The 288,358-nt window shown below is 33.1% G+C and overlaps 1 protein-coding gene, 1 long non-coding RNA gene and 3 other non-coding genes across 8 annotated transcripts; 3 read left to right on the top strand and 2 right to left on the bottom strand.

Moving 5' to 3' along the window:
* Positions 1–49,969: 49,969 nt before the first annotated feature.
* Trnam-cau (transfer RNA methionine (anticodon CAU)) lies at positions 49,970–50,042 on the top strand. The gene has a single exon. It is a non-coding gene; the product is annotated as a tRNA-Met (tRNA).
* A 2,121-nt stretch (positions 50,043–52,163) lies between these two features.
* Trnam-cau (transfer RNA methionine (anticodon CAU)) lies at positions 52,164–52,236 on the bottom strand. Its single transcript has one exon. It is a non-coding gene; the product is annotated as a tRNA-Met (tRNA).
* Positions 52,237–55,033: 2,797 nt separating this feature from the next.
* On the top strand, positions 55,034–55,106 carry Trnam-cau (transfer RNA methionine (anticodon CAU)). The gene has a single exon. It is a non-coding gene; the product is annotated as a tRNA-Met (tRNA).
* A 37,886-nt stretch (positions 55,107–92,992) lies between these two features.
* Positions 92,993–265,004, bottom strand: LOC126886780 (uncharacterized). Of its 4 annotated transcripts, none has more exons than XM_050653814.1 (7): positions 264,516–265,004; positions 260,165–260,568; positions 139,614–139,753; positions 126,666–126,882; positions 100,282–100,511; positions 96,950–97,112; positions 92,993–93,143 (listed from the first exon to the last, which is right to left on the bottom strand). In XM_050653814.1, the coding sequence occupies exons 2-7, from the start codon at positions 260,286–260,288 to the stop codon at positions 93,025–93,027; spliced, it is 993 nt and encodes a 330-aa protein (XP_050509771.1). In that variant the 5' UTR covers positions 260,289–260,568; positions 264,516–265,004; the 3' UTR covers positions 92,993–93,024. The 4 variants fall into 4 exon arrangements, with proteins under 4 accessions (XP_050509771.1, XP_050509770.1, XP_050509772.1 ...); XM_050653813.1 differs by having other exon boundaries at positions 264,528–265,004; XM_050653815.1 differs by having other exon boundaries at positions 264,537–265,004.
* On the top strand, positions 237,995–239,210 carry LOC126886781 (uncharacterized). Its single transcript, XR_007698767.1, has 2 exons — positions 237,995–238,435; positions 238,834–239,210. It is a non-coding gene; the product is annotated as an uncharacterized LOC126886781 (long non-coding RNA).
* Positions 265,005–288,358: the final 23,354 nt, after the last annotated feature.

The following is a 288,358-nucleotide window of genomic DNA, read 5'->3' as shown; positions in this document are numbered from 1 at the left end:
TTTAAAATGCCTATTTTCTTAGTAATAGACCAAAAAAGCGAAAATTTACCGTTTTTTGATCTTCATTTGTTTATAACTATGTATATCATCAAAATCGGCTGCAGGAAATATATAGGTTATTATTATATATGTCTACATTACTCAAAAAATTTGGTTTCGGCCTGGAGGGGGTTGTGTCACCAACAGGCTATTTTTTTTCCTTATTTCTCTGAACTATAAGTGTTCTTAATCAATACAATGATATATTTTATTTAAGATATTGATATAATATAGGATTTATTGTACCGTTTACGTTGTGGAAGGCCTGTTTGACACCTAATAACGTTCATATTTGATTAAAATAATATCGTATCGATTTTGTCACCATTAACATGGAATGGTAAATAGAGAAACCTCATATAAAGACAATATTTTTGTGTCGTTCCTCCCGTATGTGTCTCTAAACCCTCCTAAAAGCTCTTTGATCAACCAGTAACAGATTTCCATTAGGAAAGGTGCTTAAAACGTGCGCCTATATAAATGGAAGGCACTAAATTCGTCGTACAACATCGAACCACACTTTGTCGTACCATTTACATTTCGTATATTTCTCGCGAAGCTGTACGTAAGTAATAGACTAAGGGCCGATTTCTCATATTAAGTTCAACTCAAGTTTAACCTGAACTTTAATGACCTACAGTAAAAAATCAAAATCATCTTTCTCAATTCCCATTCAAACGAACTGCTAACTGCAAAAAGGGGACATCCGCATAAAAGTAAATTTTACAGGACAAGGTAAAAACTAAATAATTTAAACAAATCACTTAGAATCGGAAATTTTGGTATACATGTTCAATATACCTTTATATACAATATGTACAGTAAATAAGTGGTAAATAGATTTAATTATAATTCTATAATATTAGGCTATTGATTATATTCAAAATACGATAACTAAAAGGAACTACAACGTTAACGGGGTTTTATTATTTCATATTGTCAATGGACATCTATATATGAAAAAACCGCGGAGTGCTACCATTTAAAGGGGTGCGTTTGGGTGAATTAGTCTCTGGGCACAGGTTACATTAGGATGAGTTCTATGCACTTTTGGTACAAACATAAATACATAAAAATTGTTCCAGGTTAAATTTCTTATATAAATACCACTTTTAAAAGTCAATGATACTTTTTTTTACAAAAATATATTCAAAAGAAAAAGCACAAATAATCCCAAAAGAAAGAAATTTTGTTTTTTGTCCCATAACTTTTGTCCACGAGGATATAGGTATAGAAGTTGCTTTACAGAAAAAAACCTACATATTTCTTCTTTAAAATGTTGTTTAGTAGAGGTAATTAGTTTAAACGTTGACATTTAAAAATTTTTCAAAATCAAAGTCCATCTCTTCGTTAGCATTAGCTTCAATATCTTCCTCTGACACCTCAGTTATCTTAGAGATCCCACAATTAGTACCCATGCACATGCACCCTTTGCAGAATATTAAACAACTAATAATTATTCCTATCTTCCTACAACCGCAGTTTTTTTGTACATGCTTTGGTACATTTACATGCTATTTTTTCAAGCAAAGCTTGTGGTGCAGGAGCTTTGACAGTAAATATTGGAATTAATCCATATTTTAAAGTTTGCCCGGCCGAGTCAAGTGGATCCAAAGTATTACCTATAAAAAATAAGATTCAATCATAACACATAATCACATAAAAAAGTTATAATGAGAAATTTAATAAATAATCTTAAAGTCAAAAATCGTGGCAAGTACTTATTACATTTTGAAAAAGCATATCTTATTCAAAAATAATCCTAGAATTTTTTATTGTACACCATTTTAAAGTAAACAGAATGAGCTTTCTTTTTTATTACATAATATATACCTAAATGTAGAAAAAAAAGTTATAGTAGGAAATTTAAAAAAAATCCTAAAAAATATAAAAACTCCTTAAAAGTATAAAATCTTGAAAAAGATAACCTCTTTAAAAGAAGTCATACAACATTATACAGTAGAACATTTTAAAGGTAATTGATTTCTATTCCTCTTACATGTACCATTACATATGCCTAAAGTTGCGTAGAAAAAATTACAGAACAATATTTGCGAAATAACAAGGAAAATTGCCCAAAATTGCTGTGAGTGGCGAATTTTAAAAATCATATTTCGAAAACTGTAAATCCTAATGACCTCTAACAAACATCATTTTAAAGAGAAAATGTGTAAGTTTTTTTTCTGTGAAGCAATGTATATACCTATATCCCCGTGGACAAAATTTATGGGACAAAAAACAAAATTTCTTTCTTTTGAGTTTCTTTGTGCTTTTTCTTTTGAATGTATTTTTGTAAAAAAAAAGTATCTTTGACTTTAAAAAGTTATATTTAGACAGGAAATTTAACCAGGAACAATTTTTATGTAGTCGTGTTTGTAGCAAAAGTGCATAGAACTCACCCTAATGTAACCTGTGCCCAGGGACTAATTCACCCATTTCTCAAAAGCGCACCCCTTTAAATGGTAGCACTCCGCGGTTTTTTCATATATAGAGATTCAATGATCATATATGAAATAATAAAACCCCGTTAACGTTGTAGTTCCTTTCTATAGTACATAATCAATAGCCTATATTCACATTTTAATATTGTGTAGCAGTCCCCTTTTTGCAGTTAACTGGAATTCAAATAAAAATTATAAGGAATAATTCAATAAGATAAACACTACTTTCCAGAAAATAACACCTTTATTTGCCATTATAAACATGTAATATAAGTATATGAGTAAAAAATAGTCGATAGTATTAATTGTCAACTTGGTGGACGGTGGGCCATTCTGTTATTTCCCTCCAAAATGGGATATTGTTATCGTCGATGAATCTTGGCATTTTTCTAATGTCCTCAAACTTGGATGCCATCAATGGGCGCTTTTCAGAGTAAGCTCGCGTTGAAGGCAAAACTATCACTTCTTCGGATATTTTTCGTTATACTTCTGCTGTAAAAGTCCCCTTTTTGCAGTTAGAGAAATTTTAGCCGCCATTTTAATATATTTAGAATATACGCAGAACTCCCCTTTTTGTTGAAAACGATCTGTTTACGTGTAAAGAACGTAATAATAACAAAAAGTGAATTTATGAAAATTTGTTAGAAGTTCCCTTTTTGTAGTTAGCAGTTCAAACGATGTTTGTGGTTTAAACTCCGTTCAATCTGAACGCTGAAATCCCAGCGTTCAGAACCGATTTCAGATGATCTCGCGTATGATTATTGCAAATTGACATGAAACGCTGGACAGCGTTGACATCATAATAGCAAATATGTATAATCTATTATCGTTGATTGGTAAATAATGATAAATATACAGGTTGAGTTATCATTCAACGCTATTAGATGTGCTGTGCATATCGACCTAGACGTGGTTGATCCGAGTATTTTTGTGAAACTGATATTTTTATCAAGTATTTTTGTGGTCAAAGTCAACTTGATACGCTTACACAAAAATACCTGTTCCTGGTTTGGAAATCAGATTTTTATCATTCGTTAAATAGATTGTTGCTGATTTTATTTAAAATTATTAAAATGACTGTTTGACTATACAGTGTGTCTGCGTAACTTGAAACCATATGTAGTCCATGTGGTGAGACCGCTCCCGTCTGAAAAAAACTTCTGATTCGGTTTCTTTGTGGATTCCTATTCAAAAATGTCCCCTTTAAACAAATATTAAGGGTGCCGGGCGGAATTTTTGGGCAGAAATTGTTTAAACAATTTTTTTAAACAAATACAAAAGATCATGTTTTTTTTTTGCTCTGGAACATAATATATTTTTAGATTTTGTGGGTCAATCTAAACAAGAAAGATATCTTGTAATTTTTCTCAGAAATTGATAGTTTTGGAGTTATAGGCGATTTAATATCTGAAAAATGCGAAAATACGCATTTTTGAGGCTTAAAAACTCATATTCAAATTAGTATTTTTGAGGTTACCAGATACTTACATTGAAGACTGAACATTTAGCTTCAAGATTCTGAAGAGTGATCGCGTCTAACTTTAATTTATACCGTTGTTTTTTAATTGTTAAATATGCGTGTTTATCCGATTTTTTTGCTGGTGCGGCGCGCTCAATTTCAAAAATCTCCTATTTTCCTCCGAAAAATATTTTTCCTAGATTCTTTGGAACATTCTAAATAAAATAAGTTTCTTGACATTTTTCTCAAAAGTTAATAGTTTTTAAATTATAAGCGATTTAAAATCCGAAAAATGACAAAAAAACGCATTTTCGGATTTTAAATCGCTTATAACTTTAAAACTGTTAACTTTTGAGAAAAATGTCAAGAAACTTATTTTATTTAGAATGTCCCAAAGAATCTAGAAAAAATATTTTTCGGAGGAAAATAGGAGATTTTTGAAACGGAGAGCGCCGCACCGGCAAAAAAATCGGATAAACACGCATATTTAACAATTAAAAACAACGGTATAAATTAAAGTTAGACGCGATATCACTCTTCAGAATCTAGAAGCTGAATATTTATTCTTCAATTTAAGTATCTGGCAATCTTAAAAATACTAATTTGAATATGAGTTTTTAAACCTCGAAAATGCATATTTTCGCATTTTTCAGATATTAATTCGCCTATAACTCGAGAACTATCAATTTTTGAGAAAATTTACAAGATACCTTTCTTGTTCAGAATGACCGACGAAACTTAAAAATATATGTTCCGGAGCAAAAAACGTGATCTTTTGTATTTGTTTAAAAAAATTGTTTAACCAGTTTCTGCCCAAAAATTCCGCCCGGCACCCTTCAGATTTGTTTAAAGGGGACATTTTTGAATAGGAATCCACAAATAAATCGAATCAGAAATTTTTCCAGACGGGAGCGGTCTCACCACATGGACTAATGGGAAACTTTTTTATTATCAATTTTACGAAAAAAACTTATTCTTCATAAACTGCTCTGCTTGGTCTAAAACCTAAGATTCAATCATAATATATCAAATTTTATCAACAGTATACGAGGTGTATCAAAAAATATGAATTTCGCTCAAGAGGAAAGTACCTTTATATTTCATAATATCGAAAAATTTTATTAAGAAAAGTTGTTTGGAAATAATAATTGTGTTATAATGTGCAATTACGTTCTTCTAATTAAAACAAATTTTGATTTTTTTTTTAAATTACGGATACCCAACATCATTTTTATTACGATAACTCCGTTATTATTAATTTTACAAAAAAATATATTCTTTATATAAAGGTCTGAATAGTCTTACAACTAAGATGCAATTATAAGATATCAAATTTTATCAATTTTATACGAGGTATGTAAAAAGATATGAATTTCGCTAAGAGTAAAAACCTTTATTTTTCAAGTGGAAGGACTCAATTGCATACTAAAACAGAGTTTTAAATTACAACAACTTTTTAAAATAACAATTTTCAATATTGTGAAAAATAAAAGTACTTTACTCTTGAGCGAAATTCATATTTTTTGACACACCTCGTATAAAATTGATAAAATTTGATATCTTATAATTGCATCTTAGTCGTCACACTACGTAGACTTTTTTATAAAAAAATTTTTTCGTAAAATTACTAATAACTGAGTTACCGTAATAAAAATAATGTTAGGTATCCGTAAAAATTTCAATTTTTTTTTTCAATTAGAAGAGTGTAATTACAGTGGAACCTCGATTATCCGTCTCTCTATTAACCGTCACCTCTGTTAACCGTCAGGGTCCATACATAAGTTAAAAATTAATCTAAAAAGGGGTAGTTCCCTGGATTGGCTGTATACCTTATAGTTAAACAAACTGGAACATGAAGTAAAAACCACTTCTATGTAAAAGGTATATTTACTAAAAATTTTTAGAATCCCAATGGATTCAATAAAATGAGTTCATCAGAACGTTTTCAAACCTATCGGTCCATCATCAGTGATTTGAATACTTGCAAAATAGCCCCAGAACCAAACAATGATTGTGATTATAAATAAATCTACATTATGTTGAAATAAATTTAAAATGGCTAAACGCCGATGTTAAAGGATTAAACCTCTGGGAACATGGTGAAACTCTACCCGAGGACCCAATCAACCATCTTCGGTCAACGATGACTACTAAGTGATGACACAACGATGACTTAGTAGTCATCGTTGACCGAAGATGGTTGATTGGGTCCTCGGGTAGAGTTTCACCATGTTCCCAGAGGTTTAATCCTTTAACATCGGCGTTTAGCCATTTTAAATTTATTTCAACATAATGTAGATTTATTTATAATCACAACCATTGTTTGGTTCTGGGGCTATTTTGCAAGTATTCAAATCACTGATGATGGACCGATAGGTTTGAAAACGTTCTGATGAACTCATTTTATTGAATCCATTGGGATTCTAAAAATTTTTAGTAAATATACCTTTTACATAGAAGTGGTTTTTACTTCATGTTCCAGTTTGTTTAAAAATTAATATTGACTACATAAGTATAAATTTAGTCATCAATTTATTTTGTTTGGGCATTGCGATAAGCCAAACGAAATTCATTGAAATGTACACGTGCTGTTATGCCACCACCGCAATTTTTATTTATATAATTTTTGTTCTTATTCAGGGCTCTGGATTAAATTTCAATTTATATAGGTAATGATAAATGATACCCTGCTTTTAGAGTTCAATTTTTAGAATCGCAGCAAGCCGAAAATAAAAAACGCACAGCACAATAATTATTACAGTCAATATCTGTGTGTCACCATAATTCAATTTGATTCAAATTCGAACATTGATTGTGTCACTTAGTCGTTTGAACAATTAAGTTTTGAAAAATGGAGCCTTCCACATTAATAAAAAAAAAGTCTTTTTGTGTCAAAAAAAAAATAGAAATTATTGCAGAATTAAAGAAAGGTGTTTCTGCAGTCGCATTGAGCAAAAAGTATGATATTCCGAGAATTTTTATTTTTTTTATGTTCTGTTAACCGTCTTTTCGATTCTCCGTCATACCCTTGGTCCGGTGCCCTGACGGATAATCGAGGTTCCGCTGTATTGCATATTATAACATAATTTTTTATTCCAAATAACTTTGCTTAATAAAATTTTTCGATATTGTGAAATATGAAGGTAATTTCCTCTTGAGCGAAATTCATATTTTTTAACATACCTTGTATACTGTTAATAAAATTTGATATCTGATGATTGAATCTTAGGTTGTAGACCATGCAGAGCACTATATGAAGAATATCTTTTTTCGTAAAATTGATAATAAAAAAGTTTTCCATATGGGTCCAAATTACGCAGACACACTTTATAGGATAATGCTTAAAATAAATTAAAAGGTACCCTCCCTCACTACCAGAATTAATTTTTTTTAATTTTTTTAAGTTCTGTGTGATTAAAAATAAAACTCAGCGTAATTTCAACCCACCCTCTTCCCCTCTTCCTCCTTCCCCTACATCAAAAACTTCATTTTTGGTTTATATTTTTTTGAGGGGGATACAATCACTTTTAAAATTTCAAAAAATTTACGCGCGTAGCCGAGGCTTTTACAAAACACTTACATTTTATAGATGTGTAGGTTGAGTGTACATAACCTCAAAAAAAAAGTTTTTTAATTTTTTGGAAAAAAAGCATATTACTTTTTTGGGGATAGCTGCAGGTCCATTTTTTTATTTTGTGTATTTTACCAAACATTATATTTCTAATTTTTTTTTCAGATTTTTTCGTAAGGTTCGCCACCTTCGAAAATCTGAAAAACTGTTTTTAGGGGTTTTTGGGATTTTCTATAGACTTCAAAATAGACCAAATCAATGTTTTTTAAAGGGTTATATATATGTAAATAGAAGTAACTGTCTCCTTTAAAACCTAGTTAGAGGGTTCCTCTAAAAATGAGAGAAAAACGTTTAAACCCCAAAATCCCAATAAAAACAGTTTTTTTGGATTTTTTTTTATTTAAAATATATTGTTGAATAAAATAAACAAGATTAAAAAACAGACATACAACCATCCTCAAAAAAAGTTATAGGTCTTTTCCAACAAAAAAATAGAAAAAAAAAATTGAGTCGAGGTAAAACCAAAAAATAAAGTTTTTGAGTTAAAATTACGCTGAGTTTTATTTTTTCACATAGAACTTAAAAAAAAATAATTCTGGTATTGAGGGAGGGAACCTTTTAATTTATTTATCCCGTCCATGTTTGGAAAGTTTAATGCGCCACTGTCGATGCATGTGCCACTAAAAATATTACCTAAAAAAAATTTGAAAAATTCAAAAAAATTTCCTGAGCTTAATTTTGATCTAAAAAAATCTGAGTTTGCTTTTAGACATAACAGTGTACAATTACAAATTTTTTCATATTTTTTAAAGCAAAAGATCACTTAAAAAAATTTGTTATTCGAAAAAACACACATGTTTGCAGTAGGGGACATCTGGGGCCATATAGTAAGCTAAAAATTTGACTAGGGGGTTTTAAATATGTACTTTCGATTGCTCAATCCCAAGTAAGGATTCAACCGAGTGCAGATTTTACCATATCGCACGTTCCTAAGAAAATTGTAATAAGTCAAAATAACAAAAATTTTCAGGAGAGCAAAAACAATTTTTGTCATTTTTAAAATGCGAATAAAAGACCCCGTAAGTGAATTTATATATTTGCAAATGGCATTAAAAAATAGTAAATAATGAGTCATACGTTTTTGAGATAATGAGTCATTTAAAAAAAATGATATATTACAGTTTTCTTCGAAAAATAGTTACAATTTATATTAAAGAATTTAAAGATACAACATATTCAAATAATGATTTTTATTATAAAACGGTTTTTAACAGAATGTAAAAAGAGTATAAACTGAAAATATCGCCTACTATATTATTCTTGGATATTTCAATATAATGAATCATAGAACACTTAATAATACTTAGGAATATTACAAAAAAAAATTTATTTTCAGTAGTAGTTTTAATACGTTTGTAATTCGTTTGATACGTCCCTGTAGTGTTTAATAATTATTGCTGTGCATTGAAAGAAAAATCCCCAAAAATTTGTAATTATTCGTACTTTGACACCTAATCATAAATATCATAACATAAACATATAATCCATTAGTTGACTAAAAAGATCACACGGTTGACGGTTGTCGTATCTATTTCAATCAGATGACTAAAACTTTTTGTAAATATTATTTTGGAATGATTACTTCAGCATAATTATTCAAGGTCTTTTACTTTTGAACATGAATAAATCAAGTATTAGGGAAATCCCCTGAAAATATTGGAAAGCTATAATAATATTTGTTATGTTAGTGGATAGAGATTTATTTTTTTGAATCTAGTGAAATTCTAGTAATTTTTTAGTCTCTTAGTCTTTTGCGTAATATTTTGAGGCCCGTCCGATGAATGTTCTAAAAACAAATCATACATTGATCGTAAAGCCTCAAAAATTACATCTACAGATACAAATAATAGCCTTATTCGCGGTACAATCTCGATTCGTCCCGGATTTTGCCGTGAACGAGACTATTATTACATTATTCTAATACACACAATAAATATATTTCTTCTATCCTTCACCTCTATAGCTTCTGTGCTAAAACCACCTTCTGAACCCCTGATTCACTGGCAGCTTTGCCTCTCCACCATTCACCTAACATTCACAACAAGCTCACTTTATCATCCCCACACTCCTGAAAAGGAGGTTCCTTCACCCTGAAGAGGCTCAAGCCTAAACGGGGTATAAACAACAAGTCTATATAATAAATATATTTGTCAGAACTTACCGAAGAAAATAGTATTATCTGAAAATACCACATTTTCGGCGGAAGTGAAGTGATAAAACTGAAAGATATTCCGATGATCAGAGTAACAACTCGAAATATTACGCTCTTGCTCGGAAAACACGAAACAAAAGTCTATGCTCTTCCAAACTAAACAGCAATAATTACAAATATTACACTTTTCGTCGGATGTAAAGTGGAAATATTGGCAAAAATTCCGATAATAAGAGTAGCAACTCAAAATGTTACACTTTTACCGGGAGAACACGAAACTAAAGTTTATAGTACTTCTAAGTAATAACTACACTTATTACACTTTTGATCGGAAATACAGCGGAATGCCAAAATTATACCACGATAACTGAGTTTTATTACTGTTTTCTTCGGAAAATGCCGACGAACCTGTTCCGAAGAATAGTGATTCTTTCGCCATCTGGGCAATAATTATCGAACTAAAATTACTACGGGTTTGTTCAGGGATAGAACATTAGATATACTATCCGTTACTGTAGAAAAGTGAGGATCGAAAAAATTTTGATTTATTACACTTTTCTTCAGAACGTGCGATATTATACTGCTATAGCGTTTCACCTATACCGGCTCTTAGTCTATAAGCTCTCTGGCAGATAAAGCTCCATTTGCTGCAGGAATCTTAGTGGAATTTAATTGAAATGAACGTTAAATAGAGAATATAATACTTATGCCATTCTGTTGAGTTTTCGCACTGTCGTTGCGACGCCTTATATTAATTTCCGTTTCGTTCTTCCTGCGTCTCATGTACGTGGAAAATTCGCGAGGTTTCCGCATATATGCATACAATTTATTTCTTGGAGTAGCATCATTTGTTAAGGAGTTTGCAGACAAGAATAACATTATTTTGGAAGGCGAGAACTTTCTTCATCATAACATACAAGAAACATATAATTAAAGACAGTACCTACAGCAGAAAGAAATAAACTTAAAAACCATAAGGATGATAAACAAAACAATAAGTTTCTGAAACTGTGGGTTCTTATATGGGATTAGCCACAGGCATTTATGTCATTATGGGATTTTAATGACAATTAAAATTTTACCCAAAAATTCGATACACCTTCTATATCCACTCCAGAAAGAGTTTAGAAAGATTAAGGAGCAAAAAATGGTGTTGAAGTTGAAAAGGGGTGTATATAAATACCGCCAGTTGTTGTTAAGGTTATGTATCCATCCATCCATCCAATGGCACTACAGCCCAAATCGAGCCTTGGCCTCCTTCAATAAGCTTCTCCAATCATTTCGATTTACCGCTGTTCTTTTCCATGAACGCGTTCCCAGAAAGTTCCTGGCATCCTCATCGACTTCGTCTTCCCATCTCTTTTTAGGTCTTCTTCCCTGCATTCTTGCATTCAGCAATTTTCTGGGGATTCTACTCTCATGCATGCGGACCACGTGCTCTGCCCACCGTAATCTCTGCAGTTTAGTGTATTGTGCTAGAGTTGGTTCGCTATATTGCTCGTATATTTCTCTATTATACCTAATTCGCCAGTTGTTATTTTCACTTATTGGGCCCAGTATCCTACGTAATACTTTTCTTTCAAACACATCTAATGCATTGGCAGATTTTTGGGTCACCACCCATGTTTCGCAGCCATAACTTACTATGGGCCTGATTATTGTTTTATATACCCGGAGTTTTGTTTTCCGGTGTACGTCTCGCGATTTGAATATGTGGCCCATCGCAAAATAGGCTTTATTTGCCAGCACAAGCCTTCTATTTATTTCCGGTTCTTCTTCATTGCTTGCAACCAGATCCATTCCTAGGTACGTGAATCTATTCACATGTTCTATATCGTCAATAAAGTGTTGTTGCGCCGGTCTATTTGATCTGGTTTGTATGAGTAGATTTGTTTTATTTGTGTTTACTGCTTCTGCACTCTGTTTCAACTCAACGTAGGTTCTTCCGCTGCATTCATTGTTCTGCTCATTATGTTTATATCATCCGCGTATGCTGCTAATTGGGTAGATTTGTTTGTAAGTATGTTATTTCCGCTTACCGTCAACCGTCTAATTACATATTCAAGAACAAGATTAAAAAGCGTTGGAGCCAGTCCGTCGCCTTGTTTCAGTCCTTGCGTTATCGTAAACGCATCAGTGATCTGTCCTTGAATACATACTTGTGCTTCTGTTTCTGTCATTGTCATTTGCACTAGTCGTATTAATTTTGATGGTATGCCAAATTCTTCCAATATATTAGGTAGAATTGTTCTATCTACTGAATCATAGGCTTGTTTAAAATCTACAAAGAGATTGTAAACGTCCATGTCATATTCCCATGCTTTGGCTAGTATTTGTTTAACTGTAAATAGTTGGTCAATGGTAGATCTATTTTGCCTAAACCCTGCTTGATATTCCCCGATGATTTTTTCCGTGAGAGGTTGAAGTCTTATGTATGGTTGTCTTAAGGTTATGTATGTTATATAAAAATCCAAATGCTAAGTATTTACCTATTATGTCGTTTTAGGTAACAGCCAGCTCTGGCTAAAAAGATATGAAGGTGTATGTTTTATACATATAATATTTATGATACATCAAGTTCTGGTTATTCTTCGAGCGCATTCATTTTTCATTTTTTTTTAAGCGGGATTAGCGCTGCTTCTTTGATTGATCTCTTTTATATAGGGTGTCGCAAAAGTAGCGGAACGGTCGAATATTTTTCGAAGTAAACATCATATCGAAAATCTGAAAAAGACGTGTTCAATAATTTTCAAAAATCTATCGAATGACACCAAAGCCGACCTCCCACTCCGTCCCCTAGAGGTTGGGTGGGAGGTAACTTTGAAATCTTAAATAGAAACCCACAGTTTTTATTTTGGATTTGGATTACTTATGTAAAAGTAAGCAACTTTTATTCGAGATATTTTTTCGAATTATGGAGAGATCGGAAAAAACAATTTATCGTGATACCATCGGTAAATTATAGAAACGGTCTAATATCTCGAGAAATACACTTCCAGATGAAGAACCAAAAAATATGTGTTTAAAATTTTTCAAAAACCTATCAAATAACGCTAAACATGACGCTCCATCTCATTCCCTACAGGTGGGATGGGGGGTAATTTTAAAATCTTAAATAGCAACCTCCATTTTTTATTGCAGATTTGGATTCGTCATATAAAATTAAGCAACATTTATTCGAAACATTTTTTAGGATTGTTGACAGGTGGCGCTAATAAATCGTCTTTTTCCAACTATAGCGCCATCTATCAAAAATTCTAAAAAATGTTTCGAATAAATATTTTCTAATTTTTCATGACCAATCCAAATCTGTAATAAAAAATGGAGGTTGCTATTTAAGATTTTAAAGTTACCCCCACCCCACCTCTAGGGGGTGGGTTGGAGGGTTGGGTTTAGTCTTATTCGACAGGTTGTTGAAAAATATTGCACACGTAATTATTGGATTTTTATTTGGGAGTGTATTTCTCAAGATATTAGACCGTTTCTATAATTTACCTATGGTATTACGATAAATAATTTTTTTCCGATTATAGCGCCATCTATCCATAATTTGAAAAAATATCTCGAATAAAATTTGCTGACTTGTACATAAGGAATCCAAATCTGCAATAAAACTTATTTATTGCAGGGGTTTTTATTTAAGATTTTAAAGTTGCCCCCCACCCCACCTCCAAAGGGTGGACTGGGGGGATCGTATTTGATATCATTGGATAGATTTTTTTAAATTATTGAAAATGTGTTATTCAGTTTTTCGATACTAAGTTTAGTTCGCGAAATATTCGACCGTTCCGCTACTTTTGGGACGCTTTTTATATCTGTTTTCATCATTATTATTATTGCATCAGAACACTGTGGTCTGTGTTTATTGTCACAGGTTTGTTTGCATATCTGTGATTTGTTAATATCAATGTTTAGCTGTTTGTACAACGATAGCTTTGATGGCGGTTCCATTATGCTCTGGGGTGGACGTTAGTTGGGTGTGTCATATGGACCTTATTAAGCTGAATATATTCGCATGACTGCTAATTGGTACATACGCAACATCCTCGAAGAGCACGTTTTCATTTATGTCAGCTTCATCGGGTATTATCATCATCAGTAGCTCGACAATCCTTTTTGGGTCCTGGCTTGTTCTAGGATTTTCCGACATTTTGTTCTGTTCCTTGCTTTGTTCTTCCAGTGGGTAATCTCAAGTGTTTTCAGATCTTGTTCCACTTGTTCCATGTATCTAAGTTTGGGTCTTCCGTTTGACCTTCCCCCTACTGGTATTTGCTTCATTATATGTTTTGGTGTTTCGGTATCCAACATTTGTTCAACATGGACCATCCAGCGCAGACGTCCGATCTTTATGGAGGTTATGACGTCAGGTTCGTTGTATGCTGCGTATAGTTCAAAATTATATCTTCTGCGCCATACGTCATTTTTTTCACCCCCTTATATATGTGTCTAAGGATTTTTCGTTCAAACGTACCTAATAAGTTCTCATCGCTTTTCGATAGTGTCCATGTCTCTGATCCATATATAAGGACCGGTTTTATCAGGGTTTTGTATATTTTGAATTTGGTTTTTCTCGTGATGTTGTTAGATCTTAGATGTTTAATGAGTCCATTATATGTTTTATTAGCAATATGTATTCTTCTCTTAACTTCTTCGCTGACATTGTTATCTGCGGTAACTAGTGAACCTAAATATGTAAAATTTTTTACGCTTTCGATGTTATAGCTTTCTATTGTCAGATTCTGTAGGTTTCTTTGGCCTGTCGATTTGCTGGCCTTCATGTATTTGGTTTTATTTCATTAATATTTAGGCCACTGTTTTGTGCCGCTCTTTCTATAGCATTAAATGCTTCTATCATTTCTCTTTTGCTTCTAGCTGCGATATCAACAACATCGGGTATTATAGCTTTGTGCTAATGCGTCATTGTGCTTGCGGATATGCCACAAAAACCGTAAATGTCATTGTTACATATTTTTGTCTCACCCTGTAGACTGCGTTGAGGCTACAGAACTTATTAGATTATAAGAAAAAAAACCTAAAATTCAAGATATGGTACAAATGCCTTACGATCATGTTACAGAGACTAACGTATCTCGCCTGATTTAAAAGGAAGAAAAAGAAAATACTCAATATTTTTGTCTGTGAGTGTATATTGACGCAAAGATATTTTGCGTTCAGATCGTTGTTGTAATTTAAAAAGCTAAAACCGTTTAGGAATCAGTACAATCGTTCCACCGCGGCACCGTAAACTAATAAAACGACGGAGGCAAACATGAAAAGTACTTATACGATACCCTAAAACGGCTCTATCCGAGATTTATCACGGCTGGAAGGGGTTCGTTTGCATTAATTCACCGAGTGCAAACTCTATTTTAGCTCAAGGCAAACACGTGCGCGTTACTGCACAATTTGTTTAGCAATTAACTTTAAGAATGCAACGCTCATTTACTCCTCCAGGACGTTAATAGTCTTGCTGAAATTAAACATTTCGGTACGCGTAAAGCTTCGTCAGGTGTCTACATGGCGGGAAAGACAAAAAGGTTTGGTCTTTTATTATTGCTAATTTGGAACTTTCTAGAAAATATTAGAGTCCGGATTTCTAAGAATATTGCTTCTGATAAAATAATTAAAGCAATTTAAAATAAAAACTCCGAGGCTTCTACAATTGGCAATCCATAACGGATGCTGAGACTAAGGAAGATGAGGGAATTTTACAATTTATAATTCACGTCACATCTGCTCAGCGCGGTTAAGTTCCGACGAGAATAGTTCCCTTCGTAGTCCAATCAGAGTAAACATGTAAATCAAAAATGAATAACCATTTTCAATTTACTTGCAACACGAAACTTCAATTGCAACACGAAACTACAGCCGCATCATTATTCCAGTTCAATCAGAGAGTGCAGCAAGCGCCTCTACCGGTTTCGAAACTTATTAGTCTCTCATCAGGAGGCACATATGCTGCTCTCTCTGCCCCAACTAGGACAAACCCCGGCGTGCAGTCACGGATTGCAACGAACGGAATTTCAGGGACGCCCTAGCGGCAACTACTAGCAAAAAACTAAGTTTTTATTCTAATAGCACACAAAACAACATCCAAAAATGTTATTCTACATCCTGCCAGATTGAAAACAATGGGAACCTTCTCTGGTAACACCTCCGGGGTTTCTACAATTTGCAAGCCATAAAGGATGCTAAGACTAAGGAAGATGAGGGAATTTTACAATTTATAATTCACGTTACATCTGCTGAGAGCCGTAAAGTTCCAACGAGAATGGTTCCATTTTTCCTTAGTCTTAGCATCCGTTATGGCTTGCAAATTGTAGAAGCCTCGGAGGTGTCCTAGTTGGGTCAGAGAGAGCAGCATATGTGCCTCCTGATGACAGACTAATAAGTTTCGAAACCGGTAGAGGCGCTTGCTGCACTATCTGATTGAACTGGAATAATGATGCGGCTGTAGTTTCGTGTTGCAAGTAAATTGAAAATGGTTATTCATTTTTGATTTACATATTTACTCTGATTGGAGTACGAAGGGAACCATTCTCGTTGGAACTTTACCGCGCTGAGGAGATGGGACGTGAATTGTGAATTATAAATTGTAAAATTACCTCATCTTCCTTAGTCTCAGCATCCGTTATGACTTGCAAATTGTTGAAGCCTCGGAGGTGTTACCAGAGAAGGTGCCCATTGTTTGCAGTCTAATAGGATGTAGAATAACATTTTTGTATGTTGTTTTATGTGCTATTAGATTGAAAACTTAGATTTTTGCTAGCAGTTGCCGCTTGGGCATCCGTGCCATTTCGTTCGTTGCGATCCGTTACTGCACGCAGGGGTTTGTCCTAGTTGGGTCAAACAGAGCAGCATGTGCCTCCTGATGAGAGACTAATAAGTTTCGAAACCGGTAGTGGTGTTTGCTGCACTCTCTGAATGAACTGGAATAATGATGTGGCTGTAGATTCGTGTTGCAACGAAATTGAAAATGGTTATTCATTTTTGAAAAGCAATTTTATTTTAAAATATAAACGAAATAATATATGTAAATTTAACTCATTTTACACCACTTTTTTATGATTTCTTTTTGATTTTTTCAATTTGTGTTCTTTTTTTTAATTTTTAGGCCGTTTGACATAGTTGTCAGGAAATTTTCCAAATTCAATCAGCTCTTTATATATATATATATATATATATATATATATATATATATATATATATATATATAACGTTTTTAGTTAATCATAAAATGTCTAATTGACTTCCTGAAAGTTAAGGTGTCATTTCTCATACTAATACAAGCATTATTTTTTATTGTCGTGTATATATATATATATATATATATATATATATATATATATATATATATATATATATATATATATATATATATATATATATATATATATATATATATATATTTTCTCGATAACTTGTTTCTTTCAATAGACCCGATATGGAATAATCTATTACACCGGAATAAATAAAAATCTAAGTACACAGCATCTGTCAATGATGCATTAAAGAAATGGATGCCTATTAGTTTTCTGTCTATTAATCCTCTTCAAATATTTACTGAAAATCTATACTGTGAACGACATACGCGAATCGAGTGTGGATGTTTGTAACTTGACGTCATGGAAATCGTCTTTGACATTCTGTGCTGTGACATTTACGTTACAAAACTCGTTAACAACGATTACCACTTCAGAAATCGTTCTCCAAGAACTACTATTTTAAAGAATTCTGGAAAGACGTATGACTTTTTTTATATATTTTTCTAAACACTGTTTTGGATATTTTGTACCATAATGAAATTAGCCATTATTAGAAGAGAGCGGATCTGTTTTGAGGTGGATGTGAGAGGTGGCATTCGGATTTTTGCAGATAAAGTTAGGTGAAAACTTCAACAATAATAATTGACTTATGCTCTTTCTCAAACATCCCCGGAACATTAATAAAAAAATTAAAATATTTAAAAATTTCGAAAAATGTCGAATTTTTTCTACTTTATTTGCTTATAACTTTAAAATTTTCATTTTGGAACAAAGTCGTAGAGAAATAAAATACAGATAATTCCATTTTATTTAAAGGGCATTATTATTACCTTAAATTATTACCCTTTATGCAATATGGCCATAAATAAAAAATAAGGGGGCAAAATAAGCCTGATCCTATTCAACGTTTTTCCACCACTTTAGTTGCAGTTATAACCTTCGTAATTTGCTAAAAAAGATACTTATAATATACTTAAAAAGTTCACCAAATTTCATTAAAATCGACCTAATAGAATTTGTATAAGAATTTTGCAATCTATTTTTTTTAGTTCAAATTTTTAAAAACTTTCTGAACAAAAAGTAGACCATTTAAATGTTTGGTAATTTTTTTACATACAAACAAGCGCTTTGCCTATCTAATACACCTTACAGAATTAAAATCGGATTATTTAAGCAGCCTCAATAATGTTTTAAAGTTGTAAACAATTTTTTGGCTTATAGACAAATTAGGGCTGTAGCCAGAGAGGGGGTATAACGGCCTCCTTTATTTAGATGGTTTTACCCAAGTTTTTATAATATGTATTTTGACCCGTAAAACACAATTTTTTTGGATAACGGTTGATCCGGATGTCGATAAGATTGTTAAAACCAAAGATCTTGAGGAATTACTTAACAGAAATTTTTCACAAAATAATGGGTAATTTTTTCACAATAATAATAAATTTTTTTGTATTTCTTGGGTAATTCTAAGCAAAAAATGTTTGTAGAAGTTTTTTCGTAGGATGCATAGTTTTCGAGATAAACGCGGTTGAACTTGCAAAAAATCGAAAAATTGCAATTTTTGACCCCGATTAACTTTTGATTTAAAAATAAAATAACAATAATTCTGCTTACAGCATTTGAAAGCTTAAGTCAAATTATACCGGTTTTGATTATTTGCATTGCTAAAAATTAATTTTTTTATTGTTAAATAAAGCTGTTTTTTTAAAAGTAAGCCAAAAAATTGTTTATAATTTTAAAACATTGCTGAGGCCGCTTAAATAATCCGAAATTAATTCTGTAAAGTGTATTAAATAGGCAGAGCGCCTATTTATATGTAAAAAGTTAGCCAACTTCTAAATGGTCTACTTTTTTTCAGAAAGTTCTTAAAAATTTGAACTTTTTTAAAAAAAATTTGATTGCAAAATTTATTATGCAAAATCTATTAGGTCGATTTTAATGAAATTTGGTAGACGGTTTAAGTTAGCTATGAGAATTTTCTAAGCGAATTACTAATTTTCTAAGTGCCACAAAAGAGGTTAAAAAACATTGAAAAACAACAGGCTTATTTTGCCCCTTATTTTGTATTTATTACTATTTTCCAGAAAGTGTAATACTTCAAGACATTAAATATCTAAAAATTATTTAAAAATAAAGAAATAAAAAAGTTAAAAATTTTTTAACCAGTCATAATACAGGGTGTCTGCGTAACTTGGAACCATATATTAAACTTTTTTATATCAATTTTACGAAAAAAAGTCATTCTTTATAAAGTGCTCAGATATCAAATTTTGTCAGCAGTATACGAGGTATGTCAAAAAATATGAATTTCGCTCAAGAGCAAACTACCTTTATATTTCAAAATATCAAAAAATTTTATTATGAAAACTTATTTGTAATTTAAAACCATATTCAAATATGCAACAACAGTCTTCTACTTGAAAAAAAAAATCTGAAATTTTCCTAAATTACCGATTCCAACATCATTTTTATTTATTAGACAGGTAATAACTCTTTATTAATAATTTTAGGAAAAAAGTTATTCTTCATAAAAATCTGTGCATGGTCTAAACCTCAATATGCAATCATCAGTTATCCAAGTTTGTTAATTTTATACTAGGTGTGTCAAATAATATAAATTTAGAAAGAATTTAGAAATTCATATTATTTGACACACCTCGTATAAAATTAACAAACTTGGATAACTGATGGTTGCATCGTGAGGTTTAGACCATGCACAGATTTTTATGAAGAATAACTTTTTTTCCTAAAATTATTAATAAAAGAGTTATTACCTGTCTAATAAATAAAAATGATGTTCGAAATCGGTAATTTAGGAAAATTTCAGAATTTTTTTTAAGTAGAAGGCTGTTATTGCATATTTGAATATGGTTTTAAATTACAAATAACTTTTCATAATAAAATTTTTTGATATTTTGAAATATAAAGGTTTGCTCTTGAGCGAAATTCATATTTTTTTACATACCGCGTATACTGTTGACAAAATTTGATATCTGATGATTGCATCTTAGATCTTAGACTATGCAGAGCACTTTATAAAGAATAACTTTTTTTCGTAAAATTGATATTAAAAAAGTTTCCCATATGGTTCAAGTTACGCAGACACAAATGACCCTCCAACCCATTCCCTGGAGACGGGGTGGGGGGTAAATTTAAAATCTTAAATAGCAACCCCCACTTTTTATTGCCGATTCGAATTCGTCATGAAAAATTAAGCAACATTTATTCGAAACATTTTTTAAAATTGCTGATAGATGGCGCTAATAAATCGTATTTTTCCAATTAAAGCGACATCTATCAACAATTCTAAAAAATATTTCGAATCAATGTTGCTTAATTTTTCATGACAAATCCGAATCTGTAATAAAAAGTGGGGTTGCTATTTAAGATTTTAAAGTTACCCCCCACCCCACCTCCAGGGGGTGGATTGGAGGGTCATGTTTAGTGTTATTCGATAGGTTTTCGAAAAGTATTAAAAACCTTTTTTTTTGGTTTCTCATTTGGAAGTGTATTTCTCGAGGTATTAGACCGTTTCTATAATTTACCTATGGTATCAGCATAAAACGTTTTTCTCAATTATAGCGCCATCTATCCACACTTCGAAAAAATGTCTTGAATAAAAGTTGCTTACTTTTAGGTAACGAATCCAAATCTGCAAGAAAAACTAGGGGTATTCATTTGAGATTTTAAAGTTACCCTCCACCCCACCTCCAGGGGGTGTAGTGGGGGTTGGTGTTTGGTGTCATTGGATAGATTTTTGAAAATAATTGAACACGTATTTTTCAGTTTTTCGATGCGATGTTTAGTTCGCGAAATATTCGACCGTTCCACTACTTTTGGGACACCCTGTATATGTCGCAAGTAGGTTTTTAAAATACATATTGACTTAAAACACATTAAAAATACAAAAAAGTTTCGGTTTTTCAAAAATGCGGTACATTTAATAGGATTTTCGCCCTGGTCTATTTATTCAGCTGATAATTCCATCCAGTGAATCGAAAAATATTATTTAAAAATATCAAAGCAGAAGGGGATTCGCCAAGCCGAGCCGATGCGATGTCGAAAGTTAATCTCAGCAAGCGTCATTAATCAGAAAGTCGCAAGCTTGGCAGACCGAGCGGAATGCTTTTCAGGATTAGACTTCACTGGACACACAATCGACGGGTTTTATTACATTCCAACGACAACGTACAAATTATTTGACTGAGTTACATTTTTATTCGATGTAAGAAAAAAGATGAAAACAATCTCTGGAAAGATGATTCGTGAAAAATTTTTAAAATTAAATTTTCACCAATTACAGTAGAACCCCGTAAATCCGAACCCCGCGAATCCGAACTTTCGGCAAATCCGAACCAACAGAAAGTGAAAAAAAATTTAAAAATTCAAGACAAAAACTTAAAAACATGTTTATTATACAGAGTAAAGCCAGAAAATTGGACAATGTAGAATTACTAAGACTTTGATATTTAGAATTTATTAAAAATAAATATTATACTTTAATATATAGGTTTATAAATAGTGTTTATAAAGGTTAAACACAAACTTACTGTGGTTCTCTCGTAGTCAACTTGAGTCCAAAAATATTGTCCACACTCTTGCGAGAACGTTTGGCTACTCAAAATCACAATGAAAGCTTTGAACTACTAGTTAAGGCTAACTTTCGGATAATCCGAACTTTTCGGAATCCGAACAGGCTGTCCCCCAAATTAGTTCGGATTTGCGGGGTTCTACTGTAGTTTAAAGGCCATCGGTATATAATTCGCAAATATTTTACGGCTATCCCTACTTTTTCTGTCTTTACACGGTAAATTACGTGTAGTAAAATTCACACTGGTATGGATATGTAAACATTACTAGAATGTCATTCTACTTAAAAATCAATGTGATAATTTTTTCACTAAATAGGTATTCAGTGATTGTAAATTTATATGTACAAAACAACAAATACTCAATAGAGAAAAGAGGAAAAGTCTTTAAGTGATTTTTTAATAATACATTGTTACTATGGAACGCTTACAATTTTTAACATTTTTAACAACAAAACACTTGGATTTGGATCACAGAATATATTATCTTGATGTATTTTCTGCTTGGATCTTCCACAAATAATACACAATAAATAACTTTTTATTAAGTTTACGTCTTAAATCAATTATTTATCCAATACACTATATATTAATATTATTTATAGTCCAGAAAGTCACTGCACATCCGCTAGGGAAAATATTCTAATTCGGATTTTTTGCACAATCTTACTCAAAAAGGACTCCTTTTAACAAATTTGCATGTTGCCAGTACCAAAAGGTGGTCAAAAATTTTTTAAACTTTTTTTTTGTTTTTTTCCTAAAATTATTTTTTTGCATGGAAAAAAGTTTTTTTTTAGGTTTTTTGGATCATTCCAAACAGAAAAGGCCTTTAGTGACTTTTCTCTAAAAATGATAGTTTTTGACATATAAGCGATTAAAAATTGAAAAATTGTGAAATCGGCCATTTTTAACCGTCAAGAACTATGTGAAAATCTGAAAATTTGAATGTTGCCAAGGTAAGTAGATATTCTTTAAACATCGATTGATGAAATCCCGAAGAGTTTTTTCAATACAATATTCAAAACTCCTTTGTTTTTTAATTGGTAATCAAGCGTACGCGACACTATTTTCCACCGACAGTATGGTGCAAATGAAAGGAATAAATTCGCTATTTCGTAAACCGGCGACTTTAAGGAAAAATCCCGAAACAGGTCGATTTTTATTTTTAAGTTATGATATTGTGGAGTATATCGTATACTAGTGACGTCATCCGTCTGGGCGTGATGACGTAATCGATGATTTTTTTAAAAGAGAATAGGGGTCGCGTGGTAGCTCATTTGAAAGGTTCTTCAATTTTCTATTCAGTAATGCAAACATTTACATAATTATTTATACAGGGTGTCCTTCTACTTCTTTTTTTTCAAATAATTTAATTTAATAAAAATTTTTTGGACACCGTGTATAAATAATTATGTAAATGTTTATATTACTGAATATAGAATTGAAGAACCTTTCAAATGAGCTAGCACACGACCCCTATTCTTATTTAAAAAAATCATCGATTATGTCATCACGTCCAGATGGATGACGTCACTAGTATACCATATATGCCACAATATCCTAACTTATAAATAAAAATCGACCTGTTTCGGGATTTTTCCTTAAAGTCGCCGGTTTACGAAGTAACGAATTTATTCCTTTCATTTGCACCATACTGTCGGTGGAAAATAGTGTCGCGCACGCTTGATTAGCAATTAAAAAACAAAGGAGTTTTGAATATTGTATTGCAAAAAACTCTTCGGGATTTCATCAATAGATGTTTAAAGAATATCTACCTACCTTGGCAACATTCAAATTTTCAGTTTTTCACATAGTTTTTGAGGGTTAAAAATGGCCGATTTCGCAATTTTTCAATTTTTAATCGCTTATATGTAAAAACTATAAATTTTAGAGAAAAGCCACTAAAGACCTTTTCTGTTTGGATTGATCCAAAAAAACTAAAAAACTTTTTTTCATGCAAAAAAAATAATTTTAGGAAAAAACAAAAAAAAAACGTTTAAAAAATTTTTGACCACCTTTTCGTCCTGGCAACATGCAAATTTGTTAAAAGGAGTCTTTTTTGAGTAAGATTGTGCAAAATATCCGAATTAGAATATTTTACCTAGCGGATGCGCAGTGGCTTTCTGGACTATTAATCAACAACTCAAAATATCCCCGATGCCATGTCAAATATTTATAATTGTCACTGCATGATTGTCACTGTCTGACTGACATTATATTCGACTGAGTGCGTTGTAAGACAAAGATAGAGTTGGAAAATATTACCACAGACATTTGTGCTAATTTTTTTCGAATCCTGAAAAAACCAATAAATATTTTCGAAAAATTTAAACGCAGAATGAAAGACTTAATTATTACCGAGGGCCGAAAGTCCCTTAGGATAAACAAAAAGTTTATTTTGAATCAGATCTTTAAAATTAAAAATCACACTAAATTTTCTCTTAGCTTTTCACCCCTGTAACTTATTAAAATAAACATTTTAGAAGTTCTAAGGGACTTTCGGCCCTCGCTAATAACGTAATCTTTCATTCTGCGCGTTTCAATTTTTCAAAAATACTTTTTAGTTTTCTCAGGATTCGAAAAAAATTAATCCCCATTTGAATAGCATTGCAGCCGAAAATACGTACCCATCCTCTTAATGGGAAATAAGCCAAAATTTTACCAAAAAAATGATTTTATTAATGTTTCGAAGTCCAAATCGGGTTTCGTTGTCAAAATACAAAATACTATTTAAAATTAGAATTTGTTAATTTAGAAACATTAATAAAATCATTTTTTTTTTTGGTAAAATTGTGGCTTATTTCCCATTAAAATTATTTGATTATAAAAATGCCACAAGAAAATAGCTTCAGAACAACATTAAATTTTCACCCCCACAATTTTAAGAGTAAAATATATAGCACATAATAAATAGATCAAGAAAGGTCAATTGAAAGATGGAAAAAAGAATTCAATAACTAGTCCAGGGTAATGTGGTTTCTTCCATGACACTTCAACAGCCAGCGTACTGAAGAATTTTTTCAGGTAATACCTATAAGAACAAATTGTAACTATTTCATGCGTAGGATCTGGCGGCCATTTTTATTTAAAAACAATTAATGTCAAAAACCGGCATTTCTCCTTTTTTTTTCAAAGAAATGGAAAACAATAAGACTTATGGTTTTTTTAGTACACATATCTTCGAGAGAATGAAAAAAGCTTTAAAATGGTATTACGAGTTTGATGTGCTCATTTATTGTTAATATAATTGCGAAAAAAGCTCGAAATTGCAAAAAAAAAATAATTTCGCAATAGCTATTGTAAAAATTAGTGTACAGCTTTGAAATTTGAGTCAAATGAAGGCTCTTTGGCGCTTAATATGTGACAAAAATTTCAAAGCCATTCATTCAATTGTTTAAATTTTATTTAAATTGTTTATCTCAGAGAGCTCTTTTTTTTACAATAATATAAGTCAGAAAAACATGATGTTAGAACAGGTGTCAAATGAAAGAGCACGAGTTAATTTTTTAAATTGGCTTAAAAAAATGTGAATAAAAATGCATTTATTAGTAATAAATAATTATGCAAAAGTATGATCAATTTTTCCTTGAATGAACGGTTCCAAAGTTCTTCTTCTTAAGGTGCCGAGACCGCTTGTCGATCGTTGGCTCTCATGTTGCGCAGCATATTAACAATCATTGTCTTATTTACAGCCGCACGAAATAGTTCAGTGATAGTTTTCCCAAACCATTGGCGTAGGTTTTTAAGCCAAGAAGTTGTACGGCGGCCCACACTTCTTTTTCCCATTATTTTACCTTGCATGACAAGGTGAAGTATGTCATATTTTTCTGGGTGACGCATTATATGACCAAAATATTCCAATTTGCGCCTTTTAACCGTGTTCACTACTTCGCAACTTTTATCCAAACGTTGCAAAACCCTTTCGTTTGTGACTCTTTCTACCCAACTGATCTTCAGAATACGGCGGTAGACCCACATTTCAAATGCTTCTAGGTTTTTTAAAAGCGATTCTGTCAGTGTCCATGCTTCAACCCCGTAAAGTGGTACTGGGAATATATAACATCGGACCATTCTTATGCGAAGTTCCAAATTTAGATCATGACTGCACAGGATTTTCTTAAATTTCATAAAACTTGTTCTTGCTTTGGCAATTCTACTTTTTGTTTCTGTACTAGGGTTCCAGCTTTCATTAGTATGAGTACCCAGATATACAAGATTACTTACTCGTTCAATTGAGTCATTACCGATTGTTACGTTATAGTTATTATTATTTACGGCTGCCTGTTTACTAATAACCATAAACTTTGTTCTTCTTGCGTTGAGTTTGAGTCCATATATCGCGCAGAATGCTACCATTCGATTCAATAACGCTTGAAGATGTTCAATTGATCCAGTCAGCAACAAGGTGTCATCTGCGTATCTGATATTGTTCATAAGCGTACCATTAATGAGTATTCCCTCTTTTGCGTTTTCCAAGACTCCATTTAAGATTGTTTCAGCGTAAAGATTAAACAACATTGGTGACAATATACAGCTTTGTCGAACTCCGCGCTTGATTTTTACTTCTTCAGAGCACGATTCGCAATACATGCAGCCTGGCCCCAATACAAATTTGCGATTATTCTAATGTCCCTACCGTCCAGACCGGTAGTTTTGAGAAAGTTCCAAAGTTACGGAGGTAGTATTGTATAATTGGTCCAAAAAAGGCCTAACCCAGATATTATTCAGTAAAAAGTTACACCATTTTGAGCGTCCGGTTTGGGAGGGGGGGGGGGGAGAAGTTGGTAAATTAGTAGTTTTTTTAAGTTTTTCGTCAATATTTCTAAAACTGTACTTTAGCGTAAACAATGTTCTATACAAAAATGTTTTACATAAAATTTAAAACAAAAAAGGTCCTATACATAATTGTTATACATTCAACGGTTCCAGAGTTACGGAGGGTGAAAAGTGGAGATTTTCGATACTTTTTATATTTTTTGGGCGAAAAATTATAGAAAACCTCCATTTTCACCCTCTGTAACTCTGGAAATGTTGATTTTATAACAATTATGTATAGGACCTTTTTTGTTTAAATTTTATGTAGAACATTTTTGTATAAAACATTATTTACGCTAAAGCATAGTTTTAGAAATATTGACGAAAAACGTAAAGAAACTACTAATTTACCGACTCCTCCCCCATCTCCCCCCCCCCCCAAACCGGACGCTCAAAATGGTGTAACTTTTTACTGAACAATATGTGGACCATATAGAACAATTTGGTGTTGGAGGAAAACTTTTACTTTGGATGTTTATTTTAGGCATTTTTTTGGACCAATTCTACCTCAGTAACTTTGGAACCGTTCATTCAAGGAAAAATTGATGATACTTTTGCATAATTATTTATTACTAATAAATGCATTTTTTTTCACATTTTTTTAAACCAATTTGAAAATTTAACTCGTGCTCTTTCATTTGACACCTCTTCTGTTTCTGACATCATGTTTTTCTGACTTATATTATTGTAAAAAAAGAGCTCTCTGAGATAAACAATTTAAATAGAATTTAAACAATTAAATGAATGGCTTTAAAATTTTTGTCACATATTAAGCACCAAAGAGCCTTCATTTGACACAAATTTCAAAGCTGTACACTAATTTTTACAATAGTTATTGCGAAATTATTTTTTTTTGCAATTTCGAACTTTTTCGCAATTATATTAACAATAAATGAGAACATCAAACTTTGTAATACGCCATTTTAAAGCTTTTTCCATGCTCTCGAAGATGTGTGTACTACAAAAACCATAAGTTTCATTGTGTTCCATTTCTTTGAAAAAAAAAGGAAAAGTGCCGTTTTTTGATACTAAATTGTTTATAAATAAAAGTGGCCGCCAGATCCTATGCAGGAAATAGTTACAATTTGTTCTTATAGGTATTACGTATTCTATTTGTAACTTGTTTGCGTTACAAAATTAATCAAAGTAAATATATTTTTTGTTGTGAATAATCAAAAAAAAAATCGTGTATACAACTTGCATTTAATTATCATTATGAAGCTTGTACTAAACTGCGCCTCATAGATAACGGGCACCCTAAAAAATGGGTAATTTTTGAGGTTGCGTATCTCCTAAAACTGTTGTCCGATTTAAGTAATTTTTTGAATATCTTATAGCCTTGTTCTTTGTCAATATCCCTGTAATAATATTTTTGCGAAACAGGTAAATTTTCATTGTATACCGGGTGTACGAATCAAACTGTGTTTTTTTCTCAAAGTTCGCAACACCCTGTGGAATATCCCAGCATTTATAAAATACTGAAATTAAAACCCTACTATAACCTCAGGTTTTCTCAACATTCTGTTTTTTGATTCATTTACTTATGTTGGATAATACAAAAGTTAGATACTTTAACAATTAGCCATGTTCTTTTTCAGTACAGGGTGTTTCTAAACAAGTGCGACAAACTTTAAGGGGTAATTCTGCATTAAAAAATAATGACAGTTTGGTTTATAATCGTATGTCCGCAAATGCTTCGTTTGCGAGATACGGAATGTTGAATTTTTTCTTACAAACTGACGATTTATATTGCTTTAAAACCGGTTGAGAAATGCAAATGAAATTTGGTGGACTTTAAGACGTAGTTATTGCACATTTTTTGACATACAATTAAGAATTTTATATTCACCATTGGCGTGCATACGGATAATATGGTCGGTCATATTACCCGTATGCAAGCCAATAGTGAATATAAAATTCTTGATTGCCAGTCAAAAAAAAGTCGCAATAACTATCTCGTAGAACCTACCAAATTTCATTTGCATGTCTCAACCGGTTTTAGGGCAATAAAATAAATCGTCAGTTTGTAAAAAAAATTCAACAGCCCGTATCTCGTAAACGAAGCATTTGCGGACATAAGTTTATAAAGCAAACGGTCATTATGAATTGCCCTTTAAAGTTTGTCGCACTTATTTACAAACAACCTATACTGATAAAGAACACTAGTTGTTAAAGTACATAACTTTTGTATTATCCAACATAAGAGAATGAATCAAAAAACAGAATGTTCAGAAAAACTGAGGTTATAGTCGGGATTTAATTTCAGTACTTTATAAAGGCTAAAATATTCCACAGGGTGTTGTGAACTTTGAGAAAAAAACACAGTTTGATTCGTATACCCTGTATATAATGAAAATTTACCTGTTTAGCAAAAATATTATTACAGGGATATTGACAAAGAATAAGGCTATAACATATTTAAAAAATCACTTAAATCGGACAACAGGTTAAGGAGATACGACATCAAAAATGACCAATTTTTTTGGGTGGCCGTTTTCTATGACGAGCAGTGTATAAACTCGCCGCTAGGAGGCTCGTTTCGTATCCCTCATATTCTCTTCATAATGACCATCATTAAATACTTGTTGCATAATATACTGTTAAAGTTTTAAGTTACTCGTTTATAAAAAAAATTCTATAATCATTCTGCATCACAATTAATTATTTAAATTTCTTTAAACCATCTGCATCTCTTTAAATTTAAATCATTCAATCTAATATTTAGCATCTAAGTTTGTATAATATGAATTGAAACTCAAAAACTTACCAAGAACAAAGTCACTATTTTCAAATAACGGAATCTCACCGAAGCTTACAAACTTAATTTATCAGAAACTAATAAATTAAATTATCACAGAAAGCCACGATTTTTCTCACCATTATCGTGCATAATAAATGCCAACTTTGGGAGATAGAAGTAAGTAACGACGGAAACGAACAAAATCTGAATTCGTACTGAACTAGATCTGTCTTATCGAGGTAGAAATTAGTAGAGCCTTTTTACTTCGGTGGAACATAACGTGCTATCTATAACATATTATTTTAAAGAAAAAGTTTGTATAGATAAGCGATATAAGTAAGTTAAAAATGATATAATGAGCCAAGAAATCTTGTTTTTTACCATTTTTAATGTTAAATATTTTCTATAACTGTTTTCAGGTGGCATGTTATATATTATTGTATTTATTGTATAGTATTAAACCAGAACTTGAAGATACAGGCATTAAACTCCATTTATTTAACGCCAATCAATCTTTTAGTATCAACAATATCGCACACCTAGATCTAAAGAGAGTTAAGTCAAAAATATGTGAAATTAAGTTAAGCTCACCATTTAATTCCCTGTACGGATACCTATCGATCAATAAAAGAGATTTAATAATATGTGCAAAACTCAACGCTAGATGGCACCTAGAGTCTCTTTTGTTGAACGAGCGAGCCAGATCCCACCACGCATAAATGGGAACAAGAACAATGCTAGATGCAATCAGAATTACAAGCTGAGTGCAAGTGTCCTCCGTAAAAAGTATGGAGTTATTTTGAGTTGTACCTATTTAGTTGAAATTTGCAGCAGTATTATTTTGAGTTGTCACCTTTTAAATGTTTACTGCTAATTACAAGAATACAACAATTTGAGCTAAACCTGTATCGCTGCCAAGATAAGTAAATATTTTATTTTTATTTTTAGTTGTTACCATACTCTTGAAACATTTTCGATATTGTAGTTGTGTCTGTTTTGATGAGTCATATTTGATACTTCCTTTTTTATGTAAAATCTTATCAAAATTAAACTTATTTCGTTATTGACGATTCGAGTTTATAGGTCGTACTACCATGTTTATCTTACCATTAACAATATTGGTTCCTCTTTTACTGCCAATTTTTCAAGTTGGATCCCTTTAGATGGTTTCTGACAAATTTATCTTTACAACATAACCAAAAAGATTAAAAATGTTTTTTGTGGGCTTTCTAAATTGATTTGTGGCCCATGACTCTGTAAGTTAGTAAAATAAGCATTGTATATTTCAGGAAAACAATGAATTGCCGGCGATTGTTAGTAAGTATGGTAGAAGAACAACATAAAAAAATATCACTCCTATAAGTTCTAGTCAACATGCAACCGTGGAAAATAACTTGAAAATGCCATCAAATGATAAAGTTCCATCCAAAGAAACTCATGCTGTTTTGACACCGGTTAATACATCTATCCCTAGCACATCTAAACAGCAGCCCCGGATTATTATATTTCACTTATTTGGAGCGATTAAAGCAATATTGACAACTAAGATAAATATCCTAATTTGCAATTGTTAAACAAAAATGCGCACCCACCTAAGGTCGTACCTTCATCATCATCGGTAACTTGATCCAGCAGCAGCAGCTCCAGTGCATCGGATACCGAAGATGATAGTGACAAAGTTGGCCCAGAAGGTGTTATGGTTCCTGAAACTGGTACTGAGATTGAGATAGATAAACTACCCTGTCAAAATCTAAAACACTAATTCTAGCAAGAATGGCTGGACCACCCTGTGGAGACAAATGTCGCCTAAAATGCAAAGACAAAGTGGACAAGATGTCAAGACAACAGTACTTTGATGAACATTGGGCACTCGGTGATCTTGGAAAGCACAAAGAATTCTTAGTACGCCACTCGCAACACATACAGTCTAGATATCGGTACTTAAGTACACACAATTTTAGAGCTCTCAACAATCCCTTTTACTTTGAGGTTAATGGATCCAAAATACAAATATGCAAGGCATTTTTCAAATAAACTCTTGATTTGAGCAATAAAGCGATAAAAACAGCATATTCGAAGAAAACAGAAAGAAATAAAACAGAATTAGGTATTATTCAAGCCGATTTAAGAAGAAAACAATAATCATCATCCAACCAAAAAGTCACTTCGTTCTAACTAAATGAACCTTTTCAAAAGAGAGTCAACTACAAACTTAATTCACCAACACAGGCTCAACTCAAGTTAGTATAACAAATATAAATATATTAATAAGCAAAATGAAAATAATTCAAAAATATCGATTTTTAGCCTTAAAACGTGTATTAAACGTTAAAGTACTTCAACATAATTTTCTGGTGTATAAATAAAGCAAACCATAAAAACAAAACACTCCCGTAATGCATATGGACACCAAAAACAGTTTTTCGTGTTTTTTGAAAAAAGTGCTTTTTTGACTTAACTCTCTTTAGAACTAGGTGTGCGATATGCAGACGACACGTCACTGATTGCTTTCAATCACACATCCTTCTCCACATCACTGTAGAATAGTAGGTATATGACTTTGGTATCTGATGTTGTCGTTACCTTTTTTCTTGGTTTTCGATATGGTACAAATATTTTGCTGAGTTCCAATTCTTGGACCATTTCTTGGTCTTTGGAGTACCAGGATGTGACTATTTGGTAAGTCAGTTGGTTTATAACGCTTAAGTCTGCGAACTTCACCCCTCGTGTTTATTAATTCACTCGCGAAATCATTTGGATGCGCACTAAGTCTTTCTTCACACTTTTCACTGTATTTGCTGATGTCTTCTTTGATGCTGGGAACTTTCAAGTCTCTCTCTATTACTACGTTGGGGATGTACCATGGACCGTTTACTATGGTTCTTAGTGCCTTATTTTGAACAGGTTGTATTATTTCCAAGTAAGAGTTGCTGGCTGAGCCCCATAGCTGTAGGTCCATATGGGTTTAAGTATGGCTTTGTATACCACTAATTTATTTTAAATTGACAGTCCTTAATGTCTGTCCATAATCCAGTACATTTGTTGAAGTTTGAGTTCAAGTTGCTTTCTTTTGATGAAGATGCGTTTTCTCCATTTTAGTCTTTTATCTAGATGTATGCCCAGGTATTTGTTTGTATCTACTTGTATTTACTAATTGTTTGTTGTTTATGTATACTGGTGGACAGCTCTCTCTTTGCATGGTAAATGGCATGTGGGTCGATTTTGTTTCATTAGCTTTAGTTTCCATTTTTTTAACCTTTTTTCTATTTTATTTAACCCGGCACCTGCCACGTGGCTTTGCAAGGCGCCAACTGCCACGTGGGGATCTCACAGCACCCCTTAACAATTTTCTGTGATCCACTTGTTTAAAAAACAAAATAATGTGTTGAGTAACACAAGAATATAAATAAACATGTTTTATTAACTTATTAGCCACTAATATGTTATAAAAGTTGAAAAATAAAATGAAAAAGGTGTTATAAGCAAATTAGCAAGTACCAAACCATAATAAATGAAGTCAAGTAACATATCTAAAAAAATTAAGATATAGTGAGTATAGAGTCTATATTAATAATTTAAATCAGTTATTTCACTACAAAATGTAAATTTGACCTGTTTATATCAAAAATACAAAAAAAATTTAAAACATAAAGTGCCAGATGATGACACCCCAATTCGACTTTAGAGCTATAAGTTTAGAATGACACTAAATAACCACTTTAAACACTAACACATATATACTATATAATATTATAGAAAGCTACTATGACGCACAGCTCGCTTACCAAACTTTAAATACCAAATATTTGATAAAAATATGTTATGGGGTGCTGGTAGATCCCCACGTGGCAGGTGCCGGGTTAATGGGCTTGTAAGATATGAGAAGCTTTTTGGGGGTCTGTGTGAGATGCGATAATACCTGTGTCATCTGCGAATGTTGCGACTGTTGTCAATCTAGTTGTAGGTAGGTCAGCAGTAAATAACAGGTATAGTAAGGGACCGCGCGAATACACTACCTTGTGGGATACTGGATTTTATTTTACATAGTTCTGAGCGAGCATCTTGTTGTTTTACTAATGAAAATCGATCTTATAATTACGATACGATACGATTTTATAATTAAATAATAATGATACGGAAGATTTTTCTTCAGCTTATGGAGGAGTCCTGTATGCCACACTTTGTCGAATGCTTGGCTGATATCTAGAAAAGCTGCAATTTAGTAGGTACCTCTTTCTAAAGTACTGCAGTGCTGCACTACAGCAACTTTTTAAAGTACTCATACCAGATTTGCATTATTTCAATATCGTTTCTTAACATTCTTTAATCCACAGTCTTAATCGGTCTTGCACAAATCAGGTCCTTTGATGACTTGTCCTTTTCTTTAGCAATATAGGTACTGTTTAATATTGTCATCCCCTTGGGCATTTTCAACACTTCATAAAGATATGCAGACGATATTTCCTTAGAAGTAGCTACATTGTGCTTTGATTCACTCTTTGATACCTTGTATATTAATAGAGAAAGCAAGAACTTTCAATAAAATGAGAAAGGTAGTTTGTGCAAGAGAACTGAAAATAGACTTGAGAGTTAGGCTGGCAATGTGTTATATTTTCTCTACTCTGATTTACGAGATAGAAGCATGGACACTTAACGCTTCGACTACTAAAAAGTTGGAAGCGTTTGAACTGTGAGTGTATAGAATAATCTTGAAGATATCATAAACCGAGCATATAACAAACAAGAAAGTCATGAGAAGAGTCAACAAAAGAATGGAAATATTGGAAACTACCAAGACAAGAAAGCTGCAAAACCTGGGGCATGTTATGTGTAATGAGAGATACAACATATTTTAATTAATTATAAAAGGGAAAATCCAGGACAAGAGAAGTGTAGGAAAGAGAAGAATCTCATGGTTGCGTAAATTGAGGTAATGGTACGGATTCACATCAACCGAACCATGGCACGTAAAGAAGAAGATATCACCTTATGCCCTTATTTTGAATATCTCTGCCACTGGCTAAGAAAACTTCTACATATATATTTAATTTAAAACATAATACAATTTAAGCCAGCTTTTGATGAATTAGCAACATTTTCTTTATTTTGGAAATAACTCAATAATGAGATAGGATACAAACAAAAATTTCCTGCGACCGAACTGAAGAAAAGGTCACAAACAAAAGCAGCACGAGAAGGATGTCGGACCCGAAAGCTCAATCTAAATTTGACGCCAAACTTTAATCAACGTAACGAGCATTTCTATAGTCATTATTCTTTTCCTTTTTATGTGCACTTAAGCTAAATGGGTTAGAATAAAATAGATTTTGGCTGTAGCACAACCGTTTATAGGAAAATACTTAAGGGAGCCGATGCTATCTTTCTTATCCGGTATATAAAAGAGCTGAACGATGAGTAAATTGTAAATTTGCCGTTTGCATCTCGTTTTACCCTATTTATTCCCCTGAGGAACTTAATTGTCTCGATTTTCAGATCCTTAGGACGATTCGATTGATGGAATTACTCAGTTTTTCCTGCTAAATCTCGACAAATATCTAAATCCAGGAATTACATTGCTTTTTGCTTTTAAATCCTGGAAAGTAAGCAAGGAGCATTACGAAGCGTTAATTCAGCTTTTATTTAAATGCAAGAGAAAGCGTATGTTAGATAAAACAGCGTAAAGTACTTAATTTAATAAGAATTACCACTTCATAGTAACGAAAAGTGTAGAGAATTTTAAGTACCTATGATTATGTGCTTCGTTGACTACCAAAAGGCATTTGATTGTGTAAGCTGGATAAATCTGTGGTCAATTTTAATAGAAATGGACGCACCAATGCACCTGGTGACACTTATTAAAAATCTGTACCAGTCTAATATAACGACAGTACGACTAGATCAGAAGTTCTCAAACCAATTCAAGACCGAGAGAGGTGATAGACAAGGATGCGTGTTGTCACCTGACTTATTTAACATTTATGGTGAACATGTCATGAGGATAGTTTTAGAAGGATGGGCCGGTGGAGTAACAGTAGCTGGTAGGAAAATATCCAATTTAAGATTTGCTGATGACACTACACTTATAGTAGCAAATGAGAAAGAAATGTTTGATCTTCTGCGAAGAATTGAGTACGAAAGCAATAAAGTTGGTCTGAAAATCAATAAAGCTAAGACAAAAATAATGGCGGTCGACAGATTCGACACTATTCAACTAACTAACATGTTACAGGAATATCAGATAGTAAACACCTTTATCTTTATCGGGTCTAGTATAACTAACGATGGTAACTGTGAAGCAGAAGTTAGGAGACGTATTGGTATGGCAAAAAATGCGATAAGTCGTCTAACTAAAGTTTGGAAAGACAGATCTATCTCTCAGAATATCAAGATGGGACTGGTGAATGCCCTTGTATTCTAAATATTTCTATACGGAGCAGAGACTTGGAGTCTTCGCGCATGCGAGCGCAAAAAATTTATGCCTTTGAGATGTGGTGCTGGAGAAGAATGCTGCGCATACCTTGTACAGCTCATAGGATAAACGTTTCCATTCTAAACCAACTCAATATTAAAAAAAGGCTGTCCACAATATGTCTGCACCGAATTCTGCAATTCTTTCTTCACGTGGTTCGCAGAGGTGACGACAGTTTGGAGAGATTAATTGTTTCTGGAAACGTTTCGGGGAGAAGATCAAGAGGAAACTCATTCTGCGAAGCTCTTAGAGCAGCTGAAGATAGAGACCAATGGAGAAACATTGTTAGGAGTACTGGAAGAAATCACAATCCTCAGTAATGGGGAAACGACAAGAGAGAGAGAGAGAGAGAGAGAGAGAGAGAGAGAGAGAGAGAGAGAGAGATATATAGAGAGAGAGAATAACGAAAAAATCAAGTATATTCAAATGGGAAATAAGCCACAAATTTACCTAAAAATGATTTTATTAACGTTTCGACGCCCAAGTCGGGTGTCGTTGTCAAAATATAAAATAATATTAAATAAACAAAATATATATTTTAACAATTTTAACATCCATATTGGCAATATCATTTTAAAGTCGTCTACTTTGAAATGTATAATACGTGTCTGAATTGCCGATATAAATGAGTCAGATTAAATAAATTATTAGAAGAATTTTTTACTAAGCAACAACATTTTTGTTTATTTAATATTATTTTATATTTTGACAACGACACCCGACTTGGGCGTCGAAACGTTAATAAAATCATTTTTAGGTAAAATTGTGGCTTATTTCCCATTTGAATATACTTGATTATAAAAATGCCACAAGAAAATAGCTTCAGAACAACAACGAAAAAATATTTAAGAAATACTGTAAAACTAATTTTATTTAGGCCATAGCTTGGCAAAATTCTAATTATGGTGTTGCCTACCGTTTCCTTGATCTTGAAAATTACCTGTTCTCTTAGTCTTGTTTAAGCCACTGTAAATTTTATGTAGGTACTTTGATTTCTTTTTATTAATGACTAGGTTTGATTTTTCTGCTGAAGTTTTCAATACACTGCATCGTATCTCAATAGATTTGCAGATCTAGCCAGAATCGCAACATCATCCGCATACGCCAATATCTGATAGCACTTTACATTTTTTTTCCTATTAGGTATTCACCATACGGAAATATATAGCTTAATAATTATTTTCTAAAGCAGGATAAACAAAATTACTGTGAATTTCTTTGTTTCACTATATGTACCTACATTCATTAACTGTAGACTTTGTGGGTTCTTTTAATGGAAGAATAACTGCTTCTCAGCGAAAAAGTTTCCATTCTCATAAATGGGTAGATGAAAATATTCAAAAAACCCTAGTAGGTTTTTCATCAATAAATAACACAAAAAACATACTTTCTCCCCATCTCTGGAGGGCAAACAAAGACACAAATTTTTACTTGACTTTTAATGGAATAAATTCGATATTGATGAAACACTAAAGATCAAGCTCCAGTACAGTTCCCGGAGCGAACCATGGCATGTCAACCCATCAATCTTCAAACTCAACAAGGAATCATATCAATTGAATGGCAACATCTCAGACCCAGCCTCGTAAAAAATCTGATTTTATTAAAATGCTTTAGGCAAAACAAAACTTTGAGCAAAGGATCTGATTTAATTTACTATCTTAGCGATTTCTGGAAATGTAAACAAATAGTTATCTTTCTGTTAACGTCAATACTCAATCTTTTTCTTAGAGTGCCTGTCCGTTCCGAATGTTGGCTATCATTCTGACCGTGATGATTTTATTGGTTGCTATACGGAATAGTTACCAGAAGGTATTTCTATACCCTTTCTCTTTATATGCTCTCAGGTTAGCAAGCCAGAATATTTTTCCTTGTTCTGTGGTCCTTTTTCCTTCAATTTTACCTTGCAAAATGCACTGAAGTAGCTCGCATCTGCCTTGACTTCTCATTGTATGTCCCAAGTATTGCAGCTTATTGCCCTTCACGATGTTGACCAAATCTGCGGTTGTGTTCATCATATCCGTAGCACTTCTTCATTGGTGACTTTTTCTGTCCATGGTATTTTCAGGATCCGTCTATACAACCGTAGCACAATAGTCCAAAGTTTTGATAAGTTTCCGCCTTCAATATCCACGTTTCTACTCTGTATAAAAGTAAGGAGTACACGTAACATTTAAGGAGACTTATTTTTGTTTTTAAGTTATAGTAATAGTCGGTAGTTTTAGTGAGTCGAGAATATTTCCAAGCGAATATTCGTGAACATTGGAAAGTTTCCGAGAATATTCGTCTATAAAAAATGGAAATATTCTCCTGACCGCGAATAGTCCCGGAAACTTTCAATGGAAAATTCTCGAGAATATTTCCGAGAACTTTCACGAACGTTTCCGTGAACTTTCCATAATATTTCCGAGAACATTTGAGCATATTTCCAAGAGCGTTTTGGACATAAGATTCAGTGACGTAATTTGAATTTACATGGAAGTAGCGCTATTTAATTCACACGGCCGGCGAACCTATACCACTGCCAAGTACAAAAGGAACAAAGCTATACTAAAATCACAATAAAGATGTACTAGAAATAACAAACCAAGGAACGTTGAATGTTACGAGGAGTACTCCCGAATCATGATTTAGAATGTATAAGCTTTGCAAATCTTGATTTGGGAGTCCTCCTCGAACATTCAATGTGTCTTGGTTTATTTATTTCTAGTGCATCTTTATTGTGATTGTAGTATAGGTATAAGGCATGAGGATATTTCGAAAAAAAAATAATAAATAAAAAGAAAAAATTCAAAACTACAATAAAGTTATATCATTAAAACTTCCTGTAAAAACTAGATTATGTGGTTCAATCCTTAATTGTATAAATAACATTATTGCGTCTAAAAGTGCTTTACCGATGCTTACAGTCATAGAGGGCGAAAATTTAAAATGTTCACGGAATTTTAAACAGAACTGTCTGGATGATGAAATATTTTGGATAAAGTTGCAAAAAGTAGCAGTTGTGCTAACACCAATTGTGAAATGGATTAGGTACTTTATTGGAAGTACATAAGTTTAAAATATCCCAGGTTGTCAAGGCATTTAAGGACACAGAAAATATTTTTACCCAGAATATTCCATTACTTCCAATCAGTAAGTCTGAGGAAAAGGAGTGCTTATCCAAAAACAGGACAAAGTCTCATTGGTGAAGAGCATATATTAGCTATGCAGTGTATAGACAATATATTAACCAATCATCCCAAGTTTATTGACAAAAAAGAAAATATTTTTACAGAACTAACAAAGCTCTGTGCAAAAGCGGACCTTTGGTCAATGGATTTTATTTGGCTTTCAGCACGATCAGTAGATTGTATAAGCTGGTGACAAGAAATGTGCACCAAAACTTTAAAAGATTTGGCAATTACCATACTGGGGTTACCAGCTTCCTATGCTGAAACAGAGCGTAGTTATAGCACATACTCTTTGGAAAATCGTACATGATGAGAGTCTTTTCTATAACTCATCTGTTGGAACCAGGGCAAGACTCTAAATCCATATCAGAAAATGAAAGATTAAGCGAGACGGAGAGAGACTCTTCATTATATTCTCTTCATAATACAGTCCAGCTTGTGTGAAGAAAATTTCTTTGACTCATAAGAATAGACTCTTACTTATTTATATATTTTATAATTATATTTCCTAAGAATTTTATAGTGTCTTTTGTTATTATTAGTTAAGAAGAAAGTTCCTGGTTTAATACTATATAGGAATACAGATTACCTGAAATAAGTTCCTATATAATCAATTTTGTTTTGTTTATTGTATGTTATCTTTTTTATTTTAATATTTTTTTAAATAAAATAACTTTTTTAGTTTTAATTATAATGACTAATAACAAATATTCAGAGTATTTTTTTAATTAAGTTAAATAAACTTTAAATGTATTTTGGACATTAAACTTTTAACAGATTTTTTCTGTAGTCGTAATACCAAAACAAAGTAAAGCTAGCTACCGATTTGTATAATGCATTATAATAATTTTAATAAATATGCAACATTTCCATAAGTTTCCGAAAGTTTCCAATATTTCCGGAAAGTTTCTGGAAACTTTCCAGCATTCGAATCTTCCCGGAAATTTTACATCACTAAGGTCATAGCTCTTGAACTCAGAGCTCACAGTCTAAAATGAACTGAATACTCAATTCAAATAAATGATTGGATCTTGTTTATTCTAATCGAATAGATACTAAATAGTTTTCCTTAAAGATTTTTTCAAACACAAATTAAAACCTTATACAGGACTAAATTTGAAATAGGTGATTCAAAACCTTTGAAACATTTGAAATAGGTTTTTTGGATCGTTACAATATTGTATGTCTTATTCTAGACATACTCTATTCTCCACAAAGCAAATTAATTTATGTTTAATAAAAAACTGTTATTCTTGCGGTCCAGAGAAGAATAACAAATGAAGAAATCCTGAGAAGAATTGGTACAGAACGACAACTGATGTGCACAATTAAACAGAGGAAAACGGCATACCTGGGACACATAATTAGAAATGAAAGATATCAGTTCCTGCAAACCTTAATTGAAGGAAAGATCGAAGGAAGAAGGGGAGTGGGCAGGAAGAAAATGTCATGGCTCCGTAATGTTAAACAATGGACAGGACTAAAAAACATAGGAGACATAAAACATACTGCAAGGGATAGAGAAAAATGGTCAAACGTGATCGCGAACATCCATTAGTGGATTGCATAAGAAGAAGAAGAAGAAAAAACTGTTGATAAAACAACATTTGTTGCTTTTAATATTCTACGTATAGAGGGACATATAGCCCGCAAACATCACGTCACGCTATCCCCGATCCAATCACCACCGAAACCACCGACGTTTCTTTCGGTAATCAACCCTTTGCAGATTATTTCGGAGCAGTTGGCGGGTAGTTCCCAATCAGCGGTCCATTGTTTTGCATCTGCTGTAACTGAGATTGGACTTGTCACCGCGGAAACGGATAGATTTCAATTCAAGACCGGCGCCGAATGTGACGCCGACACCAGCGTCGCTGCTGGAATACGTTGCTGCGAATTATTAGTTGATGTTGCCAACGCTTTAGTAGAGCTGCCTGCTGTGGAAACTTCCGTATGCGAGGGGTATATTTGTAGGTTCTAGAAACCAGTCAAGGTCAGAGTTATTGGAGATGTAATAAAAATGAGACGACCCCCCAGTGGGGTTCAATAAGATTATGTCGTCTATATTGACAAAAAAAATTTCGTATGCCGAGAATATGAAATTATTAAAAAAAAACTTCTTCATTCCAAGGTTTAGTCATTTATCGTCTGTTTCGTAATTAATCTTCCAATAATCGCGTAGATTTTTAGGATATGCAATATGCTTAGCCATGCCAGAGTGGCAATTTTATTATAAATTAGTGTAGGTATATTAACCCGTAATTGCTACCGACAGGGTTGCAAAATTTAAAGTTGTAAAGTGAGATGGAGATGAATTTTTTTGCATAATATAATGTACAGGGTGAGTCACCACCAACGCGACGGAAGATTACAGCGAAATGGTAAAAGATTTGAAAAAAAAATTTAATTAGTGGTTTGTAAACTGATAAAATCTACATTTTAAAATTATTTTGAAATATACAGGGTGTCCCAATAAATGGCGGCGTATCAAAGTTAAATTTTTTCTTATGGAACACCCTATATTTTATTGCATTTTTAATTGTCCGCAAAAAATAAGGTATAGTTTCATAAGGCTTCCATATACCTATGTACGGAGTGTTCTGAATTATGGTGACTTTTCTTAAAATGTAAAGTTTTAAAAGAAAGCTTATTCTCAAGTTATTTAAAAAATTATAAAAAAAAATACTTTTACATCTAAATATTTGGATATTGGTTGAATGTATTCCATGATTCATTGCTACACATTTATTTACAGGGTGCTCAAAATTTACAGTCTCATTATTGGATTATTTAATGTCATATGATGCTTATTTTAAATAAAACACCATGTATGTTAATAAATTATTATACTAAACACAGGTTCCTCTTTCGAATGGTATAGGGATGTTCCATAACTAGAAGTCATAGTTTTTGCGTAATTTACAACTTTCTTAAACGGTAAATTGATTTTAAAAATAATATTTATGCACTCTCGACTTTTAAACTGTACGAAATAAATGTTTGTTTACTGTATCATAATGAAATGAAAGTTATATCTATTGACTAGACCATTATTATGAAAAGGAGGTAGATTGGTCTGTATACAATACATTTAAAAAAAATCAGGATCTGCTCCAAAGTCTAAAGTCTATAAACGAAAAGTTAAATAATTATCATAATCCTGCTCGGTCTAGTATTGGTGTAGTTGAGTTTTATACGGATCTTAAGTATTCTAACAGTCGTTTGACTGATTTACCCGAAATTTTTTCTTTACTAGTATTTGGGTTTTCCGTAACAGAAAGCAGGGCATCAAGTTCCTTGACGTGATCACAAATAACGTGATCACAAATAACTGGTTTGTTTTTATTTAACTTTCCGAAATTTCTCAAAAAAGTCCTTTTTTGGATGTATTCTATCAGGATACATACTTTTGAGCGTAAAATTTAGAAAGTAAGATACAATTTTCCAAACACTCCCCAATGCAAAGTACCATGTATACACTTTCGTAGATAACGTGGTTATTCATTTTTAGGAACAATTAAATTTGAATATCATACATGGATGTTTATATTTTTGATAATTACCAGATCGTACTGTCATAAAATGACGATGTCATACAATGAGATACATCTTTTGTTTTAAAATCGATTTACAGATTAAGAATTTAAATAATTGTAAATTACGCAAAAACTATTAGATCTAGGTATAGGACATCCATATACGATTCGAAAGAGGTGACTTCGTTTAAGATAATTAATAATTAATATACATGGTGTTCCATTTAAAATAAGCATCATATGACACATTAAGTAATCCAATAATGAAACGGTAAATGTTGAACACCCTGTAAATGAATGTGTAATAATTAATAATAAATCATGGAATACATTCAACCAATATCCAACTATTTAGCTGTAAAAGTATTTTTTTTATAGTTTCTTAAATAACTTGAGAATAAGCCTTCTTTAAAACTTTACATTTTGAGAAAAGTCAACATAACTCAGAACACTCTGTACATAGGTATAGGAAAGCCTTATGAAACTATACCTTATTTTTTGCGGAAAATTAAAAAATGCAATAAAATACAGGGTGTTCCTTAAGAAAAAATGTAACTTTGATACGCCGCCATTTATTGGGACACCCTGTATATTTCAAAATAAGTTTAAAATGTAGATTTTATCAACTTACAAACCACTAATTAAAATTTTTTTTCAAACCTGTTACCATTTCGCTGTAATCTTCCGTCGCGTTAGTGGTGACACCCTGTATATTTCGTTACTACCTATCGATTTTTAAATGAATGTAGTAATGTCATTTATGGAGAAAGGGAAACGTAGAGGATCCAATACGGATTTTTTCTATTTTCCAAGTAAGATTGGAACCAATTTAAAAAATACCTTTTTTTAATTTAGTTTTTTTTATCAAAATGTCGTGATTTACGCAATCAAAAGTTTTGGCGTAGTCATTAAAAACAGTAGTATTTTATATTTATGTAGTACTGTTCTTATTATGTAATCAAATAATTAGAAATAGGACATTCATTTATTTACACGTGCTGAGTTTATGTAATATAGCGAAATAAGTTAAAGTAAATTTATCAAACTGAAGTGTGTGTATGCAAGTTAGATATTGGTACGGTACTTTTTATGCTGTCGTCTTTTTCTCCCTAGTAGTAGGCTAGGTTGCTGTTTTCTGGCACTTTGTTTGGGTTTATAAAAAATTCATAAAACGATCATCTTTCACGTATGGTATCTTATACATATCTGAACAATGCGTGTATCTGGGCAAGCCAAGCTCTCTTAAGTGGGCTTGAGCTTGACGGTAGTGCCTACAGGACCGTATTGGTACGTAATTAAAACATACACACACAAGGTTAAACAAAATAAAAAATTAATAATAAAAAAACTTATGATATTAATTAAGGACCCTAGAAGTAAAGGGGTATAAGTGACAAAAAGTAAATTTTGAGTAAACGCCGCGGCGTTCAAAGTTCAGCTTTCACTGTAATTACCATGATTTGTTAATGGTTTTCCTTTCTGGTTTAGTAACTGTAGGCATTATTATTCTTAGGTGTAACAAAAAATCATGATTTTATTAACTTTATTCATTTTGGAGCCATTTTTAGGTTACTATGTAGCACTTGTACCCCTTTACTTCTAAGAATTGTAACATAAAGGCAAAAAATTTAAAAAGATTAGGTATAAAGTTTTTGTACAAATTTATTCTTTACCATAACACAAGTACATAATTGATTTATGATTCATCGAATTAATGACGTTCCAACTCGTCATTTTCGACTTCCGCTTTTTCTGAGTTTATAAGTTCTCTAGCTTGTTGACCATCATGTCGCAGATTTGTGAAAAACGCATGGTAAATTGGAGGTACGTAGTTAAGCAGCTGTTGCAGATTTTAATATTTGGCCTGCTTAATGAGAGGCCTTCCACCTCGGAGAGAATAATATAATATAAAGCTTCAAAACAATATTAAAAGGAGCTTTTAACCAACTAGGGGCTTCCATAAATGGTAGAACTTTCTACAGGTAAGTACCTTTATAAAAATGTGTATACTTATGTATAAACTAAAACACAGTCGGAAAAATGAAAGAATACCCATGAACGATCACATCAATCACTTATTTTGTATTTGCTATCTTTTTCTATAACAAACGTGTGTTATTTATAGAAAAAGACAGAAAATACAAAATAAGTGATTGATGTGATCGTTCATGAGTATTCTTTCATTTTTCCGACTGTATGTTTCTTGAATGTATCGTCATCTATTATACAATCCTACAATTCAACGTTATATCAAACATGGCGTGTGCTTTATTTGTCATAAATAAATATTAGTTAGTCTAAAAGAGACATCTTAACTGTTAAGAAATTTAGTTATTAGGTATAAAATAACTTAAGATGTAAACTAAGAATACTTTCCTGTAATAAAATTTCTTAATAATTAGGTTTGCTGTCTCTTTTAGATTATATTTAAATAAAATTACAATATTATGTCTGCTTCAATGTTTTACATTGGTTGTATTTTTCTTCTTGTTTTAGCTAAACAATGTCTATTGTGTGACTTAATATTATACAGATAAATAATTAATATTTCATAATAAATATACAAAATTAACAAAATTAACAAGATGGTAGGATAAATAGAGCCATGTTTGGACTAAATATGATTGATTATTATTTGTTGAATTGCCAAGAAATGTTTTTGGATTGTAGACTGTTTTACTGATACCTACCGTTCTTATACCAAAAAATTAATAGTTTTTATGTGGGCCCGTGTATTTGTTTTTTTTTTGTATTTCCTTTTGTCAAAATAAGGATGTATTTATATCCTTATAAAATTTTTTTATTAAAATAAGTTTACTCTTTCTACATAAAGGTTTTGTTTCAGGTAATCGCTGATATACAAAGTGCTATTAACAAAAAGAAGGAAAAATTAAGGAAGTTGGATTTGCCTCTCCATTCTTTTATTATTGTATATAAGCCAGTGGTTTAAGAGTGGGGAAATTATTTGTATGTATTAATACCTAACGTTTTATATCCTGTTTATATTATTTAATAAAGAATAATTTTACCTTAACAGAATGATTTATTTGGCCGTATGTAATATCAATTTATTTTTAAGAAATGTAACTTAATTCTAAATATAAAATTATATCTGCGCAATATATTTCTTAACATTAAATACATTAATTAATATTGGTCAGATAATAATATTCCTTACTAAGAAATATTATTGCTCAGAAAGAAGAGTTTTGTAATGCCAAGAAAATATATTCTTATGACAAGTATAATTTCCTTCTGAGAAATGGGTTTGCAGTTTGCAAAGAAGTGATAGTTCAATCATGTTTAAGATATATTTCTTTGGGTATATTAAAATTTATTTGAAATATTTCAGAAAATTATATCATACATACAAAGGTATATTTCTTAGGCAATATGCCAAGTCGATCTTTCTTAAATATTAATAAAGTTTCTTTATGTTAAGAATTTTTTTCTCTCGGTGTAGGAACTACAGGATGATTCGTTTTGTTAATAAAATAAATTAATATGCCTACATACCCTATATGTGTAGATACATAATCTCCTCAACACCTCGACGGTTGTACGTTCTTTCTAAACACAATTTTCTCTATATGTAATTTTTTTGAAAAACCATTTTCGGAATGGAAATGGAAATGTTAAAATCTATTTTAGGTAAAAATGTAATTATTGCCATTACAATCAACTGTGGCTAATCACACATAATCACAATGTTTAACATAGACATGGCACAAGAAAACTGTTTCAGAACTTTATTAAAATAATTAATAGTTACACTACTGAATTATTTAGATAAAAAGACATGCAACTACTTAATAAATATACCTATAACGTACGTATGCTCATACACAGAATGTACTATTATTATGTAGAGTCGGAAAAATGAGAGATTACATTAGACCAGGGCGCATCTGTAAAAATATTAGTACATTTGGATGTTGAGAGGTGACACACATTTTTTTGCAGAAATTGCTGGGAAATAAATCATATAATAATATTTAAATTATCCTACCACTCAAAAAGCTCCGGAACATTGTTTAAATAATCAAAATGTCAAAAAATGAAGGAGAAATTCGATTTTTTTCTTAGTTTTATGGTTATAACTTTAAAAGTGTTCATTTTTGAGAAAAGTTGTACTGAAATAAATGTTGCGCAATTAAATTTTTTATCAGACAGCATTCGTTAAAAATTTTAAACATTGTCACCCTTGTTGCAAAATAGCAATATTTGCCAAAAATAATAAAAAACAAGTATTTGCATTTTAATTTTTTCAACCATTTATACTAAACTTGGGACCTTCATATTTCAGGCAAAAGAACCTTATGATACAGTATAATAATAGCGGTAAATTTCATTAAAATCGGTTCAACAGTTTTTGCAAAATTAGTTGTGCAATCTAGGAATCGCAAAAAAAATTCATTTTTTTCAAAACATTGCAGCACTGAAAATAAAGCAGACAGAAAGTTGAGTTTTTTTTTGCTTATAGAAGAATACTGTACCTTTCATTTTCGATGTGCAAGATTAAAATCGGTTAACTACCACCGCGTCAGGAATTCTTTTAAATAAACATTAATTTTTGGTGCTACGCACAGGACAGCGGATAGGTTTGCTCTGATTGGGCATTCCAATGACCTTTGATAATGATTGATAAATTTTAGTTTTTAGTACATTTCGATATAAATAAATGGATTTTGTTTATTGCAAAATAAAAACACATACTATGTCCTTTGAAATAATACTTTTTTTAGCAAAAACTTTCTTTGTTCATATATTTTAACTTAGATGATAAATTTTTAAACATATGCAATTGTTTAAACAATACTTCACAAATAATTCTCAAATTAGTTTGATTTTTATGGAATTAAAATATTAAAATACAACAAAATATAGAGTAAGAAAATAATATATTACATAAACATTCGAAGAACTTTTGGTGGGAATCAACTTGTGTAAATCGAACACCGCTGTCCTGCGCGTAGCACCAAAAATTATTGTTTATTTAAAAAAATTCCTGACGCCGTGGTAGTTAACCGATTTTAATTTTGCATTTTGAAAATGAAAGGTTCAGTATTCTTCTATATGTAAAACAAAAATTCAACTTGCTATCTGCTTTATTTTTAGTCCTGCAACATTTTGAAAAAATGAATTTTTTTTGCGAAAGCTGGATTGCAAAATTTATTTTGCAAAATATATTAAACCGATCTTAATTAGATTTACAGTATTGTTTTACTATATCATAAAGTTTTTCTGAGTAAAATATGAAGGCCCCAATTTTATCAAAAATGGTTGAAAAACGTAAAATGCGAATAGTTGTTTTTTATGTTTTTTTTTTCGCAATTATTGCTATTTTGCAACAAGGGCCACAATTTTTAAAATTTTTAGCCAATCCTATATTGTAGAAAATTTAATTACGCAACTTTTATGTCAGTGAAACTTTTCTCGGAAGTGAATACTTTAAAGTTATAATCAAAAAACGAAGAAAAAAATCGAATTTTTCCTTTATTTTTTGACATTTTCATTGTTTAAACAATGTTCCGGACCTTTCTGAGTGGGAGGATAGCGCAATTATTATTATATGAGTTGTTTCCAAGCAATTTCTGCCAAAAAATATGAGTCACCTCTCAACGTCCATCTCAAAACAAATGCGCCCTGGACTAATCAGCGATTTTATTAAACACAACTTTTCTATATGAAGACATAATATACAGGGTGTTTCATTAATAATTGTCCATATAGTAACTGGAGAAACCGTAGCACAAAATACGAAGATTTAACCTAAAACGCTTAAATAAAATGTGGTTCCTTACGGAGTTACAGGGTGTTTTATCTAAAAATTTAAAAACTATTTTTGCTCAGCATTTTAAAACTATTTGACGTATCCTTTTCATACTTGGCAGAAAGTGCGACTACTATACACCCTACTAAATTATGATAAACAAACGTTTCTAACTACTACCAGAGGCGTACGACAGGGGATAGTGTATGGTTGACCCTTCTCAAATTCTACGCCACTGGAGGAATTACTATTTTAGTGCCATTTTTAGATCCTCCAATACTTTCTACGTACATAATTTACTCTTCATTGGTAACGATAAAGTCATTGGTTTTCGAGATATTTGAAGTTAAATATGAAACGGCACAGTTATTTTGATTAATTATTTACGATATGATTCATATTATGATTAGAATTTAAAAATTATTTGTACTCAGTACTTTAAAACTATTTGGCGTATCCTTATCATACTTGGCAGAAAGGGTAGGTACTGTACACCCTACTATATTAAGATAAACAAACGTTTCTAGCTGCTACCAGTGGCGTACGACAGGGGATAGTGGCTGGTTGACCCTTCCCAAATTCTACGCCACTGACGAAATTGCTATTTTAGTGTAATTTTTTGATTTTTCAATACTTTTTATGTAAATAATATACTCTTCATTCGTAACGATAAAATGATTAGTTTTCGAGATATTTGAAATGAAAAATGAAGCGACGCAATAAATTAATCAAAATAACCGTTTCGTTTAATTTTTAACTTCAAATATCTCGAAAATTAATGACTTTATCGTTAGTAATGAAGGGTATGTTATTTTCTAAGAAAGTATTGGACAATCCAAAAATTGAACTAAAATAGCAATTCCGCCAGTGGCGTAGAATTTGGAAAGGGTCAACCATTCACTTTCCCCCGTCGTACGCCTCTGGTATTAGCCAGAAACGTTTGTTTAACAATAATATTGTAGCTTGTATAGTACCTATACTTTCTGCCAAGTATGAAAAGGATACCTCGAATAGTTTTAAAATTCCGAGCAAAAATAATTTTTAAATTTTTAGATAAAACACCCTGTAACTCAGTAAGGAACCACATTTTATTTAAGTGTTTTACGTTAAATCTTCGTATTTTGTGCTAAGGTTTCTCCAGTTACTATATGGACAATTATTAATGAAACACCCTGTATACATTTTGTGGTACTTCTTCGAGTTTTCGTACTTCGTTACATCTTTTCTATGTTCCAGAAAGTAATGATCCAGTGCCATTATTATAAGAACAGTTTATATAATTATTATTACCTACTTGTTCTTGCGCTGGCCAATTTTTTTGTGACACGGCCACAGGAAAATACAGCCTGTTTTATAATAATATGTTGGTTCATGAGTAACCTTTGATTTTTCCTACTTCGGTAAATCTATTTCTCCTATCCACCACCACCACATTATACCTACCTACGACTTCATTTTTCCATGATCTTCTCGGTTCGCTTCTCCTTGTTCCTCTTGGGATCCATTGTGCATGTTGACATTGTGCAACATTATTTATCCATGTATTTTTTGCTCTACGTACGTAGCCCTACCATTTTAGTCTGCTTTGATCTATGTACTGCAGAACATCTTTTTCCACTTTCATTCTTCTCCTATCTTTTCATTTGGCATTATCAGAGCGTTTATTTTCTGGATGTTATCCAGAAATTGCGTAGATATATTTTTTTTGCTATGAAATTATTTTAATATGCAAATTATTACAAATTTCCATTATGATGTATCAGAATGATATTTACCGACGTTATTTGGAGCTTTTAGGAAATAAAATAATTAAAATTAATTTATTAAAATAATTTGAGATCAGCGTGAAGCATCTAGTGTTACCTACTTCTGAAATGAACTTTTCGGGCCTCGGTAGCGCAGTAGGCAGCGCGTAAGTCTCATAATCTTAAGGTCGTGAGTTCGATCCTCACCCGGGGCAAATTTTTTGATACTGAACTTTAAATTTTAAACATGTAGGTACTTTATTTTTTTGTTTCTCGAGTTTTGTAAAAGGCTGTATTAATAATTTAAGAATTATTATTGTTATTTGGAATATGAATGTGTTATCTATTCGGTATTTATTACATTTTTTACGCATTTTTGCAATAATTATTGTAATATGTACCTACATTATTCGAACTAAGAGATTTGAACTTTTGAACATAAAAATACTACGAAATATGTATAATATTTAGTTGGCTTGACTTATTATAAGAGATATTCTTATTTAAATTTAAGATTAGCACTGACATTTAAGTAGCTCCTGGCGTTTACAGTCTTCCTCCAAATTCTTAACAAATAAAATCATCATTCTCTTTGCTTTATCCCTATGCGGGGTCGGCTTCCCTAATTGCATTTTTTCACACAATTCTATCTTGGGTCATATCAATACTAATCCCCTTTACCAACATGTCCTGCCTAATCGTCTCCCCCACGTCTTCTTTGGTCTTCCTCTCCTACTCCTTCCAGGAATCTGTACTTCAGCAATTCTTCGTATTGGGTGATTAACGTCTCGACGTTGAACATGACCAAACCATCTCAACCTATGCTCGCTCATTTTGGCACCAATTGGTGCCACACCTAGACTTCCCCTAATATACTCATTTTTAATTTTATCCTTTTTTATCACTTCACTCATCCATCTAAGCATTCTCATTTCCGCCACATGCATTCGTTGTTCCTCTTTCCTTTTCACTGCCCAACATTCAGTTCCGTACATCATAGCCGGCCTTGCGGCTGTTTTATAGAATTTTGCCTTCAATTTCATTGGAATTTTCCTGTCACACAGCACACCACTCGCTTCCTTCCACTTTATCCATCCAGCCCTAATTCTACTGCATGCATATCCATCTATTTCTCCATTACTCTGTAATACTAATAGGTACTTAAAACTATTATGTTGTTGGCTTACTGTCTCACTAACTATTACCTTGCAGTCCTTGCATTCACGTATGTCTTCTTTCCTTTTCATGAAATAGTCTATTTGGGATTGAGGTTGTCCACTTTTGTACGTAATAAGATGAGTTTCTCTCTTTTTAAATAATGTGTTAACAATCGCCATATGTTATAAGTTTCTCCTCTGACGGAATAGCACTCTTCTTTTATTCTCACCCAGACCTGTTTGAGGAGCATACACACACAACATTCAATACCTCTTTATCAATTACAAATTTCACTGACATCATTCTATCACTCGTTCTTACAACTTCCACTACGTTGTCTTTCATTTCACTATCAGCAATTATACCAACTTCATTTGTAGTGTTACTACACCCTGCATACCACAATTTGTATCCTTCACCTAGTTCTTTCGCCCTTTGTCCTTTTCACCTAGTTTCTTGAATGCAAGCAATTTGAACTCTCCTTCGTTTGATGGCATCCACTAACTCCAGACTCTTACCTGTAAGACTACCAAGATTCCATGACCCTCTCCTCATTCTTCTAACCTGCAATGGGGTTCCCCCTAAGATAGTCCTCACCCGGAAATCCGAACGGGGGCTCATTTTACTTCCGGCATATTTTACCTCAGGAGATGCCATCATTTCAGTATAAGTTTTAACATTCATTGGAGAAGGTCTTTTCATTATTATGGCCTGAAAAGATTTTGTTCTGATATTTGATGCCTTTTCTATCAGCACCCAACCCTGCACGTTCAGCCAATACACCACCAATTCAACCAAAGTGCAGTATTACCCCGCACCCGCGTGATTTTTCCGTATAGGCCAGGATCCCTAATGTAAGGGCTTCCCTATAAACCAATGTATTGTTGTCCGTATCACGCTACTAGGAGGCACGTACTTTATTCGGGATACCAAGAAATAAAATGAGTTGTTAAAACTAGATTTTTCACGTTATGTATGACACTATTTTTAAGCTATAAAAATTATTATAGTGTAATAAAAACAGAAAATCTAAGATTGCCCAAACGCGGTAGTCGGTACTTTTTATTTTCTTTAAAATAGATATAAGCAATAGAGCAGATACAAAACGCAATCAAGTAGATGTGCGTTACAAAGGGTTATGTTGTGAAATGTAATTTTATTATGTAATTTAAAAAAGTTGCCCCGGGTGAGGATCGAACTCACGACCTTAAGATTATGAGACTTACGCGCTGCCTACTGCGCCACCGAGGCTTGGCACTTCAGAATAAAATTTTCAGAGCCGAACTGGCACTAAATGCAATTTATAATATTAACATAAATTAAGTATTATAGTATTATCGTATTTTCTATTGTTTCATATTGTTTTGAAAATGTATTTAATATATGTTTTAATATATGTACCTACATAAAAAGGATATTTTATATTGTTTTGAAATTATTTGCTTGGCATGGTTCGCATTATATATTTTCTATTTTCGGAAGGGTCACTGCTTTACAATTTTTTTTTCGAATATTATTTAATTATTTTAGTAGTTCTAGTTCTTATTGTAGACAATAGATGCCACATGTCGTTTACTTACATAGATTGAGATGTATAATTTTAATATGGAATCATTTTTTTTTTGTAGATATTTAGATAATTTTCTGAAAGATTTGTTTTTTTTTATTTCTAGCCCAGTATTGTCATTTCAGAATTATTTTTATCCTTAAATCTTATTAGGAAGGTTTTTCGATAGTAGTTTTGTACCCAAACAAAGTTTCACAATAATTTAGTTAATGGTCTCAACGTGTAGGTATACCTTGCCGAATGTAAGAGTTTTGTTACTTATTTAGTTAGTGCCTTTAGAAGAAAAGAAAGATGTTGTTCACGTTAACCAGATTATTTAACGTACCTAGAGACGAAAACTAACAGCGAAGAAAATGGTTTATACATAATTTTTCAAATTTTAAAAGTATCTTCTTCTTCTTTATGTGCCGTCTTCTACCGAAGGTTGGCGACCATCAAACGATAGGTTTCTCTGTTTTGTGCAGCATTTATTATGTTCGCAGCTTCTGGTATTTGAAACCATTCTCTCAAGTTTCTCAGCCAGGATTTCTTCTTTCTGCCCAAACCTCTTTTACCTTCAATCTTGCTTTCCACGATCAGCTGTAGCAGACTGTACTTATCATTACGGAACACATGACCCAGGTATGACGCTTTCCTCCTTTTAACAGTTGTTAACAATTCCACCTCTTTACCCATTCGTCTCAATACCTCTGTGTTGGTCACTCTGTCTGTCCAAGGTATTCTCAGTATGCGTCGATATAGCCACATTTCTAGAGCCGCTAACTTCTTTATAGTTGCTGCTGTTAACGTCCACCCTTCTACTCCGTAAAGTAGGGTAGAGAGTACGTAGCATTTCGTGGAGCGCCATCGGAGGTTAACGCTTAGGTTGCGGTTTCTTAAGAGCTTTCTCATTTTTATGAATTTGGATTTTGCTATTTCAATTCGGATCCTAATCTCTACGTCTGGGTCCCACTTATCATTTACTGTATATCCCAGATGTTTAAATCGGTGTACTCTTTCAATACGTTCGGCTTTAATATTCAGGTCGATATGTTGAATGTTCTTTTTACTGATCACCATAAATTTAGTTTTCTTTCTGTTGATCTTCAGTCCAAATCGGTTGCCAGTTGTATTTACTCTATTTAGCATCATCTGTAAATCTTCGATGTTATCGACCAGTATAACAGTATCATCTGCATATCGAAAATTACTTATTGGTAGGCCATTAATCTTGATGCCCTCATTGTACTCTTCCAGTGCCTCTAGAAATATTTGTTCCGTGTACAGGTTGAAAAGCAGTGGCGAAAGAATACAGACCTGTCTAACCCCTCTAGAAATGGTTATGTTTTCACTCACCATCTGTCCATTCTTTATGTGGGCTGTTTGATTCCAAAATAGATTTTTTATAATCTGGATGTCCTTAGTGTCAAGTCCTGAAAGATGTAATAGTTCTATGAGTTTGTCATGTTTGATAGTATCGAATGCTTTCTCATAGTCGATAAAACAGGCGTAAACATCTTTCTGTTGATCCAGGCATTTTTGAATCAAGACTTATATTGCAAATAGGGGCTCTCAAGTTCCAAAACCGCATCTAAAACCGAACTGTGTTTTACTTATGCTGTGTTCTAATTTTGCTCGTATTCTGGAATGAATAATACGCAAGAATACTTTAAGGGTGTGACTCATTTAAACTTATAAGGCGATATTCGCTACACGTCTTAGAATTGGATTTCTTGGGAATGGGCACAAATGTAGATTTCAACCAGTCCGATGGAATTTGACCAGTATCGTATATCTTATTAAACAGTTCCAATACTACATTCATGTTGTTCTCGTTAAAAACTTTTAAAAATTCGACTGGTATTTCATCGCATCCTGCTGCTTTCCCATCTTTCGTTTGATCTATAGCTTTTATCACCTCACTTTTCAATATTTTTGGTCCATTCAGATCAAGAGTGTTCGTAGAAATATGACGATAATCCGTAAACAAATCGTTTATGTAAATTGCCCAAGTCTGTAAATGTTCTTCTTTATCTACAATAAGTTTGTTGTTCTCGTCTATTAACTTACCAAACTGTTTTTTCTTGTAAGTATAAGTAAACTGCTTGATTTTTTTATGCATGTTAAAACTATCGTGTCTTCGTTCTAGCTCTTCTATCTCTTGACATTTTTCTTGTAACCATTTCTCTTGGGATTCTTTTATCTTTCTGCTGACAGTTCTATCCAGTTCTTTATATTGTTCGGGATTATTCTTATTTTCCCTCGTTCTGTCCATGAGTTGTAATATTTCATCTGTCATCCATTCGTTCTTCTTCTTCCGCTCGTAGTCACCAATTACTTTTTTCGCACCGTTTCGCACCGTTAAAAGTATCACAACGTCTAGTGTTCAATTTTTAAAAGACCCCAACTGCACATTTAAAGTTACCGTCTTCTTTTCCCCAATTTATATTAATTTTAAATTAACCGGTACCCCACCACTGTAATTTTAACTGTCAACTCCAAGCCTCGGTGGCGCAGTAGGCAGCGCGTAAGTCTCATAATCTTAAGGTCGTGAGTTCGATCCTCACCCGGGGCAACTTTTTTATCGAATGAGATTATGGTTAACAATTAATATAGTTAATATAGTTAACAATTCTGAAAGGTTAATACTAGGCTACAAGCTAGATATAAAAATCAAATCTTACAAAAAATTGTCTAAAGTATCTCATAAAATCTAGTCCGTATTAATACTTCTGTAGAATAGAATAGAATAGAATAGAAATATGCTTTATTGTCACTGAAAATTTTTACAATTTTATGGACAAAGCTTACATACAGTCAAAAGAAAACATAATATCAATAACAAATAACAACAAGTACAATTTACTAAAATAAGATAAATCGTCAATATATGTACAGTATGATATAAGATATAAAAGCCAAGACAAAAACAATTTATTGCAAAATTTATATAAATTGCAAATTGAACATACTTACAACAAATATAATAAAATACATAAGGAACTGACAAGTTTATGCTACTACGTATGAAACCCAATTTTCTTAGTTATTCATTAAGAAATTCTTCTATTGAATAGATCTTCGTCTTTTAGATAGATAGGCTTTTGTCATTTTACGGAACTTTGGGAAAGATGTTACAGATTTAAGTTGTAACGGGAGATGGTTGTACAGTTTCTTTTGCGGAATATAATATAGATTTCTTTAATAACTCAGTGGATAGAACCGGTAAATAAATGTCAAAGATTGAATTTCTGGTGGAGTAAAGATGATTGGGCCTAGCTGGAAAGACATGAAGGTGTTTACGAATTAAACAAACCGTTTCTAGAATATATAAAGATGGAAGTGTTAAAATTCCGTGATCTCTGAAGTAACTTCTGCAATGTGTAGATCTTCTGAGGCCAAACAGATATCTTATTGCTCTTTTTTGCAATTTAAAAATATGTAACATCAAATTGAGCAGCTGTACTAGAACCCCAAAAAGGAAGACCATATCGAAGATGAGACTCGAACAACGAAAAATATGTTATTTTAGAAGATGCTAAATTAAGTTCCCTTGAGACAGATCTTATTGCATAGCAAGCTGAGGCGAGTTTCTTACTTAACGAGTCGATATGAAGGAACCATTTGAGGTTGCTGTCTAAAAAAATACCAAGAAATTTTACAGAATCAACGGTACTGATCTGTCTGTTATTAAGAGGCAAAGGTTGAAGAGCTCCTTTATAGGATAGTGCTACTGTTTTGTTTAAGTTAAAAGAGAGTAAATTAGAATCAGACCAGGTCTTTATCGTCAGTAGATCCGAAGTTATAGTTTCATGAAGAGATGCAATAGTTAAGTTGCTCCAAGTGATACTGGTATCATCAGCAAAAAGAAAAATTTTCTCATCGATTTTTAAATTAGTGATGTCATTTATAAAGACAAGGAAGAGAAGAGGACCCAATACTAAACCTACTGGATATGTCCCAGTTTACCTAATAGTCATGCATGATAAACGATATTTGAATCTTACTGTATATAGTATAAAACTACAACTAATAAAATAGTTCCATAATTTTCCAAAAATAAATAATAGAATTTATAATAGTACTACCAAAAATGGTTATAAATGGTAATTTCGACGGTTTTTAAAATTCTATTGAAGTTTTCCCTGACTTGACTCAACCACGTCCTCACAGAAAAGAAAAATTCAAAGTCCGACGACGTAACAGCAGCCTCGTTTTATAAAGTTCCGTTGACAGTTAGTAATCCTTCTTCGCGGCACATCTGGAGGCCCATTTAATTTTAGTTTAATGGAAGAAGAAACTCCTAATCGACTTTTTTAATTGTGCCCGAGAAAAATCGCAAGATCGTCATATAAATTGCAGTAATTAAAGTTGAGCCGCTCGTTGGTTAGCTGCACAAGCAAAAGTCTGTGTCGGGTGTCGGGTCGTGGAAAGGGTCTGGATTGCAGCTCAGGAAAAAGTGAACTGAGAGCTAGAAAACGGTTTTTGTATTTAATAATTCACTGGAAAACAGCAATTTCGTTGTCTTAAATCAGAGAATCGTGTTTTATTAACTTTTGACTTCTGAATCCAAAAATAACCGCACATTTTATTTATCACGTCAATTTTTTATGATTTCTTCACCAAAATTGATACAAAGTATACATGTAAAGAAAATAAAGTAGAAAAGTAGAAGGTAGAAGATCTGAAATTGCACAGGCACAACATTCGATATCTTGTCCTTTTTTACACCTAAACATATCAGTCGATATGAAATAGTACAATTTACAATTAAGTATAACATACTATAAATGGCTCCGGACGGCCGGAGTGATAACGTAGAAGTGTCAATTTTTATTGACATATGCCATGTCAGATTTTTCCAAACTTTTCCAAACAGACGTTGTTTAGTGTGGCAAATTTGTATTTTTTTATTATTATTTCAGGTTTTACAGAGAATATTTCCGTTTTTTGCAATATGTAAGTATTGTTATAGTTACTACAACAATTTTACAAGGTTGTGTAAATAATAAAGCAAGATGTTTTATATAAATAGCAATAAAATGTATGTAGGTATGGGTGAAGTAAGGTTAGAATTTATTTGATTTCTAGAAATTTTAGATTTTATATTTTATTTTATTTTATTTTTTTTAGATTTTATACCAATTTAAAAAGTCTTGAGATTCGGTAAAACCTTACTTTTCAACGTGTTTACAATCTTTGTTTGGAAAGTGATCATAACACTAAATATAGCCGCAGTTGGCTGTGACGTCACACTCCGGCCGTTTATTATATGCAACAAACACATAACAGTGAAATGAATGTCGACTCGATTCAAGTTTTCTGTTAACCCAAATATGAAAATATCAAAAGGCACCGCTAGGAAAATATTCCAAAATGCGATTCAGAAAACCTATATGAAACGAGTCTTTGTACTCTCATACAGAGTATGGCATTAGTAAAAATAGAAAAATAGACGGTTTCGTTTTGATTTAAATCTGTCTCCTGCCATCCCCCGATAGCGCACCGGTATAAAAAGTTTTATTTTATACCGAGAACTACGGAAGTTTTGATGTAAATTTGTCTTCTTGCATAGCCTCCTTGAAAACAGGTAGACCTAGAAATAGCGCTATCGGGGGATGGCAGGAGACAGATTTAAATCAAAACTAAATCGTCTATTTTTCTATTTTTACTAATGCCATACTCTGTATGAGAGTACAAAGACTCGTTTCATATAGGTTCTCTGAATCGCATTTTGGAATATTTTCCCAGCGGTGCCTTTTGATATTTTCATATCTGGGTTAACAGAAAACATGAATCGACTCGACATTCATTTCACTTATTCTTCGTTGGAGGGCGTTCTAACCTTACTCCGGTATAAATAGTTTTATTTTATACCGAGAACTACGGAAGTTTTGATGTAAATTTGTCTTCTTGCATAGCCTCCTTGAAAACAGGTAGACCTAGAAATAGCGCTATCGGGGGATAGCAGGAGACAGATTTAAGTCAAAACGAAACCGTCTATTTTTCTATTTTTACAAACACATAATAGTTTTGTTATGAAACGTCATTTTATTATATAAACAAAAAAAAGTTGACCCGGGTGAGGATCGAACTCAGGACCTTAAGATTATGAGACTTCGCCACCGAGGCTTGGCACTTGACATGTAAAAAGTACAGAGGCGGAGTACTGGTAAAAGTTATAGCGGGATAATAAGATGCTAAAATATGCACTCAGCTGGATTCGGATTTGGGATTGGGTTTGATTACTAGAGAGTAAATAACTCAAAACTTCAAGGATGTTGAAGCTGTCTAACTCACTATTAAGGCGATTTTATTCCAATGTTCTACCCGTACTTCTAGCTCTGCATTTCCATCTATTTCATAGTGGTTTAAGGATTGTCTCAGTTGTTCTAATTAAAGGCAATTTAAATCAATTTTTGAGAAATGCTTGGGATGCAGAACACTCATAGCAAAGGGTATTTTATTCGGAAAACCGTGTCTCTAGAGAATATATGATAGAATCCAGATACGGAAGAATCATGGATCGCCTCCAGTATTCACTAGGCGTATCAGCTAGTTGATTGCTTCTATGCTGTTGCTTGTTTACAGTTCTAGGCGTATATAATTCAAAACCGCATTCTTTGTCTATCTTATTGGCTTCATGCAATAAAGTGTTTTTTACGTTCTCTGCGTTCTGTGTTTTTTTTAAAATATCCATGATTTGACGAATATGTTCCGTTACCTTTAAAGCATTAGTTTGCGCAGATTGTACGCGGTTGACTATAGGCTCTGGGCATTCAGGACATTTTGCAATCAAAATGACAGCGACGATAAATCCTGACTTGCATAAGATGTTTTTCTGATAAGATGTTTTTCTAGTGACCAAATTTCCTTCAACGAATAGGTTTTGCAAGGCCTGTACAATTTCAATGAAATTTTTTCGAAAAACCCTAATTACCTTGTATTTCTCGGACCACCGTGTTTCGCAGAGGCTAGGGATATTTGCTATCACATTCCTTCTTAATACTGATTGATGATTAAAATCGTTCACAACTAAATTTAATCTGTGTGACGCACAGTGGAAAAAATATTCGAATAGAAAGAAAATACGAATTCAGGGGTGGTTGCTGTTGCTTTCAGATTTAAAAAAATATTAGGTAAATAAAATAATAGCAGATTTCAAATTTTCATTAAAGTTTTGTTGAATTTAAGTGGTTTTTTCGTCCCATCTAGAATGTAGAGTGGTTGCAATAAAAATCAAGATTAGGTTACAACTTTCAATTTTTCTATATTGCTTATTCACCAATTTTACACTTGCCTCGTCCTCTCTAGGGGGAGGCAGCTGCCCCCTGCCCCTCCCTGTGGACGCCCATGGCTATCAATATCGTATTGATTTTCGATATGATATCAATACAATATCGATACTTTTATCGAATATTGCGAAGCTTTACTTCAAAGTGAAGGGACAATCTTGCCAAATATTCAATTGGTTTATGGGCAGTTGTTGTACTTCCGCATTCGCATACTAGAAACCAGCAGGAATGGATAGCAACGACACAGACCGTCACGTCAAACTACTGTTTCAGAGAAACGTTCGCTTTCTGAGAGCGGGACGTTCCGTGACGGTGCTGACATATGAGAACATCCTGGCTTAAAATACACTATAGAATATTTTGACGGTACGTTGTCGGCTCGTCAATTTTGATTCAGTTCAGTCTTCTTATAAGTCTCTCTAATGATGGATATACCCTGAAACACGTGTAATAGAATGGTAAGAGACTCGTAAGAGATTCGAAACGCAACCGTCTTTATACATCAAATCATAGAAGACTTTTTCTGTGTTTAACAAAAACAAAGGAGTATTATTTTACTGTTTACTTTGATTTTCAATTATTGATCTGCACGATTTCCATTAAACAAAGAGAAAGCAGTCTTAAACTAATGTAATGACATTCTTTGTTTGATCAGATTTTCTTTTTCTAAGGCAGTCACCGTGTTAAACGCCACTTCCGCCGTAATCGTCAGTCTCCCTCAACGACGTCTGTAACCGTATCGCTTCGTGTAACGATACAACCCTAACTTTTCTCTCCATCTTGTAATCAAGACAAAGATCATCACCTTTATTGTTAAGCGCCGTGTCACAGACAGAACGTTTCATTAACTCCAAACTGTTTAAAATGATAATTCGATTTAGTCTGCAGAACGGTTAACTAATTAACTTCACAATGTGGATCACAATGTGCCGCTCGCACATACACATAGGAATTAACAGTGCTTTGTGCTTGTATAATACACCTGTTATTCGAGACTCGTAATAATACTACCAATAAGGACGCTACGACGAGGAAGAGGATGAGGATGCTGCCTCCGAGGACCCCTGGATCTTGGATCTTCTCTTAATTGATCGTTGCCTATTCCTTACTAGAGTAGAGTATTTATTTAAATAACGCAACGGTCCACACAGTAGTTTTATATGAAAATATAACCCAGTCAACGTGAACATATTAGTTCAAGGAAATGTTAAAAAAATGAACTGAAAAACAAAATAAGTTACCCCTAAAAAAAGGAAAAAACATGAAGAAATATTTCGTCACGCGTGAGCGGTGGAAAAATTTTAAGCTGACCGAAGCCGGCACGGATTTGACAGAGCTAATAACTGATTTCTAATTTCGATTTGAATTGGTTAGTTCCAAAATAAATAAGTAATTAATTTTTTTCCTTATTAGTTTTCTAAGAATTTAAACACCACAAATCTTATCGGTATATAGAATAGTAAGACGTATATTTTTTCTGTTGATTGTGCAATGACCTCATTCAGTTAGACAAAATTTGCTGAAAGAATGTGGCTTATACTTAAAAAAATTAATAACGAGACACATTAATGCAGATAATGCCGGCTATACATACCGTGTAAACAAAATAACAAAATATTTAATAACGATATACTGTCTACCGAGACATTGAACAAAGAAATATTTACAGTGAAATGTATGCAAGACAAAAGCACATTTATAGCAGTTTTTTCTATAGTTAAATTAAATTGGTAATTTGTTTTATCAATCGAATGTTCTTTTGTTACTCTTTGTGTATGGTGATAATACACTACTCCAAAGAAAAATCTCGTGAAAGAGAAATGTGGGACGTAGGAGGATTTCCTGGTTGCGAAATTTAAGGGAGTGGTATGGGTGCATTTCAATACAGTTATTCAGAGCTGCAGCCAACAAAGTTAAAATTTCTGTGATGGTAGCCAACCTCCCATAGGAGACGGTACTGCAAGAAACAGAAGAAATTAACGCACCACCTTAAAAACGGGTCATTTTTGATGTCTTGAATTTCCTAAACCTGTAGTCCGATTGAAGTAATTTTTTTTAATATGTTATAGCCTTATTTTTTTAAAAATATCGCTGTAATAATACTATTGCTAGGCAGGTACATTGTCATTGTATACCGCGTGTACCAATCAAACTGTGTTTTTTTTTTCTCAAAGTTCGCATCACCCTATGGAATATTCTAGCTTATAAAATATCAAAATTAAAACCCAACTATAGCCTCATATTTTCTTAACATTTTGTTTTTTGATTCATTCGCTTATGTTGAATAATAAAAAGTTAAGGTTTTTTAGCTAATGTTTTTAGCCAAGGTACTTTTTTAGCCATGTTTTTCATTAATATAGGTTGTTATCCAACATAAGCGAATGAATAAATAAACAGAATATTAAGAAAATATCAGAGTGTAGGGTTTTAATTTCAGTATTTTATAAAGGCTAGAATATTCCACAGGATGATGCGAACTTTGAGAAAAAAACACCGTTTGATTGGTACACTCATTGGTACCGGTAAGGTATCCGGTACCTATGGGTACAACAACAATTCACCTTCTAGCGACAATATTGTTACAGCGATATTGTTAACGAATAAATAATTTAAGCTTAAAATTTACCTACTCTGTTACGTTGTACTAAGATATGTAATAGGCTTATGGACCAAGAGCAAGACCAAGACATGGAGCACAATACCAAGACCAAGACCAAGACCAGGTGTACTATTGAAAGACCAAGACGAAGACTGCCTAAGTCTCGTCTTGGTCTTGCATTTGAGCAACACTGCGCAGTACCCAAGACGATTCCTGAACGTTATGGATTATCGCTTAGGCGATATGCCTCTTCAATGTAGAGGGTTAGATTGTAGGGTTGAGTTATTTTTAATGACATGGACTTTATGTCAATCAGCCAGTCACAGCATGAATAAATATTTGAAGATCGTAAGTCCATAAAATATTAATAACGAAGGAAAATTAGTTCAGTAGCTGTTGAGATGTAATTTAATTACTAATATAAAAAGATGGTACTAAGCTTAGGTAAGGTAATTATAGCTTGCTTTCAACATCATAGGTGTGTTCAAAAACTATTCACAAGAATTTAATAACAATAACAATAATATAAGTGTAATAATATAAGAATAATAATAAACAAGACGGTGAGGTCCTTTGTTTTTATCTACCGCGGCTCCCTACTCAGTTCAAAAGCTGCCCTGATATACACTGTCCAAGTTTCTCACCACATTTTCTCTATATACATACATACACATATACACTATAATTTTATACCCATCTACAAAACTATTTTGTTACTTGACAGAAACATCACCAATGCTTTATGCATACTCTCTGGTCCATTAGATAAGATACTAAGAATATTAAACGGAGCTGGTATCTTAAGTCTGTGTAGCTGTTGAATAAGTCGATATGTTTTATTCTTATATTTTTAGCGTTCAAAAAAAATGATATAAATCACCTTTTTATCACAATTTGGACATCGATCATTTTCGAGAACACGAATTTTATGCAGGTTTGTAGGATAACAGGCGTGACCAAGACGAAGACGTGAGTTGTGATGTATTTTCTTGAATAATTATATGGCTGGAACCACGTTCTATTCGGTATTTTCTTTTGTATACTACAGTACCTAGAAGGGTTTGTATAAGTATGATGTGACCAGCATTTAGTCCAAATTGTGAGGTATTTCATTTTAATATAAGAGACTGCATCACAAAAACTTACAGGATGTTTATTAGGCAAACCATTTTTTGCACTTTTTTTCGCGTAGGGCTGAGTTCAACTTTATTTTGAGTTCCTAACACCTCTATATCCTAACTCCTTTTCTTTCGTTGTCTTCCTGTACTAAGCTTGACACAAAAGCACAAGTTCCTTGCATAACAAATAATTTCTTTAGAATTTTGGCTTTTTATATTTTTGGAAAGCGCGTGATGGTTAACTGTCTCATCCCATCCCATTCTTACTCATCTTCTTATTTCAGTAGTTTGGTGTTCTTTGATTACCTTGATATTCTGACCCAGATATTGTATATTTTATTACATGTTCTATTTTTGTTCCTTTGATGCTTGTCGTCGGATGATCATATTTGTTTGACATTAGTTTTGCTCAAATTAACTTTAAGTCCTTTTTTTAAGGATTCTCTGCGAAGCTCATTGATCATCGTCTTCAGTTATTTTCAGCTATAGGCTATTAGCACTACGTCATCTGGTTTAAATAAAAGAGTCACATTGTTTCCCAATTTAGTGATTTAAAGACGTATTTAAGTGCGGCAGTAAATTATTTTTGGAGATATGAGACAACATATCTCCAATATCATAATATCATGTCATACATAAGATTAAATGGTACTAAAAGACGAAGATTTCACCAAAGTCCCACCACGAAGTTCCACAAAAATATTTAAGTGTGGTTACTTTCTTATAGCAAAAATCTTGTGAGTAGTTTAGTTTTACTATATTTTTATTTTATCACTTTTTGAACAGAGATTTATTCTTTGATAAAATCCCTTCAATAAATAAAATAAACCTGGCGAACTTTTTAATTCTCTGCACACACAGTCGATCCATGTGTCTGTTTTTAGTATACTTATATTTTGCTCGATAAAGCGTATTGAATAAAAGTTTAAAACCAATGCTTGTTTCTGATTTTATTGGAAAAGTTCTTTGCAAACTTCTTTTCACAATATATTGTTTTCCGGATAGCATTCCATACTTTTATGTGAAAATAAAGTAAATGCGGCTAATTTCGCGATTTTGTTTCGTAAATGTAGCGAAAGAAAAAATTGCCAATAATTTTATATGGATTTATTTTTTTAGATACAATAAACGAAAAAATGGTTATACAATTGTAATTTTTTAGTTAATGTTGTTCAAAACAATGTTTGCAGTTTTAGTGGAGTCACTGAAGGTTTTCACCTCCGATTTCGTTGAACCTCCATCGATTTTCATGTAAATTGGTGCGTAATTAGATGATACCTCAAGGACAAAGGTGACATGATGCCAACTTGCGCTTTTACCCTGGGGGTGGATGCCACCCGGTCTCGGGGGTGATAATTATTTTATTAAAAATAATACCATAAGTCGATAGAGGGACAAATTATAAGCAAAATTTGTTATATCAAGTTATTAATATAAATCAACACTTTTTGAGTTATTAAAGACCAAAGATTTTATTTTTTAGTAAAAAAATTCAAATTTTAAATCGGTTTTTCACGTATAACTCAAAAAGTATAAGCTTTTACAAAATAGTTATTATTACTAGAATTGATGATAATAAGATACTGAATACATTCCTCACTTAAGGAACTAAACTAATGTTAGTTCAAAGTGAGTTATTGGCAATTGATGTGTATTTTTTTCGACGAATACCCAAATCTAAGCAATCAAGCTTACATAACGGGAAAACCTGCTACCTTATAAAATTTACCTGCTAATCATTTGTCAACGTACTTCAAAATAGCTATTAAATGAGCTTCAGAACAAGTTAATGTCGTCAAAATTAAGCCAGTTATGATGAAAATAAAAGAACCCTTTCGAATTTTTTAGGAATAAGTGAAAAATAAAACATACGCCATTTCCACAAAAATTTAAATTTATAGTTATCCTTACAAGAACTTCTTTATATTAGCATAAGTAATGATTGCAATAATTTTTACCAGTTTAGAATGCATATTTTTGAAAAAAAAGATATAATTTAAAAAAATCATATTTTTTAAATCATTGTAATTTTCATATTCTTTTGATAGTAACTCCAAAAATACTCAATATACGTAAAAATGATATATACCCAAATTTTAGTTTTTTCTGCGTAAAATATTTTACCTGTTTTACTATTTCCATAGGGTAAACAATAACCGAGATAGAGAAGTTTAAATTTTAAATTTTGCTGTGAAAACCATGCAACCGGGGCCATTTAACCTTTTATTTCTAAAAAAATAAGGGGTCCAAAAGATTAAGTTCAACACAGTTAAATAGCGCTTGGAATTTTCTTTCAAACGGCTTTTAGATAAATCTGATATCTTAAAAATAGATGGAGCTATTAAAAAAAAAACAATAACATTTTTTGGAAACATTTTTAAAAAATAAATTTTGAAAAAATTTTGGTGCATAAATTTTAATGCTATCAACATGTTCGGGGGCTCGCTTGATAGATATTTTTAAGTACTTTGACAAATGTTTAATAAGTTTATGTTATACAATGCATCATTTTCCCGTTATTTCAGCTTGAATACTTAGATCTTTTTACTCGCCGAAAAAAATATATATTCAATTACCTACAACTCACTTTTAGTTAACATTAAAAGGTTTTTCTAGTAAAGGGTTTATTTAGTTTTTTGTTAGCTTCAATTTTGATGATACTTAGTTTTTTGTAAAAACTTATAGTTTTTGAGTTACTGATGAAAAATCGGTTAAAAACATGCATTTTTCTCAAGAAAAATTAAAATCTTTAATATTCAATAACCCAAAAAGTTTTGATTTATTTTAATAACTTTATATAACAAATTTTTCTTAGAATTGGTCCCTCTATCGAATTATGGAGTTATTTTCAATAAAATAATTCTCCCCCCCCCCCCCCGCCCGAGAAGGCGTGGCAACCACCTCCAGGGTAAAAGCGCAAGTTGGCACCATGTCACCTTTGTTCCTTGAGATATCCTCTAACCCAGTGTTGCCAATCGCATTTCTCTAGATTATCCGATGATCGCTCGAAAAATATCCGATTTGTCACGAAAAGGTACGCTAGGTCAAAAAGTTTATTAAAATCAATGTTGCCAATGTTATTCTTTTAGTCCCCTTAACAACCATCAAATAACAAAATCCGTTGTTCGTACGCCAATCAGTTGATTGTAATCAATTATCATTATGATAATTAACATAATTGATTGATTAATTAATTATTCATTATCAATTCACGTAACAATTACTAACATATTTGATTAATTAATCAATTAATCTCATAATTGTAATCAATTATGTTTTCAGCAACCCAATCAAAGTTGACATTGACACTAATTAAATATTTGATAATGATCAGCTGATTCCATTTCTGATTAGCGTTCGAACAACCGGCCCTTTAATCTACAGGATTCTCTAATTCACAGTTTAAAAATTTTCGTTTATAGATGAAAATCTCGTATCCTAGCTGATTACCTAATTCATGTATGTATATAAATACTATTTACTTACTATTATTATATTATTCGTATTTTGTATTATCGTAAGTGTTAAATTCTAAATAAATAAATAAATCTAAATATTTTATTATTTAGATCGTTATATTTATTATAATTATTTAAGTAAAAAAAAACACTTTTTAATATTATTTTATTAAAACGTAATAACTACCTAAAACTAGATACTGGAAAAATAAATAAATCAATACAAAATAAACTCCAGCTACATTAATAGCATACCCTCAAAATTGCTGGTCAATGCTTTTAAAATGCATTATTTTTTTTCGAGTCATGAGAAAACTAATGAGTATTATTTAAAAAATTAAACGCAGAATATGGTACTATTACAATTTTACCTATAAAACTCTCAAATTTGCACAACATACTTTTCAAACATCGTACTAAATGATAATTCAAAAAAATCTCAAAAATTTAATTCAAATTACGACGTCTTAAAAAATGTAATTTTTGAATACTTTGTAGTTTTACAGAATTAATACCACTGGGATATTACTAAGTTTAAACGGATATATTACAATTTTATAGGTGTTTTTTAAAGCTTATCAGATGTAATTTTTAAAATGCACTAAATTATTTTACTTTAAAAATGAAATAAACAACTTCTTTTTGAGAAAATTAAGAAAGATAAAAAATGTAATGAAACCACCTAAAAATATCAGTTAAAAAAAAGTTTATACAAAGTCATCAGAATTAAAAATATAAAAATATATAGGGTGTTGCAATAAAAATAAAACATATGGACTCTGCCAGGCTTGCGTCAATCACCCTGTATATTTAAATTTATATTTAAAAAGTGCACGTTTATATATTAAAATCGACGGGTCCCAGCACTTTTTATAATTCTTTAAAACAAGGACACAGATAATTTTATTCCATAAGTGCCTTTCACACTGTATAAGCCCATCATTATAATCGTTGATTGAGGTATTGGAGGGATGAAAATAAAACTAAATCGTGCGTGAATTAGCTTTCATAAATTTAAAGACTAAAAACTAAAAACTCATAAATAATTTCGGACGGCAGACGGTTTTTGAAATTTGAATTGGATTAGTATGCCTTAAGTGGATGCACTTGTGCATTTAAATTCTAAACAAAAGAATCGGCACATGTCCCTTTTGTCAAAAGATGAAAAGTATCGGATGTCACTAACATTCATCCAGTAAAGGCTATTTATAAAAATTTGGGTGGAACCAAACAACATTAATGTGTTGTTGGTGTTGGGAATATATGGATGAGAAAGTTTTAGTCGATGGTAGATATTATACACTGAAAAATATCCGCAAATATCCGATTTATTTAAAGATACGAAGAAGATACGACAACTCTCAAAAAGGTACGCAAATCGGATAATTATCCACCGATTGGCAACACTGCTCTAACCAGTCACCAATTTTCATGCAAATCGATGGAGGTTCAACGAAATCGGAGGTAATAGCTCATATCCACCTTCAGTGACTGCCCTATTTTGTGACATCAGTAGGGAAATATATTTAAAATATTTATAACGTAGTTAAAAAATGTGTATAGTTGAAAGAGGATCCGTACTCAAAATAAATCCATACGCTGCAAAGAGTTACAGGTTTCTATTAACATTGACTAGATGTTTGTTTTAGATGAATTTCATTTGAAAATAGTTATGTGGTTTATCCTCAGAAACATTATTATGGTAACGAAGAGTTATATTGTTGTTTTTCCACTCCACTTCTTTAAATTTGTCAACCAGAACGTGCGTCGTTTCCCCCTATCCTCTTTTTGCTTCCATTTTTCCTTGTATTAGTCGCATCAACTTATATTTTTTATTTGTTAGTATATGACCAAAGTAGCTCATTTTTCTTTTCTTCATAGTGTTGAGTATTTATTGGGTTGAGTTTGTTCTTCTGTGGTTTCAGTTTCATGTCGGCTAATATATTTTTATGCCTGAACAATTTTTTATTTAATTTTGGACCTTGTTGTGGTGGGAAATTTTCTCATTTCCCTCCCCGTAGATCCGCCACTGGCCCAGAGAACATCTTTAACATCTGTTTTATCGGGAACATGAATCGTGAATAATGTTTGCCAGGCTATATCATGTGTACTAGGTATATAAATTAGCATAAACATTTCAATATTCATTTCAGTACTATTTATTTTGCCGTATACTGTACATTTCACAACCAAAAGAGACCAAAAAATAGGACTTTTTTGTTCCTAATTGTGAATTATATTCATAAATTAAAGGAATGTACTATTTTCGGGTACACCCTGTATATGTAAACTTTATTTTTTCGCGTCTGGATCCAACTACAAGTTTTCTGCTCAGTATCGAGTCTACTGCCTTTATATTTGCAGAAATTGATTGTGACCTAATAATCTCTTACTAGATCGTAGGCAACCAGTGTTATATATCTTAGTCATTAGTTGTTAGGGTTGTAAAGTTTCTTTTATTACATTCTTAATATATTATATCGCCGGTCCGGAATAAGAATGACGTAACTGCAAAAAGCTAAATTTCTCAGGAGAGCAAAAAATGGTTTTTAAATATTTAAAATAGGGATTAAATGAGGAATAATCGTCCAGGAGCATCGGTATGACGTTTATTCTTACAATGATAGCTTTCATTTTTATCCCTATTGGTTCGAATTTCATTATCTTGATTTAGTCACCCCATTTTCAACCCTTTTAACAGTTTCGTCATTCTTCATCTAAAATTTTTTAAATACTTAAAATAGTGATTAACTAAAAAGTAACCGTCCGGAGCATCGGTATGGCGTTTATTCTTACAATTATGGCTTTTAGTTTCATCCCTATTGGTTCGAAGTTCATTATCTTAATTTAATCCCCCCATTTTCAACCCTATCTAGAGTTGCGTCATTCTTTAAATATTTAATATGCCATTTAATCTTACAGCCATGGCTTTTATTTTCATCCCTCTTGATCCGAATTTCATTATATTAAGTTAGTCCCCCCATTTTCAACCCTATTTACAGTTGCGTCATTATTCATCTGAAACAAGGTCTAAAATGGTGCATATTTCAATAGCGACACCACATAGTTACAGTTCTGTCGCTTTTGCATCATCTGTACACACACAGTATTTTAGAAGTTAATTACGCAATAAACAGGAATTGACAAAATTTGCAGTTACGTCATTCTTATTTCGGACCGGCGATATTACTAACTAATATTTTGATAAATAGACACAATAAAAAGAGACCTGCTGGTACATATATGTACCACCTTAAATACCTACTGGTATATATCGCACCTCGGCAACAACACTGTCATAAGTCGAAATTCAGTGTTTTTTATGTTTGGTGCATTAAATGGGTATTTTGTTAAACTTTCGTCAGCATCACCGTCGAAAAGATATTGTGTGTTATAAGCGCTAGATGGCGACTTATGTCTGTTATAGCAATAACTATTTTTGTACAACTCTATTCAGCAACACTGTAACAACTCACTTATGACAGTGTTGCAGAAATATTTAGATATTTTTTTTAATTAAGTGCGCTATACTACTATTATTTACTAATAGTGGTAGGTCTTGACAACAACACTGTCACATTATTCTGAGAGCCACGTTTGTGGTGTGATTTCAGTTAGTTACAAACGTGTTTTTTGTGAATTTGTCGTACAGTAGTAGATAACACAAAAGAAGGAATTTTAGAAAACGATAAAAGGGGAAAGCATGGGCATCGGGTAAAAGTCTCAGATGACATAAAGGAAGGAACTAGAGAGCATATAAATTCGATACCACTCATTGAATCTCATTACCTTTGTGCCCAAACAAGCAGGGAGTTTATAGATGGAGGAAAAACTTTAGCTGACATCTATAGAGATTATAAAGCAATTTTGTCACAAACATGCATGTTGTCACAAATTTTTAGGAATGAATTTAATATCTCATTTTTTCATCATAAAAAAGATCAGTGCGGTACGTGTGATGAGTATAAAAATGCGAAGAGTAAAATCAATTTACAGGGAAATCCCATTACAGGAAAATTATGATCGTCATTTAAAGGAAAAAGATCTATCACGTATTGAAAAAGATAAAGATAAGCAAAAAAGCAAAGCAGGTGAGTGTATTATTGTCTGTTTTGATTTACATTCAGTTTTCCAGACACCTTGTGGCGCCATTAACTCCTTTTACTATAAATCAAAGCTAAGTACGTATAACTTTACTATATTTGACTTAGGATTATTATGTGGTTTCTGCTATGTTTGGCACGAAGGAGAAGGTAACTGTGGATCTAACGAGATAGTATCATGTTTGTACTCATTTTTTAAAAATGAATGCTCTAAAGGCCTTCCTGTTGTATTATACTGCGACAATTGCTATAGCCAAAACAAAAACAAATTTATAACCTCGTTACTTCTTTATGTAGTAAGCAAACTCGATATTCCTTCGATAACTTTAAAGTTTTTGGTTGTCGGTCATACGCAAAATGAAGGAGACAACATGCACTCCCTGATTGAAAAACAGAAGAAATGTGTGCTAAGATCTGGTCCTATTTACATTCCTTTACAGTGGATTCCTATAATTTCTAATGCAAAAAAACTGGTACTCCATACAAAATAACAGAAATGAACTTTACAGATTTTTTTTAAGTAAAACATTTGCAGGAAAAAATGGGAACGAATTTTGTTTTAAATTCTGACGGAGAAAAAGTTTTGTGGTCCGACGTTGCAACATTACAAGTACTTAGAGATGAACTGTTTACCGTTTATTATAAAACTTCTTACAGTGAAAATTTTTTGCTCAATTAGAAATCCAATGAAATCAATTAATTTGTGGTCATCTGATTGAATACAACCAATAAAACCAACATTATACTGAAAACAGATCCCATGGGCTGTTTTCACTCAATCATGTAGCTATGGATACCTACATTTTGTTTCATTTCGATTTTGATATTTCAAATATTCAATATTTCAAAATGTCACGATTTGGTTGTAATACTGATGAGAATATTAATGAAATTATCGAATCAAATATACCAAAGAATACTGTTTACAGTAAAAAATTTGTATGGAAAGCGTTTATGGACTTTTGCAATGATAGAAAATATAAATTAGATGGAAATCGGACGGTGGAAGAATTGGTGTCGATTTTAAAGGATTGGGCTGTGAACATGAGAAGAAAAGATGGTACAGAGTTTAAAGAAGCTACTGTCAAAACCATGTGGAACCTAACAAGTAATGTCTGGATCTTCATTAAATTTTTCTAATTGTTCCTTTGTTAATTGCACATTTAAATAAATTGTTTCTGCTCTGTATTTTTTTTTCTTAACCAGCAAAAAAATTTCTATCCGAATAATCCTCGAACATTGATAAATGCTCAAAAATTTTTTAACAATTTTCTCAAGCTTGTTGCTTACAGGCAACAGACCTCCGCCTACGGCGTCGGTCTGTTTCCAAGCAACAAGCTTTCGAAATCTGTTATAAAATTTTTTCGAACAATTATCAATGTCCTTGGGTTATTACTACTGATAGCAACTTCAAAAAAAATTTAATTCGGAAAACAAACAGTAGAAATTCCACTGGTTTAAATCCTGATAATATTGAATTAAAACAGCTCTATAACGCACCACTGAAACTTTCCAAAAATAAAATAGTCGCCTTGAGCTTTTTATGCAACAAGAATCACATCATTTTAAAATATCATGATTTTTATCGATTTTTAGGATGCAAAATAGACCATCCTCTCAGTTTGTATAAGAGCAACATGCAACAATCATCAAAGAAAGGCGTCAAAAATCAGTAGTTACTTTAAAATTAATGTTAAAAATCTAAATAGGTACATGTTTCTAACGAGTATTTTGCAATAGGCAATAAGCAGTTTTATTTTATGTTCTTATGTAATTACGTTTGCGTTGTATTCTTTAAATAAATGTATTAAAAAATCTTAACAATCATTGTAACCTATCATAATTTTCACGTTGAACCGCAATTTATGTGCAATTTATAACCATTATGATCAGCAACAGTGGCACATTGTTATAATCCATCTTTGGGTTTTCAGCAACACAGACACATTTGTTAATAATTAATAAGTTAGTTTCAAATTTCTACAATATAGAATACTAATTGATAAAATAACCTAAATGAATCGTATTGAAGAAAAAATAACAAAATTATTGTTCAATTTACAGAAATAATCGAGGTTAGATAGTAAGGATGATCTTCATACGGGATTTACTCAAAATGGCTATTTTTGACTTATGACAGTGTTGTTGCCGAGATGCGATATATGTACCATTCCTCCAATGTATCCTACGAAATGGAAATATTATAATAAAATCTCATTAACACATGCCTAAATATTAACACCATCTACGATTTGAAACAATACTACTAACTAACATATTTCAATCCATGTACGAAAGCATATTACATATTTTTTTTGATAAATCTCATCAAAAATCTGTTCTTGATATTATGTTTCTTATACTATTATGAATAATTGTAATATAATTAGAGAATATTCAAATACTTTCGAAACAACGTCGACCAGGAATAGGAAACCTATACCAGTTACCTGTCAGTCCCTATTCCAATACACGCTATGAAATCCTCTTCTCAGGTATAAACAAGATAATTAAAGCAGACAGATGTCATAATCATTCGATTCCAGAACAAGACTAAGACAGAATACATCCACATGAATGGTATCAATTTATATCATTCCGTAACGTCTATTGCCTTAACGTAACCGAATTTGCTGTGATGTTCTAATGTCCCTGGAGGTATCAACTTGATTGTTATAGATGAATTAGTTACTTGGGGAACGTGTGTAGGGGGTAGGATGGGGAGGATCGGGTACACAAAACGGATAACAATTTAGTTAGGTTTTTGATTAATTGTTGTTTACTGTTCACAATGTTCGGCAATTAAGGGAGAATATATATCACAAAGAGGAACGTAGACAATAACTTAGATAAGAGAACAAATTATTGTAGCATGCTTAACAAGTTAGGTTATGGATAAAAAGTGTATTAGTGTTTATGTCTGTATTATCACCAGACTTAGGCAAATATGCACAGAGAATATTTCGCACATCCCATCCTAAATCGTAAAAACTTAAAATATTAAAGGTTTACAGGAGAGCGAAAATAAAATATTTAATTTGATTATCAAAAAAAATTTGGTTTTTGTTGATAATCAAATGAACCACCTTCGAGATAATCGACCTCAAAGTCGAAAATTGTGACGTCACTCGTCACAATCACTCCAGTAAGGATTCCAGTAAAAAATAGTGGTTTGGCTGACACAAATAAATAACGTCAAATCTATATAGTGCAGTCACTGAAGGTTTTCGTCTCCGATTTCGTGGAAACTTCATCGATTTTCATGAAAACTGGCGAGTAGCTAAAAACGCTGGACGGAAGGGCCGCCCGAGAACTTTATCGTACCGGTCTATTATCGTTATCGTACTAGATACTGGCATTCTATAAAAATAACAAAATTACTCGTTATTTTCATATTTTAGAAACACCTTGTATACTTGAAAATATTTTATGGTTCTACGCAATATTAATTCCTGCATTTGAGAAAATGTGCAGGGACACACTATAGATTATTGTATAAATCAATAGAATATTAGTCATACTTTCATTTCAAATTAGTTCATTTTTCTGAGAAATTAATAGTTTACAATATTTGCATTTTACTGCATGGATTTTAATGAAATTTTGGGAGTAGCCCAATCTCCTAATTCCAAGTCTATCCTATATACTATATACTATGGCGCTTTTATCATGGGGGCGGTTCCCACCACTTCTCGGGGATAGAACATTTTTATTCTCGAATTGCATGGAGCAAAAGGAAGAATTAAAAAAAAAATTTAAAATGCGCTCTATAATTTGATCTTATTTTTTCACCCGCCCAACTTTTTGAAAGTAGGAATAGCACTATATTAAGAGGTATTGCAAAAGAAAAACAATGCATTTAAATTCTGGTGGATGAGGGGTTAAATGTATGTACTTCTTATTTTTCCTTAAAATACATTAATCATATATTTTTTCTGCACCATATCTCGCTTAGTTTGAATGTTACCGACATTTAACGGTGGTCGTTTTAAAGGCCTTTTCAAACACTACAAAAGCATGAGCACTTTGAACATGCACCAAAAAACAAACTCTTTTTACCTACCATATCTCTTTTTGTATTATAAATAGAAAATTTACAAAGAAACGAATCTCTTTGTTATTTATAATCTAAAAAATTTTTTATATTATTGTTTTTAGTTTGATGCATAGTTTTTAAGGTATTCACAAAAAACCGTCCGAAAACGTGTCAATTTTTAAATGAAAATGGCCAATTTTCAACTACGCATAACTCAAAAAGTATTGAGTTCTCAAAAAAAGTATAGATCAGTTTTTGCTTAAAAATAGGTTCTCTAGCTACTTCCATGCTTATTTTGACCAACAAATTTTCCACCCCCTTGAAGGGGTGGGAATTGCCCCAAGATAAAAGCGCCATAGTATATAGCGTAGATATTGTTCCTTGAGCTATTCCCTACTTACTGTGAAAATATCAAGTACATCGATGTAGTAGGATGGAATTCGAAGCCAAATACCCTCATTGACTGCCCTATAATAATGCTCGGCTATGATCGCGTGAGAGAGGACACACACAAGATTCTAGCAAAATTTCTATTTTCTGTAACCTTTCGACTTTTTGAGTTACAGCAACGAGTTTTATGTCTCTGGAAAGGTAATTTTACATTGTTTCAAAATATGTAAAAATATACAGGACGTATATTTTTATTTTTATAAATAATTTTAGGATAAAAACAAAAAAAAAACGTTTAAAAAATTTTTGACCACCTTTTGGTCCTGGCAACATGCAAATTTGTTAAAAGGAGTCCTTTTTGAGTAAGATTGTGCAAAAAATCCGAATTAGAATATTTTTCCTAGCGGATGCGCAGTGGCTTTCTGGACTATCAGGGGGACTCAAAACGTCGAAAAAAAGTGAAATCTGAAAAAAAATTTTTCTTGCACGATCCTATAACTTATCTATTATACTCATACTACGTATGTAGTACGATAAAGTAAAAATACCTCAAGGAACAAAGGTGACATAATGCTAACTTGTGCTTTTACCCTGGGGGTCAATTGCAGCCCTTTTTGGGAGTGAAAATTATTTTATTAAAAATAATACCATAAATTGATAGAGGGACAAATTCTAAGCAAAATTTGTGTTATAAAGTTATTAAAATAAATTAAAACTATTTGAGATATTAAGCATCAAAAATTTTAATTTCTCTTGAAAAAAATCCATGTTTTTAATCGATTTTTTTATAAATAACTCAAACACTATAAGTTTTTACAAAAAAGTTATTATTACCAAAATTGAAGCTAATAAAAAACGAAATAAACTCCTCGTTTAAAAAACTAAACTAATGTTAATTGAAAGTAAGTTATGGGTAATTAAACGTATATTTTTTAGACGAATACTCAAATCCAAGTATTCAAGCTTTTACAGTATGTCCCTAAAAAAATATTTTTTTTGAAAAATTATGGATATCTAACATTATTTTCAGTTATTTCAATTCTGATAAGTCTTTCATTACCTATTAATTTTACAAAAAAAGTGATTCCTAATAAAAAGTTTTGGATGGTGTAAAACCCAAAATACAACCATGCTATATCAAATTTTATCAATTTGATACGAGGTATACCAAAAAAGATAAATTTTGATCAAAAGTGAAGTATGTACCTTTATAGTTCAGAATATTTCAATTAGATGGATGTAATTACATACTGAAACATAGTTTTTAATTCTAAATACCATTTCATAATAACAATTTTCGATATTGTGAAAAATAAACGTATTTTACTCTTGAGTGAAATTCATATTTTTTGACATACCTCGTATAAAATTGATAACATTTGACATAATATGGTTGTATTTTAGGTTTTAGACTATGCAGAACTTTTTATTAAGTATCACTTTTTTTCGTAAAACTAATAATAAAAGAGTTATCTGAGTTGAAATAACTGAAAATAATGTTAGTTATCCATAATTTTTCAAAAAAAAAATTTCAATTAGAAGGGTGTAATTGCATAGTAGAATATAGTTTTTAATTCCAAACAACTTTTCATAATAGAAATTTTCAATATTGTGAAAAATAAAGCTACTTTACTCATGAGTGAAATTCAAACTTTTTGAGAGCTTTTTGAGATGCAGAGCTTTTTATGAAGAATAACTTTTCTTCGTAAAATTAATAATAAAAAAGTTTTCCATATGGATACAACTTACAGGGACATACTGTATAACGGAAAAACGATGCATTTAATAAAATATACGTGCAATGCACTTATCAAAGTACTTATGAATACCCAGAAAATGGGCTCTAGAAGAAGTTAATAGCATGAAAATTAAGCAAGTTATGATGAAAATACGAGAGCCCTTTCGATTTTTTTAGGAAAAAATGAAAAATAAAACATACGCAATTTCCACAAAAATTTAAATTTACAGTAATGCTTACCAGAATTTCTTAATATTAGTATATGTAATGATTTCAACAATTTTTACCTGTTTAGAATGCATATTTTTGAAAAAAATATATAATTTAAGAAAATCATAATTTTTAAAATTATTGTAATAATCATTTTCTTTTGATAATAACTCCAAAAATTGTCAATATACGTAAAAAATGATATATACCCATATTTTAGTAGTTTTTTCTGTACCAAATATTCTACCGCTTTTATTATTTCACTAGGGTAAAAAATAACCGAGATAGAAACGTTTAAAACTTAAATTTTGCTGCGAAAACCATCTAACCGGGATTATGTTACCTTTTATTTTTAAAAAAGTAAGAGGTATAAAAGGATAAATTTGACGTTTTAATATTCCTTGAAATTACTTTTCAAATGGTTTTTAACTGAATCTGATGTCGTAAAAATTGACGGAGTTATTAAAAAAAATAACAACATTTTTTAGAAAAATTTTTAAAAGATAAAATTTAAAAAAATTTTGGAGCATAAACTTTTAATGGTATCAACCTGTTTGAGAGCTCATTTGATAGATATTTTTAAGTACTTTGACAAATATTTAATACCTTATGTTATAAAATACATCCTTTTCCCGTTATTTGAGCTTAAATACTTGGATTTGCTTGAATACTTTGGATACTCGCCGAAAAAAATATACATTCAATTACCTATAACTCACTTTAAATTAACACTAAAATGTTTTTAGCAAGAAGTTTATTTATTTTATTTTTTATTAGCTTCAATTTTGCTTATAACAACTTTTTTCTAAAAACTTATAATTATTGAGTTATTTATGAAAAATCAGTTAAAAAATGCATTTTTCTCACGAAAAATTAAAATCTTTGATGTTTAATAACTCAAAAAGTTTTGATTTATTTTAATAACTTTATATAATAAATTTTGCTTAGACTTTGTCCCTCTATCTAATTATGGGGTTATTTATAATAAAATAACTTTCACCATCGATAAGGGGTGGCATCCACCCCCAGGGTAAAAGCGGAAGTTGGCACCATGTCACCTTTGTTCCTTGAGATATCCTCACTGAGGCTGTCCCCTTGTCTAATGCCTACATTGATTTTGATTTCTTCCGTGAGACCGTGTGTGGTTTTAATTCGTGTTTTGTTGGATCTATTGAGCTCTTTGATTATGTTTCTATACTTCTGACCTATGTTTTTCTTTTCAAGGATAGTGAGCACGTCCTTTAATCGTACTCTGTCGAATGCTTGTTTCAGATCTACAAAGCATGTGAACATGGGCTTGTTGAATTCTATTGATTTCTCAACTAATTGTCGCATTATGAAAATAGCGTCTATTGTAGATCTGTTTGGGCGAAAACCCTGTTGTTCTTCCGATACACCGGCTTTCTTATACAGGGTGTCCAGAAACTCTACCGACAAACAAAGACAGGAGATTCTTCAGATAATTTAAGATAATTTAACCCAATTCACTTAGTCCGAAAATGCTTCCTAAGGGAGCTAGAGCTCTTTGAAGATGGCGTCTTGAAATTAGTTTTTCTTAAATACCTCCAGAACGCTTCTATTTAGAAAAACAAAAATTGGTACACATATTTATCTTCAAGATATAAATCTAATCCATCCATTGCAAATTTCTAGTACCGATCATAGGCGTCCGTTTTGGGTAGGGCAACGGTTATTTTATCGCATAACTTTTTTATCTTTAACTTTTATACATTTCTGATACTGGATTATTAAATTGGGAAGTATTTTAGTACTAAAAGATACTCTTGTTTTAAATCGGTAGGACACACCGTTTTCTAGAAAAATGGATTTGAAAACTTTTCGCTTTTTGAATTAAAAAAAAAATCAAAAAAAAAACTGTTTAGAAAGACGAAAACTGGTACATTTTTTTTATATTCCAGAGATAAATCGATTTCATTAATTGCGAATTTCTAGTTCTGGTCATAGGCGTCCGTTTTGGATAGGTCAACAGTTATTTTATAGCATAACTTTTTTGTCTTGAATTTTTGAGCATTTTTGACACTAGATTATTAAATTATGAGGTATTCGAGTACTAAAAGTTACTCTTACTTTATGTTGGTAAAATACTTCGTTTTTTGTTGAAAAGTTCTTTCAATTTTTTTTCAAATTCCAAAAACGAAAAACTTTCAAATCGATTTTTCTAGAAAACGGTGTATCCTATCCACTTAAATCAAGAGTACCTTTTAGTACTAGAATACCTCACAATTTAATAATCCGGTGTCAAAAATGCATAAAAGTTAAGGAGAAAAAAGTTATGCGATAAAATACCTGTTGCTCTACCCAAAACGCACGCCTATGACCAGTACTAGAAATTTGCAATGAATGGAATCGATTCATCTCTGAAAAGTAAATATGCATACTAATTTTCGTTTTTCTAAATAGAAGCGTTCTGGAGCTATTTAAGAAAAACTAATTTCATGACGCCATTTTCAAAGAGCTCTAGCTACCTTAAGACGAATTTTCGGACTAGGTGAATTGAGTTAAATTGTCTTAAAATTATCTGAGGAATCTCCTGTCTTCGTTTGTCGGTAGAGTTTCTGGACACCCTGTATATTTTTTGGGATAGAATTTTTGTCAATACTTTTGATGTAGAATTGAGTAGTGTAATTCCTCGGTAGTTCGTAGGATCTGTCTTTACGCCTTTCTTGTAGATGGGTATTGTTATACTCTCTCTCCATTCCTCTGGTACTGTCATGTTGTTTACAATTTTTTGGAATAATGTTGTTATCTCTTCTATTATTTTTGTACCTCCGTATTTAATTAATTCATTGAACAAATTTGTATTATGTAAAATTATGTAGAATTAGTAATTATTTTTTTAAACTTTTTTGATATACAATGACATGATATACAATGTCTTAAATACCCTGTATAGTAGTGCGAATCTTCGTATTCTAACAGGGATTATAAAAAAAATTAAATATGAAAAACGTAAGCCCGTATAATATTATTGCCATGATTTTTCTCTAAATTACTTTTTTGGATATACTGTAGGTACCATAAAGGAATTATCGACCAATGCCACACTAAAAACTCACCCTGTATACTGAAAGAGGTCGATTTTTTTCTTCGAAAATAATATATTTATGTAAGTACCTAACTGAAAGTACTTACTTCTTCTTCTTCAGATGCAAAACCACTACTGGATATTAGCGATCATATTTTCCATTAACTCTCTGTTTCTTGCAGATTCTGACCAATAGAAAGCTACAGAAATGCAAATTAAGGTGATAATTTTTGATAATATCCCGTCGTCAAGTATATTACGTCAGATGCCCTTCGTTGCTACGAAAAAATACATTCAGTGACATTAATGACAATTAATGTTTTAAAAGATATAAAAGAGATGACTTCCAACCTTAAAATATTTTATATCAAATGTGTGTTTAACAGTACTAATTTGTACTTACATAAATAAATTACAATAAAATTTTGGTTTTGAACAGTTTATGCATGAAGTAATCGCAACAAATTGAACTCGATCTCTAAAATTAATATAGAATTTTGCCCTCGTGACACTTATTAAAACACAAGTCAAGTTAAGACACAAATTAAAACTGTCAAAGTGTCACTCGGGAAAAATTAAATAATTTTAGAGCTCTTGTGCAATTACTACTGAAAATTTTTTAGGATGCACATTTAAATAATTGTGACTGACTAATCGAGAATGCTCGATGTTGTTTTAGTTTTTAGTATACCTACTAAAAACTTGCGGTCTGTCGCACAGCCCTGCTTTTAGCTGGTTTGATATAATATTCTCGTTGATCTGGCAACGTTGCCCTAGAAATTAGAATGACATTTTGACAAGACCAACTTACACAACTTGAAAAACACGATTTTCGGTTACAAGAGTTGTACCAGTTTTTTATGACGTGAAGTGTACGAGTACTAATTATTATGTACATATTTTAAAAGAAAAAATCACTTAACACTACTTAATTTTATAATATAAAAGCTATACTTACTGAAATGGAAGGTTGTGACATGATAATATCTATTATATGAAAGTAAACTTGAATTCAGAATTTGATTATACATATATTATTGGACTATAATATATTGGCAAAAAAAAATAATTTAATTCATATACCCACGTCAGAAATTTTATTTAGAAAATTAGTTCATATTAACCCTTATCCGGGCAACACATTTTACTTACGTAACCAGGCAACTCGGGTCGGTTGGGCCCACCACTCTTCGTGAATATCTATTCATATTTACCCATATATTTCTAATATTCTTTTTTAATTTTTTTACTAAGGTTATATTTAAATTGTCTAGATTAATAAAAGGTGCTACTATAGTTTGCGGTCTACCTTAAGGAGGCGATCTACCTGAAGGATTTGCCATATTTTCATGCCATACTTGTCTGCCTTTGAAGGCATATACTGCTTGAAAGGACACCTACGTCGCGTCGATACGTTACAAGTTGCTCATCTACCGTTATGTTTTTTTCCTGGCAAATAGTATTTCTGAAAGTTTTGTTTGACTTGATTCCACACATCGCGTATTGCTGCTAATATGTCGTTCCTTCTTCGTTCAGACCTCGTGTCTTTATGGTCAAATCGAACAAATCTTAGCAAATTTTTGAATCGTTTTAACCCCAAGGTAGCTTTAAATATAGTAGGTCCATAAAATTTACTGCAAAGGTCCAAAGTATATGTACATCTACATTATGGATGTTCGCACTCAGTTGCCCTACAGTTAGTAGTAGTCCAGTAAAGGCATATAGCTCTGTAGAGTCGCAATAGTTCCAGTTCTCTATCCCCAGGACATTTTCAGCTTCTTCATTTGTACACTTCACTATTTCGTTCACAATTTTTTCGTCCACAAACAAACAAAGGAATCAACAGGATCATCTACACTTTGACCAGGGGCTAATATTACTTTGTGCGTTTTGCATTTTATTATGTCGCAAGATCGCATACGTCCTGTCGGTCGTGGTTGACTCTTCCAGTTAATTCCATCCTTAGTTTCAAAAATTGCACACTCTGAAATCTGGGAACTTGTACACATTCTTCTTCATTATCACTCAGTACTACTTGCTGAGCATCCTCTTCACTTGCTTCCGAAAAATGATCTTTAATTTCAGAGTCACTTTCAATGCCACCTACTTCAGAAGATTCTTCATCATCGAAATCCCATAAATTATTAGCAATATCTTGCAGTTCTGCAGATGATAATGGTTTTCGTCACATTTTATTCGCACTATCTACTTTCACTGTAATTCAATATAATTTTAGGAGCTTAGTTGTCGACACTAACATCGATATAAAACGATTGATAGCAGATGGATTATTTATTTCAAAATATGTATAGGTACCTACCTAACAATATTATTGCATTCCAACAATGATTATTAGTTTTTACAATTCATTCGAAATAGATATAACACCTATTGTAAGCATCTATTTGATGTTCACACCAAAGAGATGTTTACATTGTTTGTTACAGGTTTAGACTTTATTATTGGATTTCCGGAGTCATAAAGAACGTTTAGATAATCCACGAAAACATAACCTGACTGTCAGATTAACTTCTGTAACAAAGATTTAGACTTTAGGTATAAATACAAATAGGGTCCGACGGGCCCGTGTTGCCCCTTTACGTAACAAAATTCTTTCGACGCTATAATTTCAAAAATGGTAATGAATATTTTGAATAGCTCATGACTATGTTGAAGGAAACATACTTCGAAACAAATTATGTGATATATGCATAAAATTCAATTAAATTTTTTTTATCAGTTTATGATAAAAGAATTGGCGTCTCGGGCCTGTTGGACCCACCTTTCCCGGATAAGGGTTAAATGGTAAATACTTTTGTTTAGTAGCAAAAAATAAAAAACAGATGGCCATAAACAAAAAAGAATGTGTGTCTACTTTGTACGCACGTAAGAAGGTATACTTCTATTACATATTATGTGATTTTAACGAAATTGATATAATGTACTTTAAACAGTTTATTTATACAGGGTGTCCCAAAAGTAGTGGAACGGTCGAATATTTCGCGAACTGTACATCGTATCGAAAAACTGGAAAATACGTTTTCAATCATTTTCAAAAATCTATCCAATGACACCAAACACCAACCCCCACTACACCCCCTGGAGGTGGGGTGGAGGGTAACTTTAAAATCTTAAATGGAAACCCCTAGTTTTTCTTGCAGATATGGATTCGTTATGTAAAAGGAAGCAACTTTTATTCAAGACATTTTTTCGAACTGTGGATAGATGGCGCTATAGTTGAGAAAAACGATTTATCCTGATACCATAGGTAAATTATAGAAACGGTCTAATATCTCGAGAAATACACTTCCAAATGAGAAATCAAAAAAAAAGGTTTTTAATACTTTTCGAAAACCTATCGAATAACACTAAACATGACCCTCCAACCCACCCCCTGGAAGGGGGGGGGGGAACTTTAAAATCTTTAGTAGCAACCCCCACTTTTTATTACAGATTCGGATTCGTCATGAAAAATTAAGCAACATTTATTCGAAATATTTTTTAGAATTGTTGATAGATGGCGCTTTAATTGGAAAAATACGATTTATTAGCGCCATCTATCAGCAATTTTAAAAAATGTTTCGAATAAATGTTGCTTAATTTTTCATGACGAATTCGAATCTGCAATAAAAAGTGGGGGTTGCTATTTAAGATTTTAAATTTACCCCCCACCCCGTCTCCAGGGGGTGGGTTGGAGAGTCATTTTTGGTGTTTATCGATAGGTTTTCGAAAAATATTAAAAACCTGTTTTTTTGGTTTCTCATTTGGAAGTGTATTTCTCGAGATATTAGACCGTTTCTATAATTTACCTATGGTATCAGGATAAATCGTTTTTCCCAATTATAGCGCCATCTATCCACAGTTCGAAAAAATGTCTTGAATAAAAGTTACTTACTTTTATGTAACGAATCCAAATCTGCAAGAAAAACCTGGGGGATTCCATTTAAGATTTTAAAGTTACCCCCCACCCCACCTCCAGGGGGTGTAGTGGGGGTTGGTATTTGGTGTCATTGGATAGATTTTTGAAAATGATTGAACACGTATTTTTCAGTTTTTCGATCCGATGTTTAGTTCGCGAAATATTCGACCGTTCCACTACTTTTGGGACACCCTATATATAATTATAATATATTTTATTTAAATATTAAACTAATTTTAATACTTACTACTCTCCAAAAATTTTTATTAAGACAATACCAAAAATTTAAAAAAATAAAACGCACACAAACAAATGCCACAAAAAAAAATGATTTCTGAACGATAATAATTGTTGGCAAAAATTTTAAATACGCATTTTCTGAAAAAAAAATTTTATAATAAATATACTTACAATCATAAAATGCATAAAAAAAAATAAAAACTTGCATCGGAATTCGAACCCGCGAATTTGGGGATGCTTTGATTCGTAATCGAAGCCTAGACTCACTCATCCAATTACTCATTATTTGTCATGTGGAAAAATAGGTCAACTGAACGTTTTACTGTTTGACAGTTATTCTGAATTTAAATCAAATTATGTAGTTTGATTTTTGTGGAAGAAAATATTAAAATATAACAAAACAGTAAGAAAACAATATATTAGATGAAGATTGGTAGAACTTTTGTTGGTAATCAAATTAAGCATGTAAATCAAAGCATTACATACCTACTAGATAAATAAATCTACGCGAAAAAATCATAATTTAAAAATAAAAATCGGACCTAATTTCGATTTCTCTCTAAAATCCCCATTCTTGAGAAAATAAATTTATTCCAACCTAATCCAAATGTATAATTACAATATGATTATAATAAAAACTACTTACCAAATTACAATGAGTCCTTGTCCAAAATAGTCCAAAAATATATATGAAAACTATTTAAAAAGGCAGTATAACTATTAACTAACTTTTGTTTGTTGTTTCTTTTCACACAAATTTCAAAACGCAACAACCGTAAATAATCAAACCACAGCTTTGCCACAGCCGACATATTGAATAATTTTTGACGTCATTTGAACATCCAATCAGAACAAAGTTATAATGCGCATACGCCGGGATCGTAGGTTTTAACATATAAAAATTCACCCTCATATCGCGCGTAAAGAAGTATAACTTCAAAAAACAGAAATAAATGTAATTATATGTTAAAAAGGAACTTATCAAACCTGTCGGGATTCTGGCGTGTCGGGATTTTGGCCGTCGGGATTTTGGTTGTCGGGATTTTGGGGTAGACCCCGTTAAGCCCTGTCCATTGCCTAATGTTTCGAAGCCAGGACATTTTCTTTCCCAGATACGCCGTTTTCCTTTTTTTTTGATGGTTTCGAAAAGTTGACGTTCTTGGTTGATTCTTTTAAGGACATCTATATATATTTGTGACTTTCGCCGTCCATGGTATCTTTGAGACACGGAGATAAAGCCATATTTCGAAGACTTCTAATCTGTTTGTATCCCTCGTTTTGAGTGACCAAACCTCTACGCCATACATCAGCACCGACCATACGTACCACTTAGTAAACCTTAGTCTGAGTTGAAGATCGAACTCTGAACAGGTCAGAACCTTCCTGAATTTTACGAAAGCTTGTCGAGCTCGCTCAATGCGACATTTTACTTCCCTGTCCGATGCCCAGTCTTCAAAAAACACGTTCCCAGATATTTAAAGGGTACCCCCGTTAAGATAGGCAAAATGCCCTCACCCACAGAATTCAATTTTATTATTTTTTTTTTACGTTTTATGCAACTAAAAAATGAGATAACGCTGATTTTTAGCTCGCCACCCCGCTTACCCCTCCCCTCACAGCCAAAAACGTAGATTTTTAGATTTAATTTTTTTTAGTAGGGTTACAATTGATTTAAAAATTTAAAAATTTCAAACGTATAGCTGAGGCTTTTATAAAACATGTACATTTTTTATGGACCCATAGGTCGAGTGTACATAACCTCAAATTTTTTTTAAACTTTTTTAACACCTATAACTTTTTTTGGAGGGGCTGCAGGTCCAATTTTTTTTTGTATTTTGTGTATTTTATCAAAAGCTATCTCTCTGATTTTTTTCCGATTTTTCCATTAGGTGGGCCATCTTGAAAAATCAAGAAAACTGTGTTTTTAGGGGGTTTTTGGGGATTTTCTCCATTTTATAGACTGCGACTTAGATCAACTCAAGGTTTTGTTAATAGATTATGTATAATTTAAAATAACTGAGTATATAAGAATATTCAAAAATTGGGCGAAACACTTTTAAAACCCCCAAAAACCATGTTTTTTTAAAGTTTTGTAAGGATTTTTGCAGGTCTAATTAAATTTTTTGTGGTCGATACAGCCTGAATATATTTTTTTATTTTTTTACGTTCTATATGATTTCAAAAAATTAAGACTCACCGCAATTTTAGCCCACTTCCCCTATTCCCCCTCCCCCACAGCCAAAAATGTCAATTTTTCGATTTTATTTTTTTTTTTTAGTTGGTTTGCAATTACATTATGACTGTTATTCTGAAGCTATTTCTTTGTGGCATTTTTGTAATTAACTATTCTAAATAGTCATTTTTTAGTTAAATTGTATTTCCAGTTTAGAATAGTTAATAATTATTAAATTATAAATTACAAAAAATTCACACGCACAGCTGAGGCTTTTACAGAACATCTATTTTTATGCACCCGAAGGTTGAGTGTACATATTATAACCTCTTTTTGTTTGTTTCTTAATAGGTACGCATATTTTTATTGGTGATGGATGTATGTCTATTTTTTTGTGTTTTGTGTATTTTATCAAAAACTATATTTCTGACTTTTTTCAGATTTTTCCGTAAGGTGCGCCATCTTCAAAAATCCGCAAAACTGGTTTGTTCGGTGGTTTTTAGGGATTTTCTCCATGTTATAGACTTCAAAATAGAATAAATCAAGGTTTTTTATAGGTTATGTAGGTATAATTTGAAATAACTGAGTTTTTAGGGATATTTTATATAATTGTCTATTGAATAAACTTTAAAACAACCTGCTAGTTTTCACAATCACAAACTTGTCAGGATGACACGTTCCACAATTAAAAATACGTTTCACAATTAAAACTTCCCCTGTTTCCATACCTACATCAAAGTTTGTCCGACTAGACACCGTTAAACTATTCACATATTTTCAGCTTGCAATCAGACCTAACTGCCGCCTATGATACAGTTAACCATCAACGGCTACTCGCAAAACTCTACGAAACTACAAAGGACTTCCGACTAACAAGGTTAGTGAAATGTCTCCTCCAGAATAGACGCTTCTACGTAACGCTCCAGTCCAAGAACAGTCGGTGGAGGGACCAAAAAAATGGGCTACCACAGGGAAGTGTCCTCGCGCCGTTTCTATACAACATATACACCAACGACCAACCCATACACCAACAAACAAGGCAATTTATTTACGCTGATGATACAGCGGTGGCAGCTCAGGGAAGAACCTTCAATGAAGTCGAAGTGAAGCTGACAGATGCCCTGGGAGACTTAGCTCTATACTATGATAAAAACCATCTGAAACCCAATCCCACAAAAACCCAGGTATGTGCTTTCCACCTGAGAAACAAGCATGCCCGAAGGTCGCTGGAGGTGGAATGGCGTGGTCAGATGCTGGAACACAACAAGACGCCAAAATACCTTGGCGTCCGTCTGGATAGAACTCTGTCTTACCGATACCACTGTCAAGATGTTAAGAAGAAAGTAAGTGCCAGAAATAATATCATCCGCAAGCTAACTAATACAAAATGGGGAGCACAACCACACACTCTCCGCACTTCTGCCTTGGCATTATGTTTTTCGGCCGCGGAGTTTGGAGCACCAGTATGGGCAAACTCTGCTCACGCAAAGAACGTCGACGTGGCTCTAAATGAAACGGTCCGTATAATATCGGGTTGCCTGAAACCGACACCTATCGAAGAGGTATACCCCATTGCTGGAATTGCTCCACCACCAATCAGGAGAAAGGTCACGTCAGAGGTAGAACGGAAAAAGCAGGAGACGGACCGAAGACACCCCTTATATGACCACCAAACTCAGCCAAGCAGACTAAGATCTCGGAAAAGCTTCCTGAAAACATCAAGATCCATCCCCGAAGCGCCAGAGACGCGCCGAATACACCTATGGCAAGCGTCAACTACTGCGACACATTTTCCTCCCTCGGAGGAAATGGCTGCTGGACACAATTTACCGTATCCGACTTGGAAAGCGCTAAACAGACTAAGAACCGGCGTTTCACGTTGTGCTAGTAACCTGAAAAAATGGGGATACCAGGAGGACGATACCTGCGACTGTGGGGCGGTTCAGACCAGCCGGCATCTACTATCATGCACAGAGATGAGAGAGACCTGCACAGAACAAGACTTAATTATAGCAAATGACAGGGCCATCTATGTGGCCAACCATTGGAAATACAGAATTTAAAGTTGTTGGTGTTCCGGACACGGAAAGTAAGTAAGCTTGCAATCAACTTTTTTTGGTTCGCGGGATCCAGGCCTAATATTTTTTGAGATCAATACAGCCTGACTATTTTTTCATTTTTTTACGTTTGATGTGTTTAAAAAATAAGCCTTAGCCCAATTTTAGCCCTCCTCCCTCTCAACCTGCCCAATAAATCATTTTTTCGTTTTAATTTTTTTTCTCAGTATATCTGTTGCTAAGTTTGTCCTCAAGTAAACTACATTTAACAAAATAATTTAAAATTTTTGCAATATTTTTATATAGAGTAAAGATTTTTATATAAAGTAAAAATGTCATTGTGATATCTTTTGGGTAGGATACAAAAAACAAAAATAAAACAGAATAATCAATTTAAGAAAAATACATTATTTTAATATATCCTACTTCTTGTCGTTTTGTGAATCAAAACATTTTGTTATTTGTTCATTATTTTGTATTTAGTAGGTACCCTAATGTTACCTTCCATTATACATATTCTAATTATTCAAACATGTGCTTGTACCATCTACATAACCTATATCTCTGCTCTGCCTATTATATTGTCATTTTGCTTCACGTTTATTGCCACGTTAAACACGATAAAAAGAATAAGGAAAGTATTACCAAAAAATATATAGCTCCGTATATACTCGTAGAGTATTCGGAGGGTATATTCGTTGGTATTACACTTTACAGTTCTAAAGTCTTCATCGCTGTCTTCGTCTATTACAGGTATAACATCTGTATTGTCAAAGAGTCTTGTAAGATATTCTGCTGGCTTGGTGATTTTTGTAAAATATCTTCCATACGATAAATATTATATTATGGGAGCTACATGCGAACAACAGCCTATGGTTATGTTGCCGTTTGCGGCAGTATCTACAACAGTATCTATCGTTTAATGTTTTCCAAACCATCTTCGTTTGGCTCATAATGCAAATAGTCCATGCTGTATGCTTGTCCCCATTAGGTAAATTATTCCGATTCATTTTTTTGCACAAACTTATTCAAAAACAGGTCCTTATAACAAATCCACATGGTGCCAGGCAGTACCGCGGTCGGAAAATTGTTAAACAATTTTTTAAACGAATTCAAAAAATCAATTTTTTCACTTAGTGCAAATTTGTTTTAGATTCTCTGGATCAACCTGAGCAAAAAAGGTCTCTTGTGATTTTTCTATAAAATTGACTGTTGTTGAGTTACATGCAATTTAAAATTTAAAAAACGCGAAAATGGCTATTTTCAAGGCTTAATAACTGGATTAAAAATTATTATTATGAAAGCCATATAGTGACCAACTCAAAGTGTAAAGCCCCCCCCTGCAAGAGCCTGAATTAATTTTTGTTATTATTTTATTACTATTATTTTTAATACTTAAAAATGAGCGCTAAGCACGTATTGAACGGCCGTCCGCGAGATAGATGTACAATTCATTGGACGTTTTAAAAAAATATCGATTGGAAGTCAAAAATCCGTTTTAAAAAAATAAAAAAGGAACTTTGAGGTTATATGTATTGTACACTCGATCTACGGGTCTATAAAAAATAGATATGTTTTGTAGAAGCCTCATAAAATTTTTAAATTAATTGCAACTTACTAAACCAAAAAAAATAAAAAATTGACCTTTTCGTGGGGGCAGGGGGAGGGGGGTGGTGGGCTAAAAATGCGATTTGTCATATTTTTTAATCACATATAACGTAAAAAAATGAAAAAAAAATATTCAGGCTGTATCGATCTCAAAAAATATAATTAGACCCGCAAAAATCCTTACAAAACTTTAAAAAACATGGTTTTTGGGGGGTTTAAAAGTGTTTCGCCCAATTTTTGAATATCCTAATATACTCAGTTATATTAAATTATACATAATCTATTAACAAAACCTTCATTTGATCTATGTTGCAGTCTATAAAATGGAGAAAATCCCCCAAAACCCCTAAAAAACAGTTTTCTTGATTTTTCAAGATGGCGCAACTGACGGAAAAATCTGAAAAAAATCAGAGGGATAGCTTTTGATAAAATACACAAAATACAAAAAAAATTGGACCTGCAGTCCCCTCCAAAAAAAAAGTTATAGGTTTTAAAAAAGTTAAAAAAAATTTGAGGTTATGTACATTCAACCTATGAGTCCATAAAAAATGGACATGTTTTGTAAAAGCCTAAGCTACACGTGTGAATTTTTTGAATTTTTTAAATCGATTGCAACCCAACTAAAAAAAAATTAAATCTAAAAATCTACGTTTTTCGCTGTGGGGGGAGGGGTAAGGGGGTGGAGAGCTAAAAATCCGCGTTATCTCATTTTTTTTGTTGCATAGAACGTAAAAAAATTAATGAAACTGAATTCTGGGAGTGAGGGCATTTTGCCTATCTTAACGGGGGTTACCCTTTGCTCACTCTTTCAATTGACTTGGTATTCAGTGTTATGGTGGAGTTTCCAAGTGCATCCAAATTTCCGGAGATAATCATGAATTTGGTCTTTTTGATATTAATCTCTAATCCCATTAGCTTATTGTATTATTCGATTATAGTGAGAAGTTATTGAAGATCGACTATGTTGTCACAAATTAAGACACCATCATCAGCGTATCGTATGTTGTTGATAATACTCCATTCACGTTGATTCCCATCTGTGCATCCTCCAAAGACTCTTAAATATGGCTTCCTAATAAATGTTAAATAAAAGAGGGGAAAGTACATGTTCCTGTTGAACACCCCTTCTTATACTGTATTGGTGTGGATCCGATATAGAATTGTCTAGTTTTAATTGGGTCGTTTGATACCAGTACAAGTTTTCAATGCGTCTTATGTATTTTTGTTCTATATCAAGTTTTTTGAGGATCTGCATTAATCTGTAGTGTTGGACATGATCAAACGTTTTTCGTAATCTAAAAAAGCATAGAAAGACGTCCTTTCTCTGGTCGTACCAATTTTATACCAGCACCTGTGTTGCTACTATTTCTCTTGCTCCTAAACCTTACCTAAACCCGAACTGAGACTCATTGATGTCCCATTATGTCTGATGAACCACCGATATGCGGCTGACGCCGCATCCCCACACCTAACCGCCATCTATTTCTATCCTGGGCTGGGCATCTTCCTCTTCCAAGTCGTGTCATTCCAGGATAGTCTTGGTCTTCCCCTTTTCTTCCTACCTAAGGGGTTTCTATTTCAGTAGTTTCTTTGGCCATCGTTGGTTGTCCATTCCAAGTACGCGACCGAACCATTTTAGACTTCTTCTCTCGAGCCTGTCTACCGCTATATCGTGTGCCTGCATTCTTCTTCTTATTTCTTCGTTACGTAGTCTGTCCAATCGGGAGATTTTAGCACTTATACGTATGTAGTCCATTTCCACAGCATTGATCCTTCTTCTGGACTTTGCTGTTAATGTCCACACTTCGCTTCAATATATTAGCACCAATTCCACAAATGACTTCCCTATTCTTAATTTTGTAATTCTGGATATATTTTTATTCCACCACACGGAATTCAAGGAACCTACTACCTTCCTATTTTGTTCAACTCATCTTTGGATTTCTTTGTTACCTAGGCCTTCTCTGTTTATTAGAGCTCCCAGATATTTGAATTCTTCCACCTGTTTAACTGATGTGTTCTCTATTATTAGGATTTTAAAGTGGGCGTTAGAATTCACGACTAGATATTCTGTTTTTTCTATATTTATATTTAATCCCCATTTTTTGTAGGCTGAATAGAGGCGGGTTAACATGAATTCCACGTCATACGAATCTTGTGCCAGTACTGCTTGATCGTCAGCAAAGTGAATGTTAAACAAGCAGTCATCTCCGATCATGATCCCCATCAGTCCACAACTTCTTTTCCATTCTTTTAAAGCGACTTCCAAGTTTATGTTAAATAGCAACGGTGATAAGCTACACCCTGGCTTCAGTCCTTTTTCTATTTTTATTCCTTCAGATAGTTGTTGTTACTTACATGTTACTTATGTAACTTACATGTTACTTATAATATTATGTTCTTACGGAGTATTTAGCTCCTATTTTTCCAGTTTCTTTGACCAATAGTGGGATTTTAAGTAAAGTATAATCTATTTACAAAAATATATATATTTAATAAATATTTACAAATAACATAGGCAACATAAAATCAAAATTAGTAATAATTCTGCAGTATGTTGGCAGTTGTACCTTCCAGATGAACTTAGGGGTGAATCCCGCTGCATAGCTTCGGAATGTTCAGCTGAAATGAAAATGAAAAAATAAAATAAAAAACAGAAAGATCTGGGATAATATATTTTTTAATTGGTGCAATACTACAAAAGTCTGTGGTTAATACTATAATAGTTGTACAGAAGACTACTTACAAAAAAAAAACACCACATATAGGACTGAGCATTCGTCGCCTGTATGTAATAGTGGTAAAATATCAAAAATTGGCAAAATTGAGTTTATTTACCATAGTACTTAAAAATATAGTATTTTATAGCATGCAAGAACGGATAAAAATAAATGTAAAAATTATCAATAGAAAGCAGCTGTGCCATTATCACGTATAGGCTTGGACACCGCGTACAAAAAAAGTCGATTAATAGCAAGCTGAAAATTTGTTAATATCTTAACGGTTTCTAGTCGGACAAGAGTGATTTTAATAGTGAAACATGTCATCCTGATACGTTTATGATGGTGAAAACTAGCAGGTTGTTTTTGAGTTTATTCAATAGCAAAATTTATATAATACAGGGTGTTTGATTAGTGGGGCTCAATAGTTCCGCTATATTACTAGACAGCAATAATAGTTATTTATCTACCAAGTCAGTAAAGTTACTCTTTATTGAACGAGTCTGATATTATGAGCAGAGCGAGCGTTAAAGAGCGAGGCGAATAACAGACGAGTTCGATAAAGAGTCTTTACTGACGTGGTGCATACAAAATTCTATCGCTAACAATTTGATATAGGTATGTTTTAACGCTTACTTACTTACAATTTAAGAACGTTTTTAAATTTTAGACGTAATAAAAATTGCATGGCAGTAATGACAGATGACTTTTGCATGATGGCCGCTTTCGATTTTTAATCGATAGTTATCAATATTGAATAATTACTAAATCGGTAAAATTTTGATTTATTTTATGTGAATATAATTAAAAAATACTACGAAATTTCACTTTTGGATATAAATTTAATTAACAATGTCGTAAATTTTGTACAATATTCTTACTAATTATAGTAAATAAATTGTAAGTTAACTCAAATAAATAATCGATTTATGCCATCGACCACTTACATTCAATCTCGATTAATCGCATCAGGTAAAGTAAAGTGTTCGATAACACAGTGGCAGACCAAAGTTATGTTTTTTTTAAATGGAACACACTATATTTTATTTTAAATTTGAAATCCTGTTAACTTCTCCATCACAAAAATATAAAGGTTTGTTATGTTATATAGGGTATTTACAAAGTTTTAACCAATTTTATATGAAAATCGTAACAAGTTCAACTCCCGGTATAAATAAAAATAAGCAAAACAACAATGGTTTATTAATGCCATATTTTTTACGTATTTTCAAAATTTTCAGGAAAGATTGATATTGCTTATTTTTATTTATATCAAATACAGGGTGAGTCAAAACGCAAGTACATTATTTTCTCAGTGATTTTAAATGGAACACCCTGTATTGTTTATCACTATTGAAAAGTACCATCACCGTACTTCAGTTTTTGTATAACATTCCCTATGTCTAGGCTCACCCTTTGACAAGTGTAAAGGTCGTGTCATATTATAATGCACGTCGCGTTTTCGGCACGTAGCGTTTGCAGACCGGCAATCGGACTGCCCATTCACATTTTCATACATAGAACGTTTCCGTTGGTTTCAGTTTGGTGCGGTGCAGATGTGTTTATTGTCACAACACATGCTTACATGACAAATTGCCTCGAAAACTACTTTTTAAATTAGACCGGGCAGTATCGTCGCCCCGGCTAGCGAAATTATTCCGATTCGATATTTTTAAACAAACTTACTTAAAAAGAAGTCCTTATAACATATCCACAGGGTGCCGGGCGGTACCGTGGTCGAAAAATTATTTAAACATTTTTTTTTAAACAAATTCACAAAAATATTTTTTTCATTTCGAGCAATATTTTTTTAGATAAACTGGGTCATTCTGGGCAAAAAAGGTGTCTTGTGATTTTTCTCTAAAATTGATTGTTGTCGAGTTACATGCGATTAAAAATTTTAAAAATGCGAAAAGGCCATTTTCAAGGCTTAATAACTCGATTAAAAGTATTATTATGAATTTCAATAAGTGACCAAATCAAGTTTCAAACTCCTTCTTCAAGGTCCCAAAGAGATTTTTGTCATTATTTTACTACAAAGCTGTTATTTTTAGTTATTAACAATTAGCGCTATAGTCCAACTGTATCGTCGCCCCCGTTAGCGAAACTATTTCGATTAGATTTTTTTGCACAAACTTACTCAAAAAGAGTCCATATAACAAACACATCCACAGGGTGCCGGGCGGTGCCGTTGTCAAAAAATTGTTTTAACAATTCTTATTAAACAAATTCACAAAAATAATTTTTTCATTACGAACGATTTTTTTTAGATAATTTGGGTTGTTCTTAGCAAAAAACGTATCTTGCAAGAATGCGGAAATGGCCATATAACTCGACAACAATCAATTTTAGAGAAAAATCACAAGAGACCTTTTTTGCCCAGAATAACTCAAATTATTATTAATTTGGGTTTAATTAAATTATTAATAAAAAATTATTTTTGTGAATTTGTTTAACAAAAATTGTTTAAACAATTTTTAGACCACGGCACCGCCTGGAACCCTGTTGATGTGTTATAAGGACCTCTTTTTGAGTAAGTTTGTGCAAAAAAATCTAATTTCGCTAACGGGGGCGACGATACAGTTGGACTATAGCGGTAATTGTTAATAGTTAAAAATAACAGCCTTGTAATAAAATAATGACAAAAATCTCTTCAGGACCTTGAAGAAGTTGTTTGAAACTTGATTTGGTCCCTTATTGATATTCATAATAATAATTTTTAATCGAGTTATTAAGCCTTGAAAATAGCCATTTTTGCAATTTTAGAGAAAAATGACAAGAAACCTTTTTTGCTCAGAATTACCCAAATTATCTAAAAAAAATATTGCTCGAATGAAAAAATATTTTTGTGAATTTGTTTAAAAAAGATTGTTTAAACAATTTTTCGACCACGGCACCGCCTGGCACCCTGTGGATATGTTATAAGAACCTCTCTTTGAGTAAATTTGTGCAAAAAATCGAATCGGAATAATTTCGCTAGCGAGGGCGACGATACTGACCGGTCTAAATACTCTGTATCAAATTCAAAGAAATACCTAAATAAACAACGAGGGGAAAACGACCCGTAGCTGTCAACATCTGAAAAATATTGTTTTCGAATGAACCGAACGCAAACGTAACGTGTCTTATACGCTACGTTACGTGTCTTATACGCACAATATGAATTGTTCAATTTAAAAACCATTAAATTATATTTTTCGCAAACGAAACGCTACGTGCCGAAAACGCGACGTGCATTATAATGTGACGCGACCTTAAGAGTAGAGAAAGTAAATTGCCCCTCGTTGCGAGTGGTACTTGTTGACGGTCGAACCGCTGATGCTAGAGAGAGTTTCTTCTGTCCCGAATCCAGAATTGTCTGTCTGTATGGGTAAGGGTGAAATTAGGAGGGGACGAAATAGTACTATTGAAGAGGGCTGGCTTAAAATTTATTTAAGTTAAGGGTTGTACTAAGAGATTTAATGCAGTAAATATATAAGAATATTTTTTGCATGTGAAAATTGAACAATGGGGGTTTAGAACAAGTCAAACTTAGTAATAGTATCAAGAATGACATTTTTCGTTAAACTTGAAAATAAAAAATTTCCTCTTGGGCACCCTATCCGTGGACACACTGTATTATAAAACACTCTGAAAACACACCCTATAAAAACAATGCATGCATAGATATACAAATACGCTCTTTAATTCTATTCTGATATACTGTACCTTCAACCACAATCAGCTTAACACTATCTGGTTTCACTGACGGCTGCATGCAAGTATATTGTCCGCCATCTTCCGATGACACTGAGGAAAGACGGATTCTGCTGAATATTCTTTGATCTTTATCCTTGTATTCAGTCTCGACTGTAATATTATCCTTTGTGAACTAAAAATGGAAAAATACCAGCTGAAAATATTGCAAAATTACGAGAGATGGAGGATTTGGGCTAAAGGAAATTTTATATAATATATCTCTTAAAGGAAGGGATTTCGCAGGAATAAATGTGTCTTTGAGCATTTTTAAAATGGTGAAATGTGTTTCATAAAAATTTTCTACTTTGTAGCAGATATTCCTACTTTTATTTTGTTTTGCTCAATAGTTCACATGTGTGTCTATGACACTTTTGATTTGCACAAAACTCCATCAACAATAAAATTATATTATTAGCGAGTGTTGAAAGATTACAATAAAATAATTTTGGGCAAAGAAAAACCTATTTAGTATAGTTCGCGAAATTGCGACTTTTTTGGATTCGGGATGAAAGCTTTAACGTAAACGGTCTGCTGTACTGAGAAAATTCTCCGAAGAAATTCTCCCAATATTTGAGGCACTGTCGAAGACAAGACAAGATACGGTTTGAACTGATAATGTATTTTACATTCATTTAGTTGGAGAGATGTCCAATTATTATTGGTACAAAATGTGTTTAGTGGTTTTTACATGTGATGCGGAAACACTAATTCTGACAAAAGGAACAATAAATAATATAAGAGTTATACAACATGCTTTGGAAAGATCAGTGTTAGGTGTTACTATCAGGAATAAAGTCCCAAACACAGAAATAAGAAGAATAAAAGCAATCGCGGATGCAGTTGAAAAAAGAGCTATGGCTAAATTGGCACGACCTGGACATATCCCTAGATTGACGGATAGTAGATGGACAAGACAACAAAGATATCAAAGTAGAGGACGACGATATATGCTGATTGACGATGATAATGATTAATGACAGTATAACCAATATTTGCATCCACACTCATAATCACTGTCGTCGGTATTTAATTTGTATTGTAAATAAGACTGAGTTATTAATTGCTTCGAAGTGAATTTCATTCATCCAACATTCGTCCGTTATCTTTTTACATTTCAGAAGACCTTCTTCCCAAGTTTCAGTAGTAGCAGCACTTTTAATGCTTCTGGCCATATTTCCAAAACTGCTGCGTCACTAACCGATACGTTCAATATAGTTACCGTAGCAAATTTTGCACATTGCCCAAATACGTTCTAAGGGATTAAATTCACAATGAGGATTTTTCACACGTTATATCCAAAACTATGTATAATCTCGTCTACTATAAATATATTTGTTATTTCATTCCTTTTGACTAAATGTATTAATTTCGGCTTGAAAGAATTCTGAGGAAATGTAATGTTTTCATCTTTAATCCATTCTTTTATTTTATGGGATATGGGTATGGATATACATATTCACTATCTAGGAATTTGTTGGTTGATTATGTAAAATTTGGCCATGGGCATTATTCGAAACTGTAATAGATGATTCATAATATAAGCTTGGAAGCCGTTTTTCTTTCAACCATTTTACAAAACGTCTCTGTATTCGTGTTATCATGATAATCGACCGATTTTGAGTTTGACAACAACACAAGATCTGCTCTATCAACAAAACCGTCTTTTCCACAAGCATGCAATATAATATGTTTTTTCCCTTAGTATCGGTGTGTTTGTAGATCCGTTAGATCGGTGTACTTGGAAAAACTCAAATTAACGGCATTACAAAAAAATTAAAGTTGGTTAAAAATAATGTTGAGGAGGGTGTTAATTTCCTCAGGTTAAGGAGCAAAGACGAAAGTTTTCGAAGTCAGAAGGGCTGGCAGTGGATCAAGCCGCCTACAAATGGTTTTGCAAAACAAAAATTCTAATACATATTTACATAAAGAAGAAGAACTCGAGGAGTAAACAGTTTGAAGATGGAAAATTTTGTAGCATTAAATGGATGATTAGAAAGTTTCTGCAAGCATCATAATAATATAAGTTTAAATCAATTTATGTTAAGTCTGCAGAGGTTAATTTGGACGACACAGAGGACTGTAAAACCGAGTTACCATTCATATGATGGAATTATTCTCTACGACAAATATGCCATGCTGACGAAACATGGCTTTATTACTGAGCCATGCCTAAGAAGATATTTTGCATTGACAAAAGCAAAATGTGTAGGGAAAAAGGCAGCAAAACAACATTTGACTATTGGGCTATGTGCAAATATGGAAGGTTCGAAAGAAGATTCAATAGTAGTTGAAAGACTGATAAGTTTGTACACACTTGAATGAATAAAGGAAATAAAAATGTAGTATGTCAAAGTGTGTAAATAATTTATTTCTCCAGCTGAGCGCTTTCGACATAAACGTCATCATCGGAGCTAATGGTCAAATTGTAAAAAAGTACCGCTACAACTTTGAGGTGTTTTCATTTGCATCTTGTGAATATAAATATGAATTTTGGTTGGAAATGCTTTGTCCTCCGTACAACCCAAAACAGAAAAAACAGAAAAAACGGCCATATTACACGTTACACAAACACAAAACTTTTTCACGGTCTAGGTATCACCCATCCATTGTTGGCCTAGGTCAGTCAGCTGTTTCTACTAGGCCAACAATGGATGGGTGATACCTATGCCATGAAAAAAGTTTTGTGTTTGTGTAACGTGTAATGTGGCCGTTTTTTCTGTTTTTTCTGTTTTGGGTTGTACGGAGGACAAAGCATTTCCAACCAAAATTCATATTTATATTCAAAAGATGCAAATGATAACACCTCAATGTTGTAGCGGTACTTTTTTACAATTTGACCATTAGCTCCGATGATGACGTTTATGTCGAAAGCGCTCAGCTAAAGAAATAAATTATTTACACACTTTGACATACTACATTTTTTATTTTCTTTATAGATTAAATAGTAATTAGAAAAAATTATAATCTGCGCTGTCTTAAGGGTAGTCATATTGACAAATTACCCTTAGAATGGGTAGAACAAAAAGGCTTAGTTAACAAGAGAAATTAGACAAGATGGCTTTATAAATTTAACGATAAAATGTAAAAACAAAATAGAAAAGGGATACTGCCACCTCATATTAGAAAATGTTAAAATAGTCTTCCTGTCACCAAGCACGGCCTATAGTTCTTTCACGTTTAGTCGCGTTTATTGACAGGTTTTGCTGAATATAAATTAGTTTGATAGATTTACATCTAATATAATAAATGCTCAACATTACATTTACACAAAGTGACAGGATGATTTGGGTTATTATACTTACATCAACGGAGAGTTCTTCGCCGTTGTGAAGCCACCGCACCGAAGGTTTTGTGTTTGTGGAGAAAAAGAGTCGGTGAACACCCGATTGTAGAGATAGGGGTGATATTTCACACGCGAACGCCACCGGGGACCCATTCGGGACGTAAACTATGCTCGGACCTTTTATTAGGGCCTGACTCACCCACTTCGAGCTCGAAGATTCGTCTTCCAGCGAGTTTTTATCACCTGAAACTAATAAACATCCTGTATTAGCTGGCTACTTTTATACTAAGTGAGAAATTAAAAAAGGTAGATTATACAAATAATTTTAAAAGTAATGCACTACCTAAAATTTTTGATACAGTAAAACCTCCGTTAACCGAAACCCTTTTAACCGAAACATCGCTTAACCGAAATGGCTGACAGTTACAAAAAGTTCGTCAATAAAAATTGAATTTAAAAAAAGCAATAAAATTAAGGAAAATGAACATGTTAAAGTGTTTTTTAAAGAAATCTGCTATTTTCTTCTGTGTTTTTTTATAAAGATGTTTTGCAGCTATATCTCTCCAGTACCATGTAATTTGATATAAGAAGAATACAAAAAACAATGATATTTTTAACCGAAATTCTTGTTTTCTGAAATGGCCTTCCCCCAATTATTTCGGTTAACGGAGGTTTCACTGTTAGTGCGGCCGATATGTGAAACAATTGCACATTTAAAGATACAAGCATATAATTTGGACCACATATACTACACATATAAAGGTTCAAATTAAGATATGAGGCCATCTCAGATTTTGCCTTTTACAAAAATCGCGGGCATTCAAAATGGCCCCTATACATATGTGTTTAATAGTACCATAACTTTTGAACGAAAAGTCCGATTTCAACCAAATTTGGTATATCGGTTCTCTTTTTGATTTACAAGATGCATATGGTGAACCAGAAGAATCAATTTACCAGAAGTTGTGTTTTTACTGGTTGTGTATGTAAAAATATGTTTTTTTTTTCAATTTCTTCCCTCTGTATATATTAATTTTTCAAAATTGTAATACCGCAATTGAAAAGAGCGTAAAAATATTTTGTAAAAAATATTTTGAATTTTTAGTTATGTTAATTACCATTTAATAAATGCATAGCGTATCGTCACATGTACCTATGTGTGGCAGATTCGTGCAAATATTATAAGAATTATTGTACATTTAATGGTAGAAGCACATAATTTGGACCACGTATACTACACCCATCAAGGTTCAAATTTAGATACAACTCCATCTCAGATTTTACCTTTTACAAAAATGGCGGGCATTCAAAATGGCGACTGTACATATGCGACCAATAGCACGATAACTTTTGAACGAAAAGTCCGACGTCAACTAAATTTGGTATATAGGTACTTTTTCTGATGTGTAAGACCAAGGTCTTGAACCAGAAGAATCGATTTACAAGAAGTTGTGTTTTTCTTGATTTTTATGTAAAAACATGTTGTTTTTTTACTAATTATTTCACCCTATAGGCATTAATTTTTAAAAAAGTTAATATCGGCGTTGAAAAGAGTGTAAAAGTATTTTTTAGGAAATATTTTGAACTCTTTAGTTATGTTAATTACCAATTAATAAATGCATAACGTATCTTCATATGTACTTATGAACCTATGTGTGGCAGATTCGTGCAAATAATATAACAATTATTGTGCATTTAATGGTAAAAGCATATAATATGGACCACACACACTACACAAACAAAGATTCAAATTTAGATATGAGGCCCTCTCAGATTTTGTCTTTTACAAAAATGACGGACATTCAAAATGAATTTGCCGCACATAGGTACATGTGAAGATACGATATGCATTTATTAAACGGTAACTAACATAACTAAAAATTTCAAAATCTTTCCTAAAAAATATTTTTACACTCTCTTCAATGGCGATGCGACCTTTTTGAAAACTTAATATATACAGGGTGAAAGAATTGAAAAATAACAACATATTTTTACATAAAAAAAAAAACAGTAAAAACACAGCTTCTGGTAAACCGATTCTTCCGGTTCAAGACCTCGATCTTATTCATAAAAAAAACCTTGATGCCAAATTTGGCTTAAATCGGACTTTTCGTTCAAAAGTTATCGTGCTATTATTCACATATATATATATAGCGGCCATTTTGAATGCTCGCCATTTTTGTAAAAGGGAAAATCTGAGATGGCCTCATATCTAAATTTGAACTTTTGTATGTGTAGTATATGTGGTCTAAATTATATGCTTCTACCATTAAATGCACAATAATTATTATAATATTTGCACGAATCTGCCACAAATAGGTATATGTGAATATACGTTATGCATCTATTAAATGGTAATTAACATAACTAAAAAGTTCAAAATATTTCCTAAAACATATTCTTACGCTGGTGGTATTACCATTTTGAAAAATTAATATATACAGGGTGAAAAAATAAATTATTTACATAATATAAAATAGTTTTACATAAAAAATACAACTTCTGGTTAACCGATTCTTCCAGTTCACGACATCGATCTTGAAAATCACAAAGAGAACCTATGTACCAAATTTGGTTAAAATCGGACTTTTCATTCAAAAGATATCGTGCTATTAGTCACATAAGTATAGTCACACATTTTGAATGACCGCCATTTTTGTAAAAGGCAAAATCTGAGATGGCCTCATATCTAAATTTGAACCTTTATATGTGCAGTATATGTGGACCAAATTATATGCTTGTATCATTAAATGTGCAATTCTTATATTTGCACGAATCTGCCGCACTATGTATTAAGCAACTATTTTCAAAGATCATATTGCTGTTATAGATCATTTATAAAAAAAATAGTAATGTTGAGAGATAATTTTTGTTCTAAAAGTGATACTTTATAAATAAAAAATTAAAAATTGGAACATGTATTTCCAACTAAATGTATGCATTTAACAATTTTAATATCTTGACAAAGGAGGCAAGTCTGGATTCGAGCTCTAAAGAGCTCCATTCACGTTGAGGTCGGTATCGATACATGGATCGCGACAAATTGAGATACACGTTTTATTATATTTGTATCTGTTTCACGACAGTGATACAGACGGCGATATAATTGTAGACGACGAAGATAGGGAGTTGTGATACTGACACAGCGATACTGAGACAGCCAAATAGATTATGAGATTTGTATCGCGATACTGATATTTACGACATGTATCGACACCGACCTCAATGTGACTGAAGGCATTTATACTACATACTAACAAGTGGATCAGTCCCTTTCTGTGGTAGATTCCCCCATTCTGCTCTACATGCAATTATTTTAAGTTCATTATGGATTCTAGGAGGATACCTTCGCCATAAACAACTCTGGGCTGGGAGCACAATTCCATGCATGCTCAATGGTGGTTTTTGTCTGCAAACATTGCAAGCCACTCCAAACGGTGAATATCTTTTACCTCAATATATAGTTATCACTAACTTGAGTGCTCTTTGGGCCTATGATCCATAAATACAAAATTTTCACCCACACCTCTTCACCACAATCTCAAATATGAGCTTCTAAAATTCCTTTGATATACCTTCGTCCTGTACCCTGTATTCGATATAAAGCAAATTAACAATATCAACCATTCTTAAAAATTTGACAATCAACAAAAACATACAGCACCAATAAACCATATAAACAAATAGCACTGTTGTGCTTATTTTTATTTATACAGGGAGTTGAACTTGTTAAAATTTTCATAGATCATTGGTTATAACCTTGTAAATACCCAGTATAGCAAATCTTTATATTTTGTGATGGGGAAGTTAAGAAGATTTCAAATGTAAAATAAAGCACAGTATGTGCCATTAACAAAAAATTGCCATTGGTCTGCCACTTTGTTTTCGAACACCCTGTAACATTTTAACTAATTTTTTTGATGTGAAGCTTAAAGTTGGCTACAATTTTTGTTATTAAATTTTATTGCTATCTATTACTATAGCGGATTTACTGAGCTTTATCACACTACTCTATTACCCTGTATACATACATACATTTCGTTAAGCACTGTATTTGCAGACATTCAATATCATCCCTTCACGACAGACCCACGTTCACCTAATCTATTTTAAACATAAACTCATTTTAGGCGTCATTATACGAAAATTGATTAAGATAGCGCTAACGTAAAAACGAGAAAAAAACCCTAAAAATAATTACTCGAAAAAACTCCCGCAAAAAGCAAGAAAAAAGTCTTATGAATATTACGAACAAATATTATTTTCCACTCAAACTCCCTCAGTCTGACACTGATATATTGTTGCGTGCGTCTTTCCATTTTTTTGTGTTTACTCTTTTGATATGCCACTTCTTGAAGTTTTAACGCCCGCCAACGATAGGGAAAAAATCATCATTAGGCCTTTTTCTTAGAACGAGACAAAGAAAGGCTGGCATTTTGAAATATCACTGAGCCATTCTCTCGACGGAAATTTGGGGAAGTGCTATTAATCACCTTACGGAAGAGAATACATTATATATTTACCTAAAGCCCTTATTTCAAGAACAAAGTACTCGTAGTATGGAGACACGGCGGTATATGCTTGTGCACTATTGTTGAGTGATATACTGGTAGAAATAGATCTTATACTTGTAGGGTATTAAAATCTTGCTTAGCTATGTTGAGTTTCACACAACTATGTATTGTACACTTTCCATGTTTTATAAAATTTAAGCTACTTATAGTTTTTAAAGTAATCTTTCATATTTTTCACACCGTTATAGTTACCATATCGTTTTTTAGTTAAATTGAACAGGTGTAACTCAGTAGGTATTTTATCAATTTTGAAGTAAAATTATGAGATTAGTTACTTTACATACATACACATATACATATTCCTCCCCTTTATAACGTCAGGTGCAGAGGGAGGTGCTCCATTCTTTTCGGTTCATCGTCATGTATGTTGTTTCTTGGCAAGATTTTCCTTACTTTGTAATATTTCTCCAATGTCGCTGTTTTACTCTTTTACTGGTATGCCTCGCTTCTTCTGTTTTCTCTATGGGTTTAGCCTTCACGTTATACAGTGCGCTGGAATAAGTGGTACCTCCCCCCTTTTAACTTATTTATTCTTAGCACGTAAGCAAAACTCTCAAATAGGTCGATTTTTAAAATAATCATAGTATATTATAGCATCAATGTTTCGAACTTTACGCGATCCCTCTTCAGGGGACAGTCACAACCTCGATTCTTATAAATGGGAAAGTACATTATGTGATACCCCATTTAAAAGCATTTGAAATACTAATTACAAAAATGTATAATACTTGGGCAAAATTTCGGTTAAGTGCTTTTTAAATGCATTAATTTTTTTCGAATCCTGAGAAAACAAGTGAGTATTTTTGAAAAATTTAAACGCCGAATGAGACATTACATTATGACTGATGGCTGTAATTCCCATAGAATAAACAAAAATTCTTTTGAATGATATATGATATCTCTGAAATTAAAAATCATACTAAATTTTCTGTTCGTTTTCACCCCTGTAACTTATTAAAATAAATATTATAGAAGTTTTTAGGAACTTTCAGTCCTCGGTAATAATGTAATCTTTCATTCTGCGTTTAAATTTTTCAAAATTTCTTATTAGTTTTCTCAGGATTAAAAAAAATAAATGCATTTAAAAAGCATTAGATCGAAATTTTGGGCAAGTATTATACATTTTTGTAATCAGTATTTCAAAAGCTTTTAAATGAGGGATCATATATGATGTACTTTCCCATTAAAAAAATCAAATTTATGACTGTCACCTGAAGAGGGATCGCGTAAAGTTCGAAACAATGATGCTATAATATTTGCTTTTGCTTATGTGCTATAAACATAAATAGGTTAATATGGGGGGAGGAGGGGTAACACTTATTCCAGCGCACTGTATGAACAATTATTGAACATAATAAAAAATGTCATGTTATAATATGAGCGAACCATATTAATTTTCTTTGTTGCGTCAATCAACAGATTAATTTTAAATCGGTTTATTGTCTTCATTTATGACTCAGTTGATATACTAAAACTGTAGGTACAGTTATTACTGACTATACAGTTTTCTTCTCTGTATGTCAACATTTTCCTATATAAAAAGTTTTTCAAATTTTTTCATCTTTGTTTTTCTCGATATTTCTTTATTGTTGAGTAATCCTCTATTTAGTAACTAGATAATAGTTTTCCTGTAGTTTCAAGTCTGTTGTTGAGGTCGCCCTCGATACTAACTTCCGCTGTTTATAGGTATTTGTATACAGGGTGTCCAGAAACTCTACCGACAAACGAAGACAAGAGATTCCTCAGATAATTTTAAGACAATTTAACCAAAATATAAGTTTTATAAGTTATATAAGTTATATTAAGTTATTTATATATGTAATCAGAAATGTAAACATTTCAGCCCTAGGCCTACGAGGCCTGTTGTACTTAATAATTTAACCAAAATCACCTAGACCGAAAATGCTTGCTAAGGGAGCTAGAGCTCTTTGAAGATGGCGTCTTATAATTAGTTTTTCTTAAATACCTCCAGAACACTTCTGGTTAGAAAAACGAAAATTCCATCCGTTGTGACTTTCTAGTACCGGTCATAGGCGCCCGTTTTGGGTGGGGCAACGGCTGTTTTATCCCGTAACTTTTTTGTCTTTAACTTCTAAGCATATTTGATACTGGGTTATTAAATTGTGAGGTATTCTATTACTAAAAGGTACTCTTGATTTAAGTCGGTAGGATACACCGTTTTCTAGAAAAATCGATTTCAAAATATTTCGTTTCCTGAATTTGAAAAAAAATTGAAAAGAATTTAAAAAACGGTGTATTTTACCAACTTAAAGCAAGGGTAACTTTTAGTTCTAGAATACCTCATAATTTAATAATCTGGTGTCAAAAATTCTTAAGAATTAAAGACAAAAATGTTATGCGATAAAATATCCGTTGACCTACCCAAAACAGGCGCGTATGACCGGTACTAGAAATTCACAATTAATGAAATCGATTCATCTCTGGAATATAAGTAAACGGAGCAGTTTTAGATTTTCTAAATAGTTTTTCTTTTTAAATTCTTTTTTGATGTTCAAAAAACTAAAATTTTTCAAATCGAGTTTTCTAGAAAACGGTGTATCCTATCGAGTTAAATTAAGAGTACCTTTTAATACTATGATACTTTAAATTTTAATAATCCAGATTTTGAAATGCTTATAAATTAAAAACAAAAAAGAATGTGTGTGTACTTTGTACGCACGTAAGGAGTTATACTTCTATTATATTATTTAAACGAAATTAATATACTTTTTATTTATATTTTGTTTAAATATTAAACTAATTTTTACTTACTACTTCTCAAACATTTTTATTAGAACAGTGCCAAAAATTAAAATAATAAAAGAATAAAACACACACAAACACATTAAACAAGCCACAAATGATGTCTGAACATTAATTGTCGAAAATTTTTTTAACTAAATACGTATTTTCTGAAAATACAATTATATAATAAATATACTTACAATCATAAAATATATTAAAAAAACAAAAAAGAAAGTTTCTATTGGGACTCGAACCAGCGCTGATAAGCGCGGTTGGTATTGGAATTCATTCGCCTTCAACGCTTAGCCACGGACACTATGTGTCATTATTTACGAAGATCGACTAACTAAACGGATTAAACTTGTGATATTTTGATATTTTGAAAATTGATCAAATTATTTTAATTTTGAATTGAAATTATTTAGAATTGAAAAAATACAACAAAACATAGAGTAAGAAAACAATATATTAGGTGAATATTGACAGAAATTTTGATGGTAATCAAATTATATAAATAAAAGTATTACATACTACATATGTATTTTGGCAGATCAAATAGGTAGGTTTATACCCATGATACATTAACAATTATTACGTACCTGTTGCTTTTAAAAACTATTTAAAAGTCACTACAATATTATAAACTTTTTTGTTTCTGTCCTCACAACAATAAAACTAATATATTATACATTTGTTTGCCTTTACCTTTACCTCCAAACCACAGCTGTCCTACAGCTGCCATATCGGATAATTTTTGACATGTCATTTGAACATCCAATCAGAACAAAGTTATAATGCGCATGCGCCGGGCTGATAGGTTTTAACATATAAAAATTCACCCTCTATCGCCGGTAAAGAAGTATAACTTCAAAAAGTTATGCGATAATATAACTGTTGCCCTACCCAAAACGGACGCCTATGGCCGGTACTAGAAATTTGCAATGGATGGAATCGTTTTACCTCTGGAAGATAAATACGTCTACCAATTTGCGTTTATCTAAATAGAAGCGTTCTGGAGATATTTAAGAAAAACTAATTACCAGACGCCATCTTCGAATAGCTCTAGCTCCTTTAGGAAGCATTTCGGGACTAGATGAATTGGGTTAAATTGTCTTGAAACTATCTGAGGAATCTCCTGTCTTCGTTTGTCTGTAGAGTTTCTGGAAACCCTGTATATATTTTCTTTATTATTTTGATCTGTCAATTGTCTATCTACACGTACCTTCAGTTCCAAATTTAACTTACAGTTCCACCTATCCAGAAAATATACTTGTGGACCATGCAAAATATATTTAAGCAAGTAATTGTTTTTGCATTTGTCACTTAAATCACATTCCGTCTTATAAAGTATATATTAAAGGTTTATATGCTTTCACTATCTGAAGTGCTTGCGATTGTATATTTCGTATTATGTCGCAGGGGACCTGAAACATGAAATTACGATTGGCAGGGATAACCACACTCATCATGAACTGAAGAGAAGAATCAGTCTTAGGTGAACAGCATATGGAAAACAGAGAAACTTTTAAAAGTGAGTTGCCCACATGCCTAAAGAGAAAGGTATTTGAGCAGTGAGTCCTCCCAGTCGTGATATACGGAGCAGAAACACTTACCCTAACTAAAGCCTCAGAAACACTTACCAAACTAAGAGTGACATAGAGAAGAATGAAGAGGTCAATGTTAGGAATAACTCTGCGAGACAAAATCAAAAACGAAAGAATTAGGGGAAGAACAAAGGTAACTGACGACATCGAAAAGATTGCCAGACTAAAATGGATATTGGCAGGATACATAGCCAGAATGACAGATGAGCGATGGAGAAAGAGGTAATTGCAATGGAGACCAAGAGAAGCTTCGGTCGACGGCCTACAAGATGGAGCGACGATATCTCCTTCTTCGGGTGCTATGTCCGTTTATCGAACGTTAGCGATCATGTTGGCTATCATAACTTTATTCGCAGCAGATCTGAAGAGCGATTCCGAAGTGTGACCAAACCATTGCCTCAAATTTCTTAACCAAGATGTTCTTCTTCCTCGACTTCTTCTCCCTAATATTTTACCCTGCATAATCAGATGTAGAATGCTATATTTTCCGGATGTCTACAAACATGCGCAAAATACTCGAGTTTTCTAGACTTTATCATTTTTACTAGTTCTCTGCCTTTCTTCATCCTGCTCAGAATAATAGCATTACGCATCCAGCTTACTCTCAGCATTCTTCGTTAGCACCATAATTCAAAGGATTCAACCATCTTAAGCATTTTTCCTTTTAAGGTCCATGACTCAACTCCGTAGAGAAGAACGGAAAACGCGTAACACTTTAAAATTCTTGTCCTAAGACTCAAATTTATGTCATGACCGCATAGAATTTTCTTGTACCGGAAAAATTCTGATTTGGCTTGAGCAATTGCTTGCTTGAGCTTGCAACGTATTTCGGTGGATGGATCCCAATTATCAGTGATTCTGCTTCCCAAGTATGTTATAGCTTCAACTCTCTTAAATTGTACATCATTAACGTGAATTCCGTCATCGATGACATTATCCTTACTGACGACCATATATTTTGTTTTTTTGATGTTAAAGTGGAGACCATAATTACTGCACTGTGCTACCACAGAATCCAATAGATATTGTAATTCGGTATCACTACTGGCAATCAGTACAATGTCGTCTGCATATCGGAGATTATTTATCAGTTTCCCGTTTATCACAACTCCACCTTGTGTAGTATTGAGTGCCTGTTCAAATATATTTTCTGAATAAATGTTAAAAATTAATGGTGAAAGAACACATCCCTGTCTTACTCCACGTTGAATTTGAATCTCTTCTGTGTGATCACCGTCTACTCTAACTGTGGTTTTTTGATTCCAGTACAAGTTAGCAATGATTTTTAGACCTTTATCGTCAATATTAGTTGACCTTAGAACATCTAACATATTAGTATGTGATACTTTGTCAAATGCTTTTTCGAAATCAAGAAAACATAGGTACACATCAGCATTTACATCTCTACTCCTTTGTACTAATACCTGCAACCCAAAAAGGCCTCTCGTGTACCTAGTCCATTTCTAAAGCCAAATTGAGTTTCGTCCAAATGTTCTTCGATTCTTTTATATATTCTCGCATGGACCACACGCAGAAAGACCTTAAGTACGTGGCTCATTAGGCTAATGGTTCGATGATCATGACATTCTTTTGCCTTCGCCTTCTTGGGAATTGGTATAAAAGTAGATTTCAGCCAATCATGTGGTAAGTAACCATGATTATATATAGCATTAAACAAGTCAACCAATACTTTACTTCCGCAATCTCCTAGTAGATTTAGAACCTCTGTGGGTATTTCATCAGGTCCCATGTCCTTCTTTGATTTTGACAAGCATATAGCATCTTCCACTTCACTTTTAGTTATAGGTGGTCCACTATTCGCGTCCGTTATGTTATGTTGTATTGGTCGATCATCCTGAAAAAGATCCTCAATATATTTCCTCCATCGGTGCAGTTTTTTTTTGGTGTCAAACAATAGATTTCCATTTGAATCAGCACGACTACTTATATTTCCACACTTTGCTAATTATTTTACCTTCTTATGCATGTTGAAAGAATCATATTTCCTTTCATATTCCTCGATTTCTCTACATTCTTGGGAGAACCATTGCGCTTTAGCACTCCTTATTTTCCTTCTTATTTCAGTGTACAATAACTTATATTGGTCTTCATTGCGATTTCTGTGTAGTCTTCTACTTTCCATCAAATCGAGAATTTCCTGCGTCGTCCATCTTTGTTTTGGTTCGGCTTTCACCGTCACCGACGATATAAGTAGGACAAATAAAAACTGAATGACAGCGGCGCAGGATAGACAGGGTTGGATACAAGCGGAGGAGGCCTATGTTCACCAGTGGACTATTGAGGCTAGATAATGACTGTATTTAATATTCTCGCACATAATTAAATTTTGATTATAATTAAAATATATAAAAAGATGGAATGCAACCGTAGGCACGTGTTTCTGACTCAGTAATCATCCTCAGTACGGTATAGCCAAGTTAGTAAATAAAGCAATTTAACTTGGGAAAAAATCACTACAGAAGCAATTCTACCATTTGTGGTCTGTCATCGTTGTCATACCTATACCTATATACAATCGTAAAAATGAAAGAATATCCATGAACCATCACGTCAATCGCTTATTTTGTATTTGCTGTCTTTTCCTATAACAAATGTTTGCTATTAAAGAAAAAGACAGCAAATACAAAATAAGTGATTGATGTGATCGTTCATGGGTATTCTTTCATTTTTCCGACTGTATTAGTTATTACTCGGATTTAAAAGTATTTTGAGCCATTCCTATTGTCATTGCCCTTCACCTGACATCCACAATAAACTCTTTCAAATGAAAACTCCTGAAACGGACTGATATAAATTTGGCTGCGAATATTTTGTGTCGCAGTATAACTCAAGCGATAAAACTTTCAGATCTCTTTACGTTACGTTTGGAAAAATAAAATAGTTCGCTACCAAATATGTGCATTCTTTATGAAGAATACAATCAGAATATTTATGTCTAGTAAACTTGCCTGAAAGCAATATCAAAATAGGATTACAATTGTTCCGTTCGTGTACTTACAGGAGACGTTTTTGGAATATTTTTCTTTGGAATAGTGTGGTTAAATTATAAGTATTTTGTTTTGAGCAAGTTGATTTTTCTTTCATGCGTTTACCTTGTTTTTTAGAAGTCTTGTTTTAGACATCATCACATCATAGATAGGTAAAAATATAATGAGATTTTTTTAATTGATAATAATCCATGTTAATTTATTATTATGTGTCTTTCAATTCAGTATCACTCAGACATAAAATTGTATTAATCAACATAGTAACAACGAATATAGATGCAAGATAGTAATAACGCGCTACAAGAAGTACTCACTTCTGTCGGCACTCTTCTTTTTGTGTAAAGCAAAATTTGTAATATTTACTATAAATTAACGTCTTTGGTGACCCAAAAAATACGTTTCTTTTATTGGGATAGAAAAACCTATAGAGATATTTTCCTACTGGAGTGTTCATTTGGTCTGACCATTGCGTTGGAAATCTTTCTCTTGGTCTTCACACTGGTACCTTTTTTTACTACCAATGATCCCCATTCTTTTGGCCATATGGCTGAAGTAATTTAGAAATGCTCCGTGTACTTGTTTTATAGCCTGTCTTCTATATGAAGCTCTTCCAAAATTGACACTTTGGTTGTATGTCCCGTCCGGGACACTCGATTGCTATTTCCTTTTCTGCACTCTTTTCAGTTTGACTACACTCAAAAAAATTAGTTCGTAATATTGATTAACAGTGGTTATTCAATAGAATTTCGTTGCAACAACAATTTAATTTTTTGTTTCAATGAAGTTTTAGACATTGATGAATGTATTTGGTTATTATCACAATGATTGAATAATAATTATGAAAATAACAGAGTACATTAATCAATAACACTCAATTTATTCAGCCAATAAGTTAGTTTCGTATATCTAATAAATAATAAAGACTTTCTTGATTTCGTAGACGATAAGCAATTACCTTGGTTTTTCGTAACAACGTACAGATTTCATTAAAACAAGGTACAAATGTTGTTAATATAGAGTAATATTTGATTATTTCATAGATGTATACTGATTGTAATGACAACGAATGCCCTAATCAATCTACTACTGCGTTTAATAACCACAATCAATGCGTTCATGGTAACAATAAACGCAGTTGTTTGTGGCAGCAAAAGAAACTTTTTATTTATTCTAAGGAACTTTCAGCCCTCGGTAATAATGTAATCTTTTATTCTTTGTTTACATTTTAAAAGAATACTTATTAGTTTTCTCAGTACTCCAAAAAAATGAATGCGTTTAAAAAGAATTCAATCGAAATTTTGCACCTGCGCTCTCAAAAAGGATTAAAGTGTTATACATTTTTGGATTCACTATTTCAAAGCTTTTTAATGGGCTGTCACATGATGTACTTTCCCATTTAAAAAAATCAAAGTTGTGCCTGTCACCTGAAGATGGATCGCGTAAAGTTCGAAACATTGATGTTATAATGTACTTTGATTATCTTAAAAATCGACATGTCCGAGCGTTTTGCTTATGTTCTAAAAATAAATAAGTTAATAAGTGGGGGGGGGGGGAACACCTATTACAGCGCACAGTATAAGTGAAATCAAAGTGAAATCATATGAGAAATCACACAGTGTAATGTCCATTAGGTTTAGGACAAAAAAGGGGGATTTGCAAAAATTATTATTAATCAATTTATATCATATATTGAGCTAAGGCATTCAGTAATTATTAATATAAAATACGTTCATAGTAGGAATGAACGAAACTGATTGTAGGAATGAATAGAATTGCTTGTAAGAATAACCGTATTTATTGTGGGAATGAACGGAATTAATTGTAATAATAAACGGAAAAATTGTAGAAATAAACGAAATTAGTAACGAAAGCAGTATACGTTAGGAAAAATTACACTGTTATTGACACAACGACTAGTCTTCGTCGGTCAATTAACGACGTTGTTGTTTCAATGAATAGTGTTCGTTGACTCAGTGAACAGTCTTCATTATATCAATAAAGTGATATTATGATATACATAATGAAAGTATTATATGTATATTAATAAATGGATGTTCATACATTTAATAAACGTAATACATTGGATCAACTAACGAAAATAATGAATTGATTGACATCGCTTTGTTTTTCCAATAAAACCAAGTATTGGACAAACTTTAAGTATTGCTTTTGTTGTCTGAATTAACATTGTTATTAATATTACGTACCCTTTTCGTTGAGTGTTCTTGGAATACTCCCACCAGTGAAACGTGACCCGTCGCCAAGTCTGCTTCAGGATAAATTTTAACAAATGTAAAGCTGTCTCGAATTTTTTTATTTACTAAGATTCTATTTAGTTTCTAATAATCCTAAAAATTTTGTATTATTGGGATATTCCTTCCTGCTATTATGTATCTATAAACTGCGCTACCCTTGAAACCGGGAATCGCAGGAAACATACGCATACGCAAGTCGGTCGAGCTGGATGCAATTTAATAAGCATGTAATTAGTTAAATTATGAGCACGGTACGTTTTGTTGAGTTTCGTGATTATGTTGCAGATATGCCTCCAACAGAGTATTTAATAGTGTGGACGGTTTTGCCGACAAATTGAATTAATTTCGTTGGAAATACTTTTTAGAACATGCTGAAACTATAGTGGAGCATATTTTGATATTCCGTTTGAATATAAATACATGGAGAATGTTTTATATTTTACGTTTTACACAAGTTTTAACTGAATATGACCTAGTTTAAACGATTTTCGAGTGGTTTCAAGTATTTAAATCTGCATTTACGCCGAAGTTTATATGCCACAGCGTGTTTATTGGAACTGAAAATAATATTATTTTACTATCCTGAACTTCTGAATTATCCCAAAAGAAGAATTATCTCTTAAAGACTGATCTGAATAATTCAGAATCGGATAAATATACGATTTAAGGTTTATTTAAAAACCATCTGATATATTCACCAATCGATTTAAAAACTTATAAATACATTGAAAACAGGAATATGAAACCGCTATTTTTCGCAAGAATTAGACAAACTCTTATGGCTTTACAAATTCCGATAATAAATAGGTACCAATTTCAACTTCATAAGAATTCTTCCTCCTCGGACAATAAGCATTCATCAATCCGACACATCCTTTAGTATCTTTAGGAAGAACGATAATCTCCATTCTTTCTACTCCTTTATAAAAATATTTTCACCAACAACGTCTCTAAAACGTCTACTAGAGTTGGGGCTGCTGATCGTTACTCTAAATATTATACTTGAGTATATACTATATTTAAGCTGTATGCGTACTATTATTAACTCTAATAATATATCGAATGCTTTTATAATTCCCAAGTAGCACAATAAAAACATTTTAGTTTTATTTAAAGTTTATAAAGATTTTATTGTGGTAAATAACAAGATAATGGTTTTAAAGTTAGCTTGTAGATGTACTGCCAGAACTTTAAAACTGTTAAGCATTTGTCACTAGTTTTAAAGTATCTAATAAGAGTATCAAATAAGACTTAGTAATCTTAATAAATAATTTGTCTTTTAATAATTGTAGTTTTAAAATGGTTTATTCTCAGTTCACTTTAAAACTAATCAGTTTTATTAAGAACTTCCGGACTGTTTGGTTTTATTAGATTCTAGTTTGTGACCCTTTAGTTTTATTGCAGTTTTAAAGATTCTCCTAATATGACTAATAAAACCGTTTATTAAAACTACTTGATTTCAAGACTATCATGTCAGTAAAACATTTGCCTTAAAATTATTTTTTTAGTTTTCTTTGTTTTCTTTAAAGTTGCTTTATTAAAAGCATTTGGTAGGCTATATTAAAACCAAACGCTCTTAACTGAATCAATTTGGTTATCGTAAATACTAAAATTTGCTTCTTGTTAGAAACAATAAAACTAAACTCATCCCCTCTTCTTTCATGTCTAAAAGGGTCGGCCATTTGTTTTAGAGCGAAACAGTGGTGTAGTGTGCTGTAAAAAGTGGAAGTACAGTTAGTATGGAAGAAATAAGCCGCAAGTACTTAAAATATAAACCAACTGGTCATCATAAAAGAAAAATACAACACACACAGCACTACGACGCCTCGATTTTAGGTTAGATTCACAATAAAACCGAGTGGCATTATTAACAGCAGCATTAAAACTAAACGGTTTTAATTCCAAGGCAACCTTGCTTTTATGTAGGATATATGCTCTTGGAAAGGTATAAAATAAAACCATTTGATCCTAACAATTCTCTGTGGATAGACTAAATAGTATTATTTAGATTTCAGCCATATTGCTTTCTGGAGATGCTGAAAGCCATGATAGATTACAATATAAGTCTGACATAAAATTTATAAATAAGCAACTTAAAGAAATAAATTTCATTTATTTTAACATTAAAACAATAAAATTGTAGATACAATTATTTTTCTTTCAAATTAATATTTTTCGGATTTAAATTTTTTTATTATTTTTATTTTTTAATCGCCAAAAGTCAGACATTTTAGGGCGCATGAGTTATTTAGACCGATTTTTGTTTAACATTATCAATCAAGTTGGGTGCGCAAGTGTTTTTCTACCTTGACACTCCGAAATAACCAAGTACTGTTTATTATTTTATGGTTACACAAATACGTATACCTATCATAACACATGTAAAAAATTTTTTTCCTATATAGAGTATATGCGTTTAAAGAATCATTTAATATGATAAATTGTCTTTAAAAGTGTCCAGTTAAGAAACCTTTTTAAGTTTGCTATAAAACTGCCTGCACTTAAAGTGTCTTTTAACATGATTTTAAAAGTACCTTCACAGCAGCTTTAAAACCAGTTGCTTAAGAAAACAAAGTTTTAAAATGGTTTTTATTTTTGGTTTTATTGACCTCTTTCAGAAAGGGTCCTTTTATGCTGAAAGCGGTTTTATTGCAACCTTAAGGTTTACTTAAAAGCAAACGGTTTTAATTTTAGTTTTTTTCTGTAGTTTTAAAGCATCCTTAAAATACTTAATAAACCCGTTCGGTGCTACTTGGAATTACCGATTCCCTCAGTTCCATCAACATCATTAACAAACTTTACACAACACATCCAGTTGCTCTCCTAGTTAAAAAAGAACATGCTACCACACAAAGTAACAACCATACTGTACAATTTCTATGAGTTCCTTCACACATTGGCCTTCAAGAAAGAAATGAAGAAGCGAATCGCATAGCCCAACAAGCAAGGGAGAGTGAAACCATGGGTGTAGTGAGAAATGTAATACTTGATTCAAAATACTAATAATGGCCAACGAAGAATGGAACGGTCTGTACTTACTTACTTGGACTGGCTATCAGAAACATTGTTACTTGGGGATGATGACAAATAATCCTCGGACAAATAATCCCGGACAAATATTCCCCACAAATTTTTTTGGAAAAAATATCCACACAAAAGATCCCGGACAAAAAATCCGCGAGAAATATTTGCTGCCGAATAGTTCTCTAAAAGTTTTTCCGTAAATGCAATCGACGCAAATGTTTTTCAGCCTAGTGCATGAGAGCTGATATACCGGATGTCCACTTATATTTTCCCCCATTTTAACTGCATATATCTTCTAAACGTCTCAAGATAGAAATATGCGGTTTTCGCTGAAATGTTTTATTTTAGTAAAAGTTTTGTCTGAATGGATTGAATTTTTATATAGCTTTCAAATACGAAAATAAAAACGGCGCATTTTTGAAAAAAACGTTGCTGACTTTTTTTTAATTGAATACCCAGTATATTTTTTGTAAGTTGAAAGAAAAATTACGCACCTATCCACTGATATAAATTTTGTCAAAATCGGTTTTCAAATCACTGAGTAATTAATTTTTAAAATGAGCGGTGCAACGTGGATATCACATACCTAAATAACATAACTAAGCAAAATGATATTATGTTATGTGATTTCCACATTGTATCTTTAGTTTTAAAAATTATTTGCTCAGTCATTTGACAACCGATTTTAAAAAATTTAATATCGCTGGATAGGTAAATGACCGTTTTTTCAAGCTACAAAAAATATACTGGGTGTTTCAATAAAAAAATTCAACAACGTTTTTTTTCCAAAATCCGCCATTTTTTTATTTAAAAGCGACATAAAAAATGGTCACTTACCTAAAAACTTGAAAAAACGGTCATGTCCCTATCCAACGATATAAATTATTTTAAAATCGGTGGTCAAATGACTGAGCAATTAATTTTTAAAATGAGAGATGCAATGTGGAAATCACATAACATAATATCAATTTGCTTAGTTATCTTATTTAGGTATGTGATATCCACGTTGCACCTCTCATTTTAAAAATTAATTACTCAGTGATTTGACAATTGATTTTGAAAAACTTTATATTGCTGGATAGGTGAATGACCTTTCTTTTAATTTACAAAAAATATACTGGGTGTTCCATTAAAAAAAAGTCAACAACGTTTTTTTTTCAAAAATCCGCAAATTTTCTTTTCTTATTTGAAAGCAATATAAAAAATTCAGTCCAGACAAAACTATTACTAAAATAAAACATTTCAGCGAAAACCGCATATTTATATTTTGAGTCTTTTAGAAGTTATAGGCAGTTAAAATGGGGGAAAATATAAGTGGATACCCGGTATTAGTATAATATTTTGTATATATCAAAACTATTGAAATTTCCACTAATTTTAATTCCAATGCGCCAATACCACGCATCGCGAGGAAAGTTATACAAAGCTTTTCGATTATTTTGACTTTTTTGGTGCTTTTGGGAACAAACTGGGCATAACTATTGGATATCCGGTTTTTAAAAAACATAATTAAGCATCTGTGTGCATCCATAAAGAAATTTTTAAAATTATCTGCTCGAGAAGAGGCCAGATAGGAGAACGTCTGTAGGATGGCCTAGAAAAGTTGGAAGGATGCAGTCAGAGAAGATCTGGAGAACATGGGACTGAAACAATGGGAAATAGTGGCACAGGACCGACAAACATGGAAGGCAATAGTAAACGCGGCAAAGACTCTCGAAGAGTTATAACGCCATTGAAGATGATGATGACTACATATTTCTGACGTTAAATTACCAAAAAGGAACAGGTCTTTGTGCATTACAATCAATAATGTCGTTTTCAGGACCAGCAGTTATCATCACGAATAGGCAATATTTTCTTCTTCTTCTTCTTCTTCTTTTATATAGGCAGTACTGCCTGTTTTTCTTCAACGGTGCCTTTCAATCTGCCCCTAAGTTGTTATTCCATTTTTCCTTGGGCGTCCTATACTTCTCCTGCCTAACGGTGACTTGTCCCTGGCTATTCTTACTATCCTTGATTCAGACATCCTGCTTATGTGCTCATTCCACTCTTCTTTTCTGTTCTTTACCCAGGTATTTATATTGTCTACCCCACATATGCGTCTGATTTTCCCTCACTTCTTACCCTATCCTGTAGTCCTTTTTCAGCAATCCTTCTTAAGATCTTCATTTCGTTGGTTTCCAGATGTCTTCGTGTTTTGCTTGTATCTGGTCTTGTTTCGGCCGTGTAAGTCATAACTGGCCTAATAACTGACTTATATATTCGGGCCTTTGTTTCCAATCTTAGGTGTTTGTTTTTCCAAATTGTGTCGTTTAGGCATCCGGCCGTTCTACTGGCTTTAATTATTTGGTCTTTAACCTCTTCTTCGATATTGTTGTCGGCTGATAGATTAATTCCCAGATATTTGAAAGTCATTACTTGTTGCTTAATTTGATTGTCTAAGTCCAATTTGCATCTTATTGGTTTTTTGGATAATACTAAGCTTTTTGTTTTTTGGGCTGATATTTTCATATTCATTTCTTTTGCGTTAATGTTGAACTCGTGTAATAATCTTTGTAGGTCGTCTTCGCACTCTGCTACTAACACGGTGTCATCAGCGTAACAGAGTATTTTCATCTCTCTATTGCCCATTTTGTACCCTCTTTTTTTTATTAAAAATTGCCCATTTTTTGTACCCTCTTTACCCATAGAAACAAACACAGGAATCAGGCAAGGAGATTCACTAAGCCCTCTGCTGTTTAACATAATATTGGATGCAATAATAAAACAAGGCAATATTTTAAACAGAGTTATTCAAAGCAGAGTGAGCAAAAGATTTAAGCGAATCATTACAATATGATTCACACAGCCAAAAAACTCACAATTCGATTTCGAAATTCGTACCGAAAAGAGGTTTCATATGACGATTGCTATAACTCTCATGCAGTGAGGCTGAAAAACGTTTGCGTCGATTGCATTCACGGAAAAAATTTTAGAGAACTATTTGAGAGCAAATATTTCTTGGGAATTTTTTGTCCGGGATTTTTTGTGGGGATATTTATTTTCCAAAAAAATTTGTCGGGATTATTTGTCCGGGATTTTTTGTGGGGATTTTTTGTCCGGGGATTATTTGTCCGAAAATTATTTTTAGGGATTATTTGTGGGGATTTTTTGAGGGGATTTTTTGTTTAGGGATTTTTTGTCCAGGGATAATTTGTGGGGATTTTTTTCCGGGATTATTTGTCCGGGGACTATTTGTCCTAGCTTCCCTTCCAAGTAACGAAGCTTACGAAGTCCTTACTTGGGAGGTCTGGTAAGTAGTTAGGCTCCAAAAAAGTAACGAAGGATGGATATTTATTTCTTAATTTTGTTTTCTTTTAGCTCGATAAACTTCACCCAGTGATGCTTTAATTTATTTTTCACGTCTGCAAAATATGTTTCCTCGAGATATGCAAAGTAATCTTCCATGGCAGCGATGAACTCATCATTAGACTTAAATTTCTGCCTGAAGAATGACTTTTTACAGTTTCGAAACAAAAAGAAGTTGTACAGGGTCAAATCTGGAGAATATGGTGGAGGGGACGGTAGTTCGTAGCCCAGTTTAGCCATGGCGACGGCAGAGATGTGAGCCGGTGCGTTATCATATCGGAAGAGCGACTTTTTCTTCCCCAATTGGGGCTGTTTTCTCTGCAAGTCAGCGTCGAATTGACCCACTAATACGGCATAGTAAAGCCCTACAATCGTTTTGCATTTCTTCAGTAAGCTGATATAGATCACGCTTTATGAATCGCAGAAAACAGTGGCCATTACCTTTCGTCAGTCTTCGCCTTCTTCGGAGCAAGTTCGCGGGGTGACGTTTACTGTATCGACTTTTCCTAGGTCTGGTGAATACCAGTGGATCTTAGTGTCTTCAACGGTTATGAAGCAACGTAGAAACTCCTTCAGATTACGCTTAAACAGCCTCAGACATTGCTCTGAAGTGGTCTCAGAGTAGCTCTTATTGGCAGAAGTGAGAAAATTAGAACAGGCATCATAGATATTACTGAAATGGTACTGGGTGGGACATGTGGTCAGAATTATAATGACTGAAGGACCCAAACATGGTTTTTAAAATAGTTTAGTTCATTGTATCAAGCGTCATTTGTTTCTTCTTGTTCATTACTTCAAAAATCTCAAGGTGTCTTGAGTTGGCGCCCTTATTCCTCTCTACTTATCGTACTTTTCATATTATTATAAGTGGTCTTATCGAGTTTTTTTTGTATTAAATTTTTGTATTAAGTTCTCATTTTCTTTCTCGTTTATAATATAATCATTATCATTACATTATCATTTCCTTATTCAATATCCCTGTTGTATATCTCAAAGCCAATCTTCAATGTAGTAAGACTAGCCCGAATCCTCACTTGAGCAGGGCCGCGTTTAGGTCAATTCGCGCCCTAGGCAATTCTCTAGTAGCCGCCCTTCAAACATGTATCTACCATTTTTTCGAAAAAAAATTGCAGAAATTTTTATTTAAATAAGAATACACTAAAAATGGATTTAAACTACGATGTTTATATACCTATAACAGAAAAAATCGTCACTCCAGTTCGATCACATCAGAGAATTTTTTTCAAAAAAAATTTTTTTTAACAAAATCGACAAATTGTTAACACGTTCTTGCGTCATACTTGATGAGAAATTATTTTTAATTCTTGACATTTTCGAAAATGACCTTTCAGCGGACACGTTGGAAACTGGGATGCACAAATAAATGTGCAAAGCAATGTCAAAATTAGGGAAAATATTTTTCAATCCAGTTAGTGCAGTCACTGAAGGTTTTCACCTTCGATTTCGTTGAACCTCCATCGATTTTCATGAAAATGGTAAGTAGTTAGAGGATAGCCCAAGGAACAAAGGTGACATGATGCCAACTTGCGCTTTTACCGTGGTGGTGGATGCCACCCCTTCTCAGGAGTGAAAATTATTATTTTTTAAACAATACCATAAATCGATAGAGAGACAAATTCTAAGCAAAATTTGTTATATAAAGTTATCAATATAAATCAATACTTTTTGAGTTATTAAAGATAAAACATTTTATTTTTTTCGTAAAAAATGCATGTTTTAAAGCTGTTTTTCACATAACTCAAAAACTGTAAGCTTTTACAAAAAAGTTATTATTACCAAAATTAAAGATAATAAAAATCTGAAGACACTCCTTACTTAAAGAACTAAACTAATGTTAATTCAAAGTGAGTTATGGGTAATTGAATGTATATTTTTTCGACGAGTACGAAAATTTAAGTATTCAAGCTTAAATAACGGGAAAACGATACATTTTATAAAATATACCTGTAAAATATAATGATTTCAACAATTTTGACTGGTTTAGAATTCATATTTTTGAAAAAAGATATGATTTAACATCAGCATTTTTAAAATTATCGTAATTTTCATTTTCTTTTGATAATAACCCCAAAAATTCTCAATATTATACGTAAAAACTGATATATGTAGGTATAACCAAATTTTAGTTTTTTCTGTATCAAATATTTTACCTTTTTACTATTTCTGTAGGGTAAAAAATAACCGAGATAGAAACGTTTAAGCTTAAATTTTGCTGCGAGAACCATATAACCGGGGCCATTCAACCTTTTATTTTTAAAAAAGTAAGGGGTTTAAAAGATAAGATTTAACTCGGTTTAATAGCCATTAAAATTAACTTTCAAATGGTTTTTAGGAAAACCTCATACCGTAAAAATTAACGGAGTTATTTAAAAAAACCATATATTTTTTGGAAAAAATTTAAAAAGATAGATTTTGATAAATATTTGGTGCATAAATTTTAATGCTCTCAACTTGTTTGGGGACTCATTTTATAGATATTTCTAAGTACTTTGACAAATGTTTAATAAGGTTATGTTATAAAATGCATCATTTTTCCCGTTATTTAAGCTGGAATAGGTACTTAAATTTGGGTATTCGCCGAAAAAAATATACATTCAATTACTTATTATAACTCATTTTTAGTTAACATTAAAAGGTTTTTCCAGTAAGGAGTTTATTTCGTTTTTTATTAGCTTTAATTTTGGTAATAATAACTTTTTATTAAGTAAAATCTTATAGTTTTTAAATTATTTATGAAAAATCGGTTAAAAACATGCATTTTTCTCACGAAAAATTAAAATTTTTGATCTTTAATAACTCAAAAAGTTTTGGTTTCTTTTAATAACTTTATGTAACAAATTTTGCTTAGAATTTTTCCCTCAATCTAATTTTGGGGATATTTTTAATAAAATAATTTTCACACACGAGAAGGGGTGACATCCACCCCCAGGGTAAAAGCGCAAGTTGACACCACATCACCTTTGTTGCTTGAGATATCCTCTAACCACTCACCAATTTTCATGCAAATCGATGGAGGTTCAACGAAATCGGAGGTAACAGCTCATATCCACATTCAGTGACTGCACTAACTCTTCTTATGTCAATTGGTGATTTTATTGTGATATCGAAATGACCCTTTAAGTGAATTCATACATGTATGAATGATGTATCTTGGTCGTCTTTATTTTGTATCAGATTTTCAGCTTCTTTAATAATTTCTTCATAGCTTAATTTTCGAAAATCTGCTAATAACACGAAAATGTTGATAAATAAGTCGATAAGATTCCAGACGTCTATTTGGGTGTCTTATCAGAGTGTCGATTATAATGTAGAATGCGTGGATTTTCATCTCATCACTAGCTGAAAAGTTTAGTTCATCATCGGCCTCCTCGTCAAATTGAATTTTCCTTTTTCTCTTTCTTATTTCTTTATATGTTTTATTTGGGCAAATTTTTTTGGCTTCCTTGCGGTAAAGTAATTTGAAAGAGATTCATACTCTTTAATGACAGAACTCAGATCCATAATTTTTATATACAAATATTTTTTGTACAGTATTTTTGCCGCCCTCTCATAATGTGCCGCCCTAGGCAACTGCCTATATTGCCTAATGGATAAAGCTGCCCTGCACTTGAGAGTTTGTTCTCTCCGACAGTTTTAATTTGTTCTTCTCAGCTAAGCCTTAATATCTTCAATAACTTGTCTTTTGTAATTCTACCTCAATTTTAATTATTACTCTCTCTCTCAACCACAATACCCAGAGTATTGTGTTACAAATTGTGGATGCCACGGCAGACAGAAAAACAAAGGTAGACCACTTACACGGTTTACAGATTTTATTAAAACAATAATTTGGAATTGGCTGCAAGACGCTCAAGACCGACAGAATTGAAAGAAATTAGATGATGAAGATCATGAATGATGATGATGAAATAAACATCATTGCCACTGCAATTTTATTTAGTTAGCCTCATTTATATTATCCTAATATAAAATTGACTAAAAATTTGAAATTACAAAAGTATAATGACATTCTTTTAATACTGCGATACGTTTTAACATATATGTCTATATTACCACTGGAAATGAAATAGGTATTTGCACGGATTTCTTTGGTGAATGTCGTGTGTATCGACTTCGATAGAAATGTATAAAAACGTACATATAATATGTAACCCTATTTCAGAGACAAAACTTTTGCAACTCTCGAAAAACAAGCAGCAGTCTGTTCGTGCAAAAAGTCTCTCAAGACGTATCTTCCAAAAATCTCTTTGTTAATATCTAAATAAGAACCGTTTTTTTACTTTGGGTTTAAATTTGGTTAATTTAAGCAAAACTTAGCTGTCTGTCAAGTAAACATTTCACCCAGCAATCCGTTAAACCCTTAAAACTATAACCAAAAAAGTCCCTTCGCTTCGAATTAACTTTTTCCGCAAAAACAGTATAATTAAAATCTCTGTGGATTTCCGGCAACGGGTCCCAGGACGGCGTCTTGCAAACATCAAATAAATTATTCAATTGTTCTGTCTAAACTGCTGAAGCTCCATTGTTTATTCTATTAATCAAGTTATTTAACGAACTTGTACAAACTTCACGATGCCATGATTCCGAAAATGGGATACTACAAAGCAACACAAATTTGAAACAAGGAATGATTGCACCGAAAGAGAAGCGCGCTGACAGGGAAAGGAAGTGCATTTGGGTCTGGATTTTGTACTTCTTTTTTTATGTAAAGGTAGCCCATTTTCCCCAAACAAATAAATAACCAAACTAAATTTAGCAAAAACTAAATATCCAGCTAATTAATCTCTAGATATAACTGAGAATAAAACTTTCGAAAATAATAATATAGAGAAGGTTGACTCGTATATTATACTTAGGACAAAAAAAGAATATGTGTAATTTGTACGCACGTAAGAAGTTATACTTCTATTATATGATTTCAACGAAACCAATATAAAAATAAAATAAAAACTCCATTTTTATTCAGTTGCAATGCGAAGGCAAAACAATCTTATTTTTCACTTAGAATATGGAGCGCAGTCCAGCACTCTGAATCGACGATTTTCGACTCTTATTGGAGTCTCATCGGAGAGACGTAGGCCTGCTGCTCCATACTCGAAGTGACCAACCATGAAAGATTACCCCCATACTGCAACTGACGTGTATGGATTAGGTGGCTAGTGTCATCTGGCAATTGAAAGGTAAAGGTAAAGTTTTCAATCCTAATAGCAATTATTTATAATATTGAAAAATATTAAAAATATCACTAAAAGATTTTTAAATTGAAAACTGATTGGTCCTTTCCCTGGTGACACCTCCATGGCTTCTAAAAATTGAAATATACTTTAAACAGTTTATTTATATTCAATTTAAATATTAAAATAACTTTAAGACTTACTACTTTGCAAAAATTTTTATTAAAACTATACCAAAAATTAAAAAAATTAAAGAATAAAACACACACAAACACATTGAAAATGCCACAAAGAAATGATTTCCGAACAATAATTGTTGCCAAAAATTTTAACTAAATACGTATTTTCTGAAAAAAATTATATACCTAATAATATACTTACACTCATAAAATGTATAAAAAATAAAAAATAGTAACTTGCATTGGGGATCGAACCCACTTACCTTCGATCCCGCCGATCGAAAATCAAAGTGCTTTCCCATTGCGCTACCTTCGCGTGTCAAAAAATAAACAACTGTCAAAAGTTTGTGGTGTAAACGTTCAGTTGATGTATATTCCCACATGACAGACAGAGTCAAATAATTTACCTATTGTTCTTAGTTAGGACAGACTGTAAATAAAGCAAACTATAAAAATCCAAGTTGTATCTACCTTGTGACACAGTGAGACTGATCGCCAAACTCATCTTGGGTTCAGTGTTAACTTGGCACTCGTATTGTCCCGTATCCGCAACATGCGCCCCGCGGATCCGTAATCCCCAAAAATCCCCCGAGCTGTCCGTGTGCACAGACTCGAATCGGCTGTCGCTGGAAAATGTATGTCTTCCAGACGTCAGGATGTGTAAGTCCTTACTTCTGATCCAGGAGACCTGCAACAAACAATGAATAAAATGGTAGGGTATACCGATATGGAAACAAATATGTACGTATTCTTTTAATACTAATTTAATGTGGATTTATCATATATATAATTAAAAATGTCTATGTAAAATATATTTACAGGGAAATAGGCCAGAATTTATTTTAATGAAAATTGCTCCTAAAATATGCCCTAAGGGATATATAAAATTTATGCTCATTTTCATAGTTGATTTTTTCGTGAAGGGATTAACGGATTTCGCAAATTTTTTTTTATTATTTTAGATATTTCTTTAATATTCACATGGTTGTACAAAGATTTACTCATTGTACACTTCGCGTCAAAAAAAACTGGTACAAGTCTTATAACCGAAAATCGTGTTTTTCTAGTTGTGTAAATTGGTCTTGTCACGTATGTCATTCTTATTTCTAGGCAACGTTGCCAGTTCAACTAAAATATTATATCAAACCAGGTAAAAGCAGGGCTGTGCGGCAGACCGCAAGTTTTTAGTAGGTTTACTAAAAATTAAAACAACATCGAGCATTCTCGATTAGTCAGTCACATTTATTTAAACGTGCATCCTAAAAAATTCTCTTATTAATTTTGTAATGTTTCATCATCTCAATTAACCCTCCGTTACTCGCACACGGTGTGGGAGACCGGGCCTGTAAATAAATTCCTGTAACTCTGCTTGTAGTGGGGATTTTGAATGGCTACTTCGTATACTTCTTCAGTGGTCAATCAACTGTGGGTAAAGTCAGTTCGCAGTGTAAAAAATAGTACTGTCCTTTTGTTATTACGCAACACGGTCCCGTACACCGTGTGCGAGTATTTGTGCACCAATTTTTGTGTTTGGATCACACATCGATATTTTTAATTAGTAAGGTAATTTAAGATCTTTTCCTTATTTTCAATGTTTATAGATTAGTTTATTTATATTTATATATATATAAATATAAATATATAACTTACCCAGAACCATCAGAATGAGGTTTAGGGAGATATGTGGTTTACCAACAGAACAAGTACCAGTCGTAACACCAGGAACTTCAGATCGCTGTGCTGTTTGTGATTGGAAGAAAAATAGAAAAACAAAGTTTTACTGCCAAATATGCTCAAAATATCTGTGTTTGGAACACCATTGTTCCAATGAATGTGACACCATTGTGTATTTCATGTTTTAAAAACGTTAATTAATTTTTATAACTTTTTTTGTTACTACAATTACTCTTTATTTTTAATTTTTTTGTGTATTGAATTAAGATCGAAAGTTCTTAGTAAACAAATTTAACCATATTCAATTTTTTTTTCACTTCCAAAGTTTTTGTATATACATATAAATGGATAACAATGAAAATTATTAAATTTTTGATTAAAGTAATATAATGTGAACACAAACGCATATCTACAAAATTATATGATCATATATTCATTAAATAATTTAATCGTACACAATTTTGCAAAAAAAAAATAATTTTAAAACACTGCTGACCCATATTTTTGGACCCGGTCTCCTGCACCGTGCGCGAGTATCCGATCACAAAAAGTTGGCGCGAGTAACGAAAGGTTAAGTACCCATAAATTAATTCGTGTTCTATTATAATTTATGACAGATATGACATGAATGACCGATAATAACTCTAGACATGACATTAAATTATTATGTTTAATTTAAAATCGAGAAATGTGAAGGGTTTCTCGTAAAGTTGTGGGATACTAATAAATAAAACACACTGGAAAAATTAAAATTTGAAATTAATTCAAAATGAATAACTTTTACAGTGAATAATTCTGGAACTTAAATATTATGTATTACAATAAAATTCGAAACTGCTGAAATATTAAGCACATAGGTGGAAAATGTCGCCTGTCAAAATGTTCAATGTGTTTTATTAATAAATGTATTCATTTTTTTTTTTCGAATCATGAGAAATATAATAAGAATTTTTCACAGAAATACGCCAAAGTTAGGCCACACACATTACCATAATGTGTATCGGTTGCGTTCCGTCACAGTGAAGTTATTATAAATATTGACAATTTGAATTGTCAAAATTTTTATTTTATCATTTCTTGTTTAAAAAATAATAAAATTGATGAGATAGCCTCAGTTGAGGAGAAAGTAATAATAATAAAGGTGTTTTATTTAGTCAATAGTGTGCGAACAATAAGGTAAATAATAACGGCCTAACTTTTACACACATGCCTACTGTGGCAAATGTAGGTATTTTTCGAAATGTTGGAATGTGTTTAAATCCTAGAACAATTTTAGCTTTTGTTTTTAATACAGATTTTAATCCCATACAAATAGCTTCTCATGATTTTTGTTGTAAAATGATTAGAGAAGCAGGAATTTAACAGTTTATAATTTTACATTAAGTTACCTATGGCCCGTTTTACGATTCACCGCCATGATTTTTGAACGTTATTTTTTGTATTTAGATTTATTGCAATTCCATTATCTGTGCTGGCAACAACTCCGCGATTCACGAGCCATTCTGTTCAGTCTGAACACAGGTTTACATTGTGAAAAAAAAGTGTACCAGTTTTTTTTGACGCGAAGTGTACCATTGTAATTTCTTGCATACGTCTTCAAATACCTGATTGAATAGCTTAGGTGATATGGTGTCACCTGTCTTATTCCTCTTTTTATGGCTATAGGGTTTGTATATTCATGCAGTTTTATTCTGGTTGTAGCATTTCTGTAGATGTTGTCTATTAATTCTGTGTATCGGTAGCCTATTCTGCTACTGTGCAATGAGCTTTTATAGCCCAGTGCTCAACAATGTCAAAGGCTTTTTCAAAGTCAACAAAAGCGATGAAATTCGGTATTTTCTATTCGTCGGCTTTTTCCATACGGATCTTCATGGTCAAGAGCTGGTCACAGGTGCGAAAACCTTTCCTAAATCCTGCTGGTTCGTTTGATTGATACCCTCTAATTCTGATGTTAAGCAGTTTGAGGTTACCATTTCCATTACCATTTTGTAAACCATTTATAAATCGTGTTGAGAAGGGTTATTGGTTGGTATTTACTTAAATCAGATTTGTCCCCTTTGGGTTGGTATTTACTTAAATCAGATTTGTCCCCTTTGTTGTGATATTGTAATTGACTCCTTCCAATCACTAGGGATCGATTTTTCCTTAAGTATTTTATTTATCATGGTGATTAATAATTGGTTTTCCCAGATATTTTAGCATTTCCTCAACTCCATCTTTACCTGTGGCTTTCGTTGTTAAGCATTCCAACGTTACAAACGTCACATCTTTGCTATTTAATTTTTAAATAATTATTCTATTTTATTTTCTTGAATATTTCATTAGTAATAATCTACTTCTATTCGTTTTAAGTTGATTTTCCGTTAAAAACCTGTTTGGCGCCAGTTCTATAGGCAACTCTCTTTTCATCTAATCATTCAATTACAGTACGGAACATGCCTGCCATCTCCTACGTTGCCCTATCGTTTCAATGACAGTGACAACTCCCATATTTCAGTCATAAGGGTGGTGGTAAATTAATAAAATTACAAAAGCCAATTACAGGCTGATACCAGCTTTATTATCCATCAACACTAATTCTCTTGGGGTGAGTAGTTTTTAACATCAGTGTACAAAATTTTCTAATCCTGGATTAATATTTTATAATGATTTTTTTATACCTAACCTTCCGATGTCGAAAAGCACATGTTTCATATTTTACATTCTCTCTAATTAATATGCTTTTAGTAATTAAATTATTTAACTAGTATCAATAATAATTCCATTTAATTTACCTTAATTTACCCCTTGCCATCTGCTACTTTTTGAATACTTTTTGACAAGGTGTTTTTTCTTTTCTTCTTGATGTCAAACTTATATACGTTTTGTATTCTTGTTTTTGGGAATAAATTACTTTTCTCCCTTCGGGAGACACCAGCTTTCATCACCGGTGATGCAACTTTTAAGGCACGACAACAAGATGCATCGAACAGACAGCAGCACCCAACATCATTAGAGTCAGTGACCTAGGGCCACAATATCTGCCCAGGTTTACAAGTCTACAGCTGTACCATCCGACATCAAGAAGACCTACTATCAAATACCACAAGCCATACATAAGTACTATCTACAAATTGTTAGTTTTTGGCAAGAATTTGAATATATTTGTTAATGCATTTGATAAGTCATATTTTTATTATATCTTTATTGAACAATAAACATGATTGATTAAAGTATTGTTTTGTTTGCTTCTCTTCTGAATTTTCATAGTTCATATTTAAGATTGGGACAAGACGAACACATACACCTTGGGAGACTGAGCTAAGCTAGGGTGAACAATAGCTACCTTGGTTGGTTGAAATATTATTTTCGAATATTATTTCAATTAGCTGGGGTAGTTTATCGGTCAGTTTATCGGCTGGGGTATTTATCTACTTTGTTTCAGCATTATATTATTACTCTGGGCTAATTAGCAAAATACAAGAAAAAGTTATTTACCAGTAATTTTATTGCTGGACTCGAATCTTATGATTGCACATATTAATAATATAGGTATTCAAAGTCCGCAGATAGTGTGCTACTTTTTTATAAACAAAATGGCGCCCGAAAATCGTGTTATTCCAATTTTTGCTCTATAACTCTAAATATTTTAACTTTACACCAAAAAGACTCAAATAAAAATTCACCCTAATTAAATTCTGCATAAAGACGTATTTTTTCCGATTTACTTCGACGAAAATTTTCCCCGGAAAATGCGGGTTTTTCCAACAAACTCTTTAATTTTCAACTCTAATTTTAGATAAGTAATTGTTTATCAGCAATTAAATAACTTGGTAATATAAGAGCTCCTTTCGTATAGATTATAGTTCTAGAAGTCAATGGAAATTGAATGGACTGTTTAACAACAACTGCATTGTTAATTGAAAATTTACGGTCACTATAATAACCACAATAATTATGATACATAAGAATATATATAATTTTTGTATAAATAGATACTGTACCTATCTAAGGTACTTTACAGAATTCAAATTGCACTATTTAGGCAGCCTCAGGAATATTTTAAATTTATAAACAATTTTTTGGCTTATAAACAAATAGAATATCTCGGGAAATATTAAATTAAATTAAATCTTGAAAACGCCATTGGAAAAATGGGGCAGGACGCTTCATTTAAAAGAAAAAACGTTTACTTCTGATGAATGGCTCCTGAGATACAACCGGTCAAATTTGACCGGCATTTACGGCAAATATATAAACAATAGCATCATAATTTTCCAACCGTCACCTTTTTTTTATCCTCTTTCTCCACACCGATTTTCGTATCTTTAAAATACTCATTACATATACAGTGGAACCCCGATAAGTCGGCCCCCGATAACCCGGAAGTCCGGCTAACCCGGACCGATTTTCATCAGATAACCATTTTGATTTTCAATATTTTGTATTTTGACAAGGACCCGATTTGGGCGTCGAAACGTTAATAAAATTATTTTTCAATTTAATTGTGGCTTCCCATCAAAATAGTTAATTATCAGACAAACCTTTCCACAATAAAAATGTACGTAATATAATATTTGAGAGATAATGTGTATGTGTGTAATTTGAACTATACAATAGTAAAAATGACTCATAGCACACGCTGCAGAAACAACAGGCACCTGTCTGTAGTACCTATACCTTTTTATTTCAAACTGTCTTAGCATTGTTTAGGAAAGACTATTTAAAAAATTGTTTTATGAACAATGGTCTTTAGTTTTCACTGTTCTTAAATAACATAACATCCTTGTGACTGTATTGTGTGTCTTGTATTGTTCGCTTCAGTTTGCTTAAGTTTGTATTTGATGTTTTTTTTAGTAATTTTGATGTGTAGGTACTGTGCATATTTATAAATATATTTCATGTTACAGTGGAACCTCGATAACTCGGATTAATCGGGACCGCGACCGATCCGGGTTATCGAAAATCCGAGATAGCCGGAGAATATGGTAAAAATTAATAAAATACGGTATACTTACAGATAAACTCCGTTAGAATTGAAATAACATGAAATCTATTTATAAATATGCACAGTACCTACTCATTAAAATTACTAAAAAAGACACCAAACCCAAACGTAAGCAAATGGAAGCGAACAATACAAGACACACAATACTAAAGACCATTGTTTATAAAATAATCTTTTAAATAGTCTTTCCTAAACAATGCTGACAGTTTGAAATAAAAAGGAATATATAGTACAGACAGGTGGCTGCTGTTTCTGCGGCATGTGCTATGAGTCATTTTTAATATCGTATAGTTCAAATTACACACATACACATTATCTCTCAAATATTATATTACATACATTTTTATTGTTGAAAGTTTTGCCTGATAATTAACTATTTTGATTGGAAATAAGCCACAATTAAATTGAAAAATACAAAATATTGAAAATCAAAATGTTTATCTGATGAAAATCGGTCCGGGCTAGCCGGACTTCCGGGTTATCGGGGGCCGAATTATCGGGGTTCCACTGTATTTCAATTCTAAAGGAGTTTATCTGTAAGTATACTGTATTTTATTAATTTTTACCATATTCTCCGGCTATCTTGGATTTTCGATAACCCGGATCGACCGCGGTCCCGATTAATCCGAGTTATTGAGGTTCCACTGTATTATTATAATAAACACTCTCGATATTACGAGTGAAAATTGACGAAAATAGCAAAATTCCAATCAAAAATTAGGTTACAGAAAATGTTATCTCAAAGTTCAAAAACGGTATACGAAAAAAATGCATTTTCTCGGCTTCCCATGGAGCAATTATTATCATTCTTTTTTTGTTCCCAAGTAACTCGAGTAGAGCCATCTAACTAACGTATTATTAAATGTCAAACTTGCTTTAGTTTTGTTATAATAGATTAATTTATTTATAAGAAAAGAAAACCACATATTTTTTCCAGTGCTAGACTTTTTTTAGATAAACTTACTACAAGTGTACCTTTTAACGTTAAAAACACAAATATTCTCATTTGAAAGCTGTATAATTATTTAAACGATCTTTATTACAAATTAAAAATTTTTGTTATAATAAATAAATAAAATTATTATAACAAACAAAAGCATCTTTGACATTTAATAATGCGTTAGTTAGATGGCTCTACTCGAGTTACTTGGGAACAAAAAAAGAATGAAGAAAATTTCTCCATGAAAACCGAGAAAATGCATTTTTTAACATATACCGATTTTGAACTTTGAGATAACATTTTCTCCAACTTAATTTTTGATTGGAATTTTGCTATTTTTGGTCATTTTCACTCGTAATATCGATAGTTTTTATTATAATAATATGCGTTATGAGTATTTTACAGATATGAAATTTGGAGTGGAGAAAATTAGAGTGGACCGAAATAAAAAGGTGACGGTTCGAAAATTATGATTCTATTGTTTATATCTTTGCCGTAAATGCCGGTCAACTTTGACCGCTTGTATCTCAGGAACCACTTAGCACAATTAAAAGTTTTTTCTTTTAAAAGAAGCGTCCTGTCGCTTTTGTTCTAATTCCGTTTTCATGATTTAATTTAATTTAATATTTCTCGAGATATTATATTTGTTTATAAGCAAAAAAATTATTTACAATTTTAAAATATTCCTGAAGCCGCTTTCACAGTCCAATTTCAATTCTGTAAAGTACATTAAATAGGTACAGTGACTTTTTATACAAAAATCATAGTTATTCTTATGTATCATAATTATTGTGGTTATTATAGCGACCGTAACTTTTTAATTAACAATTCAATTGTTACTAAACTGTTTATTCAATTTCTATCGGCTTCTGGAATTATAATCTCTTCGAAAAGAGCTTTTACATTACCCAGTTATTTAATTATTGATAAACAGTTACTTATCTAAAATTTTAGTTGAAAATAGGTAAAAGATTTTATTGGAAAAACCCGCATTTTTCGGGGAAAATTTTCGTCGAAGTAAATCGGGAAAACACGTCTCCATGCAGAATTTAATTACGGTGAATTTTTACTTGGGTATTTTTGGTGTAAAGTTAAAATATTTGGAGATATACATAGAGCAAAAATTGAAAAAAAAACACGATTTTCGGGCGCCATTTTGTTTATAAAAAAAAGTAGCACACTATCTGCGGACTTTGCATACCTATATTATTAATACCTATATACAATCATAAGATTCGATTCCAGCAATAAAATTGCTGGTAAATAACTTTTCCCAAAAATATCCTATTCTCCGATAATCTGCCCAGATTATACTGCATTATATTAATTGTGTTTTTATGCATAGGCCTTCAACGCCTGTTGAGCTGTGTTAAGAGGAAACCGTAGCGAGCATCAGGTAGCGAAAACGCGTTCCAAGATTGCGGCTGTAATTTTGAATATTTTTTCGAGGTATTTGGTACACGTATTCGTAATATAATAAAGAATGGCGGCACAGAGCCCAGTTTGAAAAATATATTAATATGTGGAAATTACTCTGTAATTAAGTACAATATTAAAAAGACGAGCCTGTACCGTCATTAAGAAGAAGAAAAAAATACACTTTCTTCAAATAAACTTTTTTATTTGATGCCTAGATTTTGTGTCATTTTGGAACTAATAAATTTTTTTATTTCATTAGTAGTTCCAAAATGACCCAAAATCTAGGCATGGGATAAAAAAGTTTATTTGAAGAAAGTGTATTTTTTTGTTCTTCTTAATGGCGGTATTGGCTCGTTTTTTTAATATTGTATTTAATTACAGAGTAATTTCCACATTTTAATATATTTTTCAAATTGGGCTCTGTACTGCCATTCTTTATTATATTACGAATACGTGTGCCAAATATCTCGAAAAAATATTCAAAATTACAGCCGCAATCTTGGAACGCGTTTTTGCTACCTGTTGATCGCTACTGTTTCCTCTTAATAAAAAAATTTGTAATAGCAGAAGCCCAATTTTAACAATTATTTAATTAATTCTATATCAAAATACCAATTTACAAGAACTTAATACACAAATGTTTGATTACTATTTTGTCAAGTTCTTTGCGATGATTTTGGTTAAGCATCTCTACAACGAGTTTCTGATGTGGTGTTCGTCGGCGAAGACACCTGCAACCCACAATCAATATTCAAAGCGACACTTCGGTTTTTCGAACAAGGCAAATGGATGAAGGAGGTTTAGAATATGGAGTTTTCCTGTCGTCGGGGATTTTCCAAAGTTGATAAGGTCGATCGCGGACTCGCAGCTTTTAACTGTGTCTCTGGATGTGTGTGTGTCGGTGGCAAATATGTAAATACTTGCTATTGTTGCTGTATTGGCTGAATGGTAAACATATTTGCAAATAAAATTCGCGCTGAAAAAAAGTCCCACGGGTATTCATAAGATATAACACTCGGAGATGGCAAATAATGGCATCCTGATCCACTTATATACATAAATATATACAGAGTGGATGAAAAAGTATTCCAACTTTCAAGATTTGATGGTCGTCAGTACTTCTCGGTTCTTCCCCATTCTTCTAAGGACCTCCTCATTTGTGACCAGATCAGTCCATGGGATTTTAAGAATTCTCCGATATAGCCACATCTCAAATGCTTCCAATTTTCGCCACATATCCTCGTTCAAGGTCCATGATTCAACACCATAAAAAAGGACAGAGAAGAAGTAACATCTCAACATTCTTACTTTTATACCAAGAGAAAGGTTGTGGCTCTTGAAAAACGAGCCCATACGATTGAAGATTGATCTAGCTTTTCTGATGCGCGCTCTTATCTCTTTGGTTGTGGGTCCATTCTTCATTTATTAGGATGCCGAGGTAGTTGTAGTGCCTCACTCTCTCTACAGGGGTTTGGTTGATATATAGTTGACCTTCTGTTATATTTTTCTTGCTGACGATCAAAAGCTTTGTTTTCTTTATGTTTATATTGAGTCCATATTGTTGACTATAATACGTGATTTTGTTCATGAGGACTTTTAGGTCTTCTAGGTTGTCCGCAAATACTATGGTGTCATCTGCATACCTGATGTTATTTAGCCGGTACCCGTTTAGTAGAATACCTTTTTCAGTTTCGTGCAAAGCTTCGATAAATATTCTTTCAGAATAAAGATTGAAAATTAGGGGGGACAAAATGCAGCCCTGCCTCACTCCACGCATGATTTTCACATATTCGGTGTGTTTACCGTCATCTTTGAGATTTGCAGTCTGATACCAGTAAAGTTTTCTAATTATTTTCAGATCTTGGTTGTTAATTCCTGATTCATTTAGTATTTGCATCATCTTGGCGTGTTGTACTCGATCAAGCGCCTTCTCGTAATCAACCAGACATGCGTATACGTCGCAATTGACGTATCTGCATCTCTGGAATAAGAATTATATTGATAACAAAGCCTCTCACGTACCAACAGCATTTATGAACCCGAACTTGTTGAGCGAAATTGACTTTCACATACATAGCTTGTAAATTCTCGTATGGATTACCTTTACGAACAATTTTAGGAGAGGACTCATCAAGCTTATCGTACGGTATTCTTCGCATTTTTTGGCTACTGGTTTTTTTGGAAATGCAATAAACTCAGACTTCAGCCATTCTGTTGGTATTTCTCCAGAGTTGTATATGTTGCTGACTATCTTTGTGATTATTTCTATTGATTCGTTGTCCATCAGCCATCAGTTTAAGTAGTTCTGCTTGTATATTTTCGGGACCTATTGCTTTGCCATCCTTCAGCTCTGTTATGGCAGAATAAACTTCCTGCTGTAATATTCTTGGTCCATCATTTACCTCTTCTTTTAACTCAAAGATGTAACCTCTTTGGTCTTCAAATAGTGTTTCTAGATATTCTTTCCACGTTCTAATTTTACTCTGTTTGTCTAAGATAATGTTTCTATCAGAATCAGTTAGATTTCCTCTCGGTCTCCGTCTTAGTCCACCTGTGAGTTCTTTAACTTTCCTATGTACTATTGTGTTTTCAATTTATCAATCAAAAGGAAAAATAAAAATTAAATTAAATTTTTTTAAAATAACGCGGGCACATAAATTTTATACACCCTGTATATTGATCTGTAAATATTTATTAGAATTTAGTTTGGATGTAAGTGGACTTCTTTTTTTAATGAGCTTTCCGATGAACCATTAAAGACTTTTGTGAATAATTAAAGTGAAAAGGACGATGTATTGAGGTTTAAAATGGAAAAAGATTGTTTATTACGGGAACTATAGAATCCACAGGTAGAGGTAATTATCATTTTCTAGAAAAATGGTTTAAAAGAAAGTTTGGAATTTTAATATCTTTGTTTCACCCCGAGTAAATGTTGTAGAGTTCCCCGAAAGTAATTAGGATGGTCGGAATAATTTTGAAAATGACTGTTTGTTTGTCGAATGGAAAAGAGAAATGTTTCTGAGTCTTGGCAATTTGGAAGGGGAAAAGTGGTTTGAATGATTGAGGGAGTTTGAAAAAGAGGGCAGTATGTTATTGGCATCGCTGAGGAGCAGTTCGACGTTTTCGTGGATAGATAGTTAGCAAGTACAGGTGGCTGTTTGATAGTGGAGAATAGTGCTGAAAAGTGGAACGAGAGACAGATCAAATTGAGACGAAATACCTCTTTGATTCTGTATTATTGTGAGAAGGAGAGCAGAGAATTTTTGGAGTTTTGTTTTGAATCGAGTACTGGTCAAAAGAGGCCTGGCTTGTTGGAGAATTGGTGCTGGTATGCTGATAGTTTTGAAGCTGGAGAACGGAGAGGGCTTTGATGAGTAGCCTTTAACATAGTCAACGAGGGAGAGCTGTTTTGGGTCACGAGAAGACATCAGAGTGAGTGAAGCAAAAGGTCAGTCAACTTATGTGAAAGATATTTTTATGTTCGGAAACTAAAATTTTGAGTAAAAAGCATATGATTTAAAATTTCAATATTTCAAAAAGTAAATAGGAAGTATAGCTAATCTTGCGAATACATAAATTGGTTTTGTTTATTTTGTTTTACCAAAGTCATCGGGAACAAACCGATAAATTGTTTTTTTTTTAACTAGAATAAATTTAAGTGGTAAAAATTTCATTCGGACATCTGTGTCCACAGGTTTAAGATTTGATAGATTTTTAGAGTATTGGTTTTGATAAATGAAAGACAATTCTCTATGTTTACTTTATATTTTTGCTTTATTTCTTTTTCCTATTTTATCCCGATTAGGATCAACTAAGAGATACTGAAACCACGAGAGAAGATAAGTATAACGTAAGATAATTTGGACATTTTTTAATATTATAAAAAGTCACCCTGAGATTTTTTTATTCATTTTTTATATATGATTTGCGACAATTAAATAATTAATCAAATAAATAATAATTAATATAAAATTAATAAGAAGCAGATCATAACAGTACATTGTGACTATCGTACTTTGACTGTAGAGTCTTAATTTCTTGGAATCTCTCCATTTCTTCTTCTTCTTCTTTCGCTTCTCTAATTTTCCTTGTTATTGATATATTGATTGTTTTATATGTGTCGGAGTCATTATTGGCATTTCTTCTTTCGTCCATTAGTTTCAGGATCGTATCTGTCATCCATGATTTCTTCTTGGTTAATTTATCTACCTTTAAGTGTTTATCCTTTACACTTTGAACTATTTCGGTCATCTGTTTAATCATTTGATCATTTCCAGACCAGTATGTAGGTACCTAAAATTGCTGTATGTGCTGATATAGGAAAACCTGCTTCATATTTCTATTGCTATACAATCTAATAGTTTTACTGAACGTATTGCTATAAAATCGTAGTACTTACCACTTTCGTTCCCAAATTCCGGACACTACAAGGAAGAAGCAGCGTCTGACCTGCCGTTGCATGGATCTCCCTTGAATATAAGTCGTCAAATGCAGGAGATATAAGATAGTTGGTATTATTGTTGGCTTCCCAGTGGTATTCTGAAACAAAGGGTAGTAGCTTAGTACCACATTACTTTACAAATAGGTTGGCTTAAATTTAAATAATGGGAATGTATAAAGCTTGAAGAATTTTTCCAACAGTTGTTCTCAATACAGATTTTGAATACCTGTTTGAAAATAATCGCTAATCGTTTTGGATGCAAAGTAATTAGGAAAGCAACAGTTAAGAATTTCACATTACGCCACCCAAGATTAGTTGGATTAGTTAAGACTTATTTTGCATGTATGTTTTGTACTCCTGAGCCACCATTTGGCTTTCACACTCTAAGTAACATCAACCCTTTGCTCAAATCCAAAAGTGACGTAGAGTGTAAGACTAAATTAAAATTTTCAAGCAAATCTATCATGAAGAGAAAATAATCATCATTCAGTCTTCGCTTGTCCACTGCTGGACATAGGTCTCCCTCATAATTTTTCATCTATTTCGTTCTTGTGCCTCTTGCAAAGACAACGTTTCAGATCATCAGGCCAACGTGTTGGTGGCCGACTTCTGCTTTGGTAGGCATCATCCCTTCCAGTATCCGCTTTTCCCATCTGTTATTTGTCATTCGAGCCACGTGAACTGCCCAGTTCCATGTCAGTGTTGCTATTCTCTCTAGCGCATGATCCACTCCTGATCTTTGCCGTAGCTGGCGGTTTGAGATATTGTCTCGTAGTGAATCGCCCAACATATCACGATATATCGCCCTTTAAGACACACTGTCCTTTTGAAATGTTCTCCTTGTCATGGTCAACGTTTTCGCTCCATAAGTGATGACTCTCACAACACGAAAATATGGTTAAGCTTGCCGAAGGCTGCTCAAATCATTCTTATACGAAGGAGAAGCTCAATGGTTTGGTTATCTTTTCCTTTGCTAATCTCATGACCTAGGTATTTATAGGCCACTACCTGGTTTTTGGATCTTGTTCCTATGCATATAATCTTCGCTGACTACACAATTTGTCATCATTTGGGTTTTTGATATATTTATTTTTGATACCCCTTCTAGCGAGGAAAGGTAGAGCTGATTTGAAAGTTATTTGGCCTCATCTATTATATCAACTATTAACCCGCCGTTACACGCGCTATGAGGGAATCCCTCACCATATTTGTTTATAACCAATGAAATTGTGTAAACTAATACGACAACCTTAAGCACCCAGGAATGCCTTTAGCATGGTTCATGAGAGGGTATGAAAAAGTTATAGAATATATCAGGCGGTCAGTGTGCTGTGTGATAGTTGAAAGAAAAGATATCACTCTTCAAGTGAGGGAATTCCTCACTGCGCGTGCAATCACAGTGAAATCACGTTTCTATGATCTCAAAGAAACTTTGCAGGTTTTTATTTAATATTTAGGTAGGTTTAATTAAAATATTATTGTTTGAATTAGGTTAGGCACAGTGGCACACCGAGGGGGGGGTTTGGGGGTTAAAATCCCACCCAGAGCATATAGAAATATATATAAAAGAAAGTAGGAAAATGTAACTTGTCTTTCACAAATAATACAAAAAAACTTTCGGTGACCAAGCAAACCCCCCTTCCCCCCGGAGGAAAATTCTAGGCGCGCCACTGGTTAAGAACCCATTTTTAAATGTACCTATTCTAATTGGGAAATAAGCCACAATTTAACTTGAAAAATTGATTTTATTGACGTTTCGAATTCCACCTCGGACGTCGTTATCAAAATACAAAATATTAATAGTTAATTACATAAATGCCACAAAGAAATAGCTTCAGAACAGTTGTTAACTTTAATTTGTATTTTTAGTTAAATGAATTCGCGTAAAGAACGTTAATTTCTTCAGTGGCCTGCTGAAATTGAAAATTAAGAAAACTTGCTTTTGATTTATATTATTTTTACTTTTGTTTTGTTAAATTAATAAAAAAAAATTGGTTTACGAGACTTTCTATAATATGTGAGTACAAACCATTTTATATTTATACATGTTGACATTCATTCTTCCTCGAAATAAGTCGAATTTATGTAGGTGAGGGCGACGCTCATACGCGTGCAACCACGTCACAATAGAAGACGCGTGTAATGGCGGGTTAATACAATATCATCTGCAAACCTCAGATGACTAAGTTTTTCTCCGTTTATAGGGTCTTTTAGTTTTTCATTTTTACACATTTTCCAAAAGCGTAGTGAACAATTTCGGCGATATGGTATCCCCTGACGTACTCCATGTTGTATCGGGAATTTCTGTATTTGACGATCACCCACTCTAAAACTGGCTGTTGTGTTTTGGTATATGTTTCAAAGGTCTTGTCACAGTCCAAAAATATTAAATCTAGTGGTTTATTATATTCAGCATATTTTTTGTAAGATTTTTATTACCAGTAACGACGAGTGATGAGTAAATCACCACACGGTTGAAAATTTGGTAGTAACGTTTGTTGAATTTTGGTTATTTAGTTATTGATTATTTTGTCCACGGAGGATGCCTAGTTTGTATGTTTGGATGTATATTATGCTTTTTGTGTGAGTTAGTGAGAGAAGATTTTTTTTGTAGAGTTTTTTTTGTTTTTGAATGCCTTGGTAGCAAAACAACAACGTTCATTCTTTTTCAATACAGATTTTTAAGAAGGCACTCGAAGCCTGGCCGGCGATTTGGATTCCCAGTTTTTAATTCCCAGATTTAATTGAAAATGGTAGTTTTTCGATCCTTTGATGGGATGTGCTGGGAATTCTTTTGTTAAGGTTTCTGTTGGTGTGCTGGAAATTTGGGGCACTTGAAAATTTGTTTTGGAAAAACTTATAAGGTTAATTTGATATTTGTTAATGGCTAGGCTGAGAGTTGTTTAATGGACCCTTTTGCATGTTAAAGGTAAGCTGATATCATTTTTGGTCAGTTTATTGGTTTTGAGTTTTAAGAGGCTGGTTCAGTTATTTTTATTTTTTTTTTCTTTTGCTAGGGTGTTCCGGTAGTACAATAATAGGGAACTTGCACAATTTTTTTTATTACATAATAATGTTCAGTTTTGTTTAAAAATGAGATTTCCAAAATTTCACGCTTCAAAAACTCGTAATAACTTAGAAATACGTATTTAAAGTCTTCAGCGGTATAAAATAGTTCAAACGACCCGTGACGTCACATAGTTTTACATTAGTTATTATTATGGTTATATTTCGCTGTGTCTAGGTACACGCTAACGTGTATGCAAATAAAAAAGTTAGGTATGTACACGCGAATTAAACTTCATCAAGCCAGTGACATTATTATTTAGCGTGCGCAGTGACTGTATATTTTGGTACATGCTATTTTGATATGTTTAGCGTGTGTTTGATAGAAAAATATTTGTTAAAGGAAGGGAAGCAAAACTATTCAGATGTTTCAAACTTAATTGTAATAAATCAATGTATATATTAAAGTATATATTTAGGTTAGCAAAATAGATATATGTATTTAGTTGACATAACACGTAAAAAATATTGTTAAAATAATTTTTATACGTAAGTTAATTATTATAATCAACTATTCTAAATGGGAAATAAGCCACAATTTAACTAAAAAAATGATTTTATTAACGTTTCGACGTCCAAATCGGATGTCATTGTCAAAATACAAAAATTAGTCAGATTAAATAAATTATTAGAAAAAATTTTTACTAAGCAACACCATTTTTGTTGAATTTAATAATATTTTGTATTTTGAGAACGACGTCCCATTTAGACGTCGAAACGTTAATAAAATCATTTTTTGGTTAAATTTTGGCTTAGTTCCCATTTAGAATAGTTGATTACAAAAATGCCACAAGGATAATAGCTTCAGAACAAGTTAATTATTATTGTGAAAGCTTTAGGTCTTCTTTTTATTTTAATCTTTTACGGTAATACATACTATTTCATTTATAACTAAAAAAAATATATAATAATTTATAGTCTCCTATCTTTTTCGTACTGTTTTAAAATGTTCTTAAACTCATTAAAAGAACTAAATAATTGTCCACACTCCGTAGTTAATTTAAAAACAAACACTAAACAAATAAAAAAAATAAGAAATCACTGACACTCTAACGTTTTTATTTGCGTACACGGTAACGTATACCTAGACACAACCTTATATTTAGGTATATTCTTCTTCTCCTTCTTCAGTTTATTGACCTCCACCTACTTGGGTATTTGGCAAGCTCATCGTCGTGGAATAAGTCAAAAATATTTATATTCTAATGACATTTACCGTATGTCATTGTAATAATATATACCAGTTTGTTAAAATTGTAGTTTTATACTGTTTTTGAAGGAAAGGAACGAAGGTTTACTATTGAAAATAAAACCATTTTGTAAAAGTACAAATTTTCTATGAATAGGTCAAACGATCAAAAACACTTGTAACGTCACATAAATGTATTTTCTACTGACGTTTATAACGTCTAATTTAAAATTCTGTTTACTTTATTGGAAAAATGTAAATGTAAAACCAAGTGACGTCACGATGCGTTTTGGACCACCTGTTTGAATTTGAATTTTTAATCGTCTTTAGGGGCCAAACGAAAGACAAACAAAACTTTTTTATCTTTGATATATGTTTTAAATTATGTTCTGTTGTGATTTATAACATTTTTTTCGAATTTAAAAATTTATGCAAGTTCCCTATTGTATGTGTTTATCGATCCTGGGGCTTTGAAGAAGTTGTAATATAAGTACATTAATTTAGCAGTTTTATATTTGACGTTTAACCATTTGATATTTTGACAAAATTTAAGGAAGATTGCAGTGTGTTTATCCAGGCAAATAGTTTGTTATTGAAGAAAAAAGGCGGTAACAGATTTTATTTTTTTATGGGACAAAAACAAGAAGAAAAAAGGTACAATTTAGGTTGGGTTAAATGGGTCTAAAAAGGGGACTAAAATAAAAAAATTTTATATTTATGTGAAGGAAACAGCTGGTTCGGGTTTATTTTTTTTAACTAATTACCAACAAGGTACAATTTAGGTTGGGTTAAATGGGTCTAAAAAGGGGACTAAAATAACAAATTTTTATATTTATGTGAAGGAAACAGCTGGTTTTGGTTTATTTTTTTTAATTAATTACCTATTTTGTTCTTATAAACTGTTGAAATTAAAACTTTGTATTGAAAGGGACTTAAATTTATGTTGAAATTACATTATCTATAGTTTTCTAGTGTTTTATTTGAACTGTCATGTCTCAAGTTCTAAATCAAACGAACTAATTAAAAAAATAATTCTAATTGAGAAATAGCTGTGGTAATATTACCACTGACGATGAATTACACGCGAAAATGGTCACTTAGATACTTACGGCAGTCAATGGGAGCAAGAATAGGATATTACCTCCGAATTCTATCCTACTGCATTGATTTTAATGAAAATTTGGGCCTAGCCTCTACTAATCTCCTAATTCAAAGTCTACCCTATGCCGATGTGTTCTTTTATCTTCGGGGTAGTTCCCACCCCTTCTTACAGATAGAAAATTTTTTGGTTAAAATTACCACGGAATTCGCTAGATAACCTAATTCTAAGCAAAAACTGTCCTATTTTTTTTTTAAACTCAATACTTTTTGAGATATTCGTCGTTGAAAATTGGCCATTTTCATTGAAACATTCGGTTTGGCCTTTTCGAACGGTTTTTTGCAAATACCTTAAAAATTATGCATCTAACTAGAAGAAATATATTAAACAATTTTGTAGGCTATAAAAAACAAAGAGACACTTGCCTTCATAAATCTTCTAGTTATAATACAAAAAAAGATATGGTAGGTGAAAATATTTTGTTTTTTGGTACATTCCCAAATTGGTGTATTCAACTTGAAATAACAGAGAAACGGTCGATTTTATGTGTATAATGCTACTAATACCTTTTGTAATGCTTGAAAATACCTTTAAAATGAGCTATATTAAAGGTCCATTACATTAAAACTAAGCGAGATGTGCTGCAAACAAAATTGATAACTAATGTATTTTAAGAAAAGATAAGAAATAATTTTCACCCCCATCCACCAAAATGTAAATGCATCGTTTTCCTACAACAATCCCTTTTATTATAGTGTTATTTCTATGTTCAAAAAGTTGGACGGGTTTAAAATGAATGGTTTTTGAAAAAAAAAAGATCAAATTATAGAGCGCATTTTTAAATTTTCTTAAAAATCTTCCTTTTTCTCCATGTAACTTGAAAATAGAAGGAACAATAATGAAAGATATAGAGAGAAGACAACTGATCTGGTATGGACACGTAAACAGAATGAATGACGAGAGACTTCCAAAACAATGTCTGGAATGGCAACCTCCTGAACATCGGAAGCGAGGGAGACCGAAAGTTAATTGGACCACCGGCATCCGGAAAGCGATGAGCGCGCGAGACCTCAGGGATGACCTGTGGCAAAATAGGAAGGAATGGAATTTGGGAATCGGACAACGCCGCAAGACGTTCTAAACCGATCATATATATATAACTTGAAAATGATAAGAGATACAGTAATGAAAATAAAAAGGAAATTTTTATCTGAAAAATCCCTACATTTTTGTGTGGCATCTTCTTTTCGTATCTCTTATCTTTTTCGAGTTAGATGGAGGAAAAGGAAGATTTTTAAGAAAATTTAAAAATGCGCTCTATAATTTGATCTTATTTTTTCAAAAACCATTCATTTGAATACAGTCCAACTTTTTGAACATAGAAATAACACTGTGTTAATAATTATTAAATTATTGTAGAACGAAAACGATGTATTTAAATTCTGATCAATGAGGGGTTAAATATACTTCTCATTTCTTCCTAAAATGCATTAGTCATCAACTTTTTTTGCAGAATATCTCGCTTATTTTAAAGGTAATCGACATTTAGTATTGCTCATTTTAAAGGTCTTTTCAAGCACTACAAAAGTTATTAGTATCAATATACACCTAAACTCGACAGTTTCTCTGTTATTTCAGGTTGAATACACCGACTTGAGCATGCAGCAAAGAAACAAACTCTTCTTACCTACCCCCTCTTTGTATTTTAACTAGAAGATTTAACCCAGATATGCCCATTATGTCTACTTGTGATTTTAATTATTTTTTTTCTTATAATTGTTTAATTTAGGGTAAACTAAAATATATTAGACGAAAATAATATTTATTTTTTTGATAAATATACAAAATTTTGGGCGTCCTATATGTAGGACGATGGGCACTTAAGGGTACCTACATTAACTATACACTTTTTGTATGGTATACCAAAAAACATTTGACGTGGAGTCCTTTGTCGCATTTTGAACATCTGGTGGTTGTTTTTTCATGGCAATGTGCACAGCGTGTTTGCTTATTTTGAGGAATTACCAAATGATCCATACGATCAAACCTAATGTCTAAACCTTCGGTAGATGACTTATGACCTTTCGAATGTGTTTCTTTTTTTTATTCTGTAATAATAGCGTAGTGGCTACTCGTCTTCGGAACCTTAACTGATCAAGGTCCCCACCTCTTTGTCTATGCAACTGCCAAGCATTTTGCAGAGCTACATCAATACAGTGTGCCACTAGCGGGAAATACCATTTCTTACTCCTCAGTGAAATTCTATAAAGGCTCAAATTTTGGTCACGTCTGTCTACTCCGCCCATGTTTGCATTGTACAAGTTTATCAGATGTGGCTGCGACACCTAAAATATTATAAAATGTCATGAAACTAAGCATGTTGTTGAAAATAAAAAAATAAATGCGTTTGTAATAATAATCTAAAAAACTATAACTTACCTGAATATTTGTCCGTTCTTTTCGTGAAAATCTTTTCACCCTATGCAGGGGGTTTACGCCTACTGCATTTGAGCACAGGGTGACAATGCTGTTGTCATGCTACTTCACGACAATAATGTTCTGGTTTTCTGTTTTTTTGAAATCGAAAACGCCTCGAGCTTCCTTTTTTATTTCTTTTGAGTTTGTCAGTGGCCCATTAGATATGCGATTTTCACGTATTGTTCCGGTAGCGTTAAAATTTTTCTCCGATAGCAATTCTAACAAAGATAACGTGGAAAAGAAATTATCAAAAAATAGGTGCATCCGTTTATTAGGCCACCTAGTTCTTAAAACGTCAGCATACTCCAAAACAACAGATGGCCCTACTCCATAATCAATATACTTTTCGCTAATATTTGTGGTAGCACCTTGGTAGGGTTCCATCCAATTTACGTAGCCTAATCTACTTGCTCCTACCCAAAGTTTGTAGCCATAGCGAATTGGCTTATTGTGAATAAATTGTTTGCAGCCATGGCGGCCGTAATATGGTACCATGGCTTCGTCAACACAGTGCATTTCCTCACATTTACCAAATTTCAAAAATGCAGCATTGAGGTGATCGAACAATGGCCTAACTTTAGCAAATTTGTCGGATGTATTTATAGTGACGTTGTCAGTTAGGTGAAAGTGAGATAAAATATATTCAAATTTATTTCTTGACAAAGCTTCAGAAACCAGTACATTGTGACTGTCTCTTTCGTTTTCCCAGAACATTCTCCGCCTCGGAACTGGCACATATCCACTGAGTAATAACACTCCAATGAATGCTTTTATCTCATGTTTTTCTATTTTCAGGCAATGATTTTGTTGCCCTGCATATCGATTTGATTCGACAACTATTAGTTCCAATATTTTGTCATCAAAAAATAAAGAAAACATATCTAAAGGGGTTTGCAGAGGCATTTCTTCTTCATCGTTACTAAATTCTTCACCATCATACACCAAATCTTCGGTTTCCCATTTATAAATCTTTTTTCTCTTTATTGTTTTTGTTCTCTTTGATGGCGTTTCATATTCTTCCACTGATGGGGCATTTTTGTCATCTTTTAGATTTGAGGAATTAGAGGAATTAGAGGAAATGTTTTGCCTTGTATTATATTTATGAAAATTTATTTCAGCAGGCGCTCTAAGCTGCTTAGCAGGTAGATTATTTATCGTAAGCGTGTCTTCGTCACCAGAATCTTCATCAGTTTGAGAATCCGTGGCATTTTCGGGCGGAGAAATAGTCAATGACTCAACGTGCTCTATCATATCTTCCTCCTCCTCCAGCATAGCCAGTGCATCATTTAAAGAAAAACCCCTGAAAGTGTAAATATACATGACATATGCTAAAATATTGATATATTTTGTATAAAAGCATGTAATTTACGCAAAAATAAAGTTATGTATGTAGTACTGTTATGTGCCCAACGTCCTACATGTAGGACGCTGTGGAAAAGAGGTTCAAAAATATATTATAACATATTTGTATATTACTGTTGATCCTATATTGCTAAATATACTTCTTTTTACGTTAAAATGCACATATTAAAATATTATTTATATAGTTTTAAAAATACAAATTTTGCTTACTTTGCGAACGAAACACCATACTCCGCCATTTTCAAATTTACACAATTTTTGATGTTAACTACATAAATATTATGGTGTAACTAAATAGTCGTTTTATATTTTATTACATCGGGTGGTTCCTAGAGATCGATTACCTGTTGTCAGCATTTAGTTACTGGTCAAGAATGAGACAGGATCGGACTTGCTTCAGGCGTTCTATATGTAGGACGTTGGGCATATCTGGGTTAAGAAGGAACGAATCTCTTTGTTTTTTATAACCTACAGAAATATTTCGTATAGTTTTTTTGTTAGATGCATAGTTTTTAAGGTATTCGCAAAAATCCGTCCGAAAAGGTGTCATTTTTCAATGAAAATGGCCAATTTTCAACCACGAAAACTCAAAAATATTGAGTTTTCAAAAAATAATTATAGAACCGTTTTTGATTAAAATTAGGTTCTCTAGCCTCTTCCGTGGCTATTTTAACCAAAACATTTTCACCCCCGGGAAGGGATGGGAACCACCCCCAAGATAAAAGCGCACATCGGCATAGGGTAGACTTTGTTTCTTGAGCTATTCCCTACTTACTGTGAAAATATCAAGTAGATCGATGTAGTTTGATGGAATTCGGAGCCAAATACCCTCATTGACTGCCCTAACTGGCCTAAACTAAATTATTAATTACTCTCTCCGATCATAATTTCGCTTTATAAAAAACTTTTAACACGTTTTGTGAAAAATAAAAAAGCAAGCGCAGTTTTGCATCAAGGTGTACCAACTCACTCTTGCGGTCTCAGAGAGAAAATAGACCACAGCAAAGAAGTAATCTGCTTGTTTTCTGCGTTGTTTTCTAATATTCGACTCATTTATATCTGCGGCTTTGGCGTCTAGGCTTTAATCCGATTTTATCGTCTAATGTAACTTCCGAAGAAACTTAATCTTTTAATTGAGTTTTCAGAAGTTTCATTGTGTGGAGGTGAGAAAGTGGTAAATGAGTGGGTGGCAATGCATTTATATTATTGTGTTTAAACTCTAGTTGGGAAATCCTAGAAATTAAAAGAGTCTTTACGGGTATTAAGCTCAAGTCATAAGAAGGGTTGAGAGTGCTTTGGAAAAATTAAGTGCGTCCTTTAATTTCGTTTAAGAAAGTGGTTTCTAGTGTACTTGAGATGAATTATAGTTATTTTCACATCAGTGCAGGGCAGTGTTTTTTAATATTTTTACATACTCGACTTCTATGTATAGTTCCGCAAGCAAACTAAGAGAGACATTAATTATCATCTCGGTGGAGAAATATTGATGGAAATGTGTACTTAGTACATACTTCCATCATCACTTGTACACTGTAATACAATACAAGTGATAATTTCACAAAACAGGTAGATTTCTTCCCAGATAACAATATAAACTTGTTTCAAATTTGCAACAAGTTTGACACATCAAACTTGAAAGCTTGCTGCACGTTTGCCATGGCAACTCTGCAAACTTGCATCAAGTTTAAATCAAACTTTCTAGTTACAATTTTAACTATTTAGGAAATAACACAAGAAAATAGCTTCAGAACAACATTTCTAGTTACAGTGTGACAAACTTGCATAGAGTTTGTTTTTTCAAACTTATACAAACTTGCTTCAGGTTTGTTTTGACATATGTATTAGCCACAATTTGAATAAAACAACGTGAATAAAAAATACAATACCATTTTATAAAACTATTTATTAATCACTCAACTAAAATCTAAAAATACATTCTATTGTCTAAAATTATTTATTGGAACCTATACATTAAACCCCCTAGCTTCAGATTACGATGCTCGGTTTTGTCTATCAACTCTGAAACAAAGAAAAGGAATTGTTATCAACTCTTGCTGTGTGAACAGAATTAATCTATGCTATTAAAAGTAGTAAAAAGATGAAGTAGCATTTTACAATAAGACCTAAAATTTATTTATATTTAATTTTATTATATAACATAAGAGTTAGAAGCTACAAAAAACATAAAAAACTTACCTCAATGTCAGCAAAGCAAAAATACTACTAAACTGCCATCATCATAATCAGATAGGTCTATGAAAAACTGAAGAAAATAAGCTTCAGCTTAGTAATACATAATAATTAAGATAATAGTCTCAGAGAATTGTGCGGTAAATTTAACCCGGCACCTGCCACGTGGGGTGCTACCAGCACCCCATAACACATTTTTATCAAATATTTGGTATTTCAAGTTTGGTAACGGAGCTGTGCCTCATAGTAGCTTTCTATAATATTATATAGCATAGATGTGTTAGTGTTTGAAGGGGTTATGTAGTGTCATTGTGAACTTAAAGCTCTAAAATCGAATTGGGGTGTCATCATCTGGCACTTTAAGTTTTAAATTTTTTTTGTATTTTTGATAAACATGTCAAATTTACATGTTTTATTGAAATAAATGATTTAAATTATTAATATAAACTATATACTCACTAAATCTTAATTTTTTTAGATATTTTACTTGACTTCATTTATTATGGCTTGGTACTTGCTAATTTGCTTATGGCACCTTTTTCATTTTATTTTTTAACTTTTATAACATATTAGTGGCTAATAAGTCAATAAAACCTGTTTTTTTATATTCTTGTGTTACTCAACACATTATTTTGTTTTTTAAACCAGTACATCACAGAAAATTTTAAGGGGTGTTGTGAGCACCCCACGTGGCAGTTGGCGCCTTGCAAAGCCACGTGGCAGGTGCCGGGTTAAGTTGTAAAAAACTCGAAGAAAAATATAACAGCATAGAACATAACCACAAATTATCACAGCGTACTTTAGCTTAGCAGGATATATTTTCCCGTATTGTCAGCCGTCGAATGAGCCTTTTCCTTAACTTACGTTAAAAATTCTCACTTTTATGAAAAAATTCCCTCCTATTTACAAAATCTAAGAAAATATGTTAAATTATATTCAAATATTTTGATTTTTTTAAATATTTTACAATTTCGACTGGAGCAAAAATTCCCTTTTGAGACTTTTCCTTTATGTTGAAAATTCTCGTAAAAATGGAAATTTTCCTCCGGGTGGCAACACTTTCGTCGGCGTGGGCGTGACATCAGTCAGGACACCGAACGAAAACCGAACCGAACCGAACCTTGCAGCCATAAGCTTGCAGCAAAGTTGCTACAAACTTGAATCCTCATCTTTGTCATAACAATATTGCAGCAAACTTGTCACAAACTTGCCTCGTCATATTTGAGGTGGCAAGGTAAAATCAAAGAAAAATCAAACTTGCCACAAGTTTACATGCTATCTGGGTTTTTTAGAGAATTTCACACCTTGAAGAATAGCACCGCGCTGAGTTGAATATTAATAACTATCTTAGTTTGCTTGCAAAACTGTAAGTAAGTTTCCGCGGGGGCTTATAAAAAACTCCTTATTTTACTGGGTAGCTACCCTGAGGAGAGGGTAGATTTGTTAAAACACTATTTGTTCATACTATGTTTATTGATCACTACTAGATATGTCAGTAACTAGTTGGTGTGCTCGAGGTCTACCCGTCTAATAATGTATCTGAATCACGAATAATAATTGATAAAAAAATGATCCGCTATGCTTTGCTGTAACTATAAATAAACTAGAAAAGTATTGATGTTTTTAATGCCGACACGACCTGGCCGTGGATTAAGAATAATATTGAACAGCTGACAAAGCGTTATTGAAAACTAGTGCACTTGGGTTGAGTAATCGGTGCCATCTAATTATTTAACAACAAACGTAATGTTTGTTTTGTAGGACATTTAAAAATAAACGAATATGTTTTGCTCTTATTTTGGATGCTGATAATCCTGTACAGGCTCTATGTACTTTCTGCAGTTTTCCGGGTTTAACTCCGCGTTGAATGATCGAATAGAAATATTTTTAAAACGCTTATTAATAATATTGATGTCAAGAAAAACAAAATATCTACCATAATATTCCATTTACTATGAAACTGGAAGAAATCAAACAGAGCTGTGTTTTATCCACTTAACACGTTAGATGCGTATGCCGCTCATAGACATTCGGTTTCCCTCTCCAGTGCTGATGTCGCCAATGAGCGACATGTGCTCACTTACATTACATTATAAAAATTATTTCAGATTCTGGGAGAAGCACTTAAAGAAATATACGTAACGAATGAGCTAGCTAATATTTTACTGGAATTCGTACTATCAATGGTAAACTCTAATAGAAGAATTTATTTGGGATTAATAAAAATACTGAAAGATCTAGACTATCTAGATCTCTTCCCTAGACCAAAATAAACCGTGAACTCACCCTTTTCCTTTAACCGATTTTTAATTCAATTACCTATAGTAATAGTTATACAGTGAGCACGTAAAGGTTGGAATAAATTCATTTTCTCAAGAATGGACGATTTTGGAAAAAAATCCCAAAACAGGTCAATTTTTATTTTTAGATCACGACTTTTTGGCATATATATCATACTAGTGACGTCACCCATCTGGGCGTGATGACGTAATCGATGATTTTTTAAATGAGAACAGAGGTCGCGTGATAGCTGAATTGAAAGGTAATTCAATTCTCTATTCAGTAATATAAACACTAACATAATATTTTATACAGGGTGTTCAAAAAAAATTTTGGATTAAATTTATTGACAAAAAGAAGAATGTATGTAATTTATTTAATTCAAAATACATTTTACTGCTCTCAAACAGAAAAAAATGTTTATTTGAAAAATAATCATGGCTTCTCGCTTAAATTAAATGTTTAAACTCTCACGAGGCTGGTGGGTGGCTGCTTTAATATTGAATTTAAGCAAAAAACAATATTTATTTGCCAAATAAACATTTTTTCCTGTTTTCTGATAGCAGTAAAATGAATTTTGAATTAAATAAATTACACACATTCTTCTTTTTATGTCAATAAATTTAATACAAAAAAATTTTTTTGGACTATAAATAATTATGTTAATGTTTACATTACTGAATAGAGAATTAAATCTGGACCTCGGAGGTAAACTACACAAGGTCATTTCAAACAATTTTGTTTAGCGTATGTTTGCAACAAAGTTTAGAGCACTTAGGATGTTAATAAAAATCTGATGTATCCCATAATTGGTTGAAAGACAATATGACAATATTTTAGAGATAATAAATAACCAATTTGTATAATCCAACTAATAAAATAAGTGGATTAAAAATACTTATTCAAAAAAACGCCATATCGACATAGTGTAGTTTACCTCCGAGGTCCAGAAATGACCTTTCAAATGAGCTCTCACACGATCCCTATTTTCATTTAAAATAATCATCGATGACGTCATCACGCCCAGATGGATGACGTCACTAGTATAATATATGTGTCAAAAAGTAGTAATTTAAAAATAAAAATTGACCTGTTTCAGGATTTTTTCCAGAATCGTCCATTCTCGAGAAAATGAATTTATTCCAACCTTTACGTGCTCACTGTATATATTCTTTATCTATAAAACTATAATATAGGCTGTTTTGTTAAAAAAATTTCATACTTTTCTGCATAGAAGCCAAAAATTACTAGGAAAATATAGTAAATAAATAAAATAAAATAAAATATAACTACAAATAAGTTACACAGCAAGGCAAGACACTAAGACAAGACACGAAAGCAAGAATCTATAAAGCAGCAATTATACCTATATTGACATACGCGGCGGAGACAAGACCTGACACATCTAAAACGAGACGACTACTAGAAACAACAGAGATGAAAATACTTCGAAAAATATCAGGGAAAATTCTTTTGGATAGGTAGAAAAGCGAAACCATAAGAAGATCATGCAATGTAGAAGACATAAATGGATGGGTGACAAAACGGAAACAGGAGTAAAACGAACAGATTAGTAGAATGCAGAGAATAGGATAGTACGAATAGCACGAGATAAGTCACCAAATGGACGAAGAAGTATTGGCAGACCAAGAAAAAGATGGTGCGATAATTTAAACAATTTAGGAGGCTAATATTGAAGAACAAACAGGCTTTAAAGCCTATATACAAAAAGGAATAAGAAGAAGAAGCAAGGTACGTATTCAGTATGTTGGCTCTCCGCGCTCCTGCAACTGCTCCACATAGAGGATACGTTGGCGCTCCTGGCGCTCCACATCGGCGCTCCAATCGGTGGCGGTTTATATGTAGAGGAGAGCATGCCGTATCGATTGGAGCAGTTGCAGGGAGCGCGGAGCCCCAACCTAGTGGATACGTGCCTGAAGATGCCCGAACATCAACAAACAACAAAAACCTTGCATAAGTATGCTAAAAGAAAACCGTTAAACACGAACTAAATAAAGCATCAAATGTATAAATTAAAGTGATTTTCTAAAGCCTAATAATTAACGGTTTATTTTAAAATTGGTTTTACTGTTTCACTGTTTATTTTATATTTTATATGATTGTCGTAATAAAATGTCTGTAAATTTCTATTTAAAAAGAAACTACATATGTAGGTACAAAAAGTCCCCTCAAATAGAAAGCAAAAAATAAACAAAGCATTTCGTTTGAAAAACGCGTCTTTTAATAGTAACTACAGATATATACTTATTTTCAGTGTGTCAATTAGTCAAAAGGCTCTTTTAAAGACCGCGCCAGTTTAAAAATAATCCAAAAAAGGCACAAAACATTCGAGAGAAGCGCCGCAGCGTGTTTGAGACAACATATACAGTAGTCCGAGGGCTAGCGATGTACATAATTTGCGAACGGTCAATAATATCAATCTCATTATAAAATTGGATATGATTTTCCTAAATATGTAGGTATACAAGAATAAAAAAACCGCTAAATGCCATAAAATTGGGTGGCGCACACAATATTCCAGCTACAAAAGAGCTGATCTGAATTAGGTCTGGATCCCGCGTATGAAAAAAAGTTGATTAATAGCAAGCTGAAAATTTGTTAATAGCTTATAGTCCATGTGGTGAGACCGCTCTCGTCTGAAAAAATGTTCTGATTCGGTTTCTTTGTGGATTCCTACTCAAAAATGTCTCCTTTAAACAAATCTGAAGGGAGCCGGGCGGAATTTTTGGGCAGAAATTGTTTAAAAAAATTTTTTAAACAAATACAATTTTTTTTTAAAATTTGTATTTGTTTGAAATATGGTCACGTTTTTTGGCTCTGGAGCATATATTTTTAGATTTTTGGGGTCATTCTAAACAAGAAAGGTATCTTTTAATTTTTCTTAAAAATTGATAGTTTTCGAGTTATAGGCGATTTAAATCTGAAAAATGCGAAAATACGCATTTTCGAGGCTTAAAAACTCAGATTTAAATTAGTATTTTTGACGTTTCCAGATACTTAAATTGAAGATTAAGCATTCATCTTCAAGATTCTGAAGAGTGATCGCGTCTAGCCTTAATTTATACCGTTGTTTCTTAATTGTTAAATATGCGTGTTTATCCGATTTTTTTGCCGGTGCGGCGCGTTCTATTTCAAAAATCCCCTAATTTACTTCAAACGATATTTTTTCTAGATTTTTTGGAATGTTCTAAATAAAATAAGTTTCTTAAAATTTTTCTCAAAAGTTAATAGTTTTAAAGTTATAAACGATTTAAAATCAGAAATATGCCAAAAAACGCATTTTTGGATTTTAAATCGCTTATAACTTTAAAACTGTTAACTTTTGAGAAAAATGTAAAGAAACTTATTTTATTTAGAATATCCCAAAGAATCTAGAAAAAATATTTTTCGGAGGAAAAATTGAGATTTTTGAAATAAAGCGCACCGCACCGGCAAAATAATCGGATAGACATGCACATTTAACAATTAAAATAAAACGGTTTAAATTAAGGTTAGACGCAATCACTCTTCAGAATCTTGAAGCTGAATATTTAGTCTTCAATTTAAATATCTGGCAACCTCAAAGATACTCATTTAAATATGAGTTTTTAGGCCTCGAAACTGCGTATTTTCGCATTTTTCAGATTTTAAATGGCCTATAACTCGAAAACTATCAATTTTTAAGAAAATTTACAAGATAACTTTCTTGTTTAGAATGACCCACGAAACTTAAAAATATATGTTTTAGAGCAAAAAAACGTGACCTTTTGTATTTGTTTAAAAAAATTGTTTAAACAATTTCTGCCCAAAAATTCCGCCCGGCACCCTTCAGATTTGTTTAAAGGAGACATTTTTGAGTAGTAATCCACAAAGAAACCGAATCAGAAATTTTTCCGGACGGGAGCGGTCTCACCACATGGACTATTAAGGGTGTCTAGCCGGACCAAATTTGATATATGGGAACACTGGAACAGGGGAAGTTTTAATTGTGGAATAGGTTAAAAATTAGGAACGGTCAGGCCACGAAAACGGCACATGTATTTTGTTCGACAGAACAGACTTAAACTCTTCGAACAGAGATTAAACTCTCATGCAAAAATCAGACTGCTATTTATCACCAACTGGGCGTTTTAATGAGTGGAACATGGAGAATATGTTAAATGACAAGTGATAAATAGCAGTCTGATTTTTGCATGAGAGTTTAATCTCTGTTCGGAGAGTTTAAGTCTGTTCTGTCGGACAAAATAAATGTGCCGTTTTCGTGGTCTGACCGTTCCAAATTTTTAACCTGTTCCACAATTAAAACTGCCCCTGTTCCAGTGTTTCCATATATCAAAGTTTATCCGACTAGACACCCTTAAGCGCGTTTGTGGCGCGTTTTACTTCAAATTTAGCAAATATTATGGAAAAATCTTTCAAAATAAAACTAGAATTTTTTTATCCGGTCAACTGAAAATACATTTTGGCGCCACTTAACATTCATATCAGCTATGTGTAGCTGGAATATTATGTGCGTCACTCATTTTTATACGTGATTTAGCGATTTTTTATTCTTGTATCAGAAGTTTTTTACAAATTAAATGCATAAATTTGAATGTAATATTTCTCGATTACACGTTAAGCCTTATAAATGGTCGCCTTTGTCGCATTATTGCCCAAATGATCTAGAGGTTACGACACTAAGCTTTTCATAGGACAATCCAAGTTCATATCTCAGCCATCCCAAAACGATTGTGGTCATCCGATTGTGTCCATCGAATGTACAATATTTTTTTTCTATTCGGAATAGATTGAGTTGGCATTTGGCACGTCTGGCACGACTATAATTGGATCGGCTGGTAAATGAACTCGGATCTACCGATCAAATTTAGCGTCGTACCCCTACAACAACATAGATCATTTCGGCGATAACGGATAAATGGATCATACATTTGGAGCTCGATAACTTCTAACAGGTTTAACCAATTTTGATCAGTAAATGTGAGTTTGCAAGGTATTGACAAGTAATATCTGATGCATATAAGGTCAAACATAATATCTGAAGGTATTATAGGATTTAGTTACCTTGGAAAACCGTTTTTCCCATAGGAAATAGATTTGATCATATTTTTGACGCCTATAGCTAAAGAAAACGAATTTTTCCAGATATGATACACCGTTAGACGCGTCTAGAGTCCTGCTATAAACGTTCAGTTATTGGCGCAATTCGTGGATTGAAATTTTGGGCAATTGTCGAAAAACCAAAATTCAGGTTTTCAGTTCTTCGGCTATACTGAGCCGTTTGGATTGTGGATGTTGGTCCTTATCACTTAGGCACCAATTGAAAGTTTGACTCAACCCTATTGAGCTGGTGTATTTGCGGTTTTCGTGTCACTCCTTGAACCTAAGAGACATACCCAACAAATATACCGTGTTGTACCTACCCCGTCCTAGAGCTGGCTTATGGGTGGTCAAAAGTCACAAAGTTTACCGTTTCTGAATCGGCCCAGACCTCCTCTTGAAACAGAAAAAAATCAGATCGGTGTAACTTTTAACACACATACAAACATACAAACATACATACAATTATTATTTCCCCCTTTTAAATAAAAATTTAATCATATTTCTGAGCTCGTTAATTTTTGAATGGTATTACTTTTTTCCAAAATTAGACATGCATTGGAAAGGTAATGAGTTTTGGGGACGAGAACGAAAAATACACCCAAAATGGGGAGGGCCGTAAAATCCACATCCTTGAAACAAAATGGATGGCTGACATATCAGTTGACTGGTTTTTTCCTGAACTTTAAGATGGGAGTTGGCCCAGTTTTCAATATAGTCAAGTCGATAGAATCAAAAATTTCTCGTAAAATACATATAGTAGGTATATGTTATATACGTATTTTCTTCTTTATATATTTTTTTCACTTTATAGAGAATCCTATAAAAAAATTGTGTCTCTCCTTAAAAAGTCGATACGTAAGCTGAATTTTTATAAAAAATTACATATCTTAAATTGTTACTAGGCGGCATGTCAGCTCCCGCCCTATATCATGTAGCGGTGTCAAAATAGAAAAACAAAAGTACACCACTCGAGAACGGGGTTTTCAAATATTTAGGCATTGTTTTCGTTCTGTATTTCAGTCTTCTTTTTATTTTGTCCTAAAAGATGCTGAGTCTCTTTTACAGAATGCAAGTAACGTGGAATTTATTTTCTACTATTTGTGTGTGTCGTCGGCGAACAGGGGGAAACTTCAACTTAAAATAAACAAACTCTTAAATCGTTCGAGTGAATAAAGTTTGTGCACGTAAGTGAGTTTGTTAAGACGTAATGTGTATTTTTCTTTATTTGTTAATATGTAGAAAGAAGTCACTATTAAAATCGTTTTGGCCATTCAAAATTATCGGGGATAAATACACAAGTGCATCAAAATTATCGATAATTTTGCTTGAAAGCGTATTGCATAAAAACTACTAGAGTTCATTTTCATATTTTGGCGAAAGAGCCCCACTCCGAAGGAGGAGCTTAGGACCACTAAATTACCTGATTATTTTAATGCACGAGTGTAATTTAGGGAGAAAATTACTCAAAGATAGTGAAGCTATCAAATGAAGAAATAATCATTTCCTAAACAATTTATTTAACAATACAACAAAACCCAACCTCAAAATAACTAACAATTATTAAAGACACAGTTATAATAACTGTATAATATATGAAATGCCAAACTGACATATTAAATAAACAAAGCTGCTGTTAGTATGTGGTTGTCAAATTCAACAAATAAAAACATGACAGTGCAATAGGGATTTTCATCGATTGTCGTTTGTTTCGAGCTTCTGTCATGTGTCACATATAATTATTATATCTACGTTATACGTCTTTGGTTTGTATCATGGGTATACACCAATAACGTACGACGTAGATGTATTAATATTATGTGACACATGACAGACGCTCGAAACAAATGACTGTGAATGAAAAGCCCTATTTTCGATTTCTACTATGGAATTATCAGTAGTAATTGCACGAGAGCTCTAAAATTATTGATTTGCTTCCCGAGTGACACTTTGACAGTTTTAATTTCACGACCTGAAGGGGAGTGACATTATGTCAAAGTGGCACAAGGGCAACAAGTCTATAATAATTTTAGAGATCGAGGGAAATTTGCTGAGATTTTTCATGAATAAAACTTCCCTTTTAAATCGTTTTAACTAATATTTTATTGATATCTTCACCTGAATATTTGCTGAACGTATTTCTTGGTGTTCTCTGTGAAAAGTTGTAAAAAATGAATTGCCTTTGATGTCAGTGAATGTTCATTTTTGCATATTAACGAAGGGCATCTGACGTAATGCTTGACGACGGGATATTATCAAAAATTATCAGGTATAATATCACAAGAGAGTGAGATTAAATTGACAATAATGCGACAGTTTTTCGAAAATTTGTTGTCTGGCAATAGACACGAGAGCCCGCAGGGCTCGAGTGGCTATTGCCCAATGACAACAAATTTGAGAAAAAATAAAGCGGTATTTCCTTATTTATTCTTACTGTCGTATGATATTCGTAAGATTATTTTTTAATACTTACATATAAAATTGAGATCTTTATATAAATACAGTCAGTGACATTCATCCCAATTAATGTGACACACATTTTTCAACTTATCAAAGTGAAAAGCACAGTTTAGCAAATATTTAGATGAAGATATTAATAAAATATTAGTTAATTTATCTATAAATACAATTTTATTCATGAAATAATCTTACCGAAGTAAATCGTGGGCTATTGCCTGTTTGTGTTCTCCTCGTGAGAATTTGACGTTAGATGCAGAACTAAAAGTATATTATGGATATTTTCTTAAATGTGACAGTTGTCAAAACTAGGAAGCTGGTTGCAATTAAGCAGAAACAATCTACTTAAAAAAATTCTCACTATAATTTTCTACAGTAGAAAATTACCGATGAAATAATAATCTGATTGGACAGAATTAAACACGTGATCAAAAATCTTACTATGCGATTGGAAGTTAAAATCATTAAAAAATGATCACTTTAATTTTTATTTCTGTAGCATTCTGTTGGCCAGAATCCCCTATGGATAAAATAATCAGTAGTAATTGCATAAGAGCTCTAAAATGATCGAATTTTTCCCGAGTGACACTTTGACAGTTTTAATTTCACGACCCGAAGGGGAGTGAAATTATGTCAAAGTGTCACGAGGGCAAAAATTCGATAATAATTTTAGAGATCGAGTGCAATTTGTTGCGATTATTTCATGAATAAAACTGTTCAAAACCAGAATTTTATTGTAATTTATTTATCTAAGTACAAATTAGTACAATTAAATACACAGTTGTTATAAATATTTGACGGTTGAAAGTCACCACTTTTATAATTTTTAAAACATTAATCATCATTAATGTCACTGAATGTATTTTTTCGTAGCAACGAAGGGCATCTGACCTAATATACTTGACGACGGGATATTATCAAACATTATCACTTTAATTTTTATTTCTGTAGCTTTCTATTGGTCAGAATCTCTTATAAATGAAATATTCGCTGTAATTTTTATTTATCTAGAAATTTATTTCTGTCCTATGAATGAAATAATCAAAAACACATCCCATATAATAGACTATCAAATTTGTATAGAGGTAGGAATGTCGAGTATTATGGAATCAGGAATTTTATGTTAATCATACGTTTACGTAATTATAAAAATACTCTCAAAGTTTATAGAGATAGCTGATCTATATTCTTTAGTATTTTCTGAAATTTGAGTACATTAAAGTAAATGACCTGAATAAAATCTATTTTCCAATCATTTCCCAGTAACTTTCCTCCCAGTACACATATTTGTCTATTTTAGTCGCTTTGGGAAAAATAACGAGAAGTCTCTGTATAATGTAACTTTCTAGTTATCAATTAGTTTTAGTTTTCTGTAAATTAACAAACAGTATCCGATATCACATAATAAATTGGAACTGTCCCACGGTCTGCCCGAGTTAGAGTTAATTTATACAATGCAAATAGTTTTTACAAGAAACACGACTAGAATCTGGATATCGTCTGTACTACAAATTTAAAACGAAACCCAGGACTCCTCCTTAGCCATGTATCGAATAATCTCAGCCAATAATTCACCTACTAGTAGCGTTGGGAGCTGAGCAACGACGTCCCAACAACGCACGGCCAGCCTGTTAGTTACGACACGACAAGTCAACGCTACAACAACAACACTAACTGTCTGACGACACAATTAAAATTGTTGGTAAGTCGCCAGGCTATAGAGGCGAGTGCCGCTGAAGACAATGCCTTTAGTTTCTGTCACGTAATACGCTGCCAGCTGTGCCGAACATGACACAAGATGACGTCTGGATGTACAGGGTCGTGAGAACTTATTCAGAACAATATCATAAAAAAAGTTAAAAAAAAACTAATTAATTCATGGCTACAGAGAATAAACCTGCTAAAAGTTCGTTTAATCACAAATAGAGTACAGATACAACTATTTTTCTACGATGATAGCAAACTCTACTTAGAAGCAAACCAGATTACGGATGCATCTGCCACGAAATACCTACTAAAAGTCAATTGAACAAAATAATACGCATCATCCAATCCACAGCAGTACGTATCCTTTTCGAAGCTTTCGTGTCCCCTCATCTGAAGGCGCACTCGGAGGAGTATTGGTTCTTCCTAGATAGGATAGTTTCTTCTCTCTGATGTGGAGGATCTCTGCTCTCCCAAAAGGAGTAATGTTGAGACTCTACATCGAGGGGGACCCCAGATTTCACCACCTGGGGGTTGGTGATCTCTTGTTAACCATTCATGTTGACACGACATCCTTAGTGGGGCAGGGGGTCCGGTACTTCCTTGGGTTCTAGCCGGGCTTTTAAACCCACATTGCTGCGCATATGCGTCATGCCTTTAGCGGGAGACGCGTGCAGCGGTGCCGCTCATAGACCGGAAGATCGTCTATACATAGTGCATGGTTCCCCTTGGAAAGATATTCCAAGGCGTAGCGCCGGACTCCAATTTCTGCCACTTCCGGTAGCCTTCGTAAGGAGATCTAAGGGGAGCAATTTTGTAACGAGACATCCAGGGTGTAGTGATCGGTATTGCGGGCAAGTTGCAAATACAGGGAGAGACCGCATCCGTCTCTGGAAAAGACAAATTCAAACTTGCATCGTTTTCGAAGGTTTTAGTACCACGCCAATCAGCAGCCTTCAAGTGCTAGCAGGAGAACCAACATTAATTATTAGAATGATTATCTACAGAACATAGATTAGACCTGTAGTAACCTATGGTTGTGAAACCTAGGTAACGACAAAAAAAGCCCAATTCAGACCATTCTAGAGAAAGATATTGAGGAAAGTATATTGCCCGGTGCACGAAGAACATGGCACATGGAGAACCAAGAGAAACGACGAGGTAAATGAATTGAATGAAGGGTATGACATTGTAATATTTGTCAAAAGTCAAATATTGTCATGGCTGGGACATATCCAGAGGCTAGAAGATGCAAAAACAGCAAAGGATATATTACAATGGAAACCGATAGGAAGGCGAAAGAAAGCAAGGCCCAGAACGAGATGGTTAGATGACGTGGAATACGACCTGAAAACCATGAATATAAAACAATTTAGAAGATTTGGTACAACAGAGACGTGGATAAAAAAACATAGCAGAGAGACAAAGAGACACGTACAGGGTAATGATTACAAAAAAAAAGAAGTAGCGTTGGGAGCAGAACAACGACGTCCCAACAACGCACGGCCGGCCTGTTAGTTACGACACGACAAGTCAACGCTACAACAACAACACTAACTGTCTGACGACACAATTAAAATTGTTGGTAAGTCGATTTACGATACCAGGAATCGAACCCAAGCCTTTTGGTTGAAAGCCAGGTCTCCTAGCCACTAGACCATATTGAATATTAGGATTGGAGATAAATACTTGGTATATTATGTACCTGAGTTCTAGTGCAAAAGTATTAAAATAACTATGAGTTTTTGAATAATAAAACTCAATGCATTAATGTAAAATCTGTTGAATATTGCATTGTCATTGAGTTCTAGACTATTCTGAAAATTTCACATCTAGCTAGTCGGAACTATGTTTAAAATCGATTACAAGACTTTTCCCAGCAAACTGGCAAAGAGACAAAGAACAAGTGAAGTATATCAAAGCGTTTTAAAATATGGCTAGAGCATTATAAAGTTAGTGATCTGAGTTTTACATAATATTTTTTTCATCTATACCATAGCTAAAAAAATTTCACCCAGCTTTTGGATAATCCTTCCATTCGAAATTTAATTTGCAGATTTTCCAAAGTTTTGTTTTTGTCACAGCGCAAAATTATTTATTTTCAAAAATGTAACATTACTCCTGATATAATTAAATATTTTGACTTTGATACTTTAAGCTTAAAAACCTTGAAAAATATCTGTTACGAAAATAAAACTAACATCAATATTGCCCCGATGCTACTGCAATATTGGTAGAATATTTTTGTGAGTATCCAATAGGCATGAGAAAACCTACCTATAATCTAACACCGGTTTTTTCCGGTTATAACCGGTTTTTCTTTTTAAAGTAATAACCGGTGAAAAGTCGAAGAAGTTATCTCTGCAAATAATAATGAATTCAGTGAAAAAATTGAGAAATTTTTAGCCATTGCGCACGCAAATTAGAAATTTTATACTGGCCGAAGTCGAAACCGATTTGACAACACTGATCATCATCATCATCAATTGCGTTACAGCTCTTCTTGAGTCTTTGCCGCATTGTCTCACTCCCATTTTCACCAGATATTTTCTGATTGCATCATTTCATCTTTGTCTAGGGCAACACTGATGACTGATTTCTATTTCCGATTCTAGTTCCAACTTCCAGTTCCCCCTCTCCATCGCACTACGCAGTACGCAATACACGCCGACGCCGTTTATATATCGATTAATTCTCTTGGTATCGATACATTCTTTCGATAGTATCGATATTGATAATATTGATATCGATTCGAATGGATTATCACTAGAGCTCGGGAAATATGCACTTAAAAAACCCTAAAATATGCATGCAATATGCACAAAAAACACTTGAAATATGCACTAAAACATGCTTTTATGCATTAATGCATATAAATAAAAAACGCAGTAATCCTTGTATTGAAGGTGTTTAATTTATTTTATGCTAGTCACAAATATTTATTTATTTATTGAAATATCTATTACATAGGTACTTTCCTCCCCTACTATAAGCTAATAACAAATTTTCAGCTTGCTATTAATAAACTTTTTTTGGTACGCGGGATCCATGCCTATTACATTTTAACGTAAAATTACATTCAGCTTATATTTTTAGACAAATATTTAAAAATTAAAACAATAATTAAATTAAACATATTACTTACGGTTTTTTACAAACCGTGCAAAATATATGGCTGCCATCAATGATTTTGAACTCTGTTTTACTATGAATCCACTTCTTCAGAAGAATTCAGAAAACACTTTTGATACACACTTACACAGAACTTTACTGAACTAACTACCGTTGCAAAGAAAACTGAATTAAAAATTTGTAAGTCCAGTGCCTTATTCCAGGGGGTCTCGGTGAATTCGTAACTATTTTAATCCCCCATCCTAATTACAGGCCAACTCGTAACTCTGGCGCGCAGGTAATTCTTCGATAACCCACTAACTACCGGTGAATTAGTAACTTTCATTTTTAAGATTAATTATTTATATGGGAAATAAGCCACAATTAAAATGAAAAAAATAATTTTATTAACGTTTCGACGCCCAAATCGGGTGCCGTTGTCAAAATACAAAATATTACTAAAATAAACTAAAGTGTTGTTGCTAAGCAAAAAAATTCTTCTAATAATTTAAATTTAAAAATTTCATTTTTAAGTAATGTTGATAATTTAATACCGGTATTCCAGGTATGTACCTGTAAAAATTACTCTCTTTGAAGGTGGTGTAAAAGGTATTCATCATTTATGTATTGTCTTTTGGAAGAGTTACTAGAGAAAATCCAAATAAATTTTGTGAAAATGACTGAAATTCTTGTAACAGATAACAGATTTCGTAATGAGTGCACGTGGGCGTAAGTTATTGGTGGTAAATAATTTTAAATTTCAATTAAAGAAAGTGCTAAAAAGTGGAAAACATTTATGGTACTGTTCTGCATCTGGTTGCAAGGCAACCTGTTATACCGACGGAATCATACGGCCTGCTATCATACGGCCCCTATTCTCATTTAAAAAAATCATCGATTGCGTCATCACGCCCAGATGGATGACGTCACTAGTATGATATGTATACCAAAAAATTAGAATTTAAAAATAAAAATCGACCTATTTCGGGATTTATCTCCAGAGACGCCCATCTCCTCACTGTATTTGTTTATAAGCCAAAAAATTGTTTATAACTTTAAAACAGTGCTGAGGCCGCTTAGATAATCCGATTTTAATTCTGTGAAGTGTATTAGATAGGTAGAGAGCCTCTTTATATGTGAAAAAATTAGCAAACTTCTAAATGGTCTACTTTCTGTTCAGAAAGCTTTTAAAAAATTTAAACTTTTTAAAAAAATTTAGATTGCAAAATTATTATGCAAAATCTATCAGGTCTATTTTAATAAAATTTGGTGGACGATTTAAGTATGTTATAAGGATTTTCTTTGCGAATTACGAAGGTTCTAAGTGCAATCAAAGCTGTTGAAAAACACTGAATAACAAGAGGCCTATTTTGTCACCTTATTTTGTATTTATTGCTATTTTTCAGAAAGGATAATAATTTAAAAACATTTTTAACTAGTCGTATATCATAAAAAATTCAATTATCTTTATTTTAATTCCGTACGACTTTGCTCCAAAATGAATCGTTTTAAAGTTATAAGCAAAAAATATAGAAAAAAATTAATGTTTTTCGAAATTTTTAAATATTTTAATTTTTTATTAATGTTCCGGGCATATTTGAGAAGGAGCATAAGTCAATTATTATTATTGAAGTTGTCACCTAACTTTATCGGCAAAAATCCGAATGCCACCTCGCACATCCACAAATAGACGTTTTTTACAGTTCCGCCCTGGTCTATACATATAATATTGTTTCAATCAAAAGAGATTTAATTTTTGTTATTTTTTTTATAGGTACATATAATACACAACATGTTTTTAAGCAAACCAAGAACCATTCGCTTAGATAATAATATGCTATATGCCCCGTGTCCCCGTGTTGGCTTAATCCATTACTGTTCAAATTTATTTCTTACCTTTTAACCTAACAACTACCTGGGGTATTAGAATTGAAGAGCTTATTGCAACATAATGGTAAGCCACAATTCTACATAATTCTCTTTTATTGCATTATGTATTTAAAGAAACCTACGTTAAGCCATATAAAAATTATTTGGTGATTACTGCAATAGATGGCGGAGTTATTGCTGTATCGTGTTTATACAATCGCCCATTTCTGTTCACTTTTTCGCGTAAAACGTGGTAAGCCACATCAAAATGGCGTCGACATCAGGTGCACGTGCTGAATTAAGAGCGGTTTTAAGCGAAAATAGCAGTTTAAATGTCAATTTTATTGATGATAGGGATGACAGTGTAGCAGACAAAGACTATAAGCACAGTGGCGATGATTTTCCGTCTCAATCTAGTGAGGTAAGCTTTATTTTCTGATTTTTTGGCTTACCATGTTTTTGCACAAAAATATTCATATATATTACATGGAACAATATGGTATGCCATGTGGCTTATCGAGTTATTGATATAAAATTTTTGAAATATTCGCAAATTCTAGAGTGTAATACAGTCTCTTTTTGTTGTTCTAGGATGAATTGCAGGAACCAATACCCAGGCTTTTTAAAGATAAGGAGGTTAATCCAGAGAAGAAAAAACCAACAAGATGGAGACAACTAAATGAGGAACACTATGATCGAAATGAAAGAAAAAGTTACAGTATACTTCTAAGAAAACCAAGACGATTATTAGTTCACGTGAAATTGGCGAAGAAAATTCCGTTTTACGGAAAGGCAGACCTGCAATAATAGAGTTGTCAAACATTCCCAAGAAATATAACGAACCTCTGAAAATTGCGAAAAATAAACTGGACAATATAAAAAGTTTGTTACCTTATATCCCGCCAGTCTACCATACTTTTTATAATCAGTTAAACGCAGCTTCTGAAGTTAATGAAGAAGTGGAAATTGTAGAAACAGAACTTAGTTGATTTTTTTGTATTGCGATTTTTTAAATGTAAGAACATGTTAAGCCACATTTTTTTTAATAAACTTATTTTTTTAATATAAATATGTGTTTTTTTTGTGAAATAATAAATGTACATGTATTTTAATAACTAATATAACTAACTAACAAGCGTTCAGGTTTTTACATTTAAACCAATATTTTTTAGATTTTTTTAAAACTTTAAACATTGATATCTCGGTTTTATTATTTTGTGGCTTACCATTATGTTGCAATAAGCTCTTCAATTAAACCATGGTTTCGAATTCACCTGTATAAAGTTGCGAGTTGGTCAGGTAGTCAGGTTACGAATTGGCCGGTGTACATTTTGATTTAAAAAAGTTTGTCATTAAGAGTTACGAGTTGGCGCGTGTCCGTTGCAGGATAGGCACATGCCGGTATTTTACAATAGTATTACCATTGTTTAAAAAAGAATTACCACTGTTTTTTTAACAATGGCATTACCTATAAATTAGTCACTTTCGAACTGGAAGTTATACTTGGACATTACTACAGTTAAATTGTTAGACAAGTATATTAAGACGAAATTAACCTTGATCAATTAAACTTTTTTTTTACTTTTAAGGACAGAAGGGCAAGTTCTTTAGCAGAACAGGATTCAAAATTATTCTGCACGTTATACCTACCTATTTGAAGCATTATTTGGTTAAGACATCTTATTTTTTGGTAGTAAAAAATATATTAATTTGTCTGGACAAAAGGTGGTAGAATAATATGGCCTATTATATTTATTTGAATCTGCCGACAGACGATAAATAAACAGCCAGCGTCAACTACAATTTGTTATTTTTGTTAAGCTTTCGGCTTATGGGCTTCTCTCATTTTCTATGGGTCTATTGTCCTATTATGCTAATACCAAGATATCATTATATTTTTATCTACCTAGCTAAATTGCATTACTTGTGTCCTCAGATGTTTGTCTGTATCGTGATATATATCTGAAAAATGCCAAAAATATGCACTTTTAATAAATGCATATGCATTTATACAATTTATTCAAAATATGCAAATATGCAATTAATATTCACTTAAAATGCACTTAAAATTCCCGAGCTCTAATTATCACAAACTAAAGTGCAATGTAAATGTTACATTGGAACCTATTGATTATAAAAACCGAACACCCGTTTTTGGCATAACCGGTTTTTTGAGCGCTTATAACCCCGCCAGGTTAAACCGTACGTACAAAAACGGTATAACTTAAAACCAGTGTTTTGTCAACAACCGCTGTTGTATAACTTATGGTTATAACATTTCTGGGTGATCTGTAATTATGACATTAACGTCCATACAATTTTATTTTAGAGTGTATTTATTCCCAAAGCTCCGACCGGTCCTGTTGTGTTAGTAAATACTACAATAGAATTGACTCCACTCCAATTGTTACAAAAATAAGCATTGTTTCACTAATAAAGCCCAACTATAAATACATGCATGTTTTGATTGTTCTAATATTGTGATTACAAATTGATTAATGAACTGTGGCGAAAGCTTTTGTGGAGAAACTTTATAATAAAAAGGTTCTGAAACAGCTGTCTTCTGGCATGTCTATAATTTAAATATTATGAATCTTTATTAAGCCATAATTGATTGTAATGAAAATTAATTTTTAACTAACTGTGATATTGTTTATTAATTTATTAATTAATTAATAAATTAATATAGTTTCTGTCCTTGTGGGATCGGTACTCACCGGAGGGACCGCAGACGTTCGGATACGATTAGCGTCTCTTTGCAAAGGCAATGACGTCGACTTTGCAAAGTAACAAGATACTTACTCAACACACACACTACACATGACACTAGGTACCTAACTGTTCAAAATTACCGTATCTACCATGCCAATGGCCATTAGTTGTCGAGGCATTAGCTAAATAAATAAATAAAAATTTATTAATTAATTAGTTTTAAGAATTCTGAGAAACATGTACTTACATAAATAATCAACAATTTGTTATTGCATTGTACATTGCGTTGTAAGTTATCAACTTTTTGCTTTGTGTTCGGGATGACTTCTATAATGGGAGAATGGGTTCTTCCCCTTGATGTGCCTATCCATGACGAATGTTGGCAATCATCATGGCAATCTTTACTTTATATGCATCAACGCGAAAAAGCTGTACAGATGTTAAGTTGAACCAAGTACTAAGATTCTTTAACCAGAATGTTCCTCTTCTTCCTGGACCTCGCTTTCCAAATATTTTTTCTTGTAGGATGGCTTGAAGGAGGGCTGGATTCATTTCGCATAATTTGTCCAAAGTATTACAACTTTCGAGATTTGATGGTGGTTTCTGCAAGACTGCGGAAACGATATCCAGTCCCATCTTGTTCCTTTCCTCCGTCCGTTGAATGTTCATAAGCAAAAAGATCCTTTCAGTATTAGCGTAGTTGATGCAAACAGATTACTCGGGGGTTTTGGGATCCGCAAACACGGCAACGTCATCAGAACTTGGCCACGGATCACCTGGTGCTTAGGGTTACAGCTAAGGCATGTCATCGTCTGGAGTTTTAAGGGTTTTCGACACTTATTTTATGTAAACAGATTACTAAAAGATTTTTGCTATCTTTTTATACTCATTAGTATCCTGTATGTATCAACTTAGTGTCGGAAAGCCTCGAAATTCCAGAGAATATCGTTCATAGCAGCCACCCTGGGAACTAGGTTATTCAAGGGCCAATTATGACATCATGTTCGTGTTCAGCAGCCCCAAGAACGCCCAAAAAATTTGTTTGGATCAATTTATAGGCTATTGATTATATTCAAAATAAGATAGCTAAAAGGAACTACAACGTTAACGGGGTTTTATTATTTCATATGGTCAATGGACATCTATATATGAAAAAGCCGCGGAGTGCTACCATTTGAAGGGGTGCGTTTTTGAGAAATGGGTGAATTAGTCCCTGGGCACAGGTTACATTAGCGTGAGTTCTATGCACTTTTGGTACAAACATATCTACATAAAAATTGTTCCTCGTTAAATTTCCTATCTAAATATCACTTTTTAAAGTCAATGATACTTTTTTTTACAAAAATATATTCAAAAGAAAAAGCACAAAGAAACCCAAAAGAAAGAAATTTTGTTTTTTGTCCCATAACTTTTGTCCACGAGGATATAGGTATAGACATTGCTTTACAGAAAAAAAACCTATATATTTCTGCTTTAAAATGTTCTAAATATGATTTTTCAAATTTCGCCACTCACAGCAATTTTGGGCAATTTTCCTTGTTATTTCGCAAATATTCTTCTGTAACTTTTTTCTACGTAACTTTAGGTATATGCAATGGTACACTTAATAGGAATAGAAATCAATTACCTTTAAAATGGTCTAATGTATAACGTTGTACGACTTTTTTTAACCCGCCATTACACGCGCTATGAGGGAATCCCTCACCATATCTGTTTATAACCAATGAAATTGTGTAAACTAATACGACAACCTTAAGCACCCAGGAATGCCTTTAGCATGGTTCATGAGAGGGTATGAAAAAGTTATAGAATATTTCAGGCGGTCAGTGTGCTGTGTGATAGTTGAAAGAAGAGATATCACCCTTCAAGTGAGGGAATTCCTCACTGCGCGTGCAATCACAGTGAAATCACGTTTCTATTATCTCAAAGAAACTTTGCAGGTTTTTATTTAATATTTATTTAGGTTTAATTAAAATATTATTGTTTGAATTAGGTTAGGAACAGTGGCACGCCGAGGGGGGTTTGGGGGTTAAAATCCCACCCAGAGCATATAGAAATATATATAAAAGAAAGTAGGAAAATGTAACTTGTCTTTCACAAATAATACAAAAAACTTTCGGTGCCCAAGCAAACCCCCCCTCCCCCCAGAGGAAAATTCTAGGTGCGCCACTGGTTAAGAACCCATTTTTAAATTTACCTATTCTAATTGGGAAATAAGCCACAATTTAACTTGAAAAATTGATTTTATTGACGTTTCGAATTCCACCTCGGACGTCGTTATCAAAATACAAAATATTAATAGTTAGTTACATAAATGCCACAAAGAAATAGCTTCAGAACAGTTGTTAATTTTAATTTGTATTTTTAGTAAAATGAATTCGCGTAAAGAACGTTAATTTCTTCAGTGGCCTGCTGAAATTGAAAATTAAGAAAACTTGCTTTTGATTTATATTATTTTTACTCTTGTTTTGTTACATTAATAAAAAAAAAATTGGTTTACGAGACTTTCTATAATATGTGAGTACAAAACATTATATATTTATACATGTTGACATTCATTCTTCCTCGAAATAAGTCGAATTTATGTAGGTGAGGGCGACGCTCATACGCGTGCAACCACGTCACAATAGAAGACGCGTGTAACGGCGGGTTAAAGAGATTTTGGTTTTTCAAAATTTTATACTTTTAACGATTTTTTATAATATAATATAAAAATAAAATAATATTATTATATCATATATTATATATTATATAATATTATATTATATATATTATATAATATATAGTATATATAATATAAAAGAAATTTAAGATTATTTTTGAAATTTCTCATTATAACTTTTTTTTTGTTGTACATGAATATACTACATATCGCTGAATAAAGAGGGCTTACTTTCTGTTCTTTAAAATGGTGTATCATCTATATTTAAATATGTAATGGAAACCGAGTGATTATTTGATATTTTTTAACGGTATTATTTAAAATTATTTCTTTTACAAAAATTACATAAACATTAGTCTTAGAAAACATCACTTTAGTTAAAATTATTTAAAGGTTGACATTTAAAAAGTTTTCAAAATCAAAGTCCATCTCTTCGTTAGCATTAGCTACAATATCTTCCTCTGACACCTCAGTTATCTTAGAGTTCCCACAATGAGTAAGTACCCATGCACATGCACCCTTTGCAGAATATTGAACAACTAATTCCTATCTTCCTACAACCGCAGTTTTTTGTACATCCTTTGGTACATTTACATGCTCTTTTTTCAAGCAAAGCTTGTGGTGAAGGAGCTTTGACAGTAAATATTGGAATTAATCAATATTTTGAAGTTTTCCCGGCCAAGTCAAGTGGATCCAAAGTATTACCTATAAAAAATAAGATCCAATCATAACACACAATCACATAAAAAAGTTTTAATGAGGAATTTAAAAAATAGTCCTAAAATCAAAAATCGTTGCAAGTATTTATTACATTTTGAAAAAGCATATCTTATTTAAAAGAATCCTAAAATTTTTTATAACACACCATTTTAAAGTAAACAGAATAAGCTTTCTTTTTTATTATATAATATATATCTAAATGTAGAAAAAAAAAGTTATAATGGGAAATTAAAAAAATAATCGTAAAAAATATAAAACTTGTTAAAAGTATAAAGTCTTGAAAAAGATAACCTCTTTAAAAGAAGTCGTACAACATTATACATTAAAACATTTTAAAGGTAATTGATTTCTATTCATCTTACATGTACCATTGCGTATGCCTAAAGTTACGTAGAAAAAAGTTACAGAATAATATTTGCGAAATAACAAGGAAAATTGCCCAAAATTGCTGTGAGTGGCGAATTTTCAAAAATTCTCTTTCGAAAACTGTAAATCCTAATGACCTCTACCAAACATGATTTTAAATACAAAATATGTAAGTTTTTTTTTCTGTGAAGCAATGTCTACACCTATATCCCGGTGGACAAAAGTTATGGGAAAAAACAAAATTTCTTTCTTTTGGGTTTCTTTGTGCTTTTTCTTTTAAATATATTTTTGTAAAAAAAAGTATCTTTGACTTTAAAAAATTATATTTAGATAGGAAATTTAACCAGGAACAATTTTTAAGTAGAAGTGTTTGTACTAAAAGTGCATAGAACTTACCCTAATGTAACCTGTGCCCAGGGACTAATTCACCCATTTCTCAAAAACGCACCCCTTTAAATGGTAGCAGTCCGCAGTTTTTTCATACATAGAGATTCATTGACCATATGAAATAATAAAACCCCGTTAACGTTGTAGTTCCTTTCTATAGTACATAATCAATAGCCTATTAGGGTCAAAAACCCTCGGAACTCCAGAAGATGACGTGATTCAGCAGTGATCCTGGGTACCAAGAGCTCTGGGGACCGGTTCTGATGACGCATTCGTGTTAAGCGATCTGAAAAAAACCTGAGTAATCTGCTTACATCAATTTTGTGCCGATAACCCTCGAAACTCCAGATGACGTAAACAAAATTATGCATTTTTCTACTGTAGAGTTTTTTTGACGTCATCCCGAAAACAATGCAAAAAGTTGTCGATAGGTGCTGTATTTAAATTCGATTTATTTTCTCCTAAAACTGTCCTAGTCTAAATAGATAATAATAAGAATTGTAAGGAAAATGCAGAGACATATATGGAGATAACTATATTTCTACTATGCAAATGATTCCAATAAGCTTACAAACATTTTCTCTTTTTATTAATTTCTCTCCTATGACACTCAGGTTTATTTGAAAAACGACTGTGATGATTTTATATCCTCATAAAACGGTTTTAAAATAGTTTTCCCTTAATTTGAATTGCATTGTGCTTGACGTGACACAGGAAACTTTAATTTTATGGATAATAAAAATATTCAATGGTTTTATCGCATGTTCAAGAGCTAGAAGTGAATGAATGATAATGGGAATATAATTATAAATTGTGGTTTTAAGTGCTTTTTTAATGACTTAATTATTGCCCTAGGAATATGAGTATTATTTATTTAATAATCCTTGACCTATGACCTATCTTTAAATATATTTCTATTTTATTATTGTTTTATGTTAATATTATAGTGACTTTATAAGGTAAGGAATCAATATTATGATTTTGTTGCCTATTAGTCCGTTCTTTAACGGTAAAATATTGCAAAACCTCTAAATTTTAAAGAACCGCTTGGATTGACATGAAATTTGGCATACACATAGTTAACAAGTCAAAGAAAAAAGTGATATTGTGGCGATATGTGCTTTTGACCTGGGGGGTGAAGGGTGAAAAAATATTCGTCCAAAGAAAGTCATGAAATGGATAAACTGGCTAATTTTAAGTAACTTTTGTTCTATAGAGTTTTTTCACTAAGTCAATACTTTTCGAGTTATTTGGCAGTGAATATGTTCATTTTTTTCAACAAAATAACCACGCTTTTGGACGGTTTTTCGCAAATAACTCAAATTGTAAGTATTTTGTCGAAAAAACATTCTGAGTAAAAATATATCCTGTAAAAAATTTAAAAAAATGATGTATATATCACGTCTCTACAACTAGTAGAAGCAGAGTTATAGCTAATGAAAAATAGGTTCATATTCGTCAAATTCCAAATGGAATATTTTAACGTGAAATAACCAAAAATTAAGCATATTTCGGGGAAAACTCATTACAACTTATTTAAAGTGTTTAAAAAAGCTTCATTTTTGTTTTATAAAAAAAAATTCTAACATCAAAATTAAACAAGTTACGCTCAAAATAAAGTTAGTCCCTTTTGGTTTTGGTAAAAAAATCGAGAAAATCACCCCCTAATTAGTGTCTTAAATGAATTTAATCGTTACGACTTCACAAGTTTCTTGACTCGTGTATATATTGTTTATATGATCTGTAAGTTTGATCGGTTCAAAGTCCTTATTATTGAAAGGGCTGTAGTTAAAAGGGGTTGAACGAGTCACTGATCACGAATGTATGCACATTTAGAAACACCAAATCTTAATCAGTTTTTGTGTAACGGAAAAACAAAAAAATACATGATATTCAGAAAAGCAAATCTCACTTTTTTGTTTTTCGAGATTTTTGGTATCTCTAACAATTATTAAGTTATTTTGAAAAAAGCATATTTTTCAAAATTTAAATTTTTAAAAATTTTATTTTGAAACCAAATTTTTTCAAAAATAAGCTCTTTGAATCGATGAAACTTAAAGATCATATAAACACAACATAAGTAAAATACTTTGTGGAGCGGTAACGATTAATTTCATTTAAGTTGCTAATTGGGGGATGGTCTTCCCGATTTTTTTTTGCAAAAACAAAAGGGACCAACTTTATTTTGAGCGTAACTTGTTTAAATTTAATGCTAGAAACTTTTTGTAAAAACATAAATAAAGCTTTTTTAAACACTTTAAAAAAGTTGTAATGAATTTTCCCCAAAGAGTGCTTAATTTTTTGGATATTTCACGTCGAAATATTCTATTTGAAATTTGGTGAATATGAATCTATTTTTCATTGGCTATAACTCTTGTTCTACGAGATCCAGAGACATAACGCGTACATCATTTTTTTTAATTTTTAATTTGCTATATTTTTGCTAAGAACGTTTTTTTCGACAAAATACTTACTTTTTGAGTTATTTGCGAAAAACCGTCTAAAATGTGGTTATTTTGTTGAAAAATAAACATATTCACACGCAAATAACTCGAAAAGTGTTGACTTGGCGAAAAAGCTCTTTGGAACAAAAGTTACTTAAAATTAGTCAGTTTACCCATTGCCGGACTTATTTTGGACATATATTTTTCACCCCCAAAAGGGGGTGAAATTCACCCCCAGGGCAAAAGCACACATTGGCACAATATCACTTTTTTTCTTTGACATGTAAGCTATACGTATGCCAAATTTCATGTCAATCGAAGCGGTTTTTTAAAATTTAGAGCAAAAACCGTGAAAGAATGGACTATATTATATGGATTTTATTTTTAAATACACTATTTTGAATTCGATTGTGTCAAAGGAAGAATCCCTTTTTTAACGTGTCTTTATAACTAGGACGATTGACCCGTTTACAAGAAGAAGTAATAACCCTTTCAGGACTGGATACATTTCGCAGATGTCCAAAATTTTCAGACAAAAAAATTTGATCAATAGTCTTATAATAGTGCCCAAACTGACTTATTCTTTTAAATATCCTTAAATTCTTTGCTAAGACATGGGACAACAACTGTGTTCCAGTAGTGTTTTATATTGGGATCAATGTGTCCCACTATTAATACACGAATGCATTTTGAAGGTTAGTTTATTGAAAAATATATTGTTATATTTCTATTTGATATGAAAATGAAATTTTGATAATTATAGACAAAATTCAATTTAATATAAAATATTTTCAATTTTCTCAACGACGGGCATATAAATTTAGAACAACCTGTATACAACAAATTGTTATATTTAATTTTAAGAAGTGATTAAACGAAACTCGGGACAATGCGCTTAGAACAAACAAAGTGAATGGAGCGTACCATTATCGTTGTTCGCGGAAGGTTCGATCATTAGCCTATGCTAAATAAAACTCAAGTGAAATCGATAATAGGTCATTATCGTTGTTCGCGGAAGGTTCGATCATTAGCTTATGCTAAATAAGACTCAGTTGAAGTAGATAATAGATCATTAAATTTTGTAATTAGTAGAAAGTAATTTTAGAATGGGAATTAACTATTTTTCTTTTGAAATCCATTAAGCATATTTAGAAAGATTAAAAATTGGTTTTGAGGAATACTGCGAATGAGAGTTGGTGGTGGAAGTTTGATTTGTGAATCTGGAAGGGATATTTAGAAAGTAGGGGAATGAATGACAAATAGAGATCAGAATGTTTTGAGCTGTCGAGAAGTGAAGTCCAGTAGTAGACGGTAGTGTACGGAGAGTGAGAAAGCCGGTGTAGTTCCGTGAGTGTGGAGTATCTATCGCGGAACGAGAGGTAGGCCAGGTTGAGAGTAAAAGAACCTCCTTGAGCCAAGAGTTCCCGGTAGCTGATTGCAGTTTCGAAAAAGGTAGAACACAGCATCACGACAGAAGCAGGAAACGAGAGCTATACGAGCTAGTTTCAGATGAGAACATTACTGGAAGCCAGGACGAGGTTTTGATTGCAGCCAAGGATAGCAGGAAACGGGTCTTGTGTGAAGACATTCTCAGTTCACCAGAAAAAGGTCAGTCTCATTTGTTTGGACATGAATGTATGGGTTTTTCGTATTAAATACCACATTTAAAATTGAAGAAACATAATCAATAATATCAGAAAAGCTTCATCAAACTTAAATAGAATTGTTGCTAATAAATCATAATAGTTAAATGTTAATAAAAACTTTCAATTGCAAACCAAAAGGAAATAAGATTCCCATGTGTAAATGTTATGTTTAAGAATAATAAGATATAGCAAATATTAAGCAGTGATTGCCATTTAAATAAAATAAACAATATTTTGATTACAATTGTAACCCATATGTGTTATTATTTTACTCTTTTCTTTCCTATCCCGATTAGGAACCATTGAGAAATACTTAAAAGCCACGTAAGTAAGTAATTAATTTTATAAAAAGCCCCGAGATTGAAAACATATTGATATGTGATCTGGTAAATTAATTAGATTATTATTAATGCATTGATTAAATTAAATGACATATAAAAATATTATCTCATATCAATAATCAAGATCACATCAATATAGAGAAATTCGAGAGAATTTAGGGTTGAGAGAATGAAAAAGATTAACAATGATGAGGAAAGAAAACACGTCTTACATAGTGGAAAATCACAGGCAATACAAACTGCTTTGGCCCTCGTCTCTTTCTTACTAAGATAACATCTTCAGCATCTTCTCCTTATAGAAATTTGCTTTGGCAGATGGTCTCCGACATTCACCATGTTTTGGCGATTGACAGACCACTCAAACGTCACTTTACTTTGGCTTTGAATCTGCCATATTCTATAAGAAGCTCTGCCAAAGGAACTAGAAAACTCAAGAGACTACTCGGGAGTGTTGGTTTGAACTTCTAGTATGGTTATTTCCACATTATAAAACTAGACTGGTCGTCATATGGATCTGATACCTCTTGCTTTTTTCTTCAGAATCTATTACTTGTATTCATCTATCTCTATCTCTCTCTTTTAAAATGTTCACCTGAACAATAAACTTGCTGGAAAGGAACTCAACATACGGTTTGAAAATAGCACACTTACCCACAACAAAACACATAAGTACCTGGGCGTAACACTAGGCAGAACGCTATCATTTAAAGAGCATCTAACAAAAACTGCCCAAAAGTTGAGTACAAGAAATAACATCGTACAGAAGCTCTGCGGTACCACCTGGGGAGCATCGGCTTCCACTCTTCGCTCCACTGCCTTAGCCCTTGTTTTCTCGACCGCTGAATATTGTGCTCCAGTTTGGCTACACAGCCCACACGTAAAAAAGGTCAACTCTCAGCTGCACAGCACTGTGAGGATGATAGGTCGTACAATTAAATCAACTCCCACCCAATGGCTTCCAGTATTAAGTCACATCCCACCTTCACATTTACGACGAGTTAACGCACTTACACGGGAATACAAAAAGATCATAAACAATATAAATCTGCCGATCCACCAAGATACCGAGGATGCACGAAATACCCGTCTCCGCTCTAGAAAACCACCAATAAAAACGGCAAGAATGATACATGAGGAGTTCAACACCACGAATGCATGGTTCCAATAATGGAATGCATGGCAAAATAACATGCCCTGCATTACCCACAAGCCACCAGGTTTTGATCTTTCACGTAAAACATAGTCCACTCTAAATAGGATCAGAACCAGACATGGCATATATGCATGCATGCTACATACATGGGGAAAGAACCCCTCTCCTCAATGTGACTGTGGGGAGAACCAAACCATTGGCCACATTATTGAAGAGTGTCCCCTAAGATCCTACAGTGGTAGCCCCCTACTGTTTGCAACTTCAGGGTCAATTGATTATATTAATACACTTGATGTTTGTTTGTAACTATTTAAAGTTTGTCATATACCTATATTATTAGTGTTTGTAATATTGTCCTAAATGTGTTGTAATTGCCATACAATAAATAAAAATAAATCTTTTAAAATGCTTTCTCCTGCGAACAATGCTCTTGTAGATCTAAACCTTCATGAGACTCTTTGTCACTGGGTGCATATATATTCGTCAGAATCTGAGGCAGGAAAAGGTTCCCCTGTTTCTGACAAGTCACTTAGCTCTCCAGATATGTTTTCCAATTCTGTTTCTGTTAAAAAACGTCTGGCAGTCATTCAGGAATAGCAAAGAGTAGACTTGTTGTCATGCTGTCACTATTTTTTTTTTCATTTATAATTAGCTTTGGCATAAACCAATTAGCCAGACTTATTTTTTATATAAAATATAAAAAGAGCATTTTTTATGATCCAATATAAATAAATTAATTGTTCAAATTAATATATAATATATTGGCTCTTAATGCAGCGGAGTTTTAAGGGGGGCCGAAAAAAAAATCTATCCTCAGAAAAACTCGAAATTTTCAGATTAACATAAGGTAAGTTAAGTACATGCAAAACAGTGTATATTTCAAAAATCTGACGATTTGAGCGGGCCGTAAGGAAATGGGTGAGTCCCAAAGTTTCACAAGAAAAAAGCGAATATTTCACGAAATGAATGACAGATCGAAAAACTAAAAAATACGTGCTCAATAGTTTTCAAAAATCTATCGAATGATACCAAATATGACTTCCTACGGAGATGGGTGGGGGTAAATTTAATATTTTAAACACGAATCGCGCGATATTTCGCGAAATGAATATCAGATCGAAAAAGTAAAAAATACACGTATTCAATATTTTTGAACAATCTATTAAATGGCACCAAATACGACCCCTTCACGGAGGTGGGGTGGGAGGTTGCTTTAAAATCTTAAATGGGAGCCCCACTTACGTAAAATTAATTAACTTTTATTCGAGAATTTTTTTGGAATTAGGGACAGATAGCTCTAATCTAAAAAAACGATTGTTGGAAATGGAAAATTAAATTAAAAATAGAAAGCTTTAAACTAAAATGGAAAACTTGAACTTTAAACTATGAACTTTTTTGGTTTAAGGACCTACTCTTCACAACCCAATAGGTTCACATCAACTCTCGAGTGACTGCGCATTTAGCATACTTTGCCCCCTACCATTATTTGATTACAGTGAATTTGGGGAACAAATTGGCACCATTAGAACTTTTTAAAATTTCATATTACATATAGATTCCCACAGTACCAAAACGGTTTTATATACATTGGGTCTCTTTTTCTAACTATTAAGATTACGTAGGTTATTTGATAGTATTTGTTGCCTGTGGTGAAACCTACAAAGGAGAAGCTGACGGCAAGGAGTGAAAACAAAAAATTTTTTTTTTTAATTTATTTAACTAATTCAGTACAAATTCTAAAAGTAATTAGAGCTGAAGTTAGAAATATGGAGATATCCTAATTCTGACGGCTACTTTTACATTTAAAATAGAGAAAGAATTCATTAGCATTCATCTACATACACAAATCTCTAATTAATTTATCTAATCGACACGACATCTCGCAAATCCTGGCAAAATAATTACGCGACACAATATTTCCATCTCGGAGCGATAAGATAGCCCAGTAAATTAACGCGAAATACGGCGATAACGTGCATTTTCACAGTTACCACCGAATTATCCGAATTATTTGAGAACTTGGATTTTGGTTTTATTTTCACTTTGCTTCACTTGTGGACTTTGTTCGAAATAACTCGGAAAGTAACCGCTTTTCTAAAAATTACCAAGAGTGAAATAGTGTTTATTACTACGAGATACACCTAAAACAATTATTTTGAAGCAATTTTGTGAAACAGGTATTATGAAATCTAAAAAATAGGTTGTCTTGTGCTTGCCCAAAGCACAAGAAATGCAAAAAAATTAGTCAGTACATTGTGTTTCTAAGCATCTTTTGAGGGGTAAACAGCTTGCCTCGGCCTAATTCGGTTAGTTTTAAGCTATAAAATGCTTAAAAAACCATTTTTCTTAGGAAAAATCTAAGTCGGTTTAAAATATTTTTTTAATCATTATTTTTAAAACAGTTGTTGTTGAAAAGGTTTGAACGAATCACTAATCACGAGTGTATACAAATGTTGAACACCTATATATCAACCAATTTTTGTCTTACAGAGAAAAAAGAACCTTCAAAATATTTAAAAAAGCGAAACCTACCTACATTTTTTTACTCTCAAGATTTTTCGAATCGCAACATTTTTAGCAAAATTAGTTTTCTGTTTTTTGAGGTTATTTCTATAGATTAATAATAATTCTAGAGTTATTTTAAAAACCAACTTTTGCGTAATAACGTTATTATTGGATTATTAACGACTATTAAAATAAAATTCTTTACTCCATTTGAAAGGTTGCAGCACATGAAAATTATTTATTTCTACAATGCTTGATATATTTATTTTACAAAAGTAAACTTACATTCCATTTTGACATTTTAAGGAATATATCCAATAAATAAAATTACAAAGACGGATCTTCTATTGCTTATGCAAAATAACAATAAAACATATAACCAGAGAAAATATAGACAATATACTAACAACACATGTACCATGTACACAAAATTAAGTGAAGTAAAAATGAATGAGACAGATACAGATGACAAGATAAAATTAAATGTCGACAGTAGTGGTTTTTACCTCAAAACAATTAGTTCTGGAATTTTGACGTATTCAGAGGTACCAAAGATAATAACTTGACAGTTGAGGACGAGTTTAGTTAAGGAAATGATGGAAATACGGCACCCAGCTTAAGCTATTCCTTAACTTTTGACAGAGGCTTAGCTAAGCAAAAGCTTAAGTAGGTGTTGAAATACCGGCCCTTAGTAGACCAGTAACGATCTGTGAAAAAACGTCTATTTTTGGATGTAAGAGGTGGCATTCGGATTTTTGCAGATAAAGTTAGGTGACACCTTCAGTAATACAAATATGCCCGGAACATTAATAAAAAAATTAAAATATTTAAAAATTTCGAAAAACGTCGATTTTTTTCTGTTTTCTTTGCTTATAACTTTAAAACGATTCGTTTTGGAACAAAGTCGTAGAGAAATAAAATAAAGATAATTGAATTTTGTATGATATACGACTGGTCAAAAATGTCTTAACGTTACCTTTTCTGCAATATAGCAATAAATACAAAATAAGGGGGCAAAATACGCCTGTTGTTATTCAATGTTTTTAACCACTTTGGTGGCACTTAGAACCTTAGTAATTCGCTTAGGAAATTCTTTGTAACATACTTAAACCGTGTACCAAATTTCATTAAAATCGACTCATTTGATTTTGCATAATAAATTTGCAATCTAAAGGTTTTTAAAAAAGTTCAATTTTTTTAAAATCTTTCTGAACAAAGAGTAGACCATTTTTTAGATATAAAGTGGTGCTCTACCTATCTAATACACTTTACAGAATTAAAATCGGATTATTTAAGGGGCCTCGGCAATGTTTTAAACTTAAACAATTTTTGGCTTATAAAAAAATAGCTTTGTTTAATAATAAAAAAATTAATTTTTAGCAATGCAAATAATTGAAACCGGTATAATTTGACTTAAACTTTCAAATGCTGCAAGCAGAATTGCTATTTTATTTTTTAATCAAAAGTTATTCGCGTTCAAAAATTGCAATTTTTCGAATTTTTGAAAGTTCCACTGCGTTTATCTCGACAACTATCTATGCATCCTACGAAAAAACTTGTGAGAACATTTTTTGCTTAGAATTACCCAAGAAATACAAAAAAATGTTTTATTTTGCGAAAAATCGATGTTATGTAATTCCTCAAGTTCTTTGTTTATAACAATTTTATCGACATCCGGATCAACTGTTACCCAAAAAAATCGTGTTCCACGGGTCAAAAAATACATAAAAACCTTGGGTAAGTCCATCTAAATAAAGAAGCCCGTAGCACCCCCTCCTGGCCACAGGACTAATTTGTTTATAAGCCAAAAAATTGTTTATAACTTTAAAACATTGCTGAGGCTGCTTAAATAATCAGATTTGAATTCTGTAAAGTGCATTAGATAGGTGGAGTGCTTCTTTATGTGTAAAAAAATTGACAAATCTTTGTATGTTCTAGTTTTTGTTGTGCAAGATTTTAAAAAATTTAAATTTCTTAAAAAATTTTAGATTGCAAAATTATTATTCAAAATCTAAGTCAATTTTAATGAAATTTGGTGTACGATTTTGGCACATTACAAAAATTTTCTAAGCAAATTAGGAAGGTTCCAAGTGTAACCTAAGTGATGGAAAATTATTGAATAAAGACAGGCTTTTTTTGCCCCCTTATTTTATATTTATTGCTATTTTGCAGCAAGGGTGATAAATTAAAACATTTTTAGCCAATCGCATCTGATAGAAAATTTTTATTATATTTATTTTGTTCCTATACGACTTTGTTCCAAAATTAAATTATTAAAATTAAAGTTAAAATTATAAGCAAAAAAAATATAAAAAAATCGAAATTTTTTGAAATTTTTAAATATTTTATTTTTTTTTATTAATATTCCGGGCATATTTGAGAAGGAGCATAAATCAATTATTATTAACGAAGTTATCACCTAACTTTATCCGCAAAAATCTGAATGCCACCTCTCACATCCACCTAAAAACAGATCCTTACTGGTCTATAATGAAAAAACTCCATAGAACGAAACTTGCGTAGAATTTAGTTTATCTATTTCCGGACTTATTTTGAACGTCTATTTTTTACCTCTGAAAAAAGGGTTGGCTTTCACTCTCAAGTAAAAGCAACCATGGGCTCAAGTCCAAAAGGGAAGTATAGAGGATGAGAGTAACATAAATCCAAATTTTCAAGAAAATCCGTCGTGAGCCTGAATATTACATTGCAAAATGGTCATTGACTGGTCTATTTTCCATCTCGGAGCGATCAAAGCGAACTTTTCATTTCAGTTAATTAAATACATGTACGCTGAAAAGTATTCCTGTAGCACAACGGGACGAAACACAACACGGGAATTTATATTCAGTGCACATGTTGCGGAAAATTCATTACCCTTAACATTGAAATATGCATATTTAATCACTAGTGACGCCATGCGCCAACATACCACAGCCACTTTCCACGAAATAAAGGATTTTAAGAAATGAGTTAATTCGGGAATGAAAGTACGTGGAGCACGGTTGTGAGTCTTTGAGTACGAGTCGTTTTAACCCTTTAACGGGCAGAAATATTGTTTTTGTAAAACTATACTTTGGAATAGTAAAAGTAGTTCATTATGCATCGTTAATAAGACAAAAAATGTTTAAACAAATTTTGTCTGTGCCAGAAGGGCCGGAAAGGGTGGTAGATATAGCTACCAGTGTGCATTTTGACAAACAACTAATACTTAGTGGGCAATGGTATATATAACGACCAGTAAAAACAATTACAAAAATTTATAAAAAAAATACTTTATTTTGAAAATGTAAAAAAAATAAATACAGTAATATTTTAAATTTATTATCTAAGAACTTTCTATCTACTATGGTAGGGTGCAAAACAGTCTTTTCATAGAGCAACGTTACAAACTTGACAAATCAAATTGCTGCGCGTTTGTTTCTTTTTAGATGAAGCACAAAGGGCACAGAGCGCCTATAAGTTCCTTTGGTGGATAAGTGTGAACCAGCATTCAAAGTTGAGTTTGATGGTGGTCCAGATTTTTTTCTGAAAATAAAAGTGCTAATAAAATTATCAGCTAGTTCACTGCGGAACTATTATGCAGTCATACGCTTATACATATAAGCATATAACATATAAAATATAGCTGTTTACTATTGCTGCTTTTAAAAGGTAGAGAATTTGTTGCTTGAGGTAATGTTAACAGTTGTTCATCCTCGTCGTCTTCATCAGAAAAAATGTTTTTAGAAAATAACTTAGCCAGCTTGTTGTGCTTGAAACCAAATCCGTCATCTGGATCAAACTGAGGATCTTAATCGGAATTATCAAAATCTTCGTTTCCGCTAGAATTATTTGTCTTTCTTTTACATTGTACATTGGCGCACCCCTTTTAAGTGCTGTACTGAAGTACTGGAACATGTCGGCTGGCTGTCAATACTAGTAGTCGAGGATTGTGACGGAGGTCTGGAAATTGAGCTTGTCTCAGGGAAATTGTCGTCCGTATCCTCATCGCCATCAAATTCGGAAAGACAATACTCTTCATCACTTAGATGGTCTACTATATACTGGAGTTCAGCTTCTGTAAGCGGTCGGTTTCTAGACATCTAAAAAAACGTAGAAGTAATGTACTGGAAAAATCTAACCAAACCTAAATAATGTACTGGAAAAATTGTAATGACAAATAGGTCTAATAAATAGTTTAAAGTCTTATAGAACCTTGTCTAGCAAATAAATTCTAAACTTTGCTTTAATGTATCCGTAAAAATTTTAGTATTGGGCGTAAACTACGATCTCGAGATTTTTTGGTTTAGTATGTGAAAAAATAACCTCTTATGTATTTGGTACAATCCTCAAAATGATTAAAAATATTTTCCTATCGCTAATGTCAAACAACAAGATTTTTACAGAAATTTGTTGCCACAATATTGTTTAATAACTGGCATAAGTTTCAAAACGAAAAAATAAAAATTGTTTGTATGCCGGGATAAATAAAAACAATGAATTTTGGTGTTACAATTCTCATAAAACATATTTATTATTACAATAACTATGCCAGTGCTTTTAAAGGATTATCTGCTAGTTAAAAATAATGAAAAAGTACACTTGACACTTACCTTCAATTTTTGTCGAAGTTGTTTATTCCATATGACACTTGTGCAAAAAAACAAAAATAAAATTGAACGATTTTTTACATAGATTTTGCAGAAAGGGGCACTGGTAGCTTATCATACCAGTTTTTTGAAAAGCACGTGGTTGCCACGCCGCATACAGGTTTTCGGTATTCACACCTACCAGCAAGCATTCAGTGTATCGACTTCGCCTATAAAAATTGTTTTCACCGCAACTCTGATGGCAAATTAAGCCGTAATAGCTTATGGCATATATAGCTACCAGAGAGTGTTAAAGGTTTAGGAGAAGAAAACACTTGCATCAGAAAGTATGTGACACGTTTAGCAAAAATTTGCTGTTACTATCTTTTATACAATGCAAAATATTAAGTTTAAATAACTGTAGTTAAAGAGGTGGCGCTGATCACGACGATGCGACTGCGCTCAGCGGGTGTAAACCTTGATATAGGTTTGGGACAATTGATATGTCATGTTACGTGCAACCTACGTTGGTCTTGGACAAACCCTACAAAATCGAAACAAGACAGCCCATGGAGTTAAAAGTGGTAAATGCGTATTGCATATGAGGAAAGAAGGCTTGAAAATAGAAGAAGGCTCAGGATGAGGGATATACTTCAAATCAATGAACCTTAGTATAAAATGGGGTACGGCCAAAAATACCAACGTAGTCCAGATTGAACTTGTTGGGATCTCCTAATCTGAAAAGGCATATTAGGAAATAGATAATAAACTACACGGACAGCAGATAAGGGCTACTAACCCTAAATAAACCACGTGTGATATCAGGGTTAGTAATGGAGTGCCATGAGTCACTAACCCAAGTTTCGAATGGTAACATCATCCTGAGGTGGGTTAAAGGACACAATAAAAATAAAGGCAACCGCATTACTGACTAGCTTGTTGGGTAAGCAGCAAGCCTAAGACTGTTAGGGCTTACAACAATCGTGGAATTTGCCAAATGTCACACCCACACGCAAACCGTGAAAATATGGGAAGAAGGAACAGGATGTAGATTTGCCAAGGTAACAAAAAGGAACCTTGGGAAGTCAGCATCAGAAAAGTACTTGGGAATGACCAGGTAAATCTACGCTTGACAGTTGGTTTTTTACCTGGTCATTGTTAACTAAGCAAACACCTCCACACACTAGGGCTAGTAAACACGCAGAAAGTGTGAGCGAGACGATGAAACTGTCAAGTATGTACTATCTGAATGTTCGGAGTTATCGTCAAAAAGAGAGTATACAATTGGCGAGCCCTGGACTACACCTGCCGATATATGAGAGATGTCTCCTGGCAATTTGTCCACCTTCCTGGAAATGTCAGGATGGACAATGAGCGAATGAAGAAAGCTCCACAATGGGTCAATTGTGGCCTAAGTGCTGTCAGACTTGACTTGCCCTCCTTACTCTACAAATACAAGGACTCTTGCGAAAAATGTTTACTGTGGTCTGCTTTTCGACAGATTCCGCTTGCACTATAAGTCGTACGGAAAAGAGGAATAAATACTCCAATATGACCAAAATTTTTGTGAAATAAGTGAAAAATAATTTCGACCACGAATCAAGTGATCTGTTAACCGAGGTACACAGTACCAAGCGGCGCCACTAGATTACAGATTACTTGATTCGTGGTCGAAATTATTTTTCACTCATTTCATCATTTCTCGTTAGAGGACAGTATAACCATACTCCGGTGCAAATATTTTAATATTTGCGCCATCTTCTTCGTTTAGTTATGGTCCAATTCAGTCTTCTTGCAAAGCCTCTTTGACAAGGAATAGATTCCGAAACATCAGGTGTCAGAGGATGACAAGAGACTCAAATTGAATCAAAACGAAACGATTATTTTCTTTCTTGTCACACCATATTCTGTATTAGAGTACCAAATGACCACATTTCATATAAGTAATCTGCGACCCATTATTGGAGTGCTCTCCTAGCGGCGCTGCTTGGTACTGTGTACCTTGGTTAACAGATTACTTGATTCGTGGTCGAAATTATTTTTCACTCATTTCGTGATTCCCCGTTAGCGGACAGTCTAACCATACTCCGGTGCAAATATTTTAATATTTGCACCATCTTCTTTGTTTCGTTATGGTACAATTCAGTCTTCTTGCACAGTCTCTTTGACAAGGAATAGATTCCGAAACATCAGGTGTCAGAGGATCGCAAGAGACTCGAATTGAATCAAAACGAAACGATTATTTTCTTTCTTAAAATTTTTGTAGTTTCCAAAATTTTGGTGACAGTGACTAGTGTATAAAAACCGCCTGGTATGTCTTTACTCTAAGATCCCTCTTACAAAAGGTATGTAACAAACATCTGAAAAATATAGATCAAGTACAGACTTCATATATTTTGTGTTTCATAAAATATTCAATACACGACAAAAATGCCAGAGCTTCTCACTATAAAGCGTCGGAATGCAATCAAAACAATTCGACTCGCAATGAGAAATCGTATCCCCCTCTCGCACACCTCCCCTGGCGTTCACACACATAACACGTTCGAACAGATGTAGAAAACAATGGCCACACTATTCTAATGGGCTTAACCGCTATAAATAGCCCGAAAACGTATTTCTATTTCTGCTGCAGGTACACCTATTTAAAATTGTTTGGCATGTTTCGAATTGTTTTAGTTTCTTTTGCGCCGCAAATAGACAGCCATCAATTGAGTTATTATACTGACGAACTCCAACTTTCAAAATAAGTTTGGAAATAGACACTTTCAAAAGCAATCAAAACGCTCGACAGCTTAAGTGGTCGACATGAATAGTGAATACTGACTTTAAAAACAAAGATATGAGTTACAGAAGTATGGATAGCGAATGGAATGGAAAATTTCAAGTATTGGTTATTGGTAAACTTAAAACTAATATAAAATATGCAGTAAAATGAAGTTCGTCTTTATGTATATCCCAAAAAACCAAACACTTAAAAATCAAAAAATTACCGGGAGCTATTTTTCAGCTGGAATATCTTAAGGTGCGTATCTTGAGCCTTTTCTCCGAACGTACCGAACGAGCAGAGCACGTTTTAACAAATTGCTCTAGTCCGTACATGTTCGCGAGCAAAATTGTGCCCAACGGAACGAAGAGATCATTTTCGGAAGAGTGTCTGTAACCGAGGAAAGATCAAAAGCGAGCATTTGATCGTTTATGCTCATTGGCTACGGGCGTTTAGTGTATTCGTTGTGTTCGCGCAAGTATTTAATTAAAGAAGAATTTTGATTGGTTCTGCACTTGTGATGTTGCTTTTGCTATCTATCCTTTTTAATTTCTTTTATAATATCTTTACCTACATATTATGGTACCGTTGTCATCTTTTGTTCATGGTTTTGTTCATAAATGACAATTGGTAAGTAGTCATTTTTAGTCAAAACGGTGGTTCAGGAAGACAAAAAGCTGCTAACAGAAAGACTAATAGAATAATTCGAAAAAAAAATGATGAACCAAATGATGAAAAAATGAATGAAAACCAAGAAGATTGGACAACAACAACGAAGGATCAGAAATTTTGAAAATAGAAATGAAAACTCACAACACTGCAACGAGTTCTGTCTGATAAGCTTTATGAGTCTTTCAGTAAAAGTCCTAAGCATTAAGAGTTGTACGTTACCAATTATAATAACGTAACCAACCATCATAATATCATAGTAACGAAAGAAGCTTTGTTCAGTTTACTTTTGGCCCAAAAATGCTACGACCAATTTCTTCTTCTTAAGGTGCCGAGACCGCTTGTCGATCGTTGGCTCTCATGTTGCCCAGCATATTAACAATCACTGTATTATTTACAGCCGCACGAAATAGTTCAGTGCTAGTTTTCCCAAACCATTGGCGTAGGTTTTTAAGCCAAGAAGTTGTACGGCGGCCCACACTTCTTTTTCCCATTATTTTACCTTGCATGACAAGGTGAAGTATGTCATATTTTTCTGGGTGACGCATTATATGACCAAAGTATTCCAATTTGCGCCCATCAACGGTGTTCACTACTTCGCAACTTTTATTCAAACGTTGCAAAACCCTTTCGTTTGTGACTCTTTCTACCCATCTGATCTTCAGAATACGGCGGTAGACCCATATCTCAAATGCTTCTAGGTTTTTTAAAAGCGATTCTGTCAGGGTCCATGATTCAACCCTGTAAAGTAGTACTACGACCAACACAAAGATATATTTATTTCTTCTTTTTTGTGTGCTATACTTGTTTTCAGGCGTTGGCTATCGTCGTATTAACCAGTTGTTGAAATTTTTCTCGGCAGCTATATGAAACAATAATATTCTTCTATTGTTCAACCTGTCCATTGTCTAATGTTACGCAGACAGGTCAGGAGTAAGCGATATTTAGGTCCTCTCATTATATGACCAAAGTATTGAACCTTTCTTATTTTTATGGCGTTAATCAATTCTCGCTCTTTGTGCATGGTCTCTAGCATACGTTCGTTAGATATGTGTGCTGTGCAAAGGACTTTGAGCATGCGACGGTAACAGCACAACACGAACGTTTCTAATTCGTTAAGATTCTTTATTTTTCTTGACCAAATTTCACATTGCCTAATACAGAATTCTACTGCCTAATACAGAACGCCAGCCAATAAAGCTTTTTCATGCAAGTTGTACTCTGGTCGAAATTTCCTCACCACTTTCAACCCTGCAGTTAATCCAGCTACCCAGATATCTAGAGTGTTCCAGGATTTTGTTATCTAATTTTAGTACTGAGTTTTCGATATTAATTTTTCCGACCACCATCCATTTTGTTTTCTTTGCGTTGATTGTTATGCCTTTTGCAGTACATTTATTATTTACAGCGTTCAACAGAGTTTAAAGGTCATCTAGATTATCTGCAATATATTATGACGGTGTTATCTGCATATCTGATGTTATTAATAATTTTACCACCGATTTAATACCTTCGCGATTATTCCTAACGCTTCCTTAAAAGTTAATTCGATGTATGCATTAAAGAATGTCAGGGAGATAACACGTCCCTGTCTGACACCACGCTCAATAGAAATTTTAGCTTAAACCATTGAAGTCCGATCTTAAGTCCAACCATTGACATAGTAATAATATATGTGACACTCTATTAAAGTCATTTTCAAAGTCTACAAAGCATATCTTTTTCCTAAACTCAATCCTCCTGTGTAATAGAGTATTCGCATACAAAAAAAAGCTTTCTCAGTACTCATACCGTTTCGGAAACCAAATTGTTTTTCACCAATTATCCCCAGATTGTATATGCGAGAATGCAATATTTTCATAAAAATTTTGATATGCGTTGTAGATTAATAATATTCAGACTTACTCAGAATCTGTTTTATTGAACAAATGGCAGATCGGTTTCGGACACTACAATCTACAATCCATCTTCAAGTTTTCAGTGAAGGTTAACTCAAAATTACGACGGTATTAATTTATTCTATAGATTAAGTAACTATAGACGTCACCAAATATACCACACTCTAAATTTCAATTGTATGAATAACAAAATACCCTCCGGTGATAATTGAAAAACTGTTTGGAAACACATAATAACACAACCATTTAATATATCCCATAATAAACTTCAAATGTATTTTATGTTTATTCCCTACATTTCCTGTATGTAGTATATACGACCACTATATTTAAACATACCATACATCACTAAATCAAATCAATAATTATCCACACATACATCATCACCTCGTAAACATTTTTAGTTGTTTGTTGGCACGTAACTGATTACCTGCCACTATAATAAACTATTTTTAAATTAATCAGGGAACAACGACTCAGAGATATAAATGTCTTGTTTAAGCTTCTGAGGTTATTTACATTAAATCTTAATATCCTCGTAAATAAATATTAAAATGTCAACAAAACGTATAAACGAGTGGCCATTTGTTGAGACAATGATAACTCAAGCTATCAACGAATGCCAGAATTTGGAAAGAACGTTGTGCTTGAGATGCTTTTGAGTCAGTGGCAGAGGTAAACTGTGATATTCATAGTTAAGAGACCTTCTTGTGTATTTCGGTTGTAAGTTGCTGTTAATTTAATACTTCCAGTGTAACAAAGAAAAAGAAAACTTCTTCTTCATGTACCATGTCCTTTCAAAATTCAAAACGTTGGTTGCATCATAGCTACAGTTGATTCCGGGAATCCTTACCCGTGCGTCATCATTTAAAGCATAAGAAATAAGCCGATGATAAGTCGGAAATTGAACCGAACTATTGAATTGAATTGAACTAAACGCATCAGCAAGTGACAGTAAATGACTTGCTGTTGCGTTTAGTAAATTTCAATTTACGACTTACCATCGACTTATTTCGTATGCTTTAAATGATGACGCACGGGTAAAGATTCCCGGACTCAACTGTATCTCCGCATCAATGGCGCATCAATGACGATTTAACTCTTTTTGAGTCTTTACCACGTTTACAATTGCTTTCCATATTTGCCGCTCCTGTGCCACTATTTCCCATTGTCTCACTGCCATTTTCTCCAGATCTTCTCTGGTTGCATCTTTCCGCCTTTTTCTAGGCCGTCTCACAGGCCTCTCCCATCTAACTTTTCAGAAAACAGATTGTTTATAAAGCGATTCTCGTTACTCCCTACCACATGCCCTGCCCATCTGAGCCTATTCGTCTTTATATATCTGACTAGATTTGTGTGCCTCCATTCGTTTGTCACGCTGTCTCTGCAAAGGACATAATAAATATTATTTATCTACTCTATGTCACATTATGTATAAGTTTTAGTTTGTGAAAACTGTCATTATGTATAGCAGTGCGTGAAGGGTTTAAAGTGTGCGTGAAGTAACAATGTATTTTAAATGGGATTTACTTTTTCGCACTGTTTTTGACACACTTTCATAAAATCAAATATCCTTAACTTTCGCGTTGTCATGGTGATGACATAATGAGCAATAAACTACAACAAAATTTTTGACAGTTTTGTGGTTTGAAAGAAATTAGAATTTTTAAATGTCAAAGTTCTAAAAATTGTACAATATAAATGAATTCCAGTGACGAATAGTTACAGTTTCTTTATTTGTTTATCGTAGATAAAATATTGTATGAAACTCTGCGTGAAGTACTTTTTGCGAACTTACGCAATGTATAGCACTCGCTCGTGCTCTAAACATCGCGTGCGTTCGCAAAAAGCATACTTCACGAACTGTTTCATAAGTAACTATTATATCACTTGAAGGATTTTATGTTTCCACACCAGCAATTTATTTATTTCTCTTTTCGTTAGCGTCCAAGTTTCGCTTCCATATACGATTCTGGTCGTATTATGTTCTTATATATTTAAATATTTTCACCCTATGAGAGAAGTATTGACTTCATTATATTATCTTGCATTACAAAGAAAGATCTGTTTCCCGCCAGTGATTGTTGCTCCCAGTTATTTAACTCATTAACCTCTTCGAAGTTATGATCGTTTATAGTAATATTTTGCGTTATTCGCCGCGGTTCTTGTTTTGAAACGACTATGTATTTTGTCTTTATTTCAAAAGTTGGTGTAGAAAAAGTAGAAATAGTAGTCGAAAGCTTCAAACTGGAAGAGAGAAGCGATCATGAAAAGCATATTTTTAGCTTTTGTAAATAACGCAGTGCCCGGTTCAATTAATGAATTTTTACTCGTTGTATATACCGACTATCCATCGAAATATAAATATGGTAAAAATTTCTGTCTACACTTAAATTCTTCTACATAATAATACCATTATTAATTTTCACAGTCAAGTTAATATTCCTAAAACTTATGTAAAGTTCCGAGTGACGTTATTTTGGACTTGCGATTAAGAATCCTCTGCCACGTCCTTTAAACTTTCATGTTGTTGTGCTTTTTAGGACAAGACAGGCAGTCAAGGAGTATAACCGTAACACCCCAAGGGAAAACTAATTTAATGACAAAACTTTCAGCCGATTGTGACGTTTCCTTCCTCTTTGCTGTTGTCTGCTCTGCGTGCTGTTCTTTCACTGGCTCTGTTAAAATGTTTTTTTTCTCTTCAAGTTTCTCATCTCTCAACGACGAAAACTAATGATGCTAATTTCGAACAAATTAATTTATAATGGTATTTTTTCTGAGCAGGAGATTTATTCTTTATCTCTTATTCCGCTGTGAGCCTCGGACCGTTTCAATGGGGTTTTTCATTAGTTTTTCTCGTAATTACAAATCTTGGCGCTCCTCACGATAAATTACGGCCATATTCTTGCCTTTTATAAAGGACTTTATTAAGATAAGTTTTCGAAATTTGAACCATTTGAGAGTTTTAATCCACATATCTTCGTAAAACATAAAAAATCAAAAGATAATGGTGTAATCATTAAAAAATTAAAGAGTTTTCTTACAATTCAGCATTTAAATATTACTGTATGCGTTTTTCTAATTAGGTTGAATTAAAAAAGTGCAAAATACAAACCAGTGCAAAACTGGGCAGATTAATTATCGGCGAGTAGGCCATTTTTGGGAAAAGTTATTTACCAGCAATTTTATTGCTGAAATCGAACCTTATGACTGTATACAGAGAGAGTCTGTAAAGTGGAATAAATTCAATATCTCAAATACTAATTATTTTTTTGGAAAATGCTCAGACCCATCGATTAGTATTTCAAATTGTCCTTTTTGACATTCAATAAAAATGTATACAGGGTGTCCCAATTTAGAGATATGACGTCATCGTCGATTTTCTTAAATGGCAACACTGTCATTTTGATAGCTAATTTGATAGGGTTTGTAAAGTTATACATAACTGCAAAATATCAAATTTTTATTCTCTACCATTTACAAGATAATAGAAAATAACAAAGTTATATCTGTAATTTGGAATATATTCAATAATTAAAATACTAACTGTTTTTTTGAAAAATGCTCAGACCCGTCGATTAGTATATCAAATTGTCCTTTTTGACATATAATAATAATGTATACAGGGTGTCCCAATTTAGAGATATGACGTCATCGTTGATTTTCTTAAATGGCAACACTGTCATTTTGATAGCTATTTTGATAGGGTGTGTAAAGTTATACACAACTGCAAAATTTCAAATTTGTATCCTCTACCATTTAGATGATAATAAAAAATAACAAAGTTATGAAAAAGAAGTAATCAACTAATAATTGAATTTAATTATTTCAATAAATTAAGCAAAAACTCATAATGTTGCCCTCAATTATTGTCAAATTGTCAATGGGCAACGTTATGAGCATTTGCTTAATTGAAATAAATAAATTCAATTATTATTTGATTACTTCTTGTTCTTCATAACTTTGTTATTTTTTATTATCTTGTAAATGGTAGGGAATAAAATTTTGAAATTTTTCAGATGTGTATAACTTTACACACGCTATCAAAATAGCTATCAAAATGATAGCGTTGCCATTTAAGAAAATCAACGATGATGTCATATCTCTAAATTGGGACACCCTGTATACATTATTATTATATGTCAAAAATGACAATTTGATATACTAATCGACGGGTCTGAGCATTTTTCAAAAAAACAGTTAGTATTTTAATTATTGAATATATTCCAAATTACAGATATAACTTTGTTATGTTCTATTATCTTGTAAATGGTATAGAATAAAAATTTGATATTTTGCAGTTATGTATAACTTTACAAACCCTATCAAATTAGCTATCAAAATGACAGTGTTGCCATTTAAGAAAATCGACGATGACGTCATATCTCTAAATTGGGACACCCTGTATACATTTTTATTGAATGTCAAAAAGGACAATTTGAAATACTAATCGACGGGTCTGAGCATTTTCCAAAAAAACAATTAGTATTTGAGATCTTGAATTTATTCCACTTTACAGACTCTCTCTGTATATTAACAATATAGGTATGCAAAGTCCTCAGATAGTGTGCTACTTTTTTTATAAACAAAATGGCGCCCGAAAATTGTGTTTTTTCCAATTTTTGCTCGATAACTCCAAAGATATTAACTTGTAACCAAATACACCCAAATAGAAATTCACCGTAATTAAATTCTACATAGAGACGTGCGCTTTTCCTGATTTACTTTGACGAAAATTTTCCCTGGAAAATGCGGGTTTTTCCAACAAAATCTTTAATTTTCAACTAAAATTTTAGATAAGCAATTGTTTATTAATAATTAAATAACTTGGTAATATAAAAGCTCATTCCGTATAGATTATAATATTCCAGAAGCAGATGGAAATTGAATAAACAATTTAGCAACAATTGAATTGTTAATTAAAAATTTACTGTCGCTATAATAACCACAATAATTACGATACATAAGAATAATTATGATTTTTGTATCAAAAGACACTGTACCTATGTAATGTACTGTGTAATATACAGAATTGAAATTGGACTATTTAAGCATCCTCAGGAATATTTTAAAATTTTGAACAATTTTTTGGCTCATAAACAAATAGAATATCTCGGAAAATATTAAACTAAGTTAAATTGTGAAAACGGTATTGGAAAAAAAGCGGCACGACGCTTTTTTTAAAAGAAAAAACTTTTAATTATGATGAGTGGTTAATAAGATACAACCGGTCAAATTTGACCGGTATTTACGGTAAAGATATAAAAAATAGGATCATAATTTTTAAACCATCACCTTTTTATTTTTATCCTCTTTCTCCACACCAATTTTCATATCTTTCAAATAGTCATAACATATATTATTATAATAAAAACTATCGATATTACGAGTGAAAATTGCAAACAATAGCAAAATTCCAATAAAAAATTAGGTTGGAGAAAATGTAATCTCAAAGTTCAAAATCGGTATACGTTAAAAAAATGCATTTTCTCGGCTTCCCATGGAGCAATTTTCTTCATTCTTTTTTTGTTCCCAAGTAACTCGAGTAGAGCCATCTAACTCACGCATTATTAAATGTCAATTTTGCTTTTGTTTTGTTATAAAAAATTTATTTATTTATTATAAGTTTTTTTTAATTTGTATAAATAAAGATTGTTTAAATAATTATACAGCTTTCAAATGAGAATATTTGTGTTTTTAACGTTAAACGGTACACTGGTAGTAAGTTTATCCAAAAAAAGTCTACAACTGGAAAACACATGTAGTTTTCTTTTCTTATAAATAAATTAATCTATTATAACAAAACAAAAGCAACTAGGACATTTAATAATACGTTAGTTAGAGGGCTCTACTCGAGTTACTAGGGAACAAAAAAAGAATGAAGAAAATTGCTCCATGGGAAGCCGAGAAAATGCATTTTTATTAACGTATACCGATTTTGAACTTTGAGATTACATTTTCTTCAACCTAATTTTTGATTAGAATTTTGCTATTTTTGGCAATTCTCACTCGTATTATCGATAGTTTTTATTATAATAATATATGTTATGACTTTTTTAAAGATATGAAAGTTGGTGTGGAGAAGAAGAACAAAAATAAATAGGTGATAGTTCAAAAATTATGATCCTATTGTTTATATCTTTGCCGTAAATGCCGGTCAACTTTGAGCGGTTGTATCTCAGGAACCACTCATCACAATTAAGTTTTTTCTTTTAGAAGAAGCGTCCTCTCGCTTTTTTCGAATACCGTTTTTACGAAACTCGCCAAAAAATTGTTTATAATTTTAGAATATCCCTGAGGCCGCTTAAATAGTCCAGTTTCAATTCTATAAAGTACATTAAATAGGTACAGTGTCTTTATATACAAAAATCATAATTATTCTTATGTATCGTAATTATTGTGGTTATTGTAGCGACCGTAAATTTTTAATTAACAAATCAATTGTTGATAAACTGTTCATGAAATTTCTATCGGCTTCTGGAATTATAATCTATACGGAAAGAGCTTTTATATTAAAATGTTATTTAATTATTGACAAACAATTACTTACCTAACATTTTAGGTGAATATTAAAGATTTTGTTGGAAAAACCCGCATTATCCGGGGAAATTTTCGTCGAAGTAAATCGGGAAAAACACGTCTCTATGCAGAATTTAATTACGGTGAATTTTTATTTGGGTGTTTTTGGTGTAAAGGTAAAATCTTTGGAGTTATAGAGCAAAAATTGAAAAAAACACGATTTTCGGGCGCCATTTTTTTATAAAAAAAGTAGCACATTATCTGCGGACTTTGCATACCTATATTATTAATATATACACTCATAAGATTTGATTCCAGCAATAAAATTGCTGGTGAATAACTTTTCCTTGTATTTTGCTAATTAGCCCAGAGTAAAGGGTCATATTACAATTATAATTAAATTGTTTTTACGTCAGCTATCAAAAAGTATTTTTTAATAATGTTTTTCAAAATTTAGTTATTGACGTAGTCATTGAGGTATTAAGATTCTATATCCGTCCATCCAATGGGCACTACAGCCCAAACCGAGCCTTGGTCTTCTTCAGCAAACTTCTCCAATCATCTCGATTTACTGCTGTTCTTTTCCATGAACGCATTTTTAAGAAGTTTTTGTCATCCTCATCTACTTCATCTTCCCATCTCTTGTTTGGTCTTCCAACAGGTCTTTTTCTAAACGGATCTTTATCTTAGCCTTAAAATTAGAGTTTCGGGAGCTTTTCATATATCTCAGTAGCTGTATATACGGCACCATTTTTTTTTAGAAATAACCCGCATCAACCATAAAAGGTTATTAGCGGTGGTACAATTACGATACATATTAAATTAATATATACTATGAACTATAGATTTCTTACAAAGTTTTACATATTTTTTTCTTTTTTTATTAAGTAAACCGCGTCAATCATGAGAGGTTATTGGCGGGGAAGAGTTGCACATTATATCAGATGTTTGCTTATAACAACTAATTACAATTGAGAACTTAAGCTTATTTTTATATGTATTAGATTGTACAATTTAGTTTTAGAAACTTCGCCACTTTATCACATTTACTATAGTTCAGAGCACTTTTCAGATCACTTGGTAAATCACTTTGAAGTCGTTCCAGGTGATGGAGTGGGCAACTAACAATAATGTGTTCGATTGTCAGAGGAATATCACAAACATAGCACAGTTTTTTTTTTGTTCTTTTTTCATTAGGTACTGGTGGGTTAACCTGGTATGTCCTATTCTCAAGCGGTGTTGTATGACTTGATCTCGTCGTTTTTGTGGCATTATCCCTTTTGGTGACAAATTTGGGTTGATGCGTTGTAGTTTGTTGTCGTCAAGCTTTTTCCATATTTTTTTTTTATTTATCGTTGGAAGGAGTATTTTCCTGTGATGCGTCAGTATCTTCAGAGGTGTCATCCTGAATATTAAAATCTCGGTTTATTTTATTAAGTAGTTTCTTCTTTCTCTACTCTTCTTTATGTCTTGGAAGCGTGGACGTTGAAACAAGTCCATTTGAATAAGTTGGCCGCCTTTGAATTTTGGTGTTACAGAAGAATCCTACGAATATCATGGATTCAAAGAATGTCGAACGTGGAAGTAACTAGAAGGGTAGGAAATCAACCGGAAATAATACTAACTATCAAAAGACGAAAACTTGAGTACTTGGGACATGTGATGAGAGGGCAAAAATACTCATTATTACAACTTATTATGCAAGGCAAAATCCGAGGAAAGCGAAATGTGGGAAGACGAAGAACATCCTGGCTTAAGAAATTACGGGAATGGTTCGAATGCAGTAGTGCAGAGATATTTAGAGCGGCAGTCAACAGAAGAAGAAGTTTCTTCTTGATTCTTGTAATTATGGATTTAATTGCTCTTTCTTTCAACATGGGATATATTTCAGTTAGCATATATCCCAACCCGTGTATATTTTGTGTGTATTCTAGGGCCAGTTCTACTGAGGTGGAAGAACCGTGAACGTCTTCTAAGAATGCTAGTAATTGGGTGTAATTTAATACATATGGTGGTGATGCATCCTGGATAATTTGTTTGACTGGTTATAATAATGACTCAATATTAGTAGTTTCTAAAGTGGATTTGTCTAATTTGATAATTTTTTTCTTCTTTTTAATTTGCACTGGTTTTGGTTTCGTGAATTCTGTTGGTATAGTTTTTGTAGGAGTGGAGCAAGTAGGGGATGAAACTTCAGAGTGAGATCGTTTATTTTTATTATCGGTATCAGTGCTGACTTGAGCATCCATTTCTTCTCGAGATTCGTCATTTACATGTGTAATTTGATTTTGTTCGGGGCTAGTAGATGGTATTTGTGGAAGAAAATTTTCCTCCATTTGGGGCTTTTGAGTATTTTGTGGATAAGAGGGATTTGAAGTACAGTACGAGGAGACGTGACCAGTTTGGTGGCATTTGTAACAAGTTAGTTTATCGGAAAGAAAAATTCGGTACAAAATATTTTCAAAATCAATTAGGACGGAGTCGGGTACAGTAAGTAGGTGCAAAGTAAACTTATCTTCGAAAACTAAGTACATGGCTGTATTGCGGGTCTTGTATTCCAGCTCTAAGGAACGAAATCGGAGACTTTAATTTAAAACCAAAATTGATTAAAGATTGTTCGATTATGTTATGGGCTATAGATGGACATACTTGGGATAGAACTAATCTCTTAGCGGGTGTAATAAGTTTACGTGCTTTTATTATATTTTCAATATAGAACAGTACATTTTTTGGATGGACTATAGTTCCTACTGCAATGGTGTACTCTTCTATTCTTATTCCGTCTACTGCCGGTAAAATTATGGCCTGGTTTTTTGTTGGGAATTTTATTAATGGTTGTTGCTTAGTGATGGTAGAATAAGTAATGTTTTGCTGATCGGGATTAATTGATGGACCCCTGTAGTCAGAAGTGCCACCTGCCATTTTGTCAAATTTAACCTTCTATCTTTTTTTAAACTTAAATTGAACTGTCATTTCAATCATTTTAATTTGGGTAGGTCCGACTCTGTTTATTTAAAAGTAAATAGTCGATCTAGCTATTAGCAAGATAATGACAATAGCTGAAACTACTTTTTAAATAATTAATAAATACGAAATATAAACAATGTTCTTCGTATGTATATAAAAACAATGCTTCTAATCAAACTACTGCAAATTTGGAAACTGTACTTACAGCTATTAACAGATCACTGTACACGGCTTCTACATATTTCGGTTTATTATTTAAATTTACACTGTTTCTTCTGAAAACTATAAAAGTTGTGGAGCTCAAAGTATTTCGACTTTCCTACCTGACATTTCAGGACCGGATCCCATTTTTTTTAAACTTGTAAATCCAACACTTCGGATATCGCTACTTCGAACTTCGAACTTCGCTGTGATGGGATGAACCATCTCCTAGCTACCATTCCTAGCAAGAAGCGAAGGCGTTGTGCTGAAGGTTATACAGTTGTACTGAAGGTTATATCTTCCAGTACAAGAACTATGTGCAACAAATGTGATGTCACCAAACTCTCATTAAGATCTACATCCTAGCCATACATATGCATATACTTAACATCGTCTTTTTTGCAGTAAAAAAAATTGTTTTTAATTTTATCTTTTCATTTATCGAGGGTTTAGTATCAAACAACGTTAACTACAAAAACATAAAGTGGCAGAAAATGCGAAAAACTGTTTTGAAACGTAATATCGGCCAACAATTTTGTGATTACGGAGGCAAAATACATTACAATTGAAATCTGTAAATTTATATAGTATTATTATGGTTTCTCTGACATATTGTAAAAATTATTACAGGTTATTTTTATTCTACAGAGAAAAAAATAAAAAAAATTTCTAATAATGACCTGATAACGCTTTTTCTTCTTCTTGCAGTACCGTCTCCTATCGGAGGTTGGCTACCATTACAGCAGTCTTAACTTTGTTGGCTGCAGCTCTGAACAACTGTATTGAACTGCACCCATACCACTCCCTTAAATTTCGCAACCAGGAAATGCTCCTACGTCCCACATTTCTCGTTCCCCAGATTTTTGCTTGGATTATGAGTCTTAGCAGGGAGTACTTTTCTCCTCTCATTATGTGGCCTAGATACTCCAGTTTTTTCGTTTGTATGGTTTTTATGACTTCGCTTTCCTTCCCCATCTTCAGCTTTTTCCTGAATACGCTTTTTGATATTACCGATATATATTTTTTGTAACCGTTAACGTCGCACCTGATAATAGTTTTACTACAGGGTTAGTATTGCTGGGTGTGAAAATGTAAAAATGTAATTTCCCTAAAATGTTGCGAAAATTTCCCTGATATTTTCCCTTTTTCAGGATATCCAGTTTGAATGTAACTTACATTCGCTGATATTTTCAAAAGTCTCAGGATATCCAATGCAGCACTAACCCTGTATTATTAAAAATGTTATAAGTGTATTTAAATAAAAAAATTTATTTTTATAATAACATACAAATATTAAACTTATGAAATTTCTAAATACTTATACCATCTTTAAACGTCTTCATCTTCTGAAACATTTTCATTATGATCATCACCTCTTCCTTGAAGATTCTAGTAAAAGATGTAATATTGTTCTTTAATTTTTGCTCACAGAGTTCTACTAAATCTTTTAACTTTTTATTATTAATCGTTAACGGTTTGTCATATTTTCTTCTTGGCACAAGTTTGTTAATTGAAAATGTTCGAAGTTGCCTTCTCTGTATTTTAAATTTCGTAAAGTTGTCTGATTTAAAATTATATTTGAAATAACGGTGTGCAGTGTCTTATTTTATAATATGTGTATTGTAGCCAAACTATGTTCAACCGTTGGACAACATTTCCTTCAATGTCAGTTCTTTTATTTTTAATCATTTGAATTTGAAGTTCTTTAAAATCCAAAATGTCTTCCTGATCTATTTCAACTACTTCGTATTTTGATTTCTTTAAAGCCATTTTAATCACTGTACATATACCAACACGATGGATAACAAATTTCAAAGCCTTTACTCGCGTTTTCGATGTGGACATGGATCATATCACATTAAATTTGGGAATTTCCGGGCTCAAAAAATAACTGGTCGATTTTTGAAATATTTAGTGTTTCAACAGCAAACAGAAACATTGCGGAGACAATTGAATGTCCATTTTGGACCGAACAAGTTTCAGACATAAATGCGAAGTCTTTCCCAGTAACTTCACTTTTCATTGTATTTGTAAGGCAAGAGGCTACCTCAGAAGATCCAAGACTCGCTAGTGCTTCGTGTTATACGAAGTTTTGTGTTACGACTGGACATTTTTTTGTTAAACACTGACAAAATCAAAATATTAAATAATTACGACAAATATATACGTAACCGGCAATAAGAAAATAACATATATGTTTTCTTTTAACTTCAGCAAAACTAAAAAATGTAATGAGTAGTCAGATTATTGTAATCAAGTAATCATGTAATGAGTAATCAGATGGAAGAATCGAACAACATCGAAAATAAACAAATGTATTTAGCTATCCAGTATCAAAATGACGTTTTTCAAACAATACGAATTATAATAATAACGCTGTCTACAATTACAGCTTAATAAATTAGTGTCAATAAACGTTAACAGTCGATAACTGTTTTTGATGTATCACGAAATTCACTGTGAAATAACGTTATCACCTCTTAGATGTTTTTGACATGAACAATTTTTTTACAATTGGTGGTTAACGTTTAATGTATTTTGTAATCTGCTGCAGATAGAGATACAGGTTTTTGTTACTAAATGAAGTCGGAAACGGTGAACTCGATTATAGATATATCTCAATTTCACAAAAAATGTAGATAACGTTATTTGACACTAAACACTCGAAGTGTGATGTGACCAAACTCTCATTAATATCTACATCCTAGCGTTACATATGCATATACTTAACATCGTCTTTTTTACAGTAAAAAAACTGTTTTCAATTTTATTTTTTCATATATGTTTCTACATCTAATTAATATAAAGATATAAAAAATACAGTATTATTACAAAAAAAAAATATTAGTCATAATAGGTTAACAAGAAACGTATAGGGCAGGGTTTGGATCCATTGCGATTTAGGTTATATAATCATAGAAACTACACGTAGGTGAAGATTTTTTTTTGCTTATTATCTCTACCCTTTTAAATTCTATTGACTACCACACTTACTGATCCAAAACTATCGATATACTTCTTGTTTACCGTCCTCATATATCAAGCAGTCCAGACCAACTTTTTGTCTTAACGTTTTGCGAAACCCAGCGACGTAATGACGGGAATAAATTAACCAATTGGAAAAATGTAACTCGGGGGAATATCTTTGAGAAACCGCTTGGAAAGCCGTGAATTTGCCGAAACGGCCGAAGGGGAATCCCAGAAGACGGTATATTTCCTTTTAAAAATATCAAAATGAAATGTTTGATGTTCCTTTCCACTTTTCCATCTTTAAATTCGAGAAGTACGCGGTTTTAAAGAAAGATAAATAATAAAATGGAAGAATGTTTGTTTTCTAAGATTTTACGACAAGTTCTGCGGCTATGTTTAAATCTATAGCCCGATCATAGAACAATCTGACCCAAAAAAAAAAAATAAAGGAAGAATGAAAATTTGGGAATAGGTAGTTGAAATTGTCTCTTATTATATAAGAAAAACTTTACAATTCTACATCCCCTGCTCCATTTTACAAAAATGGAGGGAATCCCTTCTCGTAGCTGAAAAATATACATTCAAAATAAGTCCGGAATTGGATAAACTGACTAATTCTAAGCATCTTTTGTTTTATAGAGTTTTTTTCACTAAGTCAATATTTTCGAATTATTTGTGAGTGAATATGTTCATTTTTAACAAAAAAAACATGTTTTTGGACGGTTTTTGGCAAATAACTCAAAAAGTAAGTATCTTATCGAAAAAAATATTCTTAGAAAAATATAGCTTATAAATAAGTGAAAAAATGGTGTCTGCATGAAATCTGTATACCCAATAGAAGCGGAGTTGTAGCTAATAAAATAGGTTCGTATTCGTCCAATTCCAAATCGAATATTTCAACGTGAAATAACCAAAAAACGGAGCACTTTCCGTGAAAAACCCATTATAACTTTTTTAAAGCTTTTAAAGAAAGTTTTATTTTTGTTTTTTAAAAAAAATTTTAACATTAAAAGTAAGTGAGTTACGCTGAAAATATTGTGGGTCGCTTTTATTTTTTGGGAAAAAAATCACGAAAATCACCCCCTAATTGGGCCTAATTAGCATCACAAATAAAATAATTAATCGTTACCGCTTCATCGGATATTTTACTTATGCATTCTTTATATGATCAGTAAGTTTCATTGGTTCAAAGTGATCGTTTTTGAAAAAAAAAAAATTGGTTTTTGAATAAAATTTTTTTTCTAATTAAAAAAAATTTATTTGTTTTTCATATTAACTTAAGAATTATTAGTAATACTAAAAATTTCAAAGGGTAATAAAATGTACGTTTTGTCAATGTAGAATACGACTCCTTCCCTTAGTATCCGCGTGTTTTATGAATTTTATACCTTGTTCTTCCAAACCGTGTTATGACACTTTTAGCAAAAATTCATGTTTTGTCTAAATAAACAAATGAAGCGTATTCTTAATTAAAACTATTATAGTTTCTTATAAACGCGATTCTTTTATGGACGGCACTAGCTCTTTCTCACAAATCTTTTCTATTGCCTTCACATATTTTTACATTTTTGAAATTCATAAAACTGTCACTCATAAATACTATTATTCCAGTGGATATTGAAACCTAGCGTGAGCTAATCCGACTATAAGAACTACATATTGCTATGATCTACTTTTTATTACTTTTATATCAATTAGTCTTTATTTGATTACTCCAATTAATTATCTAATCAATTATCCCATTGTCACAAATCATATAAAAAAATTAAGAAAAAATCTCAGGGTGCCTTTTTATAATACAAAAAAAATATCTAAATTATCTTATGTTTTACTTATCTTCTCTCGTGGTTTCAGTATCTCTTAGTTGGTTCTAATCGGGAAAAATATTAGGAAAAGGAATTAAATAGAAATATAAAATAAGCATACAGAATTGTCTTTTATTATCAAAATCAATACTCTAAAAATTGATCAAATTAAAACCTGTGGACACAGCTGTCCGAATGAAATTTTTACCACTTAAATTTATTCTAGTTCAAATAAAAATTTATCGGTTTGTTCCCGATGACTTTGATAAAACAAGCTAAACAAACAAATTTAGGTATTCGCAAAAGTTACTTATACTTCCTATTTAAGTTTTGAAATATTGGAATCTTAATTCATATGCTTTTACTCAAAATTTTAGTTTCCGAACATAAAAATATCTTTCAAATAAATTGACTGATCTTTTCCTTCACTCACTCTGACGTCTTCTCTTAACCCAAAACAGCTCTCCCTTGTTGACTATGTTAGGCTACCCATCAAAGCCCTCTCCGTTCTCAAGTTTCAATCTAGCAGCACACCAGCACCAATTCTCCAACGAGCCATGCCTTTTTTTAACCAATACTCGGTTCAAACAGACTCCAAAAATTCTCTCCTCTCCTTCTCACAATAATACAGAATCAAAGAGGTATTTCGTCTCAATTTGATCTGTCTCTCATTCCACTTTTCAGCTCTATTCTCCACTATCAAACAACCACTGGTACTTGCTATCTAACTATCCACGAAAACGTTGACTGCCCTTTAGCGATACCAATAACATAATAATCTTTTCTTTTTCAAACTGTCTCAACTTTCAAGCTTCTCTTTCCCCATTCCAAAATTCCTTAGCCAATCAGAAACATTTATCTCTCCCCCTTCCTCTCTTTTCATTCGAAAACAAACAGTAATTCTTTCCAAAATATTCCTACCATCATAATAATTACTTTCGGGGAATTCTACATTTACTCGGGGTTAAACAAAAAGAAATTAAAATTCCAAACTTTCTTTTAAACTATTTTTTTAGAAACTAATAATTAGCTCTACCTGTAGATTCTACCTTTTCCGTAATAAACAATCTTTTTACATTATAATCCGAAATAAATCTTTCTTTCACTTTAATTATTCACAAAAGTCTTTAAATCTTCATCGAAAAACTCATTAAAGGAGAAAGCCACTTACATGCTCGCTAACTTCTAATAAATATTTACAAATCAATATACAGAGTGGATCAAATTTATGTGCCCGTGTTATATAAAAAAATAAATTTTTTATTTTATCTTTGATTGATAGATTGATCCACAATAATATACAGGGTGAGTCACCTCTAACGGGACGGAACATTACAGCGAAATGGTAAAAGATTTGAAAAACATTTTAAATTAGTAGTTTGTAAGTTGATAAAATCTACATTTTAAAATTATTTTGAAATATACAGGGTGTCCCAATAAATGGCGGCGTATCAAAGTTATATTTTTTCTTATGGAACACCCTGTATTTTATTGCATTTTTTAATTGTCCGTAAAAAATAAGGTATAGTTTCATAAGACTTCCCTATACCTAAGTACAGAGTGTTCTGAGTTATGGTGACTTTTCTAAAAATGTAAAGTTTTAAAAGAAGGCTTATTCTCAAGGTATTTAAGAAATTATGAAAAAAATACTTTTACATCTAAATAGTTGGATATTGGTTGAATGTATTTCATGATTAATTATTACACAATTATTTATAGGGTGTTCAAATTTACAGTTTCATTATTGGATTATTCAATGTGTCATATGATGCTTATTTTAAATAGAAAATCATGTATATTAATACACCATTATACTAAACGGAGTTACCTCTTTCGAATGGTATATGGATATCCTATACCTAGGTCTAATAGTTTTTGCGTAATTTACAATTATTTAAATTCTTAATCTGTAAATCAAGTTTAAAACAAAAGATGTATCTCATTGTATGACATCGTCATTTTATGACAGAACAGTCTGGTAGTTATCAAAAATATAAACATCCGTGTATGATATTCAAATTTAATTGTTCCTAAAAATGAATAATCACGTTATCTTCGAAAGAGTATACATGGTACTTTGCATTGGGGAGTGTTTGCAAAATTTTATCTTACCTTCTTAAGTTTACGCTCAAAAGTATCCTGATAGAAGACATAAAAAAAAGTTTTTGAGAGATTTCAATAGTGTCCGTGCTACTTACTGGTAATGTTGCATACGGAAAATAAATAAAAATAAACCAGTTATTTGTCATGACGTCAAGGAGCTTGATGTCCTGCTTTCTGTTACGGAAAACCCAAATACTAGTAAAGAAAAAATTTCGGGTAAATTGTAAATCAGTCACACGACTGTTAGAATACTTAAGAGAAACCACTATTATCCGTATAAAACTCAACTACACCAGTATTAGACCAAACAGGATTGTGATAAATATTTAACTTATCGTTTATGGACTTAAGACTTTATAGAAGATCCTGATTTTTTTTGGAATGTATTGTATACAAACCAATATACCTCCTTTTCATAATACTGGTCTAGTAAATAAACATAATTTTCATTTCATTATGATACAGTACACAAACATTTATTTCGTACTGTTTAAAAATCGAGAGTGACTATAAATATTATTTTTAAAATCAATTTACCGCTTAAGAAAATTGTAAATTACGCAAAAACTATGACTCCTAGTTATAGAACATCCCTATACTATTCGAAAGAGGAACCTGGGTTTAGTATAATAATTTATTAATGTACATGGTGTTCCATTAAAAATAAGTATCATATGACACAATAAATAATCCAATAATGAAATTGTAAATTTTGAACACCCTGTAAATAAATGTGTAATAATCAATCATGGAATACATTAATTATAAAATAATTGCCAGACCGTAATGTCATAACCTGACAATGTCATAAAATGCCATTAATTAACTACATCTTTGTTTTTAAAATCGATTTACAGATTAGGAATTTAAATAATTGTAAATTACGCAAAAACTATGAGACCTAGGTATAGGACATCCATATACCATTCGAAAGAGATAAAATTGTTTAGTATAATTATTTCTTAATATACATGGTGTTCTGTTTAAAATAAGCATCATATGACACATTGAATAATCCAATAATTAAACTGTAAATGTTGAACACCCTGTAAGTAATTGTGTAATAATTAATCATGGAATACATTCAGCCAATATCCTACTATTTAGATGTAAAAGTATTTTTTTTCATAATTTCTTAAATAACTTGAAAATAAGCCTTCTTTTAAAACTTTACATTTTAAGAAAAGTCACCATAACTCAGAACACTCTGTACATAGGTATAGGGAAGTCTTCTGAAACTATACCTTATTTTTGCAGACAATTAAAAAATGCAATAAAATACAGGGTGTTCGATAAGAAAAAATATAACTTTGATACGCCGCCATTTATTGGGACACCCTGTATATTTCAAAATAATTTTAAAATGTAGATTTTATCAACTTACAAACTACTAATTTAATTTTTTTTTCAAATCTTTTACCATTTCGCTGTAATCTTCCGTCCCGTTAGTGATGACTTACCCTGTATATTGGTACGACTGACCAAATTATATTTACTTTATTATCTATAAGATAAGAAACAGTAAGCCTCTGCCTTAATACCTGAAGAAAGATTTATGATGGACTGGCGATTCACAAAAACTTGTTTCTATCTTTGACTTAAATACATTCTGGTCGGGGAGCCCAAGCGGGGATTTTTGCAGTTATTCGAGCGCGTCAGATTATCATATGGGGAGAAACCTAGTACCCTGTAGATGTACCTCTACCATATATTGGCTCTTAACACAGGGGAGTTCGTTAAGGGGGGTACGAAAAAAAAGTCTATCCTTAGAAAAACTTGAAATTGTTAGATTAATATGCAAAAGAGTGTATATTTAAAAAATCTGACGATTTATGCGAGGCGCAAGGAAATGGATGAGGGAAATGGGTGAGGAAATGGTTCACAAAAAAAAGCAAACATTTCGCGAAATGAACGTCAGATCGAAAAACTAAAAAATACGTTTTTAGTATTTTAAAAAATATATGGAATGATACCAAACACTACCTCCCACGGAGAGGGGTGGGAGGTAAATTTGGTCCCACGAAATGAACATCAGATCGAAAAAATGGAAAATATAATTATTCAATATTTTTGATAAATTTATCGAATGATATTAAACACGACTCCCCACGGAGGTGGGGTGGGGGGTTACTTTAAAATCGTAAATAGGAGCCTCAAATTTTTATTGCAGATTTGGATTCTTTGCGTAAAAATAAGCAACTTTTATTCGAAACATATTTCCGAATTCTGGATAGATGGCGCCATAATCGGAAAAAAAGATGGTTGGAAATGGAAAATTAAATTAAAAAATGGAGTCCCCACTAAAAGGAAAACTTTACTTACATTTTTTTGGTTTTAGGACCTAATAATCACCACTCAATAGGTCCACATAACTCTCGAGGTATTGCATATTTAGCAAAATTTCCTCCCCTACTATTCGCATTGTTTGATTTATTCCCATTTTGATTAATAACGGAATCTTTTCATGTAAATCTTATTTCATTTGTGACATATTTTTCATAAGATCTGTGCGGTGTTATTTTATCAAATTGCAGTTGTTAGATACTTGTATCAAAGTATGTCACGAAAAATGCTTTTTATGGGCTAATTTCCTTTGTCTAACTATATTTCAAATTATACTAAATTATCATAAAAGAGAAAATAAATATTTGGAAAAATTAAATTGGATGTCCATATTAGGACCTTCTCCGCTACTATTAATTAACTTCTTTTTGAACAGAAATCACCTCTACACTTTTTGCGCCTCAGTACTATACATTTCCGTGACTGCATTAAAAGTTATTATTATTTTCTAAGCCAAAGAAAAAACTGTGTCTGTGTTATATGTATTTACAGAAAAACACCAGTCTATAGGATCATCTTCCGCACTTGTCCAATTCCCCGACAGTACCTATTTACCATATCTCAACATACATGCGAAAATAAAATTTATTTGGGGATTTGCCGGCTGTTGTTTTATCGATAAAACATGAAAACAATGAAACGGCGAATGTTTTATCGATGAGCCGTTTACTGTTTGTGTTTTGAAATTCAGAGCTTGACCTCAGGCAAGCACAAGCAGCGAGATAAACAAACTGAAAGAAATCATGTGTAAGCATTCGTAAGCGTGATTGCAAAACAAGTAACTGAGGCATTATGGATGAAATTATGCATGCAGTTGGTAAAAATAGGTACCTAATGCTTGGAATAATTATGGATATTTTTGAAATTTACATCGAAATAAAAAAAAAATAGTCGAAGAAATGTCAGTTACTGAAATTGAAATGGAAAAATCCACATGGAAAAAGGTTTTCCTGTAGTTGGCTATACCATATTACAAAGAATTTAAGTAAAATCCTTTATAAAAGGTATGTAATTTATTAAAATTCCCTAAAAAGAGCTTCACCACATAAGCAGAACGCTTTCGATCATATTACTGATCATCATCAGTGCTCAACAGGATGCTTACATGCTAAGCTACCAAAATTAAAAATATTTGGGTAAAAACCCAATAAAAATATGCAGTCATGGAAACATTGACTTGAATCGTTGTAAGTAACATGGATGTTGTAAATATTACATGGTTAGGCTCCGAGCACCATTTAACCCCCACTTGAGTTGAAGACGTTTGGAGGTTCAGCTACCTCATCACTTGAACTTCCTTTTTTCAGGTGCAATCTCCGCTACGGAGGTTGGCAATCATCACAGCTACTTTAATTTTTGACGCAATAGCTCTAAATAGTTGTTTTGAGCTGCATCCAAACCATTCTCTCGGGTTCTTCAGCCATAATTCTTCCGATGCTTCTTCTGCCATCTGTCTTTCCTTGCATTATGAGTCGCAGGATGCCATACCTCTCGCCCCGCATCACATGTCCGAGATACTGTAGTTTTCTTTCTTTAATTGTAAGTTCAACTTCTTTACCTATTCTTCTCAGTACTTCACTGTTCGTAACTCTATCTACCCAGGAAACCCTCATAATTCTTCTATAGGTGCACATTTCAAATGCGTTAAGGCTATGGGTACATAATTCGCAAATATTTTACGGCTATTCCTACTTTTTCTGTCTTTACACGGCAAATTACGTGTAGTAAAATTCTCTCTGGTATGGAAACTGCAGATGTAAACATTAGGTTGACAGTGACATTGTCAATAGAAAGGTAGAGATGGCTATTTCGGTTTCGTTCAGTTTTTGAATGTTCTTGGATAACCTTTACTTGTATAAATAAAAGGATTGAAAATGACACGAACGAAAAATTACTGAAAATAATACACAGTAATAAAACACACGTCCTTATCTGGTCAATGCTATCAAAATTAAATAGACGTCATATCTAGGACACATAATGCGCCATAGGGAATTTGAGCAGCTCCAGGTAATATTAGATGGCAAGATCGAAGGTAAAAGGGGTTAAAGAAGAAAGAAAAAATCTTGGCTCCGAAACATCAGAGATTGGACCCACACAACAGGAAATGACTTAATTCATCAAGCCCAGAATGGAGAGGAATTTTCCATATTGACCGCCAACCTCAATAGAGAAGTCACTTAGAAAAAAGGAGCCGAAAAAGCGTTAAAACTCTTCTTAAAAAGTGAAGCCTTTAATTATAAAATCTTAAAATCATCTTTATTAAAATATGAAGTCAACATTTAATAATTCACTCAAGAAAATGTTCGGAATGCATAAAGCGTAGTAGATGCTATTACTTTGGCAAATAGTCACAATTTTTTTCTTTTACATAAAAGTAGGTCCTTTTGTTGAGAAGAACTTACTACACAACAGAAGTACCTACCACTGACCAGAAGTATATACTACAAAGCGTAGCGCCAGCCGTGTTTGCATTACACCAATCGTGATGAAATTAGTTTTCCATGTGCTTGTGATTTGTGAATTTACATTTTTACGTACCAAATTATTAGAATTGTACCGGGTGTCCCAATAAGAATGGCTCTCGGCCATATCTCAGGAACCGTTTATAGTAGAGCTTTGAAATAAAAAATTTTATAACAAAAGTTGCCTCAGGAAAAGCCTGGAAATTATTTTCATAATTGTGGGACCACCGCTAGAGGGCGTAATTGAATATCAGAAATTAAAAAATCTAAATTTTACAAAATTTTCCTAATGAAGGGGCACTGGAAATCCGATCGTCGTATTCTTCATAAAATTCTACGCATATTTCATTTGACAAGTTTAGGTCTACCTTTGGAAATAAGAGGTGGGGGTGAGTGGAAACCTTGTTATGAAAAACTGGCTGTGAGTCCGGTTCTGCTTAATAAAATTTTGCAAACTTGGTCTTGTTGAAGACAGATATTTTTCGTCAATGTAAAAGTTATGATTTCGAACGAACTTTCTGAGTAATATGCCAGCTAGAAGGCGTTACTTAATTTTCTGCTGAAATCTAGTGTTCCTTGGAAAATATTAAATACAAACATGCATTTTTAATACCATATTACAAAATTAGACAAAATTAGCAACAGAATAGCGAAAACCGCATGTTAATACCTTTTTTCTATCTCGAGATATCTTACAAAACGTGTAAATTTAAAAACATAACTGTTACTGTCACCGGTAAACGAAATTCATTAAAAGTAGTGTGCTATGGAAACAACAAAGAAACATTTTCCAGCTGTCAACGTATATTAGGTCTTTTCAACGCTTCTCATTTGTTTCGAGCCTCGTTCATATCTCGTATATTAATATTATACACGGATTATACGGCATATGACAGAGGCTCGAAACAAATGAGAAGCGTTGAAAAGCCCTATTACAAAGAAATAAAAACAACTATTTAGTGATGACATAAACGTTCAAATTTTTGCCCATCATTTTCGTTGCAAAAATTTACTCTTTCAAGAGTAGATTGAACAGCAGTCTCAATTTCTGCTCTCGATATGCTTTGAATGGCGTTTAGTATTCTCTGGATAATGTATTCTAGAGTAGTGTATGATGGGCAACAATTTGAATATTTAGGTCGTCACTAAGTAGTTCTTTTTGTTCTGTGTTATATTTAATTTTAATAGTATTGTTTCTCTTTATATTGTTGTTTTAATTAATTATATTTTTATACGTTGACATCTGGAAGATGTTATTTTGTTTTTTTTCCACAGCACACTACTTTTCATTAACTTAGTTTACCGGTGATAGTAACAGTTATGTATATAATTTACACGTTTCTCGAGATATCTTGAGATAGAAAAAAGGTATCGACATGCGGTTTTCGCTATTCTATTTCTAATTTAATCTAATTTTATAAAGTATGATTGAATATGCATACTTGTATTTAATATTTTCCAAAAAAAACTAGATTTCTGAAAAAAATTAAATAACGCCTCCCAGCTGGCTTATTACTTATTAGGATGGTTCAAAATTATCACGCTTACATTGAAGAAAAAGATCTGTCTTCAACAAGACCAAGTTTTCAAAATTTGATTTAGCAGAACCGGACTTACAGCCATTTTTTCATAACAAAGTTCCCACTCACCCCCACCTCTTATTTGCAAAGGTAGAGTTAAACTTGTTAAATCAAATATGCGCAGAATTTGATGAAGAATACAATAATTGGATTTCCAGTGCCCCTTCATTAGGAAAATTTTGTAAAATTTAGATTTTTTTATTTTTGATATTCAATTACGCCCTCTAGCGGTGGACCCACAATTATGAAAATAATTTCCAGGCTTTTCCTGAGGCAACTTTTGTTGTAAAATTTTTTATTTCAAAGCTCTACTATAAACGGTTCCTGAGATATGGCCGAGAGCCATTCTTATTGGGACACCCGGTACATGAGTAAAAATGAGTGACTCAGATTCGAAGCGACAAAAGAGTTACGCGAGGATAAAAATGAACAATTATTATTTGTTAATCTTCTTTACAATTATTAAATTTTATTTGATAAAAGAATGACCCCAAAAATTAAGAATCTTCTTCTTAGTTTGTAAATTTTTCTATGACACACATTCATAAATACTGCCATATTGTAACAAAAAAATACCTACGCCGAAGACGTCTACCCACCAAGTTCACTTAAACTGAAGCAAAATACTACTAAGCAACAGGGGCGTGCAGTCCATGGAAGCAAGGGAAGCATTGCTTCCCTTGGTTTCCGTAGTAATGCCGTACCAACTGAGTAACTGAGATAATTTAAAAAAAATTGAACAAACACATAATAAGCAGGATTTTAAGTTGCATACGAGAATATTTAATTATGTAGTACAAGCAGCAAGTACCTACCTAATAAGAAAAGACAAACGTATTTTACTCTATTTTTGTCATACAGTAAATAACAAAGCAATGAAATAGGTACTCATACTCGTATAAGCAGCGCTGCATGCTGCATCCTTCCGTACTCGGACCATGATCGTATTTCTACGGTGGTATTCGGAGTTATATCGGCATAATAATCTGATTTTTAAGTTGCTTCTCTTCAGCGACTCCAGCCTATGTAAAAATCATCGGGGTTACACAGTGAGCGGTGAGTTCAAATTTGGGGTATATCTTTAGCTTATAAGCAGTTTTGTCAGTTGCAGACGAAGATGTTTTTGGTGAATTTAAATGGGATTTACCAGCATTTGACAATGACGGGCTTCGTTGACTGATTTTTTGAAAGTATGAAGATGGATTTTATTGAATTATTTATATAAATAAATACATAGAATTATTTATATTATAAATACTAAATATAAATATTATTTATATAAATAAATTATAAAATATGTATTAGTGTTTTGGAAAATGGTGAAAGTGTGAAAAGTGGGATACAGAAACCATAAATAGCTCGAGAGGATTTTTGGATAGTTTAGATTATTTGAATTTTATTTTATAACTTAGCTTTTTTCAGAAATATTTCTATTCTCAGATAATTTATTTAATGTATTGCAATGCAAGATAAACGAGATTGGTTTCTGTGTAAAAAAATTAGCGTATTTAAAGATATTATTAACAAAAAGAGATGACTTTGAAAAATGCTCAAATAATATGATGGCAATAAGTTTTGAGCCTAAAAGGAAACGACTAGGTACGCACTGATAATGTTTGAGATGTCGAATCGTGCTACCGCCGACTCGCCGACTATACTATTTACCAGATTTTAGATCAAATACGCCAACGAATGGAAAATAGGTTTTAAGAATTTTGATGACCGAGACTTTCTTTAGCTGTGCAGTTTTAATACATTAAGAAAAACACATTTTCCTGAAAAACAAACAAAATCTTTGATGCGTCTTTATGGACAATATTTTGACTTGATTTCATTACCTTCAGAACAGCTTTATATGAGACTGAGGATATTGAGTATTGACACAAAAAATATTGCCAGTGAGTTACTAATATTTTTTTCCACCTACCTCTACAGAAAGTATACATTTCCTGACCTGATTTTAGGGAGGAAAGTCGTACCTACTTTTCGTCCCTAGGGAGACAAAGTACTTTTACTCCCTAGGGAGTATACAGTATACCTAGTAGTATGTATACCTTTTATAAAGGATTTTTCTTGTTTTCTTTTTCAATTAAATATAATCTGATTAAAGAAATGTCACAATATCCACGTCTGTACAAGGAAGTTATAGACAAGTTTTCGAAAAATGGTAGAAGAATTGAATTACATTATAAATAGATGTTTTTACAATTTTTTTATAAATTGCTTCCCCTGTTTCAAATTTCACCGCACGCCCCTGCTAAGCAAGCACATACTTCAAAAGCGTAGTACATTCTTCTGTGTAGGCTGGTAAATAGTAACAGATACTACGGAGAAAAGCAAATGCTTTTTAAGTGTAGTCAAATCTTCAAAAATATAGTACCTACGTACTTGAAACATTATAGTCCATGTGGTGAGACCGCTCCCGTCTGGAAAAATTTCTGATTCGGTTTCTTTGTGGATTCCTATTTAAAAATGACCCCTTTAAACAAATCTGAAGGGTGCCGGGCGGAATTTTTGGGCAGAAATTATTTAAACAATTTTTTTAAACAAATACAAAATATCACGTTTTTTTTTGCTCCATAGCATATATTTTTGAGTTTTGTGGGTCATTTTGAACAAGAAAGGTATCTTGTAAATTTTCTCAGAAATTGATAGTTTTCGAGTTATAGGCGATTTAAATTCTGAAAAATGCGAAAATACGCATTTTCGAGGCTTAAAACTCATATTCAAATTAGTATTTTTGAGGTTGCCAGATACTTAAATTGAACACTAAATATTCAGCTTCAAGATTCTGAAAAGTGATCGCGTCTAGCTTTAATTTATACCGTTGTTTTTTAATTGTTAAATATGCGTGTGTATCCGATTTTTTTGCCGGTGCGGCGCGCTCCGTTTAAAAAATCTCCTATTTTCCTCCGAAAAATATTTTTTCTAAATTGTTTGGGGCATTCTAAATAAAATAAGTTTCTTGACATTTTTACAAACTCTTTATTTGAACTTTAATGACTTGAAATACTTGGATTTTTCATAAATAATATTGTATAAACAATAAATTTACGGTTTATTTACGGTTATCGGAACAAACTCTTATAAAATAATACTGTTATTTGAACTTTAATGATTTGAAATACTTGGATTTTCCATAAAGAATATATAAACAATAAATAACTTTTTATTAATTGTACGCCTTAAGTCAATTATTATTTTTCAAATACACTATCAATACTATTTAGTAAACAATTCTTTGATTGATTTTATTATCATCGTAAAAGCATTAAAAAGCAGTAGCAGAATGAACTGCTATATCAAAATAGCGGGTCGCACACATCTCTACTTGTCACTGTCTTGAGTCTTGTCATAACATTATATTCGAATGAGTGCGTTGTATGACAAAGATAGCGAATGTTCGATTTCCACGGACATGGTGTCCATTTTTTTCGATTTCTGAAAAAACTAATAAATATTTTTAAAAAGTTTAAACACAAAATGAAAGACTAAATTATTATCGAAGGCAGAAAGTTCCTTAGAATATATAAGAAGTTTATTTCGAATGAGATATTTGAAATTAAAAATCACACTACATTTTCTCTTAGTTTTTCACCCCTGTAACTTATTAAAATAAACATTATAGAAGTTCTCAGGGACCTTCGGCCCTCGCTAATAACGTAATCTTTCATTCTGTGTTTAAATTTTTTTAAAATACTTATTAGTTTTCTCAGGATTCGAAAAAAATGAATCCCCATTTGAATAGCATTGCAGCCGAAAATACGTACCGATCCTCTTAAGTCGTTCAATCAATTGAACGGTCGATGGCAACCAAGTTGTCTTCGATGACAAGTTGTCATCAAATGACAGTTCATGGCGATGAAATGGGTGCGCAAAGAAGATTCAGGAAGAAGATGGAGGTAGCTTCATCCAAAAAGAAGCGGCTGGATCAAGAACGACGTGATTAATGAAATAACCGCGGTAACTACAGTCCCAAAAAAGATTCAAGAACAAATACTGTAAGGGTTTGATCACGTCAGACGTCGAAATGAAAACTATGGAGTAAGGATTAGATAATTTAAGTTGAGGAAAATAGAGGTAAAAGAAAACCGAGGAGGAAATGAAACGACTGGGTGGCAAAGAACTTGAAAAATAATGTTTTGTCGATTAGCCGTATATTGTTTGTGTTGAAAATGCATAATTACATTAGCAGTGCATAAAATGCATCCAAAAGTGCATAAACACACTAAAATTAGTATATTAAGGGCCAGATCTTGTCACTTGGGGGGTTTTTGCGGTCTCTGAACATGAATACGCCATCAGAACCGACTCCCAAAATACCTGGTGTCCAGGGTTACTGATATAGCACGTCATTTGAAAATTTAGAGGGGCTTCGGCATTAAATTGACGCGAATATATTACTCGGCAGTTTTTGGGGTCGATGAACACGAATACATCTTCAGAACGGACCCCTGGAGCAACTGGTAAGCAGGGTCACTGCTGAGGAAGGTCATCTTCTTCAGTTTTGAGGGTTTTCTTAACTTAATTGATGCAAACAGATGACTCAGGGATTTTGGGGTTGCTGAAGATTTATATAAGATCAGAACGGACCCTCGAAAAACCAAGTACCCAGGGTAACTGCTTTGCACGTCCCGGGAATCAGGTGCTCCGGGGTGTCGGTTCTGATAGTGTATTCGTGTTCAGCGATCAAAAAAACTTTGAGTAATCTTTGAGTAACCAGAAGATGACGTTCCTTAGCAGTAACCCTGGGTAAAAGCTGCTCCAGATATGAGTTTTTATGGTGTATTCATGTTCAGCGATTCCAAAAACTACAGAATAACAAAATCTCGCCCACAATGTACTGATTTTCATATGTTGATGAACTTTTGGATGCATTGTATGCACTTTAAAATACAGCTATGCATTTCGCCCATTTTTCTATGGTGGACTTTTTTCCTGGCATCCTGAACAAAAGCCAAACAGTTGCAAGTCGATATAGTCCTGTCGCCAGGGGGGTACAACGGTCTCCTTTGTTCAGATGGACTTACCAAGTTTTTTGTATGTATTTTAACCCGTAGAACACGAATTTTTTGGGTAACAGTTAATCCGGATGTCGATATGATTGTTATAAACAAAGATCTTTAGGAATTATATAACTGCGATTTTTTGCAAAACAAATCCTTTTCTTATATTTTTGGGACATCCTAAGCAAAAAATGTTTTTACAAGTTTTTTCGTGGGATGCACAGTTTTCGAGATAAACGCGGTTGAACTTAAAAAAAATCGAAAAATTGCAATTTTTGAACCCGAATAACCTTTGATTAAAAAATAAAATAACAGTTCTGCTTAGCGCATTTGAAAGCTCAAGTCAAATTCTATCGTTTTTGATTATCTGCATTGTTAAAAATTTATTTTTTTATTGTCAAACAAAGCTATAAAAAAATAGTGTTTCCCGTTCCAAACGCATGCGATTTAATGCATGCTATGTAGAAATTGCCTGTTGAGGTTTGCTTACTCGTTCGATTTTAAATGAGAAATGCATTGAAAACATCACTCAAGCACTATGTGTTTATAGCTTTGTTTAACAACAAAAAAATTAATTTTTAGCAATGCAAATATTCAAAACCGATAGAATTTGACTTAAACTTGCAAATGCGGCAAAAAGAATTGCTATTTCGTTTTTAATTCAAAAGTTATTCCGGTTCAAAAATTGCAATTTTTAGATTTTTTGAAAGTTCAACCGCGTTTATCTTGAAAACTATGCATCCTACGAAAAAACTTGTAGGAACATTTTTTGCTTAGAATGATCCAAAAAATAAATGAGAATGTTAATTTTGCAAAAAATCGCTTTTATGTAATTCCTCAAGTTTTTTGTTAATAACAATCTTATCGACATCCGGATCAACTGTTACCCAAAAAACTGTTCGTGTTCTACGGGTCAAAATACATAGAAAAAGATTGGTAAGTACATCTGAATAAAGAAGGCCGTTGTACCCCCCTGGCGACAGGACTAATAGGGGCTGCATTTAAAAATCGATTTATTTCGGTGTTTTTGTTTTAAATTTAGGATTAGAAGCAGGATTACAAACTGGTGTGGTTCAGATTTTGTTGTTTTTTATTTTTGAATATACATATACATCTAAATATACCATTCCAGAGCGCCTCGTTGTTTCAGTCTTTGTTTTTGTGGACCACTTTATACCTGGGCCATAAAATTTCGAATAATTCCACCAACCGCGAACAGCTTTAAGAGATAGTTACTATAAAATGCGTGAGTTATAATTCACATTTCACGCACACTTGACTGTCTCATATAATTAAGTAAGAAATGTCTCTAAGCAAATAATAGATAGTTGTTTATGTAACAGCTATAAAATGAGGCCCTTTGGTACAAGAATAAGTTAGCTTCTATTTTTAAAGCTAATTAACCACAATGTTGATCAAGTCGCCTATTTTTTTCACACATTTTTTAAATGCTATAGAAGATGACATGGTCAAAAATGTGTCCAAAATGTTAGACTCTCTCTAAATAATATTGCCATTTAATGTCGGAAAAAAGAGGAAATACGCAGTACAATATCGTGAAATACGAAACAACAGTAATTATAATACAAAAAAGCTAAGAGTAAAAATATTTCTCCCAAAACTGAGACGTAATTACAGCAAATCGAATAGATTTTATATCGATATGTGATAAAAAAGGGAAATACAATGTAAACTAGAGCTAGAGGGTCAGATAATAAAACAAGTAGTCATGGAGATAATATCTAAGCATCACACTATGTAGCTACGGAAAGCTTGAAACAGAAGTGGAAGATCTAGTGAATAAAGCAAGGAGAGCAGCAGGTTACCTGACTGAAAAATATGAAGAAATAAAAATATCGGAAAACAAACGAAAGGCAGAATTTACAAAGCATTCATCAGACCAACAGCAGAGATCACATCAATAAGAGAAACAGCGAAAAATCGATGGTAAGACACTATGTGATAGACGTAGAAGTGAGGGAGGTGCAAGGTGGACAACAAACTGGGAAAAAAACAGAAGTGTATTAGTAGAGAAGATTATTAGTAGATTGGAACGACCTCATAAGCCGAATTATTGTCCAAGTAAAAAATACTGTGGAATAGCTTTAAGCCGGTGAAATATGATATTCTTCAAATATAGATATTAGGTCAAACGTTTAAAAAGCGGCCCTTTGAAGCATCTGTGTTTTTACGGTCAGACCTCCCGCATATCTATTCACAAGTTTCGTGCAAAATCTTAGTTTTTAGTTCGGTAGCTAGCAGTGTGTTAGTACTGGAGTATACGTGTAAGTGATACGAGTGTTTTGTTGCTGTAATTATTTTGAATATTGGTTTAGTATTTCGTTTGGAGAGTGTCAAGTGTTAATTATTGTAATTTAATTAATGTGAATAGTGATGTGGCGCCCGTGGGATAATGTAAATATCACGTACGATAACGCTGATATTGTGAAAATTGCCATTGCTAGTGTGAATGTAATTACTAAAAAAAAGAGCTTGTAAAGAAGATTCGAATGCATTTAAATGCAGAAACAGAGCAAATATGTTTGAATGTATACAAAAATCTACGTACGAAATTCGGCTTCGATGAAACACTATTGGCACAAGCCACCTCTGATTTAACAGAAATTCCACTTTCTAATGTATATAAAATAGTTAAAAATGAACCCTATCATCGCAAGAAACGATGTGACTACAAATTTTCAAGACCTTTAAATCCGTCACTCGTAAAACTATTCAAAACCACAATATACGACTGCTACAAAAGCAATGAAATACCTACAATAGAAATAATAACAAAGAAATTTGGAAACAACCGGTCGAAATATGAACTGCTGTGAGAAAACTCTTCAAAATTGGATAAAAAAATGGGCTTTAAGTTAAAAAAAATAAATAAATGTCAAGCAATTATGGAAAGCCAAAGAATAGTCAACAGACGTAATATGCACCTAGAAGAAATTACTAAATATAGGCAAGAAAATAGGAGAATTTATTATTTAGATGAAACTTGGTATGATACACCCACGATACAGTTAAGAAAGGATGGACAGATGGTTCAAGCATGTGCATACCAGAAATGCCTGCAAATAAAGGCTCGCGGCTAATTATTGTACATTGCGGAGGAAGTGAGGGATGGGTTCCGAATGTTTTAAAATTATGTGGGAAGAAAATGGAAGATTGTAACGTTGACTACCACAAGAATATGGAACCTGACATTTTTGAAGATTGGTTTGAAAACTCGCTGATCCCAAACTTGGAGAAAAACAGCGTAATAGTGCTTGACAACGGTTCCTATCATTCCCGACAGCTCACTAAAATACCAAATACATCTTCAAAGCTGACCTGCAAAATTTTTTAATGGAAAATTATTTGTATTTCGAAGATTTTTACACAAAAAAACAACTTATTGAAGTTCTACACACGAAGCAATTTAGAAAATTATACGCTCTAGAGAGTATTGCCGAAAAGCATGGACACACTATATTGAGACTTCCCCCCTACTTTTGTGTTTTCAATCCTATTGAGTTAATTTGGGGACAATTAAAACCAAGTATAAGGCGTTCAAATACATTTCCTAAATTTGACAAAAAGGTAATTGAGATAATTAAAAAAGAAGTAGCCAATATTACCAAAGTAGACTGGCAGAAATGAATTGCCAAAGTGATCAAAGTAGAAGAATATTATAAGAAGATTGGGCACTTCCACATTAATGGTGGAAATAAATTTACTATTGAATTGGGCGATGATAGTGACGAAGAAAATACGGAAGAAGGAGAAAATGAGTTAAGTGTATCAGTATTTTAATTGTTGTGTTGTGCAATTCATTTTCCAAGCATAAGTGTACTAATGAAAAGACTCGGTTAAAAAAATATTTTTAGATTTTGTATTTTTAATAAAAAAAGAGCGGGGACATGCTTGCATTTTGTGCTGAATTTTAAAAGTTTTGAACTGTATACCTAAAGTAATTTTAGATCTAACTGTGTTTTTATAAAGTTCTTTTAGTATCAGTAATTCTAACAATAACAAGATTAATTATAAAAGCTATTCTACATCAGTTATTAATGCAAGCATGCGGTAAGAGGGAGGTCCCTGTGAGGTTAAATGTTATAAAAAAAATTGATAAAATTAATTTTAACACAATATTATGTCCTGCTTTAACGCTATTTACCTAAGTATAAATAAATATTTTTAACTACATATTTAATTACCAGAAAACACCAACTGCCGGCCTAATATTAAAGAAGAACAACCCAAAGCTACAATAATCTTACCCATTACACTATATACAGTCGGAAAAATGAAAGAATACCCATGAACGAACATATAAAACACGCTGTATTTTCCTGTCACCGTGTCACAAAGAAAATTGTCCAGTGTAAGTACATGTAACAATAATTATTACATGTACCTGCGCTGGCTAATTTTTTGTGTGACACGGTGACAGGAAAATACAGCGTGTTTTATATTTTCGTTCATGGGTGTTCTTTCATTTTTCCTACTGTAGATTGCTTGAACTATACAACAAATATAATAGCAAGGACGGCGAGAGACGGTTTCCCAATAGGAATACGATCAGTGGGAAGACCAAGAAAACGATGGAACGACAACTTATAGTCGGAGAGATAGAAGCGGATTTTGTGCGTGATAAGTAATATGGAAAAACTATACGGGGATATGTTGAATTGGTTGTGTACATGACTTTCACCAACTACCGGAAACCAGAGTTGGGGCCGAGGGTAGTTATAAGGGGTCAAAGTCGCGGATTTTATAATTTTTTTTATGACGCTCATGATCGAGATAGTGCACCAAAATTTGGGAATAAGTAGGTCATGACGTAACTAAGTAAAATCTCTACGGGCGGAACGCTGCGTGGCCGACAAAGGGGTGGGGGTAGGGGTGAATATAAAAAATATAAAGGGTTTTTTGCGACGTTCGTGATTGAGATAGTGGACCAAAATTTGGAAATAAGTAGATCATGACATTACTAAGTAAAATCCCCAAAGCCGGAAACCAGAGTTGGGGGTGAGGGTAGTTATAAGGGGTCAAAGTCGCCGTTTTTATTATTTTTTTTTGTGACGCTTATGATCGAGAGAGTGCACCAAAATTTGGGAATAAGTAGGTCATGACGTAACTAAGTAAAATCTCCAGGCGTAGTACGCTGCGTGGCCGACAAAGGGGTGGGGCAGGGGTGAATACAACAAATATAAGGGGTTTTTTTGTGACGTTCGTGATTGAGAGAGTGTACCAAAATTTGGAAACAGTAGACCATGACATAACTAAGTAAAATCCTCAGAGCCGGAAACCAGAGTTGGGCATGAGGGTAGTTATAAGGGGTCAAAATCGTCGTTTTTATTATTTTTTTTTGTGACGCTCATGATCGAGATAGTGCACCAAAATTTGGTAATAAGTAGGTCATGAGGTAACTAAATACAATCCTCAGGGGCGGAACGCTGCGTGGATGATAAAGGGGTGGGGGTAGGTGTGAATATAAAAAATATAACGGGTTTTTTGCGACGTGATAGATTGTGATAGTGCACCAAAATTTGGGAATAAGTAGACCATGACTTAGCTAAGTAAAATCCCCAGAGCCGGAAACCAGAGTTGGGGATGAGGGTAGTTTTAAGGGATCAAAGTCGCAGTGTGTATTATTTTTTTTTGTGACCCGGCACAACATTTGTCCCCCACGCAGCGTTGCGCTCTTGGAGATTTTACTTAGTAATGTCATGATCTACTTATTCCCAAATTTTGGTGCACTATCTCGATCACGAACGGCAAAAAAACCCCCATATATTTTTATACTCACCCCTGTCTACCACCCCTTTGTACCACAAGCAGCGTTTCGCCCCTGAAGATTTTACTTAGTTACTTCATAGCCTACTTACTCCCAAATTTTGGTGCGCTATCTCCATCATTAGCGCCACAAAAAAAATAATAAAAACCGCGACTTTTACCCCTTATAACTACCCTCGTCCGCCACTCTGGTTTCCGCCTCTGGGAATCTAACTTACTTACGTCATGGTCTACTTATTCCCAAATTTTGGTACACTATCTCAATCACGAACGTCGCAAAAAACCCCTAACCTTTTTTTAAATTCACCCCTGCCCCACCCCTTTGTCGGCCACGCAGCCTTCCACTCCTGGAGATTTTACTTAGTTACGTCATGACCTACTTATTCCCAAATCTTGGCGCGCTATCTCGATTATGAGCGTCACAAAAAAAAATAATAAAAAACGGAATTTTGACCCTTTATAACTATCTTCCTTCCCCACTCTGGTTTCCGGCTCTGGAGATTTTAATTATTTATGTCATGGTCTACTTATACAGAAATTTTGGTGTGCTATCTCAATCACGAACGTCGCAAAAAACACCTTATATTTTTTATATTCACCCCTACCCCCACCCCTTTGTCGACCACGCAGCGTTGAGCCCCTAGAGATTTTACTTAGGTACGTCACGACCTACTTATTCCCAAATTTTGGTGCACTATCTCGATCATGAGCGTCATAAAAAAAATAATAAAATCCGTGATTTTGACCCCTTATAACTACCCTCGGCCCCAACTCTGGTTTCCGGCCGTTGGTGAAAGTCATGTACACAACTAATTCAACATATCCCCGTATAGTTTTTCCATATTACTTATCACGCACAAAATCCGCTCCCAGCTCTTAGACTATTACTAGAGTCACATTGAAAAAACAGACAGAGTCATGTCTATACAAAAAGAAGAAGAAGAAGAAGAAATAAAAGAGGAAATGGTGGAGGAAAGAATAAATGTGCCAATGAACAAGTTCGGAGAATTTTTAACATTTGGTAAAGAGATTCCCAGGAAGTTGGCTCCTGTATAATAAAATAAGTTCAAAAACATATTCGAGCGCTGGTTAAGAATTTATGATTATATTCTGACTTAAGTTAACTATTTCTTTGACTTAACCATGCCCTACTTATTCATTCAACGCTTGAAACATTGACCATAAGGTTCCCATTATCCTCAATTTGAATAAAACTAAAAATGATGAGTTGATACAAGAAATGCTGCCTGACATAAAATAAGTTATCACTAAACTTGCATATTGTGCATATTATGCATAAAACATCCAATTTTGCATATTTTTGTATAAATGTGCAAAAAGTGCATATAATTTGAAATTTTGGTTGTATATATATTTTTATATTCATGTAACAAATAGCTTGGAAATCTCAATATTTTATTTTGTTTTATAATCTCTTGGTATTCAAATTTTTGGTATCGGAACTAATAAAAGATAGCGGCTTAATAAAAGATATAATTTCGTCACGTGTTTTCCTTGATACAAGGGTTCCAAAATCTGCCAGTTTATATATCACTAGGTAAAAATTTTTAGTTTGACGGTCCTTTTTACTTTTGTTGTAAAATAATCCGTCAACACCTGTGTTCAGTGTCACTCATAAAATAAAACTACTATAGTTTCGTTCAGAAAATCATTACCCAATTGGATTCCTCTAAATTATTATTGTTAGACAGTACATTTTTAATAAAAAATTTGAATCATTGTGTCAAAACGTTAGAAATGATACATTTTGGAAAAAAACTTTCCAAACATTTTCCAACCACCATGGAAAAACAGTGGTTAGGTTCTTTCTGAAGTGGCTCAAGTAGTAGCTTGGTCATTTTCCGAACCACTTAATTTAGAGCCCACTATTATGGTGAATTTGAAAAATGCCCAAGTTGCATCAGTTGATGTCGAAAGAAATTTTTGAAAATATATGTTTCTGTTAGAAAAAAAAACAGCATTTGATAATTTTGTTGTTACCACAATTCGAAATAATATCATTTATTTGTTAAAATACTTAAATATTTAATTACATAAGCTTAGTTTATAAAATACATTAAAAAATGTTGTAAATATTTTTTCATTGCATGCATATTTTCTAGATAAACTTGCATATTTTTGGGTAAAATACTGCATATTTATGCGCATACTTCATACCTTTTTATTTGCATATTTTCCTAAGTCTATCACTTACACCAGTATAACTTATATTTAACGGTGATAACTTATCACCAAAATATTTTGTCCTAAACCTATTGTAGAGGCTGATACTACCTTCCAATTCCAATTCCATCTAATTTGTGCTAAAAATATTAATAAGATCAACGTAAGGTTATCGTAATTTTACTATTTGTAATAAGTAGTTATTAATAATTGTATGCACGTAAATCTTGAGAACCTTTTATTAAACGCTTTTCTTGGTTCATTGGTTTGGATCAAATTTTTAGACGTTAATTTGACTCACATTTCTTCAATGCAAATGAATGAAAATTTACAGACCTATGCATTCGCGGCAGCAATACACGAATAGTCAATAATTTTTTTTATGCTTATTAATAATTGTTTAAATAAAAAAATGCATTTTAATGGAAAATCCATAAATGCTCTTGTTTTTTACAACGAAGAAACTTGAAACTTTTACAGATTGTAGCTAATTATATGAACTATACATAATTTCACTTTTTACGTTAATCGTTTACGTTATGCTTCATAAATAAACAATAAAGTTTCAAATTGTTTCCAATTCCGACTACTTTTCATGTTTGTACATCATATGTTTTATCGTTGATTGAATACATGGACTGAATATCCGTGTATTAAATCAACGGTTTTATACATATATTTTAATAAACATGATGATATATTTTAATGTTTGAAAAGTGTAAGACTAAAAAGTGAAAAATAAAAAAAATTAAAAAACCTTTTTAAGAAACGCTTTTCTTTAGTTACGAGTGACTAAAATTAACACTATTATAAAAAACATCAACTAAAAAGCAAAAAATAAAAAAAATTCAAACTCGAAGGATTATTCAAAAAAAACTGTTAGATTAAATATACAAAAATCTCACACAATTGTTAAAAAATTGAAAGAATTTTAACACATTCGAAGAAGGTACTAGTACACTTTAGAAGACCAAAAATAAACATTTTTTCAAGATTTTTGTCTTAGAATCTTTATTAGAAATGAGCATAAAACTTTCTACATATTAATATCTAACTCTTAGAGAATACAAAAAATATATCTTTTCTCATTTATGCACGTGCACTAATATAAGTCAAGGCTTCTAAAAAAAGTAGTTCCGATGGCGGACAATTGTTAATCTCAGGATTGGGATCTCTGAAACAAAAAAATAGTACGGCATTTAAAAACGGAAGGTTTCTTACGTGACAATTTACCACCGTTAGTAAAAAATTCCGCAAAAAAAAAAGATTTTACGGAAATTTGAAAAAAATTTTTGAAAAAATCGCCCGATTTTCTTTTCATGGTTAGAAACTACTTATTTTTTATTTTTTGATCAAATTGTGGATAATTGTCACATAAGAAACCTTCCTTTTTCAAATGCAGTACGATTTTTTTGTTTCAGATATCCCAATCCTGAGATTAACTGTCCGCCATCATTTTTCGAGGCCTCGAATTTTGCGCCCTCTACAATATTAGTGTACGTTCATAAATCAAAAAGATATATTTTCTGGACTCTATAAGAGTTAGATATTAATATGTAAAAAGTTTAATGTTCAGTTTTAATAAAGGTTGCGAGATAAAAGTTCTTGAAAAAATGATTATTTTTTGTCTTCTAAAGTGTACTAGTACCTTAGAAAAGCGTGAGGCGAAAACTGTTTATTCGATGAACACGCGCCCCACGTTTTTCTTTAACGAATGTATTAGATTTTTCAAATTTTTTGAATAAGTGTGTGAGATTTTGGTATATTTAATCTGTTTTTTTTTTCGAATAATCCTTCAAAATTAAATTTTTTCTATTTTTTTTAATTTATTTTTTATTATATTTTTAATTTTAGTCACTCGTAACTAAAGAAAAGCGTTTCTTAAAAATGTTTTATTCATATTTTTTATTTTCAATAGCCTGTCTCAAATTAAAGTAACGCAATCCCATATTCCCAAATCAACACATTATATAATATATTTCTTTTAAAATCTTGCTATATCGAATCAGCCTAATGATACTTCCATGCAGCATCCCACGCCACGCCAGAGAGTGCCATCTGATACAAATAATAGAATATAAATTTGGATCCCTCTGGCTTTCGTTCTATTTCCCTTCTGCTCCAAACAAAACAGATCCAATTTTATTACTGTGAAAAACCAACAAACACATTTTATTGTATAACAAACCCAGACAGGTGTTGTGTTTTGACTTCGGGAAAAAAATCTCCCTTGCCTCCGAGATCTCGAAATCTACGAATTGGAGATTGTATACACACGCAAATAAAAACTGCAGAGGACGAGGAATATGATCCCTATAGGCCTTACCAGGCTAATGGTTTTCAGGGGCGGACTAGGGGGTCAAGTTACATGGATAATATTGAATAAATAAATAAAACATATGATATCTTGATAAAAAAAATTCATAACTACTTTTATATAAAAAGCATCGTTAATAAAAAAGCGAATACATTTTTTCAAGTGACCATGCTACATTGCTAATAAAAAATTTGTGAATACACTTTAAAAATAACAATTGAGATACAATACTATACAGCAACTATCATTTTTTTTGAGCGTTGTCTCAATATTTAAGTCTGTAATTCACATTTGTACTGATAATTTTAAAGTAAAGACAATAAACACTGAAAATAATATTATACACTCATGCATATAGGCTTTTTTCATTATTTCTGTAACTTGATTGGGCATATTCGCATATTCGAATTCGTAACATTTGTCTCCAACAGAACATTTCACTATCTTGCTTTCTTCGATTTTCTCAGAGTCCATGATTCACATCCGTAGGTCAGAATTAGGAATATTAAGCAGTTGATCAAACTCATTTTTAACGTACTTGAAATTTGACAGTCCTTCTATATTTTGGTTATTTTGGCTATATTTCGAAATGCATGACTGATTTTTAGGAAACCCTGAACTAGCTGAACAGTTAAGAGCAGAACTTGAAAACATCCATTTAGAAAGTGAGTCAACAAAAAAGTTTGCCTTATGACATAATTGTCAAATTCGTAACCTCGTGTGAGCTGAATTATATTTGTTTCGACCATCTGACATCTTCATTCTTTCTCTTGATCTGACCATTCGTGGAAATCAAGAAAAAGACTATCGATTAGTACACTAAAGAGAAAACTAAAATAAAATCGGAGGACACCTCTTATGGTATGGGAATTTTTGTCGAATGTCGGACGAAAAACTTACAAAACAGTTATTAGAAATACGAGTGCAACGAAGATCAGAACTAAAAGCTACAGGAAGGAAGTTGTGAAGAGGGGTTTAGCATGGGAAGAAGTATGAAATCAAACGCATATCATACAGAGCTTAACCCAAACCATCTTACATCTAAAGGTAGGAATGCTTAGGACTAAGTGAATAATTAAAGGAAAATAAAGTGTGTGGAAGAAAAACGATAATCAACTTTAGTATCTAGGTTACGGGTGAAAACAAGTAAATGCCCTAGAAGTCTGAAATCCCAGAGTGTAAACATCTCGATCTGATAGTGTAGCAGTGGATAACGAGGCTTGAACCTATTGGTTTAACGGTAAAGGGAAATATGTCCTTCCTAAAGATATGTGGTTTGAAATGCTGTCTCTTTAAGGAATGAATGTTTTGCTTTATTCCGGGTGATATTTAATCCCAAAACATGAACGTTAAGCAAGTCAAGATTCCAGAAAAAGGTAGTTGTTGACGTTGTTGTGAACACGACCTAAGGCAAACAAGCACTTCAGGCACTGAGAAATGATGAGGTGGTTTAAAATTAATAAAGTATTTGTTGAAATAAAAAGAATCTGGTTATATTTTTGGTAATTTTGAGCTATAAGACTTCTCTTTTTATTTCTAATTATATTAAAGTAAGCCATGTTGATAAGATTTTTAAGGAAATACATATAATTAAAGACGCAAAATAAATTCGCGTTCCAAACTAAAATAACTTAAAATGTATTACCATATAATACTTTTCCTTAAATTGCTTTTTTCCTACCTTGCAACAACTCTCTTCAACTTGAATTGGTTTATACTAAGTAGTTCGCAAAGTCTTTAGCTAGTTCGCACAAAAGTGTTGTGTTTTGTTTTCTGTTTTACTTTGCTCTTACTACGCGACGGTTCTATTCCAAAACAAACACGTGTAATTTTCATAAAGCAACAACGAGAAATGTCTTCAGGAGTCGTTTGTGACATATTAAAATATGGATGGGATGTGTAATCTTTGGCAGAAACTACTATCGGCACTTTTAGACTCGTTTGTTTCGCTATGTGGTATGTAAAGTGAGAAAAAAGATGCCAAAGCGGTTGGAGTATTATTAACTTTAATGGATTTTATGTTTTATCTTAAAATCAATAGATCATTCGCCAGTATAACCGTTCTAAAATAATAGATTTTTCTCGTCTTCTTTACGTGCCATCTCTGCGAGGTAGGTTGGCAATCATCATGACTAGATGGACATAGGCAAAGAAAAGAGATGAACGAACTAATAAAAACGAAACACATTCAGAAGGAAACTTGGGCAGACTATTTTCGATCTCTGTTTGCTAAAGATAACGAACGACCAACACCTGAAGTGACAACAAACGAAGAAACAAATATTGAAGAAGCAGAGGTAACGGAAGCATTAAGGAAATTAAAAAATAGAAAATCGCCAGGAGAGGACAGAATATCGAATGAACTACTAAAGTATGGAGGACAAGACCTGGCCAAACAATTATTAAAACTAATCCAAAAAATAATAGAACAAAACAGAATACCACAAGAATGGAAATCAAGCATCCTAATGCCTCTCTTCAAAAAGGGAGAAAAGTCGGACCCGGAGAATTACAGAGGAATTAATTTATTAAACACAACACTAAAATTAACGACCAAAGTGATAACAAACAAACTGAACAAAATTATAACATTAGCAGAAGAACAACAAGGTTTTAGGTCCGGAAGGTCATGCACCGACGCTATATTTATAATGAGGCAGATTCAAGAAAAATCGTTAGAATAAAACAAACCGGCATACTTATGTTTCGTGGACCTTAAGAAGGCATTTGACAGGGTCAAATTAAAGGATGTTATCCATTTATTGTACGCAAGAGAGGTACCTCTAGGAATAATTAAAACGATCGAAAATATCTACCAGAACAACACAATAAAAGTAAAAGTAGATGAAGAACTAACTGGCCCAATTAGTGGCCCAATGCTAATCTCTCAAAGTGAAGATGATTTACAACGTATGCTGCACGAATTTATTATAACCGCTAGAAAATTTAACATGTTAATTTCCCCAAAAAAGACTAAATGCATGGTTATAACAGCAGATCTAATAAGGTGTAAATTAGAGCTGGAGTGTTAAATAATAGAACAAGTCATGGAGTTTAAATATCTAGGCATCACACTATGCAGCTGCGGAAAGTTCGAAACAGAAGTGGAAGATCAGGTGAATAAAGCAAACAGAGCCGCAGGTTGCCTGAATAAAACAATGTGGAGAAATAAAAATATCGGAAAAGAAGTGAAAGGCAGAATTTACAAAACAGTCATCAGACCAATTATGACATACGCGGCAGAAACACGACCTGATACAGAAAGGACAAAAAGAATGCTAGAAACAGCAGAGATGAAAACATTGCGAAAAATCGATGGTAAGACGCTATGGGATAGAGCTATAAGTGCAGATATACGAAGGAGATGCAAGGTGGACAACATTAATAACTGGGTGAAAAGCAGAAGAGCAGAATGGAACGACTACATAAGCCAAATGACAGCAAATAGAGTAGAAGGACGGCGAGGGACGGTTCCCCAATAGGAAGACGATCAGTGGGAAGGCCACGAAAAATATGGAATGACAACGTACTGGAGGCACATTGAAAAACAGACAGAGTAATGTCTATATAAAAAGAAGAAGAAGAAGATATTTATATTGCTCAACCCTTTCGATATTCTGTTGGTTGATTGTAAGTTGAGCGTTTAGTATTGGTTTGTTACTAATTGTCATAAATTTGGTCTTCTTTATGTTAAGAGCTATTTCGTATCTGTTGCTGACTTCTGTTATACGATTTGTTAATATCATCTGCATATCTAATGTTATTCAACCATTCACCATTTATTAATACTCCTTTGGCACAACCGTCTAAAGCTTCCTTAAATATCCATTCAGAGTAAATATTGAATAGTAGTGGAGATAAAATACAGCCCTGTCGTACTCCTTGTTCCATTGCAATTTTATCAGTTAACTGATCTTCTATTTTGATTTTGGCCTTTTTGATTGTAATAAATGTTCCTGATAATTCTTTGATCTTTGTTGTCAATTCCAATTTCTTGTATTAGAGTTATTAATTTGTCGTGTTTTACTCTGTCAAATGCTTTCTGGTAATCTATAAAGCATACGTATATATCACAATTTCATCCCTGTTTCTCTGAAATAGCACTTGCGCAGCAAAAAGGGCCTCCCGTGTTCCCAGAGCATCACGAAATCCGAATTGTGCTCTTGTTAGTTGTTCCTCGCACTTTGTATATATTCGTTTGTGAATGACCTTTAGAAATGTTTTAAGTAAATGGCTCATAAGGCTTATAATTCTATAGTCTTCGCACTTTCTCGCATTGGGTTTTTTTGGAAGATTTATAAAAGTTGATTCTAGCCATTTTTGGGGAATTATGCCTGTGTCATATATATTGTTAAATATTTTTGTCAACCATTTTATGCCGTCGTAGTCCATAAGTTTTAAGAATTCGGAATGAAAATGATCAGGGCATACTGCTTTACCATCTTTGGTACTTTTGATGGCATACATTACTTCTTCAACTGTAAGTGGAGGTCCAGATTCGCAATTGGTGTTTGTTGTGTCTCATACGGTCCTCCAATAACTAGGAAAGAAGTGCAATACGCTATAAAGAACGCAAAAAACGGCAAGGCGATCGGACCAGATGGGATTTACGTAGAAACGCTAAAGCTTTTAGGTACCGAGGGCATTAAGATACTTAGGAAATTATTCAACCTAATCTACGAAGGCGGAAAAATTTCTAAAGATTGGCTTAAATCCTCATTTGTTGTACTACCAAAAAAACACAGAGCCACAAAATGCAGCGACTATCGCACCATCAGCCTAATGAGTCATGTATTGAAAACTTTTTCTCAGAATAATTCATCAAAGAACATATAGAAAAATTGAGGAAAGAATCTCAAGTACTCAACTCGGTTTTCGCTGTGGCCTTGGAACGCGTGATGCACTATTCGCAACCCAAGTTTTAATTCAAAGATGCACAGATGTAAATCATGATGTTTTCATCTGCGCGATTGATTTTGAAAAGGCCTTTGATAAAGTTGGCCATGAAAAAATGCTACATATTCTCAAAACTACTGGTCTGGACGGTAGGGACATTAGAATAACCGCAAATTTGAATTGGGACCAGGCTGCATGTGTTAGGGTTGGGAATCAGTGCTCTAAAGAAGTAAAAATCAAGCGTGGAGTTCGACAAGGCTGTATATTGTCACCAATGTTGTTTAATCTTTACGCTGAAACAATCTTAAATGAAGTGTTGGAAAACGCAAAAGATGGAATACCCATTAATGGTATGCTTATGAACAATATCAGATACGCAGATGACACCTTGTTACTGACAGGATCAATTGAACATCTTCAAGCGTTATTTAACCGAATGGTGGCATTCTGCGCAATATATGGACTCAAACTCAACGCAAGAAAAACAAAGTTTATGGTTATTAATAAACAGGCAGCCGTAAATAATAATAACTATAACGTAACAATCGGTAATGACTCAATTGAACGAGTAAGTAATATGGTATATCTGGGTACTCATATTAATGAAAGCTGGAACCCTAGTACAGAAATAAAACGTAGAATTGCCAAAGCAAGGACAAGTTTTATGAAATTTAAGAGAATCCTGTGCAGTTATGATCTAAATTTGGAACTTCGCATAAGAATGGTTCGATGTTATATATTCCCAGTACTACTTTACGGGGTTGGAGCATGGACCCTGATAGAATCGCTTTTAAAAAACCTAGAAGCATTTGAGATGTGGGTCTACCGCCGTATTCTGAAGATCAGTTGAGTAGAAAGAGTCACAAACGAAAGGGTTTTGCAACGTTTGAATAAAAGTTTTGAAGTAGTGAACACGGTTAAAAGGCGCAAATTGGAATACTTTGGTCAGATAATGCGTCACCCAGAAAAATATGATATACTTCACCTTGTCATGCAAGGTAAAATAATGGGAAAAAGAAGTGTGGGCCGCCGTACAACTTCTTGGATTAAAAGCCTACGCCAATGGTTTGGGAAAACTAGCACTGAACTATTTCGTGCGGCTGTAAATAAGACAATGATTGTTAATATGCTGGGCAACATGAGAGCCAACGATCGACAAACGGTCTCGGCACCTTAAGAAGAAGAAGAAGAAGAAGAAGGTACTACAAAGAGCTTTCAGAGGTTTATAAATTGTTTTTGTGATAGCTGAAAAAATAGGAATAACTGGGGATCCAGATTATAATTTTTTTTTCAGAGCGTAACAATCTTTGAGTCAAAGGTTGTGAAATTGCTAACGGAAGGATCGTAGTATTTTCATAACTTTTCTCATATTCGAGTTGATTGGAAACTGAAAGGGACAGATGGCCCAACATGTGTGTTCATTTACGAAGTAGTTAAAAATGTGATATTTATATATTCAGATCATATGAGTAAAGAAATATTATTATCGATATTTTACAAGGTTGTAACAGGTGCTTTTGTACTTAGTGTATGGCATAAAAATGACGTGTCACTAATTTTGTAAACATTACACCTGAACAAGTAAGAAATAAAGTAGCAGGATCATTATTATTTCAGATATTTTGAATTGAAACTGTTGTCAAATGACTGATTCTCGCATACATATTTAAATGACTGGTCTGTTGTAATATTTAAGTTTGTAGAATTATGTTCATTTCGATATCAATTCCATTTAACACACTTTCCAAGTTTATTATTCAAAATTACCAACTTTTCTCCTATAAATGCAAATTCCAATACCCAGAACATCCCTATCTCCTTCCAACTATAGCCTCCAACTAATAAAGACATCCTCCCGACCCACGTACCGTTAATTTAGAAGACGGGAGAATGCATGGGCATAGCGCACACAGGCTCACTTGCATCTCAGGGCAGCAATTTCGGGTCCGGATCATAAGTGTTTATAGCTAATGCCAGCCGAAGTATCGTACGCGCTAGTTTCTTTTTTATACCTAAGAAATTCTACTTGACCTATTGAGATGTGAAGATTAGGTCTTAAATCCCAAAAAAGATAAGTTAAGTTTTAAATTTTAGTAGGGATTTTCCATTTTTAAATTTATTTTTCCATTTCCAAAAATCGTTTTTTCTGATTATAGCGACATCCATCCATAATTAGAAAAAATGTCTTGAATAAAATTACTAATTTTTTACTTACTTACTAACTTAACCCTTTTCACAACATGCGGAGCATGAAGTGTCAACTGTCTGCTTCCATTCTGCCCTATCCTTTGCAGTGATCTTTATTTCTGCCCAGGTTTTCTCAATAGTATTGATTTCTTTCTCGACACTTCCTTTTCCCTTTTCTACGCAAATACATGGTCTTCTCTTTCCATGTAGTGTATATTCTAGGGTTCGTCTCGCTATGTCTGTGTCAGGTCTCCTTAGAGTGTTGTAGCAGTTATGCTACGGACCATTTAAAATTAATTTCACTGATTTTCGATTAATTCAATTAAAATTAATAAATAAAATTAACAAGTACTATCCCTCCAGAAATTTCTTTTCGTGTCGCCAGCGATAAAATTAGAAAGTATTTTTACCATAGGAGGGCTTGCGTTCCGCGTTCGATTTCCGATATCGAGCGAAATACCGGCAGTTCTGGTCAGAAACTCATGAAGTGCGTATAGTGTGCAGCAAAATTTCTCTTTTTTAAGCGGCGAAGATCTAGAATCCATCAAATATACGCTATTTAAATGGAATAAAAGCACCATAAATACTAGTTATCCAAAAATCCAACGTTCAAATCAACAGTAACCAAAGATATACCAATTTAAGTATTAAAACACACCGTAATGGCGACCAATTATTATCAACTCTAAGCTGCACACAGATTCTAGGTAAGATTAGATTATTATTTCTTATTGAAAACAAGCCTAAATTCATAATTTATATCGTAACTTTAGGATCTAGTGTGAGAGGAACAGGAGAATTTCATGTAGTTTTTATGTAAAGCTTCCATTCTAAAATCATTTCTTGTCCATTTACTTATCAGTTGTTTTGATAATCGAATAAAAAGATACCAACGGATTCAAAGTTTTATCGCGCAGGTGAATGTGAACGCGCATGCTTCTTTAAATGCTTGGACTGACAACCACTCAGTTCGTCACAGATTTAGACATAACCTAATGTTTTGTTTGGGAGGAATCAGTAATGTTTTGGTTGGTCTGGTACGGGAAATCTAAACTGTTGCAATTACTCGTGGAAACTTTTAAATATTCATTATGTTACTTTATAGACTTCGCCGCATCCCATAGTTCAAATCCTTGAAATGTTGGAGCATCCTAAGGAAAATTGTTGAAGGCCTTACCTATATTTACCTAACGTATCAACAGGACACCCAGTAATTTGGCTTCGTTTCAAACAGCCTTCCAGACACTTTAGATGTTGTAGTGCTAAGAGGATTTCACTTTAAATAGACCTGTCTTCTTGGGAATAACAGTTTGGAAGATAAGATAAGCTTTTAGTTTATTTATTTTTTTGTTAAAGTAAAGTCAAGTTGCTTCTCATTTACAAGTATAATATAGTAGCCTGTAAACTTTTTGTGTGCACATAATCAGGTACATTTTGACTAGTTTCTTTTGTAATTAATAGGGGGGTGCTAGTTTTGTTTTTTTTTTAATAAAATAGGATTTCAAATAAATATTAAATACATAATGGATAATAATAGTTGAGAATAAATCAAGTTGTTAAAATTTAATAGAGAAGAGAAATAAGGGTATAAAAAGGGTTGTAAATAAGAGTAATTTCAAAGTTAAAAGGGTTTTTACAAACAAAATTTAATTAAAAGAGTTTCTGTCCGACTCATATCTAGTGTTTTCTGTATACCTTTAGTATCTATGTTGTAAGTATACTACGAGCACATAGATCTGGAACGTAAGCTAATTGGACACTTGTCAGTCCCAGTGACGTGGTACTAGGTCTGGTGGCTGAGCTATTGTGCCCTAAGTGCGGGATGTATAATAATATACCATTTTCACTTTATAAATATATTTGAACTTCACAGCGTTCGTTTAAACAATTAAACAACAGTATATATGTAAACAATAACTAAGGTATTATTGCTTCATCGTGACTAATCGATTGATCTGAATGTCTCGTCAATTCTTTGGTTCGTTTATATACAATAAATCATAAGGTCAATACCGGTCAATGCCGAAACATATTTACATTACTATAAACTATACTTATAATATTTTATTCAATGCTAAGGGTTAACGTACTATGTTACATCATCCCCTTTTAGAGAGGAGGGCTTATATCGTCAGATATAAGTCCTCAACTATATTATCACCCTAACTTAACAGAAAACCTATTTTTATCCAAAATATAGCAATAAAATATTTATATTATTCCTTATTCTAATAAATTGGTACCTATTTTATAACCAGATTAAATCTTATTTACAAATTAAATATATTTTAGTCTTTCTTTCACACTAATTCACTTCTTGTATGAATATAGCCTATTCTTATGAACTTCCTTTATTTTTCCCGGTTTTAACTCAATTTTGCAATTTACTTTACCTATCTCTGATATCCTATATGGACCGTTGTACAATGAATCGAATTTGGTGTTCTCTTCGTTTTTAATTAAGACTAAGTCACCTACTTTGAATTCCTGAGGTGATGCTACGATTTGGCTTTGCCCCTGCCTGTTTATTTTTTGTTGTATTAAAATTTTGCGGGCTCTGGTATGCGCCAACTGAAGTTTATACTTAAGCTCATTATAATATGCGTCTATATTGTAGCATGGTTGGATGTTAGAGGTGAGGTTCTCAGGTATATTTGCTGGCCTCCCATATACTAATTCAAAAGGTGTGTACCCATGGTATGAATTGGGGGTGGTGTTGTAACAGTATGTGAACATTCTACACCACTCATCCCAGTCATCCTTACCTTCGTTGATGAAACACCTGACGTACTCGTTAAGTGTGCGATGTAATTTTTCGCAGCTTCCTATCGATTGAGGGTGGTAAGCTACCGAGAAGTTATGTTGGATGTTGAGCATTTTCGTCAAACTCGACATTATTTCGTTTTTGTATTCCGTCCCTTGATCCGTCCTTATTTGTTTCATTAGCCCGTAGGTGGGTATGAAGTTTTCGAATATACCCCTAGCTATTGTATGCGCCTCCTTGTCCTGCACCGGGATACTTACTGCGTATTTCGTCAGTTCGCAGAGCATTGTTATGCAATACCGATTTCCTTCTCTGCTCCGTGGGAATGGGCCTACCGTGTCAATATACACTATATCCCATGGTTTCTCGGAAGTGTCCGTTACTACGAATTCCTCTGTATGGCCTTTCTTTGGTTTGTTTACTTGACATTTGTGGCAATTCTTGATATACAGTCTTACTTCGTTTTCCATATTTTTCCATTTAAAATTGGCTTTTAGTTTCTTTATTAGTCTATTATTCCCTACATGGCCTCCAAACATCGGGTGGTTATGATAGGTCTCTATTAATTGCTTTTTTTCTTTTTTCTCCGTTATTGTTCTAGGTACTTCGCAAATGCATATTTCTATATTTTTTAATACTTTATTTCCTTTCTCTATAAATTCTGTGATTGTGCAGTTTGTGAAAATAACGTCATTCGTATATATTTTTATTCTTTTGATTCCTCTAGCCTCCGCAAGCTTATTAAGCTTTCCCAACGCTTGACCTAAATCAAAGTTGGTAAAATTGGTAGGCAGTCTTTCGCAAACCCGTATCCTGTTTCTGATCCGTATGTTCATCTCGAGAGAAATACGGTTATCTACAAAAGACAGAATTGGTAGCTTATGTGCTTCTAAATTATTTAGTACCTTCCTTACAGCTTTTCCCTGACTGTGAGTGTTAATCTTTGCTTGATTCGGGACGGGCTTTCCGCACTCTACCTTAGACCCTGCATTTCTTTTTGCTTGGGCCCTTGTTATTGCCAAGATATGAGTATTATCAATATATAAGTCTTTCAGCTGATCCACGGATATTCTTGAAATACTATCCGCGTAGTTATTATTTCCTGTGATGTAGTGTATGTCAAAGTTGTATTCCTCCAAATCTAGCCTAATTCTTGTGAGTTTAGATGTAGGTTCTGTCATGGAGAAGAGATGGGTCAATGGTTTGTGATCTGTTTTAATAATAAATTTCGGTGCCCCATATAGATAGCATTTAAAATGATTTATGCCCCAATGTATAGCTAGCAGTTCTTTCATAATTATAGGCTTATTGATTTCACTTTTCTTGAAGGCACGTGATGCATATGCTATGGGTAGATCTATACCATCATAGTTTTGACTCAGAATTGCTGAACATGCTGTATTAGATGCATCCGTTGTCAAAATAAATTGTTTGTTGAAGTCCGGATATTGAAGTATAGGAGGGTTTGTTAATGCCAGTTTTAGCTTCTGAAAAGAATTTTCGCACTCTGTCGACCATTCAAATTTCACTTTTTTCTTTGCCAATCTATTTAGCGGTATACAAATTTCTGCAAATTTCCTAATAAATCGTCTGTAATAATTACAAAAAGCTACAAATCTTTTTGCTTCATCAGCGTTTGTAGCGGTAGGATAATTCTCAATTACCGAATATTTTGCTTTATCTGGTCGTACGCCGTCTTGAGATAAATCACGCCCTAAGTAAGTAACCTCTTTTCGGAAGAATTGGCATTTTTCAGGATTTAGCTTTAGGTTGAATTTCCGGCATGTTTCGAATACCTTTCTTAAGTTAGTTAAGTGATGATTTTCTGATATGCCTATTACAACTATATCGTCCATATATAGGAATGCTTTTTCGGGTGTCAATCCTGAGAATGCTATCGACATCATTCTTGAAAAGCTATTTGGGCTTATGTTTAACCCAAACGGTAATCTTGTGTACTGAAATGATCCTTTCTCTGTACTGAAGGAGGTGTATTTTCTTGAGGCTTTTTCTAGTGGGATTTGGTGGAAACCTGACATTAGGTCCAGGACTGAAAACCACCTAGATCTTCCTAATTGATCTAGAATTGCATCTATGCGCGGTAACGGGAATTTATCTGTGACTAACTTCTTATTAAGTTGTCTAAAATCAATGCACAATCTCCACGCCTTGCTTCCGTCTATTGATTTTTTAGGTACTAAAACTACTGGACTGTTGTATTCCGACGTTGAAGGTTCTACGATACCTTGCTTTAGCATTTTGTTTACCTGCGCGTTGACTTCCGATGTTTGAAAATGTGGGGTACGATAATTTTTAATATATACTGGGGTAGTATCCTTCACCCGTAGCTTCTGTTCGTAAAAATTATTATGTGTTAATATGTCGTCTTTTAATGCAAAGATGTCTGCAAAATCTTCACACAAGGCTACTAGTTTCTCTTTCGCATACTCAGGAACTTCTAGATTCAGTGATTCCTGCAATATTTTCTTCCTGTTTTCCATAACATTCTCCACCTTATATATGTTGAATAGGTTCAGCTCCAATGTTTTGATGTCATTTGTATTGATAATCGCACTCTCATAGTTTGTATTCAAAATTTGGATATATGGGTTTCTCCTTGAAATGATCGATCTTGCTATGAAAACTCCTTGTATAATTTCCTGTTGTTCTACGACTATATTCTCATTTATACCTTTAAATCCATTGATTAATCTATAAATTTCGCATCTCGGTGGAATTGCTATGTTGTTCTGATTTGTGTTATCAAGAATATTAAGACTAATGTAATAATCATCGTCAGTTTTTACGTGTAGTTTCAGGTTGGAATAGTCTAACATACATTGATATTTGGTTATGAAGTCTCTCCCGATTATTCCATCTGTGGGTATCGGAAAGTCTTTCCTAACTACCTGGAAGCTATGAAGAAAAGTGTTTCCATTTATGTTTAGTAAAGTGTCTACTCTCCCTAACGTTTGTAATTCTCCTTGCGTAACTCCCTTTATTTTGACTATTGAGTTTCTTTGTATTGCTTGGCGTGGGAAATCATCCTCAATTTTTAATAAGGAAATATCTGCTCCTGTATCCAGTATAAATGTGTGTATTTTATTCGATATTTTTGTGTAAATTTCTACAAAGTTAGAGAGTGTTAAGTCAAAGTTGTAAATATAATGGCTACTTTCTTTTGTGAGACGGTTGGGATTGACCCTAACCCTATTTCCATTCAAAACCCCAACTGCGTTTCCTCAGGCGAATTTTCGCTTGTACTCTCGCTTTCGCAAGTTCTAATATTGGCATTATTTGCTCTGTTAAAATTTGATCTACTGTTTCCCCTATTATAATATTCCTGATTTCTCCTATATCTTGGGTCTCCTCTATATCTAGTACCGTTGTTATTTCGCCATTCTCCTTGCTGTCTCTCATAATTGTTTCTATTCCAATTTCTGTCCTGACCTCTACTACTGTTTCCTCTAAAGTTGGTCTTATAGTTCAGCACTCTATTCTGCTGCTCATCTGACGTGTCTATTGACAAAAATTTTGTCAACGCCTCCTGTGGTGTGTCAAACTTCCCTGCTTCCATTATTATCCTTACCCTTTCCGAACTTGCATTTCGCGTCAATGTATTGACTGTTGCTTCTGCCGCGTATTTTCTAACCAGGTCTCCGGGCATTCCTTCCGCTATGTACGCTGTTTTCAGTTGTTCTACCAATTCTTCTATTTCTGTAGCGTATGTTGTCGCGTCCCTATGGGCTTGTTTCTTCCTATTCAGCTTGGCTATTACCAATTTAGGACTATCTCCTTTTATATTTTTCTTTAATGTGTCTATAATTTTTTCGATGGAATCCTCTGTCGTGATTAGACTTCTCGCTTTTCCAATAAGCCTTGATTTTACCAGTGTTATTGCTGTATTTTCGTGCCCTTCTTGTATCGATTTTACGAATTCTAATGCATCCACGAATGCTTGCAACTTCCCGATTTCTCCATCGAATTCTCTGGGCAACACCCTACTCGCTGTAGTTAGAAAGTCGTTCATATTTAAGGCCATGTTTTCCTCAGTTTCGCTGTGGTCCTGTGCTTCCACTATATCTTTTCTTATATTTTGTGTAATCGTCTCGGGAACTATTATCCTTGAGTCTAGAGCTTGGAAAGTTCTGATAACCTTATCCCTGATTTTGCAGAAATAATTGCTACAAATAGTACGCTGAGCGTCGTTAAGAATTCCTTCGTTTTTGCTTACCAGTGCAATGAACTCGTTATATGTAGTGATTAGGTTGCTGATTATGTCCAATCGTACTTCTATATTTTTGGGTATTGCTTTTTTCAATGCTCTTTTACTCTGTTTATCACTTTCTTTTAACAGGCTATCTAATTTATTTTCAAAAGTTTCCCAATTAGCCGACATTTAAAGTAAATCTAATCACTGCTCATTATATTAAAAAAAATGTTATCTTATATTAAGTTAAATCATTAGTAAAATGTCATGTCAATGAATATTAAAGAATATTATATTTTAGAATCCCTATAAAATAATGTCAATACCTTAAACTCGGTCCATCATGATAATAAAAATTTGAAAATAATAATAAAAGTTCGATAAAGGAAGTATAAAAATAGGATAAATTCTTACCTTGTCTCTTTACACCTGGATTGCTTCTTTGGATTGTCCTCTTAAAGTTTCTCCCCTGTGTCGACTTTGGTTCGTTTCTCTATTGGATTGGTTTTACTTCCCATTTCTAGTTTATAACAACTATTTTCTGCGTACTTTCCTTCGGGTCCAAAAGGCTGGAGCTTAGCATGCTTTTCCAATTAGGCAGATGATCGCCATGACGTGGTACTAGGTCTGGTGGCTGAGCTATTGTGCCCTAAGTGCAGGATGTATAATAATATACCATTTTCACTTTATAAATATATTTGAACTTCACAGCGTTCGTTTAAACAATTAAACAACAGTATATATGTAAACAATAACTAAGGTATTATTGCTTCATCGTGACTAATCGATTGATCTGAATGTCTCGTCAATTCTTTGGTTCGTTTATATACAATAAATCATAAGGTCAATACCGGTCAATGCCGAAACATATTTACATTACTATAAACTATACTTATAATATTTTATTCAATGCTAAGGGTTAACGTACTATGTTACACCAGGATTATTATTTAGGTACTAACATTTAGGTTAGACTTTTGGCTATTGTCCCGGACTTGATTATTGAATCTCACTAATATTTCTTTACTTGGCACAATAGTGGTGATTTTTGCTATTTGTTAGTGGTTTTTGGCCTTATCTAGCTCTACACCACTATTGTTTATAAAACTGTCTGCTATTACATATATAAGTAAAAACTATTTTGATGTTCTTTAGTATATTTATTATAAGTATATTTGTCAATAGTATTTTTGCCTTTTATTTCAGTTCTTACTACAGTACATAACATAGCATTAAAAGGTAACTATTGCATTTTGTGTTGTTTCAGGAAATTGTCTCCAGTGTCATTTATTTATTTTATTTCTTGTTGTTTGTTACAGAAATCTCGAGTTGTTCAAATTCTAGGCCCAGAAGGTAGGTTTCTTCGCTTAAGGTAAAGTAAAATTAGCTTTTCAAATTCTTCACTTATCGTACTGTTCGTACCCTTTTATTTCCAGTGTCTCATCTAGTCGCATTGAGTTTTGTATTAAAAAAAGGTCTCATTTTCTTCTTTGTATATACTATATCATCATCCAATATCTTTGTTTCATATTTCAAAACCAATATTTAGTGTAAAAAAAGCTAGCCCGAACTTCCCATTTGAGATTTAGTGTCTCTCTGCCTATTTAAGTTAGTCTTCTGAGCTAAGCCCTTCTTAATTAATATCTTCAATAACTTCCCTCGTCTACTTCTACCTCAATTTAACCTTTTTGCTCCCTCTCATTCACAATACCCAGAGTATTGAGTTTTAGTGTGACCCATCCAATTCCATTTCCTTTTGAATTTTGTCTTAGATATAGGTTCCTATTAAGTTCTTGTTCATAACTCCTAGTTAGATATACGGTTTGGCCAGTGATTGTTAAGAATGTTCCTTAGGCATTTATTTATAAACACCTGCATATGTCCAATACATTTTCTGGACACTTTACAAGTTTCTGCTCCGTATAGTAGCACAGTCTTCACGTTGCTGTTGAATAATCATATCTTGGTTTTACTTGTCATCTGACGTGAGGACCACATTTTTCTTAGCATAATGAATGCCTTTTAAGCTATTCTTATTCTCCATTTTACGTCGTCCTCTGTTTCTCCTTTGTTGTTCAAAATACTGCCCAACTAGTACATATATATGAATATTATGAATTTCTCTATCATTTCTAATTCCGTGCCCCAAATGTTATTACTATTTATCTTAGTGTATTTATTTTCATTATTTAAGTTTTTCATTTTTCTGACGTTTATGTTAAGTCCAACCTTCTTCCCTGCCTCTGTTTCTTTTTCAGTTTTGCGTTGCCTGTTTTTTTTTTCTGTAAAAAGGCATATATCATCTAAAACTTCCAAGTCCTCAAGTTGGTTAAGCACATTTAATATTATTCCAGTCTTATTACAAGTGGCCTTGGACATGATCCAGTTGATTACTATCAGGAATAAGGTCGGAGAGAGCACACAGCCTCGTTTTACTCCTGTACCACTATCAATTTATTCTGTTAACTTCCCTTCGTGAACTATTCGTACTGTGGACCCTTCGTAGAACAGTTATAATTCTGATATACTTGAGAGGCATTCCGTATTTCTCTAGTAGTTTCCTAAGGTTTCGCGATCTACACTTATTTTTACGTCAGGAATACAAATCTACATTAAAAAATGGGGTTCCTATTTAAGATTTTAAAGTAACCTTCCACCTCACCTCCGTCTGAGGTCGTGTTTGGTGTCATATTTGAAAAATGATGAACACATATTTTCAAGTCTTTAGATCTGATGTTCATTTTGCGAAATTTTCGCTTTTTTTGTAAAACTTTGTGACTCGCCCATTTCCTTACGCTTCTCTTAAATCGTCAGAATTTTGAAATATACACTGTTCTTTATGTAGGTAGTTAACTTACCTTATTTTAATCTGACGTTTTTGAGTTTTTCTAACGATGCATTTTTTCTACAGACTATTCTAACGCACGCCCCTGCATTAAGAGTCCCAGATGGTAGAGGTACATTTGCAGGATTCAAGGTTTCTTCCCAAGTGAAACAACAAACGTTTGTTATAGAAAAAGACAGCAAATACAAAATAAGTGATTGGTGTGATTGTTCATGGGTATTCTTTAATTTTTCCGACTGTAAATAATGTATATCCGCATAAGCACAAATAGGTGTATTCTAGCTGGCACCGGCTATAGACGCTTGTAGTTAGGACCCTAAATTGCTGTCCCGAAATACAAGTCACAGCCTCCTCAGACACCAGCGCACACCTATATAGGTTTAGCATTGTGTAGCTTCCAACTTCTATAATTAGTTGTTTGGAAACTTTATTCCTGTGTTAAATGGCGCAACTACAATAAGCTTATGGCTCATTAGGTTTGCTGTAATTATATTTTCTTGTTTACCTGAGGATCGCTCCGTTGTTTAGTCTAACCTCAACTGCGGTATTGTGCATTTTGCTAATTGAAGAATAAGAACTTACATTCAATATTACTCCAGTTATTATTCAGTGATCAGCAATTGTAACGAATCGGAAAACATTAATATTGACATAAACTAATAATGGATCATTGATGGAGTCGACCGTTACTTGATGGAAGTTCATTTTATCTCACAATAAAACACTGAAAAACGTTTGTTTTCTATACTTACACAAAATTTATTACAACTATGTTATTACTACAGCTGTTTCGGCAAAGTGCCTTTCTCAAGTGATATATTTTACAATTTGTTTGCCTTTTTAAGTCTTTAACTGAAGAGGTTGAGGAGTGGGGAGCTGTCTGCCTCGAGTTGGTCATTCAGAATTATATCTGTATTTTTCAATTTATTAATTTCCATTGATTCTAAAAGTGATAGCTTAAGGCCTTTATTTTGAATATGTAGAATTTGAAACTCTTCATTGAAAGAATGATTATGATCTAGAAGGTGAAGTGCGTATGTAGAAGTGTCTGTTTTTCTATTGTTGAAAGCCCTTTTGTGTTCTGCTATCCGTTTGTCAAAAGTTCTGCCAGTTTGACCGATGTAAGTTTTCGGACAGTCACCACAAGTTAGTTTGTACACACCACTCTGTAGTTGCTTTCTCTTTCGGCTTTTATTGTTTTTAATATGTTTGATTTAGTTGTTGTTAGTTCTGAAAGCTGGTGTTATTCCTTTCTTTTTTATGTATCTGGCTATTTTTGTTGTTATTTTGCCAGTATATGTGAGAGAGCAGAAGGTAACAAAAGCAGACAAAGGTAACACTACTATTGCTATCGATAAAAGTGACTATAATAAGAAAACAATAGAATTTTTAAATAACCAAAATAGTATAACACTAAACAAAGACCCCACAGAAAAATTCCGAAAACAAATTAAACTAGCCATTGAAAATTCAAAATCAATACTAAATCGAACAGAACAGAAATACCTTAATATTATGAACCCACAACCCCCGAAATTATACTCTTTTATTAAACTACACAAACCTGACCACCCAATAAGACCTGTAGTTTCTTTTTATGCAGCTCCGTCATATAAACTTTCAAAAAAACTGTCAGATATTATTACAGAATACACTAAATTTTCACCTAAATTCACCATAAAAATACACTAGAACTAGTTAATAAAATACAACATTTTCAATTGCACAACAACTCCAGACTAATTTCATTTGAGGTAAAAAATCTTTTTCCTAGTGTTCCTCCTACAGAAACTTTTGTTTTAGTTAAAAACCTTTTAGAACATAATAGTACAAATCCGATCATTGCATCTGAAATTTTACACCTTCTTGAAATTTGCATAAATCAAGACTATTTTGAATTCAATAATCAAATTTACACAAACAACATTGCAGGACTTATTATGGGTAATCCTCTAAGCCCATTACTATCAGATATATTTATGAACCAACTCGAAACAACAATTTCTAAACACCCCGTATTTAAAAAGTTCTTATATTGGTGGAGATACGTGGATGACATACTAGTCTGCTTTACATGAATCAACAGACAACTTGACCAATTTCTATCATACATTAATTCACTTCATAGTAATATTGAGTTCACAATAGAAACAGAACAGAATAATTCCATAAACTTTCTAGATGTAACGATTACCAGACTACACAACAAACATGAGTTCTCCGTATATCATAAACCTACCCATACTGACACGACTATACACAATTCATCATCCCATCCTACACAACACAAATTAGCAGCCTACCATAACATGATAAATAGACTGACAGAAATTCCTGTGACAAAAAATAACTTCGAGACAGAACTAAATATCATTAGACAAATAGCAGTAAACAATGGCTATAACGAACAAACAGTTAACAACATCTTAAACCAAAAACTCCATAAGAAAGCCTTGAAATTTGTGTATCCACCACCACAGAAAGAACCCAGTACCTTCTGCTCTCTCACATATACTGGCAAAATAACAACAAAAATAGCCAGATATATAAAAAAGAAAGGAATAACACCAGCTTTCAGAACTAACAACAACTTAAGCAAACATATTAAAAACAATAAAAGACGAAAGAGAAAGCAACTACAGAGTGGTGTATACAAACTAACTTGTGGTGACTGTCCGAAAACTTACATCGGTCAAACTGGCAGAACTTTTGACAAACGGATAGCAGAACACAAAAGGGCTTTCAACAATAGAAAAACAGACACTTCTACACACGCACTTCACCTTCTAGATCATAATCATTCTTTCAATGAAGAGTTTCAAATTCTACATATTCAAAATAAAGGCCTTAAGCTATCACTTTTAGAAACAATGGAAATTAATAAATTGAAAAATACAGATATAATTCTGAATGACCAACTCGAGACAAACAGCTCCCCACTCCTCAACCTCTTCAGTTAAAGACTTAAAAAGGCAAACACATTGTAAAATATATCACTTGAGAAAGGCACTTTGCCGAAACAGCTGTAGTAATAACATAGTTTTAATAAATTTTGTGGAAGTATAGAGAACAAACGTTTTTCAGTGTTTTATTGTGTAATAATGGATCGGCTATTCAAAAACGGATAATTTTATTATAGGCGAGGCAGTGAAGCAATAAATCTACCAATTTTTTGCAGTTGGATCGATCTCAATGAAGCTTGTTCAATATTACTACTCTTGGAGTTGTTGAAGCTACTGAACACGAATATCATATCTTCTCCAGGGCACCTGTTCCAAGACGGGACTAGTCTGCTAGAGTTTTATGGAATGTACCTAATATAAAATTATTTTTGGTATTATTACAATAGATTGTTAGAATACCCCGAAAATATACCTAATTGGTGACTATCAAAATAGATTGTGACCAAATAGTGCCACTTCTTTTTCTTCTAGTAGTGCCTATCCGTTTCGGATGTTAGCGACCATCATGGCAATCTGTACTTTGCACACTTCTGCTCTGAAAAGATAAACGGTTGTTTTGTTGAACCACGTACCTATATTTTTCAACGAGGAAATCCTTTCTGATCCAAGTTTTTCTTCCACTTTTCCCTGTAACATTGGTTACAGCAGTCCAAAACAACTCTCGCTGTTTTTCATGATGTGACCGAGATATTCGATTTGGCTGTTTTTATTGTCGTTAACAGCTCTTTTTCTTTTTGAATTATCAACAAAACATCCTGATTAGTAACGTGGTCGGTATTCTATCATGATTCTACGATAAAGCCATATTTCGAAAGCCTCAATTTTCTTGCAGGTGACTTGGCGTCTGTGAGAGTCCACGACTCAACTCCGTAAAACAGTAGATAGAGGAAAGATATAACATCGTAGTAAAATCCATAAGGAATAATTTCCTGTAGCTGGCTATATACCATTAATTACAAAAATTGAAGAAAAAGATCTTCTGTGTAAAAGGTATATTTATACCCCAATAAAGGGCTACATTAAAAAACAGAACGTTTTAGCTCTAAAGAGAGCATCATCAGTGTTCTAAGTAAGCTCTACATGCTAAGCCACCAAAAATACATGGGTTAAAACCCTTAAAATGCCGACCAAAAGTCTTACATTGGCGTGTTATATAATATTAAACCCTGGCGATGGGTGAAATTTAAACAAGATATACCTCAAAGCATCATATGACTATACCGCGAGCATGTGGGTGGTTGAGTTGATTTCTCTGTCTTCACAAAGAGAAAGGTGAAAGCCAACCGTAGTAATTTCATTTTTATGGGTATTAATAAATCATGGCATTTAAATAGCTTAGCCTTTTTTAAAAAACAAATCTTGCTTTCTCTATCCCACATTTGACAATAGTCAAATGTAGACAATAGTAGTTTAGTTAGACAATAGTCCAAATTTTCATTGACGTTCTTACCAAGGTAGGTAATTGTTACTGTTTCTATTTGTTGACCGATTCACTCTGATTCGTCGAAATTGCTGTTCCTTCTTAAAGATCATTATACATTTTGTTTTCTTATAGCCACTTTACACGATGCAAGTAATTGCGGAATTTATTGCACAAGTTCTTGCAGCAAGAACTTCTGCAATAAGTTGCAACTAGCTTTCTGCAATAAAGTGATTACCCGGTGCAAGTAATTGCATAAACTGACATGAACTGGACAATGGACAGAAATTTTGACATACCATACATTTTAGGTTATGTTGTTTTTATAAATTAAAAATGTAATTTTTTGAGTAGAGTTATCAGATATATCAGATTAAAAATGTTAGAGTATAATATGAGAAAATTATAATATGTATTATGTATAACAAAATAAATTAATACCTAATGCAAGTATACCTATAATACATTATTCATTTACAAAAGGAAACAATTGTTAAATACAAAAGAAATCGAAATAGAATATAGTTTCTTTAATCCATATGTTGCATAATTAAAGTTATCCATCAGAATAATGTTATCTGTGAAGCGTGAACTTGATAAAAAGTTCCTCTAGTTTTGTCAAAAATTGTTTAGTTTGAAATTTAGGATGACATAATGTCAAAACAAACAGTGTAGCCTTAAAAGTTAATAAAAATATAACCAAATTGCAGCAAAAATTGCATGAAAAATAGGACATGTTCTATTTAGCTGCAACTTCTTGTAGCAAGAAATTGCTGCAAGAAGTTGTTGCAGCTATTCTGTGCAATTCGCCTATGACACGATGCAATTTCTATTGCTGCAAGAAATTGTGCAATTAATTGCGCAATTAGTTGCATCGTGTAAAGTGGCTATTAGGCAAGCCGCACACCAACGAAACATGAAACGAAAAACATGAAACATGAAACGTAAAACACGTTTCATGAAAATTAAACACGGCTAAACAAATCTTGAAGTCCGCCTACCAATGAAACGAGTGTGAGTCATGCTCATAACACATTTTTATTTTCGGAAACTTTCATAAATGGCCGGACGTCTATTTGTTTAGCAGTGTTTTATTTCCATGAAACGTGATCTACGTTTCATGTTTCTTTGATGTGCGCCTGCCTTAGTGTTAGTGAAAGTCCATAATCTCTGACTTACTTCTGTGATTTTATTCATTAATTTCTGGAGGGCTTCGGGATACCACCGTGTTTTCTACGTATCTTATGTTATACTAAAGTTCCTACAGACAATGTATTCATACTAAGCAGGATATAAGAAAAAGCTTAAGAATACAACATCGAAAGAGATAAATTGCTGAAAACTTTCGTAATCTTGCTATACCTAAAAATATATCAACCTCACAAAAATGACATTGCAGGATTCAAAAGCCGCAGTTAGAATATAGGGAAAAGTTGGATAAAACGGGATAGTCGGATAAAACGAGATACCTAGCCTAGAGACTCAACTAGTGCTGCTATCAATCGGACAACGACGAAAACTTGTTCTCAGTCATCATTTTAACATTCTCAGTTCGTTTTACATCGATGCCATTATTTGATGAAAAGTTGTTGTGTTTAGAATTGTTTGACTCTATTTTTTTTGGTACTTTGTACTTTTAAGTGCGTTGTTTTCTACATATCTAAATTGCCTACATATCTAAACATATAATTCCGGTCAGTATTACATTTAATTAAGCACTCATTAACGAATATTCTCATGTATAGTCCATCTAATTTTACTTTAACGTTTAGGCTGGAGTCATTTTTTTTGAAAAATGTCTGAGTTGGACAAAACGGTACAATTATAAGTTGGATAAAATGGGATACAGTTTTTATGTCCCGTTTTATCCACCTATTTATTTGTTGGCCTTTTAATTTTTTAAATAGCGATAAAGCATGTTCTCATACTGCTGAAAAGAACAAAATATTTTTATGTGAGTTTTGTTCTGATATACGTACCTAGTCCTAAATAAAAGGTCTTATTTTCCACTTTGCAATAAAACTAAAAAAAGACCTATTTTTAAGTTTCTGACTAGTGAAAATATTGTTTTTCAAAGGTAAATTTTGCTTTGCAGTCTTATATCTACTTAAATTATACTTTTTAGATAATTTTATGCAAAATTAAATATTGTGAACCTATCCCGTTTTATCCAACCGTGGTATGCTAAAACGGGATGTGCAGGACTTTAATAAATATTTTTTTTACTACTTTCCAGCAATTAAAAATAGCTAAAAATATGTTTGTTGTGTGCTTCAATAAATGTTATAAAGTCGAACCCGCTTATTGGAATAGACTTTGTGCCAAGCAAAAGTATTCCTGTAACCGGGATATTCTAATAACCGATCATTGGTTGCTACTATAAATGTTTCGGGACCTCAAATTTCGATTCCTTAAACCGGGATATTCCTTTAAGAGGTATTCTAATAATCGGGTTCGACTGTACCTATAAAAAATAATAATATGATAATTTCTTTAATATTTTTTCCGTAATAAAAATAAACAAGAATGGTATCCCGTTTTGTCGAACTCTCCCCTACAATATGGAGAACTGATGCCCCTATTATTGACATTAACGTTAGAATATGTATGGAGAAATACTGACACCCCTCTTTGACATTAACGTGGGAGTGAGACAGGGATACACACCATCAACCATGCTGTTCAACCTAGTTCTTGAGGCATCAGAAAATACAATGTAACCGGCCATATAAACACCTTCTTCTACATAAGGTGCATCTACTAAACAGGTCATATCCGCGACGGAGGTCGGCAATCATCATAGCTATTCGGACTTCATAGCTATGGAGACGGCTGCTCTGAAAAGTTCATTTGATGTACATCCGTATCATTCTCTCAGGTTGCGCAGCCACGATATTCTGCGTCTCCCTATGCTCCTTCTTCCTTGAGTCTTACCCTGCATAGTGCGGGTTGTACCTCTTTCCACGTGTAATATGTCCGAGATATTCCAATTTTCTGGTTTTGATTTTATTTTAAGACTTCCATTTCTTTACTCATATGTCTCAGAACCTCTTTGTTTGTGACGTGTTCTGTCCATGATATTTTCAGAATTTTTCTATATACCCACAAACTACTGCATATCTATGCAGACGACGAAGAGTACTTACAACAAACTAATAATGCCAATGAAAACATATTCTTTAGATACGGGAACACTTATAGAGAATGAAATCAAACTGCTTAAGCGTTTTGAGCGAACAATTCTAAGAAATATATACGAAGAAGTGAATAATCAAAATCTGTATGGAGATGTCAAACAATTTGAATTTTATACACATCGGGCAAAAAACCAAAACAGAGAGAACAATGAAAGATTTTTCTATTTCAAAACGATTCTTTCTAGTCCACGATGTAAATTATTCACTATAAAACTCTCTAGTTTTGAGGCCATATAAATTTAACCATAATTTCCATTCTCCTATAATATCGATCCTCAAAAAATGTCGCATGCTTGAGTGATCCGACCAATCTATTTTTCGCCGTTTCCATTTTTACGATCTCATCAAAGTGAGAAATAACCCAATCGCATAGCATCCGGCGTGACACGAAAAAATCCGCCATTAAAATGAAAAAATATCGCTAATCACGAAATTTTCTATGTTTAATGTTCCATTGGGTCATTGTTATTGCGCCATTTCGGAGTAATATGAGCGAAGTGGTAATTATCATTTGGATTGGAGTAGTTTGGAACAGTTCATGTAGTGGATGAAGGCGAGGTATACTATACTCGAAGAAATTTTATTTTACGAATAAAAACTGATAATGACTGGTTTTGCAATTGACTAACTCACGACAACCCCTTCAGTTTTAGTTTGATATTTCGATTATACCATAATATACAAGATGCAACAAAAAGGCAGGTGATAAATTGACTTTTATCCTATATTTGAAGAGCTGAGACCAATGGACCGATTTTAGCTCAAAGCGTCTCATTTTTTTTGTTATAATGTTAACTGTTTTGTTAAATAATTTTTAATATCACAAAAGATATGCTTTAAATCTCACAAAATTTTATGATTTTCAACTACCTAATTGTCATTTAACCAAACCAGAAAAAAATGTGGGAACCGGCAAATGAAAAGCTTTTTAAATACTTTTCAAACGAATACTTCCTACTTAAAATCCAATAGTATATTGGAAGATACATCTGTTTATAAGTTACCAGTTTTTCGAAAATCACATGTAAACTGACATTGTCACTTTTGCCTTTCTTTTGCTTCACTTTACTTTTGCCTGACGATCCCAATTTGACTAAAAATTTATTGAAGGTGGTTCTATATGTACATAACAATCACTACCTACTGGATTTCTTTCCCGAACCTTTAACTATTTTAGAGCCCCTAAGTTTTTTTTGTGGTCACCTAAAATTTGAGCTTTTTGCTTCATAATTAAGCCAACATACGTTGTCGTTAATGATTTCTCTCATCTGCTTGTTTGATTACTCTGCAATATTAGAACTCAAGGAATTATTAAATTAGATAACAAATCCTAAATTTTAATCCTAAGCTTTTAGGCAACCCTATAGGTGGCCGAGAGCCAAAGTTATGTTGGTGACACAGTTTTAATTTTAGCTTTAATCAATCTGATGTATCAAATACATGCATTCGGTATTTAACCTTCCGGAGGTGACCTAACGCCTAACCAAGTCAATTATGGACAAACTAGCCACAACATGAATGACAATGGAACCGGATATATTAGATATACGTCCGTCAGATTGAAAAAGGAACTACTGGGTAAGGTCAAAAACAAAAATTGTGAATATCTCAAAAAAATGCTCAATCTCAAATGAAACTTTGCAGGCCACACTGCTAGACAAAATCTAATATTGGAACGCCATAATATACATAATGTAACAATCAAACGAGCGATTCGTATTTATATACGACTTTATTAATTTATTTATACAAGTTTATTTTACAAATCTCTAGCTTAAACTAAACCTATTTACAAAATTCGTTCCTATTTATAGTCCAGCCGTTATTTCTCGAAGTTTCTGCCCATCTCTAGTTATCAGCTCGTCACGCCTACTTGAGGTATGTTCTCGAACACTCTTTACCCCTCCGCCGCCGCTTCGAACATTCGATAGCGTCATTCTTACACGTTTCGTGTTGTGTACCGTTATACGGGAGTCGGTCAAGAGTTCTCTTTCGTTACAATAACATTGTAGTTTTTACAAAGGTAGATGACCAAGAGGAAGATCACAAATGAGATGGGTAGATACCATTCGAAGTATATCCAAAAATGGACGATAGAAGACAAAAAAGATTATGAAAGATCTAAGAACTTTTAATTATAATCTAACCACAGAGATTAACCAGCATATCCAAAAGGGAATATTTCTTACTAACAACAATTTTAATTTAGGAGTGAAGATGACAATGAACTGATGTGACCAAGTGAAGCCTGGATTTTGAAAATATCTGACAACAAAAGATTAGAAGCCTTTAAAATTTACAGTCGCTCGTTGAAAATTTCTGTTTGAGTACATATCACACAAATAAGCAAGTATTGAACTTATGCAAAAATCATGTAAACTAATCCATTTGCTATCCAGAGAAAATTTAGAATATTTGGGTCATGCAATAAGACGAAAAATACATACCCTACTCTAGCTGAACATGCGATCAAAGATAAAACTGCTATAATGATTGTTAACCTCAGAGGTGAGATACGTGCATTATAATTCAAACAAAGGTCAGAACCTGATCCTAGATTTCCAACTCAACAAGTTGGATCGTGATGTTAGTTCCTCCTCCTCCTAAGCTAAGTGCCTTATCTATTGATGTTGGCCTTCTCTCTGTTCTGGGCTAGATGAATTAAATCATTCCACTCAATGGATTTGTAGGCAGACGTTATACTCTCACTAACCTCTTTTTGTCTATCGATAGTATAGGTACAGCAATGGATGAGGGTTACGAGGTGCACTCTATATACACCGATTTCAGTAAGGCCTTTGACCTACTAGATCATAATGTCTTAATAACAAAGCTGAGAAACTTTGGTATCACTGGTTCTTTATTAGCTTGGTTTACTTCGTATTTGCAAGGAAGAACATTGCAAGTAAGATCAGCAGGATGTGTTTCTAATGGATTTGAAACCGTATCAGGGGTTCCGCAGGGTTCCCATTTGGGTCCTAAGCTTTTTCTGTTGTTGGTAAATGATATTGGTAGGAACTTTAAATCTGAATATCTGATATTTGCAGACGACTTAAAGATATTTAAATGCATTAGGTCAGAATCTGATTGTGAGGGTTTGCAGAGAGACTTTAGTACATTGGTGCCAGGAAAATAAACTTAGATTGAATGCTTCGAAATGCTCATAAATTATTTTTTCACGTAATAAGACCACCAGTGATTTTAAATACAAGATAGGAGATGTGGATTTATCCAGGGTTCAGGTAATTAAGGATTTAGGTGTGTTACTGGATAGTAAGCTAAGTTTCGTGGACCATTATGATGCCATTATTGCGCGTGCTACTCGGACATTAGGGTTAGTCATCAGAATGTTATATGATTTTAATAATTTGTTTGTAACTGTGAGATTGTTTTTGAGTTATGTTCGTTCATTACTAGAGTATTGTTCAGTGATTTGGAGTCCAAGTTATGAGAATCACAAATATTGAATTGAATCCATTCAAAATAAATTCGTTAGATATCTGCGGTATAGATTAGGCACTAGAGGAATGCAATTGAATTCCAGTCAGATCATGCAGATGTTTCATTTGCACCGTCTAAAGGATCGCAGGCGATACTTTGACCTTAATTTCGTATTTAAGGTGTTAAATGGTATTATTTTTGCACCTAGCATTCTGGGTCGAATAGATTTTTATGTTCCAGCTAGGAATTTGAGAAGATGTCCGTTGCTATCCGCTAGATCGTGCAATACACGTCATGCAGAAAGTATGCCTTTAAATAGAATTGTTTTTAGTGTAAATGAGTTTCCAAATATAGACTTTATGGGAGTCACACTAAATGCTTTTAAAATGACTATTTCACGTGAATTATTTTAATTTGATTTTAATTTTTTGATGTCGTTAGTTTAATTGTAAGTAATGTAAGTTAACTTGTGTTCAATGTTTAATTTTGACTTTTAATTTTAATTGTAAAATGGAGTTTTCCGTCAATAAATATTAATTTAATTTAATACCCTGTTGTGTGGCTCCAATCTCTGGTATTTCGGAGCCAGGTTTTTTCTTTCTTCCTGTACCCCTTTTACCTTCGATTTTGCCTTCTTTAATATTAACTGGAGCTGCTCAAAATAAAAAAAATAATGAAGCTGGATCTTCGATATTTTACTAAAATATTAGTTCAATTGACAAAGAACCCTCGTTAGATCGATTCATTAAACTTTATTATAATTAAAATCTGTAAAACAGGTTTCAGTGTTGTATTTTTAGTTAATTATTAGAGATATTTCACCGTTTCGAACTAAAATGAATGAAGACGGATATTAATATTTGGCGTAATTTATAAAATTGCATACTCCTGGGAAAATGGTAGATACAATATGTGAGTTATAAATTTTGAAATGCAAAGTACTCTAATGCAATGCCTGCAATAAACGGTAAATTATTTTTATTACCTTTAAAGGAAAATATGCTCTCATCGACTAGACTTTATTTATGTATGGAAAAAGGATTTAATGGATTTTTATAGCATATCCTGACGACGCCATTTAAAATTCAAATAATTTTAAAATTTAATAGATTTCTGTGTTCATTATTTTACTCATATTACGTCGGTCACTACCTCACTAGTGGTAGTGACCACTAGCGAGGTAGTGTAAGTAGGCTAGTTAAAAAACTAGCCTACTTACTAGCAACGATTTCAGCTGATGGTTAGTGTGTCGGCAGAAAACAAAAGGATTGTGACTTCACATTTTAGACTTTGTGGTCGATTTGGATGGTCCATCGAAATGCCGTATCAGATTTGGATTCAGAAGACAAAACTACATAGGAATCCATCAATTAATCTGCTCTAAGTATTGCAGGAGCGGCAACGCAATAACACACAGACTTTGCGAATTTATAAACAAAAACGTTTTCGTTGAAAATATTTAAATATCGAGTATTTCTAGCTGATACACGTAAACTAATACATTTCTAAATAATATTGAACATAAAAAAAATTTGCGAAAAAGCAAAACATTTGGCAAAAAAGCATATACACAAAAAAACTAAAACATAAACAAACCTGACGCTGATGGTCCGAATCCAATCATTAAAATCCACACTTGGAGTAGTTGGAACACACTTAAAGTCACTTTGGCCCTACTCATATTTACACTGTTCTGTTCATTCTCCCGCTGCCACCCCATTAACACACACTATCCACGGAAACTTCGCCGAGCAAAGTTTTTGTTTATTTGTCCAGTATGAGCAAAACGAATTACGATCAGAAATTGGCGGAATCACGAGCTTCCTTCAATACTAAAGGTTCCATTTTGGAGGTGTGGGTGTGTAAATAATAGTTCGGAGCCCTTTATTGGGCCACACATCGTTCACTATACCGTTTATTAGAGAGGGAAGCGATGTTCTGGGGCTCGGGCACATTATGGAAAATTAAATGCTGTTTCATCGTTATTGACTCACTTCTGGCTGTAATGTATTCATTTCGAGGGGTTAGTAATAGGAAAGAAAAGGTGGTTGGGATATTTATGGGACGATACTTTATTTCTATTCGGGTATAAATTAGGCCGGTATCTACGCCAGGGAATATAAATTACAACTTAAATTGATCAATGGTTGTTGAGATTGTTAATCAGTTTTTGAAGGAAATAAATTCGAGTTGAATACCATATTATAAGCTGCCCTTTTAACGGAAATTAACGAGAGTTTAAATTAAAAAAGTGAATAGATTTCTACGTCTGTATAGATTAGTGCTATGAAAGATTACATGCTTTTAAACAATTGGAGTGGGACGCCAAAGGAATAAATGTCGACGGCACAAGGCTCTCCCACCTACGAATCGCAGACGACATAGTTCTTATAACAGAAAACTTAAAAGAGATTAAAACTATGATTACTGTAGATGCCGTCTGTAAGAAAATTGGTTTAAACATAAATTTTGGAAAGACGCAATACATGACAAACCTGGTACCAAGCGAAAATCAAAAAGTTGACGTCAACAAAATAGCATTGGTCCATAAATATAAATACTTAGGGCATAAAATCCAAATTGCCAGCGACAATCAAACTGCCGAATTACAAAGAAGCATCACCTTTTTATGCAGCTCAATCAGGCATCTTCCAGAGCAACTTGCCAAATTATTTGAAAAAGAAGACATTCGACCAATGTGCATGTGCTTCCAGTCATGACTTATGGCGCCGAAACATTATCGTTAACCTATACCACAGCAACCAAACTTAGAGTGGCCCAAAGAAGAATGGAACGGTCACTACTTGGACTGACTCTCAGAGACAGGTTAAAGCAGGACACGCACTGAATCGGCATGGAGCGATCGGCTCGGCTAAGAGCAATCGGCAGATTTTGCTATACATGGAAATAAATAAGCCACCGCGCACCGCCTAAGAACGTTTGACTGTCGAACGTTCTTAGGCGGTGCGCGGTGGCTTATTTATTTCCATGTATAGCAAAATCTGCCGATTGCTCTTAGCCGAGCCGATCGCTCTATGCCGATTCAGTGCGTGCCCTGCTTAAGAAACGAAAAAATCAGAAGGACAGGCGTCACAGATATCATAGAGCGAGCAGCATGGCAAAAATTACAGTGTGAGGACCAAAAACAGAGGGTAGAAGTAGAGAAATAGAAACAGATCACCTACAGGATGGACAGACACGACAGTTTTCTTTCGATGTTTCTTCCGATTCTCTGTTGTAAACAGCGTTTTATCGAAAAAAGAACACAAAATTTTATAGTCCAGGGGTGGCCAAGCTCCTTGGTAAACCGAGCTATTTTTCAAAATTTGGAATTTTTCGCGAGCCGCAACTAAACAATTATTTAAAAAGTGTAAAAAGATATTCAATTTTTCTCTCAGTATGTGAGCCGACTACTACTACTTCAGGATACTTAAATTCTTCATCATCCTTCCATATTTACAAAAAAAGTGTTCCAAAAACTCTGTCTTTAACACTCTGTCTTCCTTTGATCTTACCACATGACCTGCCCATCTTGTCCTAGCTTTGATATGTGTGATGATGAGAGCCTTTCCTTTCAAATATCAGCAACTTATTTATTTCCCACTGATGTAGAGTCCATGTTTCACTTCCATATTATGTAAAAATTGGGCGAATAATTGGCATGTACAGCCTTAATTTAGATTGTGTTTTTAACAGCTTAGATCTTAACAATGATAATAGGGAGTATAATGCTCTATTTCACGCAACTGTCCTTGCTGAGACCTCTTTTTATATGCGGTTGTCACACGTGATTACCGTCCCTAGATATTTCAACTCCTTTATTACTTCGAAGTTGTGGTTATTAATAGTTATGTTCTGCCTAACTCTTGGACTTGGATTTTTAGTTGTATTTCGTCTTCTCTTCATTTATTCAAAGGCCCAAACTACCTGTTTCTTCCTCGAGTTGTGAAAACACCCCTCTCACGTCTTTTGTAGAATGAGTGAATACACCTATATCATCAGCAAAGGCCAACGATAGTTTTGATCCTCAATTCACAAATCCCCTGTCAGCTCAGATGATATTTTACTTATTGGGTACATATTCTAAGGCCAAATTGAATAGCAACGGTGATAAGGGGTCTTCTTGTCTAAGTCCTGATGTTATACTTACATAGTCTTTTTTATTGTAAGTAATTGAAGACATTTTGAAACACAAAAATTAAAAGTAGTTCTGGTACATTTATTAAGAGCCACAAATTATCATTCAAAGAGCCGTATGTGGCTCGTGACCCACAGTTTGGCCACCCCTGTATAGTCGGTTCGCTAAACTGAGACACAACTGGCTAGTGACTTTAGTAGGCTTTTTTGTTTTTGACCAATTTTGCCAAAATTGGCAAACTTACTAACTATTTAGTAATTATTAATTATTTAGTAATTATTTTTTTTGCCAATTTTACCAAATTGGCAAAATTACTTACTAAAATCACTAGTCAATTGTGTCTGAGATTAGCGAACCGACTATAACAACACTTTTTCCGCGAAAAGTAAAAAATGAAACGTCGCAAAAAGACAACCTCTCGTGTAAAGTTTTCCGACTGCAAGAACAAAAAACGCTCAATCTACAACAATCCCTTAACACAACCAAAAATTCCCAAAAATCCCCAAAAAATCGTCCAATAAAATACATAACTTTAATCAACGAAATATCTTAAAAAATAAAAAAAAATGAAAAATTTGGCAAAAAAATAACTATTCTAAAAATTTAAGTAATTCTGAGACACTCTTGAAACTTAATACAGAGTTAATAAAAGCAGTAAAATCACTATTAGAAGATAAAATCAGAAATTAAATTAGGACAAAACGTAACACCAGAATTTGCCAAAAAACATGGCTCAAACAAAGATGTTGTCTGCCACCAACATTGTTCAAAATATACTTGGAAAGAGCATTTTTGGTACTTTGAAAAAAGACATGAGTGAAACCATGGGTATATCTTTGGATGATGATACTTTAAAGAATTTCGGACTAAACTAAACTAAAAAATAGTACATACTAAAGAAGTGCTACCTAAGGAAGTTGCCCAAAATGTACCACCCAAATAATGTGATGTTCTGACGGTTGAAAAAAAGTCCAACTTAAGAGAGCAAATACAATTTGTCGACCTTGACTACAGATGGTTCCATTATGGTTTTAGAACAAAATATTGAAAATCCCAAAACAAAAAAAGACAAAATTTGGCTGTTTTTGATTAATTAACTTCAACCAAAAATTATATAAAATTTTCTTCATTTTATGTGTTTATGCTGACTCTATATTAAAATAAATGTGAGTTAAAAGCTACCTGACTTCTTTATCCATGGCAAAACAGATGCGATTCCGAGTTTAAAGTTGGTGGATAGAGTTGTAATGTATACGACAGTCCAGTTTTACAAAATTATTTATGTTTTAAGGTCTCAGTCACTGGAATTAAAACCAAAATGCAACATGACGCCTTCATCCACGCATGTCTTCAATTAACTCAATGTACATTAAAGTAAAAAAAATAAGTAAATTCAATGAAACATTTTTCTTAGTAAAAGATATATTTATTTAAAAAAAACCTAAAAGGGCCACAAATATCACAACAAAATGTTTTCGCTCTCTAAAAAGAGCATCATCAGTGTTACAAGCCTAACATACTGAGCTACCTAAAATTTAACATTGATGATGCTCTTTTTAGAGAGCGAAAACGTTTTAATGTGATATTTGTGGCCCTTTTCAGGGCTTTTTTTTTTAATAAATATACCTTTTACCAAGAAAAATTGTTCTAAATTTACTTTTAATTAATGGTATACTGCCAGCTACAGGAAATTCTTCCTTATGGATTAAAAAAATATATTATGTGCGCTTAACACTAATGTTTGATCGTAGACACCATTAAATGGACCCATAAATTTTATGGACCAGAATAGAAATCAAATGTACCTACAGTCTAACGTACATATCTTACAAATTAGATTTGTTTTCTGATTCAACTACCTTTTTCTATATAAAGATAAGTTAAACCAGTTATCTCCCGATGTTTCTTCCGATTCTCTGTCGTAAACAGCGTTTTACCGAAAAAAGAAAAACACACAATGTTAACAGCACTTTTTCCGCGAAAAGTAAAAATAAAACGTCGCAAAAAGACAACCTCTCGCAAAGTTTTCCGACTGTAAGAACAAAAACCGCTCAATCTACAACAATCCCTTAACACAACCAAAAAATCCCCATTGATAAATCACCTATACGTCGTGCCGAGGCGATATCCCGTCGTATCCCGAAGAGCGATCGCGTCCTCCTGGGTTGATACACCGAAACAAAAACGCAACTACACTAGATGCTTAATTGTTTTATCTCATCGTGGCACACTCTGACGCTCCCGCCGATTTCCAACTCTCAATCCCAAGCCGACTAGATGTGGATGTATAGATGCGGGTTAACACGTGCTTGGCTCTAAACAAGGATTCGATATACACTGCCCACTTCTGACAGGTTGGGGTTGGGGCATTAGTTATTGTTCGTCGGAGGGGAGGACGAATCAACATAAATTACAATAAATTTTAGTTTCTTGAAACGGGCGAGTGGATAATTTATTTATCAGCTCAAATTATAAAGGTATTGTACCCTCGGAGATCGGTGGAAAAAATTTACACCCAAAATAACAAAATTCAGTTTGGCAACACTGTGTGAATGTTGAGAGTAACATATCCATTTTAAGATAAACAGAACTGTAATTTAGTCCAAACAAATTAATATATTTTTGTGCTAACAAAAATGAGACTCTCGTACTCTCGTTTAACGTAGATAAAACAGTAGCATTGTCTTATAAAGGAGCTCTTCAACCCTTACCTCTTAATAACAGCGAGATCAGTACCGTTGATTCTGTAAAATTTCTTAGTATTTTTTTAGACAGCAACCTTAAATGGTCCCTCGATATCGATTTGTTACGGAACAAACTCTTTTCAGCTTGCTATGCTATAAGATCTGTTTAGAATGAACTCAATTTAGCATCTTCCAAAATAACATATTTTTCTTTGTTCGAGTCACATCTTCGTTATGGTCTTCCTTTTTGGGGTTCTGGTACAGCTGCCGAATTCGATGTTATTTTCAAATTACAAAAAAGAGCAATAATATATCTGTGGCCTCAGAAGAACACATTGCAGAAGTTATTTCAAAGATCACGGAATTTTAACCCTTCCATCTTTGTATATTTTAGAAACTGTTTGCTTAATTCGTAAACATCTACATGTCTTTCCACCAAGACCTAATCATGACTACTTCACGAGAAATTCTATTTGCCGACCCCGTCCTCGGAGTTACTAAAGAAATCGATATTATATTCCGCAAAAAAAAATGTACAACCATCTCCCCCTACAACTAAAATCGGCACCATCTTTCCACAAATTCCGTAAACTGACAAAAGCCTACCTGTCTGAAAGACCATAATATTCAGTAGAAGATTTTTTTAGTCAATAACTAAGAAATTACAGTACCCTTTGCACAAGTAGTATTTTTATTATTTTTTATCTATAGTTGGGTGTCATATGCAGCAGCTTAACTTTTTAACTTTTTAACTTTTAAACTATGCATTTGCAATTTATTTAAATTTTTGTAATTGATTATTTCTGTTTTAACTTCATTATTATCCAGATTTAGCCATACGGCTCACACTCCCTCTAAGGGGAAAATTGACTCATCCCAAATACCTACGGTATCAAAAGGATTGAGCTCTGGTGGGACTCTTTCCGTGTTATCGAGCCCTAGGTGACTTGGTATGCAGGTGTATCTCCCAAAAATTTTCGTACACATCTGACCGTTGCGAGTAGTACAGCTTTCTGCATGGTCTTGTAAAAATGTTCATTTAGACCCAGCCTTTTTATGCTTTCGAGGAGGTTCTTCGGAATGACTCCAGTAGTAGACATAACAATAGGTTTATTATAGGTTATTATCCAGATTTAGCCATACGGCTCACACTCCCTCTAAGGGGAAAATTGACTCATCCCAGATACCTACGGTATCAAAAGGATTGAGCTCTGGTGGGACTCGTTCCGTGTTATCGAGCCCTAGGTGACTTGGTATGCAGGTGTATCTCCCAAAAATTTTCGTACACATCTGGCCGTTGCGAGTAGTACAGCTTTCTGCATGGTCTTGTAAAGATGTTCATTTAGACCCAGCCTTTTTATGCTTTCGAGGAGGTTCTTCGGAATGACTCCAGTAGTAGATATAACAATAGGTATCGTCTGGGTACTTTGCATTCTCCATTGCCTTCGTATTTGAATTTCTAGATCTCTGTACTTGGCGATCTTTTCAGTGAATTTACTACGTAGATTATTGTTGTTAGGTATCGCCACATCAATTAGTCTTGTTTGTCTTGTTAATTTATTAACTAGTACGAGATCTGGTCTATTATGTGCCACTGTTTGGTCTGTGAGCACAGTGCGGTCCCAGTATAGCTTGTAGTTGCCATCCTCAAGCATACTCTCAGGGACGTATTGATAATACGGGAGATGGTCCGTTTGGAGAAGTCCCAGCTTGATAGCTATCTCTTAATGAAGGATTTTTCCCACTGCGTCATGCCGTTCCTTGTATTCAGTTGCAGCAAATGCCTGGCAGCCCCCTGTAAGATGTTGGATGGTTTCTTGGGCTTGACATCCATATCGGCATCTGTCGTTTTGAACCTGAGGGTCTTTGATGATATATTTCAGGTAGTTTCTGGTTGGTATAACCTGATCCTGAATGGCCAGTAATGAACCCTCCGTTTCAGGGAACATCTTTCCTGATGTCAACCAGTAGTTCGACGGTATATTGTCGACATAATCTTGGCTGACCTCATTGGGATGTCGCCCGTGCAAAGGTTTACCCATCCAGGCGCGCACTTTTTCGTCCCTAGTAAGGTGGTTTATGCGCAGTTCTGCTTCCCTCAGTTTGATCGGTGTTGTGTCATCTACTGCGCAGATAGCGCGATGTAGAGTAGATATCTCAGCCTGCATCTGAAAATAAGTTCTTAAATTAGCAATTTGTTTATCTAATTGCTCACCTATATCCATAAGTCCTCTTCCTCCTAAATACCGGGGTAATGTCGTTCGTTCTACTGCACTTTTAGGGTGGTGTTTTTGTGCCTTTGTGAGGTGTTATTATTATTATGTCATCCCAGATTTAGCCATACGGCTCACACTCCCTGTAAGGGGAAAATTGACTCATCCCAGATACCTACGGTATCAAAAGGATTGAGCTCTGGTGGGACTCTTTCCGTGTTATCGAGCCCTAGGTGACTTGGTATGCTGGAGTATCTCCCAGAAATTTTCGTACACATCTGGCCGTCGCGAGTAGTACAGCTTTCTGCATGGTCTTATAAAGGTGTTCATTTAGACCCAGCTTTTTTATGTTTTCGAGGAGGTTCTTCGGAATGACTCCAGTAGTAGACATAATAATAGGTATCGTCTGGATACTTTGCATTCTCCATTGTCTTCGTATTTGAATTTCCAGATCTCTGTACTTGGCGATCTTTTCAGTAAATTTACTACGTAGATTATTGTTGTTAGGTATCGCCACATCAATCAATGTTGTTTGCCTTGTTAATTTATTAACTAGTACGAGATCTGGTCTATTATGTGCCACTGTTTGGTCTGTGAGCACAGTACGGTCCCAGTATAGCTTGTAGTTGCCATCCTCAAGCATACTCTCAGGGACGTATTGATAATATGGGACATGGTCCGTTTGGAGAAGTCCCAGCTTGATAGCTATCTCTTGATGAAGGATTTTTCCCACTGCGTCATGCCGTTCCTTGTATTCAGTTGCAGCAAATGCCTGGCAGCCCCCTGTAAGATGTTGGATGGTTTCTTGGGTTCGGCATCCATATCGGCATTTGTCGTTCTGGATCTGAGGGTCTTTGACGATGTGTTTCAGGTAATTTTTAGTTGGTATAACCTGATCCTGAATGGCTAGTATTGAACCTTCTGTTTCAGGGAACATCTTACCCGATGTCAACCAATAGTTCGACGCTGTATTGTCGACATAGTCTTGGCTGACCTCATTGGGATGTCGCCCGTGCAGAGGTTTGCCCATCCAGGTGCGCAGTTTTTCGTCCTTAGTAAGGTGGTTTATGCGCATTTCTGGTTCCCTCAGCTTGATCGGTGTTGTGTCATCTACTGCGCAAATGGCGCGGTGTAGATTAGATATCTCAGCCTGCATCTGAAAATAAGTTCTTAAATTAGCAATCTGTTTATCTAATTGCTCACCTATATCCATAAGTCCTCTTCCTCCTAAATACCGGGGTAATGTCGTTCGTTCTACTGCACTTTTAGGGTGGTGTTTTAGTGCCTTTGTGAGGTGTGTTCGTACTTTTCGCTGAAGATGTTCTATATCCGTTTTTGTCCACTTAACAATACCAAATGAATAGCTAAGCGCGGAACAAGCGTAGGTGTTTAGTGCCTTAAACAATTTTTTACTGTTAAGCTGTGAACGAAGCAGCTGTTTTACCCTTCGTATAAACTCAGTAGTTATCTCAGTTTTCATTTGCTTATGGTCAATTTTCCGCGCCTGCTTTACACCAAGATATTTGTACATATCGTTTTCGCCCATGGCCTCGATGTTCTGGCCATTTTGCATGTCGAATCCACCGGGCTGTACCTTTCCTCTGACTATATTCAAAACACGGCACTTGTCTAGTCCGAAGTGCATGCTAATATCATTAGAGAATGTTTCTACAGTTTTTAGCATCTGTTCTAGGTGTTCTCGAGTGGAAGCCATTAATTTCAAATCATCCATATACAACAGATGATTGAGCTTCGCTACCACAGTATTATTGTTTCTAATGCTAAAACCTGAGTCAATGGAGTTTAATAGCTGGGAAAGGGGGTTCAAAGCTAAGCAGAACCACAATGGACTCAACGAGTCTCCTTGAAACAGGCCCCGGTTGATTGCGATATTTTCGGTTTCGATATTGTTTTCACCGGGTATTTGGAGGTGAATTTTAGTCTTCCAATCTCTCATTATATGCCTTAAAAAGGTCACTATGTTATCAACGACTTTGTATATTGTTAATATATCTATTAGCCATTCATGCAGTACTGAATCAAAGGCCTTCTTATAGTCAATAAAAGAAGTAAAAAGGTTCCTTTTTTTTGTGAATGCCTGGTTAGAAATGACTGAGTCGATGATAAGTTGTTCTTTGCAACCCATGGAACCCTTAGCGCATCCTTTCTGTTGAGGCTCTATGATATTGTTTAGAGCACAGTGTTGGTAGATACGCCGGGTTACACAGGATGTGACCAATTTATACAAAGTTGGAAGACAAGTAATTGGGCGGTACTTGGATGGATCTTGGGTGTTATTTTGATCCTTTGGTATTAAATAAGTAGTTCCCTGAGGTAGAAATGATGGTATTTCCTGCGGATTAGAGATAACATGATTAATTAATGTTGATAAACAATCATGAATACACCAAAACTTTTTAAGCCAGAAGTTCTGAACTCCGTCTGATCCAGGGGATTTCCAGTTATGAAGCTCTTTGATGACATTTGAGACCTCTTCAGTCGTGAATAGTTCGTAGTTAGCAGTAACGTAGTGGTGACAGTTGTGCGTCGTATCTTCTATCCATCTAGCATTGTTGTTAAAAGCAGCTGGTGTGGAAAGTTGATTTCCCCAAAACTCATGAATTTCTTCTTGGCTTGGGTAAGACTTGTCGGCACTTTCTACGGTGGAATTGAGTTTTCGGTAGAACGCCTTCTCGGAATTTTCAAAAAGTACATTGTCGCTTTTTCGGTTGTTACTAACTTTGTACCTCCTTAGTCGCCCTGAATAGCCGGAGAGTTTTTGTTTTAATGTATCCAGACACTGTTGAGCTGTGTTATTGTCTGGATCGTATCTCGAGTGTCTTGCAGTGTTCCGCATTATTTCTTCAGCTCTCCTAATGACTTTTCTACTTGGTACTCCTCGTAAATATTCTGTGATTTGGCCAATATCCCTACGCAGTAATTCAATCTTCCCTTGCAGTCTTTTTTCCCAGGGTGCAATTCTGTTACCAGTTCTTCCATTATTAGTACCCCGTCGTGTTCTGATCTTAATGCCCATTACATTAGCAATTGCTGTTGCTGCACAGTAGATGAGCATATGCAAATATTCTAATGTGTGAGCTTCTACGACGTAATTGGGTAGGACTTCAGTGTTCACAATTTGTAACAGCGCACCCAGTTTCTTACAAGAGTTAATTCTTGGTAGCGGTGGTCTGCTAAGTGGGTTTGTTCCATTAAACTCTTGTACGGCGCGAGCCATTTCGTTTACTAGGCTATCACGTAACTCGTTGTTTTCCTGCGGTGTATTATCAGGTTGAGTTTCTGGTATGGGAAGCTCAGGAATCTGCTGATCAGGGATTTCATTAGGGACTTGATCTAAAATTAGCCCTTGATTGTTAATCTCCCGTTCGACTTCGCTTTTGATGGTATCGCGTCTAGCCTCTGGGATAAGATTATTTCTGATGATTACCCGGTATTGATCTGATACTCTTTGCTCCGATACTTGAATATCTGGGTACTCTCTGCAAAATTCGGCATACAGCTGTTGTCGGTAGCCGATCGTTTCTTGACCGAGGTTTGTCACCTTGTAGTAGAAGCGCAAAATGTTTTCATTAATGGACGCAGTCCATTTCATGCGCTGCCTCGGCCGTCCCGCTTGAGAGAGCGCCGGCTGAGGCTCCAGCGCAGCACCTTCGGCGGGTGGAGCTCTTGCTGTTGTTTGGCTCACTTGTGGTTGTTGTTGTTGCTGGGCTGTAGCTGTTTGTATGACAGGGGCCCGCCTCTTCAACACCTTATGTCATCATTATTACAACACCTCCTCGCCTTATGTCATTATTATTATCCAGATTATTATTATTATTATTATTATCCAGATTTAGCCATACGGCTCACACTCCCTCTAAGGGGAAAATTGACTCATCCCAGATACCTACGGTATCAAAAGGATTGAGCTCTGGTGGGACTCTTTCCGTGTTATCGAGCCCTAGGTGACTTGGAATGCAGGTGTATCTCCCAAAAATTTTCGTACACTTCTGGCCGTCGCAAGTAGTACAGCTTTCTGCATGGTCTTATAAAGATGTTCATTGAGACCCAGCTTTTTTATGCTTTCGAGGAGGGTCTTCGGAATGACTCCAGTAGTAGATATAACAATAGGTATCGTCTGGGTACTTTGCATTCTCCATTGTCTCCGTATTTGAATTTCCAGATCTCTATACTTGGCGATCTTTTCAGTAAATTTACTACGTAGATTATTGTTGTTAGGTATCGCCACATCAATTAGTGTTGTTTGTCTTGTTAATTTATTAACTAGTACGAGATCTGGTCTATTATGTGCCACTGTTTGGTCTGTGAGCACACTGCGGTCCCAGTATAGCTTGTAGTTGCCATCCTCAAGCATACTCTCAGGAACGTATTGATAATATGGGAGATGGTCCGTTTGGAGAAGTCCCAACTTGTTAGCTATCTCTTGATGAATGATTTTTCCCACTGCGTCATGCCGTTCCTTATATTCAGTTGCAGCAAATGCCTGGCAGCCCCCTGTAATATGTTGGATGGTTTCTTGGGCTTGACATCCATATCGGCATCTGTCGTTTTGAACCTGAGGGTCTTTGACGATATATTTCAGGTAATTTCTGGTTGGTATAACCTGATCCTGAATGGCCAGTAATGAACCCTCCGTTTCAGGGAACATCTTTCCTGATGTCAACCAATAGTTCGACGCTGTATTGTCGACATAGTCTTGGCTGACCTCATTGGGATGTCGCCCGTGCAGAGGTTTACCCATCCAGGCGCGCAGTTTTTCGTCCTTAGTAAGGTGGTTTAAGCGCATTTCTGGTTCCCTCAGTTTGATCGGTGTTGTGTCATCTACTGCGCAAATTGCGCGGTGTAGAGTAGATGTCTCAGCCTGCATCTGAAAATAAGTTCTTAAATTAGCAATTTGTTTATCTAATTGCTCACCTATATCCATAAGTCCTCTTCCTCCTAAATACCGGGGTAATGTCGTTCGTTCTACTGCACTTTTAGGGTGGTGTTTTTGTGCCTTTGTGAGGTGTGTTCGTACTTTTCGCTGAAGATTTTCTATATCCGTTTTTGTCCACTTAACAATACCAAATGAATAGCCAAGCGCGGAACAAGCGTAGGTGTTTAGTGCCTTAAACAAATTTTTACTGTTAAGCTGTGAACGAAGCAGCTGTTTTACCCTTCTTGTAAACTCTTATTATTATTATTATTAATATTATTATTATTATTTAAGTATGACGATTTATGTAATTTTAGTAAACTGGATTGTTACTGTTTGGTTTTTTTGACTATTTATAAGCTTTGTCGATAAAATTGTAAAATTTTTCATGGCAATAAAGCATACTTCCATTCTATTCTATTCTATGATGTACTACAGCCTTTGTGGAAATGAGCCTGTTCAGCCTGTTGGAAATTATCAATTGTGTAGGTAATAACTGATTCTTAAAAACTCTCATAAATTCATGCTTGACTGAGTACTGCTTAACACGTGCTTGGCTCTAAAATAGGATTCGATATATACGTGTATATTCTTCTTTTCGTGTTCTTTTCACGGTTTGCATGTGGGAGTGACATTTGGCAATTTTCGCGATTGTTGTGGTTGACTACCCAATAAGATCACCCGGTCCTAAGAGTCTTATGTCTGGTTGCACCAACATATCTTAAGCTCCAGCTTAGCTAAGCTCTACTTATAGATAGGGCCTCCTTGAGTATCACTTACGTTGCACCATAATTTTAGATTCTTACCTTATTATCAATTATATCTATTATTATATTATGGTATTCCTATTGTAATATATTATAATTCTATTTAATTAATTCTTATGATATTCTCGACTTAAGTCTAAGATCTGTTGGTGCAACCGGGCTTAAGACTTGCTGCCTTCCTAGCAAGCGGGCCAGCAATGCGGTTGCCTTTATTTCCATTGTGTCCTTTAACCCACCTAGGATAATGTTGTTACCATCCGAAGCTTGGGCCAGTGATTCATGACACTACATTACTAACGCTGATGTGGCACGTGGTCTCTGTTCAGGGTTAGTAACGCTTGTCTGCTGCCTGTGCAGATTATTATGGTTTTACCGGCTATTCCTTTTCAGGTTATCTCTTTTGCAGCTATGGAGCGATACTAGCCAGTTGAGTCTGGATAGTAATAAAAAAATTCAAGGAAAAATTTGAAAAATAAGCCAAAAGTGGCAAATTTTTAGAGACCTCGAAAAAAAATGGATTTTGCGGTGGACACTCGATCTTATCATTGGATTATGGTAAACAAAAAGTTCAAAAATTTTATTAGCTTATATGTTTATCGAGATAACTCTATCGAGTTTTTTTAGTTATAACGATTTTTGACTTTTTGGTATCACTCAGAAATCAAAACAACGAAATTTTTTGCACAAAAAGGGCGAAAATCAACATATTTATTATTGTTAAATAAAAAATAAGCATAAAACAATAAATATATCGACAGCGTTACTACAAGGAATGTCTAAAGAAAATATACAAAATTCCAGGTGGGTCGGTCAAGTAGTTATTGAGTTACAATGTCTACAGCCTTTGAAAAAAGCCGTTTTGAGGAAAAAGCGTTTAAAGTATTATCAACTTTCTTTTCAATTTCATTTTTGTCTGTAAAATCGTAAAATGATGCACACCGGAATATCTTTTTGAATCGCCGAGTAATTTACAAAAGAAAATGAGAACAGCTGTCGACCGCTGTTCATTACGTTCAAGCGTGCTGACGCGAACCTGCTGCAAAGCGAGTCGAAGATAGGGATATTCAACACTATTTCCCTATCTTCGATTCCTCCCTAACAAAAATTCTGCTCGAAGGAATGAAAGAAGAATTGGACAAGAAACTGAGAAGTAACCAAGCAGGATTTCGTGCTAAACGCTCCACTATAGATTACATATGCACCTTAAGAATCATTCTAGAACAAGCTAATGAATGGCAGAAAGATATAGATTTAAGTTTTATCGATTTTGATAAGGCTGTCGACCGAGTCAATAGGGAACACTTTACTTTACTTAATCAGTAGACCCATTAGTACCTTTCGGTGTAGGGCCATTTATAATACAATTCATTAAATTACAATTCAATAAATTACAATATTTTACAATCTTCTGAATTGTCCTAGCTCTTAACGAACTTTCTCCATTCCTTCCTATTGGATGCCATCTGTGTTGCTTCCTGCCAAGTCTTACCCTTACTCTGCAGTATCTGCGAAATGTCACTGTTCCATTCTTTGATGGGCCTTCCTCTTCTATTCTTACCTATTGGTTTGGCTTCCCACACTCTTTTCACTTGTCTATCATTGTCCATCCGGGTTAGATGTCCGAACCATGCCAATTTTTTCTTCTTGATTGAGTCGAGTATCGGCTTGATTTTGAGTCTTTCTCTTATTTCTTCATTTCTGATTCTATCTGTTCTTCTGAGGTATTTCATCTCTGCTGCCTGTATTCTGCTCTGGTGTCTTTTGTTTAATATCCAATTTTCTGCTCCATATGTCACCGTAGGTCTATATATTGTTTTGTATATTGTCATCTTGGTCTTTGTTGATATTTCTTTGTTATTAAGGAATCCTCTATTTAGTGCTTGGAATAGTTTTCCTGTGTTTTCCATTCTGTTGTTAAGATCGTCCTCTATGTCTCCTTTGTTGTTGATTACTGTTCCTAAGTATTTGTATGAATTTGTCTGTATTAATTGATGTTGGTCTATCATTATTTCTATTTGATCTTCCGTCCCTTGTTTCCTTGATATTTTCATTATCTGAGTCTTCTCTTTGTTTACGTTTAAGTTGTATTTGCTTGCTTCTAGGTTCCATTTCTCTAAGTTGTATTTCAGTTTTTCTGCTGTTTCCGCAATTAATACTATGTCGTCTGCAAATATACACATCTCAGCGTTTATCATTTGCATTCTGTTCCAACCGATGCAGTATTTCTTGAAAGTTTTCTTACATTCTTTCACTATCTCATCTATTACATTTATGAATAAAGACCGGATTATATGTTCCTATTTTGACTGAAATATGTGCATATATATGTCTGAAATATGAGTAAAATATGTTGAAAATATTCCCAAAAAGTTTAAAATATGTTCCAAATATGTGGAATATGTGAAAAACATTTTAAAGTAACAAGAAAATATGCATTAAAAAATGTATAAAAGTTTTATTAAATCACGGTAAGTACATATATTGACAAAATTAACTTAAATATACCAAACCTATCTATAGTACATATTACTTACGTTTCTACAATTTTATTCCTTCTTATAAAAACAATTCACAATCAAATGGTTTTCAATATTTTCAATAGTAAAATTATGTCGCCTATCCGTTAGTAGTAATTTGTATGTTGAAAAGCTTCGTTCAATATCAACTGATGTGATTGGTGCAAATTTTAAAACATTAACAATCTCCGCATTTAAATTGGTATTAACATCAAAATCGCAACAAAGAATTTGGTTTGATTTCTGTAATAATTTTAAATCACTATTTTTCTGTAAAGTTTCAATACATTTTTATTTATTGATTGTCCAATTTTTCCAGAAAGTTCTTTAGCGTTTTCCTTAAATTTCTGAATTAAATTAAGAGACTCTTGCAGTGAAAGCGATTCAGTTTCAAGATTGAGGATGGTTTTATAAACAAATTCATAATTCGATTTAATAAAACAAATCTCATTGTGCAGTGATCTGTTTTCTAAAATTGATTTGCATTTTGAAATCGCACCAATATTTGTTTCTTCAAAACTTAAAATTATATAGTTCTTTTATAGGAAGAAAATATTACGCATAAAAACAGGCAGCTTTTAACCATGTTCCCCATCTTGTGATTATAGGCTCCGGTGGCAAAGTAGTATTTGGTAATTTTTCTTATATATCTGAATCCTTAAAGGCGATTTTAAAAATATTTTCTTCACGTTGCTAATTAAACTATTAACTGTAGGAAATAAATTTCGAATTTCTTCCGCCACTCTGTTTAAACCGTGCTCCAAACACGTCACATGAATTAAATTGGGATATAAAACTTTTAGTTGTTGGCCAGCTTTGACCATGTATGACGCAGCATCGGAAACCACAAGCAAGATTTTGTTAGTTGGAACAATGTCGGGAAGGAAAAAGTTCATGAAAGCATCATTTATAAAATTAACCATTGTTACATGGTTAAGTGTGTCAAGCTGTTTACAAGCAATCAAATATGATTTACCAGGGGCGCTCTCATTTAAACAACCTATTAATAAATTTGCCATATAGCGGCCACAACCGTCGTTTCATCTACTATAAAATATATATAATTGTTATCTATAATTTGGTGGGTTTTTCCGTAGGTCTGCGACGATTCTTGTGACATCAACAAAAATTTCGCTAAAATTTATTAAAAATATGCCAAAAAATGTCAAACGGTCGAAAATATGTTTAAACCATCAAAATATGTTAAAAAAACGAAAATATTCCAAATATGTAAAATTAAATTAGTGTCAAACGCCTTTAATTATCATAATTCGTCCACATCCTGAAGCGTTTGATTGTATCTTTGATGGTTATCGATATGCAAAAAATATATAATCCGGTCTTTATTTATGAATAGCACTGGGCTGAGACTTCCCCCTTGTCTAACTCCTTGAGTTGTTTCAAATGGTTCTGACTGTATATTTAACATTCTTACTGTATTTGTTGTTTTCATGTATATACTCTTTGTTGCTTCTATCAGTTCTTCGCTTACTTCCTTCTTCTTTAGGCTTTCCCATATATCTTTTCTTTTGACTGAGTCGAAGGCTTTTTCCATGTCTATAAAGCTCAGGTATATTTCTCTATTTTTCTTTAATGCTTTTTCTATTACTTGTTGCATGGTAAATATATGGTCTTGTGTGTTGTGTCCTTTCCTGAATCCACTTTGTACGTCCTCTAATTTATGTTCTATTTCTTTTCTGATTTTCCTTTCTATTATGGTTTCGTATACTTTTGCTGCTACACATAGTAGTGATATACCTCTATAGTTCTTACAGTCTCTTGTGTTTCCTTTTTTGTATATAGGTATAATTACTGCATTTGTCCATTCTCTGGGTATTACTTTTCTCTTCCATATTAGGTTATATATGTATAACAATTTTTCTTTTGCTTTTATTCCTATATATTTCATCATTTCTGGTGTTACTTCATCGCTTCCTGGTGCTTTTCCAATCTTTATCTTTCTTATTGCTTCTTCTAGTTCTTCTTTTTCTATAGTTCCTGGATTTTCCGTGTTTCTTATGGATACTCTCTTTATGTGGCTTTCCTTCTCCATTGTGTTCACTTGATTTCCATTCAGTAACAGCTGGAAATGTTCCCTTCATCTTTCCATTATTGTTTTATCGTCATTTATTATTATTCCTTCCTTGTTCATTATTTGTTTCAGTTTCGTTTCTTTGTTGCTTCTTAGGTTTTTCAGTGTTCTATAAAATAATTTTACGTTTTCTGTGCTGTTTTCTTCCATTTTTTCTCCGAATTTTTCCCAACTTTTCTTTTTCTCTTTCCTAACTATCTCTTTAACTTTTGTTCTTTTTCTCTTATAATTTTCATATTTTTGTTGTGTTTTGTCTTGTATGTATTCTTTCCATAATTTCTTCTTTTCTTTTATTTCTCTTTTCACTTCATCGTTCCACCAAGACGTTCGTTTCCCTCTGTTGTTATTTCTTGTGGTTCCACATATTGATTTAGCTGTTTTTATCATCGCATTTTTAAATTTTCCCCATTCTTCTTCTATTGTTTCTGTTATTATATGTTCATTGTCTATTTCTTTCTCTAGCCCTTCTGTGTATCTTATTTTCGTTGTTTCTTCCCTTAGTTTATAAATTTTTATTATTTCTTTGTGTTCTCTGTTTATGTTCTCATTTCTTTTTATTTCTTTTCTTTTGCTTTTGAATGTGGTTTCTAGTAGATAGTGGTCACTACCAATTTCATAACTCCTTTTCACCCTTACGTCTCTTATCCAGTTCTTCTCTGTTTTTTGCACTATAGTATAGTCTATAATTGATTGTTCGTCTCTTGATTTGACTTCTCTTGTGATCTTGTGTATCCTTTTATGTTGGAAGTGTGTGTTCATAATCACCAGGTTATTGTCTAGACAGAATTCAAGTAGTAATTTTCCATTTTTGTTTATTTTTTGCTCCCCATACGGTCCGATGACATTGTTCCATTTTTCTGCTTCTTTCCCCACTCTACTGTTCATGTCTCCTGTGATCACCATTTTCTCTGTACAATCATTTATCACTTCTTGTAATTTGTCCCAGAACTCATTCTTTTCGTTTTTTGTTGCGTCTTCATCTGGTCCATAGCATATGATTAGGTTTGTATTGGTTTCCTCTGTATCCATATATATGTCTACTCTTAGTATACGTTCGTTGTAATATATCCAATTTTTTACTTTGTTGATACTATCCTTCTTAATCAGGCACGCTACTCCTGCCTGAGCTCTCTTCGTTTCTTCCACTCCACTGTATATTAGTAACATTCCGTTTTCTAATATTATTGATCCTCTTCCTTTTTTCTTTGTCTCTGTTATAGCTACTATTTCAATGTTCTTATCTCTAATTTCTTCCCCCAGTTCTATTTCTTTCCCATTTATACCTCTTACATTCCATGATGCCATTTTCAAAATTGTTCTGTTCTTTTCTATGTTTAAGTTGTACTTCAATTTGTTTTTCCTTACGTTTGTGTTATTATCTTTAAATCTGGTCATGTCCCTGTTCTTTGCCTGTTTTGTTTCTCGGTCCATCATTGTGTTTTCTACAGCTAGTTTTTTGAACAAGTTGGTTCTGTATTGTATGTTACTTTTTCTATCCGGCTTGTTTTTTGGTTCCATTTCCACTTAATGTCTTCAATAATTATGAATCCATATCCAATTTTTGTCTTTTTCCCATTAGTCTTTTCCTCTGCTGCTATCTTCCTAAGGTTTCTTTGTATTTCTATCTCTTTTAATGTTAGGTCACATTCTATATATACTCTATGTTGTTTATAGCTCATTAGTTTACCCTTGGCTTTCAGTATTTTCATTTTATCTTCGAATTTTTTACATTCTATAACACACATTGTTTCATTTATCTTTTGTACCCTATTTATTTCTGATTTTACTCCCATTTTTGCTTCTATGAAGTTCTCTATTTGCTCTGTTCCTATTGTGTCTAGTGGTAAGCCTCTCATTATTAGGTTATTTTTCTTCTTTTCTTTCTGACATGCTTCCAAGGTTATTTCTATTTTATCTATTTTTTGTTTCATCGTAGCCATTTCTTTCTTTAGATTTTCATTTTCTCTTATTATTTCTTTCATTTGCAATTTGTATTCATTATTTTCCTTCCTAATTTCTTTTAGTTCCTCAATCATATTACCCATTGTATTTTTTATATCTTCCAGGTCCTTGTTTTTCTTTTTGTTATCGCTTGCTAATTGTCTCATTAGTTCCATCATTTCGTTCTGGCTGCTGGTTTCATTCGTTGATGGTTTCGACCTGTCTGGTGTTCGGTTCACTTTTCTACTCCTGCTAAATATATCTGGCTCCTCTTTGCTTTTTCTTTTACCGTCCTCATTAATGCTATCATTACCATCCGCCACCTTTCTTCCTATTCAAATTATTAAAGTAGGTATGTATTTATAAATACAAATATTAAATCAAATTAAAACCTACTTGATTAAATCAAATTAATTAAATTTTTTACTTTAATTACAAAATATTTATATATTATTCAATTTTTTGTTACTGTAATTATAAAACTATTTAAATACCATTTAATATCTTATTTATTTATTTATATCAACAATTAATGTTCACTTGAATAAATTAGATTTATCAACAATGTCTTCTTCTTATCTTCAATATCTTCTTATTCTTCGATATCTTCTTATTCTTCAATATCTTCTTATTCTTCAATATCTTCTTGTTTTCGTTCAGAAAGCCGCCTCTGTATTTTTCGATAGATAGATACCGAAGTACCTTAATTATAATTAAATCAATTTATTAGTAATTACCACTGCTGAAAGCAGCTTCGGCTAGTCCACCCATAGGACCTTGACTTCTTATCAGTGCCAAAAAACTTGACTATGACTGTAATTATTTTACTGTTAGTAGTTAAAATATAATTTTATTAAAACTAGGTTAGATTAATAATGTATGGATCTTACTTTCAATATTCTTTTTAAATTTACACTGTAATTTCTTAACTCATTTATTTACACTTTGCAAATAATTTGGTGATTTTTCTGCTCGCAAAGTTTCAGTATTTGAAGTTTTTTGCGGAGCTGATTTAAATCGACCTCACTGTCTCTTTACCAGGACCGGTTCCACTCAATAGGGAACAAATGTGGAAAATTTTAAGACAGTATGGTCTACCAACAAAAATTATTAACCTGATCAAACTGTTTTATGATGGGTATAAAGCTAGACTAGAACACGAGGGAGCGATCACAGAAGAAATAGCTATTGAAAGCGGTGTTAAACAAGGTTGTATCTTATCTCCTACTTTGTTCCTTATCTTGGTAGACTGGATTATGAGGAAAGTAACGGATGATCGGGCAGGCATTAGCCTCTTTAATCAGCTTCAAGATCTTGAATTTGCTGACGATGTCTACCTGTTAACAGAAAACAGAACTCACATGCAAACAAAAGTCGATAAGCTAACACAGTACTCTGACATGATTGGTCTCCGGATAAATACAGAGAAGACAAAAATCTTAAAAAATGATAACCCGCAAATTAATAAAATAAAAATAAAAGACGAAGAATTTGAAGAAGTAGAGAAAGTCACTTATTTGGGATCAATCATGGAAAGAAAAGGAGGATACATGACAGACATACAAAGAATATCGAAGGCACAATTCGCCTTAAATGCGTTAAGGTGATACAGTAACAATCAACAGGTAGCCAAATGTAATTTTGAATATTTTTTCGAGATATTTGGCACACGTATTCGTAATATAATAAAGAATGGCGGTACAGAGCCCAATTTGAAAAATATATTAGTATGTGGAAATTACTCTTTAACTAAATATAATATTAAAAAAACGAGCCTGTACCGCCATTAAGGAGAACAAAAATACACTTCCTTCAAATAAACTTTTTTATCCGATGCCTAGATTTCCTGTCATTTTGGAACTACTAATGAAATAAAAAAATTTAGTAGTTCCAAAATGACACAAAATCTAGGCATCGGATAAAGAATTTTATTTGAAGAAAGTGTATTTTTTTGTTCTTTTTAATGGGGGTACAGGCTCGTTTTTTTAATATTGTATTTAATTACAGAGTAATTTCCACATATTAATATATTTTCCAAATTGGGCTCTGTACCGCCATTCTTTATTATATTACGAATACGTGTGCCAAATATCTCGAAAAAATATTCAAAATTACAGCCGCAATCTTGGAACGCGTTTTGGCTACCTGTTGATCGCTACTTAGACCGGACTCTCAAAGGAGTTTCGTTTGAAAAAATTGCAGACCGGATTCTGACTTCTGAAATGTGTTGTTGTAACCCTGGACTTTAATTTCACAGATGTTGCCAGTCTGTACTGTGGTTCCCCCTCCCCCCACCCCACCCGCTCCAATACTTCATAATATTTTTTTTTCAAAAAATTCTACAGACTGTACAATAGCACCAGTAAAGTTAATTTTAAATTTGAATCGATCTCTTAAATATGACCTACATAACAAAAAATGAAACATAAAAATCGGTTCATAATTGATGGAGTAATCGCGTAACAAACATAAAAAAGTCATACAGATAAAGGCTTGTATTTGCGATGAAAAAAATAAAGATGCGATGAGATAAAAGCTTCTTTTATTGTTCAATCTCAAATTAATCCCTTAATTTGTAATCTCACATTTTTTCTTAACTTCCTAAACTTTTATAGTTTCACCGTGTATGATTGAAACATTGGGAAACATCGAGTAATATTTTAATAATTAGAGTCCATTCAACCTGCAAACTTAATAAAATGCCAAATAATATATTTTCCAATTGAACTTAACAAGTTTTGCAATAGCTTCCTTTAAACTGTAGTTGCAATCTTTCAACATGCAAAGTCCGTAGTTCGGTTGTCATGCAACTTATTGATGAATTGTATATTTTGACGAGATTATAAATTAACCAAAGGGACTATTTTGGGTTGCAGTCTAATTGAAATAGTTACCTCGTTAACAAGTGCGTAAGTCGTTGTTAGAAGTTACGCCGAGTGTAATTATTATCAGTAGCTGTCATTAAAGGCAGTCTATCATATAAAGTTACCTGAACATCATATATAGTGTAATTATACGTAGCTGTCAATAAAACCATATTTTTTACTCCAAACTCAAACATTTATTTACCATCGTCGATCGAGAAGAAGCGGACAAAGGGGCATTACAAAACAATTCGATCCTTAGATCTACGTCGAATTGTCCATTTATTGAAGTCTATTAAAAAGACTATTGCCGGACTTACAGCCATTTTTTCATAAGAAGGTTCCTACTCACCCCCACCTCTTATTTGCCAAGGTAAAATTAAACTTGTGAAATCAAATATGCGCAGAATTTTATGAAGAATACGATGATTGGATTTCCAGTGCCCTTTCATTAGGTAAATTTTGTAAAATTTTGATTTTTTAAGTTTTGATATTCAATAACGCCATCTAGCGGTGAGCCTACAATTATGAAAATAATTTCCAGGCTTTTCCCGAGGCAACTTTTGTTATAAATATTTTTTTCTCAAAGCTGTACTATAAACGGTTCCTGAGATATGGCCGAGAGCCGTTCTTATTGGGACATCCGGTACATAAAAGACATAAATAATAACTTATATGCATTAAGTTCACTTAATTTTATTAACTAGCGGGTTTTATTGGTTGAATTTGTCTGTCGATAATTAAGTTTCATGTCAGCTAACATATTTTAATATTTCAACAATTTTTTTTAATTTTGGACCCCGTTGGGGGGAATTTTCCCATTCCCCCCCCCCTCTTAGAGCCGCCACTGGTTCTGTCAAAAAATTGTAGTAAATCGTAATTGCAACAATTTCAGTCTTTATGCTTTTTGTCGAAAAGTTGAAAATGGGGAAGATATTGAACAAAAACAATTGCTTTAAAATTTACTTTACCGCATACGTACTACCTTAAATCTTGATTTTATCAAAAAAATTAAGAAGATCGAAATTGTGCAAAATTTAATTCTCTTCATTTTTGTATAGGTTAAAATTTGTTGTAAAAGTAATAATAAACGAGATAATCCAATAAATCAATAATTATGCTTTAACTGTCACTCTTTTTCCCCAAACTCGGAAAATATGGACCGCACGAAAAAAATTATAATAAACGAAATTATATAAAATCACATTTTAAACAATTCCAGTTTATATATTTTTTGTCGAAAAGTTGAAAATGGCGGAGATATTGAGCAAAAACGGTTCTCGTTTAAAATCAAGATGGCGGCTAACGCAACGGTCAAATTCAGTCGAGATTTTAAATTTTTACTTCTATTGACCCCCCCTAAAGATTAAAAAAATAAAATTTGGGGCAGCTCCTAATGCAAGGTCAAATGGTATCCCGACTGGGCTACTAGGGAAGTGGACGAGGCGCGCAAGGTCGGAACGTCAACGCACCGCGCATGCTCGTGGCAACAAGTATTTTCATACGGCTAAAGGTACCAGTAACCCGTATCAAAACTCAAATCACGGTCGGCAATTTTTTCAAACGATTATCCGTTTCGAGCCTGCACTAACTGTTTCCTCTTAAATAAAATCTGGCGAAAAAGTGAAATAACAGAGTCAACAAAAATCAATATATTCAATAATTGTGTAAAAAGCACATTACTCTACGGAGCAGAAACTTGGAAGCACGACGAAAGCACAACAAAGAGGCTACAGACTTTTGTAAATAGGTCCTTAAGAAAGTTCCTAAAAATTTACTGGCCTAATAAAATAACGAATGAAGAACTATTAAAAATAACGAAACAAACCAGTATAATAACAACAATCAGACAGAAGAAATGGAAATGGATCGGCCATACGTTAAGAAAAGATCCTAGTAACATCACAAGATAAGCACCCGAATAACAACCTGAGGGGAGAAGGAAGAGGGGACGACTAGATAATACTTGGAAGAAAACAGTAACCAGAGAACACATGAGAATCGGCTTAAGTTGGGGGAAGCAAAAAACAAAGCAAGAGACAGGGGAGGATGGAAGGAACTGGTACGCAGATTAACCAGAGAATAAACACAAGAAGACGCGCTGAGCTGGCCACCAGCCGTCTTACACTATCGGCCAAGAAACGCAGATGCGCCCAATGCTCCACTTGGAGTGGTGGTCCAAGAGAGAGAAGAGAGAGAGAGAGAGAGAGAGAGAGAGCTCTCCCTACCTTCGATTTGCTTTGCAGCATCATCGCGCCAGCGCGCTTGAGCGTAGTGAGAAACGGTCAACAGCTGTTCTTATTTTCTTTTGTAAATTACCCCGCGATTCAAAAACATATTCCGGTGTGCATCACTTTACGATTTTTAAAAACAAAACAAATTGAAAATAAAAGTTGACAATACTTTAAAAGTATTGATACTAAAAAGCCAAAGATCATTAAAACTAAAAGAAACTTAACAGCGTTACCTCGAGAAAGTAATAAAATATTTTTGAATCAGCTAATAAAATCTTTTTGAATTTTTTGTCTACCATGATCCAATGATAAATTCTGCTGTCCACCGCCAAATTCATTGTTTTTTTGAGGTGTCTTTAAAATTTTGCCACCGTTGGCTTATTTTTCAATATTTTGCTTGAATTTTTTTTAATATTCTTTGAAGTATACTGAATATGCTTATTTAATTTAAAAATAAAATTATACTCTCATACTTTCAAAAAAAAAATCACAAAAATGTGCCTAAAATGTTGATTTCAACCCCTACGGCCTCCCTTAAGGATAGCCATGACACGGTTTTACTAGCCAACCCATGCTATTCGTGTTAGTCCATGTATAAAATTTAATAAAAAAAAGTGTTTCATCCGGCGAGCAGATGGCTACATTTCGACCTCCTATTCGCATCCCGTACTATAAGGGATATATTTACTGAATATTATTTAATTAATGACTAAACCGACCTTTATTTCAGTTTAAAGACTTTAAAGTCACTCCACGCACACCCCAAAAGTCATCCAAAAGTGCCATTCATTTATGTCACATTCCGACTTGAAATCCAAACTTAAAACTCCCCGGAGAAAAACTCCGGCGTACTCACAGCCTACTTTATTATCCAAAATGTGTGAACGGAGTCGTTCCCATACCAGTTTAGGTCGTACTGTGGTTAGACCTCGACTAGAATGGAATATAATTAATTTATTTCGGGGAGGGAAAAAGACAAAGGGCTCATTTGTTTGCGATACACTCGTCGACACAAAGCAGGAAGTAATAAAATAGGGTAAAGTTTGTTTTGGAGCGGCGGAGAGGTGTCGAGTGAGGGTTCCAGCTAGTAGGTTTTGATGTCGCTTCGATATTACTTTGACATTAGGGTTATAATATTATAAATGGTGTAATTAGATGGCCTTTACCATTATTCAAATTTATTAAGATTAAAACAATTTTTCTAAGCTTCGAGTACACTATTGTTCTCGCTCTTTAGGCCAGGGTAATATAAAGACAAAAATATACCCTGTTCGTGACACTTCAGTGTGCAGGGTACTGAAACGTTTTTTCGACAGGTAATACCTATAGAAACAAATTATAACTATTTCCTGCGTAGGATCTGGCGGCCATTTTTTTTATAAATAACTAACTGTCAAAAAATGGCATTTTCCCCTTTTTTTCAAATTAACGGAAAACAGTGAAACTTATGATTTTTCTAGTACAAATATCTTCGAGATTATGGAAAAAACTTTAAAATGAAGTATTACAAAGTTTGATACACTCATTTATTGTTAATATAATTGCGAAAAAAGGTCGAATTTAAAAAAAAATTATTTTTGTAATAACTCTTGTAAAAATTAGTGTACAGCTTTGAAATTTTTGTCGAATGAGGGTTCTTTAGTGCTTAATATGTGATAAAAATTTCAAAGCGATTCATTCAATTGTTTAAATTTTATTCAAATTGTTTTCCCAGAGAGCATCTTTTTTGCAATAACATAAGTCAGAAAAAAACGACCTTAGAACCGTTCCACAGGTGTCAAATGAAAGAGCTTGACTACATTTTCAACATAGTTTTGAAAAAGTCAATAAAAATGCACTTATTAGTAATAAATAATTGTGCAAAAATATCGTCAATTTTTCTTTATAAACTTTTTGAATAACTTTTTCCAAAAAAATTAACTTTTTTACCTTGTTTTAAGTGCATAACTACCAAGTAATGTTATCTATATCATAATTGATAAAAAATTGTAATAAATATGTATAATTTCTTATATAACAAAATAAAAAGTTTATAAGGAAAGATTTACGATACTTTTGCATAATTATTTATTACTAATAAATGCACTATTTCTTCACTTTTTTAAACCAAGTTGAAAATATAGCTCATGCTCTTTCATTTGACACCTGTGGAATGGTTCTAACGTCATTTTGTTCTGACATGTTATTGCAAAAAATGCTCTCTGGGATAAACAATTTGAATAAAATTTAAACAATTGAATGAATCGCTTTGAAATTATTATCACAAATTAAGCACCAAAGAACCCTTATTTGACAAAAATTTCAAAGCTGTAAACTAATTTTTACAACAGTTATTGCGAAAATATTTTTTTTCCATTCCGATATTTTTCGCAATTATATTAACAATAAATGAGTATATCAAACTTTGTAATACGTAATTTTAAAGCTTTGTCCATATTCTCGAAGATATTTGTACTAAAAAAACCGTGTTTGCCTGTTTTCCATTGATTTAAAAAAAAAGTGAAAAATGCCATTTTTTGACACTTAATTGTTTATAAATAAAAATGGCCGCCAGATCCTACGCAGGAAACAGTTCCAATTTGCTCTTATAGGCATTACCTGTCGAAAAAACGCTTCAGTACCCTGGCTGTTCAAGTGTCATGGAAAAAACCTTATTACCCTGGACTACTTCTCTCGATAACCGTATTAGTACCAGTGAAAAATGTTCTTAAAATCTACATTGCAACAATTTTTTAATTTTTTCTTTTTCTCCAACATACTATTGATACCCTGCTGAAGTCTTTGTAATTTCTAAATGTCTTCTGACAACTTTCAGCAGCGTAAGATATTTCCGTCTAGACTAGAGTAATATCTATTAAAAAATGCGTTCCTGTAAACCGCGGAAGTTGTAAATTTGAAAGCTGTCAATTTCAAAACGCACTTACTTTTTCTAATAACGATAGTGCTATGTTTTAAGTTAACATATTTCGATGGAATTAGAGAAAGTGACCATATTGTCCCTGGAAATTTCCTAATATAAACCGGGAGATATTAACAGAAGTTCAACCACGATTTTATAAGTCCTGCCCTTTGCAATACTGGAAGGTTAGAGAAGGTACTATTCCACGGGTTTCCTGTGACATTTTCCTGTGAAAATTAGATTTTTCATGAAAAAAAAAAATGGGAGTTGTGATGAATTTTTAAGTCCTGCCATATCCACAGAATAACAGGACACTATCTATTTTATGAAGGAAATTTTTGGGCAGGACGGTTGCAAAAGGACTAAGGGAGTGTACAGATATACAAACATGTAATGAAAATAATGAAATTTTCATAATTTTCTAAGTTCTGCCAACTTAATAAATTAATCATATTTATTTCAAAATGACCAAAAAAAATGTTGGCATGACGTCGCCTAATGTTTAA

Source organism: Diabrotica virgifera, chromosome 6 (assembly GCF_917563875.1).
Source record: "Diabrotica virgifera virgifera chromosome 6, PGI_DIABVI_V3a".
NCBI lineage: Eukaryota > Metazoa > Arthropoda > Insecta > Coleoptera > Chrysomelidae > Diabrotica > Diabrotica virgifera.
The sequence above is the reverse complement of the archived record's forward strand: the minus strand, read 5'-3'. Positions and strand labels throughout refer to the sequence as shown.

What these genes read in the sequence shown, in the direction of transcription:
- LOC126886780 (XM_050653814.1), bottom strand. Translation starts at nt 260,288, where the DNA reads ATGGGGTGGCAGCGGGAGAATGAACAGAACAGTGTAAATATGAGTAGG. An exon ending in ATTCGGACCATCAGCGTCAG is followed by an intron (nt 139,754 to 260,164) that starts GTTTGTTTATGT and finishes CCTTTGTTTCAG; the next exon opens with AATACCACTGGGAAGCCAAC. An exon ending in GCGAAGAACTCTCCGTTGAT is followed by an intron (nt 97,113 to 100,281) that starts GTAAGTATAATA and finishes TTCCATTTTTAG; the next exon opens with TTCACAAAGGATAATATTAC.